Raw genomic sequence first — 288,358 nt, 5'->3', positions numbered from 1 at the left:
AACAGTTGACTGGCTGCAGTGTTCTGAACAGCGATTCACCTATTAAAGGCTGCTGATGAACCGCTGTACAGGATCACTCATGGCACCTACAGAAAAAATAATCAGTCCTTTCTCGTTTCCAGTAATTATCCCTCTGTCTATGATTATGAATCGACGATAGAAAGCGTCTACAGGTCGGCTTAAACAATTTGGCTAGAAGAATTCTGATACTCTAGCGGAATCATAATACATCCAAACTAAGGGTCGATAACATACAGAAGGTAAGCACCGCGTGACTCAATTGCAACTATATACTTAAAATTACACCTGGTACTTTAATAAATTGACCGTGGCACCTGAATATGCGCCCAGAAAGCAAATAGTAAATATCCCTCATATGATCTTTCTTTCTTTCTTTCTTTCTTTCTTTCTTTCTTTCTTTCTTTCTTTCTTTCTTTCTTTCTTTCTTTCTTTCTAGAATTGCCCATTTAAAGCTAAAGTCAGTTGACGGTGCTATTTTCAATCCACCGATAAGGTACGAGGCGCGTCCCACACTACATACGATTGTGATCGGTGCGCTCCAAAATCCCGCAAAAGGGCTGTCCAAAAGAAGGCGTGCCTAACTATTGAGTTAAATACATTTACATACAGAGGCCTTTCTGTCTTCTTCATAAAACTCAATAAGCATTGTGCACTCGATATTACAACTTTGAACATGGTTTGCGTTCAAACTATATATTTAAAGTACCTTTTAACTATGTACAGCCGCGGCCACGTCTGTCTAGAGCGCTCGAGCAGCCGGTTTTTGCTCTGCGGGGCGACACTTAGAGGCAGTTTCGGGCTCTGACGTGGTGTGTCAGGAGCATGCGCGGCCTAGTAGTAAGCCTAGTAGTAGTTTTCTACTGAGCGCTTTGAGCATTGCTAAAATGCATTAAGTGGCGTGTATGTGTAACCGCAGAGCGTTGGGAAAGCGCCAGCTGGGACACGGTGGTAGTTCAGGCAGGCGGCCGTGTTATTTCGGGGGCTAGTGTACAATTTTCTTCGTATTGTAACCTAAAATACCACACCCAACTCCGCTTTCCTTGAATTTCGCGTGGAAGCATTTTTTAATATAGCAAGTGCCGTTAGCATTTGCGCTGGGCTAAGTGCGCGAAAAAGTCACAACAGCCAAAGCAACAACGCGCAGATGCCATGCGAAGCAAGAAAATTCCTTAATGCGAAGCAATGGTGTGAACGGTACACATTATGGGGCGCATTGTGAACAAGATGCGTACCTCAATTTTTATTCGAGCTCACTGTGACATCGCCACACTAAAAAGTTTCCACGAGCGGTCGGTAATCTCGGAGACCACCTGAGAGGGGAAGGGGCACTGCTCTTTTTCCCGAGAAATAGATAAATTAGTCAGCCTATATTTAGGCCTTTCATCCAAAAGTAATGAACTTTTGCCTGAAACCTATAAGGGGACAAAGTGCAGCGTCGTAGGAACAAGAGGAAAGCTTATGAAAGAGGGAGCGAAAGGGTAACGTCCTCCTCTAATGCAGGAGATTCTGTGTTCGATATGAACTGAGTACATAAACACCAACTGAGTTTTCAAATAGGGAGAGATGTACCCAGACCTTGTTATCGGTAGTGTGGGTATTCATCTCGAGAAGCTGGCCTTCTCTCTCAACTATATTGTAACATTTTTTTTTTCGTTCCTTTCCCCTCCGCGGCGCTGCGACGTTTCTCACATACGTTGCTGAAATGAGCATCTTTTCTATCATCGTCCTGTGGTATTTTCTATCCCCAAACCACTATCATCCAGTAGGAATCATGAGGCCAGTGCCTCGTGGTCTATGTGCAATTATTAGATGCGAGTCTTATGGCGGAGTTCAATTCGGTGGTTGTGGTGATGGTGTGGGTTGTGGTGATGGTGTCCACCCTTACTGCGCATGTGCGAACCCTCTCCACACACCTCCTGTCCACACAGCTCCTCTCAAATCCCCTTGTACCCTCTCTCCCTCTCCACTCACAATCCCCTATACCCTCTCCCCTTCCCGCTCTCCATTGCCACTCCACCTCAAAACTCCCTCTCCTATCCCACTCTCCATCCACTCCCCCTCTCGTGTGCCTCATTCTCTCCTGCGACGAGTAGGCAGCAGCGATGCCTCCGCCGTCCTGACGTGGCACGAGCGGCTGATGGCCGCCTCTGCTTCTGTGACTCTAGACGCGGGGCGCTCGTGCTCTCCTTCCCTCGCTGAAGAATTTCACGACGACACCAATGGCATGGACTGCAGAGAGGCAGACGCACATGACCTTGCGACTTTGCGGGTGTCGAATACCTCGGACGCCGGCAGTTCCACGCAGCGGGAGCTGCATGGTGACTCGAAGACAGTGCTGATTGTAGGCCAGAGGAAGGCGCAGGGTCGAGAACGCAAAAAAATTACGCCAACTCCCGCTCAACCGAGCCATTTTATTTATTACGCCATTGTTATTATTAGGCGCAAATGGTTTCAAGTCTGCTTCACCGCACTCACTGGTCAGCCTGGTATTGCACGATCTCCGGGATCGGCCCAGTCAGCTTTCTTTCCGGGTATAGGTGGGGCCGCACTACCGGTGCGGTACCTCGCCCCCTGCCGCTCGCAGTATGCGGGGTCTAGGGCATGCCAGCATTTCCTGGCTGAGAAATAGTTAACTAATGGTGAATGACGTATGAATGAAAGTGAGGTATTTGTATAAAGTATATGCTTAGTAATTACCAGGGATCTTTAAGGGCCGAAGGTGAATCAAATATGATTTAGGTTCATTAAAATGGATCAAATGAGAACTGCCGTGAACTGAATGTGAACCGCATGTGATTTTATGGCAAGTAAAGGTCCCTAAATTGTGGATTAACAGCGAAGCAGTTTTCCAGTGAGCTAGAGTGAAATAAAGTTCACACAACCTCAATTAAGAATGACTCAAATGTGACAGCATAGGTGAAATACGGACGCCTTACAGGCGCGTGATGGGTAATGAGCGCATAAGCTTTCACCTATGCGCTCATTACTCATTGCCCATAGCATATGCAAGTGACTGTATGAGTTTTCGCCTACGCGCTCACTATGCGCTCATAAAGCGGCCACTTCGCCAGAATTATTCCTTTCACAAAGTGGTGAAGTACGAACTACGCTTCCGTAAGGCAACACGCACACTTGCGAACCTGCAAACGTTGTTGATGCTGTGGCTCATAACCATAAATAATAATGCTTGTGCGCTTTGCTATTCGTGGGCCTTTAAACCACCCAGGCATTGCGCCACTTGCATGTTTTGACACCTGGTGCGATTCCTAGGTTCCGCCCCGCAGTATTTACATGCGTTAAGAGACTGCATGCTCGCACCGCATCATAATCGTACAGGTGTTTTTTCCGAAATAGCTTCAAGCACTGGCGTAGCTCTGTGGTAGAACAAGTGCTTGTCACTCCGAAGTCCTGGGTTTGTTTCTGATTGGAACGGGATGTTATTGTTATTTTTTTACTTGCATATGTGTCCAATCTTTACCTCGCGCAGAATGCCGAGTTTCGCTCACAAGGAATGACGCCGGAGCTTTTACGATATGAGCTCTTTACCGATATCGCGTTTTATAGGGCCGATACACCTCATGAATATCTCATGCTTCGAAGTACTAGATGTAGAAGATAAGCAGGATAAACCACTTGAAATAACAGGAACTAAGGGCGCCCAACTTTCGCATCATAACTTTTCCAGGACAATGCCATTTTTACCTTGGAAAGTGCAATACTGCTCTCCAAAAAAAAACACATCTTTCTTTTGTTTGCATTCTGCGGGAGGTTATTCTCACTTGCGAAGAGATGTGAGAGATAAAAGAAAAGACAGGGAGGTTAACCAGAAGAATTCTCCGGTTTGCTACCCTGCACGTGGGAAGGAGAAAGGGGTGTAAAAAAATAAAAAAAGGAAGAAGAAGAGATGAGACGACAGCGCGCGACAAAATATAACAACAACAACATAAAAACAAAGTCATGACCGTATTCCATGTATATGTCTTAAGAAATATGTGATATAATTATTTATGACGCATTTTTTGTTCAGACACCTGCAACAAACACCAAGCTGAGTCCAGTGAAACCTAAACGTCAGGAATGAAGTGATTATAAGATAACCTATGCGCATAAACATACTAAATGTTCTGGAGAGTTAACATTTGTCATTATGTAAGTGTGATGCACAGGCCTTAAAATCGCCCCATACAAGGACGTTATATTGTTTAGAGAAAACACAAAAACAATTGAGCTCTTTAAAAACTCACACCAGCTTCCGCTAAAGGGGACCATGAGGCGATGTGAAGCCGCGTTTCGGCATGTCGAAGTGGAAAGGGAAAGAGGAGAGGGGGAGTGGAGATGGAAAATCGAGAGGGAATGGGAGATGGAAAATGAAGAGGGGGAGTGGAGAGGGGGGTTTGGAGAGAAAAAGTGGAGAGAAGGAAATGAGAAAGAGAAGCGGGGAGGGGAAGTGGAGAATGGAAAGGGGAGAGGAGGTGTGGGGAGAGGGTTCGCGCATACGCAGTAGGGTGGTCACGCCGCACACCACCACCACCGGATTGATATCCGCCAGAAGATGCTTCACATCTAATGGGTAAAACTACGGAACTGTACTTTTGGTGTAGTCAGATATGGAAGTGCTCAGTTTCATTCAGTAAGCAATGGAGATTTCAAAGTTTTTTTTAATGCGAAGCATTTCTTAGCGAACCTCAGGCACTTTGGCGGTTTCTCTCTACGTATCTATCTATCTATCTATCTATCTATCTATCTATCTATCTAGCCGCCTACGTCTGGGCGCTCTCCTGGTCGTCTCCATAACTTGTAATATACCAAAATTGGCTTAGCAGGGGATCAGTGTATGACGAACACGATTCACTGGCCATGACATGAATAACGCAAAATACCTGTCGCGTACGTCATGAAACCCTTTCTCTCAGTGACGTGTGGCACATACCCGTAAACCAGAGCTAATGTTATGCGGGTATGTGCTACAGGTGATACCTAGTCTCAACCAACACAGTAACCGCGAACACACACATTGACACGCAAGGAAAGTGATAATAATAATAATTGTTGGGGTTTTACGTCCGAAAACCACGATATGGGTATGAGAGACGCCGTAGCGAATGGCTCCGGAAATTTGGACCATTGGGTATTCTTTAACGTGTACCGAGATCGCACAGAGAACGGGCAACTAGCATTTTGCCTCTATCCAAATGCGACCGCAGCGGCCGGGATTGAACCCGCGACTTTGGGGTCAGCAGCCGGGCACCTTAACCACTACACCACCTCGGAGAACGCAAGAAAAGTGAGGAAACTGAAGACAAAACACCTCTAGAATATGCTCAAGTACCATCCACTCGTCCACATTGGAAGCGAGAAGGGAAGGAAGGAACAGGAGAGAAAGGAAAGGCAAGGATGTTAACCAGTCTACAAGGACCGGTTACGCTCTTTGACCTTGGCGGCTGCGGCCCGCTAGCTCGCGACGCATGCGCGCGCGAAAAAAAGCAGTCACAGTCTCACCGCAAGGACGAATCAATGAATGCGATAGCAACAAATTGTAGTGTTACACGAAATGAGGCTGGCAACTAACTGGTTTGTATCCGATCTCGCGTAACTACAAAACCCTGGTGTAAGAGAGTACGGCCGCTCCAAGGAGCGATACTCTCCGCATAGTCATTTCGCACTGAGAGCGCAACACCTAGAAGGGTATACCAGCCGCCCGCTGTGATGCCTTTCGAGATAGCGCGCGCGCCAGCGATAGCGACTGCGCCCTTAGATTCAAAGTTCAAAGTGACTGCCCCCCCCCCCCCCCCGCGCCCCGCACCTCGTGTCTTTTCGTGTTCGGTAAAGACGCGTATCGGCGTTTCCTCTCTGCTTTGACGGCAGGTCTCCCGAGCGGTGTTATGTAACTGCATGCACCCTTCCGAGCGACGGAAACGGGCCGGCTCGTTTGATCTCTGCATCGGCCGCGTTCATCGCCCTCGCCCGCGCGCTTTTACACGCGGTAGAACATACAATGCGCGGGGGATCTTATCAATTTGCACTTCATACCGGAAGGAGATCACGGCGACGGCGACGGCAAAAAGCCGTCGAGACAGTCCATATAGTTGCTATCGCAATAAAAAATGCAAAAAAAATAATACACATAATCTTCCCCTACTGGCAAACACGGCGAGATGAGAAAGCATCGCGGGGGGTGCACATCTAGTTTCCGTTTGTCTTATGTGATTTATGAGACGGTGGCTGTCGAGGCGTTTGAATTACCGCTTGCCGAAGCTGACATTAGCGTCCGGCTTCCCGAGCCTTCCTCTGCTTCGCGGCGGTGGCGCTGCCGCTGCAACCAACGCGGACGTTGAAGTTGTTCGTTGCGTATCGCACACCATTGCACAGAGGGAGAATGATGGAACCACAGCCAACGCGCGCTTTCGCAGCCTCGCAGCTTCGACATTCGCTTGCCGGCGTTGCCGCTTACGTTCAGCTTCGCAAGCGTCCCTAGCGCCGTTGCGAAGGAGAGTGCAACGCTTGCCGTCGTTGCTGTTTACTTTCAGCTTCGCGAGCGTCCATAGCGCCGTTGCGAAGGCGAGCGCGCGCGCGACGAATTTTATACGGGCGCACAGCTGTAGCGGAGAGAGAGAAACGGGAGAGGAGAAACGACCATCTTCTCTACGCCACCGCCTCGCACATCTTCGCGCTCACGCGAGGAGAAGGGGAGAGTTGGCGCATGCGCAGTATGGGTGCGGACGCAGCAGAACGGACACTGCCCCAAGCATAATATGCTTTCCCATCTAAAAAAAGAAGGAAACGCGTGAAGAGAGTCGTAGAAGTTCCGAATTGCAAGCGGAGGCTGCCAGCGGCATGCATGGTCAGCGTGATGCCGAACTGAAGCCGTCGTGCAATTCGGCATATCGTACGTTGGCCTTCGGAACGTCACTGGTCAACTGCCCTGCTGTGTCATCCATGTGTGCGCGTTTCAGCACTAGAACTTGTTAGGGTTATGTGTGCACTAAAACTATCAGCACTAGAACTTCTCAGGGTTATGTGAGCATAATGTTAGCTGTTAGGAGATGTGCCAGTTGTGTAAGGCTACTTTAATTCCATTAATATAAATCAGTCGCATCTGTTAAACCACTTTGATAAATAATGTTGTTTCTTCCATGTCGTTATTTTATTGTTTTAGATTGTGCTGCTACAGTAATCTGACTGTTGACACAATTTCTACAAGGTAAAAGTATTGTGTTCTGTCCAGGTCTTCTTTCCTTTTTTTCATTACCATTTTCTACCCGAACGGTGGTACACAGGACAACAGAATACTTCTGGTGGTGTATCGCATTTCTTTATCTCTGTGGATTTTGCCCTATGTACACTAAGTGAAAAGCTTACAAGGTAATACTTGGCAGCATCTCAATTTTGTATTTTTTTTCTGTTTTGTCAAAAGGTCTGCAATGAGGATAGTCAAGTGTGAGTGTTTGCTAAGGCATGCATTTTTATGGACACAAAAAGCTTAATGGTTTTTTTATGCCATTTTAAGTGATACACATCGGGCAAAGCAGCAAGAGTTTAGCAGAGTGTGACGTTGGGCGAGTTGGTGCATAGCTGAATAAAATATTTGTGGCGCAACTGAGTAAACGGAGGTGGCGCTGCGATCGTCAGAGGGAGCGGACGCACATCACGTCGGCTCCGTCTTTCTCGCATGTTTTCGCGGCGAAAATCACCAAGCACCATCGAAAGTTCCACATCAGCAGAACGAGCTCATCACCAGGAACCAGTGGACACGAAGCTCCAGGTGGGTATTTCGATTTTCACGAAGATACGGCCGTTTCTCTGCCCCAGAACGCGTTGCGGGAAGCCCGGCCCAACACCCGTCGTCGCGCCGCCAGCGTTCCCTCTGACGCTACGTCGGCAGCCGAGCCTCGAACCAGGAAAACCGCGACGCACCTTTTTTGCGACCTCGCGGCCGCGGCTGGCGTTCCGTAGAGGCAGATTCCTCAACGATTGTCGATCATTCTCTCAATAATGGAAGTCACCGTAGAGGGACATAGCATCACACAGGAAGAAATGGATAACAGCAAGGGATGGACAGTGGTCAGGAACAGAAGATCAAGCCGGCGGGACTCGCAACATCACGGTAACAACCTGTCGCCGACGCGGCCCGTCGAGCGCAACGGTACACCCAGGAAAGGAAGACTAGAGCAAATATGCAAGGCGAGTAGGATGTCACATTTGCCAAGAGGGGATTACAAGATTGTAATCAAACCAACTGGAGGAATCAAAATATCTGAGCACGGTGTAGTTAACCTGACAGCGGCAGTGCAAGATGCGGCGGGCATCGCTCTAGAGGAAAGGGAGGAGGATATCATCTGCCCCAACAACTATCAAAATATCGTGATCACCAGTACACCGGATCAGGAGCATGCCAACAAGTATCAGGCAATAGCACGTATCAAAGTTCAAGACAAGTTTTACGAGACAAATGCTTATGAGACGACGCCGGACATGACGGCCAAAGGAGTCATCAGAGGAATCCCACTCGAAGAGGGTCCCAAAGACGTCACAGCAGCGGTTGCTACTACCAAAAACCCAACGGCGATAGCTGCGAATAGACTCAGTAATACTACCACAGTGATTGTGCTGTTTGAAGGACACAAAGTGCCCACGTTTCTCCGATACAGGGCAGCGCTGCTCCGCTGCTCCCTGTACCGGAAACAAGTGGACTTCTGTCGCCAATGCAACAGACTGGGATACCGGGGAGACGTGTGTCCCAACCCTGACAAGCTTTGTGCCGGTTGTGGAACACCAAATCCAGAAGAAGGTCATCGGTGCGAACCAAAATACCAGCTATGCGGTGCGGACCATTCCACCGCAGACAAGACATGCAAAGCCAAATTCAAGAAACCCTTCATTGTTAAGCAGAGACAATGGCAAAGGCTGCAAAAGGAACGACAACAAGAATATGAAGATTCTATCTCAAGAGAAGACAAGGTCGAGTCTCGCGGAAAGTCTGGCCTCCCAAACGCAAAGGAACGACCCTCGAGATCAAGAACAAGGTCAAGCACGAGATCGAGATCTCCATCGACCCGTCGATCCTCATCCCATTCTGGCTCCAGGAAACCGGGGACACGACCCAAATCCCGATCCACGTCCAGGTCTACAACCAAGCCACCCACTTCAACAGAACCGAAACCCACTTCAGCAGACCCGATATTTAAGGTGAGCTGGGCAGACGTGGTCGAGGGCGCGCCCCGGGGTCTGGAGGGGACACTGTCATTGCCAACGAGATAAGGGAACTAAAACACGAGAACGCGCAGTTGAGGATTATACTAGCACGCATGAGCGATGAAATCAAAATTCTCAAGGAGGAAAAACGCCTAGTCAGTCAGGTAACCCCAGCTCCACATGCGAGCACGAAAGAGCCAACAACTGAAATCTGGAACAACAACATGAACGAAGGGGATGATCCCCCTCCGCTCAAACGCAAGGCCCAAGCCAGAAATGTTAAACAAGGTAACGTGACGGTAGATAAAGCGTTAGCCGATATACAAAAGAGCCTTATGGAGATACAAAAATCAAATGAAAAAAGGGACGACATGATGAACCAAATGGCTAAGGCGATAACAACTATTATAAATAGATTAGACGTCTTAGAAGCAAAGCAGTTACCCGGCAGTGAACTCTCCTCTGGTGCAGGAGAAGCACCACAATCTATGCCAAATTCTCAGCCACAGAATTATATAAGGTCAGCTTCTCTCCAACCTCCTGCTTCCAGGCCATGGTCACACCCGCAGTGACGCGGGCTAAGAAAGCGTTCAGAATGTGGCAATGGAACTGTAGAAGTTACGAAAACAAAAAGTCAGTTTTGCAGCAGTATTTAAAAGACAAAGATAAACCGGACGTCATAATTTTGCAGGAAACACAAGGTGTCGCAAATTTAGCAGGATACAGATCTTTTGGCTATGCCGAAGGGGAGACTAGGACATTAACCACGCTGGTAAAAAGAAGCATATATTAACATATATGCTTCTTCAGCAATATTAACAGGATACATGAACGAGTGCTGGATAAAAGGAAAGGTACCAGCCCAGTGGAAGAAAGCGACGATAACGCTCATTCGAAAGCCTGGTAAGAAGCTTGAGATCGACAACCTCCGACCGATCTCCCTAACATCCTGCGTCGGAAAATTACTCGAACATGTCATTTTACACAGAGTAGACAACTTCTTAGAGGACAATAACATATACCCAGATACGATGATAGGATTTCGCAAAAACCTTTCGACACAAGATGCGATGCTTCAACTTAAGCATTGGTAATCGATTATAAAACGCGCTCTACAAGGCGATCTTGGGCCTTGATCTTAAAAAGGCTTTTGATAATGCCAGCCATGCAGCCATATTGGAAAACATCGAACGAATAGGACTAGGGCAGCGGACATATAACTACATCAAAAGCTTCCTATCAAACAGGAAGGCAGTCATCTCCGTCGGAGGCCTGAAGTCGCCCGAGATCGACATCGGCGGTGCCGGCACGCCGCAAGGCTCTGTCCTATCCCCGATGCTGTTCAATCTCATCTTGATAGGGCTGCCGGAGAAACTGAATAAAATTGGATCCCTTCACCACTCAATCTACGCGGACGATATCACTACCTGGGTCTGCGAAGATATCACTATCTGGGTCTCAATAGAACAAAGACTCCAGACAGCAGTAGACATAGTAGAGGAACACCTCATAGGAACAGGTCTCCCATGCTCTGCAGAAAAATCCGAGCTTCTCTTATACCGCCCCACCCTTAGGGGCAGGCCTCCCAACGGATATGACAGAAGTGAGGCTTATGAGGGAATTGAGGTACACACCAGGGACGGCCGAAGTATCCCCATAGTCAACCAGCTCAAGGTACTGGGCCTAGTAATCGAGAACAAAGGTACGAACGGGGAAACCATAACGAAATTAGACACGAAGGTAATAAACACCATGAGATTAATGAAACGCATTACTAAGAAGCACCAGGGTATGAAGGAAGAAAACATCATACGGCTGATACAATCATTCGTAATCAGTCAGATCACATACATAGCAGCCTTCCATAATTGATTTGCAGCTGAAAAGACCAAAATTAATAACCTGATAAAGAAGGTGTACAAAGTAGCACTAGGGATTCCCATCAGTATGAGCACGGATCTCTTTCTAAAGTTAAAACTCCACAACACACTGGAGAGACTCATAGAAACACAACAAATATCTCAGGCACAACAAATATCTCAACAAATGAATTACCACAGTCAATACGGAGAAAGAGGACAATCACGAAAGAAATTCGTGAGAAACTGCTAGTACCGAATATACCCAAGAACATGCATCCAGGTTACAACAAGGGTAGACGCACAAGTAGAGCAGAGAAAATGATCCAAAGCTATAGGTCAGACGACAGAGCCGCCTTCGTTACGCGGCTGAATACCCAAACAGAAATAGCTACGTGGCACTAGTCATAGATCATAACCAAAAGCTTCTTACCAGCGTGTCAGTTAATACCAAATTTTCCGAGACAGCAGAGGAAGTAGCCATTGCACCAGCATTGGTCTCCACGAATGCTCAATACGTCATCAGCGATTCACAGGAGGCCATTCGAAATTATGCTAAGGGCAGGATCTCCCCTGAGGCGTGGCACATCATCAGTGTTAACGAAGCCATATTCTCCAACGCAGAGAAGAACGACAGGCAACTGCTCTGGTTTCCAGTGCATACAACTCCAGACATTCCCGCAATCAACCCCAACGAGGTAGCACACTGCGAAGCTCGAGGTCTTACTCGCCGAGCTGAGCAAGGAGTGACTTCTATCGGTCAGGGGAACGTGGAGGAGGAGATGTGGAGTGAAAAAGATCGTTTAACAACAATTAGCGATATAACCGAATTCTATCAAATGCGGAGGCGAATTTTACCACCGCCTCACAGTAAACTCAACAGAGCTGAGTCCGTTGCTTGGAGGCGATTATAGACAGAAACCTATTCGAATCCCGTGCAATTAAAGACTTTTTACCCTGAGATATACACGAGCGACACATGCAAGCTACGCAAGTCGGCTAGAGCCACCCTACAACACATGTTGTGGGAATGTCCAAAATATCAAGATCGCATGGCAGTCTCCCCGGAGGATCTACGGGCGCGGTGGTCGACCGCGCTGCTCAGTTCAGAACTGACGGAACAACTTTGGGCCGTCCAGCGAGCCGTGGAGGCAGCGCGGGAGCAACAGCTCCAAGCGACCATCTAGGCGGCTCCAGGCCCGGGCCTTCCGTTCGCCGGATCTTAAATAAAGTTATTTCACTCACTCAACTGAGTAAACCAAGGAAAAAAGGAAGACAGGATAGGGCGCCAGACTTTGCAACTAGTTCATTTTCCTGACATTACTCAAAGATAAATATATATGTGTGCTTCCAGATAGGCGCACAAAGAGGAGGTGCAGCACAACCGAATATCACATACAACAAAGAAAAAACATGGTTGATCCCTCCGTCATAGGAATGGGAATAACACGAAAGTAAAATGTGCCCTTACAGAATTACCTGAATGTTTACTGTACATTGATATAAGAGGGTTTGCAGAATGTATATTGATGTCTGGCAGCTATAGCACCGTTTAACGTGGGTGTGCCCACTTCGATGGTTGGTGGTACATCTCCATCCCGACGACTAACGTCCCTGCTAAATGATTAAACAAACCCTTGTGGTAGCTGTAGTAGTTAACAGTCAAAGCGTAATCAGAGAACCAGGTGTGATAGCCAGAAGAGCGTCGCATATTGGACGCATAACTTGATCGCCATCCCGCGGCACGTTAAAATGCGATTGAACACAATAGCCGGACTAGAGGGAAACTCAAAGGGCGCCCCCCCCCCCCCGGTAGCCCGGCCGCGATTTTTCAAGGGGCGAGCGCGTGAGCGGGGAACGCGTTGTCACAGCCAGGTGAGACAGGCGCGCGTCGCAGAGTTATGAGCGAGCCTGACGCTTTTACGACGCTCGGCTAAGGTCGCCACCTCGCGGTGTGTTAAGGCATTGACAAAATTGAACTTCTATTGAAAACGCGCCGAATGGGAGGGACGTGTAGCGCGTTTGTAAAGCCTCTAGAGTCTGTGACCGTGGCGCAGTGGATAGCGTGCTCGGCATCTGTCGTTGCGGATCGAGCGGTCGTGGGTTTGATGCCCGTTGACGGAACATTTTTTCTTTGCCATCTGATCCTGTACATTTTTTTACGTCATTTCCATGACGGAAATACGTCACTGAAGTCTTGGTGGACCCCAGCATAAAACGCTTTCGTGTTAAAAAAACGCACTCAGAAAAAAGCTATCGCACAGCTTTATCTCAAACTAGGCATTTGTTCTTGTACAAAGTAATCGACAGGACACTGACGCATTCATTCCCCTTCCTCTGTACGTAATATGCCTCAAGTACTTCACGTGCTAACGTTTCCCTCCTTCGTCCTATCACAAGAGTTTCTCCGAACAGTGATGCGCAGCCTCACGAAGCACAATGGAACGACAGGTGTGAACCCACACCATCCCTAATTGATAATATATGCTTCATAACGCGGTCATTAACACAGCGGCTTGTTAGACCTATGTACGACTTGCCACTGCTCAACGGGATTTCATAAATAACGCCCACCATGCAGCGTAGTACCGGCCGGGCATGCTTTTTTTCTCATGAAAGCCAGGCACTTGCTAGAAAGCTCTACTCGCATCTTTGTCCCAAAGTTTTTAGACACCGCTTGTGAAGATGTAAAGATGTTTTATCAGTTCTTATACAGCATGATAAAGGCTTGACATTTACGAATGAGCTACCTCGATACAATCAATCGCAGTTTTTAGACATTAACCTGTCATTAAACGCTGCACATTCGTGTTGGATGTACAGCCCTCGTGCATGTAAAGACCTCCTGCTTTACGAATCTGCACACTCGAAAACCGTGAAAAGAGCCATTGCGACAATGTGTCTCCGGTCTGCGTTGTTGAAGTCGTGCGAGCACACCATGGACGACAGTATTCAGGTGCAGATTTCAAGGCTGGTTGCAGCTGGTTGCCCTTCAGCGGTCTTAACCAGTGTGTCCAAATCTCTGCTCCGGAAGCTTAAATAATGCAGCAGGAAGCCCGAGGCTGTGAAGGAAAAGAAACCACTGGTTCTGCCTTACATGCCCAAGATTGCCCACAATTTGAAAAACGTTGCAAACAGGCTTGACGTTACAGGGGTCTTCTCGGCACCCAACAACCTCTCGAAGCTTTGTGCCCGCATTTCTTCACAAAAAGCCAAGCTTTCATGCGAAAAGAAGCACACCCGGCCACTTCTGCGTTGCATGGTGGGGGCGTTGTTTATGAAATGCCATTGAGCTGTGGCAAGACGTACATAGCCCAAACACGCCGCTGTGTTAATTACCGCCTTAGGGACCATATATTTTCGATTATTACTGGTGTGGGTTCACACCTGCCTTTCCATTGTGCTTCGTGCGGCTGCGCACCACTGTTCGGAGAAACTCGTGCGATAGGACGAAGCAGGCAAACGTTAGCACGTGAAGTACTTGAAGCATATCACATACAGAGGAAGGGGTGTTGAATCCACCGCGGGAAAATGTTGGCGGGAAACGCCAGGCCGTGCACAAGACGCGCGAAGAAGCGGGCGTAAGGCGGGGCTGCTCGTGAGCACGCAATAGAAGGAAGAAGTGTTCAACCAGGGCAACACGGGTGTCGGCCTTTTCTCTGTCGCTACATTATTGGTGCCGAAACCCGGGAGAAGGCCGACATCCTCCGCACAGATGCCGTACCGAGGATGAACAAGTTACGCAGAGATCGAGGCGTCCTTCGCGGTGCCACTATCCGACTCCTGTCCGAGGCCAGCGAGATCCTCCTGCAAGGCACAGTACCGTCTTCCGCCGACTTGCAGGAACTTATCGACGAGCTTCGCGACAAGGACTCCGCTCTCGCTGAACTGGACAAAGAGATCGCCTACGCCCTTGACGGTGAGGAGTTTGACGAGGAAATTAAGGGCGCCATTGAGTACCACGAGAAGATCGTGAAAGCCGTCAGCAGGCTTCGGTCCGCGCTGAACGCGCGTGCATCGGTTGGTCCTACCGTCATCGAAGCCAACCAGCCGAGGCATGCGGATACAATTGAGGGATCCAGCAACTCCACGGAAGTTACCCACTCGAACACCATCGGCCAAGGCCTCGCCTGGAACAGTAGGCCACGAGCACCGGGCTTCCGAGTCGCCTTGCAGAACCTTCAAGTACCCGTTTTCAGCGGCGAGAGCAGTGAGTGGTCGGGGTTCCGGGAGCACTACGAGGCGACCATTAACACTCACCCCGATCTCACCGGTATCGAGAAGTTCGAGTACTTGAAGACTTACTTGGCCGACACTGCGAAGCGAGCCATCGAAGGGATACAGCTGAATGAAGCCAACAATAATGTCACCGTCAAGGTGCTCATCGAACGATATGGCCGAAAAAAACTCCTTATCGAGGACCACACAGACAGCTTGCTTGCCACTGAATCGGTCCAGTCACCGTCACAAGTATCTAAGCTGCGCAACCTCTACGAGAAAACACAGTTCAGGAATGACTGTTTGGACAGCTTTTACACGCCGTCTGCAGAGTACGCGGTTGTTTCGCATCGACTGCCGATGCGCTCATTGCCAGCGGACCAGGCAATCTTGTACCGTAAGCGCACGAACACCGACACAGACGTCGCAGACTCTGCGGGGCAATCAAACGAAGAGCAAGTAAAGGCTATCCTAAGGTTCATTAAAGTGGAAAGTCAACGGCAGAGACAAATGTCAGCTGAGGAAACTACTTCAGGGAAAGCGTCAGCAAACCGCAAGGCAACGGACACCTCAACATCGCCTCATCTACCGTCCACCATAACAGTGACAGTGCAGTCATCATCGCCAGGAGCTACTTCAAGGCCTAGACAGACCGTATGTCCTCTCTGCGGCATGCCAGTAGACGTGAAGCGTGACTGCCTAGCCACAACATCAGAGGAGGAAAAGCGCAGACGGCAATTGAGGCAGGTCATCTACTGGGACGAGCCTCTTCCACCCGACGTCGAGGACTTGCGGAAGTGGGCATCAGAACTTCGTGTTCTTGCTGACCATCGCTTTTCACGTTACCCCTCATTGACATCTGCAGACCATAGAGGCGTGACAGTACATGACCGCTCTCTAACGCAACTCTGCGAGGACACCAAGGATGCACGGGCGCGGACACCCTGGTACCTCCTAACCGGCAAGCACTTCTTGCGGCTACCAGCGAGAACTACCGGTTATTTGCATAGTTCCACCGCTCATGACCTGCGAAGGCTTGTGAAATGTGACCACGAGCTTCAGCAACGGTTGTGGAAAAGCCGGAAGAAAGAATATTTCCTTCGCCTGCGCTCCGCTCATCAGTGTCGTCCATCTTTGTTCCGACTGCACGTTGGCGACGTTGATTCTCCAGAATGAGAGTGTGCCAGTACTGCAGTAAATGTCACTAGAATGCTCAAGGCGTATCCAGGCAAGGACGGCATAGCGAGATACTTCAAGCTCGCCTACCCAAACGACCATCAAGTCTGGCGCACGGCTCAGCGGCTTTACCTACTGGATGCAAACGACCACAGCGCGGCCCCGGGAGGATGTTGAATCTACCGCGGGAAAACGTTGGGGGGAAACGCCATGCCGTGCACAAGACGCGCGAAGAAGCGGGCGTAAGGCGGGGCTGCTCGTGAGCACGCAATAGAAGGAAGAAGTGTTCAACCAGGGCAACACGGGTGTCGGCCTCTTCTCTGTCGCGAGAATCAATGCGTCCGTGTCCCGTCAATCACTTTGTACAAGAAGATGCCTATTTTTAGATAGCGCTGTGCGATAGCTTCTTTCTGTGTGCTATTTTTTTCGTTTCTGCTACGTGATAGTCGCTTGCGCTGCGCCTCTTTGTGCTCATATCTGGAAGCATATATATTTGGGCGATATGAGGAAAATAAACTAGTTGAAAGTCTGGCCCCCTATCCTGTCTTCTTTTTTTCCTTGGTTGTCTCAGTTGCGCCAGAAACATTTTATTCAGCAAGAGTTTCTCGCCCTCCTGTTTGTGTACGAGGCAGTATATTGTGGGAACACTCCGGTGTGCGTCAATGTACATTACGTCGAACCTCTCCTACACGCTGCAGCATTTGGGCAAACACTGGGATTGATACAGAGTGCTACGCACAATGCGATGGGCAACCTTTCTGGTATCGTGTGCATTTGAAAATTTCACATTCTTTAAAAAGATGCTGAGTAGAGCCGGCGTCATTCACCAGCAAGGTCGACAATTGGCTAGTTGGTAAGCTTTCATTATGGTTAAAGCAGCGCAAAAAATACAGACGAGGAAGGATACACAACGAGCGCTTAAGTCCAAACTTAAGTCCTAACATGGACATTTAGGTGAGTTCTTGTGTATTCGTAGTTAACGAGATTGCGGAAAAAACCACAACACAGCGAAATGAAGAGGACAGGACGATGCGTTGCAAGCAATTGAAATTTCAACACCACAGAAAGATATAAACACACGGCGCGAAAAAAAAAACAACATTATGGAATCATGCACCGCAGAAAAAGCATGAACATGACTAGAAAAGCCAAACACGTGTTAAAGTTCAGTCGCCAGTAGTGCGTCGTCCTGTCGCCTTCGGTTTCGCGTGTAGTGGTCTCATTTTTCGTGCTTTCTTTAACAATGAACTAAAGTCCTGACTGCTTTAGAGCCTCTGTACGTGTGTGGTCGATTTTACATGTGTGAAGACAAATTTCCTTATGTAGGACTAATACATTCGAAAGAAACCGAAGGCAAATGTGAAACATTTCGCAAAAGGTGAAGGAAGCTTCGCTGCAGGTAAGTCAGATCTGTGCATCAATTACGAAATAAGCATTAGCTTGGAACAGACCGGCTTCAAAACTATCGGTAACTAGTATTCATGTTCCACTCAGCCTGTTCACTAGGATAAAATATGAGATAAATTGGATGCTTGGGCTAAATGGTATGAAAAATCTAAATAGAAAAATTGGGGGACGCTTAAGCTTCGCCTTTAAGAGTTGAACGCGATAGCGATCACCTGCCCCTAGTGCGCACTTCGCACACTACGAGTGTTTAACATAATGCGCGCACTAAGGTGTGTGCCTTATGTAACGGGTAGCATGCTTTTAACCAGGAGCAAATATGCGCGAGAAACTTTTTCGAAGTTGCGATGCACCCACTACGTGGTCTTGAGGGAATACGCCCAGTAATGTGTGTGCCTTTTGTAATGGGTGGTTGTCTTTAAACCACCAAGTCGTTATGATATGGACATAGTGTGACACCCGATGGCAATGTACGCTTGTACCACGCAATATTACTGCGACATGACATCTCGTACTGTGACACCTTTATACAGGACGCGTATTTTTGGGAAGTATGAACGTTACTTTCAGTGCAGCTCCTAGCAGGTTACACTTGTTGATTGCTTGCCAGACTTAGTTGTTTCATCAAACTTCTCCGAACGCCCGTGTTTGTGGGGATTCATGCAGGAAGTTTACCTCGCAGTTCGGTTCCTTAAAGATCGCTTTTCTATGGAATACCTGTACACAGTCTCGCGCAAGGTACTATATAAGGATTTACTAACTATGCTCTTCCCGCCTCCGTTGTACCGTTCATTGTACTCCGATCTTTCAGGCCACGATGTGTTGAAACGTGTGCGCAAAATGTATATTCCTCCTAATTCAAAAACATTTTTCTATAAACTCCACTCTGAAACACTTCCGGTAAGCACATGGTTGAAAAGAAAAGGTATTTTTGTCTCTTCTGTTAACTGCCGTCTATGTGATGTGCCGGAAACAATAGAACATTGCTTTATTAGCTGCAAAGACGCTATTCTGTTCTGGGATGTCCTTCAGAGAGCACTGAAGAAACGTTTTGTCGTCAATTCTCACACCATACGTTATCTTATACCAACTTCGCTTGATGAAGTGCCATATGATATGTTTTTCCTCATGGGTATGCATAGCTTATGGAAGACACGTATGCAGGACCGTAACGCAGAACCCACCATTTCTTCAAGCATACACTTCATTCGCATGACTATTCAGCTAAAGGACATTTATGATGACCTGGACTTTAGACCGGACTGGTACCCCCTCTTGGTGAGGTGCTCGGCCTCACCACCTTTCTAGTATAACACGATGTGAAGAACTCTCACCGTTCTACTGCACGTTGTGTTAGCCATCGAGTGTGCACTTAGTAACGCTTGAGCGCATATTGTCGCTATGTGATTGTACCTTTGCTTGCTTTATTTGTGCTATTATTGTGCACTGTAATACTAAGTGATAAATACCATGGAAAAAAAAAACAGAGGCGTGGCTGTGTGGTAGAACACCTGCTTGCCACGCAGACGGCCTGGGTTTGATTCTTACTCGGACCCAACATTTTTATTATTTATTTTATTTGCAGCTTTTTCGATTTTTTGGTCACGGACAATATGATGCTTTTTCGCTCACAACCAACGGCGCCGACGCCGACGGCGGAATTTCTGCTATACGAGCTCTTTAACGCTATCGCGTTAAAATTGGGGGACGCTTAAGCTTCGCCTTTAAGAGTTGAACGCGATAGCGATAACCTGCCCCTAGTGCGCACTTGGAACACTACGAGTGTTTAACAGAATGCGCGCACTGAGGTGTGTGCCTTATGTAATGGGTAGCAAGCTTTAAACCAGAAACTTTTTCGAAGATGCGATGCACCCACTACGTGGCCTTAAGGGAATACGCGCAGTAATGTTTGTGCCTTTTGTAATGGGTGGCTGTCTTTAAACCACCAAGTCATTAGGAAATTGACGTGGTGTGACGCCCGATGGCAATGTACGCTTGTACCACGCAATATTACTGCGATATTACAACTCGTACTGTGACACCTGTATACAGGACGCGTATTTTTGGGAAGCATGAAATTTAGTTTCAGTGCAACTCCAAGCAGAGGCGTGGCTGCGTGGTAAAACACCTGCTTGCCACGCGGACGGCCTGGGTTCGATGTCACTCGGACCCAACATTTTTATTCTTTATTTTATTTGCAGCTTTTTCGATTTTTCGGTCACGGACAAGATGGTGATTTTTCGCTCACAACCAACGGTGCCGACGCCGACGGCGGAATTTCTGCGATACGAGCTCTTTAACGCTGTCGCGTTAAAACAACGCAAAAGACAGAGGATCAGCAGAAGGGCACCATGCAACAGCTCTCACAAACAGGTTTATTTGCCACAACCGCACAATACATACCAGTGAAGTATATAACAGAAAGAAAACGCCAGGCCTGCGCTGAAACCGCAGCACAGTTACAGCGAAAGCTGGAAGAGCGGCGTTTATGGAGCCCGTTAAGCTCTCTTGGGGCTACAATACAAGCACACTAGAAAGGTACCCACTACGCCGTAAATCAAAATTTTTGTGAAGTTGGGAAGCACCTACTAAGCCATTATTCGTCATTCTGCGGAAAACCGAGGCACCAGCTACACATCTGTAAGGCATTATGTGTACTTTATTGACGCGACGACTGATTACGATGAATTATGGCTCAGCCCTTTGTAATAGGTTGCAATCTTTAAACGGCCCACCAGCTATATACTTTGCATTGGGTGACGCCCGGTCGCTATTTTTTTTCCTTTCTCCCGTCATGCTGTATAACATGCGTTGACGTGGGAGAGAGACGGGGGGGGGGGGGGGCGAAGAACTTTACTGAGACCCCGAGGAAATGAATCATGCGCTTATGGGCTCCCTTGACATCCAATACAAATGCACTTGCGAGGAACCCACTACTCTATAAATCATTGCAATTTTACTGAGACCCCGAGGAAGTGGATCATGCGCTTATGGGCTTCTTCGGCAACCAATACAAGTGCACTTGCGAGGAACCTACTACGCTATAAATCATTGTAATTTTTGAGAAGTAGGGCAGCAGGGACTGTGCCATATTGCCTAATTCTACGGAGAGCGTTGGTACCTGCCAAACCCATGTAAGGCATTATGCGCACTTTGTTGATACTGTGCCTGATGACGATGAAGAATTATGGCAGAGCCCTCTGTAATAGGTTGCAAGCATTCAACAACCTACTCGATGCGCAATTCGCATTGTGTGACGCCTTGGTACAGAATTCGCGTTGTGCGACGCTTGGTGCTTATTTTACTCTTCTACCACGCTATATTGCATATGCTAAGGAGGTTCCTTCCCGACATGAAGCCTGTATAGGACCTTTTACAGCGAAAGCTGTTATGAGATCATTTCACCGGCCGTTTTTGGCGACGTAGTTGTCCTTCCCGACATGAAGCCTGTATAGCACCTTTTTACAAAGCAGTTTCAAGCACCGGCATGGCTCGGAGGTTGAATGCTGGGCTCCCACGCAGAGGGCCCAGGTTCGAACCTCGTTCCATCCTGGCATTTTTTTCTTATTTCGTTTTTTTTCCTATTTCGAGCGATACTGGTTACGGACACCGGCGGCGGCGGCAGCGGCGGCGGCGGCGGCGGCGGACAACTACGGCGCCAAAAACGGCCGGTGAAATGATCTCATAACAGCTTTCGCTGTAAAACAATGACAAAAGGCATGTGGCATCATCATGACTGCGCGCGATGTAGTTAAGCACTCGTGCGAACCTGCTGAAGAAAGAGAATGTAGCACAAAAAAAATGCCAGGCCTCCGCTGAAACCGCAGCACAGTCACAGCGAAAGCTTGAAGAGCGGCGTTTCTATAGCCCGTTAAGCTCTCTTTGGGCTACAATACAAGTACACTAGAAATGTACCCACTACGCCATAAATCACAATTTTTGTGAAGTTAGGAAGCACCTACTAAGCCATTATTCGTCATTCTGCGGAGAAGCGAGGCACCAACTACACGTCTGTAAGGCATTATGTGCACTTTGTTGACGCGACGACTGATGACGATGAAGAATTATGGCTCAGCACTTTGTAATGGGTTGGAATCTTTAAACGGCCCACCAATTATGTTTTTTGCATTGGGTGACGCCCGATCGCTATACCCCTCTCCCGTCATGCTGTATAACATAAGTTGACGTGGGAGAGAGACGGGGGGGGCCAAAGAACTTTACTGAGAGCCCGAGGAAATGGATCATGCGCTTATGGGCTTCCTTGGCAACCAATACAAGTGCACTTGCGAGGAACCCACTACGCTATAAATCATTGTAATTTTACTGAGACCCCGAGGAAGTGGATCGTGCGCTTATGGGCTTCCTTCGCAACCAATTCAAGTGCACTTGCGAGAAACCCACTACGCTATAAATCATTGTAGTTTTTGAGACGTAGGGCAGCAGGCACTGTGCCATTTTTCGTCATTCTACGGAGAGCGTTGGTACCTGCTAAACCCATGTGAGGCATTTTGCGCACTTTGTTGATGCTGTGCCTGATGACGATGAAGACCTATGGCGGAGCCCTTTGTAATGGGTTGGAAGCATTCAACAACCTACTCGTTGCGCAATTCGCATTCTGTGACGCCTGGTTACAGAATTCGCGTTGTGCGACGCTTGGTGCTTATTTTACTCTTCTACCACGCTATATTGCATAAGCTAATGTGGTTCCTTCCCGACATGAAGCCTGTATAGCACCTTCTTGCAAAGCAGTTTCAAGCACCGGCATGGCTCAGAGGTTGAATGCTGGGCTCCCACGCAGAGGGCCCAGGTTCGAACCTCGTTCCATCCTGGCATTTTTTTCTTATTTCGTTTTTTTTCTTATTTCGAGCGATACTGGTTACGGAACCGGCGGCGGCGGCAGCGGCGGCGGCGGACAAATACGGCGCCAAAAACGGCCGGTGAAATGATCTCATAACAGCTTTCGCTGTAAAACGCTTACGCCTGTACTCCTATGGCTCAACACGCTCGTTCCCCGAACGAATGCGCCAACGAACATTGGTTCCACATTGTTTCGATAAGAGCAACGTCTCTGCTGTAACGTTAGTGTAGGCGTTACGTCAGACATGAAGCAACCATTTAGACGCATTGTTGTCAACGTGCTAGGTAAGCATACAATATGCGCACAACTTCTGAAATTACAGATACACTTAATAAGACTTCACTGAAAGTGGGGCATGTGGAGCGCATCGCTGAGTGCTTCGCACGAAATTGATTCCCACAATGCTTGGCTTGGGATCTTGCGTGGGTGCGTGTAATAAATGTGATCCACAATCCGTGAAGCACATTTAAACAGGAAACAAATAAAAGTTTCTTAAGTTATCACGCCATAATAAGTTCGGCATTTCATGCACGTTTACTTGAGCTCCCCAATATGCACCATATATGCGACTTCTTCAACTTGTATAAACGTACGACTTCGAATCAATCATTCCATGTTCAACGACACCAATGTCTTCCAACGCATATAATACTGGATGTTGCGCGGCGCATTTTTTACCATTACGGAGTTGAAACAACGTGCATAAAGCCAGAATGTTTCCAGCTAAAATAGCATTTTAATGGAGAATAAAGCGCAAACAACGCAATTGCGGGACTCTGCGCTTCGCATGCAGCTTTTAGAGTTTCATAGACAATAGCGTATAGACCTTTTCAACGAAGGCTCGCAGTGTGTCGCCATATTCCCCTCTGGGATGTGGTAAATATGCGTGACCCTAAAAATGCACCGCCGAGTCAGTGACGTCAACGTGCGTCAGCCTTTGTACGGCCGTGCCAGAAAGGAGGTCCTCGCTCTCCGTGAAAAAGGTCTATAGCTGAGTTGAGAAAATCACCCTTATCTTGACAATTAGATAATAAAAAGCGAACTCTGTACCACACATAGTACTTTTGTTTACACGAAAATACCAGTCTAATTATTCATGCTGAACATAGCGGACGTCGCAATTTATTTTAGAAGGCGAGATGAATCGCACGGTGAATACTGTGACGTTCCTCAAGCATAGAGAAACATCTGTAGCGACAAGTACGTAAAAACAGGAAGCAGTCAAATAACAGTAATGGCTTCAAGAATAAAAGGACCTAAGAAAAGGAAGTGGTACTTAATCCGTAAAGTGTAAATTAGCGAACTAAGTCTGGAATGCTGCCTTTGCTCTACGAAATAGCGGCGAAGAAATTGTAAGTGCCCATCAGACATTCTCAAGTTGATCTCACCCGCTAGAGCGAATGCAATTTAAATTAAAACAGGACATCAGAGGTTTCGTACGTCTAGAAAAGTTTTGTTTGCCCATTTAAATTGTCTCTGTTGTATTCGCTTCTTGTACATGCTCATATATACAGGCTGTTGACGTAACAAGAACGAATGAAAAACAGGGTGTGTTTCAGACAATACAGATTTTTTTTATAAACCTGCCATGAGAGTCAGGCCCCTGTCGCCTTCTCAAACGAAATCATCGCCGAGGCGGAGAAGCTGTGCCCAACCTAAAGTTACATTCAAATGAGTAATAAACGATAACTCGTTAATTAAATTTGAATTAAAAACTTTAGAGACGTTGTTTATATAGAAGAGTTGTGAGGCGTGGCACTTTATGGCATGCCCGTTCTTTAAAAAATCTCGAAAGGCGCATGTAACTTGAGGTAATAACCACCGAGAATGAAGACCCTGGTTTAGGCGAAACCGAAACAAATGGCAACAGGAGCGCAAGTAATCTGTCAGCGCGGTTACGTCAGACCGGAAGCTCAAGTGAGAATTTTTTTTAAAAAGGACGCGTCGAGACTGTCCCTATAATTGCTATGGCAATAACACGTGGTTAACCGCGATTGAACGAAAGGAACGACATACCTTTGCCATCATGGGGCGCTCGCTAGAATATTATTTTGCTGTAGACGGCCGCGTCTTAGCCTCAGTAGTCGATCCATGGCAAGGGCCTAGCTGAGTCCTACAGTTTGCACGTTCAGTGCCGGCCATGGCCAGCAGCGTCTGGGCCGCACCCAGCCCCCAGCCGCACCGAGGGCATGCACAACGATCCACACGCTCAGCCACATCTCCCTGCTTGCTCGCATAATTTTCTATTACGCCTAGCTATTTAAATATTTCAGATCGATTGAGTAATTTTTAATATTAGCATTAGGGTCAAGTTCGTTTTGTTCCTGTTGTACAATGTGTTCCAAAGTGAATTATTCAGTTTTTCTGGCAACGTAAACGATATGTGGAGATTTTTTTCCGACGTTTAAAGAATGCCCGTGTAATATGAAATAGACTACGTGACTGCGCTTACGCGCTGCAGTATTGCAGCGCTAGCAACAGTGTTAGACAGCCAGGTTTAGCATAGCAAGACTATCTATAACATAACATAACATAACATAACATAGCATAGCATAGCATAGCATAGCATAGCATAGCATAGCATAGTTTCGTGACATGCGCGCAGACCGTGCTGAAATGAGCGGCGATGACACTAGGCAGAGGCATCTCGGCGCGGCATTTTTCACGGCGGCACCCGGCAACGAAGAGCCGTCGTCCCTGACGAGCGACAGGTCGAGAGTCCGCGCATGACAGTAAAACAAAAACAAGAGAAGCAAGAGAGATACTATTGTCGCGTTCTGCGTGTTGCTGAGGAAAGAGAACGTACCCAATTTCTCGTGCTTGCGATGATTGAATGCGCCAATCCTACGAATAAAGCGAGACTATTTGTTCTCCATGCCGACTTGAATAGAATCCGGTCTGTAGAATGATAGCTTTTCTTTGGCCATATGAATGCTGAGGAAGATGAACATGCTGAGAAAAAGGGGGAGCTGGCAAACCATAAAAATGTGATCTGTGGATATTCTAGCTCAGCCTGGCGGAGTTTCCGTTTTGCCGATATATTGCATACTAGAGACACCACAGTGTGACATGAAAAGGACCTCGCTACAGTCATAGTTGAGAGAATCTCTGATTTTGAAGGTGGAACTCGAAAATATTGCCCCGGAATTTGCAGTTGTGAACATGTGTCTGCGCACCTTGCAACGCTGTTTACCACATGCATGGCATGTCCAGTGTGTGGTACCAGTGTCTGTAGTTCGGTTTGACGAGGGTGTACCTCATATTTTTCCTCGACATTAAAAAACTGGCGGTGGATAAGCACGTGTGCGGTGGACAAATGTCTACTTTGTTGGATGATATGAATTATTTGAAAAAAAAATGTTAACGTAAGGTAGCACTGGTGAGTAGGTCCGAGCAAGATTTGTTTGATATTTACCAGAACGTGAGCTTCAGCCAGCCAAAAAGTCGTTCCATTCTAGCGTTCTAGCTGTCCGTTTAGCATCCAGCACAATGGTTGCCAGACATTCTTTTCGCAATAACACTTCCTTGATCTTTGCGCTACGGCTGTCACAGTCATCGAGATCGGAGCAAAGACGACAATATATGTATATAAATCTGAGACTCTGGAATGCTCGTCTTGCAGTATCGGGGATGAGTATTGTTCAAGAGTTATTGTTGGCGAGTGGTAGGCTCTGTATAAAGCGTTGTGTAGAGTGAAACACATTAAATTTGCACTGTGACATCCAGTAAATTTATACTTGATTTGCCTGATGAACATGACGAACTAAAATCTGCCACAAATTTTATTACACTTGCTTCGCCATGCCACGAGATAGAAAAAAAAGACAAAAATCGCGCAATTATTAGGGGGCATAAGGACCTCACTCCAAAAGAAAAACGTTTACAAAGAATAGAAAAGAAGCAGTGCAGCTTGCACAAGGTCATCGCAAGGCTAGATCACAGCAGAGCGGGTGGGCACCTAGCTGATACTTCGGTAAGAAATGCGAAGCATTTCTTACTGAACTTCTGCGGCTTTAAGCGTATCTATCTATCTATATATCTATTAGTTGTGAAGCATCTTATAGCGGAGTTCAATCCGGTGGTGGTGTGCGGCGTGACCACCCTTACTCCGCATGCGCGAACCCTCTTCACTTCCCCTCTCCCCTCCCGATTCCCCATCCCCTTTCCTCTCTCCCCTCCCCCTCTCCGCTTCCCCTTCACCACTCCACCTCTGAAACGCGGGCTCTACATGCCGAAACACTGCTTCGCATCGCCTCATGGTCCCCTTTAGCGGGAGATGGTGTGATTTCTATCTATCTATCTATCTATCTATCTATCTATCTATCTATCTATCTATCTATCTATCTATCTATCTATCTATCTATCTATCTATCTATCTATCTATCTATGTAGCCGCCTACGACACTGTGCTCTCCTGGCCGTTTCGTTAACGGTATGTATACGAAAATTGGTGTGGCATAACAGGGCTGTATGACGAACACAAATGACAGGTCACTACATGAAAATCATGATATGCATGTCATGAGTGGCATGATATACATGCCACGGTGTTGGTGATCTTGCGGCCGTTTCGTTAACATGATATATGCCAAAATTTGTATGACGTGACAACAATGCATGACAAACATAAGTGATTGGTCCTATCGTGCAAATCATGGTACACATGTCACGTACAGCGGGATTTACAAGACATGGTGTCGGCGTGATAGCGGCCGTTTATTAGATGGATATATGCCAAAAGTGATACAGCGAGACATTTCTGTCTGGCGAACATAAGTGACAGGAGGTAACATGAAAATCATGAATATATATATATATATCATTTACTTCATGTAATCCATGCCCCGCTCATAGTGCGCTTGCGGCTGTTTCGCAATCTTCACATGTACCAAATTTGGTATTCCATACCATGACTGTTTGAAGAACATAAATGACAGGTAGTAACATGAAAACCATATTATTCATGTCATGCACAGCATGATTTACAAGCCATGCTCATGGTCCACTCATAGCCGCTTCCCTAGCTTGATCTACACCAAAATTGGCATTGCGTGACGTGCCTGTACGATGAACATATATGTCAGGTGGTAACAAGACAATCATGACATGAATGTCACGTACGGCATGACTTACGTGTTATCCTGATGGTGCGCTCGCGGCTGTTTAGCTGGCTTGACATACATCGAATTGGTATTGCATGAGGTGTCTGTACGACGAACATAAATGACAGGTGGTAACATGCAAATCATGATATGATGTCATGTAGAGCTTGATTTACGTGCCACGCTCATGGTGCGCTTACGGCTGTTTCGCTGGCTTGATATACACCAAAATTAGTATTGCGTGACGTGACTGTACTACGAACATAAGTGACAAGTGCTAATATGCAACTCATGACGTGATGTAGGGCATGATTTACATGCCATGCTCATAATGCGCTTGCGGCCGTTTCGCTGGCTTGATATGCAGCAAAGTTGGTTTTGCATGATGTGTCTTTACGACGAACATAAATGACAGGTGGCTAACATTCAAATCACATCATGTCATGTAGGGCATGATTTACATGCAACGTTCATGGTGTGCTTGCGGCCGTTTCGCTGGCTTGATATGCATCAAAACTGTTATTGCATGACGTGACCGCACGACGAATATAAATGACAAGTGGTAACACGACAATCATGACATGAATGTCGGGTAGTGCATGATTTACATGTTACGCTCATGGTACGCTAGCGGCCGGTTTGCTGGCTTGGTACACCCCTAGGTTGTTAATTCGTGATGTGGCTGTATCACGAACATAAATTGCAGGTAGTAACATGAAAATCATGATATGCATGTCATGTAGGCCGTGATTTACATGCCATGCTCACGTTGTGCTTGCGGCCGTTTCATTGGCTTGATATACAGCAAAATTGGTATAGTGTGAGGGCTGTGCGACGAACATACGTGACAGGTGGTAACATCACAATCATGACATGCATGTCGTGTAAGGCACGATATACATGCCACGCTCATATACCAGATTGTACACGCATGCATGTATGCCAACCTCGCGATATATAGCGAACTAGATGACACAACGTGAATGACTTCATTAGTCTCAATGACAAAGAAGACGATGTCTGGAGTTTTTTGCTGGCTGCTTCCCATTGCATCGAATCCCCCATTGCGGGGGATCTGCCAAATTTTTCTTCCTGTCTCTCTCTATTTCTTTCTCTTTTGCACTCTTCGCATCTTTCTTTCTCTCCCCTTTCTTTCGCCAACTCTATTTCTCTCTTCCTCTATCTTTCTATATCCTTCTCTTGCTCTCTATTTGTTTCTCTTTCTCTTTGATTTCCTCTTTCTTTCGTTCTTTATCTTTCTGTCTTCCTCATTTTTCTTGCTATTTCCCCGTTATCTTCCTTTCTATCCTGTGCATTACTCTCTCCCATCCCCCTTTTACTCCTCCTCACCCGCACTTCTGTCCTCCTCACTCTTCATTCTCTTTGCCACCCTTTTGCGCACTATACAAGGCACCACTACGCTATACTCTGATAGCGTGCCTGGATAGACGAGTGGTTACGACCCTTGCCTTCAGATCTTATGTACGCGGATTCGAATCTCACCGCGCCAAGAAATTTGTTCTGCATGAGTTTCTTTCTTTCTCTTTCTTTCTATATCTTCATTTCTATCCTTCTCTCTTTCTTCTTCTGTCGCTGTACTCGTTCTCTCACCCATCAGATTTATTCAACCCTACACCGTACAAATCGGCGCACCTGCTCCGGGTCCGAAGAAGACGATGAAGAGATCGGGTACCGGTTCATGATAATTTTTTATCTACGACGCACGGCAAACCTCGGCTATAACAGCTCTCCTGTAAAATGAAGCTTTTAAACTCTCACTAAACAACACTAACCTAAAAACGCCATGGTTGCGATACGCGCAGCGCAGCCACAGGGAAAGCTGGAAGAGCGGCTTTTCTAAAGGCCGTTGTGAACTTCCTTGGTGTAACTTCTACAACTGCCCTAGCAAGGTACCCAATTCGTCATTATTCATCGTAATTTTTGTGAGGTAGGGAAGCACCCATTATGCAATTATTCCTCATCCTGCGGAGAAGCAAGGTACCCGTTAAACATATGTAAGACATTACGTGGACTTTGTTGATGCTGTGGCTGATGACGATGAAGAATTATGGCTGACCCCTTTGTGATTGCTTGGAAGATTTCAACGACCCAGTCGTTGTTCAATTTGACGCACTCGTTGTGAAATGTCGGACCTTCTGTACAGAACCCGTAAATCTATTTGGTTTTAAATGCATATTGATCCAGAGCATTTTTCTAGCAATGTTTAACAACGGAGGCCTTTTCTTGACCAAGAGGTAAGGCGAGAATTGAAGCTGCCTAGAATGTCTAAGTCTAGGTCGCCTAATGAAAAAAGGCATAAGCTTTTAGAGATGTTATAAAAATGCACGTGAGCTGCAGCTTTAAGCCAACATCAGTTCGCAAGAGTTCGGATATGCATTCTTTTGCATATTTAGGTGCGCTCTCGTGCTACGTATTTAAAGTGTCATTAGACACAATAGCTTAGTACGCATGAAAAGTGATGGTTTTACGTAGCACAGCGGTATCTGTTCACATTTGGGTAACCTTTTAGACAAGAAATGTAGACCTTACTCGCATAGTTTTAGGACTTCATATTTCTAAAACAGCTGAAACGCCTAACATGAAAACATACAAGGGTGATGAAACGTGCTGATATACTACTTCAACAGTTCAATGAAATGTCACAACATTTGAAGAGCATAGTTTGGTATTGCTATATTACCGACCTCGAAGCTCTTTATAATATGATCTTGCTGTATATAAAAAAGTATCCAACATTTGGACACTGACACTTTTCTGCATTAGCTTACTAAATATCGTGGCGGACATCTGCCGTATGGCCAGCAATACGCTCGTTTAATTCGGATCAAAGAGCACTGACGCTGATGTGTTGAACAGTGATATTTAGTGAGTAATAACATTTGTGCTTTATATAACAAGCCTAAAAATGCCTTCACTAAACTTCGATGTAAGTGATATGCGGCATTCACAAAAAAAAACATATTCAAAAGCCTTCGATCACAATAATGGCCCCACGTGGCACCTGCATATGTCGCTCAAAAAATTTATAGAGAAGTTTTAAGGATTTATACAAATGCTACAAAGCGCTGGGGCGAGAATAGATATTGCGTCACTTCAAATCTAGCATTGATCTATTCAACGCACCTTGTTAAAATTTTTGAAAGTTCCTGAATAATATTGCTAAGCAGAATATATATACCGGTATTCTCTTTCCGGCCTCGTGGGCGAGGCATGATAGAGAATGCTCGTGTGTTTGGGTGCTCTGCTAGACAGTAGGCACAAGATAAAAAGCGACAATGCCCAGAACTCTAGCTAGAAGACCATGATATAGACAGTGACAAAAAGGTCTATATTCATCGAACTTCCGTGCGTGTCGAAAACATATGTATGGACCAAATCTGCACAATGCCTTTCCCTCTGAACTGTTGCATTGTTCGAAAGGGAGAAAACCTCTGCCTGGTTGTGCGCTATAGCCAACTGACCTCTGACGCGATCCATAGGAAGCAACTCATTGGCGTTGGCGTTAGGGGGATATTTCAACACGAAAGTGTTTTACGCTGGGCTCCACCAAGATATTAGTGATGTATTTACGTCACGGAAATGACGTCAAAAAAATATACACGATCATATGGCAAAGAAAATTGTTCCGTCAATGGGGCCTCGAACCCACGACCGCTCGGTCCGCAACAACAGATGCCGGGCGCGCTATCCACTGCGCCATGGTCACAGACTCTAAAGGCTTTACAAACGCGCCTTTTATATCTACCACTCTCCCGGTCGGCGGCCTGGCGTTGCCCTCTTGAAGCGGCGAAGTAAAGGAATTCATCATTACTGTGGCCTCCACGATTAGTACCTGCAACGCGTTACACGTTCGTCCCATTCGGCACGTTTTCAACAGAAATGCAATTTTGTCAATGCGTTAACACACCGCGAGGTTACGACCCAAGCGTCGTAAGCGTCGTAAAAGCGTCGGCCTCGCTCTTAGCATCACGCTAATCAAACCAAAAAGAGCTCTGCGACGCGCGCCTGCCTCACCTGGCTGTAACACCTCGTTTCCCGCATACGCGCTCGCCCCGAGAAAAATTGCGGACAGGATACCGAGGTGGCACGACGCGCTTTGCGTTTTCCTCTAGTGCGGCCGTGGTGTTCAATCACATTTTAACATGCCGCAGGATGGCGACCAAGTTCTGTGTCTAATATGCGACGCTTTTCTGGCTATCACACCTGGTTCTCTGATTACGCTTTCACCGTTCATTACTACAACTACCACAGGGGTTTGTTTATTCATTTAACATGGGCCTTATGTTAGTCGTCGGGATAGAGATGTACCACCAATCATCAAATTGGGTGGATCCCCGTTAAACGGTGCTATAGCTGCCAGACATCAATATACATTGTGCAAACTCTTATATCAATGTGCAGTAAACATTCAGTTACTTCTGTAAGGGCACGTTTTACTTTCGTGTTATTCCGATTCCTATGACGGAGGGATCAACCGTGCTGTTTATACATTGGGGCTACTTCGTAGTTCTAGGAACATCTGAACAGAATAGCGTCAGCGCAGACCCCCGCGGGGCTTCTTGCTGCGACATGACCTGTTGCGAGGCTACTGCAGCGAGAACGTCATGCTAAACACTATGACTTGGAGCGGCATAGCAAGAGCGGATCTTCTACGGCACTGTGTGGCCATTCTAGGAGGTTGTTTGCCAGTAGATACCTTGGCAATGGTGCTTCATGGAAATATAGTTGTCACTATGAGCCGATGAACAATATGAACCCCTCAATTTACGCGACACGACGGCAGTGCCATGGCCGTTCATAAGTAGTTGTGGCATGTCTTTAGCAATGACGCATTCGTTGATGAAAGTCAGGGCATGCTGAGTGAAAAAGTTTGTGATGGCGCTAACTTCAGTCCAATTACAATACACTTGAGGACAGCAATGAGAAACTATTTCTCACTATACGTGTGTTGGAGGAACGTGTCCGAGTGATTCAGCTCCGTGACTTTGAGATTATCGACTGACCGATCGAAAAGCATTGAGCGTTGAAAATTCAAGGAGCCCAGGTTATGCGAATGAGCCCGCGGTGAAACAGCTAAGCCGTGTTGTAAGACATCATGTATTCTAACCGAGCAATGCGTCGCCAAACAGCCCGCCCACACTGGTAGATACTGACAAATGAAAAAAGCCGGAGCACTAATGTCGGCACTGCTGCACCATGATGCTATAAGTGTTGCAGAAAGTGTGCTTTACCGAAGACCTATGTTATAAAATAAAAACAATAATTGTTGGGTTTAACGTCCGAAAACAGCGATATGATTATGAGAGACGCCGTAGTGGGAGGCTCCGGAAATTTCTACCACCTGGGCTTCATTAACGTGCACTTAAATCTAAGCAGACGGGCGTCAAGCATTTTCGCCTCCATCGGAAATGTGGCCGCCGCGCCCGCAATGCGATCCCGCGACCTGCGAGTCAGCAGTCGAGCACCTTAACCCTTAGACCACCGTGATGGGTGGTCTGCATCGGTGTCGCATCTTGGTCGCACTTCTGAATCTGGGGAGCCACCATATTGGCCCTATAGAAGCACACACACTAGGCGTGTCGACAGCAGCACCTACAATGTGCGATGGCTGGGCAGTTGGCGTACCACAATAGGGCAAGCGTAGAAATCACTGAGGTGAGACATTCATAAAGTATCGATTCACATAGCGAAAAATCGCCATTTTGAACCCACATATTCGTTTGCGCGTGCTTAACGCAAATACACATAAAAATTATGTATTAAGGGCAAGTGCGTATCCAAATAATGAAAAGAGCCCTACTATGCAATCGCAAGTACCCCCTCACGCTGCTACCACTTATACCCTGCACCTCTCTGTGTTACTCTCTTCGTTTACAATTGAAGTGAAATTGACATAATTCCACTTATTTAGGGCACCTTAGCAGACCACTGATTAACATTAGTAGTTCCGATGCTCGTTGACACTTCTAACAATTAAGTCCAAGATGCTGGCTCCAGTGTACCAAAACTACGCCGTTGGGTACGAATTTTTCATAGTACCCTTATGTCGATGTTCATGCTTGTACTGCTTGCAAACGTAAATTTCTTAGGAGCGAAGCACCTTAGGGTCTCGGCGTGTTGGCGAGCATCGTGCATCGTCTTCTGCTGTCGAGGCGTGCATCGTGGTATCCTTCATTTGCTTGAGCACAAAAGAGGCCGCCACCGCGCCACCGGTCGCCGTGTGGCGAGTAGACCTCTGCACCGGTCCCAGATCACCTCCGGCGGCTGCGCGAACGGTTCGGGGTTCATCAGATCAGGGAGTGCGGAGGGGGGTGTAGAGTTGAGAGTTCGTGCGGAGAGAAATTGTCCCTCAAATTTCGAAAAAGGTCTGTTTCAACGAAAAAGCGAAGGTGTGAACGGGTAGCAGTATGTAATATGGTATACGAATTATGGTTACGAATTCACGCACTCACACGCCCAGGCATCAACCACGTACAGCGCTCAATTAAGTTTTGGAAATGATCTACCAACTAGCCCAACAACAAGTTCCTTTAGAACATACGATGCGCTGGGCGATGTTAGCGATTTAGACTTTATACGGAACATGACGGCGACTCTGAAAACCTCTGCAGACTGTTGATATCATTCCCACTGCAACAAAAATATTAAAGGGCGCTTAACAATCGCCTTCAAGAGTTGAACGCGATAGCGATAACCTGCCCTTAATTCGTACTTCGACCGCTTAGTGCATACTTCTTATTGTATGTTGTTACACGAGGAGTTCACATTGTGGATAACTGCACTGTAATTGACCAAGTACAAAGTGGTCGCATAGCCGCAGCACGGCGAGCTTTGGTGTCGGCCTTCTCTGCCTCTGTCTTGCGTGGCCGTCCTCGTTGTCGTGCGCCACTTGACACTGATACCCCACCAAAACTCGATGACGACTGAGAGCCGCAGGAGCAGCGTCGGCTGATCGAGCGGGCACGTTGAGTGGCGCGAGCCAATGGGGCCCCGAACTAAGGGCTCCACCCAACGAGGATAATCCTTGAGGCCTTCACAAATAAAAGTTTTCTCTCTCTCTCTAGATGACGAAGAAAACACCGTTAGTGGGGTTGGCGCTTGTAGACGACACAGAATATATCACAGTCGTGTCAAGAGCATGCATCACTAGCGTGCCCGTTGGCGTGAGAGAACGTCTGTGCGCGTGACTTTTAAAGACGATAGTCTTTCTTGGGGAACTTAAACGCAGAAATTTTGGTCTGTCTTTCTGTTTGTCGGCACGTCCCTCGATTCAGCCACTCGGCCAAAGTTGAACCACTTGCACAAGGCCAGCCATCGTGAACGGCTCACTAGGTTCATACTTGTGTACATGGTTGATCAAAAAGCAAACATTACGCATATCTGAGGCGCAACATCACTAGGTAAGTATTAGGTGGTGTGCACCTTTAATAGAAAATACATAGATACGTAATTTTAGAGACCCTAGTTTCTTAAGCTGCGCTGAAAATGCGACTGCGCCGAAACTTGGCTTCCTCCGTGCCCTCTGCGCGAGCTCATTGTTGTGTTTCGGTTTCAGTTCAGTATTGCACTGTACGAGTGCCATGGGGCGCCGCTCTGGCATTCCTGCTTAACCCAGGCAACGTGAATATAAAAGAGTGTGTGGAGAGTACTCGTTGAGTGCGGACGTTTCGTCTGCTTCGGCGCTTCGCGCCAAACCGCGTGTTCGGGCTGGCTGGCGTCCCCGCCGGTCGCGTTGGTCACCGCCGGTCCTCGCCTGCTGCTGCGCCGGGACTACCAGCACGCAACACAGCACTCATGTTTCCCGACGTATTGCCAGATGGCGTCCATATCTCACACAGCGCCTCTTCTATCGTCTTAAGACGATATTTGCAGCGAAGCACGCAGATACGCGGCCAATTTTTTTTTTCGAAGTATCATTGCACCCACTACGTGTGTCTAACAGAATGTGCGCATTAAGGTGTGCTGTTATATAATGAATAGCATGCTTTAATTCAAGAGCAATTTCGCGAGAGAAAATTTACAGCGAAAGCTGGTATGAGATCAGCCGCCACTGCCGCCGCCGCCGGTGTCCGTAGCCACTATCGCTCGAAATAAGAAAGAAAATATTCCAGGATGGAACGAGGTTCGAACCTGGGCCCTCTGCGTGGGAGCCCAGTGTTCTACCTAGGAGCCATACCGGTGCTTGAAACTGCGTTACAAAAAGACCGTATGCAGGCTTCATGTCACGAAGGAACCACATTAACACATGTAATGTAGTGTGGTAGAAGAGTAAAATAACAACCAAGCGTCACACAACGCAAATTTTCTAACCAGGCGTCACACAATGCGAATTGCGCAATGAGTTGGTTGTTGAACGCTTCCAACTTATTACAAAGGGCTCTCCCATAATTCTTCATTGTCATCATCCGTAGCATCAACAAAGTGCACAGATTGCCTTAAAGGGGTCATGAAGCACCACTTGGGCTTGTTGAAAAAACACATCCTGTGGAAAGCTGACACGGCTATGAACTGCCAATTATTACAGTCGTGCGCGCCGCGTAAAGGCCACAAGCGGAGCACGAAGTTGCCGTTTCCCCAGGCACCCTCTTTTCAAACAGAGGCCGGTTCTCACTCTCGTCGGTGGGCGGGGCGTCTGCACGTTGACGTCGCGAATCTGCCAGTTTACGTCGCAAGAGACATAGCATGCTTATTGGCCGATAGCCGACGTAAATCGAGAGTGGCGTTCGGATCAGATGCGCTTCTTGCCACTAGGTGCCGCCACTTGCCGGCGCCGCACTTCTCAGTACATGGTAGCCGCACTCCCGCACGCGAATCACAGAGGGAGAGCGATCAAGTTTCATGACGCGCGCTGACGTAACATCTTTCCCGCCTGGCAGCCCTCGCTATGTAGCTTCCAGTGCGCTCGTCGGCACGAGAAAAGAGAGAAAGTGCTGAGAGCGTGCGGCAAACCCCCGTAACTCCGCTCATTCTTGACGGATTCGAGAAATTTTTGCGGCAATCGATTCGGGAGGCAGTAAGCTCCGATACTGAGGTCATTAGATCATTACTTGGAAAAGTGGCTCATGACCCCTTTAAAGGTATTTAGCGGGTACCACGATTCTCTGCAGAATGACGTAAACTGAAATAGTGGCTGCTTCCCTACTTCAAAAAATTGATAATTTATAGCCTAGTGGGTTCCTCGCAAGTGCACTTCTATAGATTGCCAAGGAAGCCCATGAGGCTCCCATGATGCATTTCCTTAGGGTCTCAGTAAAGTTCTTTCCCTGTCTCTCTCTCTCTCTCTCACGTTGACCTATGTTATATAGCGTGGTGGGAGAGTAAAATAACGACCGGACGTCACACGATGTGAATTGTGGGTCGTCGTGGGTAATGTCGTGATGGGTGCTTCCCAACTTCACAAAAATTATGATTTGCGGCGTAGTGGGTACGTTGCTAGTTTACTTGTATTAGTAGCCACAGAAGAGTTTATAACGGGCTCTAGAAATGCCGCTCTTCTAGCTTTCGCTGTGACTGTGCTGCGCTTTCCGCGCAGGCCTGGCGTTTTTTCGAAGCCGGGATGCACCCATTACGTGGTCTTAAGAGAATACGCGCCGTAATGTGTGCGTCTTTTGTAATGGGTGGCTGGCTTAAACCACCAAGTCATTAAGATATTCACATGGTGTGACGCCCGATGGCAATGTAAGCTTGCACCACGTAATTTTACTGCGATATTACCTCTCGCACTGTGACACCTGCATACAGCACGCGTACCTTTGTAAAGCTTGAAAGCTGCTTTCTGTGCACTTCCAAGCAGAGACGTAGCTGTATGGTAGAACACCTGCTTGCCACGCAGACTACATGAGTTCGATTCTATCTCGGACTCAGCATTCTAAATGCGAAGCATTTCTTAGCGAACTTCTGCGACTTTGAGCGTATCTATCTATCTATCTGGCTATGTATCTATCTAGCCGCCTACGACGTTGAGCTCTCCTGGCCGTTTCGTTAATGGGATGTTTACGAAAATTGGTATGATATAACATGACCTTATTACGAACATATGACAGGTCATAGCAGGGAAATTGTAATATGCATGTCATGAAAAGCATGATTCACATGCCACGGTCTAGCGACTCTTGCGGCCGTTTCGTTAATTTGATATATATCAAAATTCGTAAGGCGTGACAACAGTGTATGACGAATACAACTGACAGGTCCTAATGTGCAAATCATTAAAAGTATGTCATGTACAGCATGATTTACATTACATGATCTCGGGGTGCTCGTGACCGTTTAAATGAATGGACACCTACGAAAAGTGGTATGATGAGACATTTCTGTATGTGATAAGTGATACATTGTAACATGAAAAAAAATCATGACATGCAAGTCATGTACGTCATGATTTACACGCCATGCTCATGGTAGCCTGGCGGTAATTTCGCTCGATTGATATGCACCAAAATTGGTATATTGCGCGACGAGACTGTATGATGAACCTAAATCAGAGGTGGTAACGTGAAAATTACGGCATGCAAGCCATGTACGACATGATTTACATGCCACGCTCGTGCTGCCCTCGTGGCCATTTCGCTTGCTTGATATGCACCAAAGTTGCTAATGCGTGACGAGATTGTATGATGAACGTAAATCAGAGGTGGTAACGTGAAAACCATGACATGCAAGTCATGTACGACATGATTTACATGCCACGCTCATGGTGCCCTCGCGGTCATTTCGCTTGCTTGATACACACAAAAATTGGTATTGTGCGACGAGATTGCATGATGAACGTAAATCTGAAATGATAACCTGAAAATCATGACATGCAAGTCATGTGCGAGATGATTTACATGCCACGCTCATGGTGCCCTAACGGTGATTTCGCTCGCTTGATTTACGCCGAAATTGGTATTGCGTCATGAGACTGTATAATGAACGTTAATCATAGGTGGTAACGTGACCATCGTGACATGCAAGTCATGTACGACATGATTTACATGCTGCGCTCATTGTACGAACGCTGCCGTTTCGCTCGTGTGATATGCATCAATATTGGTATTGCGCGACGCGACTGCATGATGAACGTATATGAGAGGTGAAAACTTGAAAATCATGACATGCAAGTCATGTACGACATGATTTACATGCTACGCTCATGGTGCCGTCGCGGCCATTTCACTCGCTTGATAGACACCAAAATTGCTTTTGCACGACGAGACTGTATGATGAACGTAAATCAGATGTGGTAATGTGAAAATCGTGAAATGCAGGTCATGTACGACATGACTTACATGCCACGCTCATGGTGCCCTCGGGGGCCATATCATTCGCTTGATATACACCAAATTGGTATGGCGCGACGGGACTGTATGGCCAACATAAATTACGGGTGGTGACATGAATATCATGACATACGGGCCATGTGCGACATGATTTACATGACACTGTCATAGTGTGCTTCTGGCCGTTTTGTTAACTGGATTTATGCCAAAACTGGTATGGTATGACACTAAAGCGTCATGAAGATAAATGACATTTATGCATCGCATATTCCAGAATATACGTTTCATTAGCATCGCATATACCGGATTGTATATGCATGCATGCTTGTTAAACATGCGATATATAGTTAACTAGATGCCATGGTATGAATGCCTTCACTTGTCTCAAAGACAAACAAGGCGACGTAGCAGCTCTACGCCGGCTGCTTCGCATTATATCGATTCCCACAGTGCGTGGGATCTGCCGCATTTTTAATATTTATGTTATTTGCAGCGTTCTTGATTTATCGGTCACGGACAAGGTGATGACTTTTCGCTCACAACCAATGACGCCGACACCAGAAGTTCTAGGAAATGAGCTCTTTAACGCTATCGCGGTAAAACATAGACAAACCGTGGATGCGAACTCGCCTTTTTTTCTGGACAGCTGCATTGTCTCCGCTCTAAAGAGTTAGCCCGCTGGATGAATCAAATAACCCGGCGCCTTTTCTATTGGCTTCGCTATCGCCTTTACTATTCTTCTTACAGGCGATATCTCTTCGCCACTTCTTTCTTCATAAAGCACGCGTACACTGACAGCACTAAGCGTTGAGCATATCAGGATTTCGCTCTTGTCTGCTACTCCGTCTTATCTCGGTTTGCGCAGTCGGAAACACACAAAATGGAGCAAAATCAGTTGATCGCGCATGATGTTCATGCAAAAGAAGGAGAAACGGGTGGGCGACTGCATGGCAAAGCAGAGTGGAAGACAATTAATAGGTGATATTTCTCGTATATGGACCAATCGAGAGTACGTACCCCATTGATGCCACGTGAATCACCGTTCTGGCATCACTGAGCGCAGCAAAAAGAGGATAAATGCCGTGAGAGAATAGCGCGTGAGTTTATTACCAGCGCAGTTATTCTAGCTCGGCGTAAAGTGTGTGACCGTGCCCGAAAACTATCATAATCATGGACAGGTATGTGCCAGTCCCATTGCGACATGGATGGATGGATGCGAAACTTTATTGTAAGTCCTGAGGTGCACGACTCAACGCGCAGCGGGCCGCTCCCACGTTGAAACATTGCGACATGGCCTGTATTTACCCTGATGGGTGGGAGAATGAGTACAGACAGTGAGAGGGAGGGAGAGCAAGAAAGAAAGAAACAGAAACAAACAGATAGATGGAAAGAAAGATATGAAGAAATAGCCCGGATTCGAACCCGCTTACCCTCGATCCGAAAACGAGCGTCCTACCACTCGACTATTCAGGCTGCTCAGGCACGCTAGCAGAGCATAGCAAAGCCTCTATGGTATAGTGTAGCAAAGTGTTGGGAAATTGATGTGAGCATGAGGAGGATAGGTGTGATAGCAGGGTGGAGGGAAGGGAGGATGTGAGATAGAGTAGAGCGTACGGAGAGCGAACGGCGCGCGTTAACTATACGGAAACGCTCTTTCTGCGATGAACGCTGAACTACCAGCGCACCAGGAACAAGAACGCGTCTTCGGCCACGAGAGACAAAGCCGGCGCAGGCAGCGTGTGCTAGCGAGTTTCTTGAGTGAAAAAACCGACTTTTATTCATTATCGTGCCCATAACAACCTCGATGACACCCTCAGCTGTTCTACTAAGGTTTCACAGTTCTACGGGCATTTATACTTCTCTTAGACTAACTCTGTATGTCAAAGTTTGGATGACAAAATGATGACACCTTTTTAATGATTTTTTTAACGTTTGCTTTTGTGTAGCACTGGCAGAATTACCATGAAAGGAAAAGCTTGTGTCATTCAGCTCCTGTGGATGGTGAGTAAAATCGTCCCAAGACTTGTAACTATTATCGTCGGAGGTGTGAGACTTTACGCTATAAAAATTATTAGCTTCGCTCCAGCTTTCTTTTTTCTGCCAAAAAACGTAAGCCATGTTTTGTCTCTGTGCTGCTTGGAATGGGAAACCTCATGAGTGAACTTTCATATTGGAGCATATTAGCTACTAGTACCAACTTGCGAAACTTGACAATTTAGAAGAATTATTTCAAGTCTGATTACCCTTTCCCTTTATTCGCTTATGCAATCGAGTAAATAAAACATGTTTTTTTTAATAGTACAAAAAGCAATGTCTGAGAGGGGACCATACAAGTGTTTATAGTATACTAAATATTTTGTACTGACCCCTTTGAATTAAAGAAGCCAGTTATTTCTTGCGAAACGTTTTAAAGGACTTTTGAAAAGCACGCATGAATGTGTATGGCCGGCATAGTGTGGCATACTCTGCTGGTGAAAAAAAATGTGTCATATTGTTATATTAAGTTCATGAACACAACTTATCTTTTCCTAGGCTTTTTTAACGAATCCTAAACAAGGTAAGTTCTCTTTCCCGTCTTCAGATCACTAGTTCAGTTTTTTAGTTTACAAGAGGTAGTGCTTATGAGACTAGTCGTTCTAATATTTTTATACTCACTGAGAAAGAACAAGTTGCCGCCGTTTTCACGAATAATCCAGTTCGCCGTTTAATGTGATCTCAGTTCTCGACTAATAATTTAGGCTATTCTCATAAGGTCATGTTTTCCTCAATTATCGCCACGCACGCTTTGTTCTGCACTTTAATGTGATCGGGTTTCACCCACAGAAGCAGCTACCATCGCTGGACGCAGGCCGCACCACAATGTTCATGGAACTTCTCGAATGTTTTAGGCTCTTCTGTTAAGGTTGCGCCTTCGACACGAGCAGTTGAGAACTTTCTAGAGCTAACGCGACCCCCAGAGACAACGATGAAATTTTTTGATCGTTCATGTATAAAAGACGACGCGTTCCGCCGATGATCACATTGCCGACGAGCGACGTCCGTGTTCACCGTTGTCATGGCACAGTAATGTCACTTGTAGTCTGAGTCTCACTTATCCTGGGCACAAGTTCGCCACATAAAAAAGTTTCATCTTTACCGGCTTGAGTTTGGCGCCCATCGGCTTCACACAGACGTGACAATTTAAGCGTACATATGTCTTTAAAAAATAGGTCGTCAATAATACATAATTTCTGTAAACCTGACTGGATCGTGGTGGGGGGGGGGGGTTGCCGGCTTTCTGAACACGCATGCAGACTCATTAAAATGACTCTGAGAGCTCTTCCTGCAAAAAATCTCGAATTGAAATAAGTATTTAAATGGGTATATCTTTTTACTACAATAATATGAACTAGGGAATCATGAGCCATTGGCCCAGGGGGTGATGAGGTACCAATTTATGCTATGAAAGTTATCTTTTAAATGTCCGGCAGCATGCCTCGCAAACAGTGAACAAATGCTGACGAATTATGGATACTGCTCGGAGTAAAAATGGCAAGCCGATGAGATTGACACGGTGGCGGGCGCTACCTTTACACGCAGAGGTGCACGACTTATCCGTATTAGGAACCGCTTCAGCGGAGCTGTTACCCGAGTCGCCAGGATACATTCACTTGCTTCCCAAACAATAAAATGTCACTGATTTAAAGGAGTTGCGCTAAACTAAGCCCATTAAGATGGCTTGTAGTTCTCCTAATTGAAAAGGTGGGAGTTTTAATGGGCCCGCCGAAGCACACATTGGGATGTGTTTTCAGAAAAAAAAACTGAACAAGCGGTATTGCCCATCAAATGCTCGCGGTAAGAATCAAGGAAGAAAGCTTTGGTTCTCCGTGTTGCGGTGAATTTGCAGAATCTCAAGAAGACCATTGGTGTTGCAAAAAAGGACCTCATAGATATGTTTTTATCAGTTAAAACGCACAAATAAGGAATACCATTTAGGGTGATTGTAACCGAAAAATATTCATGGCAGGGTGCCTTATCGAAACTTCTGCAAAAACATGTAAATTTGCTTGAATTAAATGACCCTAGCCGTGTAGCCAACTCCGAGACTGTGCTGCAGTTTCTTGCTAAGCATACGTATTCTCCGAAGCCGCTATGTACCTTCATTTTTGATGTTGTAGCTCTTTTTTACTGTATTCCCCAAGGGCAACTTTTTGCGCTGTACGTGAGTGTAATGGTGACTTAGATTCAAGATTCTACTAGTATAAGCACTGGTCATTTCATGGGATTATTACGATTTTACTTGTCCTGTACAACTGTTTCTTTTAGTTATACTCTTTCCTTGAAAGGGAAGGCATTTGTATTGGATCATGTATGGCTCCAGTTTTAAGTGATCTATTTTGATCATGTTTTGACAACCGTAGTTTTACATGCATTGACGAATATTGTGCTCCAAAAGTTTTAAATATTTTTGGATATGTGGATGATTACTTAGTAATCCTAAAGGAAGTGAAGCTGAGGGGGGGGGGAGGGTAGGAGGAGAATGTTCAATAACTGCTTAGCGTTTTTGAGTCATGTGGCAAATGGCTTAGATTCACGTTTGAGCTGCTTGAATCAGGATGTGATCAGTTTCTCGATATCCGCTTAAGTGTGCACGAAGATCACGTATGCTGGCTACCATCCATGATCTAAAGAAAGCACTCCTTAGCTATGATTTGACCCATTCTAAGATTGTGGAAAGGGGTATTTGCAAATACTGCATGCGTGCTACAAAGTCCTGCGTTCATCAACTCACGTGCAGTATTCAGCTCTAGGTTCTAGGCATACGCAGGGCTGGCTTCTATGTCTTATTATTGACTGCAGGAAGCTTGACCAGTTAACTGAATACTGGGAACCACACTGGCCTCAATGAACCAGACACCAAAAATTCGGCAGATCCCACGTACCGTGGGAGTCATTGTTACGCGAAGCATGTGGCGGGAAGGCGACTTTGGCGTAATTTTTTTTTACTGAGCGGAACGTTACAAAGTGACGCTAAAGATGCGTATAAATTTTATACGCACGGATATATGTTGAAGAGCAGCATATGTGTTATATAACCAGTTGTTTACAGTTAGGTGACGCTGCCAACGGCAACCTGGGTATTACCAACACCAGAAGCGGAAAGCTGATATGCAGTGCTTATACTTGCCCTTATGATGGAGAACGCACGCAAGTTTCAAGCACCCGTGTGCAGGTGTGGAAGAGTTTTGTGACAGTTCTTGAACAAGGTCATCATCAGTGAGCACCAGCAGCTGGTCATGACTTGTTATTGGATGCGGTCGTGATCGCGGTGACGAGGGGTCCGTGTATAGTGAAGTGTGAGGTATAGTACAGCTGTTGGAAATCCTGGATGCCTCGGTCATTTCGTCGAGAAATTGTCTGTCGATAGAGCCGGCGACATGTCGGAGCCTGCAGTCACCCTTCGCGTTGATGAGGTGTAGGCAGTCGAGGCTGCTGTTACGTAGACCAACATCAGGGGATGGCGCTTGTCGTAGTCGTAGACTACGTGGGCGTATGTGGCCTACATAGCCTAGTCTACAAAGCGACTGTCAGTCAATTTGGCATCATCCTCGGTCAGCATGAGCCCATCGCCCAGCCGCGTAAGAAATGAAGAGGACACTACGTCGTTCTGGCGGACGAAGTGCATTTTATGGTGCGACGATGTGTATAGCATACTTAACTTTCGTTAATGTTTTCTTCCGGGGCCGAGCAATGCTTCAATATGGCTTGCTGGATTATAGGAATACAGATGTAATGTTTATTAGACTGCTATAAAAGCGGAGACAACACTCGAACCACAGACGTTAATCTGATATGACGCCTGTATCGTAGGAGTAAACATCGTAGGAGCATCATGTAGTGTGTATTGCTTTCTTGCTAAATTAGCGAGCACCATAACCACAATTGACGTTGCACCGTCATTACGCCTGCATAGGCTCTTTTTACAAACGAGTTTATAGGCCTGGCGTGGTTCTGTGGTAGAACACCTGATTGCCACGCGGAATGCTTGGGTTCGATTCCTGCTGGGATCCTAATTTTCATTCTTTCCATTCAACGGGTCAACGCTGCCGATGTCGGGTTCTCTTAATACTCTTGCTTTTAGGTTACCAATGTCTGTTCTCGCCGTTCGTGGGTAATATAAACTGTGAATCACCTGTGGCGCATACCAGTACACCGGGGCCCGTGGTAAACGGGTATGTGCCACGCGTGTCTGGAGGGAAGGGTTTGACGACGTGCGCGACATGATTTTCGCGTTATTCATGTCATGACCCGACAGTCGTATTCGTCAAATCCTTTTACCCTCCCATCCCAATTTTGGTACACACCAAGTTAAGGAGGCCATCATGAAAGCACCCAGACGTAGGCGGCTAGATAGATAGATAGATAAATAGATAGATAGATAGAAACGCTAGAAACGCTCAAAAATTTGCCTAATATCCTAAATTTGCCTAATTTGCCTAAATTTGTCATAAAGGTTGCCTAATAATTGCTTCGCATTTAAAAAAAAACGCCAGGCCTACGCTGGAACCGCAGCACAGTCGCAGCGAAAGCTGGAAGAGCGGCGTTTCTAGAGCCCGTTGTAAGCACTCTTCGGGCTACAATACAAGTACACTAGAAAGGTGTCCACTACGCCATAAATCACAATTTTTGTGAAGTTGGGAAGCGCCTTCTAAGCTATTATTTGTCATTCTGCGGAGAAGCGAGGCACCAGCTACACGTCTGTAAGGCATTAAGTGAACTTTGTTGACGCGACGACTAATGACGATGAAGAATTATGGCTCAGCTCTTTGTAATTGGTTGGAAGCTTTAAACGGCCCACCAGTTATGTAATTTGCATTGGGTGAGGCCCAGTCGTTATTTCCCTCTCCCGTCATGCTGTATACCATACGTTGACGTGGGAGAGAGAAGGGGGGGGGGCTGAAGAACTTTACTGAGACCCTGAGGAAATGGATCATGCGCTTATGGGCTTCCTTGACAACCAATACAAGTGCACTTGCGAGGAACCCACTACGCTATAAATCATTGTAATTTGACTGAGACCCCAAGGAAATGAATCATGCGCTTATGGGCTTCCTTGGCAACCATTACAAGTGCACTTGCGAGGAACCCACTACGCTATAAATCATTGTAATTTTTGAGAAGTAGGGCAGCAGGCACTGGGCCATTTTTCATCATTCTAGGGAAAGCATTGGTACCTGCTAAACGCATGTAAGGCATTATGTGCACTTTATTGATGCTGTGCCTGATGACGATGACGAATTATGACAGAGCCCTTTGTAATGGGTTGGAAGCATTCAACAACCTACTCGTTGCGCAATTCGCATTGTGTGACGCCGGGTTACAGAATTCGCGTTGTGCAACGCTTGGTGCCTATTTTACTCTTCTACCACGCTATATTGCATTTGCTAATGTGGTTCCTTTCCGGCATGAACCATGTGTAGGACCTTTTTGTAAAGTAGTTTCAAGCGCCGGCATGGCTCAGAGGTTGAATACTGGGCTCTCACGCAGAGGGCCCAGGTTCGAACCTGGTTCCATCCTGGAATTTTTTTCTTGTTTCGTTTTTTTCTTATTTCCAGTGGTACTGGTTACGGACACCGGCGGCGGCGGCGGCGGACAACTACGGCGCCAAAAACAGTCGGTGAAATGATCTCATAACAGCTTTCGCTTGTAAAAGGTCTGGCCTGTGGTTGTGCTAGTGATGCAGAACAATGGATAGTACCGATACTATCGATAGCTGTGTCACTATCGAACTATCGATGGTAAAAATGACTATCGAAAGCGTACCGATAGTAAGTACTATCGATAGTATAAATACCACAGCGCGAACTCATTGCAGCACAAACATGGTTCTGCGCGCGCGTGGTACATAGTGGAGCAGGCTGAAGGGCAAGAAAGCTGACATGCTTGTGTTCTTCACTAGAGTGGTTCGCTGACGCATGATCATTAACTCAAACTGTTCAGGTTTAGCGGAAAGGAAACCGTTACATGCAGTGGAACTGCGCGGCTTCAAAATTATGTTGGATTTTATCATTACAAGATAAAAAATGTTATCAAGAACTAAGTTTGTTAATTGTAAGGTGTAACTGACTGATTTTGAATATGAATTTATTGATGAACGTATCCCGCCATTTTCACTGCGGAAATTATTTATTTCTCTCGCCAAAAATTGCTCATAAATAAGCGAAGCTGATAGTATAGGCAATCGCAAATATTTTGGCAATATGGCCAACCAGCAACAGCATCGTTATTCGCACCACTTTGGATAGATTGTCACGTGGTTGTGAGGGTGAAGGATGCTGCAGAATAACTGGGAAATACAAAGCTCGCCATTTGGGCGACCTTGTGTCCAAAAAATCAAAACTCAAAATACATGCGATACACGCTGCCCACTGGCAGCGGCGAAAACAGTCGCCGGCTGTCGAGTAATCTGATAACCGGTGGAACGCTTCGTCTTTTATACATCAGTCTTCGAACATTCGAGCGTTAACGCTGGTGCTCGCGTAAGTTTTTGAATAAACTTGACTGTTCGCGTCGGGCGCGTAATGTAAAAAAAGTGATCTCAAACCATCGCGAAGATTCTGAAACATTGCGGCGCGGTCTGCGTCAAACGCTGCGAAAAGTCTTTGTGGGTGAAACCCGAACACATCAACACAAAGCAATAAACACGCGTGGCAGTAATATCAACGATGGTACCACCGATAGGACTATCGATAGTTTGACGATAATAGTACTAGTGATAGTTTGTTTAGACTATCGATAGTTTCAAACAAACTATCGCTGCTATCGATAGGCAATTTACCGATAGTTCTGCCTCACTAGGTTGTGCCTCACGTGCATGACCTGTTCCACCGCCTCAAGAAGCTGGCCGGGAAGTGCGGCAATTCGTTTTTTTTTCGGCACCCGGCAAACTTGCACGTATGTGCAGTCTTGTGAATGGGGCTGCCAAGGCCCGCAGCACAATAAAGCACGTCACACATTTGAATGCGTTGAATGCAAAGCTGATGCGCTGTACAGGCTCCCGCTTACTGTAGAATGTTCGACATTGGTCAAACTGGCCACTGCAATTATGAAAGGCTGAGAGCGCATCGCTCAGCTAGAGTGTACTAGAACAGGGGGTGCTCTGAACGGCCGCAGCACCAATGTACAGAAAGTGAAGCGACCAAACAGGGTCAATACACCTATAGCGCTGCGATCGGTAGTCTGGAATGTGTCGTCATTTAAGAGTTCTCCGCGGCTCCGCCAAAATGGTGTAGGTTTAGAATGCCCGCTTTCCACTCGAAAGGCCCGGGTTCGAATCGCAGATGTAGATGGTGGGTTTTACAGCGAAAGCTGTTTTGAGATCCTTTCAGCGGCTGTTTTTGGCGCCGTAGTTGTCCGCCGCCGCTGCCACCGCCGTCGCCGCCGGTGGCAAAAAGGTCCTATACAGGCTTCAAGTCGGGAAGGAAGCCCGTTAGCATGTGCAATATAGCGTGGAGGAAGAGTAAAATAAGTACCAAGCGTCGCACAACGCGAATTCTGTAACCAGGCGTCACACAATGCGAAATGCGCAACGAGAAGGTTGTTGAATACTTCCAACCCATTACAAAGGGATCCGACATAATTCTTCATCGTCATGAGCCACAGCATCAACAAAGTGCGCAGCCTTACGTGCATTTAGCAGGCACCACGGCTCTCCGTAGAATGACGAAAAATGGCATAATACCTGCCTTCATACTTGCCAAAACTTACAATGATTTGTAGCGTAGTGGGTTCCTCGCAACTGCACTTGTATTGGTTGCCAAGGAAGCCCATAAGCGCATGATACATTTCCTTGGGGTCTCAGTAAAGTTCTTCGCCCCTCCCCCTCTCTGTCCCACGTCAACGCATGTTATACAGCATGACGGGAGAGGGAAATAGTGACCGGGCGTCACCCAATGCAAATTACATAACTGGTAGGCTGTTTAAAGCTTCCAACCCATTACAAAAGGATGAGCCATAATTCTTCACCGTCATCAGTCGTCGCGTCAACAAAGTGCACTTAATGCCTTACAGACGTGCAGCTGGCACCTCGCTTTTCTGCAGAATGGCGAATAATGGCTTAGTAGGTGCTTCCCAGCTTCACAAAATTGTGATTATGGCGTAGTGGGCACCTTACTTGTGTTCCTGTATTAGTAGTCCCAATAGAGCTTACAGCGGGCTCTAGAAACGCCGCTCTTCCAGCTTTCGCTGTGACTGTTTCAGCGCAGGCCTGGCTCATTTTTTTATTCTTAGTGTCACCTTTTATAGCTCTATTGGTGTTCCTTTGTTTCGTATAACTAGCTTATGTTGCTATGTTTTGCAACAAAATGTAACGTAAAGTGTGAAGTCTCACTTCGAGTCACGTATTCGCGAAAACTCGGAGGTCATACTTTACGTTTTTGTTCAATTCCGGGTGGTGGCGCTGCATATACCTGCGCTCACTGTCAAATTTCTTATATTTTACTTCACATTTTGTGTTACTTTTTGAAGCGACACGTCGCAGTGAAGCTAGTCTAAGACTCAAAGGAAAACTAATACAGTTATAAAGGTGACACTAAGAATAAAAACCGACCATGTACAACTGAGATTCGATCCCGGGCCTTTTGAGTGGGAAGCGGGCATTCTAACCCTGCACCACTTCGGCGGAGCCGCGCGCAACTCTTAAACGACGACACATTGCCGACTACCGATCGCCGCGCCGCAATCTCATTGACCCCGTGTGGGCTTCACTCTTCGAAGCTCGTTCCGAGCACTCCCCTGTTCTAGTACACTCTAGCGCAGCTGTCATGTCATTGGCGGGGGTTGGCCATTTCGCATATCACTGCCACAGGTATTCTTGCACGCCTGAACTTAAGGGACACCCATATCTTGCGCAGCTTCGCTGCACAGCACGCTCGCGAAATCTATGGGGCATAGTGCGTCAGTTAGAAGCTGATAAATATGTGAGTACACCGTCAGTGGCCTTGCACGCTAAAGAAAAAGCTTATCTGAAGCGGCATTGCCGGTATCTGCTTTAGTAGCGCCGTCTGCACCTATATGTGGGTTCTGCGCATATTTGTACATTTCCGTCGTCAGTAAACTTTCAGTTGATATCTAGCGCCCGTCCTGTTTACGTGTCTCATTTCTCCGAGTTTGTTCAGTTGCGCTTGCTGAGATGCACATGTTCAACACCCACTAACTAGCACAAGTTTCTACGTTGAATATTCTGATGTGCCTACTATGCGAATGTAAAGGCGCACTGTAACGTGAATCTGGGTCATGCATTAGTGAACTATCGCTGACGTTAATTGACTATGAGTATGAATTTTTAAACCAGTACATGTGGCTTTAATGTACAATGTTGTGTATGCTCATTAGGTTTTTTTTTTCTTGATACGATGTCATTTATGCGCTCCTTCCCTTTGCGCATGAGGGAAGCTTACGGTGGTTGTTCTTTTAAGTGTCGTTTCTGAAATAAAAAATTCAATTGTGAATCAGTGCCGTGCTTAGTGCGCCTTCTTTCTTCTGTCCGTGTGTGGTTGGGCTGCCGTTCCATTATGCACTTGGTTACGTGCCCATGCCTGATCTTTCGATTATTAATAATTAAGGAGCGAGCTTTGTTAATATGATTCTGTAAGCATGAAATACAGATACAGAAGCGCAATTATCTGCTTTAGGTGTCCTTTCATTATCAGCTAAAAACTATTAGCGTTATCCATAAAGGTACAAGACGCGCACTCATGTATCGGAACCTTCTGGAATGTTGTCACCAATTCTGTATCGAACTAATCTTGTTCATCAGATCGCAGGTGCGACACAAGTAGAGAGAACATACACAAGACCGAGAGATTACATCTTGACGTCTGAAGTAGCGCACGGAGACGAGACAGAAATGGAAGAAGCACGTCTCCGTACGCTCGTTCACACGCTAACATTAAATGTCAGCAACTCACCTAACTTTCAGCTTTACCGACCGATTATGCTCCAAAGAACTATGGATCATGATCCTGCATGAAAATATGAGGCATTGCAACAAATATCAGATTTTGACGACTGTGCTCACCGCTTGTAATACGCGTGTCTGGGGCAAGTTTGCCCAGAAGAGTTTAGCTCTTTAAAGAGGACTTCCTGAGCTCTATCCATGCCATTTGAACAATTTTCCAACATGTTCTAGAGGTTCACGTTTTTTTTTTTTTGACGCGCTGAACTGAATTCGCCGCATGAATTAAGTGTTTATGGGGCAGGCGGAACAGGCCTCTGTTCGTAAAATATTTTCAAGGTAAACGCATAAAATCAATTTGCACCCTGTTTTACATCATGCACAAAATACTGTAGTGTTGCTGATAACAACATGCTTCTACACGCGATTTCCCATTCGACGGGCACTTTTCTAAAGCAGTGGGTTGGTGAGACGCCACTTGCGGAATTTAGGTATACTTTCTTTGCAAATTAACTTTCGGTGGTTGTTTAAACGGGTGCCTGAATATCGATGCTTCTTTTTCACCTGCTGCAAGACGAACTCTGCAACATCGCGTAGTTTCTAAGCTGTTTCATGCACTACAGCCTGCCTAACCTCGACTGTTGAATAGAACAGGCACCACCATATCTCCTTGCGTATGCTGCAAATACGGTGTTCGACGTCAGGGATCGACCGTCACGGCCTCACGGACATTTCCCACTGAAGGCTATTGACATGGATCCGTTATTTCCCACTGAAGGCATATTGGCTAAGGATCCGTTATTTTTTCAGTCTATGAACAAGTGGCTAGTTTCCTCAAGAACTAGCCACTAGACGCTGGACACACTCTGCCAGAAAACAACACGCGCCTCGGCGCAACAGCAAAACGATAAAAATATCCTGGGGTCTTTTTTTATATTTATATACGATTGTTAAATTTCCTCTGGGAAAATACTTTCTCACCAATGCAGTTGTGTTTAGAAGTGAAACACACTTTATTGTTATAACGGGTTCTGCAAAAAAGGATTGTTCTAGTCGAACGTGGAAATGTAATATAAATAAAATTGCAGAAAAATGGCTATATATTGTTATGTGCCGCTTACCTAGAGGACGAAGAAGAGTAGGACGGGGTTCGTTGCTGTTCCGCCATCTTGGTTGTTACCCCTATCACTGCGGTTGTGTGAATATAGTAAATAAAGCCTTCTTCTGTCGTCTCCCCGTAATATCTTTGGTGGAGGTGCTGGGTAAATCCGAAGCTCACCACGGAACTTCGCTGCGGGCGTCTCCTAGAGCAATCCATCATGGTACAGGCAGGCCCGCTGATCCAGCCTCGTTACGGCAACTGAAGGCATCCACATTGTTGTGACCCATCTTCGAGACCCTGGTACATTCTGCGGAACTGACAACGTGCACGTCGAAAAGTGGCTGGCTGACTGCGAGCGCGCCAGCAAGACCAACCGGTCGGATCCCACTTTGATGCTCGCCAACGTCAGTTACTGCCTCCGGGGAACAGCCAGTGTATGCTTCGACACGCACCAGGAGGAGCTGACCAGTTGGGATGTATGCAAACAAAAAATGAAAAACCTTTTCGGAAGGCCTATTGCACGCCAACGAGCCGCCCAGAAAGAACTTTCGTGCCGTGCACAAACCTCGACCAAGCCGTACATGGTGTACATCCAGGATGTCTTAGCATTGTGCCGGCAAGTTGACGACCAAATGCCCGAAACTGACAAAGTCAGCCACTTTTTTAAAGGCATCGCCAATGACGCATTTCACTTAGTAGTCTACAAGGACTGCTCCACAATCGACGACATCATCAGGGAGTGCCGACGCTCTGAAGAAGTTAAGAGTCGTCGAGTCACGCAGCAATGTGTTCGGCTCCCTAACACCGCCGCCACGTCGTCGTGCGAAGACGTCCACCTCCAGCTGCGGCGCGAGATCGAGGCAGCATCCCCATCCGCACCCCAGGCCCGTTCTTACGAGGAGACCCGCCCGACAGTATCCTTAATCCAGGCTGTCGTGCGCGAAGAACTAGCGAACGCAGGTATCCAGCCCATATGTGCCCTAAGTCGTCCCGCGGTCAGCACCGCTCCCTCCTACCGCCCACAACCGATCCATTCCAGGTACCGTGATCCGAACCAGTGGCGCACACGAGATGACAGGCCGATATGCTTGAACTGCAACAGGGTCGGCCACATTTCTCGCTATTGTCGTTATCGTCGGCCATCGTCTCCTCATGCAACATACCGTGCAGAGGACACTCGATCCTCACCTTTCTACGCCCGCGAAGGCCCTACGAACACTCACGCCCAAAACTCGACCCCCCGTTACGACCGCTCGTGGTCCCCGCAGAACCAGCGACGTTCTCGGTCACCTTTGCCCCGTCGCTCACCTTCGCCGTACCCTCGACGTCCCTCCTCAGAAAACTGACCAGTGCAGCTCCCGGAGGTGACGCTGCATTGGCCTACCGACCCGGAAATCCTCTGTTGACTCTGGCTACGCAACAAAACCTTTTGGACGTAGAAGTAGATGGCGTGCCTCTTTCGGCGCTCATCGGTACTGGCGCCCAATTATCAGTAATGAGCGCTCACCTTTCCCGCCGTCTTCGCAAGGCCCTGATGCCCGCTTCATCACCTGTTGTTCGTATAGCCGATGGCGGTACACCTCGCGTTCTTGGAAGGTGTACTGCGCGTGTGAGCTTCGACGACCACAAGACCTCAGTTCTCTTTGGTGTGCTGGACGAGTGCCCCCATGACCTCATTCTCGTCCACGACTTTCTGAGCACGCATTCTGCCCTGATTGACTGTTCTTCTGGCCTTTTACAGTTCGAGCTTCTTGCTATGCCTGACCTCACCATCGCGTCGCCACCACGTTTATGCGCTGTCCAGTTGGTTCGCTTGCGCCCAGGTGCAGCTACTTACGTCTCATTCACCCCGGACCCTCCTGGCCGTGATGGCGACTACCTGATTACCCTTTCCTTGGACGTTCTTCTGATGCGACGTGTAGCTCTGCTTCACTCCCTTGTGACTGTTTCTGCGAATCGAGCATGTATACCTGTGCTCAACTTTGGACGTTGCGCACAGTTGCTTCCCGAAGGTATAACGCTGGCCACTATATCACATTTAGACAGACACGACGCTGCGGCCCTAGCCATTGATACTCCACCACCGGCTTCAGGAAGCCCTGCTGCTAGCGCAACACTCGATGACCCGCTCGACGACATGATTGCCCCGGACCTTTCCCCTTCCCAAAGCAAGGAACTACGCCGTCATACCGCGACGTTTTCGATTTCGCTTCGCCGCAGCTTGGCCAAACATCTCTGGTCACCCACTGTATTGATACCGGGGACGCAAGACGCATTCATCGACGTCCTTACCGTGTCTCTGCTACCGAACGCGGCGTCATTCAAACGGAAGTCGACAAGATGCTCGCTAAGGACATCATCGAACCATCTTCGAGTCCTTGGGCGTCCCCTGTGGTTCTTCTAAAGAAAAAGGACAACACCTGGCGGCTGCGTCGACTATCGGTACCTTAACAAGATCACAAAGATCGTTCGACTGTTCTGGTCCATCTTTATGATGTGCCGACAGCGGGGCACCTCGGATTCCCCCGCACCTACGATCGTGCACGCCGTCGTTTCTACTGGCCAGGAATGTATAGGTCGGTACTCTGTTACGTAACCTCGTGCGACCTTTGTCAACGCCGGAAGAAGTCTAAACTCCCATCTGCTGGCCGTCTTCAATCACTCCGCATCCGATATGAGCCGTTTCATCGTGTCGGCCTCGACTTGCTTGGTCCATTTTCTACGTCTGTCTCGGGACATCGATCGATCGCCGTTGCCACGGACTATGCTACACGGTTTGCAATTACTCGCGCACTTCCAACCAGCTGCGCGACCGACGTAGCAGACTTCTTGCTCCATAACATCATCTTTCAACACGGGGCACCGCGCCAGCTCTTGACCGACCGTGGCAGATAGTTTCTTTCCAGGGTCATCAATGACATCCTGGCGTCTTGCTCGACGAAACACAAGCTAACCACGGCCTGCCATCCACAGACGAATGACTTGACGGAGCGGATGAATCGGACCATTACCGACATGCTAGCAATGTACGTGTCGGCCGACCACCAATATTGGGATAGAACATTGCCTTTTGTCACGTTTGCGTATAACAGGTCCCGGCACGAGACGGCTGGTTATTCACCTTTCTTTCTCTTATTCGGCCGAAATCCAGCGTTGCTTATGGACACGATGATGCCTCCTTCCATGTACTTACCTACTGAGTACGCTCAAGAAGCCATTGCCCGCGACGACCATGCACGTCAAGTTGCGCGCGTTTGGTTAACCGAATCGCAAGCGGGCCAACAATCTCGCTACGATCGCCGTCACAGAAACGCCCACTTTCTTCCTGGATCCCTTGCCCTCCTCTGGTCTCCAGCACACCGTGTTGGGCTTTCTGAAAAGCTACTCTTCCCGTACACCGGACCATACCGTGTATGCCGCCAAGTGACTGACGTGACGTATGAAATCGAGCCATTGTCTTCGTCCTCGTCGACTCAGCCCCGCACCGACATTGTTCACGTTGTCCGTCTGAAGCCCTATCACATACCGGAACCCACCGACGACCCTGTATAGTGACCACTCCGCGACCGTGTTTGCCAGGGTGTACCGAATCGGTGGTTTCACCACCGGAGGGTAATGTTACGTGCCGCTTACCTAGAGGAGGAAGAAGAGGAGGACGGGGTTCGTTGCTGTTCCGCCATTTTCGTTGTTACCCCGATCACTGCGGTTGTGTAAATGTTGTAAATACAGCCTTCTTCTATCGTCTCCCCGTAACAATATTACTAAACCTCTCTTGCTCTTTCTCGTCTTTGGCTATATTTGGGCTGCAATTTTTCTCGCTTTTGGCCACACCACCTAGTCCGACCTGGCAGCACTGGCTGGTGGGCGGAGGAGACTGATTTCACGGGCAAGCGGGAGTGGAGATCACTGATGTCGGTTACTGTATTGTTGGGTATGAGGCTCAAACGCGTGGGTTCCGCAAGCTCCAGGATGATATCGGATGTTCTCAATGTAACCAGTTTCACAAAGAGCGACCGGAGGTCCTACTCCTGGGTCGCTCCATGGAGGATGGAGTTCGCCATCAAGGCTGCAAGGGGAGCTCCCGTTGTCCTTGCTCGAAATTTGGGAGCAGAACAGGTGCTGACCGGGGGCAACCACGGTACGTCTAGCAATGAGAAGGGTTCAGCAAACGCACTGCAGATACATATAAGATAGCTAAATATGCGACGCGTGTGTCCTCCCTTCACGCTTGCGTTAGATGATAACACTTACATGAGCTTTTTAGATCTTTGATATGTGACTTGCTGAGTAACAAGTTAGATGATCGACGGGAAGCTCTATGCATACTGGTAGTCCACTGCACTTTAAGTCTCTGAGGGTGCGCGTGTCAGGACGTGACGTTGTTTACATCCTTGTATATAAGAAAGTTCTATTTCCTGTCAGCACTGGTGTCTTCTTTATTAGTGCGTGTGTTGATTTGGTGGTCTATTTGATGGTAACATTAATATTGATTTTAGACAACAAAGTTTATAGTTGTGGCACAAAGTAGAGAGGCATTTCTTATGGATCCGCGCAGTTAGTTCTTATTTCATTTACTTTGAAGAGCTGCTTAATTTTAATTACCTCAGCAGTCCGATTAATATGTGTGCGTTTTCGTACTGATAATTTTCGGCGAATTATTTCTTTGTATCTACGTGCGTTGTAAAAACTTCCGGTCCTTATATGCGCATCTATTTTCGCATACATTCGCATGACCTACAAGCGACCAGAAAAAACCAAATTGTGTATGTGAGACTACGTAGCCATAATTTTGACATAATTTTCTAGGAACACCTCAACGCTGATATCGAGCATACCAAAATAATGTTTGTGGTTCTTTTAGTGTCTGCTACAAGGCTGAATCTGGAAGAAGAGGCTGAGTTGTACATTAATAAACTTAATGAAAGTGAACATGGAGGAATTCTGAGTTGGAGTCTTACACCTAACGTCACCATCTGGATCAACGGAACAAAAAAGTACGGGACGTAACACACGGTAATCGTACATTACGTCACCGAGTGTACCTTCAGGTGCACATTTGATATGCCGAAATAGTGTTAATGCCCTGGTGCTACGCGAATGCATGTATTTGTGTCAGCAATGCGTAATGTTATACAAACGGCCTCCATTGCGCTCTACCCGTGCCGTGGCAGCACTCAAAACTCTTTTCATGTAATATATCATAATATTGCCGCAAGAAGCAACGAAACACAACTCGCATACAAATTTTTGTCAATTTTCTTAAAGTGAATGAGCGTTTCTGCTCATAGCTAGAGGGTATAGTTCCCGAAAAGATATCGATTCTTGGATATCGATTCACGTGTTGACCTCATTTTGTTTGCGGTTGTTGCAGTTCTTTCACGTGTGTTATATCGTTGTTAGGCACATCACTCTCATGAGATCTTATCAGCTTTTAGCATTTCTCACCACCTATATCTATTTAATTAATCGTGTCTTCTCTGTGTGCATCCACGTGACTCTATTGATGATGATGGTAATGGCCATGATGATGGTTATCGCGTGTTTAATTGTGATGCCTCAGATATGTTTTTGACATTGACGGACGGTCATATTCCACGCCTTACGTGCCACTTAAAGGTACACTAAACGGAAACATGCACTCAATTTAGCCAGATAAATTATTACTTCGCCACTCTATTGTCACGAATTTCGCAATCATAGGATAATTATTAGACGAAAGGAAGGTCAAAGCTTCATTTTCAAATTTCGCACCGAAACTTCAGCACATGATCATCAGTTTGACGACACGAATTTCAAAGTTGACTTGAGTATTTTCGCAACATTGGTTCAATGAAATTGTCTGCAACTTGCTATGTCAAGACCCCAGCAGACATTGCATTTTTTATGATGTCACCGCGAGCTGGTGCGGGAACTTCAAGGTGGCCTCACCACCTAAATTACCTCTTTGCACTTTTGCTCGCGTACAAAGCGTCTTCTCGCGGTAAGAGTGGTGGTTTCGATGTTAAGTAAATATAGTTTACTAATGCAATAAAAATTGTTTTTCTCATTAGTGGTCCTTCAACGCAGGGGCCTTCAAATCACCTCAGCGAGCCGGCCGCAGTGGTGAGATTTATCAGCCCACAAGGGCCAGGACAGTAAGGAAGCTTGGAAGGGGGGCCGAATTGGGGGGGGGGGGGGGATGTGGGAGTTTCAGCAAAATGCCAGCTAACGCTGCCATTAGAACGAAGGCATTTCGGATATCTCATATAGGGATGATTTATAATGGAGATTGGAAGTCAGGGTTTAAGAACCGTATCGATATTGGTCTGCGGAATGACTGAAGTTTGGACGCTGATTCTGAAATATAAACCTTGTTTTACGGCCACGTTTAAGCACGTGGTGACCGCAGGGCTACCTCTCGAGAAAAAAATGCTTGAGACCAGTCACGTCTGCGTAGCTAATAAACGTACTTATTATGAAAAGAAATATGTGACAAAAGCAGTCATGTGCGTATCATGTGTTGTGACCCCTGTGGTAGATCGTGAGTAAATATTTTTATTAGAATTCTTTAACATAATCACGGCATTTAAACAAGCACAAATAATTTATTAATGCACATTGGAGTAAAGCTATTAACGGTAGGTTGGTCGCATTCATCTTGAACTACGCGTACCCTACTTCAGGCGACTGAAACAGGTGGCTCGCGCGCCGCATGCTACCCGACCCGCACGTGCGGTCTCCGCCCCATATTTTTTTATTTCCTTAATAAATATGTTCACGAGGAGAATATACATGACAGTTGTCGAGTATTAATTTGTTGGTGCACTCCATGTGGTCACGATCTATTCAAAAACTCCATACAAGAACTCTATATTCTACGATCGGCGTGGATACTTCAGTCATCCTGGAGATCAGTATCGATGTCTTTCTCAAAACCTGACTTCCGCTTCATAATCCCCTTCATAATTGACCCATTTACGAGGTATTGGAAAAGCCACCTTTTAACTGGCAACATTATCCGACATTTAGTTTAAGCTCCCCCTCACCCCATAGAACGTTCTTCACAGTTCTTGCCTTTGCGGGAGAGCAAATTTCTTGACTTTGGCCCGCTAGATGAGGTGAGTTTGAGACCCTCTGATCTACTAGGTGTAAACATGTTCGGAATCCGAGCATTTCCTGTGTTATTATGCAAGCGTCAATACGCGAGGAGTCAAATAATACCTATATATACCTGTATGATGCCGAAACATTAGGTGGTGGGAATGGCATTTGTTTATTGGTTCGTTTATAATTACACATGGACTCATAGAGCAGAAATTTTTGGTTATCAGGAATTTTCTGTTTAGTTGACATTGTCAAAAAGTATCATTTTCTGGTATTTTTTCGTCATTTTGCATATATCGCTGTTCACAGACCTTTGTTATTACTAATTGTTTGGCATTACTAGCTATTTATGACCTTCCAGTAAAGAGAACTGCTTTGTTTATATTTTCCATTTCTATACATTTTTACCTGTCTACAATACAATCATGGCATGTGGTGTAGACTCTCAAGCCAGATGTATGGCCTTTTGTCGGTACGGATTGATTTATTTATTGATAATGGCAGGGCTGGACAGCAGGCCCGTAGCCAGGAATCTGTTTCGGAGGGGGGGGGGGGCACTTGCTGGAGGCCTTAACTATTTGAGAAAAACGCCTATCGATAAAACATCATGTGTCATCAAAATTTCGGGGTGGGGCCCGGGCCCCCTTCCCTCCCCCCCTCTTGGGTACGGGCCTGCTGGGCAGTATCGCGATAGAAGAGCATCGTGTTGGTTTCTGAGAGATACTATTGAGTATGTGTATTTCTCTATCAAGATACATCTAAAAAATGTAGTTGTATCTCAGTAGTAAAATACTTTTACGATGCATCGATTACATCGCGATACTGGGTTGCACGCGCCCATCTCGTTACTTTTTTTGTCGGAAATGATCACACGTTTTCGCAAAAGGGACAGGGTCACTTTATTGTGCTAAGCAAGGGAAATGCCCGCCAACGGTCGGCGAAACAGAGAGAGTGGCGAAGGGTACCCCCACAAGCACAGATTGATCCATGTGGTAAAGCGGCCGTCGCCACTTAATACATAAACGTGGAGGCAGTATCGTCAGCCTTGCCGACAAAGTCGCTATCTCTCAAGGCTGGTGTAGCACCCGTAATATTTTTCGGCGGCCTGCCATTTCGCGAGTTCGCGAATCTTGTGCTGAAGTGGAACCGACGCTGTCTAGCTGACAGAATGACACGCTGCTGTTGCCTGACTGCAGTTAAAGGAACAACCTTCGCACCAAAGCAGATCTTCGGCGTTAAATAAACGATATACTTTCTCTCAATACACTGGTGTTTGTTAGTAGTTCGGGCGATATGGTTTACTTCCGAGTATCAATAAGTTGCAACATTATTCACAATATGATGCTGCGCCTATTAGATTTCTTTCCTGAGTATCAACGTCCCCGAAATAAAATGCATTCTAGTAAGTGTATCTGTATTCGATAAACTGTATTCAGGAATACGTTTTTCAACTTTAAGAAAATGTATCTCGGAAATATCCCGTTACGTGAAAGAGAAATACGCTTCAGTATCTGTATTTTAGACTTCCAGAGCATAAATTCTGATATCTGTATTCCTGAATTTTTTTCTGAGTATATCTGCCCAGCCCTAGATAAGAGACATCACAAACATAAAATTGCGCTGATATAATTTTTGAAACCACAATGAGTGTGTTTAGGTCAGAATATCTTTTACCATAAAAATGTTAGTACGAAGTGCAATAATTTCTATGCACTGCTGTTTAGCTAGTCACCGCATTCCTCTTTCACTGCAGGTCTCCAATCAACGCATCTGTCACACACATCGACTGTCCACGTCCGTTCGAGTACTTGAGTATCGCATTGACAGCTTGCACGGGATCTTTCGTCTGGTCTGTTCTAAATGGCATACTGAGTCCATTTACAATCGAAGCTCGCGTTGTCGTTCCTGTATTTGTGACGGGGAAGTTAAAGCCAAGAAATATAACGTTTCACCTGAACAATTCGATAACTACCGTGCAGAAAATAGAAAAGTGGAAACATACAAAATCGAAATTGGGGCGCCTAAGCCTATACAGGGTAGGTATCTGACTACTTTGCTGTTAGTATGAGTTATCTTAAGCGTAGGTAACTGATTATATGTGCCATTACAGCTTCGCTGCAAATCATATATGCAAACATTTCAAATCAAAATGGCAGTGTTCCGTCGGAAATTTTCACTTATGACTGAGTCACGCCTTTGCAAATCTAATTTTTATTATCAGCCCAGCTACCAGGCCAGTTTAAAATTGTAGGCGTTTCTCACGGTGTGAAATTTCCTATAGTTCAACTCCGCAGAATAATGTCAATAGTATAGTAAAACAGGTTTATATACCTACATAATGCTGCAATATTGTCAGTTTTCAGGTAACCAATCTACTACTTAGTACAGCTTCAATTTTTATTTATTCTTATTTTGCAAGACACTACATACTTTGCTGAGTTGGTTTACTGCTCCTTTGCTGTATCTACCACGTGTGAAAGTAGGTGTCTCAATTGCAGTGTACGAGAGTGGATTATAGTAACAATATTGTAACGCGACAGCGTAAAAGAGCTCGTTTCGCAGAAATTTGGTGTCGGCGTCGGTGTGGCGTCGCTGGATGTGAGCGCAAAATTATCATCTTGTCCGTGACCAAAAAATTGAGAAAGATACAAATAAAATAAATAATAAACATTTTTGGTTCGAGTGAGAATCAAACCTAGGCCCTCTGCGTGGCAAACAGATGTTCTATCAAAGAGCTACGCTATCGCTTGAAAATGGTACGAAAAAAAACAACAACAGTATATGAAAGTCATGTAGTGGAAGGAGTCTCCCTGACGCATGTAATATTGCGTGGCAGAAGCGTAGAATCGCGCCAGGCGTCAAAACATGTGAATTGCGCAACGAGTAAGGCCCACCTATTACAAATCGCTCAGACATATTTAATCATCATCAGCTGCAAAAACCTCAACAAAGGGACAAGCTGCGTATATATAGATTCACGTTTTGCCTTACGGACGCGTAGTGGGCCCTTCGCTGATTCACAAAAGGAAGAATTGTGGCGTAGTGGGCACTTAACTGTACTTGCATAGGCATTCTATGATAGCTTGAAACAGCCAATGTTAGAATAACAGGAAGCTGAGCTAGTAGGTAAGTATTCATTCTAAAAAGAGAGGGCGTGCAAACACGGATACAAGAAAGAAGTCCGGACACCACAAACGCCGACTAACAACTGAATATATGCATAACGGCGAAAAACAAGGCAGAAAAACTTATCTGTGCATGCCTATGCAATAGGCGAACCTATGAATCCGGCACTCGTGAGGGCCCACACGAAAGATAACTGTTAAGACATTGGATTTCATCTTTATGGAAGGTAATCGACGGTTGGCTCATGCATGCGCTACCACTATTCTCAATATGCCATGCCTCAATCATCATACGTGTTTCTTCATTCCTATGTCGGTACAAAAATGCGCAATCATTGAATTTGGCGTGCACTTGCAATCTCGACAATGTAACGATAGATTAGAAGGTGAGCCTCCGGTTAGTGATCTTTTATGTTCTAATAGTCTCTGGTTAATGTGTTCGTGTTTGCACGCCCTGTCTTTTTAGAAGCCAATGTGACACGCACAGTCGTTCGTTTCCATACGGCACGGTTGAGGCATGCACCGAGAACCGAAGCTAGGCTAGCAATTGAGAAGGCGATGCGCACGGGCCCCGATTACGCTATCGCGTTCTACTCTTGCAGAGAAAGTTCAAGCGTCCTCTTAGTTTTTATAATGCGCCTAACGCTCCGGTTAAATGTTTTATTTATGTGCAATCAAAGCCAGGCTCACTAAAACATAAACTCGGATTTTAGTTCGATGCATACCCGTTCAGGTAATTTCGAGGTAGCGGCTCCACACTGATGAGATGTAGCTGGCCGGGGTAACCCGCGCCCCTATGCATTGAATACTGCATACCGCATCTAGTCGTGTATAAGCCCCCCCCCCCCCCCCCTTCTATAGCCTACCCCCCCCCCCTTTCGGACGCAAGAATATAAAAAAACTTGAACGTACCTAAACCATGGCCTTCGAGGTTAAGCGCAGCGGCAGGCTTGCCGCTGCGCCTCAATCTAGGAGGCCATGCAAAAACGCGCCGAGTCTGACAAGTGCTACAAGATGGCGCCAGTTAGCTTTTTGAATGCAATTATCATGATCGTTGGGCGACACGAAGTTTCCGCTGCTTTTTCAGTTTTTGCGGTAACCGTGTTGCCAAGCGCCATTTTATCTTTGTTATCCGGTGCGTTGTTGGGAAGTGTGTGGACCAGTGATGCCAACCCTTGGGATTTATCCCTAGATGTAGGGGCTTTCTACCTCTTTCAGATATTTGGTGTCTGTTTATTGAATCTAGGGATTTTGCAAAGGCTCGAGAAATGTTGCATTACGCAGCCTAATGAGAGACTTTTCTGAGTAATACAGCCATTTCAAGTAGAAATGCAATAAAATCGATTATTTTGGTTATTTGCTGTTTTTAATTTAGGCGAGCGTTGGAGCGCTGCTCAGCCGACTGACGGGGAAATTATTTTACATGGATACTGCAGGGAAACGAAACTTGTCAACGTGGCTTTATCGGCTAGTTGGTGAAATGTGCACTGTAGTTAAATGTGCCAAAAAGTGTCATTACGCTAGTAGACATGGAGGAGGAAGACACAAGCGCTCGTCTCGTTGTGTATTCCTCGTCCGTGTCGGCTAGCGCTATCACCTCTTTTGAAACTTAGTCGTCGTATGTTTTTAGCATGCACGCACGCGTCATCATGAACGCCCTGAGTGATTGCTGCTCTATGAAACAAATAAAAATGTCTTCTAATTAAGACCAAAACGTGCCACGTTCACTCTCGCCACGTGACTTTACCGTGCAATGTGTTCATATCTAATAACTTCTGGAGCAGCAGGCTTTTAGAAAAAGATAGCGAAAGTAGGACTGACAGTGCGGCGAGTTGGTACGCCTTCATTATGAAAACGGTGTGACAAAAATAGACGAAAAGACTGTTCGTGAGTTTACAGTCTCTCTGTCGTGGCGTTTTCATAGCAGCTAGAATAGTGACAAAGATATTTGGCCATATGGGAAGGCGATCAAAAGTACACAGGGTGGCTATTAGCTAGTAAAAAAAGGCCCCTGTACATGAACTACCAGTCTTGCAACGCTGATTGCAAACGTGGAAAATTAGAAAGTGACCGCCACCTCGCAAGCTACAAGCACAAGAAAGGCGCTACAGGCGTGCAATTGACCCGGTCAATCACATATATATGCCTTCAATGAGTGGGAAAGTTCTCTGTAGCAAATGACGCCATCTGCAAGTGCTTTATGTGCAACTACTCCACAGAAAACGTTGAGAAAAGACCTTGAGTGGCTGTCAGTATGTTGGCGTTTATTTGCAATAAAATGCAGAAGAATTTGGCCAGAAAGCGAACTACCTTTATACTTCGTTAAGTGTGAGACAACTTGACTAACGGCATTAAAAATCAATCTAGAGATTTTTCTTGCAATTTAGGGTATTTTAGTGCGTCAATCTATGGATAAAACGTTCACTTTGGTTGGCATCACTGGTGTGGACTACTTGCGGACTGCTTGTGGACTGTTTTTGGCGAGCGCCGCATCACTCTAGCGTCGTGTGGCAGGCTGCGTGCTTTTGAACCTCAACAAGCGGAAGCAATGCGGAAGCACAGATGGTCCTACGCAGCAGGCTTCAAGCTTCAAGTGGTAAAATAAACTGAGGAATACGGCAAGCGGGACGCCGGGCGCAAGTTCGACGTCGACGAAAAGTGTGTCCGCTGCTGGTGTGTGCAAAGGAAATACCTCGCCGAGACCACCCGAACCTGGACAACTTTCAGTGGGAAACAATGCAACTGCACAAAACTTTAAGACCTCGTCACGTACGTTCGCACTGCAAGGAGCAATGGTTGCGCGCTGCCTACAGAAATGATCCGCATAAAACGAATCGGTTTCGCTTGGCACATGAACATTCCACATCCGGACTTCAAAGAAAGCCGAGGATGGGTTCATCGGTTCATGAGGCGACACTGACTACCTATCCACCGTCGACCAACATTGTGCCAGAAGCTACCAACCGAATACGATGACCAAATAATGACATTTTAACGCTTTGTCAACGCCCTTCGGAGAGACTATGAGTACGGTCTTTCACAGATAGGCAACGCTGAACAGACCCTTGTCTGGTTGATGCCGCTGAGAATTTCCGATGTCTCTGAAAGTGCCGATAAGCTGAGCTCGTGCGAAGGCGATCCGATATTGAATACTGAAAGACTCACAAGGTCTTTTATGCACACACCTAACACGACTGGAAGTAAAAAGCCACCTTTTTTTTCTTTTAACTCGATGTATTTTTCCTGCGACGCCGCCCTCTCAAAGTTTCTACATGTTATGTGGGTTTGCATTGCCTCCAGGATGAGAGGCACCTCATTTGGTTTTGCACTGCCTCCGTGATGGGCCCACCGCCGACCAAGCTAAGATGCATGTGAAGACGTCATGCATGTGAAGATGTAACGTCACGCGACGTCACTGTGACGTCACAAATTTTGGGGATCTGTGAAGTCATGATGGCGTCATATGGTGACGTCATCACGTGATGATGACTTTTTGCATCACTCGTGTGAACGCCGACGCGGGACGCCGCTCAATTTTCACGTTTGTTGGGGCATCTAAGGCTTCTGCCTTTATAGGACGTTCATATTTGTCGCCAGTTTTTGAAATATCCAGCACTGTAGTCGCAGTGGCGCTAGACTGTGTGAATGAGTAGCTATGAGCCTGATTCGTGTATAACCCGCAACCTAGGAAAATTTGATGAAAAAGTGCTCCTTATACACGAGTATGGACAGTATGAGATACTTCCTTCAAGAGTGCGTCGAATAAATTCAGGTGGTAAAATCTGTTGTCGTGAGTCGTTTATCACAACGTTCCTGATGTCTACATCGTGATATGCACAAATAACGATAGGATTTCTTTATTATATGCGATGAGTCACGTATCAATATTTTGACTTTTTTTTTCAGCAATGTTTGTTTACAGCGCAAGTGGAATTTGAGGGCTATTTGTTCTATTCTGACAAGCTGTCGGGAGAAACTACTGACACACCGCACGCCGTGGGAATAGGAGTACTCAAAAATGAACAGAAAAGACTGGAAAGCCACGAAGAAACAAAACTGACATATGATATTTCAGGACTCTATCAAGAAAGCATATACTGTTTCAAGAATAAGCGGCAATAAAGAGGGATATATAAAACGCAAATTACATTTACTGGAGAGGTGCTCACCGTGGTTGTTCACAGTGAACACCTCCTTACGTTACACAATAATGCAACTAGGAAGTGCGTGCTTTCGAGTGCTACGTACATCGCTGTGTCCACCTCAGCCATCGCGAACCAAACGGAACACCACGAGTCTCCATTGTGAGAGGCGGAACTGACCGCGCAGCACGTGCCAGCCCTACGTGCGGCCAAATTTGGACCGAGGATCCAGCGCAAGAAACACCTTGTCTTTGCACGTTTTGTAGCCAGATTTGCAATTTGGAGCGAAGCATTTTCGTCCCATGGTGGCCGCCGCATCAGCGGCACAGACTGAGCCACCGTGGTTTCAGCCGTGGTTCCAGCTTACAAAGTCAGCGGAAACACCGATGCGGTCGCGCGCGTCTGGTTTGACAGAACGCAACAAACGCGACGCATCAGAGCGGATCTCAAGCCGTGGGATCACCTAATCACGACGCAAGACACAGGTTGCGTCGCATAGGGGCACTCTTGCACTTCGGACGCTTGCACCCACGGACGCCTTCGCATTTATCCATGACCAAGCAGAAAGGAAGAGACGCCGCTGCAACGCTGATTTCGTTGCATGCTTTCATTATTGGCGCGTCCGTTCTAAGCGACGGCAACTCTTCAATGTTGCTCAAGGCCTCTCTGGTGTAATAAATACACAGCGGATCTTTCTCAATAGTTAATGTAAATTGCAGTTTAAATGCTCGCGACGCACGCTGGCCACATGCTTTCCAATGCGCCGGAGCGGAGATATCGGCCCAGATAGGGAGCCTACATGTGCGCTCAGGCACGCCCATGTAGGCTCCCTAGGCCCAGCTAGAGTTACTGTATATGCTACCATTAGGTAGCAGAGTTGCGCATCTGTCTTCCAACGCCACTAGCAACCATGCATAGCGGAGAAGTTGCCGCTTGGGCCATTTTTTTTTTATTTCTCGCCGCTGCTGCTGCAGCGAACTGAATTAACACTAACCATCGACAGCCAATGTTTATCGCCGTTCTTCGACGCGCCAGACAGGTTAATCGGCGTCATGGTAGGCATGTCGCTTGCAAAAATAGAGCGCGACTTTACCGCATGGCTGTGGTTGCTAGCCGGACCTATGCGCAACTCTGCTACCTAAAGGTAGCATATACAGTAACTCTACACCCAGCGTATACCTGCTGCCACCTTGCGGAAAAGCGGCGGCAACTCGCAGCAACTTGAGCACCTCCGTGACACGCGCGGCGCATTGGCGGAGCGGCGCGTCGGGCCACCTGCTATTCTACCACCGTGGCCAAACTACCGATTACGAGGTAGTTCCGGTTAGTTTATTTCCACGCCCACGCTTTTGGCGCGCTTGCTTGGGGGGAGCAAGACGAACTTTTCTTTCGCGTATTTTAAAGCTCATGCTGCCACAACAGCGAAAAAAATTACGCCATCGTCTACAATAATGTTGGTCCTTGTTACCAACAAAGTTTTACCTAATTGTAAAACCACTTCAGCATCCCTTTAAAGGGCCCCTCACCACGTTTGACAATTTTGAGCTAACGAGCGCAATGCATACACAGGGCATTCACGATCACGTCTGCCAAAATTTGCAACGCTACGCGCCGTGGAAATGGGTCAAATTTCAAGGTGAACGCTGCTCGCCCTTTTTCTCGCGGGCGGGCGCTTTAGAGAATGAGGGGATGACGTATATGAGAAAATGGCCCTACGTAGATGGTAGTGCTGTGACGTCGCTCCTCTACGTAGACGACTGTGCTCTGACGTCGCCAACAGTAGCACGTGACACTGCGATAATTATTTGACACGACACGTGTAGTCTGTGTAATTTGTTGCTTGAATAGATTAATAAAGCTTGAGAGAAAGAATGAGACACACAAAGCGAATGTGTGCGTCTTTTTCATTTTTTTTCGTGAATTGCAGCGAGACGCGGGGCTAACGTGCCTCCCTCTCCATGCATTCGTGTAACCGAAGTTAGCGCATCGAGCAGACGCCAGCCCTGTAAACGAAAGTAATCGTCTGGCGCGTTCGAGCACTCATTATGCTCATTCATTCTACCGCGTCCAAGTAAACGTTAATGCGGCACTGGCTCGGGCACCTCATGCGCACGTGACCATGCATGCGCATGACGTGTTCATGCGTATATGTCAAGCGAAGAGGGTAGGGAAGGGATTTGGCTTGTGAAGGCTACACGGGGCGAGTGGCAAGGGTTTGAAACTCGCCTCCTCGCATCATGGTTTCACGCCGCTACAAATTATTGTTTTTCTCAGCTCGTAATAAACCGATTTGAAAAACTGTTGCGGCATACTGCTTTTCTTTCGGCACACAACAACTTCGGCACGCAACAACAATTTGCTATGTGGCCTGGTGAGGGGCCCTTTAATAAAGAGTGTATATCACTAAGCCTTGCCAACGCAAGCCGTTACTAGTCGGTTACAAGTCAAGAGCAGCGCGACTTTTCGCCGTCACAGGACTCCCCTCCAGCCGGTGTCGTCTCCCTGTCATCGTGGTGTCGCGGCCGAGCGCCTTCGCACCGCGCTCACGAGAGGAATTAAAATGCGTGGTCTCCCGACCTTACGGACCTCATCCAAGATGGCCGCCTCAGCAGTTCGCGACAATTCGTCGGCGTCGTCAGTGAGAGCACGCTCTGGCAAGCCGACTTTAGCTCCGTTCATTCGTATACAAACTTGAATTGTACGAAAAGCCTTGTGTGTGTGTTCTGTGCAGTGTTCGGTAACGATGATCGCCGGAGTGTTTCGTCTGCTGCGCAAGTGCTCGTCACGGCTTGGAAATAAAATGTACTGGAAAACTTGTGCCTTTTATGGGCACTTCCTTTCCTTATGTGATCGAGAGCTGTCTTCATCAACCTTTGTCTTGAGAGTGCAGTGTTGCGCTTTCTGCCGTTTTGTCCCTCCCGCGTCTGTGGTGTATGTTGCTTCACATGGGTGTTTTCAAACCAGTAATGACTGCGGGAGCTAGCGATAATTGCTTGCTTATTTCTCATCGATTCCGCCAGCTGGTTGGACAATTGTGCATATCTCACGGCGCTAGCGTGTGGTTGCCGCTCATTTCACCCGCAAGTCTGATGGCTGTCTGGTTTTGAAATCTTTCGAAGGGTGACCGTGCGTTACTTTCTTGTTTATTGCTCCCAGGTGCGCAGTTACGCCTGTTCCCGTGCAGGCGCTGACTTACACAAACGATGCCGCTGTGGTGGCGTTTCCTGTTTTGGGGATCAACAAAAACCACTTCCTTCTTGCTGGCGATAAGACGAAGGATTATTACAGGTTTGTCACTTGTTTGCTTTCCGGAGGCGCGCAAAACCATAGAGTTTTCTTCAGTGCGCTCTATCAAGCAGTTCGCTTGCGCTCTGGAAGTGCACCCCGGTTGTCCTACTGCAGGCAAGGAATAGCCGCTGGACTCACTTCACTGCGAAATCAGCATCTGATCCATTGGGTGTCAGCACACTATTCGAGGAGGTAATTGCGAGTTCAGACTCAGATATTGATGAGCGAGCGACATCTCAAAAGCGTGCGCGGCGAGACGATGCTGACTGGATCAAAGGTGACTTTTCACCCTCCATGTTTCCATATGACAACACTTCCTGCCGTTATTTTTGTACATTTGTGCACTGTGCTTGTTGCTGCGCATCATTTTTAAGTCGTATAACTTTTTTTTAGAATGTAGACTATTGCTCTCGAATAAACCATGCGTATGTAAAAACGCAAACGATTTTGCTGTCACTTAGTGGTCACCCTTTAGAAAGCATGATGCTTTTTTATTGCAATACTAATTATTTGGACACTCTCGGCGGATTTTTGCCGTCGCCGTCACCGTCATGTCCCAGATAGGTAGGTATATGTATGCATATATAAATAAACGCGACAAGTGGAGATCATTTAGAAGAAAGAATTTCCGAAGCGCGTGACCGCGCTTCTGAACCTCCGATCCTTCGCTCAGCAGCGCGCTGCCTTAAACAATTACGTCATCCCTCATTCGTTCACCTGGATACTGAGAGGAGCATAAAAACGAACGCGGCGTCGGGTGAAGCGCACGGGACGCCACATGCGGCGAAATTAAAATTATGCGAAATACGGGCGATGCTTCATCATTGCCCACGCCGAGTTTGTGTCGTATCGCTCGCGACCACGGTGTAACCCACGCTAGTTTTCAATTTTGAGATTGTAGCACCACACCACTCGTGGCCGGTAGGCCAAGGAAACAGAAGAGCGTCCCGTGACTCGTGGTGGCGTGAGCAAGTGGGAACGCTTTGGCTCTTGTACGCTTATACCACAAGATGGAAGAAACGAGACTGCTGAAGCAGAATCACATTATATATGTCACACCATAGAGTTTCCTACAATACTTACTAGAGGGAACTCTGGCGCTAGTGTCTATGGGAGCTGCAACGCAGGGCGCTTCAGCCAGCATGGGAATGATGGGTAGTACACGGATTTGTCTAAACTTCGTATTTTCGGCTCCGTTTGGCTGGGCGTCGCCTGCATCCGCTTTGTCGCAAGATGAAGTTCAGCTAACGTTCAATAGTTCCACTTCACCATTTACCTTTTTAGGCTCACCAATTCAAATCTGGTCACGAAGTTCACAACGATCCATTCTTTTATCTGAAAGAAAACCAAAACACAGCAATAAACAAAGCCACAAGTGCGTTCGAAGCCCACAAGTACAACGACTAGGCAAATCCGTGTACTACCCACCATTCCCATGGTAGCTGAACGATCGCAGCGCCAGAGTTCCCTCTAGTTGTTTTACGAAACTCCATGTGTCACACCGTGACCAGAATCCTGGGGCTAAAATTACAGCGCAGACGCACAACACACCCACGAAGAAAAGAAACGTACAACACAAGCGTTGACTAACAACTCCTTTATTCTTTCGTAAGCCAATGCTTATATAGGCCCAAGGCAAACTTACACTCTAAGCACGGTAACGTTTACTAAAGGTGCACAATTTCACAAATTTGTGTACTTATAAAATAGAAGTTATCTAGTAACCTTTAGTACCCGTTCATAGTATCGAGCATTCTCGCGTAAAAATAGAGGTTACGTTGTACAGTACACGGTATACTGTTTACACAAAACGGCTTGCAGGAGATTTTATACGGCCACACCACGTAAAAATAGAGGTTACGTTGCACAGTACACGCCATTCTGTTTACACAAAACGGCTTGCAGGATATTTTATAAGGCCACATCACGTAAAAATATAGGTTACGTTGTACAGTACACGGTATAGTGTTTACACAAAACGGCTTGCAGGAGATTTTATACGGCCACCGCTCTGCGCCTCTTCTTTCCTTCGCTCTTCTTTCTTCGACGCATTGCAGGAGGTTACGCTCATCACATGCTTGGATCAGCCAGTTGTGCCACAGCAACGGAAGCACAGCCTTCCACTCTTTCGCACTTCGTGCTGCGCATGCCTTGTGTTTTTTCCGCGCTTCCTTGTGCGGTTTTAATACACCGTCCATATACGTGCGCTAAGAAATGCGAACCTTTGCGGAAGGTGTCACATGGAAGGTGCTTCTCTGAACACACGCGATGGCGCATTGTAATCATTCAAGTGCATGACTGCTTATAGAACGTGACAATTGCGGTGACCGAGGCCAAACGCGTCGCCTTCGCTCATTAGAAAGAGGCAGCTAACAAAACATTCGCATATTCGAGGTGACTTGGAGTTAGCATGCACTACAGTAATGATGAACCGCGATTATTATTAAAATGTGGTCGACCCGTCAATATCAGTCAAGACCAGAGATTTTATAACAGTATCATGATATACGTGTCAGGCTATCCTCTCTTGGTCCAACTTCTATGCAGTTTAAGCATAGGTTGGCGTGATTATAACACTTAACTATTTTTCAGCTGCTCGTGCACTTTCATTGACTGTGTTATTCGTGCTTATCAAACTATGTGTTATCCGATAATAAATACCAGCCGTCTATTTGTTACAGGGCTATTTGCGATTTTGTTCACCTTCAAATGTGGGATCAGCACTGGAAACGTGGATACTGACAAATATGAGTTTGACAAAGCAGGGAAGCTGCTGAAGGCCGTAAAGAAGTGCGCGGAGAATTAACACTGCTCCTCACGGCGTAGAGCATATTCAAAATTGATATACAAACCGTTCGCCATACGCCACGTTTAGTCAGTTTTACGTACTTCTCGCAAAACTCAAAGAACTGTCTGAAATCATCGCTTAATAAGTAGCTGGCTGGTATGTGCATATTATATACGAATGCTGAATGATATAAAGACGCAGTAAAAGTAAATGTATGCATACGCAAAAATACAATAATACCAAGAGCGCATACAAAGAGCCGCAACGCGGTTTTCTCGAAAGATAGAAATTGTAATGCTTAAACATCTACTTAAGTGGATCAAGAGAGCATACTTGTCTGATACACATGGCACAACTCATGATTAGAAATATCTGTCAATCACCTGCCCTTCTTAATTATCGTTTTAGTGGCAGACCACATTTGAACAACACGATGCTTGTGGGCGAAGGTGTGACGTTATGATACATGCAAGCTCTAAGCCAACTCCAAAGGAAATTGTTTTGTGCTATCTCTTGCGATGAGGGAAGCGTACATCTCTTGCCACGGACACCGCAACTGTCGTGCTCTAAGCAGACATGTACCAGAATTATTCCAAAGCTCCAGCGTGTGTATTCAGGACAGGGCAGGCCATATGACACCGCCGTGAAAGTTCGCATTACTCTGTGTACATATTTGTACGCTGCATAATAAAGCCGCAGAAAGAAGTACAAAAGATTAGGCGTGCACAGAAAGGAGCCCTAAAGGAAGAGCCACGCTTCTCTTGCTAGACGACACTTGGCTGGGCCGCTCATGTGCGTAGCGAGTGGTCCGAAATGTGTCGCAGAAAGAAGATCGAAAGAAAAAAGAGGCACATACCCTTTGTTAGGCGACACCTGGGTCGGTGGGCCACGGATAGAGCGGTCATACTGAGTGGAGCCCCCTGCAAATAATACGTGATCAGCGTCGTGCTTCTCCTTAGGTACTCTAATGTGTGCGGCATACCATAACTGCTGGTACTTTGCACATAAGCAGGACAGCTGAAACCCAGAGGGCAGCCAAAAAGAGGGTGATTGTCAGTCCTTTACTTTTGTTGCTCGGGTTGTGCGTGCTCCCAAGAAATTTTCTGAAGAAAAAAAAAACATCAACCATTCCAAAAGAATTCATATTTCATTGCTTTATACCTCCAAAGCAGAATGCATCAGTTTATTGATTTATAGCTTCAGGGACTTGTCTAGCTGATAGAAGACCGCAGGTATTCAAAGCGTTTCCCCTTGTTTTCGCCTGTGGTTCGTACAAATTTACAGGAGCAGGTGGTCAGGATCTGCAGTCGAACCCTCTCTTGCTGCACGCACCATCATGTTTCATCAGTCAATATGTCAGCTGCTGATTCCGCAATCTCCTCGCTGGATAGTCCATCCTAAAAGGAGATGACCGTTATTTTACACTATTCCAACGGTTACTGCCACTTTGCACACAACTGCCGATAACATGTAATGTGAGACACATACTCCCCCCCCCCCCCCAAAAAAAAAGGGTGTTACTTGACCACTACATAAGCGTTCCTCAAATCTACTATCCTGTGCAATACGTTTATCGGAAAACAAAAATCTTATTTGAAATCGCACGTTAATACCAAATGCAATTGACATCTGTTTAGCACAAGAGTCAGTAATACAATAATGTAAGTGACAGGGGCCGAATTCACAAAACTCACTTACGAGCAAATTGTCGCGTAAGAGAAATTTTGTCGCGTAAGTCGATTCACGAAGCGAAAAAAACGTCGTAAGAGGCCATCGTTATCACATCGGCCGCTGCGGTAAAGCGCGCTGTGACTGTCCAGGAACATGTCAGCGATGGTGATGCAGTTGCTATATTTGGTGACGTCACTGAAAAAGGCACGTAAGTGGATTCACGAAGCAAAAAATTTGCGCGGAAACAGCGTGGCTACGAGAAAATCCCAAGAGTGGTCTGGACCACTCTTACGAACAATATGGCTGTTTAGAACATGTAACTGCGGCGGGTATCTGGGTGCCGTGGCTAATTTTGAGCTAATTCACGGCCATTTAAGGCTTCTTGATGATTGCTGGTGCGTTTTAATTTATTTGGGCGCTTTGAATTTCGTGTGTTGTTTCGCTTGTACGCTATGGACTGTATTGGCGCTCGTAGTCGTCCAATAAACTGGGAGTCGCAGTAATTAAAGAAGCCCATTGGGTGTCAATGGCGAAATATTATGCATGCAAAGACTTGTGGTTGGATTAAAACCAAAGGTCTACATGAATGGTCGATGAAGTCGAAAGCGGCGCGGTATTTGGTCAACATTTTTTTGTTATGTTGTTGTGTTGCGTCCGACTTCCTCCAATGAGACGTCCAACTTATCATGATGTACGCAGCATTGGTCGAAACCACCACCAAAGAGGTTCAAGGAGCACATCGGCTGCACGCTATTGGAAATAAAATTGAGCGGAGCATTTCAATTAGCCGTTATTAAAGCCTAATATGTGATTCCACAACTTGTCTAGTTGGATAGGCTTTAACTGCCCAATAGGCACGATCGCTGAAACGCAGCTGTCGCTACGCGCTTTGGGTCGATCCAGAGCGGGCTCGTACATTGCAAATCGCAGCATATTTTAGATGTGCGAGATTATGCATGAAATCTCAAATAAATCAAGCTTTTCGATCTTCACTGTTCGGAAACCGAAACGGAACGCGTTTATACGGCGAGCAGTCAGAAGTAAATGGATCCAGTAATTTGAAATGACATCAAAAATATGTGCGAATGCTCACGATTCTCGAGTATAAACAAGCCTTTGCCGGATTCACGTCCCTTTGATTACTAACTGCCATTTAACATGGCGTGAGAATATCAATTGAACGTGGCTTCACCCACTCATAAATGTATTTTGTGCTCAGAAGCGTCAGCTTGACCTAGAAATCATCGCGTAGATAGGCGAAACCCCCGCAGGAGGCTACTATCGTAGCAGACGACAAACGATAGCAGACGACGGCTTGGGCGAGAGGTGCAACTTGTGATTGGTTGGGAAGCAGTACTCTCTACAACAGCCCATCTTATGACGTTGACAAAACACTTCTTTCATCGCGCGCTCCTGTCGTGTTCGTCATATCTTCCCCCTCGCACATAAGAGAACTTTTTTCTTCTCGCGACCAACGCGAAAGAGCTTTTTCTAAGTTGTCTTAGCGCCTACCCCCTGCTGCGCAGTTTGTAAGAACAACATGGCGCCGTAAACTGTAGGTGTCGGCGCCGATTTTCGCAAACGCATGAATTCCTTCAGCGTTCGACTGGATGTGCTGTGAATACCGCTGCTTTTCCGGTGCGCGCAAGCAGTGTGAAGACCGACGGCAGTGTCTCTTGGTGTGCCGTGAAGCGTAGCGAAGCCTGTGCCACGGAGTGTTTATGAAGCGGGGATCGGCGCCTGTGTACCGACGGTAACTGGCACTGGAGGAGCCTGCAATGTGTGTTTGAGTGTCGGTAACAGTTCGTTTGCTTCGCTTTCCTGTGTCTCATAAAGGTGCAGTGCGGCATTTCGAATTGACAGCATTTTGGCACGTTACTTGAGTGATTCCGTGCTTCCGTGATTCCGTACGGTAACGCATGAACTACGCTCTGTATTTGGTTCTTGCTTCGCCAGTGGTTAGCCCGTGCGCTTCTATTTTCTTGTGAGCAGTCCAGGCAAATGCAGTGTTCGGGAGTGAAACGATGTGCGTTGTGAACAGTGGTGCTGTGTTGACATTTCCAAGACTTGTAAAGAGGCTGTGCCCGTGTGACAGAAGATAAAAAGCGTTGATAACCGTGTTTCGTCCTACGAAGTTGTGATGGTGCTTTATGAGGGCTTTAAGGATTTGGCGCTGGGCTTGGCGCTTTCTTTTTTAACTCGTTGCTTCTCCTTTTGTGATAACCGTAATTCGAACGTCATAACGTGTCGAACCGAAGTCGCTCGCCGAGACATTGTGCTGTAAATGTGGCTGCTTTGGCAGTGCGCCTTGACTGTTCTCCGGTGAAAACTTGGACTTGTACCTGGCAGCGAAAGCACGTGGACGTCACGCTTCGCTCCGGACAGAACACAATTCTCACTGGTGCTTTGCCTTGGATGAAGTCGTAGACCAGCACCTGCTAACTACAGGTTTTCGAGCCCATCTGTCGTGTCGTTTTGCACGGCACTGGAGCCTTGACTACAGCGGCCCACGGCGATTTCTCACGCTTCACCAGTGGACGTACACGTCTTGCTGTTGCATTTCTACGTCAACGGCAGCTTCCAGTCCACGGACGTCTTTTGCCTGTGGCTGCAGAGCACATTCCATTCCCGATGACGCTGACGGCTGCTAATATCGTTGTGCCATCGGTGAGTTGAACTTGCGCAACTAATTTCGTTGCTATTCGTGTAGTGCTATAACGTACGTTTGTAAGTTTTTCATCCCAGCCGATGTACTGTCACCCCATGTTAAGTTCCAGTACGAAAAGTACTACTACCGCTTTGTATATACGTATATATGGCCAATATACATATATTGCAATATGAGCAAGTACACCAGCAGTTTTTATGATTTTGCTTAAGCAGGCTTTTATCTGATTATTAGGAGGAGCCTGTGTGTTTACCACGCTTGACAGTTGAGAGAAAAATATTTGATGCGAATTTATCTTCCAGGAGCCATTTAGCACTTTTTCAGGAATTCCCTTTATATTGCAGTATTACTTGCATAGAAGATTACCGCTGTGGCAGCACTATACTTTAGCAGGACATATACATTACAGTATGTAAAGCTTACATGGGGCTTCAGTTTGTTTCAAATTGCATAAAGCAAATTTGATAGCTATGACTAAGTGATAATTTTTGTGTTTCTGCCAAATATGTATTAAGAGCGCTTTCAATGATGGTTTTTTTAATATATCCTTTTTGGCCTCTTCACAGATTGCAGATTTTCGTAAGGTCGTGGGATACATCGATTGCAAGCACTGGCAAATCAAGCCACCTTATGACTTGGAGCACCTGTACAGAAATAGGAAGGACTTGTGCTCCATAAATCTACAAGTCTTTTGCAACGGTGGGGGTGTCATCATCCAGCCGACCTCAAAGGGGCCTGGAAGCACGCATGGCAGCCTCATCTGGATGGACTGTGCTCTGCCTGGGAGCTTCAAGGGTAGAAAACTGCATAATGGCTGGTTGCTAGGTTAGTTTTTTTAGGTGTTTTAGGTGTTTAACCACAGTAAACACCGGTTAATGTACACACCTTCACAACCAAAACATTGTTACTAACAGTGGATGCTTGTATTATTTTCACACAGCGATGCTAATTGAACGCGTAAAGAGAAGCAAATTATCATAGAATTGACAATGTCGAAAGTGTAAAGTCTACAGCTTATGAATTTTACTCCATACATGTGAGACTGGAAAGTTGTGCTTTTGAAATAGCACAAGTACTTTTATTGCTTATTGAGCTCTTGTGCTTGTCACTCACACAGTGTATCAAGTGCTCTGCATGGAAATAGCAAGCGGGAGAAAATCGCTTGGCTGTTCGCAACATGCAGGGAGAAGAACTCTAGTTCAAACCTCAGGCCACACAGGAGCAGTAAATGCGCATTTTACCTGCCGTAGCTTATCTTTTTTCAATGTTGTGGCACGTTGTATTTCCACCGTACATGTTCTCAGCACAATTGCATAGTGGCACGGTTATTTCTACAAATCATATGTGACCTGAGTACTCGCTTGTTGATCTCTGAAGGTGACTCTCGCTATGGCTGAGAGCCATGGCTGCTCACCCTCCTGTCCGTGGCTGGCCCAGCTGAGCAGCAGTGCAGTGCAGCCCCCACCCATGCAAGACAAGTCATACAGTGCACCTTTGGTGTTCTGAGCAGGACACAGCGTATCCGTCCGGCATGGCAGTGACATCAATAATAATGATGGTGAGTGTTTGTAGAAGCCATAAGAGCCCATTAACATGCATTTATGGATTATGAGTGTGTTTGTTGCTCGCAATCATTTCTCCCAATCAAGTGCATTTTTTGCAAAGTGTAATTTTGTTAGGAAAAACCGTTTCGAGCAACAAAAACACACATAATCCAATAATGCTTTGTGTTTTCAAGTCTTCAAAATTGCTCCTTCACACTGTATGATGAGGTGGCTATGTTAGATAACTTTAAAGTGATGAACAATAGCTGTTGTCTTGTAACATAGAAATACATGAGTACACGCTAAGAACAAATCGTGTATTTGGGAGTATTTCTACTACACAGAAATAATCAAAATCTTGCTTGCTCGCATTTCCTTTTTTTCAAAACCCCGCTCTTGCCACTTTTCTATCAAGAATGCTATGTCACTTTGATAACACGCGCGTCATTCGTGACGCGGAAGTCCCGGGACTGTGGTGATAACGCGAGGAAAGTACGTGAGGTGGATGACGTTATAGTTGTGGGGTAGCAACACTCCACAAATACTTGATTTTTTCTTAGAGTATAGCATAGTAAACTCATTTTTGGTCGGCTTCTTGCACCTAGTGTAAAGTCGAAATAGAAGATACTTTATTGGCTGATGTCTCACTATTAGGCAGAAGTTTGTTGCCTTCAAAATGAACATCGTAGGTATACATTTATATCATAAAATAATTTTTCAAGGTCTTCGTTGTTGGTGGCTCTATGTTCAGACCTTTTTTCCTTGTTTTTTATTATATTTCATACTTGTCATTGGATTCTGAAAATACGACAGCTAGACTTTTTCGCACATATCAGCTGTCGATTTTTACACATAGGATGGTTGTAACAATCATCTGTATTTTTCTATGTTCCAGCAGTGCCATGGGATCAGGTGCCCCACTGTCATGTAATATCTCGGACAAAACACACAAGGCCAACAAGTAGAGAGCGACTACCAGTGACTGTGTCCTTCTGTTCAAAGTGCGCGTCAACAGAAAGAATGCATTGTGATAGTTGGAACAGCTTGAATTGTGTGGTGAGAATCTGCACAGCTGCAGTTTAATCGTTGAGCAGTGCATCGTTCAGCAATTCCTTGCACCGGAGGATTCAAAATTAATTAAATTCTGTATTTAATATACCAAACGTTGACGTTATGTAAATCACACTGTAGTGGTAATGTGCAAATTAATTTCGGCTACCTTGAATTTTTAACATGCACGTAACTCAAACTGCATGTGTGCCTCTGCATTTCACTGCCATTAGAAACAGCAGCCATGGTCGGCAACCAAAACCGTGTTTTCATGTTTGGTAGTGCACGAATGAAACCATTGAAGCGCGTAGTTTTGCTTTTGGTCTATATAGGCGTTCAGGATACACGCATTAATATAGCACAAATGATTTTATGTATATATAAGCTCTCGAAAGTCAATTTCCGCGGATTATTTAGATGCAAAAGGAGCGTCACTATTCCTAGTATGTCCAACAGGCTTTAGCACCTGTGTAATATTATAATATCGCATGCTTGTCCTCTTCAACGGTCAACCTTTCTGCATGTACTGTGTAAGTTTTAATTTTTTTTTCATATAGTGTTTGCTGCCATATGCTTCTCCATAATGTACTTGTATACTCTGCAAATAGTTTATCATCTATGCAGCTTTGCTCATATTACTGCTGAAAGTATTTATTGCTTTTTGTATGGTGACTATGCATGCATTTACTTATGCCTTTTGATGCGCCTGTGCAATGGTTTAGCCTGAAGAGGGCTGCTGGTGTGCTCTAAACTTGAAACTGGCGACTTCGAACAAATTTGAAGGCTGATAACTATTACTACTATATTCAGACAAGCTGTGATAGCTCCATGAAAATGTATTTAAGATTCTGTAAACAGTGCCAGGTAAATGTCCATAAATTCCTTTATTGTTGTCCATGTTTCATGCACCTGAAACATAATTACTTTGTCGTGGCACATTATAAAATGTTGTTCTGCCCATTTGTGCTGATCAACATTGCAGCTGAGGCCAGCAGCAAGATATACATGCAAAGTACTGAATCTTTGCATCACATTCCTTGCCCAGCAGTGCACTGAAATTTTTTTCAAGCGAAATGAGAGACTGATATACAGCAGTCTCTCATTTGAAGGAAGTCGGCATATGTGCACATTTTGAAACCTTTTTGAGGAGTGTTTTCAGAAGAAGCAATAGGGTATTTACATGTCAACAACAGCATTATTTGTACCGAGGAGCTTAGTAACAGTGAATTGTTTTATTTATGTATTGTCCAGAGTTTGTCCGAGCTGTGCCAATCTTCCAGCCCACGTCACCTGATATAGCTTGTTATAGTGTTGTCAATATGCCGGACTGTGTAAATAAACTATGTGTCATCTTGCAGACATGTACCAAAATGTGATGCATTGCGTTTTTCCTTGACATCACATTGTCGGGGGCTCTTTTCTTATATATCGTCGTAGGCTGCCGCCCACGAAAATGTATAAAAACTGCTTGTGAGTGGGCAGAAGGAGAAACTATACAATCAAATTGTTCCAAGAGGGTTCGAGAAATGCCGAGTTAGCACATAAGAGTGGTGAGAGATTTCTCTCGTAAGTTACTGCCTTGAAACCTCATGTGCTCAAGACTGCGTGTATGAGCATTGTTGTTTTATAGCAGTTCATCCTATTAACTACTACTCACTGTATGTATGTATGTATGTATGTATGTATGTATGTGTGTATCTTTTAAACAAAAACTTACGTTTTTTTGTTTAGTGTAACTTTCATAAAAATTTTGCTATTTGATTTCTAGTTCTTTTTCTATCTCATTTTCATTTCTCAAATATGTTTTCTACTGCGCAAAAGTTAATGTAACCTTACAAAAAATGTGCGCATTCAAAGAAGATGTTTCACTTAACAAAGTACAGTTCTGAGCAAGAAGTTGAGAACTATGCAACCAACCAGCAAAAATAAGTTTGTAGGACAGCTCCTCTGTGTAACATTGCTTCTGCACGTTGCGTTTGTCGAATATGTACAACAGACTAGTCGACTTCAACCAGCAGAACCAAGCTTTCGCCCGTGGCTGTACATACTTTTACATATGTGCGTGGTATTTCTACGTATTGTCTGACGTGTTGCCAATTACTATTAAGGGCACAAAACTAGTCAAGCTGAATATGCGGATTTTTGTCTGTTCACCTGTCATCTATACTGTAACTGCTGTTGATAAAGAATAAACTCTCGTTTAAAATTTTCATGTGCTTACCAAGGGAAGAGTAGCCCTTTATGACGCAAATGAATTTGTCGTAATGTTTTCCCAGGCGTACTGTTTTGCCCTCTCCTCAGAACTCGATAGCCTGCTGGAGTTCTTTATAACCATTGACAGAGGCATTACACGGAGCTGCGCAACACGACAGAGACCGAGAGAGAAGACACAAACACATCACTGTGTTTGTGTGTTTTCTCTCTGTCCCTGTCGTTTTGCGCAGCTGCTTGTAATGAATCCCACCCAACTAGCACGGAAACGTGTCCCGACAATGGCAGTCATCTTGGCCGCAAGCATTTTGGCCGCCGCGTGTCTCCTGATGTTATTGAAAACACCGCGATGTCTGACCGGCGGTCGAATAGCCAGAGTCGTGAAAAGTAATGCCCAGATATGATAATTGGGTGTCAGGACTGGGCACCCTTGCGATAGTAGTGGTTAGAGCAAAAAAAAGATACTCTTATTTCTATGATCCGTGAGGGAGCACGGCGCAGCGCATTTGGGTATAAAGGGGCGTGAAAGAAGAGAGCGGAAAGGCCACCTTCTCAAGAAAAGAGTGCTCGCAGCACATAACCTCAGGCCGTGCTATCCATTTTTCCATTAAAAAGAATACGCGGGCGCTTGGCGACACTGCGAATCGAACCCAGTACCTCCCGCATTGTAGTCTGACGCTGTAACGACTCGACCACCACTGCAGTGCTTCAGAAGAGAGCTGGCCACTGTAACACTTACTTCATTGTATATATATTATCTTTCCCTCGAAAGACACGTAATTCAAGAAGTCCGGTGAAAGTCGATCAAAAAAAGAAGAGAAAACTCGGGATCCTAATGCATTCGCCTAAGGTGACTCGAAGGTTAAAGCCATCAAATGGGGCTATATTACCGTGCACTTTGTATCGAGTGCGACATCACTAATCAACTATCGCTAATTGACTGTCACTAATGACACTTTCACTAATTGAATATTCAGTGTGTTTCGATTATTGTCGTTTAAATAAACTTTCACCAAACAAATCACTACTCACTTAATTTGCTTCGATTCTCATATATAAGCACAATCACACGTTCGCTCGCTTTTGTATGGCTTTCGCTCCCATAGACGTTAGTAGTAACGCGAACGCCGTCTCTTTTTTTTTTTTTCTTATTATTAATCCTACGAACGCGCAGCACGCGCGCCCTGCGAATCCAGGCGCATGTGTAGTCATGTCACTTCAGGCCGAGACAACACCGCTTCTTTTATGTTTGCTCACGCAAACTCCGCAAGGATGAAGTGACTGCGCCGTGTTTTCTGAAAAGCATTAGCACGTAGAAACCTCCCGACGAATCTTCCTTGTTTTACGCGTGCACATATCTAAGCGTATACGATTGCTCTCTCATTCCAGCCCTGTCAAAATGCTGCGGTGAATCGGACCTGCGGCATTACGCTATGATACCTTTCTTACTGCTGCTTTGTATTTCTGTACAGTTCTCCGTAGGCTCAAAAGCCGTTCCTATGTCTTGTACTGAGATCGTAAGAAATGCAGCATTTTACGTCTAGCTACAAAACACCCTAATGGCAACCACCATACCGTGCTCAAACATGCCTAGTTAGTTTAGTGGCAGCGCAGCTTCATGAAAATGTAACTAAATTGGTTGTGTTAAACAGGGGGAGACGTTTCGGTCGCATCTTCAAAACTTCAATGTTTCAATTTACGCGCGGTTTAAAGATGCAGTGCGTCTGGAGCGTTGTTCGCCTGCACTTGACGGGATAGCGCACGGATTATTAACGCCATCGAGCAACTAGATTTTTGTTAGCTATGGTCATCGATGAAACACGAGCACTGGGCTTCGCGCAAGACCCCAGGACGTCTGCGGCAACGCGGCAATGCGTAAGAGCTGTAGCAGACGCCCGGAACTGGAAGCTGAGATGCAGCGAAAATACATTGGCTATCATCGTATACCCTCGATGCTAGACGCTTCGCGTGCTGCCCCTCTGTCACCTGCGCGCACTTCTTTCCTTCCTTGTCGTTTGATCGGCTTTCGCGTTGCCCCCTTGCCCTCAAAAGTGGCTGGTAAGTTAAATTCGTACCATTGCTATCGTAATCCCTCGAGGTACGAGAATTCTTGGCTAAGAAATTGCGTAGGCAAGAGAAAGCTTTGTGAATTCGGGCCCAGTTTAGTAGCAGAAACAGGACAGCAGGTGATTAGAAACAGTGTGAACTGCTGCAAGCAAACTGTGTATTGGTATGATATTTGAAGTGGTTTCAGTGTGCTATTATTTTTTTTAGGATTGTTCATGTTTAGGTACCGTTCAGTATTACTCTTTTTTTTTTTCGCTGCATAACTTCGTGATATGGAGTAGCCGAGGCAATATGGACCTCAACCTCTCCACAGCTAAACAGTTAAAATAGAACAGAACAGAACAGAGGCATTACAATTTACATTTTTCAGTGACCATACTTGGCATTTCACGTGGAGCTTGAATATGCCCGTTTTCCTCAAGGGGCATATTCCACTTGACAGTTCATAACCTCGGCTGCACCGAACGTAAGGCATATCGGCGTCTGGAAGCTTCCAAGCTGCCTGATAGGAGATCATCCCAGCATGCCTTGGGCGGGATGTATGCTGTAAACAGTTCCAACGCAACACATTTATTATGGCGGGAAAAAATCATTTGTGTTGCCTACGTACCTTTAAACATTCCGGCTTTGACAGTTAAATCACATGTATACTGATTTATTTTTTCTAACCACAATGACACGTTGCTTGCACCCTAGAACAGAACGAGAACACACAAAAAAAAGTTATCTCAGTGCCGGAGAACAAATTTTTATCGCCAAGGAACTAAGGACATCGAAAGGCATACCAACCACACTGACCATGTCTCCCTTTGAACTCCTACGTTGCACGATTGCTGGCATTCGTGCTATCTGAAAATCGTTAAGCCACAGCCTATCGCTTATCGCGTAACATATTCTCAGCTGCCCCGTTTCGATAGCGACGCATTTAGACGTAATCGAGCGACGCAGAGCAAATACTGCCGACAACAATGCGTAAAAGCATGACAACTTATTTTTCTGACTCGACCCAACTCTTACAGCAGCGTAAGCATGAGCATGAATTATCTGAATTTTGAATGCCGTACATTGTGATCTGTATGAGTGCAACTATGGAATGAAGATGACTTCAGCATATATTTGTGGTAAGGTTTCAAGTTAGGTCAACACGCATAAGTTTGAAGTCTGACGGAAGCCCGTCTGGTTAGGTTGATACGTGGTGACGTTGAAAACCCGAGGCACTGAGCCGACTAAAGGAAAAAGCACACACACACATACAACATACACACACGCACACACACACACACACACACACACACACACACACACACACACACACACACAAGCGCACACACACGCACGCGCGAGCGCACACACACACACGCGCGCGCACACACGCGAGCACACACGCACGCGCGAGCACACGCACGCGCGCGCACACACATACACACACGCGCGAGCGCACACACACACGCGCGCGCACACACGCGAGCACACGCGCACGCGCGAGCACACACGCACGCGCGAGCACACACACACACGCGAGCAAACACACGCGCACGAGTACACACACGCGCGCGCGCGCGCGCACACACACACACACACACACACACACACACGAATGCGCGAGCAAACACACACGCGCGCACGAGCACACACGCGCGCATGAGCACACACGCGAGCAAACACACACGCGCACACACACACGCGCGCTCGCGCGAGCACACAAACACGCACGCACGCGCGAGCACATACACACACGCGAGCACACACACACGCGCGCACGAACACACACGCGAGCGAACACACGCGCGCACACGCACACACGCACGCGCGAGCACACACACACACACACGTACGCACGCACCCACACGGAGTGGTCGGTATCAAGAGCGACTCAAGATAAAGACGTCGTGACAGTCATTTTTCTCTAGCGCGAGCACGTGCCTTCCCCCAGTCGATTGCGTGTCCCCTGAGACGTGCTCAGCCAAAGCACTGGATTTAGCAATTTATTTTTTCACGTCATAAACGTCCTTTTGTGTGTGTGTGTGTGTATTAAATGTTTACTTCGGTCGGCGCAGTGCCTCGGGTTCGCTACATTCAGCTACACACGGAAGGATGCTGTGATTTCCTTTAAGGCACTTAAAACTACACTTAAAACGCACTCTTCACGCCATTTCATTGTCTTTCGGGTACTTAAAGCTTTATTCATTTCGGTAGCGCAAAACAATTAAAGACAAGAGAGGACACGTAGACAGGACGGGCGCTAGACATCGACTTTACTGCAAGGAAACACACAAAAACCCGTTGCACAGGCGCGACGCGCTACATCACTCTACGAGGGCTTTTTTTTTCTTTTAATGTGTCTAATTTTCTTTGCGCTACCGAAATGAACACCAGTGATCACAACCAACTAGCCCGGATTACCGCCTTAAACCCTCACTCGTCCACCTAAAACTACTGCAGCAGAGTTTGAAGCATGGCGAAACGAAAAGTTGAATTAGCCGACCCGTTGCGTATAGACGCCACGAAATATCATGTACCGGTGACAAGGACATGACAAACAGCCCAGACTGCCATTGACAGGAGCGAGTTACCGCGCACGCAGAGCTCGTCTGGGCAAAGCTGATCTGGGGCACTTTGTTAATGCCGCCTACAGTATTTCACACCGTGATTGCAGCCTTCATCGAGCGTGTTGAAGGTATCAAGACGGCGACAGCAAGAAGGGTTAAACTTCTGTCCTTCATCACTTCTCACATAAACGTGTATGATAACGAACGATCTTAGTCGGATGTTTGATAATATACGCCCAAACACTCATCTTGTCATGTCAAACGCAGAGCAAATACTGCCAATAACAATGCAATACATAAAAGTATGACACGATTTATTTAAAACATAAAAGTATGACACGACCCATCTCGTACAGTAGCGTAAGCATGAGCATGACATCAGGCAAACACGCGACATAAGTACATATACACAAGCAAATAACGTACTGAAGAGAGAATATTGCTTACCTGCAAATCACATTTACTGCGGTCTTCGGGCAACGTAACAACGGATGCAACCCGCTCGACAATTGCGAGTCTCAGGCAAGCGAAGAATCAGCAATGCAGCTCGTCGCAACGGCCGCGCAGCCCACTGAACGTGCCCGTTGCAATGCATCTTGGCTGATCTGCGGCGGATCGCGCACGTTAATGACTGTCCTTGCGTGCTGTATCACTAGTTACACGCCACTCACGTACACAACACGATTAGACCAGGCACTTGAACAAAGCGCGGAGCGTAAAACCTGATTAAATCGATGAAACGAAGAGCCGCACTACACAAACGCGACTTTAACAACAGCACTATAGTGAACTCTAGTTCACTATAAACCGCACCAACCGCCTCGCATTCGAATACTCTTCCCGGCATACACCTCAAGCTGTGCAAAGCCTAGGAGAGATGACGCCGTCCCTGGTTCGATAAAGTTGAAGCGACGCCTCGAGGACGCCACATTTGTTACTCACCGCGAGCTCATACATCTCTCTACGCGGCCTCTTTACTGGAGCGGCCGTCCCACGCTGTTTTGTGAACTCAGCGGCATCTTTTTCTCCCGTGTTGTCGAATTGATGACGGTTAACCGTGTTTGGTGCTATGTCGTCCCGTGACGTTTGCTGCACTTTACGATCCGTTAATTATAACGCGAAAAAAAAAAAAAAAAAAAACTAGACGACACGACAGCGAAATTCAAATAAATTGTATTGCGAGTCTCGGAAAAATATTTTTCTCGCGCCACCGGATGGTTCTTCGATCGCATCGTCAGTTTAATTTGGTCGGTTGTCGTGTGCTCACAGTACTTTATCTTGTCGCGATATGCGAAGCTTCCCGGAGGCAAATTAATTACTTCTGCGGCTTAAAAGCAAAATAGATATAAGAGCTACTTAATAAGTTGTTTAGCACAAACATTTGACCAACATACGATAGTTTTTCGTTCTTGTGCTTCTGCCGATGTCTGTGCAGATTATGTCACTTCATAAATTACGGGTTTTGGAAGCGGGCTCACCTTATTGAACTCCAGTTTTAGTTCATACCCCACCATCGCTTGCCTCAGTACGCCGCAATGTAAAATCGCTGCTTCTGTGATTTGCTTTTCTGCTGTCAAGACCCGTTCTGTGTGTACATCATCCGCTGTTCAATTGATAAAGCCAGCCTTGAACAAGACAGATCGCGATGTGACACATTGATCGATAAACTTCCACTCCATAGTGTAGGTCCCCTGACGGATGAGTCATTGCGCTTTTATAAGTTACAATCTAAAGGTTACAATGCTCATCGCGGTGCTTTAGCTTTTAACTTGGCACGCTGCTGTCGATGTAACCTTTATGAGAGAGGGAAATGAAGAAAACACAAAGATAAAATTGCTGTAACAGCCACGTAACTTATAAATTATAAGTTACATGTCTTTTTATGCTGTCGTAAACGTTACCGTGATTAGAGTGTACCGCACATGCGCGCACAACAACAGCTCTAAATCAAAACGTCTAACAAGGATGATAGCGTATAGATAAGCGAAGACATGAAATCATGTTCAGATGGGTGCAAGGACAAAAAAGTAAAGAAGTAAGAGAGACCAAGAAGAGCGCTAGCGGGGCTGTAATTTTTGCCTCAGGAATATGTACCAACTAGATCCAAATGATATTTTATCTTAGTGACCACAATCGACGCCCGCAGAAAACGCGAGCTGTGGCTCCACGTGTCACTACCAAGGGCCGTCTTTATTTTGTTATCTTGAGGTCGCGCGCTCTGCGGTTTTGTTTGCCGCCCAAAAGAAGACGCTGTATGGTCTTGGGACAGCGCGAGCGCAGGAGTCTGAGAGTGGATTGCGTTGTGCGCATGCGTCCTGCCTGCTGCCAAATGTGTTGGGTCCCCAATTATAAAACTATCCTGTGTGAAGCCGGAGTGCCGATTCGCGCCTCCGATTGGTGCTATTACATACAGGTCGTGGTCAACCGTGCTCGCGCACTTATCTCTCGAGAAGACTTTTGTACGTCTTGTGCTTTCACCCCAAAACCTGCGTTGAAGCTATAGACCGCACGAATGTCGCTTCGCTGCAGCTGCCGCGTTTGCGAAAGGAGTGAGCTGCTAGCTTAATAGCCAAAGTAGGATGTAGTTGAATGAACAACTTTGACAGTTCGCGCTCATCCTGGGTATACCTCTGCGTTGTTTTCGTGCGTCATATGTGTTTGAGCAGCGCGCTGCACGTGTCGAGCTGCGACAGTTGTTACTTCGCACTCACCTGGTGTTTTCTTTACCTCCGTCCTTTGTGACTAAGGAATGCGCAGCAAGTTCCTAGCTGCTTGCCGTTCTCCCTGTGGCATTCTAAAATCTTGCTATCGCATTCATTGCTTCGCCCTTTAGGCGAAACTGTGACTATTTTCTGAAATAGATTCGTCTGAAGAATTTAAATCAGCAATAAAAAATAGACCCTGGGGAGTCGCATGTGGCGAAAATTTTGATCCTCAAAGTTTAATATGCCACCTCAATATTATGTTTATCAATTGCGCTGAGATTGGACTGTTTAATTCGTTAATTCCATTGCTGTGTTTTCTTGTCGGAGGAGTGTTGTAAGTTGCTGTTTCAGAGAGAAATCGTTTTCAATAAAATGCGAATAGTGGGGCGTTTTATGTTTCCATGAAGTCTATGCTAATAAAAATTGTTCCACATGTTTATTGCTTCTTTAAGTTCAGTTTCATTGTTTCACTTTTGCTTCGTGACTAAGATGTGTTTCGCAGTAGTGACATTTCAGTAGACAGGTTTTACTGGCATTGAGAGCAGCAATGCATACCAAGCAACGAAACACAGCACTGAAATCAAGTAACACAGCTTAAAATTTCTGCTACACGTGAGCATGTACATTATGCACGAAATCAAATTCTCTGCATGACATACGAGCATATGCTATATTGCAGAGATATAGGCCAGGGCTCGCATTGTATTTGTCACTCATTTAAGCAGCTCTTCAAATTAAGAAGCCAACGCTGCAATGGTCATCACTGTGCACAGATTCAATGTGTGTTGTCCTTTTTTGCCGCATTACAGCCACAATCGGGTCATATGTTCAGGAAGAAATTTATTGCCTTGCCAAAGATGCACTGCATGAAATTGATTTCATGTGGGAGGATAGTTTTACAACATTATCGATTTTGGCTTTCCAAAATTTTTGAGATATTGTGTTTATTATCATGGTTCTCTATTTTTACAAGTGGACAAGGTGACAGAAAAAACCTACTTATCCTAATTCCTGTATAAAAATACATATAGCCTGATAGAAACTAAAGAAAAGCAATCAGAAATAAGGAGCTCAATTAACTTTTATTCTCCTCACCATTGCACAAGTCACATTCGGCTGGGACAAATAAATAGATCGTTCGTGTATTACGCAGGCCAAATGAGATCAGGGAATTAGACGTCGAAGTAGATTTTTTGAGTTCTTAAAGTTGTAAAGAAAAAAAATGGCTATGCCAGGTATACGAGAACACAGTGTCCCTTTACATGTTATCAAAAAGGCATTCAATTCGAAACATTTTTTTCTGCATTGCACACCACAGATTGTATTATTTTACGTATATTAGTGCCCAAGCAATGTAACCATAAAAAATAAATTGTGCGCAAATAAACTCAAACAATCGTTTTTTTTTTCCTGTAGGCAAGACTTGCCTTTTTCATCCTTTACACAGTGTTACACAACCAACCTCTGCGTCACACTGCATAACTGTTTCAGCTGAAGTAAGTTCTTTACTCCGGTTGTGCGGACTCCATGCTATGCAAGTGAATAGTCACATTCTCCATGCATTGAAACTTTTCGTCCGGTGCTATCGTGGACTTTATTCAAGTAAATATTTTGGAAAAAAAGGTTGTGTATGCGCCATATGTATGCTTCCCGTCTATGGATACCTCTCCCACGCAGTACTCTGTCGCAACTGCACTTATTCGACTTATTTCGACAGTCGAACTGGATGTGTTGCTTTTTTTAAGGGCGGGCATTAGGTGCGGAAAGTCTCAGAAAATTGAGCACCGCACGCACTGTATTGCTCGGCAGTTAGTTGTGGTAATGCCCAAAGAAACTTTCTTCAAAAATATCGAAAGCTGGGCTAGTTCGTAATTCATACTTCTTCAGATTACTGGGAGCGCGGCAACACACAACAGACGAAGGAAGAACCACAGAACAGGAGCGCTCGTGTTGTGTGGTTCTTCCTTCGTCTTTTGTTTGTTCCCGCGCACTAAGTAAGCTGAAGAATTAAACTGTCTTCATTCACACTAAGGTCCAGCGGCTTTTCCTCGTGAAAATGGCACACACGTTTAGGTGCACAAGCACTATTTAAAAAGGCCACTTTTAATGGCACTTATCGTTCTTATTTAGTAGAAGAAGTGAATAGAAGAAGCGAAGTGCACTCTCCAGAAGTGGGGCTAAATGCTTGTCTTGCACTGACATTTTTCTTAGCAAATCAGTTCAGAAATAAAAAAAAATCTGCAAGGGATATTCGCGGAATTACATACAACGCACACACAGCCATGTTTCGTGCGTACACAACATGTACAACGCTTATCTCGGCAAAGAACACAACAGCTTTTCTTGCCCCCGACGATGTCTGAAGGTAACATAGATGAGGTAGCAAAAAAACCGCAGCACTCAGTTAACTACAACAAATAAGATTAGGAAACAAGCCCGCATCACTCAGTTAACTCCACCAAATAATATCAGAAACTAAACGCAGCAACAGCGTTTTATGGTTCTCGAAACTACATATCAAGCCAATCAACCCTCAGCCAGCACCACACAACACACGACACGGTTCACTACAACAAATTAGATCATATATCGAATAGTCAAATATCATCTGCCACCCTCATTGTTACACTGGAAGATGATGGCCCAGTCTGCTACATGCAACATAGCATCAAGTATTGGCAAATGTGCTCAGAAACCAAACACTGCAAGAAGAGTTTCTGATTCCCATAGCTGCATCCCAAATCAGCAGTATTTGATTTGTCCGGGCTCCTACAATAAATTGCAAAATAGCACCATGAAAAGCTTACCTAGAATACCACAGGTAGAGTGTTTACAAGCGCGATTCAACTTTGAAAAATATATATGATAGCTTTCAACATACAAAAAGAACTTCTTTCCCGCACATCTCAATGTTTATAGTAAAGAGAAATTGATCATTACACGCGGTTTTCGCAGTGTTAAAAATGCTTCCTTGATAGATAAGATTGGGTCAGCAAACCTTCAAACAAACTAAGGTTTTTATTTGTGTTACATGGTGTATATGCAATGGCGAGCGCGCCATTTGTTTTCAGTGTGCAAGCGCGTGCGTGCGTTTTTGGCAGAACGAAATAAATGAAGGCATCTCTTACTTTGCCGCTCGAAGGCCTGATCATGCTGCTGCTTTTTGTGAACGAAGTAAAACTCACATTACGTTATGACGTTTTTCTGAAAACGCTCGCAAGACTGCCAATGGTCCCGCAGTTCATTGACTGCCCATTGAAGATGCTATAGAGAAAATAAAAATTCGGCAGATTCCACGTACCGTGGGAGTCGACGTTATGCGAAGCATGTGGCGGGAAGGTGACTGTGCCGTAATTTTTTTGCTGAGCGACACGTCACAATTGACGCTAAAGATTTGTAGAACTTTGATACGCACACATACATGTTGAACAGCCGCACATGTGTTATATACCCAGTTGTTTACGGTTGGGTTACGCTGCCAACGGCAACGTGGGTATAACCAACACCAGAAGCGGTAAGCTGAAATGTAGTGCTTATACCTGTCCCTTATGATGGAGAACGCACGCACGTTTTACGAACCCGTGTGCATGTGTGGAAGAAGTTGTTGACAGTTCTTGAACAAGGTCATCATCACCGTGATCCGTGAGCACCAGCAGCTGGTCATGACTTGTTATAGGATCCGGTGGCGATCGCGGCGACGAGGGGTCCATTTGTAGTGAAGTATGTAGTATAGTAGAACTGTTGGAATTCCTGGATGCCTCGGTCATTTCGTCGATAAATTGTAAGTCGATAGAGCCGGCGACAGATCGAAACCTGAAGCCACCCTTCGCGTTGGTGAGCTATAGGCCGTCGAGGCTGATAGGCATGGATAGTGCTACGTAGACCAACATCAGTGGGTGGCGCTTGTCATATTCGTAGACTACCTGGCTGTATGTGGCCTACGTTGCCTAGCCTGCAAAGCGGCTGTCAATCAATCTGGCATCATCCTCGGTCAACATGAGGCCATCGCCTAGCCTCGTAAGAAATGAAGAGGACACTGCGTCATTCTGGCGGACAAAGTGCACTTTACGGTTCGGTGATGCGGATATCATATGTAACTTTCGTTAATGTATTCCTCCGGGGTCTAGCAATGCTTCACTGTAGCTTGCTGAATCAAAGAAATACAACTGTAATGTTTATTAGACTGCGTTAAAAGTGGAGCCAACACTGGAACCACAGACGTTAATCTGATATGACGCCTGTATCGTAGGAGTACACATCGTAGGAGTATCATGTAGTGCTCATTGCTTTCTCTGTAAAAATAGATAGCAAGCACCACTTCCACAATTCACGTTGCACCGATATTATGCCTACGTAGGCTGTTTTTCCAAACCAATTTATAGACCTGGCGTGTCTCAGTGGTAGAATACCTGATTGCCACGAAGAAGGCTTGGGTTCGATTCCTGTTTGGATCCTATTTTTCATTCTTTCCATTCATCAAGTCAACGCTTCCGATGTTGGTTTGACCTAACGTTCGCGCATTTAAGCTACCGATGTCTGGTCTCGCCGTTCCTTGGTAGATATGAACTGTCAATCACTTGTGGCGTATACCCGTACACCGCGGCCCGTGGCAAACGGGCATGTGCCGCACGTGCCTAGTGGAAAGGTTTGACGACGTCCGCGACAGGATTTTCACATTATTCATGTCATAAACCGACCATCATATTTGTCAAATCCTCTTACCATCGCACGCAAATTTTGGTCTACAGTAGCTTAAGGAGGCAATCTTGAGAGCACCCAGACGTAGGCGGCTAGATAGATAGATACGTAGATAGAAACTCTCAAAGTGGTAAAGGTTCGCTAAGAAATGCTTCGCATTTAATATGAGGTCATATGAGAGTCAAGCTCACCTTCCTTGAACGATTGAGTGCACATGGCCTATTAGGTTGCTCGTTGGGCCTCTCATATGTTTAGAATAATACCCACCATGGTAGTGTTGTGATTATAGTGTTCGACGTCTTACCTGGAGGTCGTGGGATTGAACCGCGGCCGAATTTTTGATGAAGGCGAAAATGCTTGAGGCCTGTGTACTTTGATTTAGATGCACGTTAAGAACCCTACCCAGGTGGAAAAAATTTTATAGTTTTCATGGTTTTGGGACGTTAAATTCCTTATGGTTCTGGGACATCAAACCCCACCAAGTATATTAGTGTTTCGAATAACAAATACTGCGAAATGACTGGTTCCCTAGACGTGAAAGACAGACGTCCGTTTAATGCCAATACTAAAGACAGCTGCACCACCCACGTGCGCGTGCCCAAGATGCCACCTCGGCGTCCTCCTCTTCTACATAGTGGCAAACGTGAGGTTACTCCGTTCCGCACTATTTTGCAACATCCTCCCAGATGGGTCAAATGAATTACACGCGCCGAGGGTGCATATTGAGCGGTGATAATGTCACCGCAGCAGGAATAAGAAATGTCTTTTCTGTCTAATGCTCTCCCAACTGAGCCGGTAGTAGCGATACGATTTAGGCGGTCCGTCGGCAATCATGATGCTCATCCGGTCCAGATAGTTGTAACTGCGATGGGCTAACGTATGAGAAGTACATGGGCTTCCCAGCCACCATATCCTCATTGTTCTCGTAGACAGTTACAACGTTAGTGTTCATGCGAATCTCGCACTTCATGTTGGGAAGCACTTGCCAGTTCCAAAGATCCGTCACCTTGGGTAAGATTTGGAAGGGGTCATCTCCTGAGCTAAATATTTCTTCCGGCGATTCCAGTTCCTCCAAGGGCTTTCCCTTTCGTAGGTTAACAAATCTTTCCGTTACCTTTGGGAACGACTGTTGCAAATTTTCCACGCACCCCTTTTCCAGTCCGAGTGTGGAGACAAGAAGATTGGAAGTCTAATGTGATTTCTCCAGCGGAACCATGGACGCGTGCTCTGCACTGTTTTCCACACGCTCTAAGTGAGGCATGAAGTCCACATTATTCACCTGCGTCAAGTTGTCTTCCACTTCGTAGACATCGTCATCCAAAGAACTATTACACTTTATGTCTTCCTTCTGTGCCGTGTAATCGGAGCGCGCTCAAACGCGCTTTTGTACCTAGCGGACAGCACGCGAGTTCCGCACCACTCGCTTTGCTTCCGGCAGTGCCCGTGCACTACGCTCGTTGATGCAACTGTCGCACCCCTTCCCGTCTTTGGGACCGACTATTATGGGGCGCAGGGCATTCTGGACGTGCTTGATGGCGATGTACATAGCGCGAAGAATATCGGAGACGCGGTCTCCGTCATGGCGGTCGCACAAAAAGGAGCCGGTCTGGGGCAAGTTGCCAAGGTCAGGGATCACCACCATGCTGCCGCTAATGAGGACGACGCACGCGGCCAAGCAGAGCGTCGACATGTTCGCCTGTTGTCCCACCCTCTTTCAACTTCCTGCCGGGGGCGACGGCTTTGCCAACTTGATGATTCTTGTTTTGCTTGGAAATGCCTTGCTGCGATCCAGATAGCTGGTGGCTGCCCTCCAAGGCTCGTGAATTTGCTCCATCTACGCCGATGGCATCAAGAGACCACATCGAAGGTACATGGAGGTCCGTTCTAGAAGAAATGCTGCTCGAAACGAACAATGCACTTGATGGAGTTTGGATGTCGAACTTAATCGGGTCTTGCACCAGCCATCCAACGGTAGTGTCGATTGCTATTAGCATGTCGTTGATGCGATCGATTTTCCGGTTGTCATTCTCCAATGGGCGCCACATCCTATGAGCGCGGTTATGTCGCATTGTTGCCACATATCCCCTTGACATGCGTCCGCTACATTACATTCTTTTTTGACAAATGTGCCTTATATCTCTCGCACATTCTCTGTCACACGGCGCTCTCCGTTGGCGGGGCGGTGTAGTGCCGCCGTCGGTGAGCGATCAAGTGAACTAATGGGTCATGACACTAAGAAGCGCCCATAAGCAGCGATAGCGTCTTGATGAAAGCGAGGAACGCTGGCCGCGCTAGTGGCGCTAGCATAAAGGAGTCACCCTAGAAGCAGTTACGTCAATCACGTTCTTTACCTTTCGGTTCGTGTTAGCGTAAGACGGCTCGTTGTCGCAGTAGTGCAGCCCCCACATGCACCAAAGGTGTTTCTCCGCCGCCGACTGCTTCGAGTGCGATAGCACCGGCTAATAAAACTGCTGCAATAAGCGCTGCAGAAAGGCCACGATGTCGACGGACGAATGTCGTGCCTTGGTGGAGCGATACAGATGCCAGCGGGATGCGGAACGCCTGCGCGCGTTCGCTGCTCAAGTTGCAAATATCTGCCTCCCGTGTTGCTGAAGCGTGCGGTAGTGTATGCATGAGCACAGGCGTAGGCTACCTAATTAGTCGGGAACGCATACCGCCCTCCTTCTATCTATAAACGGCTACACTTTCAGAAGACCATATCCAGTACCAGTGGTTTTTTGTTTTTGTTAATGTCATCTTTGCGTGGGATTAACGACACGCTATGGCCAGGTATATGTTAACAACTTCGGCTACCACAACGGTTAAGTCATGATCATGGGCGTCAGTCGTCGCCATGAAGATGTGCAACTAGGCGTTAAAGGGGTTATGAATCACTTTTACAAGTAATGATCTAATGATCTCAGTATCGGAGTTTACGGCCTCTCGAATCGACTGCCGCAAAAATTTCTCGAATCCGTCAAGAATGAGCGGAGTTACGGGGTTTGGGCGCACGCTCTCAGCGCTTTCTCTCTTTTCTCGTGCCGACAAGCGCACTGGAAGCTACACGGGGAGGCGTGGCACGGGGGAAAGAAGTTACGTCAGCGCGCGTCATGAAACGCGATCGTTCTCCCGCTGTGATTCGCGTGCGCGAGCGCGGCTACCGTGTATTGAGGAGCGCGGCGCCGGCAAGTGGCGGCACCCCGTGGCAAGAAGCCCATGTGATCCGAAAGCCGCTCTCGATTTACGTCGGCTATCGGCCAATGAGGATGCTATGTCTTGCGACGCGGCGATGCAAATCGCGACGTCAGTCGGCAGACGCCCCGCCCACCGACGAGAGTGAGAACCGGCCTCTGTTTGAAAAGAGGGCGCCTGAGAAAATAGCAACTTCGCGTTCCGCTTGTAGCCATTACGTGGCGCGCACCACTGCAATATTTGGCTGAGCAGTTCATAGCCGTGTCAGCTTTCCGCAGGATGTGTTTTTTCAAGAAGCCCAGGGGTGCTTCATGACCCCTTTAAGGTGGGTGCATCCCCGTCAAACGATGCTATAGCCGCCAAACACCAATAGACGTTGTACAAGTTCTCATATATGATCACCCAATAAGCACTACTACAGTGAAGATACGCTTCACTTTCATGTTATACCGATTCCTATGACAGAGAGATCAGCCACATTCTTTAGATGCGAAGCATCTTATAGCGGAGCTCAAACCGGTGGCGGTGGTGGTGTGCGGCAAGACCACCCTTACTGCACAGGCGCAGACCCTCTCCACATTCCTCCCCTCCACACACTCCTCCCCACTCCCCCTCTCCACACACCTCTCCCGCTTTTCCCCTCTCCACTCCCCCTCTGAAACGTGGGCTCGACATGCCGAAACGCTGCTTCGCATCGCCTCATGGTCCCCTTTTGCGGGAGATGGTGTGCCCCTCTCCTGCGCAACGCCACGATGAGCGCCAGCGCATGCGCTTCCCCTCCTGCTCTTTCTCCTCTCCTACGCTCCCTCCTTACGCGCCTGACAACCGCCTGAGAATTAACGGCAAGGCTAGAGGGAAGACACGACGCGCGTAGCGTTCCTCTTCACGTTCCACGACACGAGGTCGGTAGCATGCCTAACGAACGCCAACGGAACACGATCGTGCAAGTGCTCCGGCTTCGCATCGCCTCATGGTCCCATTTAGCGGGATATGTGTAATATTTCTTTTTCTTTTTCTCCTGTGTTGGCAAACTGTTAAAGGTAAGGTGTGTTTGGTGCTATCTTTTGGCCTCACGTTGGCTGTATTTTACGGCCGCTTAATTTGAGCACTGAAAATAAACTTCGCAAGGCGGCAAGGAAAGTAGGATAACTTGTATTGCGAGTCTTGGAAAATATTTTTATCGCACCATGGAATGATTCTTCGATCACGTCGTTAGTTTCATTTTTTCGGCTGTGGTGTGCACAAAGTGTTACATCGTGTGGCGATTTACTATCTGATGTATCCTCTTCTCCGCTATTTGCTAAGCTTCATTGTGGCAAATCAATTATCCCCGCGGATTAAAAGCAAATTAGATATAAGAGGAACTTAAGATCTTGTTTAGCAAAAATATTTAACGTCCACAAGAAAGTATTTCGTTCTCGCGCTTTTACCCATGTCTGTTTACCCATGAACTGCAGTGTAATTTCATACGTTACCATTCTTGCCCCACTATACCGCAATGTAAAATTGCTGCTTATATGATGTGCTTTTGTGCTGTCAAGGCCCGTTCTGTGTATGCATTTCCGGTGCCAATTGCTAGAGCCAGCCTTGAACAAGGCTTTGTGCAAGCCGATAAGCGTGGCGATTTGGGATTGTTGGTATGGTTGCATGATAATTGATGGTAGCGCAGGCTAAAGACACGGACAAAAGAAACCACATTCGAGACACCACAGCGCTAACCTTCAACAACTGTTATATTACTACCTAATCCCGCTAGTATATGCACTCTCTCAACGTCATACGCCACGTGTGCATAGCTCTGACACCCATAAATTGCAACGTACATGCATACATCACAAATATCACAACACTGTATCAAACGCAATTTTGTTATAGTCCTTATTCACAAAACAGTTTATCACGAATATGTGTAGTCCAGTTCCTTATTTGACAACACCACTGATGCACTGCTCACACAAGCGTCATCTCGCACCTACTCCTACTCATGATGGCCGTTTCTTTAAACCTAGGTCTGCACTTACACGTGCGACAATGCAGGGAAAGGAAACCGTAATAGGCAACGCTACTTACTTCGTTATTATGTTCACGCAATCTATCGTTTATGCATCTACCGGTCTGTCTGATGTAGCACTTTCCACAAGTAAGTGGAATACGGTAGATGACACACGTGCTGCATTCAACAAATTTGTTTCGATGCTTCTTTTCGCGTACCGGTTCTGTTATCTTGTCTGGTCTTGTGTTTCTGCATGGGCTCGTCATTTTATTAGGGGCTGACAAAACTATTTTTGTGTCACATTTTTCCGCAATCTTTATTCTGCGTGAGAACTTATGTATGTACGGAATCACAGCAGAGTTCCTCCTGCTTGTGCTCGCCCTATCCTCCTCCTCGGAACCTTTCTTTAGCGTTTCTCTATGTAAGCCTTCTGCAACCGACACGACGAGGTTCTTAGGATACCCGGCATCGCTTAACCACGAGACCTGCTGTCTGCAGCTATAATGCATTAGACACTGGCATGAATTCTTGGGTGCCTCACTCAAGCACATCTTCGCGATTTCACGCTTGAGAAGTTTTCTTTTCGCGGAATGAAACTCTAGCAACGGCTTATTTGCTCTGGGTTCATAACAGACTGGTGAGCCTATACAGAAACACAAGACCAGACAAGATAACAGAAACGGTATGCGAAAAGACGCATCAAAACAAATTTGTTGAATGCAGCACGTGTGTCGTCTACCGGATTCCACTTACTTGTGAAAAGTCCTACAGCGGACAGACCGGTCGATGCATAAACCATAGATTGCGCGAACATAATAACAAAGCAAGTAGCGTTGCTCCTGATGGTTTCCTTTCCCTGCATTGTCACACATGCAAGTGCAGACCAAGGTTTAAAGAAACGGCCATCATGAGTAGGAGTACATGCGAGATGATAAGATTGATAATGAAGGCCCGCAGGATTTCAGCGTTTGGTGACGCTTGTAAGAGCATTCCGTCAGTTGTGTTGTCAAATAAGGAACCAGATTACATATGTTCGCGATAAACTGTTTTGTGGATAAGCACTATAAGCAAAATGCGTTTGATACAATGTTGTCAGGTTTGTGATGTATGCATGTAGGTTACCATGTATGGGTGTCACAGCACGGCACACATGACGTATGACGGTCAGAGAGTACATATACTAGCGGGATTAGGTTGTAATAAAATAGTTGTTGAAAGTCAGCGCTCCGTGTTTTTAGCCTGCGCTGCCATCAATTATCATATTGTGCAAGCCTTTATCTTCATTATGGCACTTCGCGACACCATTGCGCAACCAGGACCTTACTGTATATCCAATTCCCTTGTTCTATGATCGCACATGTCGAAAAATCTAATTCCAGATCGCGATGTGACACAATGATCAATAAACTTCCAATAGATAGTGTAGGTCTCCTGGTGGATGAATCACTGCGCTTCTATAAGTTACAACCGAAAGGTTACAATGTATGTTGCGGTGCCTTAGCCTTTAAAATGCAATACTGTCCAAGTAAGCTCTATGTGCGAGGGAAATGAAGAAAACACAAAGATCAAATTCTTGGAACAGACAAGTAACTATAAATATTGTTACGGGGAGCTAGTGAAGGAAGACGAAGGGCTGGAGAGCCTGACTGCCGCGCGAGTATGGTGGTCAGCCATCTTGACTCTTTTACCAATTCTTTTTAAGCAAATAAATATTGTATATACTCAAACAACCCAGTATCATATTGGTGGATGTGCTGGGTACTGCAGCAGGCAACGGAGCTCCGCAGCGGACGTCGCAGCGCCCTCCCAACCGTGGCTAACGTTGAGCCTTCGGCATCGACGTCGCCATCTCCATCAACGTCGCCATCACCACCACTTGTTTTCGTACCACCTAAGAATCCCCGTACATGCTGTGGGACCGATCGCGTCGACGTTGAAAACTGGTTGGCTATGTTTGAACGCGTGAGTACCGAACAGATGGGAACCCACATTTCAGCTGGCCAATGTTCTATTTTACATGAGGGGCACACCAAAGGTGTGGTACGAAAACAACGAAGAACGCACTAGCTGCGACCAATGCAAAGGAAAGTTTTGATCACACAGCCGCAGGTTCCCTACGGTGAATATATCCTCTATCCCCTCGTTGACGTTCTTTTTAGCCGGAACGTTGCTGTTCTGCATAAAATCGTGACAGTCACTGACAACCGTACCTCATTACCGCTTCTGTATTTCAGCTTGTGGCCTCAAGTACTTCCCCGTGACATGTTCTTGGTCAACATATGTGATACTGACGAATTAAAATTGCAACTCGCACCACCGAGATGGATTTATTACCGCCTACTGCGACTAACAACTCCTCTTCCTTGCGGGATGATTTCTCGAAGATCATTGCACCCGACCTCAATCCTGCACAGGCCAATGACATCCGTCGCCTTCTCGCGTAGTACAGTGACATTTTCGATTTTCACGACATACCTCTAGGACAAATGTCCGTCGTTCAGCACCGTAACAACACCGGTCGGCGCCCCCATCGTGTCTACCACATTAAGCGCAGAGTAATCTAAACGGAAGTTGGAAAAATGCTCAGCAAAGGTGTCATCGAACCATCAGACAGTCCTTGGGCCTCCCCTGTGGTCCTTGTCAAGAAAGAAGTGGTAGATGACTCTTCTCCGTTGAGTACCGCTACTTAAACAGGATCACACGAAAAGGCGTATACCCGCTACCATGCACTGATGACGCGTTGGACTGTCTGTACGGAGCTACCTACTTCTCGTCTACTGATCTTCGGTCTGGCTACTGGCAACTTTATGTCGATGCAATGGACCGCGAGAAGACAGCCTTCATAACCCTGATTGCTTATACCAGTTCAAGGTCATGTCTTTTGACCTATGCATTGCTCCTGCGACATTTGAACAGATGATGGACTCTCTACTGCGGGGTTACAAGTGGTCTACTTGTCTTTCTTACCTTGACGATGTGATTGTCTTTTTTTCCACCTTCGACAGCCACCTGACCCGTCTCGCTGCAATTCTTGCAGTCTTCAGAACAGCGGGGCTTCAGCTGAATTCTACGATATGCCAGTTTAGCCACCGTCAGATTACCGTGCTGGGTCATCTTGTAAATGCTGACGGCGTCAAACCACATCCTGAAAAGATCCGCGCCGTTCGCAGCTTTCCGGTGCCCCGCTCTACTTCTTACGTGGAGAGCTACATCGGCCTATGCTCTCACGTTCGTTGTGTTGCAAAAAATTCGCCGACGTTGCTAGGCCACTAACAGATCTGCTGTAGAAGGACACCACATTCTCAGGGGCCCTGAGCAGGCTCAAGCGCTCACCGCTCTCAACGGCTTCTTGACTACTCCCCCACTCCCATACTTGCCCGCTTTGATCCATCTGCTCCAACAGAAGTACGCACCGACGCACGCGGGCATGGTATCGGAGCAGTTCTCGCTCAACGGCAGCATGGCCGACAGTGCGTGATAGCTCACGACAGTCGCCTGCTTTCTCCCCCAGGAAGAAATTATTCCACCACAGAAAGCAAGTGCTTGGCTTTAATTTGGCATGTCGCCAAGTTCCGGCCATATCTATTTGGCCGCATGCTCGCCGTCGTTACGGTCCACCACGCTCTCTGCTGGCTCACTTCTCTGAAGGACCCTATCGGACGTCTTGGTTGCTGGGCTTTGCGGCTCAGGAATTTTCGTTTACAGTCGCCTACAAGTCTGGGCGTTTCCACAAGGAGGAAGACTGTCTTTCTCTTCATCCGCTGGATCCTCCTGAGCCCCGCTGCGCATGATCCCGACAGCTGCGTCCGGATCCGGACAGCTGGGCGATATGCGCGCCGAAAAACGTCGGGATGATAATTGCGCACTATCATCGTAGCCGTCCGGTCTAGTACCACCGATGCCACATTCCATATGTTCGTGCTGTATGACGGCATCCTCTACGGCCGCAACGTCAGCCCTGAAGGCGCTGAGCTCCTGCTTGTCGTTCCTCGCCATCAACGGCCCGTCAGACTTGAACAACTTCACTACGAACGAATGGCCGGAAATCTCGGAGTTTCTCGCACATACTGCCGCGTACGATGTCGGTTCTTCTGGCCTGGAATCTACCGCTCCTTACGTCGTTATCTTGCTACATGCGACCTAAGCCAACGCCGGAAAAGGCCTCCTCGGCCGCCTGCTGGATTTCTTCAACCAATTGAAGTTCCATCCGAACCATTCTATCACGTCGACCTTGACCTGCTTGGCCCTTCTCCGACGGCGACTCCGCGAAATAAGTGGATCGCCGTCGCTATAGATTATGCGGCACGTTACACCATCACGAAGCCCACGCCAACTAGTTGCGCCACTGACGTCGCGGATTTTCTTTTTCACAACATCATCCTCCTCCACGCTGTACTTCGACAGCTGCTGACGGACCGCGCGCGCTCTTTCTTGTCGAGAGTTGTCGACGACCTCCTCAATATTGCGCCACAGAGCAGAAGCTGTCTACCGCCTTCCATCGACAAACTGATGGTCTTACTGAACGGCCTAACCGCACACTCACAGAGATGCTTTCGCTGTCCGTCTGTCAAGATTATTGCGACTGGGACGCCACGTTGGCCTATATGACTTTTGCATATGTAGCGGTGTCATCATTATCCCTCACAATCATCGTCATCCTTTTTACCACCTACGCGCCGCGACTCTCGCGCAGCTCATGCTGAGAGCTCGAGGCGGGAGCAGAAAAGAACGAGTTCACATTCCGGGCGGTCAGGCCGCTTGCAACCGCCGTCGCACGGTCGGTCGTCTCTGGAATAGTGCCGAGCTTTCGGCACGGCCACGTCGGCCGCCTTGACGTCTCTCTCTCTCTCTCGCTACAAGTGGTGACCCGGAGAACACGCCCTTCGCCGAGCGGCCCCCTGCCATGCTTCCGCGACTCTGCCCTCCAGTTGCGCCGTTTCACCCGGCCTACCCACGAGCGTGGTTCTGGCAGCTCGACGCCTGCCTCGCGGTGAATGGCGTAATGCACGACATCCTGCTTGACGCCCTCCCGGCTGAGCTGCGTCATCTGTCCACCGCGTCGTCCTCCAGCCCGCAGCCATATGACGACCTCTGCGCTGCGGTGCTGGCCCGCTACGGTGAGACGTACCGCCCGCTACCGAGGAGCCGTGAGTTCCGGGTTCCCCTCCGCCAACTCAAGCGGTACCACCCGGCCCGCAGCCCTCCCATGACCGCGACCTACCTTCCCCGGCCATCTCCCTTTCCACCTCTCGTACGGCCACCAGCGCAGCGGTTCCCGCGCCGGACGACCCGCCCGACGATGTTCAGGATCCCACGCCCGAGGATCCCGCACCCGATGACGTTGCTGCTGCCATCGACCAGTCCGCCACGAGGTGCATTCCTTCTACACCCTCGACCGACGGTCCATCAGGCATGCCCGCCATCCGCCCGTCGTCCCCGTCCTCGCCGGCTCACGACACGTGCCTTACCTCAGCTTCCACGCTGGCTACCTTGCCGCATGACCTGGAAGCTGACACGGACAACCCCTCGCCCGCTGGTCGCCTCTCGCTCGCGGAGGTTTCGCCGTCGACGGTACCCGAGCACGACCTTTCACCGACTTCCAAGCTCTGGGCCTCTTGCCAGCAGCGGCCAGCGTCTCCATCGACGTCTACCGCAGCACAAGTGCGTGCCCCTTACCAACTCCGGCCGCACTTGCAGGACGCTGCTACTTTGACGGAAGCGCCTGAGGACGACATGCCTGCTGGTTAGCCAATGACAGAGCAAGCCCCACATGTGACGCCTGCCCCGTCGGCTGGCATCCAGCATCCAGCATCCTGACCTGCGCAGGAGCCCTCGGGTGCCACCTGCCGAGGGTGCTTCAACGCGCACAGGTGCATCATCCGAGCCCGCAGCGACTACGCTTGCTCGGTGTTACCGCAGATTTGCTCCGGACCCCGTGATACAGAATGCCGCCCACCCGACATGTGGCCACTGTGCAGGCGTGCTGTGCAGACCACCTCCCCACGTCTACAGCCACCGTACCTGCCGGTATTTCGTCTCGCGCCGCAGACAACGTGCGCGGAGTGCGCCCACCAATCACGGGCATTGTTGTTGCCTGTGCAACGCCTCTCCTCATGCCCACCCGACTTTCTGGGATCGGTTCCAAAATGCAGAGAGTCGGGTGCTCTTGCTCCTGCCTACAGCGTCCATTCGTCGCGACCCCCGCCCGCTACGCAACTCCCAGAGCCACCCGCCAGTGAACCACTGGTCTCTGATGGTCATCTCACGTTGACGATCTGGACTGCCCACTGACACTTTGTCTCGCGTCAGGAACCTTCTTGTATATACGACCCCATCGTTTTTCATTTCGGCTTCATTTCTGCGAGGGGGGGGGGGTAATCTGTAGCGGCATCATCATCCCTCAGGATAATCATCGTCCTTTTTACCACTTACGCGCCGCGACTCTCGCGCAGCTCATGCTGAGAGCTCGAGGCGGGAGCAGAAAAGAACGAGTTCACATTCCGGGCGGTCAGGCCGCTTGCAGCCGCCGTCGCAAGGACGGTCGTCTCTGGAATAAAGTGGCGAGCTTTCGGCACGGCCACGCCGGCCGCCTTGACGTCTCTTTCTCTCTCGCTACAATCATATAATTTCTGTCCACATCACACTACAGGATTTTCACCTTTTTTATCTTTTGTATGGTCGCAGCCCCACATTGCTGTTTGACGCCGTCTTGCCTTTCGCAACATGTGCTACCATGTACGCTCACGACACCATTGACCGGGCTCCCATGGCACGTCCAGTCGCCCGATCTCGTCTCGCCACGTCACATGATATGCAAAAAGCCCGCTATGACCACTGGCATCGTAATACGAAGTTTGCCTCTAGGTGACTGGGTGCTCCTTTGATCACCATGTCGCCGTGTAGGGCTCTCTGAGAAACTCCTGTCCCGCTACTCTGAACCCTACCAAGTCTTGTGTCAAGTAAGCGTTGTGAATTACCTTTGCACTTAGATTCGTCAAGTCCGCCACCTGTTGTCATTGTGCATGCTTCGCGGATGAAGCCATACTTCTCTCGCACTTCACCGCCGGACCTGCGCCGAGAAAGCGCTACAACGCCCGGGGGTCTTGTTACGCAAAGGAAGTGAACGAATACGAAGGGATGGAGAGCCTGGCTGGCGCGCGAGTGTGGTGATCAGCCATCTTGACTCTTTTACCAATTCTTCTTTCTAAATACATATTGTATGTACTCGAACAACCGCGTATCAATATTAAGCTACTTGCAGTTTTGTACAGTCGTAAACGTTACCTTGATTAATGTGTGTCTCCGCTTCAAGCGTTTTTCTAATGAGGCTCATATCTGCAATTCGAAACACGGAGTGGCGTTGTTGAAGTAATGTGAGTGCTTATTTTGCTTCAAATGTTGATGACTGTGCGCACGTAATAATTGTTTTTATTTTGTTTAGTTTTTTCCACAAAACGTGTGTAATTCCTCTCGGTGACGCTGCTACTGTAAGAGGCTGGCCTAGTCAAGCTCTGCTGAACTTTTTCTTCTCATTCCCTGTGCTCTGTGAAGTGGTAAATAAAATAATCAAATGAAAATAAATAAAATTATATGAAGAGGTTATGAACATGTCTACCGACCTATGAAAGGTGCTGCAAAAACCTGATGCCCTTAATGGAGAGTAAGAACAAATAGAAATGCCATTTCTTGTCGCTTTCTTCCTCCATTAAGGTCGTGTGGGCGGAAACGTGCGGCAGTGCAGTGAAAACGCAACAAATGTCATGAATCAACATTTAGTCTCTGCTGGAGCATTCAGCACCACTTCTATAGCGCGAAAGAACGCTGCTGTTTAGTCAAAACTGCGGCGCCCCAAAACTTTACATGTATAATCGTCACTAGCAGTAATGGGAGAACAATCTCAGTAAATTGGCCTGGATTACTTTTGCAATAACTATAGATTACACTGCAGACCCTCAATTCAAGCTCATGTGTACAGTGATACTTAAGGTGTTTGTCTACATTGTAGACCTGGATGTAAGAACTGCAGTATTCTGGTAGCACCTTGAAGTTGTATGGGTCGACCTTAATTAGGAAGGTCCCAGCACGAAAAAACCTATAAAGTTTCAGAGCAATATGAGTGTCCATGCCGTTCTGTAACCCTTCTGAAGAGGGTAATGTTAAACCGTTGCTTGAAATTGTCATGTGGTGCACACGTTTACAGGATAACTTTGTTCTTTCTGGAAAAATAGGACTCTACAGGCAGTACCTGTAGCCGAAGATTATAAACGCTAACGCGCAAAACAACACGCCTATCCTTGGCTCATCTTTTTTTTACAAAAACATAATTTGGTTCCGTTTACTAACATATTCTTGCAGCACCCATCAAGGCAGAGTGTTCCATTGCCACCAGCGTACAAAGATAAATGTGCTTTCAACTGCATACAAACGCCGTCGAAAAAATGCAGTTTCTACGTGGCACAATTTTTAATTTGTCGGAAAGAGACCAAGTGGTATATAAGGTTGAATGAAACTTATCCCATTGTGTATTGTTTCGTAGGGGAACAAGGTAAAAGATAACCTAAATATAATATTGAATGTAAGTGCTATAACGCACAACGTAAATGAAATTCTTTGTAATTTAGAAGGCATGTGGTAATATTGAAGTTTTATGGCCTTTCCGACGCGCGGAATCGAACAGGCGACCTCCCGCTTTCCAGCACGCGGCGTTAGACGGTTAGGCCACCAACAGCACCGTCTTTCAGCGTGCTAACGGCGAGCTGTTTATATACACCACTTACATCAGCATGCTTTCTTAGTTACCGCATAGATGGCGCGATGTGCACGCGTGGCGCGCTTTAAATGTCGTCGCCCCGTTCCTGCGAACGCCGTTGCTCTTCGACCTACAGGGCGTGGTCGCATTCGTGCACTTATCTCGAGGAAAGAAGGGGGCGGCTGGCGGGGGGGGGGGGTTGTATGTCTTGTGCTTTCCCCGCGATGTCCGCGCTGAAGTCACAGAGGGTACGAAGGTCTCTTGGCTCGCTGCAGCGGCCGCGTTTGCGAAAGGAGCGCGCTGTTCTGTGTGTACCTGCTGCTTCGTTTCGTGCGTCCTGCTTTATGTCCTGGTATGTTTCGTGCGTCCTGCTTTATGCCCGTGCTGCGTGTGTTCTTTTCGTGCGTCCTTTGAGCTCGAGCGCCGCGCTGGCAATTTTGAGCTGCTTTCCGTTCATCGCGTTATATTCCAATTTATTGCTATCGCATTCATTGCTTCGCCGTTACGGCAAAACTGTGACTTTTTTGAACACGAAATCGAATACAAGTAAAGGGTTATTCGCCTCTGAATACCCAATCAAATATCGGCGTTTTCATCATCATCATCATCCCTCCCATCAGCCTCATGCCTAGTGCATGAGGCTGATGCCTCGTGCCTAGTGCATGACGAAGGCCACTCCCAGTGATTTCCAACAAGTCCAATTGCACGCCAGCTGATTCCAATTTACGAATACCAATATCCTAATTTCGTCTAATTTCGCATCTACATCCAGCCCTATCCTGTCCGCGGCCGCGTGTACACAGTGCAATTGTAGAATGGGAAGTAACTATAGCTTTCATTTCGCTTTTGAAACAACTAATCAGACTGCTTTGAATTAAAATGAAGCACATTGACGATACTTTGGTAATGCACTCATTAGAGATTAGCATGCAGAAGAATGACCTATTTGACATGCTCTGAAGGCGAGCATTCTTTCAGCGTTGTAACAACACGTGCGAAGCTCAAACATTATGAAGATGGCACCTTGATTTTATTGGTGAAAGGGCCAGGCGTCGCTGAAGAGAGCCATGACAGATGATGTGATGTTAACGGCGGCCAACGATTTACGCTGAAGCATTCGACCCCACCCGGCCAGAGGCAGACAGGATCTCTTTAGCTTTCGGACTGGCCTGACTGCTGTCAGAGCTTGCAGAGGCATCCAGTGTGGTCGAGTTGAACGAGGGCAGGTAAGCTTACATACAGTGTTTAAAATTATAATAAAATTAATTTCCTGGACAGAAAAGTCAATTGACAAAGTATATCGCACAGATGTATGACTGACATTTTTTGTATTCTTCCAGCTGCTCGAGTTTTTTGCTTCGTTGGAACAACCAGAAAGTGAAAATTTTAGAGTTTTAGCGAGCGCCAAATATCTCGTGTCGTTCAATTGGTTTTCGAGTATCTCATTTGCATTTTACTTATTATTAGTGAATATTACGCACAGTGGATCTACAGAAGCATTTGTGAGGTGCATAAAACAAACTTTTCTTTTGTATAGTTCATTGCGTATGCGTGCAAAAAGATAACGAAGATATCACTGCCAATAACGGTGCAATAATAATGACTACTGCTATACTTCCACTGCTAATACTACTACTACTACTACCACTACTGCTACTGGTAGTAGTAATAATAATAACACAAAGATATATCCTAATACTGACTGTAAATCTGCGTCATTCATGCCGTTTACTTGATGTACTTTATTGGACACTACACTTCGTCATGTGACAGCTGAAGTTTTGGTTAGAGTTTTCCTGAAAGTTAGATGAATCATCGAGTCAAGGCCCTTGACACTAATTCATAGTTCAAGTAATACCATCGGATTGACATATAAAATACCCATGAAAAACTAAAAGCCAGCATCGTATTGCGCCGCGCTCGTGAAAAGTTCGCATGCCATTTCGACGGAGCGAAGACTTAGCTCTCCTTTAAATGGCAAGCTGTCAGGATAACGCACAATTACTGTCCCGTCTGATGTCCGGTAGCAGCAAGCAGAAGCAACGTACGTTTTCCCTTTTCTGCAAAGCTCGAATCCGGTACGTTCTATTTTGCTGCGTGAAAAAAGAAGTTAAACTCATAGAGCATTTACAGCGCATGCCGTATGCCATTCGCCGCAGTTAGGTATATATAAGTAATCTCGTCTCTCCCTTGTCTGTCGCCTTCTTGAGTCGTTTATTCTTTCAGCGTTATGTACCAAGTGACCCAGACTTCTAGCTTACTAAGTTGTCTTATTACAGTGTTACAGTAGTCTAGAGCAACCTCCTTCGATGATGCGGCTCTGCTCAGTTTTCTGAACAACATTACAGAAGTAAACTTGCGGTTATATATGAGAACGACAACTTAGGAATGAAATATATACGCTTTCACAACTTCATGACGTGATTATGTAGGGCTAAGTGGTGGCTGAGTTGACTGATGGTCAACTATGACGAAAACTAGCGAACTACACATGTGCAAGAAAAGCAAGCTAAATAAACGCAAAAAAGATTATCGATTACCTTTCAAATACGAAGTATTTCTTAGCGAACCAAAGGCACTTTGACCGTTTCTATCTATCTATCTATCTATCTATCTATCTATCTATCTATCTATCTATCTATCTATCTATCTATCTATCTATCTATCTATCTATCTATCTATCTATCTATCTATCTATCTATCTATCTATTAGCCTACTTCTGGGCGCATTTGTGGTCACCTCCTTAACTTTTAAATTGGCATAGGAGGACGTGTGTGTATTAAGAACACGATTCGCAGGCCATAACATTAATAGCGCCGCTTCACTGCCGCGTACGTCATGTAATTCTTTCCGCCAGTCACATGTAACACCTACCCGCATGATTCGCATACTGCAGCTCGTGGATTGCGCGGGTATGCGCCTCGAGTAGTGGTCGTGCTGGTGGTAAAAATGTATTACATAAACGGGTCCTGAGGGACACCCGACTGTTTGTCAAGGTGTAAAGGCCACCTTCCACGTCGGCACGGGCAGCCTTAGGGTCTCCGTCGCTTCTCGGGCCTTCTCGACAGCCCATAGTTGGTCTCGTAGCTCACTGCTCGTTAGAGCGTCGTCCCATTTGTTCTTGTATTCCAGATAGGAGGCCTACGTCACGCATCCCCACGACATGTGCCCCAAATGTGACAGACAGTCTCTTTCAACTCAGACTTTGGAAATCTTAATGCAGCAGAGTGAAGGAGCTCGTCTCTCAAAAAATGCAGTGCCAGCGTTGGACGTGTTGTGGATGGGGGAAATATGCTGATGGAAGCCAATAAATGAAAATCACGGCGCGAGCCGGAATCGAACCTAGGCGTTCTTTATGGCAGCCATGAATTCCACCACCGGTTCACGCAGTGCAATAAACAGCTGCGGAAAAAGGACCTTATGCAAACCTCGTGTTAGGAAAATGCGAACTGTGCTTACAGTATTGGCTTTCCGCGTTTACGTCAATGTAAAAAAAACATTACTTATGCACACCTACATGAATCCGCTAGCTATAATCAAGCGCTGTGTCAATACGCCTACGACAGCTACTTATATGCACATTATCGCGTCGTAGCATGCCCTTCATGGCGATAAAACTGATGTATTTTCTCTAAAGTGAGTGTCGACGTTACGTAAGACCGTGAGCGACGCTATAGACGCAAGTGTATTGGGTGTGCCTAGTAAGCTCATTAAATTCGCACAACTACTCAATTTATACAGATACGTCGACTTATTTCGTAACGCTTGGTTCAAAGAAAATAATCAAGCTTACAGAGCTACTGGCTGACTGCTTCGCACGAAGTTGATCCCTACAATGCGGTGGATCTGCCAATTTTTTGTGTTTTGTATATGCTTTCAGTTCGCTAATTTTCTTCCTAGTTGAAGCATCAGAACCTTTTAGATGTATAGGTTTGATGTATAGGGATTGAGCACCCGTTAAAATGTCGTGGTGATGCCCTACATTCACTCAAGTGCGCATCGCGCAAAGAAAATTGGAAAAATATCTTACGTCAGAGTGCAGTTTTCCGCACCGGAAAAATTGGTGAGCGTGTGTGGGTTGGTTAACCCGGGCGCCAAGCAAAAACGAGGCTGTGAAAAACAATACAACAAAAAAGTTTGTTCACTGTGCTGAAGGAGTGGTTTACTCCCTTGCACTTTCGTGCGGCAGAAAGTATGTAGGACAGACAAGGCTCCTTTGGCCTGTTTAAACAACAGGCCAAAGGAGCATCATTACAAAGTAACGCTAGTAATCGCTGGATATCTGGCATCCATTGTAGAGATTGCGGTTTCCAACTAATCTTCGAAAATTGCTGCATTTTAAGAAAAATATGGCCATAAACTGACGCGTGAGATAATTGAAGCAGCTGAATTTGCGCACGTGGGCGACGCGTGCGTAAGCTTGGCGTCAGTCGACCTAAGTAAAACAGAAATAGATTTCCTTGCGTCACCATTAGAAAAAGTGTGCATCATTCTTCATCCGTTCGCTTCACATCAGTAAAATGATTGTGACTTGGCGGTTTGGCATTGGTAGAAGATCACTTTATGGAATGTTGTTTGTTTTTCTTGCTTATATTCATTCGCTCGCTCTTTCCTCGCTCATGTTTTTTTCTATTTATTCCGCCAGAAAAGAGAATAAACTTCATCGTTCAAAGTTAGCGCTTTCTTGTGTGCACGTCTTTCTTCTGTCCCGTCGATTAGTAGGGCTATACAATGTACAGTGAGGTAAGAAATTATGCATATGGAAGATACCTAACAGCCCCAAGAAGCCCAAGTCAAACGTAATTATGCGCTTAAGTGGTTGTTTGATATCACATTAAAGCTAAAGCTGTACTGTCGATGCAAGTATTGACTTCTGACTGGAAAGAACAAAAGCATGGCTGATCACTCTTTCGTAGGAATCGGTATAACATGAAAGTGAAACGTCTTCACAGGGGTAGTTGAGCGTTTATTGTGCATTGTTGCACGACAAGGGCGAAGGAATGAATGCTATTGCGAAAAGATAGTTGTACCCTCTGTCATAGGAATCGGTATGACACGAAAGTGAAACGCCCTTACAGAAGCAGTTGATTGCTTTAGTGCATTGGTATATCAGAGATTGTACAATGTCTAATGTTGTTTGGCAGATGTAGCACCGCCTGATGTGGACGCACTCACGTTGATGCCTAGTGGCACATCTCCGTACCAACGACTAAAGCCCATGGTCATGATTTAAACCTTGCGGTAGCTGAAGTTCTTAACGTATACGTGGTCACCGCAGATGGTGAATTCCGCGCAAATATGGCATCAACAAGCACATAATAAACACTGATACTCGATATGCACTCCTTGAAAGCGTCGTGAAACGCGAAGAGAAACGCCACGCGCGTTGTGTCTTCCCTCTAGCCTGGCAGTTAATTCTCACAGGGCGAGCGGAGAACGCTGCGCGACAGCCAGGCGAGCGTTGGAGAGCTATTTTTCAATATGGATGAACGCTATGAGCGATGCTTGAGCTGAAGCCACCACCTCGCGGTGTGTTAAACAAAATTACACTTCTATAAGAAACGCGCCGAATGGGATGGTCGCAGCAATGGCGCGTTTTATATGCGAATGCATTTCTTAGTCGGGCTATGTCAGGCGTCTGTCGGTGTCCGCGCGCCTCTCCGCTCTCACTCCCTTTCCCACAGCAACAGCTGCGGGCGGGCGCGCTTATCCTCGCCCCTAGCAACCGGAGCAGGTGGTGCGGACGGAGTAGCGGATAGTGAGTGGAGAGGAGGAGCGCGCTCCGGCGTGTGAGGGCGCTCGCATCGCGGGAGCTCGGTGGAGCTCCCGCGTGTGTGGACAGAGTGTAGGAGAGGATAGGTGCAGTGCTTCGCCGCTCCTTCTCTCGCCGTTCGTTCTCTCTCCTCCCTGCGCCACCGCCTCAATGCAGTGCGTTTGAAACGCGATTGTAGCGTCTGTGCTGCCTTGGAACAGCCCTAAAACAGCGCGTTCTAAACGCGTTTGTGCTGCATTGAAGGCGGTGGCAACATCCCTGAGGTGATTACGAACGCAAGTAGGAAGCGTTCGTTGAAAGAGGCACCCAAAAGGGAGACACTTGAGCGCGTCGATGTGTCCAGCTTTACGCCATTAGAAATTACTACGCCGTGTACTCTCGGCGCAAGAAATGCATTCGCATTTCCTCACGATTCCCTTTGGGGACGTGGGGGCATTTTTTTCTAGCCTGGTGGCACGCATGCACCACCCCGTTAGAAAGGGGAAGCTCATAGCATCCATCCATCCACCCATGCAAGAGCATTGTGAGAGGAAAGTGTGAAAGATATAAGGCGCGTTCATGTAGCCTCCATTATGTGTTTGGGGGTAGCTCAGTGACCTAAACGCCTGCTAGCCATCGTCGCGGACCGAGAGGTCATGGGTTCGGCTCCTGTCGACGGAACTTTTTTTGATAGGTTTTTCTTTATCATTTGATGGCGTTCAATTTGCTGACGTATTTCTGTGACGGAAATACGTCATGAAAATCTTGGTGGACCCCGGCATAAAACACTTTCGTATTAAAAATTGTAATGTGACGCGAAGACGGGCAAGCAGCCTGAAACTTGCAGCGCGCCCTAAAGTAGAAAAGACCTGCGTAATTTGTCCCGTAATCTCCCAGCTAATATCAGACACGAATATGTCATGCGCCAGCCATTGATTTTCAGGTATTCTCCTTTGGCATTACTCCTAACACTGTCAGCTCAAACCTTGAGTACTTCTTATAGGCGTAAAGAGATTAGTACGGAAAAGACCATGTCTGTCCCATGCATGTTCATTTTCTTGATCAGTATTTCTTGCAATTTCCGTCCATAATCGAACTACATTTTGCCAGCATGTTCACGATGGTGATCATATTCAGTTCCTTAACCATTTCACATTGTAGTGCTTCTATTACCGCTATCTCTGCCGTGTGAAATGTGAATCATTGTATGTAAAGGTGACGTATTGTAATAGAGATTCAGTGGATATATTCTTTGGACGATTATTATTCCAGGTGCGGTCTGTTATGCGAATTGCCATCGTGAACAGGTTGTGCGACACAAAATAAACGACCGGCATCCACTCTCTCAGAAAAAAAAATTACTTGTTAGTTTTTTGATGACCCCGGATTTGTCATGTATATATAACTCTCTTTAAAGATACACGTTAAAGGGCCACTAAACCACCAACAGACGCTCGCCTCCTCCTCTCCCTGCCTTTGCTCTGTCGACAACAGCCACCGTGACGACACCTGTACGATTAGGTGACGTCGCGAGCAAGAGACGCTGTCAGTGGGCGAACAAGAGCCTGTTTTCTGCTAGCAGATGCGCGCGCTTTTTGCGTTTCCACCTCGGACGCTGAGGAAGGGCACTCGGAGAGGTGGATAGACGAGCCGACGCTCTAGGTGTTATTGGCCGACGAACGCAGCCTAGCGAAGGAAAGAGCGAAACGAGAAAGCGCGTGCAACTCCGCCAGCGTTCGCTGTAGACTCGTGCACAACTGCAACGCCGCAATTAAATTTCGACCTCTGGATGGTTTAGGGGCTCTTTAAGTCGCTTGTATAGAAACACACCCCCCACGACTCTCTGAAGAAAGTATGGTGATCTGTATTCTTCTGATTTTAGAGTAACATTAAAATCTGGATGCCTTGTATGCTGAAGCCTACAAACATTTATTATAATGTGTGCATTGTATTTGAATTTTATCACGGTTGTCTTGCTTTTTGCAGCTTACATTTACGACAGATATGTCCATGTGAGGGCGCTTTTCATGTGACATAAGTTCATGTGACGCGAGAAAGCTACAATAATTCTGAAAAGAGACAGGGCGTGCAAACATGGACACAAGAAAGAGATCAGGACACCACAAACGCCGACTAACAACTGAAGAGACGCACAACGGCTGAAAAGAAAGAAGGCACGAAAAATTATCTGCGCATGCCCTTGCAACCGGCGAACCTATCAATCCGGCACGCGTGGCGGTCTACGTGGAAGATAACTGTTAAGGCATTTGATTTCATCTTTATGCAAGTTAATCGACGGTTGGCTCACGCATGCGCTACCACTTTTCTCGATATGCCATGCTTCAATCATCAGGCGCGTTTCTTCATTTCTATGCCGGTACAACACTGCGCATTCATCGAATTTTGGCGTGCACTTGCAATCTCTACAATGTAAAGATAGATTAGAAGGTGAGCCTCCTGTTAGCGATCTCTTATGTTCCAACAATCTCTGGTTAATGCATCGGCCCGTCTGTCCTACGTAGAAGCGGCCGCAGCTGAAAGGAATCTTATACACCACACTCGTACGGCAATCAGTGAATTTGTTGGTGTGTTTTACGAAACAATTATCGATGCGCTTCTTGTCTTTTACTCGCTCATTCTTCCTCTGCACAGCGGCACAAATCTTACCTAGCTTATTGGCAGCCGTGAAAACAACATTAACGCCATTATTAACGCCATTATTAACGCAACATTAAAGCGATAGGAAGAAACGTGTCGTAGGTATTCCGTACATTCATTGCATATCTCACAGGCTAAAGAAAGTAGGAAGTAGATACGGCGTCAATGTTGTTTTCACGGCTGCCAATGAGCTAGGTAAGATTTGTGCTGCTGTGCAGAGGAAGAATGAGCGAGTAAACGACAAGAAGCGCACCGATAATTGTTTCGTAAAACACACCAACAAATTCACTGATTGCCGTACGAGTGTGGTGTATAAGGTCCCTTTCAGCTGCGGCCGCTTCTACGTAGGACAGACGGGCCGATGCATTAACCAGAGATTGTTGGAACATAAGAGATCGCTAACAGGAGGCTCACCTTCTAATCTATCTTTACATTGTCGAGATTGTAAGTGCACGCCAAAATTCGATGAATGCGCAGTGCTGTACCGGCATAGAAATGAAGAAACGCGCCTGATGATTGAAGCATGGCATATCGAGAATAGTGGTAGCGCATGCGTGAGCCAACCGTCGATTAACTTGCATAAAGATGAAATCAAATGCCTTAACAGTTATCTTCCAAGTAGACCGCCACGCGTGCCGGATTGATAGGTTCGCCGGTTGCAAGGGCATGCGCAGATAATTTTTCGTGCCTTCTTTCTTTTCAGCCGTTGTGCGTCTCTTCAGTTATTAGTCGGCGTTTGTGGTGTCCTGATCTCTTTCTTGTGTCCGTGTTTGCACGCCCTGTCTCTTTTTAGAATGAATACGTACCAACTAGCTCAGCTCTCTGTTATTCTAATAATTCTGATATTCGAGATAGTATGTCATTTTGAAAGCAGAAAATTATTTTATTTGTACTGGCCGAGTATCTTCCCCATGTGTGTCGTCTGTTCTGATATCATATTTCTTTCGAGCTGTCAGTTAAGAAACCGTATTTGCTACCTTTTTTTTCACCGTGAAGGGTAAACTACGGCGCAGCTACTGCTGCGCTTCTTGCAGACAGCGCGACAAGTGAGAGTGTGGCTAGCGCCTATTTACAATTCGCAACAGAAAACTATGAGTACCGCAGATCACACGCACAGAACAAATAGTCTACTGATGTGTTTCAGAGGGCTTGCCATATTTATTAAAATTTTGCTGTGACGCACCTTCAATGACATTTTGTCACTTCGTCAGACGAAGCACTTTCAGACGTAAGAGCTGTTCGACGTTTGGTCGCGCCCGAAGTCCTCACTTTCAAGAATAAATAAATCCGGGCCTAGATATTCAATTATGAATATATAAAACTACATGCGATCTTCGTATTCCTCAAAAGTTGATATGGAAAAGTTTGATGCTCTACGAGGTTCCGCTATAACCATCTACCCTCAAGTTTATAATAAATGCTGAAGTTACAAGCTTTCATTATTTAGTCTTTTCAAGCTACCTTTATTGATGGTACTGGGGCCTTGATGTAGAGTCTCTGTCAGAAGATGACAGCTGCCTTCCTTTCATATGGTATAAAACGCATATTGCCTCGAAGAAACACCTTCTTATTTGTTTGCAAGGTCCCCAAGGATTGCAGTTAAAGATTAGGACCAAACGTTTTATCTTTAGAAAGCGCAAAGCTCACCTATTTTGATGGTTCTCGTCTTCCATTTCTGAAATTATGAAGATGAAAGTAGTGTTCAAACACATATCGCTTAGCTATTTCAGCAAATCTGTGTCTCAGATGCAACAGCTTCGACAAAAATATTATTCTTTGGTTTCTGTCAGATATCTCTGAAAGTCTTAACCTAATGAAGACGAACCAGAAGTATTGATTTCGTGTAAATAACCATTCACTTTTATTTTGATTGCATTTGGCAGTAAAGGGACATCGCCGAAATGCGTTCGTGGAATGCGTTGGTTGTCCTCACTTTGCAGGTAAAAACATTTTTCCCCATATACTTTAAAGATCACGAACATGAAGAACCAATGTCTCATCAGCCCCCACATATATACACCCTAGAGGGTCTCAACGTTTCTTAGTTTTGTTTAGTTTCTTTGTTTCCTTCGCAACACTCTCAAAGCAAATCATGAGTTGAAACATTAGTTAATGTGCACGGGAAAGTTCTGGACAAGCCTGACGTATAATCCATGAATATTGTGCTGGTACCAATATTCTAAATCTATATGATGCGAAGAAGCTTGCGTTATCTCATTAAACTGTTAATTTTAAAACTGAGGTACTAAAAATATGTTGCTGGTCCTGCTGGTACATACCTAAAGAAGCGAAGAAACCCAGCTTCTTTCCGAATTTCACAATGCTCTAAGCTGCTCTTGAAACGACGATAGGGTAGTCAAAGTCGTAAGGTATGTTGAGGATGTTTTGTTGATCTTCTTCAACCTGACGGATCCTTTGTACCTAGAATCTGTGTGTGGTGATAGTTTTCGCTCATTCAAAGCTTGCAGCACGACTCTCAAGTTTACTCAACAACTCCAGACAATGCAATAAGGTTGTGAGACACAAGACTAACCTTCTATGAAGAGTCACGTGTGCTGGATGTATGCGCCCCGTATCCAGAAAAAAGCTTCTACCATTTGAGTTGTCACACTCTAAAATAGGGAAGCGTGCCATAGCCTCTTAAAAAATTACTTAAAAATTATTGTTAGAGTATAATATGAAAGCGTATCTACGAAAAAAAATATTTATTGAATATTGCATAGAACATTTATACTGTTGTGCTCAGTACAATAAAGAAAAGAAAAACAAAAAAATGATATGAAATACCTAAAATGCTTCTTCAACCGTTTTCTATGTTAGAGGAGAGTTTGAATGACCTAGCTCAAAAAGTGCACGATTTAATTTTTTGTATACCTTGTGAAAGCTAATTGTTACATCAGGTTGCACGTCTATATTTCTTTCCTCTAAAATTTTTCTAGGCAAATTATTGAAAAAATGTAATTAAGAAGATGAATTAATTTATATTGATCCTAGGCATTTAGGCATTTTGGCAAATTATGCCAAAGAGCAACAGCAAAAAAAAGATCTGAAACGGTACGACTGAACACTGCACCAAAATATCCTAACGTAAGGCTTCGTCGCACTCTAATAAATGTTCTAAATTCGTAAGATTCAAAAATGTATTCATACTTTAATATCTGGCATTTAGAGATGGATGGAGCCATGTCTGGAAGCTGTAAGATGTAAAATGTTTTTCTAAGGTCGGTGTGCTACTAGGCAGAACAGACGTTACAAGTTGCGTTTGTCCGGTCGTCAGGTTTCTTGATCTCATAGCATTTTTATTGTTTTTTTGTTCGCTTCGTCAATCGGTTGGACGACAATACCTATATAGAGTTGCAGGAAAATGAAATTCACAATCTGTGCGGCTGTGACTATTTCCCAAGAACCATCATCATCGGCAAAAGACTGCTCCTAGAGGATTTGCAACCACGCATACTCATTTTTGTTAACACAAACACTGTTTATTACTTTTGCTGTGAAAAAGACGCGCAAAACGCCGATTTTCCTTGGGAAACCTATTGCTTCACTGCACAACACTACTCTGAGGACATGGCCGAGTAGCCTTGTTGGGCTGACTATTACTCTCTACTGGCTGAAGATGATGTCACCAAATCTTTACCATATACTGTTGAGACACTACAAATAGACTATATAATAGTGGCAACATCCTCACCACATTTCAGGCGGACTAAAGAATCGATATGCCAGAAAACGTAACGCACTGATCAACACCTGATTACAATCAGGGATCATTGTATGGTTCTTTATCATCCGAGTTACAGTTCTATAATTTAACATCATCCTCAGAGTCACATCCGCTAGAAACAGCAGAAACATTGCTCGCAGACACAACAGAATCGTGCACGAAACTGCGCTACGCTGTGTACTTTACGGCTTCTGTCGTATCTCAAAAACGACTGTCGGTAAAACGTGAAAAAAAAATTGAAGGCTGTGTGTAGGTTTTCGCGCTGGCCATGCCATGATGCTGGCGCCACGAGTGCACGCAGTGGTGAGCGCATGTGAATTTCCTGTAGCAAACGTTTTGTCTGACTGCTTCGTTTACCATAGCACTGTGCCCGCGACAGGCTCTGACAGGCTTTGACAGGTGCGTCGTAGCATTCATGAAAGCAGGGAAAATGTGCCGGGAGTGCGCGAAATTTCCGTCCCATTAAAACTGGCAGAACCCCTTATGACTGACAAAAATTTGGAGGCACAAAGGAACAAGGACAAGAAATGACAGGACTGGTGACAGGACCCCTTATGACTGTCTAAGACGATTCGAATGCGCAAGCCGAGTGTTTCAACAGCGCCGCAGTCGACGCAAGCTGACGAAGGAGCTCCCCGCATCCGCTGTTTTCGTTCCCCCGTCCATGCCGAGCCAGTCCGCTGGGAAAAGAGGAGGGCGCGCTCTCGCCGGGAGAAACCAACCATGGGGAGAAGAGGAGGGGGGCGTCCATCGGCGGCCCGCTCCTCTGGGTGGTCGCGCTGCAATTCTCGCTGAAAATTACATCGCGCGGAATCGACAGGGTTGGCGTATGGTGTCAATGAGGTCGCGGGAATATGCGCCTGTTTAGCCAGATCGTCGGCAGCCTCATTTCCCGCGATGCCAACATCGGAAGGAAGCCACTGGAGTACAACATTACAGCCGTGCTCCTGAACCGACCGCAGGCTGTGCGCATCACGCCGTGAAAGTGGCGGGCCGCGTTCGTCCCTCATGAGCTGTCGCAGAGCTGACCTTGAGCTCACCTTGAGTCACAATAAATCGCAGCGTTCTTGATGGTAAGTGACTAACGAAGGAGGTCAGCAGCCAGCTGCAAGCCGACGAGTTCTGCGGTAGTCGAGGAGGCACAGAAGCCGAGGCGGCACTGCAGGGCTTTGCCGAGCTCAGGGGCAATGCAGGAGGCCGCAGCGGAACGGTCTCTTAGCACAAAGCCATCAGTATAGACGTGTTCTGCCGGCTAGGTCGTCGTACATCCTGGCCGCGGCCTCCCGAGCGATGGCACTGTGTGGTGTGTTGTGCTTTGAACGTATGCCCGGCAGTTCAAAGTAAACACAGAGGAGCGCTCACCGGTGTGGTGGGGGCCAGCGCGCACACGGGGCAGGCTCGTCGACAACAACATCCTTGTGAAGGTCGATGATTCGACCGACTTGAATTCGACCGACTTGAATTCGACCGTGCTGTCGACAGCACAAAGTCGGGCGAGTACAGGACCAGCGCCGGGTGCACGATGTAGGCGCTCCACATGACACAGGGCGCGCAGATCCGCTGTAAGCGACGCAGGCTACGTGCGAGTTTCTGCCAGAGTCTCGGCCACACGAGTATGGCGAGGAATGCCGTGGCACATTCGGATCACTCGCCGATGATCCCGGTCGATCGCACGCCACTGTGGGGCCTGAAGGGTGCAGAGAGGGCGAGCGTAGTGCACAACGGACAGGGCCATTGCTTCGTATATGGTTCACGCGAAGGCGGGCGGGCATCCGTTGCCGCGAGCGAGGAGTCGACGCATACAAGACTCCACGCGGCAAGCGTCCTGCCGAATGCGCCGTACCGCGGGTAACCACCGTAGACGATTGTCAATGGTTAGCCCCAGGTACCGGACATTCTTTTTCCAAGAGATACTCGCACCGTCGAGCTGAAGGCACGGGAAGTGGCGGCGGGCTCCAGCACGAGGGTGATCAACGAGGGCATCGGTTTTCGTCGCCGAAATTGAGAGGCCAATATCACTGATAAAGTTCGCCACGCACTGCAGAGCCATCTGCATCCGCCCGCGGAACTCAGAGCACCTCCAGGTAGGACCGCGAAACGTAGAGGTCAATGTCGCCCGCGTAAATAACAGCGCGCACTGGGAGAATCGCCGTTTCAGGGAGGCACTTCACAAGTGTTGCAAGCACCAAGTTGAAAAGAAACGGGCTGACAACACTGCCCTGCGTCACACCAGTGCGGATGGAACGCGGTGAAATGGTCGCGCCTCCAACGCGCAAGGTCCGGTCTGCAAGGAAGGCCAGAACATAATCGAGAAGCCTGCCTTCGACGCCCATGGAGCGCACTGCACACACGGTGGAAGCGTGGGGCAGCGAGTCGAATGTCGAATGGACATGGAGAAGCAAGAGGATGGCAATCTCCTTGTCGGGAAGAGCCAGCTCAAGTGTGCTGAAAATGACTGCCAGGCAATCGGCTGTCGCACGATGCTGTCGGAAACCGCACTGCTTTGGGGCGAAGACGTTGCGCGCATCCGCAACCCAGTGCAGTCGATGAAGGGTCATTTCCTTCATTGTTTTCCCAGCAACTGAGATGAGAGAAATCGGCCGATACGATTTGATCGTACGGGGCGACTTGCCTCGCTTGAGGACTGAGATGACAGTTGCCGTGCGCCACTGGTCAGGAAGGGATCCAATTGCGAACACCCGGTTATAGTGTTCCAACAGGGTGGGGCGCTTGGAAGCGTCGAGATTACGCAAGAGATCATGGGTTATTCCATCTGGGCCAGGTGCGCTGCGTTGTCTCTTTCTCAGGAGAACGTGCTCGAGCTCGAAGAGAGTGAAATCCTCCTCGCACAGCGAGCGGATGTCTGTCGCGAGATTCGGCTCAGGGGGAGGTAAGCGTGGTGCAGTGTAGCTGGCGGCGCGCACAGCTGCACCAGGGGCAGCGGCCGCAGCAGGCACGGAGGAGGAGGCAATTAGTTCGGCAAGCTCCATTTCCGAAATGCCACGCCCCACAGCGATGGCCAGCACAGGGTAGCGTGGATCCTTGGGGCTAAGCATCGCTCGCTTTATGCACCAGCCGCGGCCACGGCGACGTGGGTCCCTTAGTGACGAGCAGACTCCCGTCCAGCTGCGGTCACGAAGCCGCTCAGCGTGACGTCGGCACGCCGCGTCGAGTCTGTTGTGTAGCGTCCAGGGATTGGTGGCGGTGGAGCGCAGCGCCTGTCCTTGAGGGCGGCGGCGGACTGCACGAAGGTTTAGAAGCTTCACGTCCGGGCAGGGTGTCCCCGCAGGCACGACACATAACATAGCTATATATATAGCAACGGGGCAGGAAAGGGAAGTGAGGATGATGAGGAGTGATGTGAGGCTGAGGAGTATAGAAAGCAGGAACGGAGAGAGTAAAGCATAGCAAAGCCATGTATGGCGTCACGCAGGCAGGACCATTATAGCATAGCAGTGCATAGCAAGGGGCGGGAAATGGAAGTGAGGATGATGACGAGTGATACGAGGGTAAGGCATAAAAAGGAGAAAGAGAGAGAGTAAAGCATAGCATAGCCATGTATAGCAAAGGGGCGGGAAAAGGAAACGAGGGGAAGGAGGAGTGATGTGAGGGTTAAGAGGATAAAAAGCAGGAAGGGAGATGGTAAAGTTTAGCAGTCATTTATGGTGTCACGTAGGGGAAACCATGCATAGCATGGTCATCTATGCCAAGGAGATGGGAGAGAGGAGAGGGTGAAGAGAATGGAAATGAGGAAGCAAGAGAGTAGAACGTAGCGTAGCCATGTCTGGCCTCACGTAGGCAAAACCATCTATAGCAGAGCCGCGCATATTGTCACGTGGTCGTGACGTCGACGAAGACAGCAGTCAGCGTTTGCAGGATAAAACTGTTTATTTGGCCGAACTTGTGGCCGGAAAATGAGAACTCGAACTACAGCAATACACGCTGTACAAAGATAGCGGCGAACAGGGCGTCGTCCGTCGATCAAGTGACAAGCGGTGAAGCGCGTCGGCATTTAAACATGTGCCGTCGAATATTCCAGCGTTATCGCTGGCTGTCCTGCAAATTCTAGAATAAGCTCGAGTGTGCGCGTCTTGCGCGCAATCTTAACAAAACGATCTACAATGATCGCGAAGGTTCTCTAACAATGAGGCGCGGTTCGCGCTGAGCGTTGCCGACAGTCTTTGTGGCCGAAAACCGAATACAGCAAAAGTGATAAAGAAACGCACGTGGCAATGCCCCCCTCTGAAAAAGCATCGTCCCGATGCTTTAAACAGAACAGGCCAATGCATGCAACAATAAATAACAAGAATAAAGCAACAAAGTAATATAAACAATAAGCACAAGAAAGAAAGCACAATAATAAAGCAACATGACAGTCCTCAGATTTGCTAACGTGCGTAATATGGTTTGAGGCGCACGACATGGACGACTTCAGGTCGTGCACGGCGCCGCTGAGAGTTCGTAATGCCGTCAGGGACAACCTCGTAGTCGAGTGCGCCGAGGCGTCGAAGTACCCTGTACGGTCCGAAGTATCGTCGAAGAAGCTTCTGAGTCCCCATCGGCGTATTGGCGTCCATACCCATACACGGTCACCGGGTTGGTATTCCATGTGGCGTCGTCGAAGGTTGTAGCGGCGGCTGTCACTCATCTGCTGGTTCTTGATCCGTAGGCGGGCGAGCTGTCGTGCTTCTTCGGCGCGCTGTAAGTAAGCGGCGGCGTCGAGATTGTCTTCGTCGGTGACATTGGGTAGCATGGCGTCGAGCGTCGTCGCCAGGCTTCTTCCGTAGACCAACTTGTACGGCGTTATCTGCGTCGTTTCTTGGACGGCCGTGTTGTAAGCGAAGGTCACGTACGCAAGGACGGCGTCCCACGTCTTGTGCTCAACGTCGACGTACATGGCCAGCATGTCGGCGATGGTCTTATTTAGACGCTCTGTGAGGCCATTGGTCTGTGGATGGTAGGTGGTGGTGCGGCGGTGGCTCGTCTCGCTGTACTTGAAGATCGCCTGAGTTAGGTCCGCAGTAAAGGCGGTACCTCTGTCTGTTATGAGGACCTCTGGGGCGCCATGATGCAAGACGATGTGCTCCACGAAGAACTTGGCTACCTCGGCGGCACTGCCTTTGGGCAAGGCCTTTGTCTCGGCGTAACGGATGAAGTAGTCAGTTGCTACGACGATCCACTTGTTGCCGGAAGTCGACGTCGGGAACGGCCCCAGTAGCTCCATCCCGATTTGCTGGAACGGCCGGTGAGGTGGTTCGTCCCGCTGGCCTAGTCGGCGGTGCCTTCCGTCGCTGGCAATCTCGGCAAGTCTTAACGTAGTGGGCGACGTCGGCAGGAAGGCGTGGCCAGTAGTATTTTTCCTGTATCCTCGCGAGCGTGCGGGAAAAGCCGAGGTGGCCAGCCGTCGGGTCGTCGTGCAGGGCCTGCAGAACCTCTGGTCGCAGTGCCGAAGGAACAACGATGAGGTAGTCGGCCCGGGCCGGAGAGAAGTTCTTCTTTACGAGGACGTCGTTTTTCAAGAGAAATGACGCCAATCCCCGCCTGAATACTTTTGGAACAACGGCGGTCCTGCCCTTGAGGTATTCCACAAGGCCCCTGAGTTCCGGGTCGGCTTGCTGTCGTTCAGCGAAGTCGTCGGCACTTATGGTTCCCAAGAAGCAGTCACCATCGTGGTCGTCCTGCGGCGGTGCGTCGAGGGGGGCACGAGACAAGCAGTCGGCGTCGGAGTGTTTTCTTCCGGACTTGTAAACGACGGTAATGTCGAATTCTTGAAGTCTTAGGCTCCACCGCGCGAGGCGACCTGAAGGGTCCTTCAAGTTGGCTAGCCAACACAAGGCGTGGTGGTCGCTCACAACTTTGAAGGGTCGGCCGTAGATGTAGGGGCGAAACTTTGATGTAGCCCAGATGATGGCCAGGCACTCCTTTTCTGTTGTGGAATAGTTGATTTCTGCCTTTGATGGCCACCGGCTAGCATAACTGATGACCCTTTCCAATCCGTCGGTCTTCTGCACAAGGACGGCGCCGAGTCCTACGCTGCTTGCGTCGGTGTGGATTTCCGTATCGGCGTACTCGTCGAAATGCGCAAGTATCGGAGGCGTCTGCAGGCGTCGTTTCAATTCTTGAAATGCCTGAACTTGCGACGTTTCCCACCTGAATTCGACGTCGGCCTTCGTGAGTTGCGTCAGTGGTTCGGCGATCCGTGAAAATTCCTTGACGAAACGTCTGTAATAGGCGCACAAGCCGAGAAAACGGCGTACGACCTTCTTATCGGTGGGCTTCGGGAAGTCAGCGATGGCAGCTGTTTTCCGCGGGTCCGGGCGAACACCATCCTTGCTGATCCAAGAACAAGAACATGACCCAAGAACAAGAGCTCCTCGTACGCGAAGCGGCACTTTTCAGGCTTCAAAGTGAGTCCGGAGGTCTTGATTGCTTGAAGTACAGCTTCAAGGCGCCGAAGGCGTTCGTCGAAGTTTGAGGAAAACACAACGACGTCGTCCAAGTACACGAGACATGTCTGCCACTTCAAGCCGGCCAGTACTGTATCCATAACCCGTTGAAAAGTCGCAGGTGCCGAGCAAAGACCAAAAGGCATGACCTTGAACTCAAGCAGGCCGTCTGGCGTTATAAAGGCAGTCTTTTCTCGGTCTCTCTCGTCGACTTCTATTTGCCAGTAACCGGTCTTGAGGTCCATCGACGAAAAGTACTTTGCGTTGTGTAATCGATCCAGGGTGTCGTCTATCCGGGGAAGGGGATACACGTCCTTCTTCGTGACTTTATTCAGGCGACGATATTCGACGCAAAAACGTAGAGTCCCATCCTTCTTCTTCACTAGCACCACGGGGGATGCCCACGGACTCTTCGACGGCTGGATGATGTCGTCGCGTAGCATTTCGTCCACCTGTTTCTTCACGGCCTCCCGTTCCCGTGTCGAAACCCGGTAGGGACTCTGACGGAGTGGTCGAGCATTTTCTTCTGTTATAATGTGGTGCTTAGTAAGGAGCGTTTGTCGGACCCGCGATGACGACGAGAAACAGTCCTTCTTTTTCTGCAGAAGGCATCGAAGCTGTTGCTGTTGGCGAGCGGGAAGACTTGGGTTTACGTCGAAGGGTGGCTCAGGTGTTGGGGTAGTCTGAAAAGGCAAACGCATCGCTGACGGCCTTGATTTCTTCGATGTATGCGATCGTCATGCCCCCGCTCAGGTGTCTGTATTCTTGGCTGATGTTCGTTAGCATCACGCTTCCTTTTCCTTCATGCAACCGAGCAATGCCCCTTGCAACGCAAATGTCGCGGTCTAGTAGCAAACGATGATCGCTCTCGATGACACCTTCGATGTCTTCAGCTTTTTCGGTGCTGACGGGAATTATGATGCTGGAGCGAGGCGGGATGGTAACTTGATCCTCGAGCACGTTCAGGGCATGGTGACATGGATTCGTATCCGGCGGTGTCGTTTTGTCCGACGATAGGGTTATCGACTTGGTTCTTAAGTCAATGACGGCGCCATGATGGTTTAAGAAATCCATGCCAAGTATGACGTCCCTGGAGCAGTGTTGCAAGATTACGAAATTCGCAGGATACGTGCGATTATTGATTGTAATTCTTGCTGTGCAGACCCCAGACGGCGTTATTAGATGGCCTCCAGCGGTACGGATTTCGGGGCCTTCCCAAGCAGTCTTAACTTTCTTCAACTTCGTGGCGAAAGGCCCACTGATGACGCAATAGTCGGCTCCAGTGTCGACGAGAGCGGTGACGTTGTGGCCGTCAATGAGAACGTCGAGGTCGCTAGTTCGTCGTCTTGCGTTGCAATTGGGTCGCGGCGTCGGGTCACGGCTGCGTCGGTTTGTTCCGCTGCTTCGACGTGGCGTCGTCAGTTCTCCCTCAGGCCGTGAAGTTTCGACGTCAGGGCTTCGTTCGTCTTGCGGCGTGCTCTTTAGATTTCGTTGCGGCGTCGTCGTCGGCGGCGGAGGATCTTCGGTAGTTCGTCGTACAGCAACCGCATCTCCATCGGTTGCTGGCCCAAACCGGCCCAAACCGGCCCCGGTTTGGGCCAGTGTACTGCCGGCGGTGCGGAGACATGTAGCGGCCGGGCGACGGCGAGCGGGAAGGTCGTCGTTCTTGCCAGTGTGTTCCGATGAGGTAGTCGTCGATGTCCCGAGGCCGTTCGCCTGGCTGCGGGCGCGGCGCGTTGACGGCGAATCCTCGAAGCCCCATCTGTCGGTACTGGCAGCGGCGGTATGTGTGGCCGGCTTCCCCGCAATGATAGCAGAGCGGTCGGTTGTCAGGGGCACGCCAAACGTCGGTCTTTCGAGGGGCGCATGGTTGTCCTGTCGGCGGGCGGTATGGCGTCGGTGGTGGTGGCGGCGGTGCCTGACGTCGGAACTGCTGCGGCGGCGCGGCGTCTTGACGCGGGCGAGGAGGGGCGGCGTTGCGTCGGGCTGCAACAGCATAGCTCATGGCTTGCGGCTGAGGCAGTGGCGGGTCAAGGTTGCCCAGGGACTGCTGGATTTCTGATCGAACGACATCTGCGATCAAGTCCACTTGAGGCTGCGCCGAAGGTAAGAGCTTGCGAAGCTCCTCCCGCACGATCGCTCTGATCATTTCACGCAGGTCGTCGGAGCCGAGGGCATGAACAGCTGGGCTGTCTTGAATCAATCGGCGATTATATTGGCGGTTACGCATTTCCAGCGTCTTCTCAATCGTGGTTGCCTCTGAGACGAATTCTTGGACCGTCGAGGGTGGGTTCCGTATCAGCCCAGCGAAGAGCTCTTGCCTTACCCCTCGCATGAGGAAGCGGACTTTCTTGTCCTCGGGCATGGGCGTGGCGAAACAGTCGGGTCATTTCCTCTGCGAAGATGGCCACGCTTTCGTTTGGTAGTTGCACCCGTGTCTCCAGCAAGGCTGCGGCCCTTTCTTTTCTGACGACGCTTGCAAACGTCTGCAGGAAAGCGCTCCGAAAGGCGTCCCAAGTTCGAAGAGTGGACTCCCGGTTCTCGAACCAGGTCCTTGCTGCGTCTTCAAAGTAAAAGTAAACGTGCCGCAGCTTGTCCTCGGACTCCCAGTTGTTAAATTTTGAGACCCTTTCGAAAGTCTCGAGCCAGGTGTCCGGGTCTTCGAATGACGACCCGCGGAAGGTTGGCGGCTCCTTGGGCTGCCGGAGTAGGATCGGCGCAGGCTGCACGGGGTCGGTCATCGTCGCTGCGGTGGGTGTTGGGACCTTGGGCTGCCTGGTTTGTTCGGGAAGGAGCCCGTGCTCTGGCTGCAGTCCCTTCTGCCTGCGGCTTGTTCGACGATCCGGGTTTTCTTTGCTGTCGTCCTCCTCGCGGCTTGGGCTTGGGTCAGCGCTTCGCGGGGGCGTCCGGATCATAGAAGAAGCAGCACCTCCACCAGATGTCACGTGGTCGTGACGTCGACGAAGACAGCAGTCAGCGTTTGCAGGATGAAACTGTTTATTTGGCCGAACTTGTGGCCGGAAATGAGAACTCGAACTACAGCAATACACGCTGTACAAAGATAGCGGCGAACAGGGCGTCGTCCGTCGATCAAGTGACAAGCGGTGAAGCGCGTCGGCATTTAAACATGTGCCGTCGAATATTCCAGCGTTATCGCTGGCTGTCCTGCAAATTCTAGAATAAGCTCGAGTGTGCGCGTCTTGCGCGCAATCTTAACAAAACGATCTACAATGATCGCGAAGGTTCTCTAACAATGAGGCGCGGTTCGCGCTGAGCGTTGCCGACAGTCTTTGTGGCCGAAAACCGAATACAGCAAAAGTGATAAAGAAACGCACGTGGCAATATCAAGAGGTCAGGAATGGGTGTGAGGTTGAGGAGCAGAAAAAGGAGAAGGGCAGAGGACAAAGCAGATCATAGCTATATATGGTGTTAGGCAGGCAGAGTCATGTATAAAACAGCCACTTATAGCATACCCATGTATAGCAAGTGGGCGAGGAAGGAAAGTAAGGATGAGGAGGCAGGAAAGGAGGAAGGGAGTGTGCTATTATGACATGCTGTCGCTTGGCGTCAGGCAGGCAAAACCATGTATAACATAGCTTAATATAGAAGAAGGTGGGAGAACGAAGTGAGGGTGAGGAGGAGGGAAATAAAGAAGGGAGAGGGTATATCATAGCAATGCCAGTGAAGGTGCGGTAAAGGGGTGTGAGGGTGAAGAGGAGTGGTGTGAAGGAGAAGAGGAGGGAAAGGAGGGAAGAGGGCGCCATTGCATCATGAATCAAGGATGCCTTTCCCGCTATGGAGGCCTTGCAGGCGTCCGTAGCGGGAAAGCATTCCAGTGTCTACTTCTACTGTGGTATGTCGTCCCAAGCGCAGTTTGAGTCCACATAAGAATGCCTTACCAACGCCACCCCCCCCCCCCCCCGCCAACACACGATCCTTGAGTTCATCGCTGAAGAACATGTGAATCACTGCTCCGCAATTCCCACACCTTTCTCGCTGAGTGCAACTGCAAAAATTTTTATTCGGTACTCCTCAACGTAGTCGCATTTGTCTTACGAATTGTGCTTTTCACTGCGGTGCTAGGATGAGTGCGTGTGTGTGTGTGAGTGCGCCCTCCAAGTACGTATGTTGCGTTGCTTTACGTTTTGTTCCCCTCTCTCCCTTCTCGGCACGCTTGCAGCACAACATGGCGGATGTTACCCTAATCCCCATTCATATTCAGGCAGCTTTCTAATAACTATGCAGCAAAGAAAAAAAAAGCGGCGCGCCATACATCTGTTTCGGGGTGCACGAGGCTCATAATGTTAGTTGGAAAAAAGGCAATGCCTTTCCGTCGCTCCGGCATAAAAAAATTACCATTTTTGGCACAATGCAAGGCACATAAGAGGGGCTTTTTGTAATGATAGCCCAGAAGTAGTGAAAGTGAGCTTTCTGGGGAGCTTCTGAATGTAGGGACATAGGCATCAGGTCATGCGGCTCATGCGCGACACGCGCAATACATTTACAGTCGAACTAAAACTGGTGACAGCGGTGACATCTCTAAATACTATGCACGCTCATAAGGCACGAACTGTTCCACGCGACCAAACACTGCCGGTGTTCAGGGCCATTTGAAAGCTATCTGGAGAAGTGACAGCACAAACGAACGGTCTTCCTTTTTTTAGAGAGAGAGAGAAAGAAAGAATTGGTTCAAAAACCGAAGCACTATTTTTTTTCTCTTTTTTTTCTTGGAGAACGGGAGAAGGGGGGGGGGGGGCGTCACGCTCATTTACAGAATCCTCAAGGAGATTAAGGCAACACCCAAGAAGCTCTTGGGGGTTGCCGCAACACTAAAAAGAAAAAAAAATGCTGCAAGACGGATAGACCGGAGCACAGTTTCCTCCCCTTTTTCAAAACATGACTGAGTGGCGTCGACTGGTGGCTCAAATACAACTACTCGCAAGATGGCGACAAGGAAACCGCCACCTTAAAGCGTCATTGCTATATGCGTATGGGTATAAATAAGCTGATGTACAAATACATAAACAATAAAACCTCAAAATTTATGAGCGCGCAAGTTCTATTCTACTAATTAAGGCCATGAATATTTTGCGGCAAGCTCACTTAACACAATTTTTATAGCCTCCCATAGTCTCTAGGCTAATGCGAACATGTCTGTCCGTCATGTGTTTTTCTGCATTTATACGACACATTAATTTATCAAGCCTCCGCTTAAACAACCCTAAGCCATAAGTTTTATTTTCCCATGAAGTCGTGTGTTCAACGTGGGCAGTTGTACATATTATATGACAAAGCTTTTTACATATCACATATTCCTCTTACGCGTGAGACTGATGTGATTTTGTGGACTTACGAAACGCTTATATTTACAATGTAGGGTAATCCCCGCAATAATTTTTAATTGTATCTCAAGTGCAGAAGGTCCGCGTCGCGAATTTCAACGTAAGAACAGAAATAAAATATTTTTGACTAAATTAGGTAAACCATGGCCACATAATCACTTCGACCACCTATACTGAAAATGTCTACCACTAGTGAAAGATGATCAAAGATGATTTTAAATCCTGTTATGGAGGTTCTATATGATAGAATGCAACATATATATATATATATATATATGTATGTATGTATGTATATCCACAAAACATGTTTGACATTCTGAAATGTTCTGTTCATGTGGCAAAAGCATACTAAAGCCGTTGATGTTATCTACTGAATGAGATTTAAGTTGGATATTATTGTGAGTGTTCGTACGTTTACGTGCTGTGTAAAAGAGCAATGCGTGATTGACAATTTCTGGTGTAATTATAGCTTTGTACTTGACGGAATGATTCCTTATGATATTATTTTCTAGTAGGAAGAAATATTTTTAGTAATTATACAAGGCATCTTGGATGACAGCAAATGATGTGAGCTATCTTATCATTTCAGCTTGTTCAAAGAGAAGGTAAGTCATTTTTTATATGTGCACCTGAAGCCTGGACGTGCCTATGTTGGTGCGAACTTGAAATCAATAAAACCTCTCAAGGGCTATATCACTGACTAGGTTAGAATAAGATAATGAAAGAGCTACACTCTGCTCTTATTAATTGTGCTCAGAGGTAGAAAAATCTTCAGTCACATCTAGCTTGAAGCACTGAACGGAATAGCAAAATCTTTTTTTTTTTGACGAGGTATATATTGCGTGATTATTTGCACAGCGGAATATAAAATGAAGGCTTACTAACCGCGTAAATCTGCATAACTGCGTACAACCAAATTTGAGCATCCGTATCGATTACTCTACAAGCGCACTATACTCTACATAACGTAATATCCCAACAATCACGTCGGGAAAAATCGACCATTCAAAACCTGCGCCTACTTATCAAGTTTTTCGCGTCATTCTGTAGGCAGAAGTGAAATCATAAGGTAAGCGACTTTCTTAAAGAGTAAATTTGTACAGGATCCTGTACAAATTTACTCTTTAAGAAAGTCGGTTACCTCGAGGTTCTGCTTTAAGTGGTATATAAGAATTTGCAATGAAATACCTTTAAAGGAAGAAGCAAGTAAACAGAAAGACGTTGGGTGGACAATGGAAGGTTTGAAGGAGAGCGATTTATAAGAAAAATGAAATTTGCACTGCATCGCAAAGCTAGAGGAACAGCGAAGCAGGTCGATCCGATGGCTGCAAAAAAATACGGTGAAATAGCCAAGTTTGTGCCTAGCAAACCGTAACAGCAGCTAAGTTTAGACCTATTAAAACCTAGCAAAATCTTTTTCTCCTCTTCCTGCCCACATGGGCATAACAACTGGACATGTTTCTCCTCTCCCGCGTCTCTCTTTCAGTCTGTCGGGGAGGAGCCGCCAGCCGGCGTTCGCGCGCGCCTTGAGAAAGCTGTTTTCGTCACGTGACTCCCGCGCCAGCATTGTGGATGTGACTCCCTCGCCGGCAACAGCGTGCTGCTGCTTCTCGAGCGGAAGTGCCGATGGGCGGGACGCCGCCGCGGCATGCTTTCCGCCACTGCGCGCATAGACAGCTGTGGGGGTCGCTATGGCGATGGCTCGGTGGTGACTGCTCCTCGGAGCGGCGGCGGCTTTGTTAGCGGAGGTTACTGCCAGTTTTAGGAGCTTCGCTGGTAAAAAGACAAAAGGTTATGCTTCGAGGAGCACATCCACATAGGTAATCAGGCGTCCATTTGCAAAGCTTCGACGTGGGAAGTCCACCTCATTCTCTGCCGTGAAAACTGAGGAGGCCTTAATGCAAGTTTTTTTCTTCTTTCGTCGTACAGAAGGCTCTACATATTAGCCTAATCCGTTCTTTTTTTATAATTAGGTAGAACGCAGGGGGCAGCATTAGGGCACTCGTACGAATAGCAATTATCAGATCCACAGTCGCTTGTGTTCTGCGGTGATGCTTTCTCATTGTTTCATTTATACACCTCCCAGTTTGACCGTGGCAGTTGTTCTTACACGTAAATGGATTATTTAAAGTAGTTCAGCATGCGAAGCCATGAAACGCGCTGCGTTGGTCTAGGCGCAAGTGGTTTTCATGGGCCTATTTACCGCAGTAGCTTGTCAGGAGTGGATGATCTAGTGCTGTGACATTGCTGCCACCGTGCTTCGAAAAAGATATTTCCCTGCACGTTGCAAGAGATCACGAGGCTAGGTCACAATAAAAGGCCGATCCACAGGCCGCCTTCTCGCCCATCCCCTTCTATTTAAAGAACATTTATCTCGTGAACCTTTCTCTGTGGGCGGCACGTTTTTGAGGCGTTCTGACTAGCAAGCATATCTCTGTACAACCACAATATGCTAAGAGTGCCACGAAAGCAACTAAGGGTGATTTCTTTTTTTACGACTTTTGAGTTCACCAAATATTATCCGCGAATATATGTAACACACTATCTAAAGGTGGGACAAGTGTTGTAGTGATTTTCAGGCCTCACATTCACGCACGAGATGCAAATAAAGGGAGGGTAACATTTGCAATTTCGTTGAATTGTTAATGAACATGGATTGGTGATTGTTATCCCTGTATTTTCTTCGGAATGTTGATAAACATGCAACACAAGCTCGGTGACATTGAATGAGAGCTTGTTGATATGAAAGAAGCAATGCGACAGAACACTGCGATTTTTTATCTGGAACAAAATTGAGGGCCACAAAACGTCAGCTCATGAATGTTGGCTTCTTCTTTGTATATGTGAGCTGAACTATAAAATGAATCATATGTCATGAAAACTATTGCCCACAATGTGTTTGCACTGACGCCGTACTTCTCAAATTTTCTCGAAATTTTATTTTTGAATTAGGTGTATTTACTTTAGTTAACATATATGAAGAAGCAAGCAACTATATTGAAAGCCTGAATAAATCTCAGAAAAACATTGTAGACTGGGGCCTCACTGCGGATTACAGCTTTTGGAGGTTGTACGCTGACCTTGAAGAGTGAGTACTTTTGAATTCTGTTTCTAACTTGCTTATGCATGCTGAAAACTACAAAATAAAGGGAACACGCCTTGTTAACTGAGGAAGTGTTTATTTAGAACTGCAATATGCGCTTAAATTTGAAGTTTTAATAAAGTTTCTCCCCCCCCTCCTGCTCCTCTGCCTTAGCCCCGCCAACCGTACCTTTCGGCGCAAAGCGGCGCAGTTGCGATTCGATTCTGGGACAGCACAGCTGAGTGCTTGGTGTTTCGCGCTCTGTCAAAGCTTTCCCCCTCGTCTCCAGCGTAGCGAACCTTCCACATGCACAGACGGCATTTCTCCAGCGTCTACAGCTCCGAGTGTGATGGGTTCGAAAGAATACTGCTGCTAAGAATACTGCTGGAGAGAAGCAACAGTGTCGATAGGCTAATCTCGCGGGAGAGAGGGCTTTGGCGCAGTGTGAGTCACGCCAGAGTGAAGCGGAACGGCTTTGCGCGTTCACGGCTCAAGTCACGCACTCTGCCATTCGCGTGCCTGAAGCGCTGCGTGGCATTGTATGCATGAGCGGAGGCGTAGGTTACCAAATAGCTGGAGACCGCACAGTTTGCAATTACTCTCCCGAAAGGACACTAAAGGCAAGTTCAGTCGACGGTGATTGCTGAAACAACTTTCCAGAAACCTCGTAGTGCTTGTTTCGTGCCAAGGAAATGGTCATTTTGAAAGAAAATCATGCTTTACTAATCCGCAGAGCGTTAGCGCACTTCAAGTCTCCCCCCTGAAATGGTTTCCTAACGTAACGTTTGCCTTGCAGAACGTTACCGGCCTCTACTTCCCGGCAGCCGACGCTGAGGTTTCTACTCTGAAGGGCACAATACAAGCCTTGTCCAAGTTGCGGTTGACCTTGTAATCCTCTGCACGAAAGTGGAGCGAGCACACGCGAAGATTTCATGGTTCTTTAGCGCACTGTCGCAAAAGCACGACAATGAGCCACTCCAGCGTAGGGTTTATTTCTGGCACTAATTGGAAAGTCATGTCGGTTTCTCTGCTGGTGCTACTGTTGCTAACGCGTCGCACACCGTTCATGCAATGTAACAGGGACGCGGCATTTTGTCGAACTTTCCGCAATAGCGACTTTCACGAGCGTGCAAAGGACACGCATTGGTACGCGATAATGAAAGTACCTCTGAGGCGCGACCGCGCGAGCTGAGAGGAGCCCGGTGCAAACAAAACTTTCAAACCACCCGCAACGTTTTCATGCTAACCAACTTTTTTCCAATAATGAAACAGAAAAACTCAAGCAGCATTATATTACCTCTTGCAATGTACGGAATATTATGTTATTATTATAAGTAATTTGATCACTAGTGATTACTTGTACTTAGGACTCTTCACGTAATCGGACTGATTCCAAAATGACACACTGGTGGCGCATATCATGTCCTACATTTAGGACATAATATTTAGGACTTATTGGATGACAGCGATAGAAAAGAAGCCGGCCCTGAGTAACTACCGAAAGGGAAAAAAACGAAATAAGGAGGGAAAGGTTTTATGTAGGGGTGTGCGAATATCAAATTTTTCGAATACGAATCGAATACGAATACCCACCTTCGAACATCGAATCGAACATCGAATATCAAACGAAAAATGCCTGCACTGTAACAATATTTTATTTAACATGTTGCTATTTGAAAAAAAAACATTAACAGCCTGACTGGCAACAAAACATACACTGATATATCCAGAACACAATGTCCAGGCTAGCACAATGCATATCACAGCGCAAGCAAATATCACGTCACAATTAAAGTAATGACTAGATGTTATCATGAAGAAATATGAGTTGCTCCACATGATCAGGCAGCAGGCGCTCCCTTCGAACAGAGACAACCCCCCTGCCACTGAAAAGGCACGCTCACTTGGAACAGAAGTGGCTGGTATAGGGAGGTACATGGGGCAAAACTCTGCCAGACTGGGGTATCTGAAGGTGCCTACAGTCCGCCACCAGTCACATGGGTCACTGTCTTTCTTTAGAAGTGGTCCCGCATAGTAAACGAGTGGTAGTGCGGCACGTTACGGCCGCATAATATTGAAAATGTACAGTTACATGATAGCCAACAGCGCTGCGCGTCGGAGATGCACCAGCAATAAATCATACGTATTGGGGCGCTCGTCGCAGGCAGATATGGTGCCTCCGTGTACTTACGATGTTTATCGCACTTCTCGGCAACGTTTTAGCTGTGCGAAAGCAGCAGAAATGTGGAAGACGAGTTATTTTGTGCATGATAATCAACTCGCATAATCGAATTTTTCGAATATTCGACGTTATCGAATATTCGAAACTTTTCAAATACACGATTTTCGAATCGAATACGAATATTTAGAATGTAATATTCGACGAATATTCGAAACTTCCGAATATTCGCACACCCCTAGTTTTATGATAATTCAAGGGGAAGCGCTTTACTTTTTGAAGCAAGGTCGGGCTGCCTTAGAACGCGTAGTTATAAAGCGAGATTCAGTAACGAAGAAGAACAGTTTACATTCTGCGGGGGAACTAAGGAAACGATGGAATATGTACTGATTGAATGTGGCAGTATTCACCCAGGTATACGTGTGGGCACGAATCTACATGAAGCCTTGGGTTTCAGGGACAACAATGGAAAGCTGAACACGTCCGCGATAGAAATAAGTAAGAGACGGTTAGAGTATTGGTGGCGAAAAGTAGAGATAAAGAACAAAAATAAATAATGTGGGAAAAAAAGGTCATTCTGCCTTAAGAGGCAGAGAGATGGACCGTGAATTTATATTTTTTTTGGTATAATAGCATAATTTATTCAATGTAGATAAGGTATTAGGCCAACATTAAACAAGAAAGCTTTTTGTTTCTTTTTTTTTCTTCGAGCCTGGTGACAGACATGTCACCGCCCGTTTTAAACGGGACGCTCATAGCATCCATCCATCCACACATTTACCTTAATTTCTGAATTAATAGAGAACTGCTGTTGATATTACGGACGTTTTAGGCGTTCTCAAGCATTCAACTTTCACCATGACACACATTGTTATTCGTATTTATGGACCCTTAAACGACGACGCTTTCCATGACAACACATCGAGTACCGGTGTATATTATGTTCACTTTGATCCCATCTTTTTGCGGGATTCGTGGTATGTTGTGTCCGGGTGTATGTTAACTATTGCAGCTACCACAATTGTTTAATCACGATCTATGACACCAGCCGTAGGGATGGAGATGTGCCCTCAAGCGAAACGCGGTACAGCACATCAAACGGTTACTGCGAAACAGCTAGCAATGTTCGTTGTACAAGATCTCATCAATAAAATTAGAGTAAACAACCAACTACTTCCCTGAAGACACGTATCATTTCTTGATGTACCGATTGCTATGGTGGAGTGGTCAACCATGTTTTTTCTATCGGTACGTCTATTGAATTCGATCCTGCGGATGTATGAGCGAGCGTAAACCTGGCGGCACGTGATGTCTTGAAAGCCGACCGACAGCTGGTCTTGCGACAAGCAAGCGCACTGTCCTTTCTGCCTGCAAAGGGTCTGGGACATACAGCACACATGTTTTATGCTGTCAAGGCGACATGCTTCGCGTGACGGCGTCGCAGGACAGCCAACCGACGGCATTTATTCACCGGCTGTGACTGCTAGAACGCTAGCTTCACGCACTGGAAAACCTGGCGTGTTTGAGCCACACGAACAATTCGAGGAACTTGTAGCGCTGTTCGTAAAAGTAACTTCTTCCGGATTCATTGGACATTGGATTACGTAACTCAGTGAGTTGTCTCCACATTTTCGTAGCGGTGTGCTCCTGATAAGCCACAGCGTGAATACGTGCACTGCCCGGTTCAGATCGGACACACATCGGTTGGCCTTCACATATTCCACGGCGCTTGCGTACGGTGTTTACGGTTAGCGGCGCACGCATACGTGTCCAGCACTATCTGAAGATCCATGTTTAAATGAAGGATGGACGCTCATAGAACCCAACTGTACTGTGCCTTGTCCATGACGCCGTGGGGTTCCCGGAACTGTACCATTGAATTATTGTTGGTCGTTCCTCAGGCCGGGTGCATTGGCTTGGTACTTGTTTCAGAAGCGCCCGATGTGTTTCTTCTGTACGGTGACGGAGAAAGAGCGCCTTCGGTGAACGCATGTCTTCTTCTTTGCTAGCCCAATTCCTGTGGCACATAGTCCTTTTGCATTGGACATGGTAGTGCGGCTTGCCCAATTCTCGTGGCATGTACTCGTTCGCGTGGTTACGCAACCGACGGTGACGGTGACGCCGCTCAATGCAGGGATGGGTGCCTAAGAGTATCATGGCCCCTAGCATAGATTGAACATATCGACCATAAACAAGGCGGAATAATGTGAATCGAGTAGTTCCTTGCGCTGCGGTGTTTTACGTAAACGTGCGGCAGGATTTCGTAGCACGTTTTATGCTGCACATACACGTATATAGAGATCATGTCCGCCAGCGTTTTGTTTAGCCTCTCTGTCAAACCGTTAGTCTGAGAGCGGTATGCAGTGGTCTTCCGGTGGTTCGTGTAACTGAGCTTGAGAATGTCATTCAAGAGCTTTGCCGTCAACGCTGTCCCTCAGTCAGTGATGATAAATGACGGGGTGCCGTGACGAAGCACAACGTGATGCATAAAACTGGGCGACTTTGGATGATGTCCCGTGTGGCAGTGCCTTCGTCTCAGCGTAACGTCAAGTAAGCAGTTGCGATAATGATCCACTTCTTTCCGAAGACAAATGAATGTTCCCAAGTAGGTTCATTCGAACATGATGAAATGGCGCACGCGGTGGGTCGATGGGTTGTCGGAGGTGTGCAGGCTTTAAGGCTGGTGACGTGCGACGCTGACAGTCGCGGTATCTTTTCACGTAGCCCTTGAAGCAAGCAGCCAGGTTAGGCCAGTAATGTAACTGTCGCGACCGATCGACAGTCCTTGAGTAACCCAGATGACCAGATGTCGGCTCCTCGTGGCAAGCTAACATGATGTCACCGCGAAGATCTGCAGGCACGACTAGAAGATGAGATCTGCTGCTGACACCGGTGTTTCTTTCGTATAATATGCCCTCTCATAAGTAAAATGAAGGCAACGTTCACGCAATAGGACGAGGGATTGACGTAGTGCCGCCCACTAAATGATCGATGATGAGCCTCAACACAGCGTCCGTTCGTTGTTTAGCGATCAGGTCCACCCCGCTGAGAGTATCTGGGAAGGCGCTGTTGTCTTCTGCGGCTGCACTTTCAGATTCGAGAGGAGCTCGAGATAGCGTGTCGGCATCTTTATGTTTTCTTACCAACTTGTATACGATAATCACATTGAATTCCTGAAGTCGAAGACTCCATCGTGCTAATCAGCCAGAAGCGTCTAGGAAGTTAGCCAACCAGCATGAAGAGTGATGATCAGTCACAAATTTAAAATTGCGCCCGTAGAGACAAGGCCTAAACTTCGCAATAGTCCATATTACCGCGAGGCACTCCTCCTCTGACGTTGAATGGTTGATCTCGGCACCTGGCAAAGTGCTACACGCGTAAGCGATAACACTTTGTGCCCTATCTTGAGTTTGCGCCAAGATAGCTCCGAGACCGTTGTTGCTGGCGTCAGTGCGTACCTCTGTGTCAGCGTCCTCAGCGTAATAGCCAAATACGGGAGGAGACGGAAATCGACGCTGCAGTTCTGCAAAGGAAATCGTTTGTTCATCGGCCCAGAGAAATGGAGTGTCGTGACTCGTAAGTCTGATTAGTGGCCCCAAAATCTTAGAGAAATATTCGATAAATTGGCGATAATACGCATACACACCCAGAAATCGTCGAACACTTTTCTTGTCCGTCGGGGTCTCGAAAAGTAGCCACCCTAGCAGTCTTCTCGGGATCGGGCCGACCACCAGCAGCGATCACGACGCAGCAAGGAACTTTAGATCTTCGTAGCCGAAATGGCGTTTCTCAGGCTTGAGAGTGAGGTCAGCCGATCGAGTGGCTTCGTGAACACTCAGAAGGCGACGAAGGTGCTCGTCAAACGTTTCCGAAAACACAACGGCGGCATCATCGAGGTAGACAAGGCAACTTTTCCATTTGAGGCCAGCGAGAACGGTATCCATCATTCGCTGGAATGTGGCGGAGCGGAACAGAGGCCGAAAAGGGAGCACTCGAAATTCGTAAAGGCCGTCCGGAGCTACAAAAGCAGGTTTTTCGCGCTCCCGTTCATCGACCTCTGTTTTCCAATAGCCACTTTGCGGGTCGATTGAGGAAAAGTACCTTGCGCGCCTCAGCCTGTCTAAAGAATCGTACACCCTAGGCAACGGGTGAATGTCTTTCTTTGTCTTGTAGTCAGCTTCCTATAATCAACACAAAACCGAAGTGTGCCATCCTTCTTCTTCGCAAGGACGACTGGTGATGACAATGGGTTGCTTGGGAGCTGTATTACGCCGTCTTGAAGCATTTTCTTCACCTGCGTTTGAATCGCACGTCGTTTGGTTGGTGAAACACGGTAAGGCTACTACCGTATAATTTGAGCGTCGTCGTAGGTGATGGTTGGGTGTTTCGTAATTGATGTCTGAAGTAACTTCGACTTAGTGCAAAGCAAGTGTGAAACTCCAGCAACATGTCGCGCAGCCTTTGCTTCTTTTCGCCAGGAATCGTGGGCCTTATGTCGACTCCGCGGAGAGGTGGTTCAGCAGTACTGATCGACTCGGAAGCAATACACTCAGTGACGTCGGCTACTGGGTCGGCGTACGCGATGACAGCACCAGAGAAACGGTGCGGGTGCTCGTAGCTGAAGTATGTGACATGAACCTCGCAGTGGCCATCATGAAGGTCAACCACACTTAGTGCTATGCAGACATTTTGCGAAAGGACTAAGGACGACTGCTTTCTGCAGTCACTTCGCCGTGTACTAATCCAACACACGCCACTTGAATCACGACACTTGCGCGCGGTGGTATCGGGACAGCGTCGTCTAGTACACGCAGACATACTCGATGATGGATTGTGTCGTTCGCTGCTGTGGCACTCTTTGTCGAGAGCATGACGAGGCGTTGCCGAATGTCGATGATAGCACCGTGTTCCCTGAGAAAGTTTATTCCAATTGTGAGGCCTCGAGAACACTGTCGTAGAACGCTCAAGCTGTCAACAAAGGTACAACTGCGAATCCATATTCGTGCCGTGCAATTGCCGAGCGGTCTGACGATGTGCCCGCCAGGAGTAAGAATTGGCGTTCGGTTCCAAGGCATCGTCACTTTCTTCAGAGGGGCGGCCAGTTTTTCACTTATTGTAGAGGAGCCCGCACCCTCATCCACTAAAGCACTGATTGTCCGTCCGTCGAGCAGTGCTGGAATGTAAAAGGAAACCTTTCCGGAATAAGCCGGTGACGTCGTCGTCGGTGGATCGTCGGTTCATGTAAGCGTCGATGGGGGGCCTTGAGCATGTGCAGTTTGGTAGGCCTCAACCCCAAAGGTCACTGTGGTTAGTTTTCCCGGCGTGGGCTGGGTGACTGACCCTGCACCACGCTCGAATAGTACGGCAATTAGGGGAAAACCAACGCGGTGATGGGGAGCGTGGCTGGTGCAGAGATGACGACGATCCGCGCTGCTGGGCAACATAGTCTTCGATTTCAGGGGCGCTGGCCAAGCCTAGGTTGCGGTGAGTTCGCCGGAAATCCCCCTAGGTCAAGCTCCCGGTATATGCACTGTCGGTATACATGCCCAGTTTCGCAACAGTGGAAGTAGAGGGGATGTCGATCTGGTGTACGCCATAGGTCTGATTCCCGCGGGGCCAGTCGACGGTCTTTGCAATACCTGGACTACCTGCAGCATGGCTGGGGCCGCGGTGTGAAGCGCCAATGCAGGTGTTACTGGTTGCCTCAAAGCTTTAGCATACGACACCCAGAGGAAGTCACTCGGTCGTCGAGGTTCTCTCATAAAAGCGATTCTCTTAGGGCATGTTGGACTTCATCTCGGACAACGCTGATAGTGGGCGGTGAGGGTACTGAGAGCTTCTGAAGTTCTGAGCGTATTGCAGAGCGTATGAGTTCTCGGAAGAAATTCCAGTTGCCACCGAAAACTCCGAAGTCATCTGTAGCTGATGCAGCGTTAACGTGTCTTCGTAAGATGAGGCCCGGTGCCGAAGAGTGCGCTCAATGGCCATGGCTTCAGAAAGAAATTCTGACAGAGTCTTGGAAGGACAGCGCACACGCCAACCGAACAGCTGCCCTTTCACCCTGCGCATGAGGTGCCGCACCTTCTGCTCCTACATGCTGGGGTCCGCTTGTCGGAAAAGACGCGTAATGTCCTCGACGTACATTGCAACGCCTTCGTTTGGCATTTGTATGCGCGATTGGAGATCGCGCTCAGCTCACTCCCGATGATCAGGGCCGACATAAGTCTCAAGAAGCCGGTGTTCAAATTGTTGCCATGACGTTAAGATACATGCACGGTTCTCGTACCAAACAGGTGGACGTGCCGCAGCATGTCTGCGTTGTCCCACTTGTGGACGGCGACCAACTCGTAGTGAACGAGCGAATCTTCCACATCCTGATGAGCAGCGCCGTGAATGGAATTTGGTGTTCAAGGATTGAGCAAAGTACAATGAAGCTGCACTTTACCTTCCGTACCGGTTGGGCTGGTGTCGTTAATATCAGTACCAATATATCGCCACAATGCACATTAGAGCATCAAGTCTAAAAATTATTTTTATTTCTGTCGCAGCACCCCAAAATCATCACTGCCAAAATTATTTTCTTTCATTTTAATATTGTCACCCAGTCGTGACGGTGACGAAGTAAGCAGCTGGGGTGTGTAAGATGAAACTCTTTATTTGGCCGGACTTGTGGGCGGGAAAATGAAAATCAAATTAAAGCAATACACATCTTGCACTGAAAGCGGCGATCAGAGCGACGGCCGTCGCTATTCTGATCATCGCTGAGACGCGCAATCTCTTCTTTATCACGCATAGAACTTTGCAGCCTTATCAGTGGTGGTCGTGCAAGCTATGGAATAATGTTGACTATTGTTGCCATGTAAGCAATCTTAACAAAATAATCTACAACAATCTGGAATGTTCCCAGAGATTCTGGCACGGCCATTCAAGGCAGTTGTTACACGTGGCAGTGGTAACATGTGATGCGCTTCCATAAGGTCTCTAGCCACCAAATTCGCACTCTTCTTAAAAATTCGAATAATGATAAGCTTTGGCTCACAGGCACAGAACTTACAGTACATAGGTACTGATGATGCATTATGAAAAACAGGGTGCTCTTGTCCCTGTGCGCGATCACTGACGCATCGACTAGTTCATCCGACATAGAGCATTCTACAAGTGAGCGGACTCTCGGAGACAACGCCTGCTGCGCATGTGACGTACAGCCTTGCATGCTTCTTTGCGCGCGCCGATTTCCGCGGTGGTGCGTAGATACGTGAACAGAACCCAGCCATTTTATGCACCACCGAGAAAACAATGGGTACATTGTACCTTTAGGCCACATTTGGTCAAGTTTTGGGTCACTTTGTGCTCGTAGGAGACATTTCTTTCGAAAGGTCTTCAGGCATTTTGGTTCCACCAACACGCTCAGCAATCTTCTTGCCCTTCAGTTTCTCAAGGACGGTCTCGGACACCGCAGTCAAAATCAAGGAGGGAAATCCAGCAGGCTGCAGGCGCTACATCCGGCCATGAAAGCTTTTCTGGACCAAGTGAATCCGCTAGCCAGAGAATTTACGGAAGCGTATCATATCGACAAGAAAGGAAGTGATGGCGTCAATGGTACGTCTGTGGCGCGGCGCGAAAGAGAAACAAAAATTATTTCCGACGTTCTAATTTGCATTGAGGCGATATATTTATTTATCTGCCACAGATTGAGGTGCTCAGTGACCTGCGTGCCAGAACTGTATTTGGGAGCAGATGCCCCATCTCAGGCTAAATAGCCTTTAGCCTCTACTCCCGATCCTGTAAGAATTCAGGAAAATGAAACGTCAGTTCAATTATTTTTGTGTGCGGTTTGATGGGCAATGCGCAGGGCGGCTGTGCATGGTATATATGTTAGAAAGCTTTTTTCACACTAAATATTGTTGCGAGTTAGCGCTTCTCCTGTATGTGGGTAGCCTTCTATCTCCCGTACCGAAATTCCGCTGTGTAGTTAACCATTGTGCCTGATAGTTTACTGTAGCTAACATGTTGGCATTGAGCAACAAGGCTCCTATCTACCTGTGACGTGTACAAAGGCTGACTTGGGAACATACTGCCAAAATTAAAATGTGAAACGGCATAAGGTAATGAAATCAGATATATTAGACCTTCGCTGTAACATAGAATTTGTTATGAACGAAGGTGCATATCATCTCGGAGGAATGGGGTGAGCCAAAATTAAAACGTGCACAGTAAGACTGAAAGCAAAAAAAAAGACAAATGACATAGCAGTAACGAAGTCTGTGAGAGGCCGTCGAGATCAATCATGTATTTTTCAAAGATCGTATTTTTCATATTTCAATGATCATATTTTCTCCCATGTTTTCAAAATCAATAAGTAGACTTGCTAGCTTTTCCAGGTAGTTGGGTTACGTAATAAGCCAAGCATTTGTTAGCAAATCTATGGCACTTTGAAAGTTACTATCTATGTATCTATCTATCTTTCTATCTATCTATCTATCTAGCAGCCTACGTCTGGGTGCTCTCGTAATCGCCTCTTTAACTTAGTGTAGTCCCAAATTGGTATGGGAGGATAAGAGGATTTGACCAATACAACTGTCCTGGGCATGGCATGAACAACGTGGAAATCCTGTCGAGTACGTTGTCAAACTCTTTCCTATCGACACGTGTGTCACGTACCCGTTTACCACGGGCCGCGGTGCATGCCTATGCGCCACAGGTGATTCACAGTTTATATTTGCCTAGGAACGGCGAGCACAGACACTGCTTAATAAATTGGAGAGCGTTAAGCAAAACCGACATCGGCCGCGTTGACCCGACGAGTAGAAAGGTTAAAAATTACGATCCCAGTAAGAATCGATCCCAAGCATTCTGCGTGGCAGTCAGGTATTCTAACATACAACCGCGCTAGGTCTAGACAGTATTAACGCGATAGCGTTAAAGAGCTCGTATCGCAGAAATTCCGCCGTCGGCGTCGGCACCGTTGGTTGTGAGCGAAAAATCATCATCTTGTCCGTGACCGACAAATCAAAAAAACCTGCAAATAAAATAAATAATAATAATGTTGGGTCGGAGTGAGAATCGAACCCAGGCTGTCTGCGCGGCAAGTAGGTGTTCTACTACACAGCCACGCCTCTGCTTGGAGCTGCACTGAAAGTAACTTTCATGCTTCCCAAAAATTGGCGTCCTGTGTACAAGTGTCACAGTACGAGATGTAATATCGCAGTAATACTGCGTGGTACAAGCGTACATTGCCATCGGGCGTCACACCATGTCAATATGATAACGACTTGGTGGTTTAAAGACAGCCACCCATTATAAAAGGCACACACATTACTGCGCGTATTCCCTTAAGACCACGTAGTGGGTGCATCGCAACTTCGAAAAAGTTTCTCGCGCATAATTGTTCCTGGTTAAAAGCATGCTACCCATTACATAAGGCACACACCTTGGTGCGCGCATTCTGTTAAACACTCGTAGTGTGCGAAGTGCGCACTAGGGGCAGGTGATCGCTATCGCGTTCAACTCTTAAAGGCGAAGCTTAACCGTCCCCCAATATTTTTTTTAGATTTTTCATACCATCTAGGCCAAGCATCCAATTTATCTCATATTTTATCCTAGTGAACAGGCTGAGTGGAACATGAATACTAGTTACCGGTAGTTTTGAAGCCGGTCTGTTCCAAGCTAATGCTTATTTCGCACACACATTAGTGCGCGCATTCTGTTAAACACTCGCAGTGTTCGTCGTATGCTCTAGGGGCAGGATATCGCTATCGCGTTCAACTCTTAAAAGCAAAGCTTAAGCGTCCCCCCATTTTTTGTAAAAAATAACATACGCAGGCATAATGTCGGTGCAACGTCAATTGTGGTTGTAGTGCTGGCTATCTAATTTTATAACAAAGCATTGAACGCTCCACACGTACTCCTATTATACAGGCGTCAGGTCAGTGTAATTTATGTGGTTTCAGTTCTGGCTCCGCTTTTATACCAGTCGAATAAACATTGCATTTGTATTGCTATAATTCACGAAGCTAAATTCAAGCGTCTCTCTACCCCGGATGAATACGCTAACAAAAGCTACGTATGATATTGATATCATCGCACCGTAATGTGCACTTCGTTTCAATAATACAGACTCAAGTGCTGTACTGTGACTGCTGGCGTTGCGTCACACCATAAGTTAACCTATAAACGCCAGTGCTGTCGACGTGCCGGGTAAGAACCACGATGCGCACGCAAATACTACAGGTATAAAAGCACGTCGATCCACCTCGTAACGCTTGGCTCAAAGCGAAAACATGCAGGATAGAGCGGCTCGCTGACTGCTTGGCATGATACCAATTCCCACAAGACGTGGGATGTGCCGAGTTTTTCGCTAATATGGAATATACGCGAAACACATCAATGTTAAAGTATGGGCCCATAGCTTTATGGTGACAGATAATTCCTGTTTAAACAAAGATGCTGCACATCCTTTTTCACGAAACCTGTGTGATAGGCCTGTGAACTTATTTTCTGATTTGTAGGAATCCGATGGTCGGCAGAACATACGATATGAACATGTCATGTTATAAAAACATAACGCAGAAGAAGACAGAGCAAGAACTCGCAAGTCAGTCATGTATAAATATTCTAACTTGGCTGATAACCCGGGGCATACGAAGTCCCTTCGACCTTCTAGCCAACATACATGTCGCTACTCCTCAAACAGATGGCAGTATATGGCAAAGAAATTTTAAATTCGATCTCAATAATGCGACAATAGTGGTGAGAAAAACAAGCCTGTCACCTGGCCATTCAACCTGGAAAGTTAAGTGGGTACGTAACCTACTCTCTGCTACGACTTGTTCATTGCGGTTTACACCAGTTGCCATCAGTTCAACGTTTTCTTTAAAAATACCTGAATTTATTCGACCAACATTGTTTTTGGTGAAAATTTACTTATAGTGCAAGGTAAGCGTCTAGAAGACGTTAACAAGGCTTTCACTAAGAAAATGAAATATTCTTAGTTAATTTAACTTTTCACGCCACAGTACGCCAAATATTTATACTGAAGCCGGACTGTAGATATATATTTGCATGAACGCTACAATCTAAGAAAATAAACAAATAGTATATGTGACTTTTAACTGCGAAGCATTTCTTAGCGAACTTCTGCGACTTTGAGCGTATCTATCTATCTATCTATCTATCTATCTATCTATCTATCTATCTATCTATCTATCTATCTATCTATCTATCTATCTATCTATCTATCTATCTATCTATCTATCTATCTATCTATCTATCTATCTATCTATCTATCTATCTATCTATCTATCTATCTAGCCGCCTACGACTTTGTGTTCTCCTGGCTTTTTCGTTAATCGTATGTATACCAAAATTGGTACGGCATAACATGACCGTATTACAAACATAAATGACAGGTCATAACATGAAAATCATCACACGCATGTTATGAACAGCATGATTTACATTCCACGGCCTTGGGGCTCTTGCGGCCGTTCCGTTAATTTCTTATATACCAAATTAGATATCGCGTGCCGAAAGTTCATGACGAACATAATGACAGGTCCTAACGTGGAAATCATGACACGCATATCATGTGCAGCATGATTTACATGACATGGTCTCGGGCCGCTAGCAGCCGTTAAAATGAATTGGTATATACCAAAACTGGTATGACGAGACATTTCTGTGTGACTAACATAATGACACGTGGTAACATGAAAATCAAGACATGCATGTCATGTACGACATGATTTACATGCCACGTTCATGGTGCACTCGCGGCTGTTTTGCTAGATTGCTATACACCAAAATGTGTATTGCGCGATGTGACTGCATGAAGAACATGAATAGCAGGTGGTAACATGAGAACCATGACATGCATGCCATGTATGTCATGATTTACATGCCACGTTCATGGCGCACTCGCGGCTGTTTCGCTAGATTGCTACACACCAAATTTTGTATTGCGCGATGTGGCTCTATGAAGAACATGAATAACAGGTGGTAGCATGAAAATCATGAAATGCAAGTCATGTACGACATGATTTACATACCACGCTCATGGTGCGCTCGCGGCCGTTTGTCTAGATTTATATATACCAAAATTGGTATTGCGCGATGTGACTTTATGAAGAACATGAATAACAGTTGGCAACATGAAAATCATGACATGCATGTCATGATTTACATACCACGCTCACGGGGCATTCGCGGCCGTTTCGCTAGCTTGATATACACCAAAATTGGTATTGCGCGATGCGTCTGTACGACGAATGTAAATGAGAGGTGGTAACATAAAAATCATGACATGTATGACCTACGTACATGATTTACATACCACGCTCATGGCGCACTCGTGGCCGTTTCGCTAGATTGATATACACCAAAATTGGTATTGCGCGATGTGACTGTGTGAAGAACATGAATAACAGCTGGTAACATGAAAACCATGACATGCATATCATGACTTACATGCCACGCTCATGGGGCACTCGCGGCCATTTCGCTCGTTTGATATACACCAAAGTTGGTATTGCGCGATGTGACTGTATGACGAAGATAAATGATGGGTCCTAACATGCGAATCACGTTATATGCATGTCATGTGCACTATGATTTACATGACACTGTCATGGTGCGCTTCCGGCCGTTTTGCTAACTGAATATATACCAAAGACGTGTATGGCATGACACGAGTGCGTGACGAACTTAAATGACGGGTCATACATTGTATATACCAGAATATACGTTTCATAAGCATGGTATATACCAGATTGTGCATGCATGCGTGCATGACAAACATGCGATATATGGTGAACTAGATGTCATGACATGAATGATTTCATTCGGCTCAGAGAAAAACAAGGAGATGTATGCAGGTCTTTGCTGGCTGCTTCGCATTACATCGATTCCCACAGTGCGTGGAATCTGCCGGATTTTTTTTTTTCGGTTAGTGGTGACTTGTGACGTATACGACTCCCTTTGAACAGGTACGTTAACACTCTTAGTGATAGTGTATACCTTGACTCTCATAGGAAGAGTGAAATTAGTTTAATCCGAAGCATACGAAAATATTACAATCACCGGCAACAGACTCACGTTGTCCGTGTCCGATCCCCTCCAAGCATCACTTCCAACACGGAGCCTCCTCGTACAATATGGCGTGACCGCAATTGAAGACGTCTAAGATGCGTGCGTTTCCTTGAAGATACAACTACAAGACGCGCGACGCACCCCAAGAGGCAGCGATGACTGGGAGAGGAGGCACCGTCTCAGTAATAATGCCCGCTGCCGTCGTGCCGAATGCGAGCCGCGGCGCCACGTTACCACAGCACACAGCGTGTATGAACGGTGCCGAACAACAGTCACGTGATGTATATGACGTATACGGCGGCGTCGTCAACAATGAAACCAATCGAAACACACTGCACGAGAGTCAATAGACCCTTTACATAATTGTAAAGCTAGCTTTCCTGTGGTGCAGTCACAACTAATGGCGGCTAGTCATTTAGTGAAAACAGCATGTTCAAGTGCAGTTTGATTGCGCTGTAATGTGGAAAATGTACTCAGCTCTCTTGCCATACACACGCATAATAGACAAACCGCAGCACGTGCAACTCGTATCTCCTCTCCACTTCAAGGGCGACGGGTTGCCGCCATTAGTTGGACGAACATGCAGCACAGGGAGGTGTACTTGCGGATCATAAGTGGGGTATACTGGCCCTTGCAGAAAAATTAACTCCATTATCTACCTTGAAAAAGGGCTCACATGGTACGCGAAAGGAGTTAGGTAGGGGTGTGCGAATAGCGAAATGTTCATCTCGGATCAAATTCGAATGGAATAGTGCCGAATAGTGGCCAAAATATCGAATGTGGAATCGAATATCGCATATTATATTTACACTAAACGCGTACCGCCTGTTACAGCGAAGCAAAGAAAATAATCAGGGACGCTACGGCGTGCTGACATCTTTATAACGCGCTTGTTTGGAAGGGTTTGTTTGTTTGTTTACAGCTTTTATGGTGCGCGCAAGCTCGTTGATAAAAGAGCCGCCATTCGAGTCAGCAGCGCCACTCCCAATCTCCTAACAGCTAAAAGAAGGGGGTACGGTAGCTAGCCTTCTTTTTGTTTTAGTGGTGACGCAATATGGCTCACCTGACAACGGTAATATTGTGGTTGATTGCCGTGGGTGCTCCGGGCCCAAAACTCTTTGGGCGCACGTTCACAGCAGCGTTTTAACTGCGCGTCGGAACGATGGGAGTTTCTGAACGAGTGGCGCGGTGCGGCAGGCGACTGCACAGCGTCTGTATCAAGATGGCGGAGCGCAGCGTACGTGATTCCGTCCGGCCCTGGAGCCGATGAGCGTAGGGAAAGTGAGATTGCTGCTTCCAGTTCTTGCATTGTAAAAGGACAGATCCTGTTGTCCTACTACAATACCTCCTGGGAGTCGGGAAATGTTCCAGAGAAGTGGAAGTGCCGTCGCATAGTTGCGCTGCTTAAACCGGGGAAGTGCCCTAAGGAACTCTCATCCTACCGGCCGATCGCCTTAGCCAGTTGCGTTGGCAAAGTGATGGAAAGGATGGTCTTGTCGAGGTTAGAGTGGCTCTTAGAGAGCAATAATTGCTTTCCTGAATTCATGAATGGCTTTAGGAGAGGCCGATCAGCCATTGACGGTGTCATCAACTTGGTCTCCGACGTTGAGCAGGAAAGATGTCGACGCAGATTAGTGGCCGCAGTTTTTCTTGATATAAAGGGCGCCTACGACAATGTCTTGCATTATGCCATCCTTGATGCGCTAGAGGATTTAGACATCGGCGGCCGAATGTATGCATGGATCGTGAGTTACCTTAGTGGCCGTACCGTGTATATGTCGACGAACGACGGAGATACCGATCGTTATAATATTATCCGCGGAGTTCCCCAAGGGGGTGTTCTCAGTCCGACCCTCTTCAGGATCACGTCGATTGGACTTGGTGCTGAACTTCCTGACACGGTGAAGGTTAGCACATATGCTGACGACATCTGCATATGGGCGTCTGGAGCTACACGTCCTCAATTGCGTGCCCGACTGCAACGTGCAGTTACCATCACAGCAAGGTACCTACGACGTCAAGGTCTCGCACTCTCAACTGAAAAATGCGCACTGCTAGCATTTACGCGCAAACAAATGACGAGGTACCCAATAATCGTGAATGAGACCGAGATTCCTACGGTAGCACAACACAAATTCCTTGGTGTCATCATCGACCGGAATCTATCGTGGTCTAAACACGTCGCTGCTATGAAGACAAAGCTGAAAAGTTTTGTCCACGTGGTTCGGTTCTTGGCAGGAGCAAGATGGGGTCCGCCGGAGGCTGCTCTCCTACAACTGTACCAATCCTTATTCGTAGGATACTTACGATACAGCATGCCCGTGCTCTCCAACATGAAACCTAGTTGTGTGCGCACGCTAGAAAGCATCCAAGCTCAAGGTTTGCGCACATGCTTGGGCCTGCCACGGTGAACATCAACCAATGGTACTATCGCCGAAGCTCGGGCTTGTCCCATGGATGTATATAAGCTCTGCGAGCCCCTTCGATTCCATCTTCGCTTGCTGACCCGACACAGGCAACATCCCCTATCAGCACTCCCTGTTACCCACCCAGACTGCTGTTATTCTAGAGCTCTATCGCGGCACGAGAACATTATGCCATCAAGATTCTCTCCAACATCTATTCCTGTGACACCTCCGCGGGTTCTGCCTAGACCGCTTGTTAGGCTTCAGATACCTGGGATTACGAAGAAGTCCCTGGTACCATCTATCGGCCTAAAGCAACTTACCCTCCTGCACATTTATACAACGTATGGCGGTGCGGCACACGTATACACTGATGGATCTACCACCTCACGTGCTTCCGCCGCAGCCTTTGTCATTCCGCAAATGACCGTCGCTAGAAGTTTCAAGTTGGATCACAAGACCACTTCGACTGCTGCGGAACTTGTTGCTATTCGGGAAGCAATACGATTCATTTCCGCAGAGCCCGCTCGAAGATGGACGATATTCTGTGATGCCAAATCTGCTCTCCAAACCATCGATTGCATCATGATACAAGGCCCGTATTATACCTTATCGAGAGAAATTGCTGAGCTTCTTGGCAATGCTATGAAAAATGGACATCATGTAGCATTCCAGTGGATACCTGCTCACTGTGGCGTGATGGGGAATGAAAAGGCTGACGCCGAAGCTAAAGCAGCTTTACATAATGCCCCGGAAGTGTGCATTGCGTTTTCGCGAGCAGACACTAACGCCTTACTTCGGCAAGTAATGCGCACCTACACTTCGGAGCACTGGAACAAACCAGAACGCCGGCACAAGCGGCTTCATAAATGGGACCCAGAAATGAAGTTTCGTATGCCTCACAAGCTGAAGCGAAATATGACATGCATCATCCACCGCATTCGTCTTGGTGTGGCATTCACAAGACGCTATGCCCACTTGATCGGCTGCAGTGACACAGGTCCCGATTGTGGTCATTGTCGGATACCAGAGACACTTCAACATATATTTTGCTCCTGTCCAGCGTACGCACGAGAACGACAAAAACTGATCTCATCGATTGGGCAGTATCATAGTAGGCCTTTAACCGATGAGGTTGTGTTAGGTCCTTGGCCTGACGTCAGCAGCACAAGTGTGGTCGTAAAAGCAGTCGTAGCCTTCTTACAAGCCACTGGACTGGATGCACGTCTTTAGATTTGCCCCAGCGTCACGAACTATATTCTCATCTCCCTACCTTACCATCGTCATTCATCACTCTTTCGTTCCCCTGTCCCCCCTCCCCAGTGTAGAGTAGCAGGCCAGAGCAAACTATAGCTCAGGCCGACCTCTCTGCCTTTCTGTAAATAAATTCTCTCTCTCTCTCTCTCTCTCTGCACAGCGTGAACTAATTTTCAAATGGGAGATTTTCACACTTTCATGGGCCAAAATCGTTTTTTATCCTGTAAAAAACATGCACTCGGTTCTGAACCAGGATATTGGTGAACATTTAACGAAAAGCCTACTGTAACGACGTTAGCGTTTCTTTTAGCCACCTCAAGCTGCATCATTGGCGTTCGTCGCATTGTAGATATTCGTGATGGCGAATCACTCGAAACTTCGAATAATATCTATTCCAAAGTCGAATAAAATTATTCGATTAGGAAATATTCGAGTCAAATTCGAAACTCGAATATTCGCACTCCCCTAGTGTTAAGGCGTCGGGACTCTCTTTTAACTCTTTTTTATCTCATAGTGTACGTTACACGGACATTTTTTACCGCCCATAAATGACATTGCAGTGCCCAAATAAAGAGGACTCGTACATTAACATTTTTATTATCGACTTTAGAGCAGAAAATTGCAGGTGTTGCCGGCCGTCTTAACTTACAGACTACGCACTTTTTAGAAATCAGGAAAGTTGAATGTAATTTCAGCTATTGCATCAAATCTTAATGTCGAAAAGCAAACAGACTGCGCCTGGCGCGCAGGCGCGAACGCGGCCATTCTGTCATGCCTGGCCAGAACTTCGCATGACAAGGAAGTGATGAAATTTGAATGAAGGGTCGTTGCAGCTGTATCTTGTCCGTGGAAAGTGGCATCTCACCTTCACCAGCGCGTCGCCCTGCTTCTGCGTGTGCCCTTCGTCGCTTGTCTCATTATTTCCATCTGTGCACAAGGAAACCGTCATATGTACCCTTTATTTTTTGTACGGAATAAATGTCAAGACAGCCGCTGCGGCGTTTCTTCCTGCAGACCGGACATAGCACCGCACGTAGTGCTCAAAGGAAAAGATGTGTACTTGTGTACCTTAGATTAGTTGTCTTTATTCTTTACAATATTCTGCTCCCAGGCGCCATCATCCAAATTTCGTTCAGTGGCGCATTAGTTTTCTATATAAACCTGGCAACATAGTAACTATGCTAACCATGATTGTACTGCGGGATAACGGCCCGCATAACGACAAAATTATGACATCGCTATTGCACCCAAATCATTTATAGCTTTGTGAAACCTAGATTGCAGTCATCATTGTAGAAATTCCTTCACCGTTGGGATGGTGTCAGCGTCGTGATATTGCTCCTACTAAACCTAAGAATTCCAAATTTTTCGTGTATATATAGATTCTTACAGTCCGGTAATAAAATTCGTCATAAATCTTGCGCATGAGAATTAACACTTTCGTGAACATCAGGAATATAGTCGTCGTGAGAGTTTCTAACAGACTGACCGATGATGATTACAACAAGAATTGGTCCCACATGGAACCTGTGATGACTGTACTCACCATACTTGTGTTTCTTGACGCTATATGGACACACTTGCCGATTTATGACGCATTTTTCTCTCGTCTCTCATTTTATTGCGGTCTTTCATCGTATTGCCATGTCGGGAAGCCGCCATCGAGTAATTTTTTTCCAAGTGGTTAGTGAAATAAAAGAGCGCTATTGAATTGGTAGAATGGAGCAGTTTTATTTTAAAAAATGTGCTCTAAAATTTGAGCGAAAAACGTTTTTCGGTGATTTTAGCACGTTTTTCTTGTTTTCTTTCGGTTGCGAAAGAGCTAAGGTCTTTAAAAAATGTCATGCTATACGGAAGAATACTTTGTTTCATTTGCTTAAACTAAAATATTTAAAAAATGAACCATACACAGACAATTAGAGTATCGAAGCTCATTTTATGTTTTTAATTGTGGGCCTTCACTACTCGTTAAAAAAGTGTTGAGAAAAACGCGAATAAATTTATTAATTGTGCAAAGAAAAGAACGTAACCATTTAAAGAAGACGATAATTCTTTCCTATGCATCTCTTCTTCTACAGTTCTGCAATTATACATTTAACGTGGTCTTCACGGGATACTTCGCCTATCGTAGTGAAAATCGCGTTCAAGGAGGATGGTCACGTACTTACGTTTCTGTGGGCGCCGGTGAACTTCAAAACAAAACAAAAGGACTGATCAAAGTGAATGAAAGCACACTAATATATGCTGTGCAAGCGGACTTTATTCACACACTTTGCTGACTCCCGAATAAAATATACAAATACCTAATATGCAGTTATTTTTTAAAACAAACATTGGTCTTCGTTCTTTCAACTGGCTCTGTCATAAATAAGGTCAGCTCGAACGCAAATATTGCACATTCCCTCTTTGCTCCCTGCGATTTCATCATGAGAAAATACCAGAAATAGAGTACTAGGTATCTAATAACAGCAATGTGTAAATGTGAAGCAACTCTTAGCGAACCAAACACACTGTGGCGATATCTATCTATCTATCTATCTATCTATCTATCTATCTATCTATCTATCTATCTATCTATCTATCTATCTATCTATCTATCTATCTATCTATCTATCTATCTATCTATCTATCTATCTATCTATCTATCTATCAGCATATCAGCGATGTCCCGTGCACTTTGTGCGTTGACTGCGGAACTGCGTAGGCCCATCTCGCGATATTCGCAGCGTTGGTATGTTCGACCGACTTCCCCGCGGTGGTCACTGAGCGGGCTGTGTTCTTTCAGAATAGCACGAGGTGTCGGTCTCACTCAGCGCGTAGCGTTTACCTACTTGCGGGCGAGCTGGCGTCTACCTCGGTCAGCAGCCTAGGGCATGGCTACAGGCTGAGGCTGCGTAGGCCCAGGAACCCCAATTGACTGCTGAATATCTTGGAGTACGAAATCCGCATTTGAGTCCACTCCCGGTCGTAGTGAAGATAACAACATGCGCAGCTGCTCCCGCACGATGGCTCTGATGGTATCCCGTAGATCGTTGGTGCCTAGCAAATACGCTTGGGGTTGTACCCAGTGCCAAGCGGCTATAATGCTTCGTCTGCATCTCAATGTATTCTCCATTCAAGTATATTTATTGAGGAAGTCAGTGACTGCCTTCGGCCATTTGCGCGCTAATCCTGCGTAGTGTTCTCGCTTCACTCCATGCATAAGGAAGTGAACTTAACGCGAAAGCATTACGGGGCAAGGTTGAAGAAAACGCGTGTGCGCAGGGCGTCCAAAACGGTGCCCGGAAGGCACTTCTGCTATCGGAACTGACCGATGCCGGTGTGAACAATGCACCTTTGCAACGAGGACGCCTTGAGTGCCGCCATAATCCCCTGTGGTATTTGTAAATATGCGAGCCCTTGAATATGCCTTGCCAAGGCAGTGACGTCTGCATTTGTTCTCATCTCCGACAGTCCAGAAATGACGTACTGCCCGACTTCGATGGCAGCCGCAACTTGCAGCGGCGCAGTCGGGACTCGAACGTAGCGCTTCATTGTCTTTCAGAACAGTTGAATTTCAACTTCTGTGAAGAGAAAGCTCGGCAAGTCTTACAACGAGGAAGTGGGGTTCTTGTTGTATAAAGGACATTGCACTTGCGCTTTGTGATCGTAAGGCCTCGGTGGTAGGCGACATCAATCAGAACGCGCCGGACAGCCCATTTTTCCGCACCACCGTGTCTGCCGAGGTCAATCTCAAATTGAAGACGCCCATTTGATTGGCGGAACATGGAAGAGGCCTTTGCCCTGCAGTGGGCGTAGATAGGCTGATGATGATGATGATGATGATGATGATTTAGGTATTCGCGGCGTCGATAATACGGCATCGACATCGCAGTCACCAGTGTCTTGGTTATGACGAAAGCTGTGACGCATGTCTTTACCTACTACTCGTATCACAAGGCTATGACAGTGCTTATGTATTCGGTAGTAAGTACGCCGCCATCAAAACGACAACAAAATGAGAACACCAAATACTGTCAAAAGACACCACGCACAACACTCTAGAGGTCGTACTACTTACCACTTTGCTTTTCTTTAATTTACCAAAGCATTCAAATAAACACCATTCGGTCTTTTGAACTGCCTCATTCTTTATAACACAGCTCAGCAATTGCATTATGCTGCCCCGATCGCTATCAACTCGTGCCAAAAGAAACACTTTCGTGTTCTCATTTCATCTGAACATGGTGAGGGATTATCTGTAACTATTTTAACACGAAAGTGTTTTATACCGGGGTCAACAGAGACTTCAGTGACATATTTCCGTCACGCAAATGACGTCTAAAAAATTTATACGATCAGCTGGCGAAGAAAAAAACTTCCGTCAACGGGCGTCGAACCCACCACCGCTCGGTCCGCAACAACAGATGCCGGGCACTTTATTCTCTGCGCTACGGTCACGTACTCTAGAGGCTATGCAAACGCGCCTTTAATATCTACCACCCTCCCGGTCGGCGGCGTGGTGTGGCCCTCTGGGAGCGGTGAGGTAAAGTAATTCGTCATTACTGTGGCCTCCGCAATTAACAGCTGCAACGGGTTACACGCCCGTCCAATTCGGCGCGTTTTCAATAGAAGTTCGATTTTGTCAATGCCTTGACACACCGCGAGGTGGCGACCCTAGCCCTAGCGTCGTAAAATCGTCGGCCTCGCTCATAGCATCGCGCTAATCCAAAACAAAAAATTGGCCGCGTATCTGAGTGCTTCGCTGCAAATGTCTAAAGACGATAGAAGAGGCGCTGCGTGAGATATGGACGCCATCTGGCAATACGTCGGGAAACATAAGTGCTGTGGTGCGGGCTGGTAGTCCCGGCGCAGCGGCAGGTGAAGACCGGCGGGGACGCCGGCCAGCCCGCACACGCGGTTTGGCGCGATGCGCCGAAGGAGAATAAACGTCCGCACTCAACGAGTACTCTTCAAAGCTCTCTTACACGTCGCCTGGGTAAAACAGGAATGCCAGAGCGGCGCCCCCTGTCATTCGTAGAATGCAATACTGAACCGAAACCGAAACACAACATGAGCTTGTGCAGAGGGCATGGAGGAAGACAAGTTTCAGCGCAGTCGTATTTTCAGTGCAGCTTAAGAAAAAAGGGTCTTTAAAATTGCGTATCTATGTATTTTCTATTAAAGGAACACACCTCCTAATACTTACCTAATGATGTTGCGCCTCAAATATGCGTAATATTTACTTTTTGATCGACAACGTTCACAAGTAGGAACAGCCGTACCAGTTCAAGATGGGTGGGCGGTAAGCAAGTGGTTCAACTTTGGCCGGGTGGCTGAATCGAGTGACGTGCTGACAAACAGAAAGACAGACAGAAAGACAGACCAAAATTTCTGCGTTCCCCAAGAAAGACTATCGTCTTTAAAATAGCTTTGCGACGCGCGCCTGCCTCACCTGGCTGTAACACCGCGTTCCCCAGTCGCGCGCTTGCCCTGAGAAAATTCGCCGCCGCAGGGCGGCGCGACGCGCTTTGCGTTTCCCTCTAGTTCGGCCCTGCTGTTCAATCACATTTCAACATGCCGCGGGTTGGCAACCAAGTTCTGCGTCCAATATGCGACGCTCTTCTGGCTATCACACCTCGTTCTCTGATTACGCTTTCATCGTTAACTACTACAGCTACCACAAGTTTTTTTTGTAATCACTTAACATCGACATTGGTCATCAGGATGGAGATGTATCACCAATGATCACAGTTAGTGCATCCAGGTTAAACGGTGCTATAGGTGCCGGACATCAATATACCTTGTGCAAACTCTCTTACATCAATGTGCAGTAAACATTCAGTTACTTTTGTAAGGGCACGCTTTCATTCCGTGTTATTCCGATTCCTATGACGGAGGTATTAACCATCTTTTTTGTAATCAATGTCGACCACCATAGATTTATCGATTATGGCGCTCGCAGTCTTTCAAAGGTTCGCAAACAGATAATTAATGCGCCCAATCGAGTTCTCCTCAGTAATGTCAGGGTGGACCTTGCGGAAAATTGGCGTGATCTCTTCCGTGATGACTGCGTATCAGATGACGTGTGTCCAGCAAAGCAGCGGCCCTTTCCTCGCGTACGACAATTTTAGCGTGTCCATGAATGCGCTGAATAAGTGATCCCATGTTTTAAGTGAGTAGTCATGATTCTCGACGCAGGTCATTGCTGTGTCTTCCAAGTTGACATACACATGACGCAACTTGCCGTCAAGACCCAATTGCTGAAGCGGACATTCCGTGTCTTCAAAAGATGATCCCGGCCATTTCGTGGTTCCACGGGCTGCTTCATCACGACGCACACGACACAGTGGCCATCATTGAACCTGTTGTCTTGATCGCCCTGGCCATTGATTTACCGGGCAGGGTACAGTATCATAGGCGTGCGCAGGGTCCTCATAAGGGGGGGGGGGGGCAAAGGTTCATCGCAGCGCCTCCCCACCCTACTAAGTCAATGTATAGGGCAGATTTTGCGCCCACCCCCTTCGCGGGTGCCTAGAAGGGTCAATGTACGGGGCAGATTTTGCGGCCGCCCTCTTAGGTGATTAGGGGGGGGGGGCGGCCGCCCCGCCTGCCCCCCTGTGCGCACGCCTATGATCAGTATCCTAGTGATAGGAATTCCTGCCTACAGCTGCCTCGATGATCCTTATTGGCTTTGGCCTCTTCATCTCAGCTTGCCCTCTTAGAAAAATGGTCGGTATATTCACTAAGTAAATACCATTTATTTGTCAAAAAAGCATTAACCTAACAGTGTGTGAAGGTAGTAAAACTAAGGTTAGTGAAATTCGCTACCTGATTAGTAAGTGAGTAGTACCAACTGGAATGTTTAATCCGTTACTAAATTGTTAGTAACTGCACTAGCAACTTGGTAACAGTGGTGGCTCTAGTGGACTGACCCGCAGATAGCGGGATCGAATTCCGGCCGCGGCGGCTGCATTTTCAATGGAGGCAAAAATGCTTCAGGGCCGTGTACCTAGATTTAGGTGCACGTTAAAGAATACTGTATGATCAAAATTTCCGGAGCCCTCAACTACGGCGTCTCTCACTATCAAATCATGGTATTGGGACGTTAAACTCCAGCACTTAATAGTATATTACTCTAGTGGACTACAATGATCCAACTGGAATTTTTCGCCTATTTCGCTTATATGTGCATTTCCAATGCCATATGATGTTGATGCTATTACAAAAGTGTATATAAGACGACAATAAACTAACGGCATTGCCATCGTATGCTAATTAGGAACGCTAATTATGTCAAACAATTACAATGGTTAGTACACTTCGCGACGACGCACATAAATATATGAACGAACCACACAAGGACACACACACAAACGGGAACGCAGAATATCACGATTTCTACGCACCAGATGTCTGCTCTAACAGCTGCTTGAAGTCTATTTATGCTCCTACTTAGGCACAACACAACGTGTGTCGGTTAGCAGCCATAGATTTCAGAAGAATAATTTATGTTGTCCGCACATTTTATTGTGCCCTTCTGTTTGGATATATGTATACCATGACGTTGCACAAAAAGTTATTCCAGCATAATCACGAAAAGAAAATTTGCGTAAATTTTGCGTGCAACTATCACGATTGCAGCATATTATATTACGGCATCTGCGAAGAATCTGGCAACGTAGGTGACTTAATATTTATATGGTAAATGGTTAAACACACTAAGAAATTCTCCCTAGTTTGTAACGGCAAAAATTGCAACCTTCACTAGCTGCTGGTTAGGAAAAAGATGACGCGACGTTAATAAAATATCGACTGTTGAATACTTGCGGCCACTAACGTTTTACTGGCGTTTTTTTTAAAGCGTGGGCTCCTATCGCGGCTTGAAGAGGACGTCGGAATGTCGGAACGAACGAGAGCCTCTACAGGATGTCACGTGCTTGTGACGGTGAAGGACGCAAATTTTAAGCCGGTAAAGATAAAACCTAATCGATTGAACAAATTGCTGCCCGAAAGAGAAAGACCGTAGTAACAAGTAAGACTCGCAGTGCTTCAATAACGTCTAACATGGACGTTGGTCGTCGATAATCTGATTGTTGGCGGAACGCACCGTCTTTTCACTGCGGCGCTATATAAGGGGCCACCCTGTCGTCCTGTCACGTCTCGCATTGGCGACACAGATTCCACGTTTGATAGCCATATTGCCGAGAAGGCGGCACGTTTGCAATGCCAACATGCACTTGCTCTGAGCGCTACCGTCGCCGAAGGACAAATTCATCTGGCCGTGCCAGATAAGCGACAGCGAAGCGCCAGCGCAGGGAGCTACACGCACCGCTCTCGGAAGAGCAAACAGCACAAAAACCGTAGAAAGGAGCCACAAAACAAAAAATACATTATCGCGAAACAAATCAAATAAACACGAGAAAAGAATAGACAAGAATATAAGATATCACATAATCACACAAAAAGAACAGAAAAGAGCAGACAAGCACAAGAAAAGAACAAAGGGTCATAGAAAAAAACAGAAAAATGCATGGAAAAACACAAGGAAAACACAGGCGAATCAATGATCTGTAGTTGGTAAAGCTTTAGCATGGGCTGGCAATGACTTAGATTTTTATTGTGATAGCTATTATATATCCACACGCAATCATGTATGAGCCATCCGTTGTAGTACGTACAGGCTTAGGAGTGGAGGAAGAGAGAACGTTTTTTTAGCTGGTGTGGTTCTGGGGAAGACGTCAACTCCTGGCTGTCTGTCTTATTTCGCCCGCGACACTGGTGGAGGCGTTGGGTGCACGCACCTTGGCTCTCACTTTTCAGCCGTCACGCCTAGCAACTTGGTGACAGCTACAGCGCCCACAGCAAGAAGCAGCCGCCGCGTGCTAGGACTACCCCCCCCCCCCCGAATTCGGCCCAGGTGAATAGTTGACAAGATGACAAGGTCGACTATAAGCGAGGCGAGTCAAATTAACGACGCCTATTCTTCTCCTCTCCCGCAAGTTTTTCATGCACCGCAGACACCACAATTTTTTCATGGAGACATTTTTGACGATGTTGATGACCGGCTCGACCACTTCGATCGAGTTGCCAGCATCAACAAATGGGATGAAGTTCGCAAGCTGCAGAACGTTTACTTTGCATTGGAAGACTCTGCGAAAACATGGTACGAGAACCACGAGAGTTCCTTTGCGACATGGCACGAGTTTAGCCGACAGCACCGCGACGCGTACCACAACGCCGAAAGAAAGAAGAGAGCGGAAGCCATCACGTCTAGGAACCAGCCACCAAACTACAGAGTTTCGATGTTTGCCAAAGGCATGCTTCGACTCTTCAGGCGCGCAGACACTGCGATGCCCGAAGAAACGAAGGCACGGCATTTGATGCGTGGAATTACAGAACAGCTCTTCGCCGGACTAGTACCCAACCCACCAACGACCAAGGCCAAGTTCATCAGTAAGGCAACCACGATGGAGCGTATTCTCCAGCAGTGGTCGTCACAGTGTCACAGTACGAACGCCACGATATAACGGTCACTGCAATCTCTATCGGGTCTGACAGCGAGAGGCAGGACCTCGCAGACATCATTACAAGTGTCGTGCGGGACGTGCTACGCCAACTCTAAGCAGTGGGACCCCAACCACCCGCGCCTGCACTAGCAGACTTCAGAAACGAATCAGACAGGCGGTCGTCACACTCGCACCACCGAGACCTGAGGTCCCTGTTCTGACTTACGCGGCGGCGCTGCCATCTGCTGGACCACACACTACTGGTCCCACTATGCGGACAATGGATCAGGCTAGTCATCTCTTCCAGGACACATCTTCGACTCCGCCAGCCGTGTCCAGGTTCCCAAGCGCATCCTCATATCTGCCGTCCGGCTCAAGACAGAACGCTACCAAGGCAAGCGAGTGGCGCACGTCGGGTAACCGCCCTCTATGTTACCACTCTGGCGAAGCGGGTCACGTGCGTTGTACTTGTCAGTACCGCCAACTATGTATCCGCTGTTTCCACCCTGATGCTCGGTGCCCCAGTTCAGAAAAGAGCGGGGGCGCTCGCCGTGCAATCGAAGCGTCCCTTACGGACCAGCTAATTCCTCCCCTTATTGAAAGCCACCAATCTCGACCACCGTCGCCTGGCCACTCCACGTCAACTAGCTTGCCCTCGTCGTCTTACGCTCTTTTCAGAAGCCGGTCACCTAGTCCCCACAGGGGAAACTGGCAACCGCGGCTTTTGGGAGTGAATCAGATTCCAAACTAACTGTCAAAGAGCCTCCCTAGACGCAACGACCAGATGATGACCGTTATGATTTTTCGTTATTTCACGAAAGTAATAAGACTGTGCCGACATCACAGTATTCCTTGATAATCATGCTGTCACTGCCCTCGTCAACACCGGCACCGAATATTCAGTTATGAGCGGCGCCCTGGCATCTAAACTGAGGCAAGTTACTACACCATGGCAAGGGCCTCCGTTGCGCAGTGCAGGTGGCCATAATGATGCCGACTGGAATGTGCACAGCACGTATTCGGATACGTGCATCGACATTCACAGTGTCCGTCCTGATATTACGTGTGTGCTCCCGTCCGCTAATGCTTGGACTTCGCGAAAACGGCGCAATCATTGATCTACATGCTTTGCTGGTGTCGTTCGAGGACCCCTTTCATCCTGAAGCTGACAACACCCACTTATCGAAGACAGCCATAAGCGTGTCCGCCGAATCTTTGACTTTACCCCCTCGTAGCAGCCACTTTGTAAGCGTTGAATGTGAGCGGGACGTCCCCGACACTGTTGTCGCGGAGCGAAATTTGTCGCCTTGCATAACAAATCTGCGTTGCCCGAGGTGCTATACAGTCCAGAAAGAGAAAGGCTCGCCTACTAGTCACGAACTTTAGCGAGGAGTATCGTCATCTTGCAAGACGCACAGCGATCGCATACCTTGAAGATATTACCGAAGTCTCGGGTCCCTCAACATCAGCTGCCCTTTCGTCGTGCGACCATTCCACCATGGCATCCGCCAGCACTCTCGACGTAAACCAGCATCTACCTTCAGCGCAACAGGAACGCCTTTTGGATATACTCGACTCATTTCGAGATTGCTTATCTACAGCCTCGAAGGTCAACCAGACGCCGCTTGCCAAACATTGTTTCATCACCTAGCCTACCGAGAGACCCATTCGATAACATGCCTACAGGGTGTCGCAAAAAGATCAAGACGCTATCCGTCAGCCAGTCCAGCAGATGCTCAAGGTCGACGTCATCTAGCTATCGACCAGTCCCTGGACTTCCCCTGTTGCAATAGTAAAGAAGATGTTATCCTGCGCTTTCGCGTCTATTATCGAAAGTTGAACAAGACCACGAAGAAAGACTTTTATCCTTTACCCCGAATAGATGATTCCATGGACCGCATATGGAACGCTCGATACTTTTCTTCCATGGACCTATGCAATGGCTACTGGCCAATCGCAGTTGACGAGCGTGACCGCGAAAAGACCACTTATATTACTCCTGACGGCTTCTACGTGTTCAAAGTCCTTCCTTTCTGCTTATGCGCGGCGCCAGCTACTTTTAGAAGAATGATGGACACGGTTCTTTCTGGGCTGAAATGGCAATCATGTCTTGTCTACCTAGACGACGTGGTGGTCTTCTCGGACACGTTTGGACAGCTCACCCAGCTTCTACAGACAGCTCTTCAGGCAATTCGAACAGCTCGACTTTCTCTCAAACCTGAGAAATGTCATTTTGCTTAAAAGGAACTCAGGTTCGTATTTCCCGTTGCAACGAACAAGCGCGATCTATGCCAATTTCTGAGGCTGTGTGCATACTACAGACGCTTTGTCAAAGGTTGTTCCAAAATCGCTGAACCCCTCAATCAACTTACGAAAGAAGGCGTGCCATTTGTTTAGGGACAGGATCAGCGCCATGCTTTGGATACCCCACGAATCCATCTCCAGGCTCCCCCTCTACTCCGTCACTGTGACGAGAACGCTGCCACAGAGCTGCCACCAACGCCATCAACGTCGGACTTGCAGCTGTATCGGTTCAATGTCAAAATGGCCTAGAGCATGTCATTGCTTATGGAAGTCGAACGTTATCATGGGCAGAGAAAAACTACTGTGCAACAGAAAGAGAATGTTTAGCCGTTGTTTGGGCTATACCGTAGTTTAACGGCCGCCCATTCAGAGTAGTTAGCGACCACTATTCTCTATGCTGGCTCGCCAATCTCAAAGATCCTTCAGGTCGTCTGGCACAGTGGAGCCTTCGGCTGCGAGAATTTCAGGTTACCATCATTCACAAGTCAGAAAGCAAACATACCGACGCTGACTGTCTCTCACGTGCACGAGTGGGAAGAGCCAACGCTGACCTTGATGAGGGCGACACTTTCCTGTGTATCAGCAACCGACTTGGCTTAACAACTGCACGATGACTTAGAGCTAGTCTTCTAACTCCAAGTCATCTTCCTCAAAAATGTAGTCTTCGAAATTTCTCACGCTCGCTAACCTGTAGACTGAGCGCAGGTGCCAGTTCTCGCAACCGAACCCTGATGATGAAAATTCAGTTGCTGCTCGAAGGACGACAAAAAGGCGTCCCTTCATGCTCCTTGCTTCGACGAAATACGTGCGCGACGTTTCCTCTCTGCTTGTTGAGGAGCCATCGATGGCGGGCCTCTCATGCGGCGCGATCTTATCGCATGCACCCTTCGTGCACACCGGAGGCGGCCGGCAAGCCGACAGCAAAAACCCGCCTAAAATGTACAAATTGCCGCGAGCGAAAGAAGACAGGCAGCCAGGAGTTCACGTCTTCCCCAGAACAAGACAATCAACATTGAAGCATGTGACTTACATATAACGTGCATTTATGTTTATTTTTTATACGTGTGTAGCGCTGAGCACTGTGTCAGTTTCATGAGATATTGCGAATACAGGGGGCAGGCGCCTCGTCAGGCTTTTTTGCCTTTCCCCTGTCTCCTAGGCAATCGGTTCTTCCTTTTGTTCAATATATGTTTAGTGTCTGTGTCTGCAATGTGCACTCTATTATGGCAAAAGCACTGTATAGCCTATTGGAATTTATAATGTGCTCTAACCAGAAAGCCCATTGTGCACCCTTCTCGATATGTAGCACTTGTCTTTGCCCTTGTAGCACCTTGTCAAAGCAAGAGAAACAGACGAAAAAAAACAAATTTGTGACCGCTGTATCACAAGATTCCCGATACTTGTGACCGCTGTATCACAAGTATCAAGAGATTCCTGCTTTAAGCACGCCATGCGCTGTTGCATCACATATGCTTCTTGCACTGCTCGCGCTGGCCGCACGGGCGCACCACATCTGCCTTGCCAATTGGGAAGGCGTCGGCAGTCGTTGTTTTAGATGCGAAGTATCTTATGGCGGAGTTCAATCCGGTGGTGGTGGTGGTGGTGTGCGGCGTGACCACCCTTACTGCGCATGCGCATACCCTCTCCACTCACCCTCCTTCCTCCCTCTCTCCACTTCCCCTATCTACTTCCACTCTCACCTTTACCCCTCTCCACGTTACCTCCCCCTTTCTCCCCTTCCACCCTCCCACTCTCAACTTCCTCTCTCCCATTTCCCCTCTCCACATTCCCTCTCCCTTTTCCCCTCTCCACTCTTCCTCTGAAACGCGGGCTAGACATGCCGAAATTCGCTCCTGCGCAACGCCGCGATGAGCACCAGCCACGGTGTAAGAATATACTCAGGTGATGACACTCTTCCCCCAACACATGGGAAACCGCAATCCGCGCGCGTTCAGATAATGTTCGGGTTCTTATCAGATGACTTCCAGAGGGCGCTACGAAAAGCGGGGCAGTCGTCTCCATAGCAACGCGCATGCTGCTGATAACGTGCATTTTTGTGCCATTTTGCTGGATAATGTGCATCCGCCAAGCGGCGTCGAGGGGCGAAATCGAGAGAGCAACAGGAGAGGGAACAGCGAGAGCGGTGGCGATGACGCAGCACAACCGTGATTCGGCTACTCGCGGGCGCTCTCCGCCTCAAGCCATTAGATGGCGCACCGCTCAACGGACCGACGACCGAACATTTTCTGGCCGCTTAGGCGCGCGTAGTGTCAACACCTGAATATTCTTACACCGTGGCATCAGCGCATGCGTGTCCCCTCCCCCTCTCTCTCCTCTCCTACGCTGCCCCCCTCTCGCACGCCTGCCGATTGCGTTCACCGCTCGCCCTGTGAGAATTAACGGCCAGGCTAGAGGGAAGACAAGACGCGCGCAGCGTTCCTCTTCGCGTTCCACGACGCGAGGTCGGTAGCATGCCCAAAGAACGCCAACGGAACGCGATCGTGCAAGTGCTCCGGCTTCGCATCGCCTCATGGTCCGCTTTAGCGGGAAATAGTGTAATTTTTTAACTTTCACCACTGTAGCGAATCTAGGATGTCTTTGTGGACCTCTGCAGAATGACCAAAGCTGTCCAGCTCATCCCTTCACTTCTCTCGTTCCAGAACTTCGTGCCACTCTTCAATGTCATCTATAAAACTCCTCTTTGAGGGCTTCGCCTTGCAGTTTTCAGCAGCGTATGTTTTTTTCCATATTATAATGGCTTATGCCGTCCCAGCAATGTTGTACCAGTAGACGGTGGCCATTGGACTACGCGGTCAGGACTGGCAGGAGGTGGAGGAAGAGTTTTCGATATATTTTCGGGCTTTGTTCGAGTTTGGTAAAAAAGCGCGACTAAGCGTCTCGAAGCGTACTCATTGGATGCATATGGTTCGAGGTAAGGGGACATCACCCGGCACGGAATCTGTCATTGTCCTTTTTTAAGGCAGACATTTCGTCAAACGAATATACTTCACCCCACGCCTTGTTTAACGGACCTATTCGTTTCCTGCACATTCCAACGCTGTTGCGGCAGTATCATGTAGCTCTCGCACAACTCTATATATTGTCGCGACGTCAAGAGAGAGGTCGTAACGCCAAGATCGAGAGAAGAACAGCAGGTCGGACTTTTTAATACCGCGCGCCAGTGAGCTCTTCTTCTTTCTCCTTTCTGGCTCCTGTATAACGCGTATGAGCCTTTGCGCTCTCGTCTTTGTCTTTCTCATAGCACGCACGTGGCATTTGCCTCCCTCCAAAAGAGGCATCGTCCCGATGCGCAGCCTAGGCGCTCTACATAGAAAAGCGCGCACATATAGGAAGAAGAAGTGCGTTCGGGCATACTTTGTGCCTTGGACTGCTCTCAGTTTTTTCTTAATTGTGACAATTCCTGACGCTCACTGATCGTGCGAAACGGAGGACGTCATCCTTCGGGATGGGGGACCATCACCCCAACGATACCGCGGGCCCCAGCCGTCTGCCTACCGATGGACCGAAGATGAGTGACCGTGCCGTCGTATCCGTTCCTTGTGACTCCACCGACAGCTCGTCCGTGGAAGACATGGAGTCGGAAGCTGACTTCGCGACGTTCACCTCCCGCCGGTTGAAGCGAAAGCTTCGAAGGACGTCATCTTCAAGAGACTCGCAACCGGCGCTGGATACCGGCAAGCAGTGTTTTACAATCTCGTATGTGCCTACCTCTACAACAGACAACTTGAACTCGCTTAACAGGCAGTCATTAACTGAATATTTTGAGCGAGTCGCACCTGCGCAAGTGACTGAAATTTGTATAAATGGCAGGAAGAACATATTGTCAGTCGACGTGACAAACAAGACTATTCTCGAGAGGCTCAAGGCCGTCGCACAATTGGGGGCTATCTCAGTGCGCTCGTTCCTCGCTCGCGGAAAAGGAACAACGACTGGTGTCATAAACGACGTGGACAGTGACATCACTGACGCTGACCTCCAGAGACTTGTAACGTCGACCGTGCGAGTCCTGAACATCCGCCGCTTCGGGCAGTCTCGCTGCATCAAGCTAGTGTTTGATTCCGAGACTCTGCCTAGCCACGTCAAGGTTGGATACGTCCGACATCCTGTGCGCCCTTACGTGCCACGGCCTTTGCAGTGTCACAAGTGCTGCAGGCTGGGACACGTCAGCGCAGTCTGCAAAAGTGAGATTACTTGCTAGCGGTGCGGCGGACCTCATAAAGTCGACAACTGCGATGCTGCTGCTCCTTTGAAATGCCCAAACTGCTCTGGTGCACATGAAGCGACCTCGAAGGACTGCCCCAAGATAAAAGAGGAAATGCGCGTACTGCGGAAGATGGTGAGGGACAACTGGACACACAGGGAAGCTGTCTCATCCATCCGCCGTCATAGACGCCGCTCCGCACGCAGGCGCCAACGGAACCACAGTGGCCACCAGCTTGATAAATCAACAACAGTTCAGGCCAAACACATGACTGCGCAGCATAACGCCTCTACTCCCATCTGTAGAGCACCCCGTCCGAGTGACGCACAAAAGGAAGCCGAGCCAGCGAAGCACGCCGATGCTTCAGATGCTGAATGGCCTTCGCTACCGTCTGGAGCAATAGGCAAGACCACATCGTGGGCTGCATCTCCAACGGTGGCTCATAACGATAGGCAATACTTTGAAAAGACTCAGAGCATACTGAAGAACCTGCTGAAGTCCATTCGTGCAATTCTCTGCGAGCTACAGACGCCGGGCGCAAAGGCAGCAGTGCAGATCCTGAACGTGCTGGAACCGCTCCTGGTAGCGCTTCCTTGGAACAATATGGCAAATTCATTCGAAGAGCGCGTTCGAGCATCTGCAATAATGCAGTGGAATGCAAGGGGTTTGCGAAGCCGGTTGTCTGACTTTCGACAACGGATGTTTAAATACCAATTTCCCGTGGTTATTGTATGCGAGCCGAATATGGTGTCGTCTTTTCGGCTTTCCGGATACGTGACACTGTGGTCTCGCGACGACCGAAGTGCGAGTAAAGTGATGATATGTATACGTCGTGACCTAACGTTCGTGAGGCATGACGTGGCCTCCCATGCTTCAAATGAATATATATGCCTCACGGTGAAACACAAACGGCGTTCACTCTCAATAATCGGTGGATATATCCCCCCCAGAAGCCGTGTGGACTGCACTCACCTTTTATCTGTGCTCCAAGCTTGCCCAGGTCCACATGTATTAGTTGGGGATTTCAACGCACACCATCCCATGTGGGGCTTAGCTTCAATGAACACCCGCGGCAGGGACATTGCTGATCTTCTACTAAATCAGGGCCTGCTGTCCATCAACGATGGATCACCAACTTTTCTTCGTGGCGCATCGTACACCAGCTGTCTGGACGTTTGTTTCGTGTCTAGGGCTCTCCTGCCAACCACCTCCTGGTGTGTAGACATGGAAACACACGGAAGTGACCATCTCCCGACATACATTCAACTGAAAGAATTCCGCCGTTCGGCTCCTTTTTCAGTGCGAAGCGTGGAATGGCAAGAATTGCAAACCTCTGTGGACTCCCAGTGTACCAACATCCAATCTCTCTCTGAAATAGAGAGTGTCATCGCATCAGCCCTAAGTGCAAATACGAAGCATGTCAGTGTACCACAACCAAGATCGCAGATTGATGCACAATACGAACACCTTCGTGCAATCCGTCGTCGTGCAGAGAGAAAGTATAGGAGGACGAGATCACCATCAGACTTGTCTGCATCTCGCCGAGCACTACGGCATATATTACGACACTTCGACAAACTCGACAGACAACGGTGGAGGACATTTTGTGGATCTCTGGACCCCAGGAAGCCTCTGTCGCGAATATGGCAAGTTGTTCGGAGTCTTCAGACACCTACACAACAGTTGTCTCCTTTCCGAGCTGTCGCACTAGAGCAAGGCCGGAGTGAAGTAGATGTTGCAGAAGATTATTGTCAATTACTGGTAGGCACTTCCTCCTCACCGGTATCGCTTTCATACTGCGCCTCACCACCATCTTCTGACGGTCGCCTCGACGTACCGTTCACTATGCACGAACTCGACGCTGCGATTGCCGCCTCCCGACGCTCGTCTGCGCCAGGGCCTGACGGGATCACCTATTCGGCTCTCTGTCACCTTGGCCAGGAGGCGCGGAAAGTTCTTTTGTCTTACTACAATTCTACGTGGGACACGGCAACAGTCCCAGACAACTGGAAGTGCAGTCGCATAGTGGCCTTACTGAAACCAGGCAAGTGCTTACACGAACTTTCTTCGTATAGGCCAATTGCCCTAGCCAGTTGTGTCGGCAAAGTAATGGAACGCATGGTGCTGACGAGACTGGAATGGCTATTGGAGAACAATGTCATCTTGCCAGATTTCATGAATGGCTTCCGAAGGGGTCGATCGTCAATAGACGGCGTCGTTGACCTAGTTTCGTCGGTAGAAAAAGAAAAACAACGTCGGAGGTTAGTAGGCGCCATTTTTTTGGATATTAAAGGCGCCTACGATAACGTCCTTCATGAGGCCATTCTTGATGCGCTTGAAGACATCGGCGTAGGAGGCCGCCTTCACGCGTGGATAGTCAGCTATCTTAAGGGACGTACCATTTTCATGTCGACGCCTGATGGTGACACGGGCCGGCACCATGTCAGCCGTGGAGTTCTACAAGGCGCGGTCCTCAGCCCCATGCTTTTCAACATCACCCTCATTGGTCTTGCAGCTGAGCTCCCTAACGTTGTCAAAGTCAGCGCCTACGCTGACGATATATGCATATGGGCATCTGGAGCGACGCGTCCGCAACTGCGAGCAAGACTTCAACACGCCACATCAGTAACGTCAAAGTACTTGCGCCGTCAAGGCCTGCAACTCTCAACAACGAAGTGTGCTGCATTGGTATTTACAAAGAAATCAATGACGCGGTACCCGATCATCGCTGACGGAGCAGTGATTCCTGCTGTCACGCACAACCGATACCTAGGTGTCGTCATTGATCGCAGCCTATCTTGGACGAAGCATGTCACTGCGCTACGAACCAAACTTGTTAGTTTTGTAGACGTTCTTCGAGTTGTAGCAGGACTAAGATGGGGCCCCTCTGAGAAGAGTCTCCTGCAGTTGTACCAGGCATTGTTCGTTGGCTATCTAAGGTACAGTGCACCTGTGCTCTCCAGTATGCGTGCAACATGCATCCGTACTTTGGAGAGCCTTCAAGCGCGAGCGCAGCGAACGTGCCTAGGGCTACCAAGGTGTACAACAACCTCTGGCACCATAGAGGAATCACGTACATGCCCTATAGAGGTTTACTTGTCTTGTGAACCCCTTCGAGTCCACCTTCGACTGCTGACTCGCCACGCAAACCATCCCTTGTCTTCGCTCCAGAGAGATCGACCAGGCTGCACCTACTCACGATGCCTCGATACACACAGGCACGTCATCCCTTCTGACTTTACACCAGTCATCATCCCCACAGTGCCACCATGGACGCTGAACAGGCCACTGGTGTCCCTTCAAATACCCGGGATTACGAAGAAGCGTCGCGTTCCGTGTGCTGCGCTCAAACAACTCACCTTGGCATATTTGACTCAACGTTACGACGACACTCTGCACATATACACCGACGGATCTGTGACTCCGTGCGCTTCGACTGCAGCCTTTGTGATTCCTCATCTGGGTACCTCCCGGAAGTACAAATTAGATCACAGGTCGTCTTCAACAGCTGCAGAACTTGTTGCAATACGGAAAGCTATCCAATTCGTGTGCGGACAATCACCACGTAAATGGACGATACTCTCAGACGCAAAATCCGCATTACAAGCTATTGACTCTTGCTCAAGAAGGGGACAATATTATGCACTTGCTTTAGAAATCATTCACGCATTCGACCTTACGCAGAAGATTGGTCATTCAGTTACACTGCAATGGATTCCTGGACACTGTGGATTGGTAGGCAACGAGCTTGCTGATTCTGAAGCAAGAACCGCTGTCTCTAACGCCCCCACCGACGTGAAACTACCGTACACGCGAGGTGACGTGAACTCTTTATTGAGATTGCTCATGCGAGAGTGCATAACCACTTATTGGTCTCAGCCAGACCATCGATACAGGCGCCTGCGGGAAATAGATCCGGAAATGACTTTTCGCCTCCCGGCTAGAATGAACCGAAGCAACAACAGTTTGCTGCACCGGATTCGTCTGGCAGTTGCATTCACTCGCCGCTATGCACACCTCATCCGCCGTGCGGACAGCCCGAACTGTGAACGATGCCAAGTACATGAAACAACAGCACATATATTTTGTGACTGCCCACTTTACGTGTCACAACGTAATGCACTTGCTTTAACGTTGTCAGGAATCGGTGTGGCAACACTAAGTGAGACGGGTATTTTGTCAGCTATGTGCGACCAGACGAAGTCACCAACTGCTATCAAGGCTGTGATAGATTTTCTTAGGAGCACAGAACTGGACACAAGACTATAGCGAAACAACTACGTCACGTGGTTATTGTATTATAGTATATACGCATATCTCTTTCCTCTCCCCATCATCACCCCTCATCACTCCTTTTTTCCCCTTTCCCTTTTCCCCTGTGCAGAGTAGCAGGCTAGAGCGCACTAGCTCAGGCCGACCTCTCTGCCTTCAAATAAAATCTCTCTCTCTCTCTATACACTGGAACCCAATCAGAGTTAGCTGGACAGGTACGGTTTCATCCGCACGACATGCACGACTTCGGGTGAATGCTTCCGGTGACTGGAACCGCAATCACTGTCGGGAACGACCTCATAGTTGACGTCGTTCAAGCGTCGGATGACTCTGTATGAACCAAAGTATCGTCTCAGCAGTATTTCAGAAAGTCCGCATCGACGTATTGGGATCCAGACCCATACCTTGTCGCCTGGTGTGTAGGTAACGAATCTGTGTCGCAGGTCGTACCGTTTCGCATCTTTATGTTGCTGATGACAAATGCGTATGCGGGCAAGCTGTCTGGCTTCCTCAGCGCGCTGAGTAAATTCTTCGGCGTCGGTATCAATGTCGTTACCCTCGTGCGGCAGCATAGCGTCCAACGTTGTCGTGACATCGCGACCATGGATTAAACTGAACGGTGTCATTCCAGTAGTTTCCTGTCGAACGGTATTATAGGCGAAGGTCACGTAAGGCAAGATTTCGTCCCAGGTTTTATGTTCCGTGTCGATGTACATGGAGAGCATGTCTGCGAGGGTCTTATTAAGGCGCTCCGTTAGTGCGTTTGTCTGGGGATGGTACGCAGTTTTTCTCCGGTGAGCTGTACCACTAAGCCTGAGAACCGACTCCAACAGTTCCGCCGTGAAGGCAGTTCCTCTGTCTGTGATGACCACTGTTGGGGCGCCGTGCCGAAGGACGACGTTTTCGATGAAGAAGTGAGCCGCTTCTGCTGCTGTGCCCCTCTGCATAGCTTTAGTCTCAGCGTAGCGAGAGAGGTAATCAGCGGCGACAATGATACATCGGTTCCCTTCAGTAGAAGTTGGGAATGGGCCCAGGAAATCCATTCCAATTTGGGCGAATGGCCGTGCTGGTACTTCTACAGAATGTAATAGGCCCGCTGGTTTACCGGGGGCCGCTTTGCGTCTGTGGCAGTCAGCACAAGTCTGGACGTGATGTTTTACAGCAGCAGGTAGTTTGGGCCAGTAGTACATTTGTGCAGTCGGGACAACGTTCGGGTGTAGCCTAGGTTACCGGAAGTGACCTCGTCATGGCAGGCCTCTAAAATTTCTTTTCGCAGTGATGAAGGTACGACGAGCAACTATGCGCTGCCGGTTGAAGAAAAGTTCTTCTTGTAGGGAACGTCGTTCCGTAAACAAAAAGACGGCAGTCCCCTGGCAAAAATACGCGGCATGTCATTACGTCGTCCTTCCAAGAAATCGATGAGCGGAAGCAGCTCTAGGTCGCCGCGCTGCTCTTGTGAAATAGTAGCCGTGTTGACGACTCCCAAGAATGCGGCGTCCATGGATTCGTCATCAATAGCGGCAGGCTCGACGGGCGACCGCGAGAGGCAGTCGGCGTCAGTATGCCTCTTTCCGGATTTATAAGTTATGGTCATATCATATTCTTGAAGCCGAAGGCTCCAGCGTGCCAAACGGCCAGATGGGTCTTTGAGGTTAGTGAGCCAGCAGAGCGAATGGTGATCGCTGACGACCTTGAATGAGCGCCCGTACAAATATGGACGAAATTTGATAACTGCCCACACCACAGCGAGACATTCCTTCTCGGTAGTCGAGTAGTTCTCCTCGGTGCGAGAGAGAGCCCTGCTGGCATAGGCTATCACTTTTTCAGTGCCGTCTTGTCACTGTACCAGTACGGCGCCCAGGCCTACATTGCTGGCGTCGGTGTGAAGTGCTGTGGGCGCTTCCTGGTCAAAGTGCGCAAGAACTGGAGGTGTTTGGAGGCGTTGACGTAAGTCGGTAAATGCCATTTGTTCCTTTTCGCCCCAAAGAAAGGAAACATCCTCTCGTGTGAGTCGTGTCAAAGGTGCCGCAATAGACGAAAAGTCCGCGATGAATCGTCGGTAATCGGCACATAGTCCTAAGAAGCGCCTCACTGGTTTTTTGTCGTGTGGTGCAGGAAAGCTTGCAACAGCGTCTATTTTGGCTGGGTCAGGTCGAACACCCTCGTGGCTTACGACGTGACCGAGGAAGGAAAGCTCACTGAAGCCAAAATGACATTTTTCTGGTTTTAACGTCAGGCCAGCCGACCGTATAGCTTGGAGAACTGTTAATAACCGGCTTAGATGTTCTTCAAATGTAGCTGAGAAGACAATAGCGTCGTCTAGATATACCAAGTGTAAAGGTGTTTATTGACGGCGCGATTGACGGCGACGATGCACAGCGATGACAGTCACGACGGAGCGCAACCTCGCAGACTCTCACGAGCACGAGCACGAGGGGCGTGCTCCCCGAGAAGAGGCGAAGAGGGCGACCCACTAGAAGGTGCTCGAGAGGACGGCCCATTACAGTGTTCCAATGCTTCTCTACAATTACCCCGGGTACGAAAAGGGAGTCCTCTTGTGACCTAACAGTTGGTCACTATGAGCGGGTCATGGTAGGGCTTGAGGCGCTCCACGTTGACAATGTCGCGCCCTCGACGGCGCATGTCCGAAGATGGTTCAATGGGTTCAATCAGGTAGTTGACCGGGGATGTGCGTTCGACGACACGGTAGGGGCCTTCGTATTTGGGCTGTAGTTTGGAAGAGGCCAGTTGCAATGGTAGGGACCGAGAGCCATACGAGCGCTCCAGGTAGGAACGTGGGTGCAGAAGTGTTGGTCTCACCGCGCATGCTCTTCTGCCGCTCTTGGTCATGCGTAGTAAAGGTTCTGGCAAGCTCGCGACACTCCTCAGCAAGTCTGGCTGTGGCAGAAATAGGCGCACACTCAGATCGATCCGGCTTGTATGGAAGAATTGTGTCGATGGTGTGCGACGGGTGCCTGCCATACAATAAGAAAAATGGTGAGAAACCAGTGGTGCTTTGAGGTGCGGTATTGTAGGCGTAGGTGACGAAAGGCAGAATGGAATCCCAATTTGTGTGATCGGCGGCGACGTACATCGAGAGCATGTCGCCAAGCGTGCGGTGAAAGCGTTCCGTGAGCCCATTCGTCTGCGGGTGGTAAGCAGTAGTTTTGCGGTGAACAATGTTGCACTCTTTGAGGATGGCTTCGACGACTTCCGACAGGAAGACACGGCCTCGATCGCTCAGCAGCTCCTGGGGTGGACCGTGGCGCAGCATGAACCGGCGGAGCAGGAAGGAGGCTACATCGCGCCCTGTAGTTTCGGCGTATCGCGTAAGGTGGTCTACAGCGACGATAGCCCAGCGGTTACCAGCCGACGTCAGAGGAAGTGGCCCATACTAATCGATGCCAACGCGCCCAAACGGTTGGTCAGGGCAAGGTAGAGGTTGCAGACCCACCGGCGACAGGTGCGTTGAAGTTTTGCGGCGCTGACAATCGATGCAGGAGCGAACGAACTTCTGCACGTAGCTGTACATGCCTCGCCAAAAGTACCGTTGGCGAATGCGGTGGTATGTTTTCGACACACCAGAGTGCGCACACTGCGGATCAGCGTGGAACGATTCCCATATGTCAGAACGCAGACTGCGGGGTATTACTAGTAGCCACTGGCGGCCGCCGGCGTTGTAATTGCGTCGGTGAAGGAGGTTGTCGCGAATGGCGAAATGGTGGGCTTGACGACGCAACGCGCGAGTGGATGGTGTTGCCGATGGATCAGTGAGCAAGTCTATCAGTGAAGCGATCCATTCATCCTTCCGCTGTTCGGTAGCAATAGTGTGAATGTCGACGGAAGAAATGGCATTGTGAGACATTGAGCTGTGGGTATTGTCGTCAGGCAAGGGGGAGCGCGAGAGTGCGTCGGCGTCAGCATCCTGGCGTCCGTTGCGGTACAGCACGCGGATATCGTAGTCCTGCAGGCAAAGTGCCCAGCGGGCGAGGCGGCCTGATGGATCCTTCAATGATGACAACCAGCAGAGTGCATGGTGGTCGGTGATGACATCAAATGGGCGACCATACAAATAAGGCCGGAACTTTGTAAGGGCCCAGATGATCGCCAGACATTCCTTTTCGGTGACGGTGTAATTGGTCTCGGCTTTGGTGAGAGTACGACTTGCATATGCCACGACATATTCAGGGAACCCTGGTTTGCTCTGCGCAAGGACAGCGCCAAGGCCAACACCGCTGGCGTCTGTGTGTACCTCTGTAGGGGCCGTAGGGTCGTAGTGGGGTAGTATGGGAGGCGACGTCAACAAACGACGGAGCTTCGCGAAAGCGTCGTCGCACTCTGACGACCACGAATTGAGGGGCCCGTTACTTCCGAGGAGCTTCGTCAGCGGTGATATGATAGTCGCAAAATTTCGAATGAAGCGCCGAAAGTAGGAACACAGTCCTACGAAACTGCGCAGTTCTTTGACGGACGTAGGTTTGGGGAACTCGGTCACGGCCCGAAGTTTGGCTGGATCAGGGAGAATGCCGTCCATGGACACGACGTAACCGAGTATGGTCAGCTGCCGTGCTGCAAATCGGCACTTTTTTAGATTCAGTTGTAGACCGGCGTCGCTCAAACGCGTAAAATATGCCGCAGGCGTTGAAGATGCGTGGAGAAGTCCGGAGTGAAAACAACGACGTCGTCGAGGTAGCACAAACATGTGTGCCATTTCAGGTTGCGCAGAACGGTATCCATCATGCGCTCAAAAGTCGCGGGCGCATTACACAGCCCAAATGGCATGACGTTGAATTCGTACAAGCCGTCGGGCGTGACAAAGGCGGTCTTCGGTCGAGCGTCATCAGCCATAGGTACTTGCCAGTACCATGAGCGCAAATAGAGAGATGAAAAGAATTCGGCTCCTTGCAGGCTGTCAATCGCGTCGTCTATTCGCGGTAGTGGATACACGTCCTTGCGAGTGATCTTGTTGAGTCGTCGGTAGTCCACACAGAACCGCACGGAACCGTCCTTCTTCGCAACAAGAACGACAGGAGACGCCCAGGGGCTGTTAGAAGGTCGAATAACGTCGCGTCGAAGCATGTCGTCAACTTGCTCGTTGATTACACGGCGTTCTATGGGAGATACGCGATATGGACGTTGCCGCAGTGGCGGCTGGGCGCCAGTGTCGATGCGATGCGTAACGGCGGACGTGCGGCCGAGAGAAGTTTGAGCGACATCGAAAGAAGAGCGGAATTCCTCCAACAGGCCCAGAAGCTGGGAACGCTGGACTGGCGTAAGGTCGTCAGCAATGGAGGAACCAAATACATCAGCGGGTGATGAACCAGACGTCGAAACAGCGCCGAGCGTACTGGAACTGTGGCAATGCATTTCTTCTGGTTCGTCCATGACTTGTGCGTCTTCGAGGGGTTCCAGGCTGCCGAGACATTCCCCTCGCAGCAACATAACACTGTACTGAGATGGGTTGATAACAAAAATTGACGTGCTGCCCTGAGTGACTTGCACGGTCGCGAAAGGCACCAGCAAGCCTTTTCTCGTGGAAACACGGTCAGATTGTGAGAGAAGTGCAACGGTGTCGGAGAGACTGGCGCAGTACACTGACACCGCCGTTGACGAGTTTGCAGGCACCTTGGTGTCGTCTTTGACAAGGACCTTGCGCGCAGCCGACGGACCGTCTCCCGGCGTCAAATCAGCGAATGGTGAGAGCTCTATTTCGGCTGGTGCGCAATGGTGCGGCTGGTGCGTAACTTCGCGGGACAGTCACAGGAATCGCTGGGGGCGGCCTGGCTACAGCTTGCGCGTAGCTTAGTGGCGCAGGCACTGGAGGCGGCTGGTGGTATTCAGGAATGACCACCGCGATTTCTTGCTGAATCGCCCGGCGGAGGGGAGGCAGAAGTGTAGTTTAAGTGTAAACATTTCGACAGAAGTCTGTCTGGCTGAGTAGAAGAATTAAGAAGTTGTAATACCTCCAGCCACAAATTCTTGGAGGAAACCCGACGTTTCGAGACCGGCTTGGTCTCTTCTTCAGGGGTGACTGTGCTGATCAGGGGGGCTTCGTCGCAGCTTGTTTTTGGCTCCGCCTTTCTCTTTCCCTCACATTCCGGAGGCCGTGCACGTAGATCGGAGGCATTGTTCCGAGGGACCGGTTCACATTCGCAGGTGTGTTCTGGATGTGCCACGACTCGAGTAAGAGCCTCCTTCCCAGATTCCTTTCCGTTTCTATGATGGAAGCGCCCTCGAAGTCAATTTTGTGGTCGTGCTTCTCGCAATGCTCTGCAAGGGCACTGCGTTGCATTTCCATCTTTCTGACGTCGTTTTTGTGTTGGCGCATTCTTTCCAGGAAGCACTTACTCTCGCCTATGTAGCTCGCTGGACAGTCAGCACATGACACTTTGTAGACCACGCCCTGGTGTTGCTCCCGGGATGGTCGATCTTTCGGCCGCGGTAGTAAGCGAGCGAGCGTTGAGGCCGGCTTGTGAACCACCGTGACCCCAGCTTTTCCGAGAACCCTGGCGAGCTGTTCGCTAGTTCCCGGAACATACGGGATGACGACTCGTTGGGCTGGTTTCTTCGATACCGTTGTATCCGGTGGGGTGGCCAGCGTGGGAGGAGGGTCGCGTGTGTCGTTCGCAGGTGCGTCTCCGCGGTGGGGAAGCTGATCTCTCGGCATGCGGCGTGCCACACGGCGGATGAAAGCTGTCGTGTATCCGTTCTTTCTTAACTCGGCCACGATCCTCTCTTCTTCTCTCTTTCTCTCTCCTTCTCATGTGCAAATGGCTCTTGCTCGTGAAAAGAGTGCCGACACCACGGAAGCTTTGTGGGCAGTGGGGTGACTCGAGGTGAAATGCAAATACCTGCCGGTGTGCGTTGGTTTTCTGTACACCGAGAAGGTCATGCGTTCGCCTTGTCGTCGTACTAAAACATCAAGGAACGGTAGCGCTCCGTCTTGTTCTCTTTCCACCGTAAACTGGATTGCTTGGTCGACGGAGTTAAGATGTTCGAGGAAGCTGTCTACCGCTGTTCTCTTTATGATGCAGAAGCAGTCGTCCACATACCTCACAAATACTTTCGGCCTTTCAATAAAGGAACGCAGTGCCGCCTCTTCTACGTGCTCCATTGCCAGGTTCGCAGCTGTAACGGAGACGGCTGCTCCCATCGCGGTCCCGTTGGCCTGTCTGTAGAAGTCCCCGTTGACACTAAAGTATGTTCCCTTGAGGCAGTACTCCAGTAGGCGGCACAGCTCATCGGTGCTCAGGCAGGTTGATGAGCTGTGCCGATGAGCTGTGCCGCCTACTGGAGTACTTCCTCAAGGGAACATACTTTAGTGTCAACGGGGACTTCTACAGACAGGCCAACGGGACCGCGATGGGAGCAGCCGTCTCCGTTACAGCTGCGAACCTCGCAATGGAGCACGTAGAAGAGGCGGCACTGCGTTCCTTTATTGAAAGGCCGAAAGTATTTGTGAGGTATGTGGACGACTGCTTCTGCATCATAAAGAGAACAGCGGTAGACAGCTTCCTCGAACATCTTAACTCCGTCGACCAAGCAATCCAGTTTACGGTGGAAAGAGAACAAGACGGAGCGCTACCGTTCCTCGATGTTTTAGTACGACGACAAGGCGAACGCATGACCTTCTCGGTGTACAGAAAACCAATGCACACCGGCAGGTATTTGCATTTCACCTCGAGTCACCCCACTGCCCACAAAGCTTCCGTGGTGTCGGCACTCTTTTCACGAGCAAGAGCCATTTGCACATCAGAAGGAGAGAGAAAGAGAGAAGAAGAGAGGATCGTGGCCGAGTTAAGAAAGAACGGATACACGGCAGCTTTCATCCGCCGTGTGGCACGCCGCATGCCGAGAGATCAGCTTCCCCACCGCGGAGACGCACCTGCGAACGACACACGCGACCCTCCTCCCACGCTGGCCACCCCACCGGATACAACGGTATCGAAGAGACCAGCCCAACGAGTCGTCATCCCGTATGTTCCGGGAACTAGCGAACAGCTCGCCAGGGTTCTCGGAAAAGCTGGGGTCACGGTGGTTCACAAGCCGGCCTCAACGCTCGCTCGCTTACTACCGCGGCCGAAAGATCGACCATCCCGGGAGCAACACCAGGGCGTGGTCTACAAAGTGTCATGTGCTGACTGTCCAGCGAGCTACATAGGCGAGAGTAAGTGCTTCCTGGAAAGAATGCGCCAACACAAAAACGACGTCAGAAAGATGGAAATGCAACGCAGTGCCCTTGCAGAGCATTGCGAGAAGCACGACCACAAAATTGACTTCGAGGGCGCTTCCATCATAGAAACGGAAAGGAATCTGGGAAGGAAGCTCTTACTCGAGTCGTGGCACATCCAGAACACACCTGCGAATGTGAACCGGTCCCTCGGAACAATGCCTCCGATCTACGTGCACGGCCTCCGGAATGTGAGGGAAAGAGAAAGGCGGAGCCAAAAACAAGCTGCGACGAAGCCCCCCTGATCAGCACAGTCACCCCTGAAGAAGAGACCAAGCCGGTCTCGAAACGTCGGGTTTCCTCCAAGAATTTGTGGCTGGAGGTATTTCAACTTCTTAGAAGTGTAGTTGGCGGCTGGTCAACATGCTGCGGTGGAGCGAAAGTCAGTAGAGAGACCTGGCGGGCAATTTCCTCACGCACGAACGACTTGATTTCGGCGAGCAAGGTGGAGTGGTCAGCAATGGCGGACAAGCCCGCGAGATCAGCATCGCGTGATGGCGGTCGACGGGTCATCAAGCGCTGCCGGCGCAGCTCCTCGTAGCTTTGGCACAGCGTAATGACCTCTGCCACTGTGCGAGGGTTTTTGACCAGCAGCATCGTGAAGGCATCATCGTCGATACCCTTCATAATATTCCTGATTCGGTCAGACTCCGACATGCTCGCGTCGGCTTTCTTGAACAGGTCAAGGATGTCTTCAATGTAGCTCGTGAACGACTCACCTGCCTGCTGAGCTCGTTCACGTAAACGCTGTTCGGCTTGGAGCTTCCGAACGGCAGGGCGGCCAAACACGTCGACGATGGCGGTCTTGAAATCGGACCACGTCGGGAAATCGGATGCATGGTTGTTGTACCACATGCCTGCCACACCCGCGAGGTAGAAAACCAAGTTGCTGAGCTTGCCTGCTTCGTCCCATTTATTCGGAACACTCACCCGTTCGTAAATCGCGAGCCAGTCCTCCACGTCGGTGCCATCCGCGCCGGTGAAGATAGGAGGGTCGCGGATGGGAGGGACACCGGGACAAGCGGTCGGGGCAGGAGGCGGCGTTTGCTGAGTGGCGTCTTGCGGCATGGTAGATGGTACGGTACGGGATCGTAGCTCCAGGGCATCGAATGGAGACCGAAGTTGTGGTGACGGTACAGCACTCTCCACCACTTTGTAAAGGTGTTTATTGACGGCGCGATTGACGGCGACGATGCACAGCGACGACAGTCACGACGGAGCGCAACCTCGCAGACTCTCACGAGCACGAGCACGAGGGGCGTGCTCCCCGAGAAAAGGCGAAGAGGGCGACCCACTAGAAGGTGCTCGAGAGGACGGCCCATTACAGTGTTCCAATGCTTCTCTACACAAGCATGTTTGCCATTTCAGGCCTGATAGCACGGTGTCCATCAAACGCTGGAAAGTGGCTGGCGCTGAGCATAACTCGAATGGAAGGACTTTAAATTCATAAAGACCGTCGGGCGTCACGAAGGCAGTTTTCTGACGATCGCGCTCGTCGACCTCTATCTGCCAATAGCCGCTTCGTAGGTCCATTGATGAGAAATAGCGTGCATGCCGCAGTCTATCCAGAGAATCGTCTATGCGTGGCAGCGGGTAGACGTCTTTCTTCGTGACTTGGTTTAACTTGCGGTAATCTATACAGAAGCGCAAGCTGCCGTCTTTCTTTTTAACCAATACCACGGGGGATGCCCAAGGACTTTTTGAAGGCTGTATGACGTCATCCTGGAGCACCTTCTCTACTTGCTTTTGAATCTCCTCGCGTTCTTTAGCACGCACGTGGCAATATGCAACTCTATAGGGCCTCAAACACGCGGCTCGCGGACCTCTCGCTAGCGGCCCTCCGTCCGCACATGACTGTCTTCATCCCATTTTTTTACACCAAAGTGTTTTATGCCGGGGTCCACCAAGACTTCAGTGACGTATTTTCGTCACGGAAATGACGTCGGAAAAATGTACACGATCAGATGGCAAAGAAAGAAAGTTCTGTCAACGGGCATCGAACCTACGACCGCTCGGTCCACAACAACAGATGCCGGGCGCGCTATCCACTGCGCCACGGTCACAGACTCTAGAGGCTTTACAAACGCGTTTTTTATATCTACCACTCTCCCGGTCGGCGGGGTGGTGTTGCTCTCTTGCCGTGGCAAAGTAAAGCAATTGATCATTACTGTGGCCTCCGCGATTACTTCATGTAACGCGTTACACGTTCGTTCCATTCGGCGCGTTTTCAATAGAAGTGCAGTTTTGTCAATTCATTAACACACCGCGAGGTGGCGACCTTAACGCAAGCGTCGTAAAAGCGTCGGCCTCGCTCATAGCATCGCGCTAATCAAACCAAAAATAGCTCTGCGATGCGCGCCTGCCTAACCTGGCTGTAACACCGCGTTCCCTGCCTACGCGCTCGACCCGACAAAACTTGCGGCCGGGCTACCGGGGCGGCACGACGCGCTTTGCGTTTCCCTCTAGTGCGGCCGTGGTGTTCAATCAGATTTTAACATGCGGCAGAATGGCGACCAAGTTCTGTGTCCAATATGCGACGCTCTTCTGGCTATCACAAATCGTTCTCTGATTGCGCTTTCACCGTTAACTACTACAGCCACCACAAGGGTTTGTTTATTCACTGAACATGGATGTTAGTTGTCGGCATGGAGATGTACCACCAAGCATCAAAGTGAATGCATCCACGTTAAGCGGTGTCATAGCTGCCAGACATCAATATACATTGTGCAAGCTCTCTTATATATATTTACAGTAAACATTCAGTTACTTCTATAAGGGCACATTTCACTTTCGTGTTATTCCGATTCCTATGACGGAGGGATCAACCATGTTTTTTTCTTTATAAGTATGTTCTTGAGATACAGAGGCATGACAGATATAATGCATATTTTCCGTGAGGCACCCCCTGCGGTCACCGCGTGCTGATACATAACCATGAAACAAAAGCTATATTTGAAAATCGGCGTCCAGATTTTAGTTATTATGGGTGATACGAAATGACTGGTTCCCCAGACGTGAAAGAGAGACGTTCGTTTAGCGGCAATACTAAAGGCGAACTGCTGCACCGGCCACGTGCACGTGCCCTCGATGCTCCTCGGTTTGCTCTTCTTCGATACAGTCTGGCGCGCTCCAAGTTGCTCCGTTCCACACTATTTTGCAACAATGGGTATCGATATGTTGTTCGATTCCTGCCGCCAAATCGGCTTCAGAAATGATTCCGTATATGAGATATGAGAAAGGTCTCCTTTGAAATAATGGTAGTCTGAAAACCTGTTCCCCCCTCCCACGCTCCTATACATTCGTCATTGCCCTAGCCCTTGCGGGAGTAAATTTTCGTGAATGCGGCCCGTTAGCTGAGGTGAGTGTGAGACCATCGATATGGCGGAACAAGACAAAAGCTCAGACGTTAATAATGTGCGCACACAAAGCAGGCTGTCATGTCCATCTCGCGCCACATGACCACTGGGAGCCCTCACAGAGTCACAGAAAAATAATGTGCCTTTATAGGGATGTATCTCTCAAGACTCTGCCCAGTCCTTTCGTTTTAGAGAGGGGCTCTCACTTTCAACAACGTTTCCTCGCTTTGGAGCTCTGCGATCGCTTTTGCGATGACATGTCATAGGTAAAATTTTATTATATTACATTTATTACTGCAATTGCAGGGTAACATTTGGGATATGAAATAATAACGAAAGCAAATAAAGCACGCAATAGATAGATGTTACATATAAGTTCCTGGTCTACTTACTTTTAGCTCACCCGTTTCAGATAAATAAAGTAGCTCATATTCAAGAAGCATAATAAGTTCAGTACTTATCCCTCATTAAATTTCTCCAATTAGCTTACCCCACATAAAAAGCGTTCTTTTCGAGATAAAATGTGGGATGTATATGTATGCACAGCGTATGCGGAACAAGGCACATTAAAGAGAAAAACGATTTTTCTATTCTCAGTAAATTACATTTTTCCATTCCAAAAGCACCGCGCTCGCCGCGACAAGACTCTTGGTAAGAGAGAAAACTCGCTGGAAAATGTAGGTAACGACGGCAGCTTGAAATTCACGCAGAAAACGCCGTGGCGTCATAGATTCTGACGACATCTATTGGGCGCTATGTGGTTTATAGTGGGTAAAAATGAAGTATATTGACCTCTGAGGGGGTCATGTTTTGAAATACTGTAGTGTTGTTATCATCTTGTCAGAATGAAGCGCGGTTTCGCACTATGGCGTTTCCTACGATCACTTGATAGTTGAGCACAATGGCATCACAGTAAACTGTTAATTGCATTCATCTTGGTAATTAAGGATATAAGCTTATTCTCATTCAGAGCAGACACACAGTAGTTTGTCCAGTAGTGTGCCAAGTAGGTTTTGAACAAAGCATAGCCCTATTCGCCGCGAGATCGGGCTACAGGTGGCAGCACCGTCACCGCGCTAGTGTGGATAAGCGGTTGTCGGCGCGTATACAAACGCACACAACAGCGCTTCCTCGTGAGCGATTTCACCCGATTTCCGGCAAATAAAATGCGTTGACTGCAACTTTCTGGTAACACGTGCGCTCTTCATTCCCGAATTAATGCACGAAGCGCGCGGAACGTTACTATTCCTTTGGAGAGAAGCGCATCCTGCCAACGAACGGGTTGCTCGCCTTCAACAACAGTCGGCGTTGTCGCAATCTATGACGTTTTCTTGTTTTATTTGTACATGTTTAGCTTGTGTTCCACCTACTGCAGTAGCGCGACTGAATTAAATATTTACTTCTTGTTCATCTGGATACCCCCAAACAAAAAGAAAGCCCATGATCCTGCACGATGAGTTCAAATAGCACTTTGTACACTGCGTGCTCAAATATTTAGTTCTCCATGAAACGTAGGACAGTTGATAGGTTTACTGAGGAAAGCTACGCGGCTGACAGCGCTTTAGCGCTACGGAGACGTTTAACGCGCACACGCTCGTTGTTATTCCAGTGAGAGTACGCAAAGGTAACTGTACAGCACGGAACTTTCTTCGATTGATTACTTGCACGACAGGAATGGAACAAAGGCCCGGTTACTTCACGGGAGGAAAGTACGCTTTTTCATGCGAATAATGTCGGATGCCTTCCGTCAACCTATAACAACGCAACACAAAGGTTCAAGATAATGTAAAGAAAAAAAGATGTGGCTTCGCGTGAAATTACTACGACGTAAATGTGAAGTACGCCATTTGGAATAATTTTGACCGTCAGGGCTCTTTAACGCGTACCTTAATCTAAGTACACGGGCGTTTTTATATAAATTTCGCCACAAGTTAAAATTGCGCAAGGCAGCTCAGTTTTGCAATTTCCGTGTCATTCAATTTTCTGTTCTTTTTAGGGGACAATTTAAGTACCGAAATGTCAGACGTGACTTGACAGAAATATTTCTCTGCAGTGGGACCAGGACCTACGCAACTAAAGCTCCTCGCTTAACCTATAAACGACAGACCCGAAGTTATACACCTAACCACAACGCGCAAGTGCATGAGAGCTTTTTTTTTACCACCGAGCCGCTAAAAGCTATATTCACATAAGAATAAGTACTTCCCATCTTTAGGACAACGCCAAGTGCACTTTGCAATGCGCTTGAACCACTGAGCGGCACCTACACTGATATAACTCTCGTGAATGGAGAGTACGACAACCACAGACAGCACTCTAGACAAGTGCACTCACTGATCTTATTACAGTACATATACAGCCGATCAAGACCTAATGATTCTCTGCATCGTGTTAGGCGTATACGTACGTGCGGTTAAAGCTGCACTAATGCAACGGAACAAACCGCATTTTGAGGACCTGCATGACGTACGCGAACATGCAAACACAGCGTGGCTAGCAGACGACGCAAGGAGCAATCCACACTAGGCGCGTTTCAGCCAGAAGCCGCCAAGCGGTGACTCTTTTCGATCTCGCGGCCAATATCAGTTTGTGATCACATCCTTTAACAGCTCATGCTGGGGTATATCAGACTGTGCACACACATTGCTTGAACAAATTTAGCAAGCAAAAGAAAACGGATACATTATTAGGTATCATACATATGCCTTTTCCAGGACCTGGCATCTCATGTTACGTATTGATGGTGCAGGGCAGCCGTTTGAGGAGCAACTGTAATGTTTGTTCATGTACACTCCCTCACTCCCTTCGAGCGCCCAATTTTGTGGGCTGCAGGCCGGCTGCACTACGAAAGCAGTACTGAACTGTACTTGCAAGTTAGGGAACCTGCACAGCGGACCGTACAGCCCGATGCGCCAGTTTAATGACTTCATCGATATCATGAAACAAAACCCAGTGGCTACGCTTTACAAATCATTACTGTGAAAACCTGGTCGACTAATTGAATGTCATTTTCTTCAGTGTGAACAGAGCAATAAAAATAAATGTACAGACTGAGTCCACCAAGAACAAACCACATGCCGGCCTATTCTGTAAAATAAAGTCTTCTACACATTGAGGAAATTACGGTGTCAGCTTACATAATCATTGTGCCCAGGTAACTGTATATGAGCACAAACAAAAGTAAAAATGCATCACTGTTGAAAGCATGCTGTGTGATTCCTCAGTGGCAGCTGCTGTCACTATTACGAACCGCCTGCTACGAAGGGTAGCCAGCTGCTTAGTGCGCTATATCAATGGCAATGCTTCGCGCGCTCATTTGGTGTTATGCTACATGAAAATGATAATAAAAAATGAAGAGGAGGAAAAACACGAGATTAGACGCAATGTCTGTTCATTTGTGTCAACTGAGCTTGTAAACAGAATATTACAATACGACACAATGTAACTCACGAATTTGCGGCTAACATTACTGTACGCAATTATTGAGTACTATACAGTATTAGTGGCACTTTATAGAGTTACGTTTGTTATAATGGTGCGAGCGCCATGTGCAGTGCACATTCAGACAGACACGCAGTGCGGCTGCGTGCCTATATTTCTGGCGACAGAGGTGCTCTGTGCTCATTATGATGAGATAAATAGCGAAATCAGTTGACAACCTTTACATTAGAAAGAAGGGTGAGCAGTGCATTACCTCTCCTTCCATCGCCTTCCATGATAGTGAATAGTGTTTTCTGCAACTTTCAGGATCATAGTTATCTTGTTTATGGCTGTTCAAGTGGATGTGATTGGAACTTATATGCTAGGTGATGATTTTTAAGATTCAAAATGGAACCCTCTGACGCCATGCGTGAAGAGGTCACGTGGGAGACAGGTTGTCAGGTTTTAAAAGCGCTGCCTGTTCTGAAAAAATGGGGGACTCTTAAGCTTCGCCTTTAGGAGTTGAACGCGATAGCGAAATCCGGCCCCTAGTGCGCACTTCAACCACTAAGTGCATACTTACTAATGTGTATTGTTACACACACACGCACACAGACACACATACACGCGGGCGCGCGCCATTGGTACAGGTTTTTGATCTAAAGCAAGAGTCGCATGGCATCGAAGATACGAGCCCCGCGTTTGCCATCTCGGAGGGCATGAAGAGTCTCACAATGCCTCACAGATGGCAGCACATTATCTAGCGTTTGCTGTTTGCTTGCTCAACGCCTCCTGTACAAAGCCGGCGTTGGCTTGATATGTTTTGCGCTAGATGGACGTAGTTGTCCATTTTGAGAGAAGTTTGAAACTTCGTGTGTGTTTTTAGCGGCGATGGCTGCACTATCCCGGCCATTTTCGATGTAGTTTGGTGGCCTCCCAAATGCGCCTACAAGTCGCCGAATGGGCTCGTTTTTGTCGTGACACCTGCCGAAGAAAATGCGTTAAGGAGACTCCTTCCACTACATGGCATTTATGTAGTGTTTTTTTCCGAAGCAGCTGCAAATAACATCGTGGCTTTGTGGTAGGACACCTGCTTGCAACGCGAAGGGCCCGGGTTCGATCTTGAATGGGACCGAAGATTTTTTTTCTTTATTTTATGTGCTTCTTTCTCGATTTTTCGCGCACGGACGATTTTTCGCTCACAACCAACGGTGCCCACACCGACGTCGACGCCGGAATTTCTGCGACACGAGCTCTCTAACGCTACCGCGTTAATAAAATTTCGTTCCGAGTTCACCGCTGTGGTATGTTTTTTAAATGCGAAGCATTTCTTAGTGAACTTCTGCGACTTCGAGCGTATCTATCTATCTATCTATCTATCTATCTATCTATCTATCTATCTATCTATCTATCTATCTATCTATCTATCTATCTATCTATCTATCTATCTATCTATCTATCTATCTATCTATCTATCTATCTATCTATCTATCTATCTATCCGCCTACGACTTTGAGCTCTCCTGGCCGTTTCGTTAATGGGATGTATACCAAAATTGGCATGACACAAAATGACCGTATTGCGAACATAAATGCCAGGTCATAACACGACAATCATGATATGCGTGACATGAACAGCATGATTTACATGCCACGTTCTTGGGGCTCTTGCGGCCGTTACGTTAATTTTATATATATCAAAATTGGTATGGGGTGAGAATAGTATATGATGAACACAAGTGGCAGGTCCTAATGTGCAAATCATGACAAGCACGTCATGTACAGCATGATTTACATTATATGGTCTCGGGGCGCCTGTGGCCGTTTAAATGAATGGATACATACCAAAACTGGTATGATGAGATATTTCTGTATGACGAACATAACTGACACATGGTAACATGAAAATCGTGATATGCAAGTCATGTACGATATGATTTACACGCTACGCTCATGGTGGCCGTTTAAATGAATGGATACATACCAAAACTGGTATATGAGACATTTCTGTATCACGAACATAAGTGACACACGGTAACATGAAAATCATGACATGCAAATCATGCTCGCCATGATTTACATGCCACGCTCACGGTGCCCTCGCGGCCATTTCGCTCGCTTGATATACACCAAAACTGGTATTGCGCGACGAGACTGCGTGATGAACGTAAATCAGAAGTGATAACGTGAAAATCATGACATGCAAGTCATGCACGACATGATTTACATGCCACGCTCCTTGTCCGATTGTTGCCGTTTCGCTAGACTGATATGCATCAAAATTGGTATTGCGCGACGCGACTGTTGATGAACGTAAATGAGAGGTGGAAACTTGAAAATCATGACATGCAAGTCATGTACGAAATAATTTACGTGCTACGCTCATGGTGCCCTCGTGGCCATTTCGCTCGCTTAATATACACCAAAATTGGTGTTGCGCGACGAGACTATGAAGAACGTAAATCAGAAGTGGTAACGTGAAAACCATGACATGCAAGTCATGTACTCCATGATTTACATGCTACGCTCATGCTACGCTCATGGTGCCCTCGCAGCCATTTCGCTCGTTGATATACACCAAAATTGGTGTTGCGCGACGAGACTGTATGATGAACGTAAGTCAGAAGTGATAACGTGAAAATCATGACATGCAAGTTATGTACGACATGGTTTACATGCCACACTCATTGACTGATCATTGCCGTTTCGCTCGCGTGATCTGCATCAAAATTGGTGTTGTGTGACGAGACTGTATGATGAACCTAAATGAGAAGTGATAACGTGAAAATCAACACACGCAAGTCATGTACCCATGATTTATATGCCACGCTCATTGTCCGATCGTTGCCGGCGTTTCGCTTGCGTGATATGCAACAAAATTGGTATTGCGCGGCGCGACTGCATGATGAATGTAAATTAGAGGTGACAACTTGAATATCATGACGGGCAAGTCGTGTCTGACGTAATTTACATGCCACGTTCATGGTGCCCTCGCGGCCATTTCGCTCGCTTAATATACACCAAACTTGGTATTGCGTGACGAGACTGTATGGCGAACATAAAGGAGTGGTGGTAACATTACATGCATGTCATGCATGACATGGATGTAATGTACGACATGATTTACATGACACTGTCATGGTGCGCTTCCGGCCGTTTTGTTAACTGGATATATACCAAAAGTGGTATGGCATGACACTAGTGGGTCATGAACATAAATGACATAAATGACGTGACAAATGCATTGTATATTCCAGAATATACGTTTCATTAGCATAGCATATACCGGATTGTACATGCACGCATGCATGCCAAACATACAAACATGCGATGTGTAGTGAACTAGATGCCATCGCATGACTGACTTCACATGTCTCCAAGACCAACGAGACGATGTAATGCGGAGCAGCTCTCTGCCGGCTGCTCCGCATTACGTCGATTCCCACATTGCGTGGGATCTGCCGTATTTTTGATATTCTTTTGACCATGTCATTTTCGCGCTGTTTTAGAGATGTTCAAGAATAATTAGCAACTATGCCAGTTATGAAGTGTTCGACGTAAAAAGCTTGTCTCCTTTTAAGGGGAAAGCTTGAGATGCCTCAAGAAATCGAAGAGTGACCGCGAGCATAAACTCGATTGACGCATGAAATCATAACGGGATGACGTCCCCGTATGACATCATTATAACATCACATGTCAAAAATTATGACCTCTTGACGTCGTCACGGAACGTGAAGTCACACGTCGACACCATCACATGACAGCATCGCTTGGTCAAAGGTGGGCCCATCCTGGAGGCACAGCAAATGCACGTAAGGTGAAGAAAGCGTTCGGGTTGGGGAGACCAATATACTTGGCTATATACCTTCGAGTCCTATCTTTAAGGAGCCGAGTGTGATTTTTTTTAAACGTTCCTTGACAAGCCCCTCACGGTTTAAGATTGGACGAAGCGTTGGCCACTGAACACGCTGCACCATCTTAACAGTAAGACGGCGAGCACGGAGAAGTAGAGCTGATGCCAGACATGCACAAGTTTGCAAAGCTGTCAAAGAGATCATAAGGGCGCAAGAAATTAGCAATATTTCGCGCTTCGTCGTTTCTATTTCATTTAGCCCTTCCACCGATAGCGCACCGTTGGTTATTCCCCACTTGAAGTTAAATATTCATGCACGCTGCTTGCGCGTCATGTAATTTTATTCCGCACCTGCGCATAGGTTCTTTTTGAAAATACCGTCGAAGCCGCCAAATATTAGACCTACTTTTATTTTAAGCACGTAATTATGTCTTTCGTTTTATTCGCTCTACTGTTATACGGATAAGAAATTACCGGCAGATGTCACTCATTGTCGGAACCGATTTCGTGCGAAGCATTCGTCGAGTAGTGACATACACCAGATTTTTCAAACGAAGTTTGTGTTGACTGATGTTTGAAGTTGGTGATCGCTGTGTTCCGAAAAATTCCTCTGCCCCAACTGCTGGCGCGCACTAAATAAATGAGTAAAAGTAAATAAATTTTCTTTCTGGGGCTAGGGTTTAAAAGCGAGTGCCTCGACCACTAACCAAGCAACGCGCCCATGATTGCCTATTGTGGACTCAACTGAAGCATACAAATGTGTTCTACTCACTGTGCAAAAAACAGGAAGCAGCACACTTGCCATGGACTCTTCATTGAAACATTTTATGTTGGCGGAATAAAAGCGATCTGCTGAACAACGCTCAAGGTTGATATCGGCAATCTCTCATTTCCAGGAAATTCCGAGTGCAAGAAAATAGCAGTTTCTTGTCGTCGTTAGTGTATTGATATGAGCGGTGAACGCGTGCGGCGCACATTTACATTCTACAGGCTGTGCTATGCAGGTATGTGCCACATGTGATTGAGGAAAAGCCACTCCTGAATGATGCGTCAGGCATATCAAGTTATTTATGCCATGTCCTTTTAATTGTGTTCCTCGTATATCTCACTTTACCAATTTTGGTATATACCCAGTTGAGGAGACGACCTCGAGAGCACCAAACGTAGGCCGCTAGATGAATAGATAGGGAAAAAAAGGTCAAAATTTATTTTTTGTTGCCGAAAAAATGCTTCGTATTCAAAGACGGAAACACCAGACACACACGTGCGTAACTAGCCCCCCTCGAGCTCTTTTTGAGGGAATGCTGATACGTTTACATAAACATACGTAATACTAACGCAACTCTAATCGTCATGCCTACTTTAAGAAATACGGCTCAAGCTGCTGTATCCATCTTTGGCGTTGGCTTGCTCAGCCATAAGTAAACTGAGCAACAATGCAATACGCCACAGTAGCGCAGCTGGATAATGTCTTTTTCAACGCACTGGGAATAGATCCCACAGGCGATGCCCACTTTGTGCACCTTTGTGCGAGTTAAAAATGGAGCTGTTTCATCTCAAAGACAGATATTGTTCTATAGCACCTGCACCTCTTTTGCGAGGTGGAAGCGATGAATGCATCTGCAATTTTTTTCACAACATGAAAAAAAAGACAATGTACCCGAATGTTTTCCATATCCTACAACTGGCTTTTCCTACGTGTTTTTCAGAGATGCGCAAACATAGCTTGCAACTGTATCGCCATGCGATGCAAGATATTCGGGCAAGAACTATTTGTGGTACAGATGCAGATACCACCGCAAATATTTTAGCTGATACGATACTTTCCAACTGGATCATAAGTTAGACCCACACATTTGCCACTTTGTTCTTATAGATCTGTATAATGTGCCGCAAACTGCCTATGCACAATCAAGGATTGCTTAAAAACTTCCTGAACGCGAATTACTTTGTTTAATTTGAATGAAATATCTCTTAGTATCTCAAAAGTCCGGTATTGCGCAAAATTCATTAGTTTCATAACAGCTTAACATGACAGCTCCTTATAGACATCGTTCTTTGAGTTTGTGCTTGTCGATTTTGTATTTGGGTGTCGGTGCTTTGCTTGCTGGCCAGCTAGCAGGTTGGCAAATAATTACAATAACTTTGATAAGAAGCCTGTGCACGACGGCGCAAACATAGATGTGGAGTTTTACCTTGTCCGTAAACGTATTACCGTCCTATTTTGCGACTTATCGTGTATACATGAACAAAAGAAGGGGAGTTTTAAAAGCTCGTTTTTCTTTGCTAGACACAACCCTAATGAGAACCAAAAGATAATCAAGCCAAGGAATGTATAAGAGACGTTATCTGTAGCACTTATGATATGAATGCGAAGAAATTAAAGTAGACTGAAATAAATACATAGATGACATAAACCCTAAAACTCCAATGACATTTCATATTCCCCAGCTGGCGTTAAGCCTTCGTTAGAAACACACTCATTAACGTGCAATGGAATAAACAATTGTTCTTCTACGAGAGAACATATTGTCACGCAGCAGTGACGGTAGTTCGGAAGACAGGAGACTGAAAGGCTCGTAAAAGAAAAGAATACGTTTATTAGGCTGACTTACGCCGACTAAAAGAAACTGTACTACATATAACTGTGCTGCGGCGGCAGCAAGCAACGTGCAAAGATATCGTGGACGAACAGGAATGCCCGCTGTAGTCGCCAGTGCTCACTTTTAAGACAGCATAGAACATTGGAGATAAACCTCCCCAAAACAGCCACTACATTCGGCAACTATCGCTAAGTCAATGCGTGGGACGGCGATTATTCCAGATAAAGCGCAGCACGTCTCGTATCACGAACTTAGATGATAAAGGTACGGGCCGGCGGTTATCGGCATGCACGAAGCAAACAGTAAAATGCTTCGCGGCAATATTCAGCCCAGTAACGTCTGAGATGTATTGTATAGTTGCCCAAAGCGTAGCACGGAACTGCCGCTTTTCTCACCACTGCAGCTTATACCTTTCATTACCCTATAGCTCCGATTTTAGAAAGTAGTAAGCAGGATTTTTTACTCTGTATGTCAGGCACGCGCACATTGTCATATATTTGCTCCCAACATCGTCTTGACATAATAATTTACTCAAGCGGAATGTAAATATGTAAACAGCAGTAGAGATGACGCTATCGTTAAAGTTAATGAAGCAGAGAGCTCATTTTGGCAGCACGCTGTGCAAGATATATTGCAGTAAACAGATCGGAAACAATAGAGACCTAGATAATGCATATGATACGATAGAAGGACAGATAAGAAAGTAATTGTGCTAACAATGAAATTATGACTTTAAATGCTGGGGACAAAGATAGCAGGAAGAAAAAGGTACGGCAAGCCCTGATAATATTATCTGGTAGGTAAATGCTCGTGCTACTACATCTAGCACCGGTATTGGTGGTGCTATAGTGGTTAAAACGTACTCGAATATTACTCAATCCAGGAAGCAAGTCAAACGTAAATCCACAAGATATTTCACGTCACTCAAGTGTAAACCAGACGCAAAGTAACCCGATAGTTGCACACTTCAGACTGCGTAACAAAGCACCACGCTAGAAAAACTTCTACAGAATTTCGTTAACAGACGCCGCACTCACTGGAGTACGCGGCACAGAGCGGTGGCTTAGAGTAGTCTTATAGCACTGACACGACTAGAATGAATGCTAAAATCAAGAAATAGAAGGACAGATAAGAAAGTAATTGTGCTAACAATGAAATTATGACTTTAAATGCTGGGGACAAAGATAGCAGGAAGAAAAAGGTACGGCAAGCCCTGATAATATTATCTGGTAGGTAAATGCTCGTGCTACTACATCTAGCACCGGTATTGGTGGTGCTATAGTGGTTAAAACGTACTCGAATATTACTCAATCCAGGAAGCAAGTCAAACGTAAATCCACAAGATATTTCACGTCACTCAAGTGTAAACCAGACGCAAAGTAACCCGATAGTTGCACACTTCAGACTGCGTAACAAAGCACCACGCTAGAAAAACTTCTACAGAATTTCGTTAACAGACGCCGCACTCACTGGAGTACGCGGCACAGAGCGGTGGCTTAGAGTAGTCTTATAGCACTGACACGACTAAAATGAATGCTAAAATCAAGAAAAGTCAATTTTATAGATCTCACGCCTTCTGCGAATCCGTTTTATGCGAAGCAGTCAGCGAGTAATTGTCTGTGCTGCATGTTTTTTGGCTTTGAGCCAAGCGTTACTAGATGGATCACTTTATGGGAGCTTGTACAGCAACCAATTTATGGGAGCTTGTACAGCCTGCATCCGCAAGAGACCCGCGGACACAGGCTGCTGTGGAAATGGCTGGCTAATAACTTCCGGAGAGTTGGCTGGCTGGCTAATAACTTCCGGAGAGCTGCTGCAGACGCCCAGCTAAACCTGTATAATTAGTATCTACGAAAGCAGTACACTCACCGTTACTGGCACTCGTTGTGCGTGTCCGCAGCTCCATGAATATTCAGCCCTCCAGGCGTCACTCCTTGCACGGAGCCGGCGTCAACACCGCAGAAGACGCGCATAAACATGAAACTGATGAAAATTCAAGACGCGCAACCAACGCAACTACGCAACGCATTTCTATAGACGAGGAGACTGAGACGACTGAGAGAGGCGGCAGAAGCGTCGCGCCAACCCGTCGCCGACCCCGTCTCCGTCGGCGAGCAAGGCGCCCCAACGGCGCCAAAGGGCAAGCGCGCGATATGTATGGCGTATACGGTGGCTCTTTGATCACGGACGCCAATTGAAACGCGCTTCAGGAGCGTCCAGTGACTCCTTCCGAAATGCTAACTCTCTTTCTCTGTCTGTACCTTCCAAAAGGGGTCAAAGGGACACCCGAAGAGAGTCACGGTTCCATGACCCTCTTGTGACTCTTTTTTTTTTCTTAGAGTGCAGAGTCTCGAGTCCGTGGATATTGACGAGAACCTGGTCGTACAAGTTGCGTAGGGCTTCCGTGTCATTTAATGAACGAACGGGGGTGAACATCCGTAGTTTCGCAAAATACTCTTGCTCCAGGCGCGTCTTGTCACCAAAGCTCTTCTGTAGCATGCTGATGGCGTCGTTGTAACAACTCTCTGTCGGCTGATGTCCCGCAATTGCTGATGCAGCATCTCCTTTCAGATACGGTCGTAGGTAATGAAACTTCTCTGTTCCAGTGATTCGGACATTACTGTGAACAATATGGTCGAACTTTTCCCAGAATTCTGTCCACTTGCATCGGTCTACAGAGAAAGGAGCTATTGTCAATTTAGGCAATCTGACTCCAGTTTCGTCTAATGGTGCTGCGACTGTTTGGGGGATGGTTCCTTCGGTTAGTGTCGACAACTGTAGCATGCGATCTTTTAGATGCGAAGTATATTATGGCGGAGTTCAATCCGGTGGTGGTGGTGATGGTGTGCGGCGTGACCACCCTTACTGCGCATGCGCATACCCTCTCCACCCCCTCTCCCCTCCCCCTCTACCATCCCCCTCTCCTCTTTACCCCTCTCCACTAACCATCTCCCCACTCTCTCGCCCCTCTCCACTTCCCCTCTCCCCTCCCCCTTTCCACTCTTCCTCTGAAACGCGGGCTAGACATGCCGAAATTCTCTCCTGCACAACGCCGCGCATGCGCGTCCCCTCCCCCTCTCTCTCCTCTCCTACGCTGCCCCCCTCACGCACGCCTGTCGACCGCGTTGCCCCCTCGCCCTGTGAGAATTAACGGCCAAGCTAGAGTTAAGACAAGACGCGCGTAGCGTTCCTCTTCGCGTTCCACGACGCGAGGTCGGTAGCATGCCCAACGAACGCCAACGGAACGCGATCGTGCAAGTGCTCCGGCTTCGCATCGCCTCATGACCCCCTTTAGCGGGAAATGGCGTAACTTTTTTACTTAGAATCTCTGCAAGAGTTCGCGTAGCATTATCTTCACCTCAGTCGGTGATAAGGACCTCTGGGGCGCCATGATGAAGGACGTTTTCGTCAACGAAGAACTTGGATACCTCGGAGGCAGTGCCATTGGGCAGCGCCTTTTTTCGGCATCGCAGGTGATGTAGTAAGTAGCTACGTCGATCCACTTATTTCCAGAAGTCAACGTTAGAAACGGCCCCAGTAGGTTCATCCCGATGTGCTGAAGTGGTAGGCGGGATGTCTGATCGGCTGAAGATTGCCTGCTGGTCTTGTCGGTAGTGTGCTGCGCCGCTGACAGTCTCGGCATGTCCTTACTTAACGAACGACGTCGGTGGCAAGGCGCGGCCAGCGGCCAGTAGTACCTTTCCTGTATTCTTACGAGCGTGCGGCAAAGACCGACGTATAGTCCTGTAGGGGCTGGAGGACTTCTGGTTGTAATGCTGAGGGCACCAAGCGAAGGTAGTTGGCTCGTATTGGCGAGAAGTTCTTCAGGAGCACGCCGTTTCGCAAGACATACCACGCCAGTCCTCCTTTGAACAGCTTCGGAACAAGGTTGGCGCGCCCTCGAGGTATTTCACAAGGCCCCTGAGTTCCGGGTCTGCTCGCTGTTGTCGGCGCTTATGGTTCCCAAGAAGCAGTAAGCAGTAATCATCCTGATCGTCCTGCGGCAGTGGGTGGATAGGGGCATGAGACAGGCAGTCGGCGCCGGAGTTTTTTTCTCCTGGACTTGTAAATTATGGTAATATCGCATTCTTGAAGTCTTAGGCTCCACCGTGCGAGGCGATCTGAATGGTCTTTCAAGTTAGCTAGCCGACACAAGGGGTGGTGTCGGCTAGCACACAACTTCGAAGGGCCTGCAGTAGATGTAGGGGCGAAACTGGGATGTAGCCTAGATGATGGCAAGGCACTCCTTTTCTGTTGTGGGACGCTATCCAAGGCCTCCACCTTGGATAGCGACAGGCTAGCGAAACTGATAACCTTTTCCAGTCCGTCAGCCCTCTGAACAAGGACGGCGCCGAATGCTACGCTGCGTGCGTCGGTGTCAATTTACGTGTCGACGTATTCGTCGAAATGCGCGAGTATCGGAGGCGTCTGCAGACGTCGTTTCAGTTCTTGAAATGCCTCGACTTGCGCCTTCCCCACTTGAATTCCATGTCGGTCTTCGTGAGTTGAGTTAGTGCTCGGCAATCCGTGAAAATTTCTTGACGAAGCTTATGGTATAGGCGCACAAGCCAAAAAATCTGCGTACGGCCTTTCTGTCGGTGGGCGGTGGGAGGGCAGCTATGGCAGCTGTTCTCCTACTCGAAGCGAGACTCTTCTGGCTGCAGGGTGAGTGCGGATTTTTTGATTGCTTGAAGCGCAGCTTCAAGGCGTCGGAGACATTCGTTGAAGTCTGAGGCAAACGCAACGACATTGTCCAAGTGCACGAGGCACCTCTGCCACTTCAAGCCAGCCAGCAATGTATGCATAAGATGTTGGAAAGTCGCAGGCGCCGAGCAAACACCAAAGGGCATGAACGTGAACTCGAACAAGCCATCTGGTGTTGTAAAGGTCGGTCTTTTCACGATATCTCTAGTCGACTTCGATTTGGCAGTAGCCGGTGTTGAGGTCCATCGACGAGAAGTACTTCGCCTTGTGGAGCCGACCTAGGGCGTCGTCTATCCGTGGCAGAGGGTACACGCCCTTGGTCATTTTATTCAGGCGACGATAATCGACGGAGAAACGTAGGGTCCGATCCTTCATCCTCACTAACACTACGGGAGGCGCCCATGGGCTCTTGGACGGCTGGATGATGTCGTCGCGTAGCATTTCCTCGACTTGTTTCTTAAGGACCTCCCGTTCTCGTGTCGAAACACGGTAGGGACTCTGACGGAGTGGTCGAGCGTTTTCTTCAGCTTTGATACGGTGCTTAGAAAGGGGTATTTGTAGGACCCGCGATGACCACGAGGAGGAGAAATAGTGCTTGTATTCCTTCAGCAGGCATTGAAGCTGCTGCCATTGCCGAGTGGGAAAGCTTCGGTTTACGTCGAATAATGGCTTAGGCATCGGGGTCGTTCTTGTAGCTTCGTCAGTACATGAAAAGGCAAGCGCATCCCTGACGGCCAAGATGTCTTCGATGTACGCAGTCGTCGTGCTTCTGCTCAGGTGTCTGTATTCATGGCTGGCTTCCGCAAGCGCTCCGCTTCCTTCTCCTTCATGAAACCTACCAATGCATCTTGCGACGCAAATGTCATGGTCTAGCAACAAACGCTGATCGCTGTCGATGACATCTTCGATGTCTTCAGCCTTTACTGTGCCGACGGCAAGTATGACGCTCAATTTGAGCGGATTGGTCACTTCATCCGCGAGAACGTTCAGGGCACGTTGACATGGGTTCGTATCCGGCGGTGTCGCTTTGCCCGACGATAGAGATATGGACTTGCTTTTTAAGTCGATGACGGCGCTGTGATAGTTTAAGAAGTCCATAAGAAGTCCAACCTAGCTGGATAAGTGCGGTTATTGATGGTGCAACTCTTCTTCATTCATCGTCCATGTAGCACTGTAGCCTGTCAATTACGGCGCATCATAGGTACGAGGTCTTACCAGTTTTTAAGCCAAGAAGGAACACGAAGCAGGTTACCTATGTAATAACTCGAAGCAGTGCTTCAACCAGTATAGGGAAGCCTAAATCAGTATCGTGCGCATGCTCGTGATAAAAACGAACGCTATGCACACGAAGCCTGACTGCATCATACCTTGTCTAATCAGACGCATTCGGAGTGCGCTGCTTGACACTTAGCGCAGCGAAACACCACGCTTGCTCTTCTCAAAAAGCGCAAAGGCATTACTTCTTTATAAAGCAAAAGCCTTAGATGCCTCATCAAACGCGAAAATTGGCCCGCGTCCCGCGTCGGCGTCTCCCATGGGCGGCGTCAGCACGAATGATTCAAACGTCCTCATCACGTGGTGAAGTCTCCATATCACGTCACCATTACGTCACATATCGCCGAAATTTGTGACGCCATTATGACGTAATCACATGACATCGTAGCTTGGTCAAAGGTGGCACGATCACAGAGGCAGTGCAAAACCAAGTGAGGTACCTCCGATCCTGGAGGCAGTGCAAAACCACGTTAGGTGCAGAAAGCTTTCGGAGGCTGGCCGGAAGGATCAGAAGAAAAAGAAGATGGCTTTCGCCTTCCAGTATTCTTAGGTGCGTACGTAAGGAGCCCTGTGCGTTATTTTTAGGGGGTCCGCTCTCTTTGAAACAAGATCGCGAATTTATAGTGCACATTGAAACAGCACGAAATGCAGAAAACCAGAAAAGCAAGGACAGATACAACAACGACGAATAAAAAAAGATTAATCACAACCACGCAATATACACTTGCACAGTCTATAAATAAAACGACGAAGACGCTATAGGCGCCGGCATCTGGCTGTCTTCGTAGTAACGGCTGACGACACTTAGGCTGCATTACCGCCTTTCAGCTTTCTGCTGTCCTGAAACGTCATAGGGGCCCCCTGATGCGATAAATTATGAGGGCTTTAGAAATGGCATGGCTTGGTAGCGTGTGCGTTAGCACTGCTTCTGTCGCTTTCCCGCAGGAGGAGGAGGAATAAACTTTATTATGAACCAGCAATTTAGGTTCGTAGAAAGAATTTTTTTTCTTTTCGCAATGTTCATTGTGCATTGTCATTTCCATTTACAGCGAAGGTCACAGTTGCTAGAATATGGCAAAATTTAGCTAGTTTCGCGCGGTGAAAACTGTCGGAGATCGAAACTGAACGCGCGAGTGTACTTGACTGGTTAGCGAAATGCTGTACTAGTGCTGTAGTGCTGTACTAGTGCTGTAGAGCTGTACTAAATCGGCCGCTATATTTGAAATTTGAAATGCGTGCGCTTACACCTGATTGGCCAAACTAAGATCACGTGACCTATTGGCTTAGGGAATGCTGTTTCAGCGAACGACATTTAAGTGCACGTAAAAAAAAGGAGGTCGAACTATCCAGAGCCCACCACTACAGCATCTCTCATAATGATGTCGAGTTTTTGGGCCGTCGAGCCGCAACAATTAATATTATGCAGCGAACGCCTCAGGTCATATCATTCTTAGCAAGGTCACGTTGTGTTGCAAACCCGCCGCTTGATTTCAAATTCGTGCTCTTACACCTCGTTGGTCGAAGGGAGATCATACAACCTGCTGCAAGAGGCAACGTTGCTGAAACGAATACTTTGAGTTACGTCATCTGTCGCTGTCATAGCCGGATTACGCACCCGTCGCAACACTCGTACGCGCCCAGGTAGGTGCATTGTTTTGTTTTGCTAAAATCAATGTAAGTATCTAATGAAAGTGACAATTGCTTCCCAGTATTTTCTGCAAAGTACCACTAGATTTATTCCTTCACTTTAAATCTGAGGGAATATTTAAAGCAAAATTATTCTCCTTTTCAATTGTGCAACTGTCGTCGGTACAACGCATTCATATGGAAGCCATAGTTCATGTTTTGTAAGCTTTGGTGTATAGCCCAGTGGTTATGGCACTGGCCTTCGGACCGTACCGGCCCGGCCTCAAACCCCACCTCCCCCAAAAAAATTTCTTCGGCTTTATTTATCCTTCATTTACGTGGTTAACGAATGCCAACGCCGCCAATGTCAACACACACACCACCGCAGGGTCGACAAAGACAGCTTCGCTGCAAAGAATGTGTCCGATATGCTGACAGAAACGCACCACACGGGCCTGTCCGCTGTGCGTGATCATGCCACCCGTCCGTCTATGGCGCCAGCGGCGATAGACACGCAAATCCAATTGACGGCACCGAGTACTGACGAAGATCGGCTTTAACTACGCTAACCCAAGCGCATGGCCTGGCTGGATTCTCAGTATCGCGAAGCCGAAAGTTGTGTAGTTTGTTACTACCCAGGTGAACGCTTCCCGAGGGCCTTGGCAATAGTTCAGGTTGCTTGGCATTATATTTTATTGCATTAGCAACTAGGTGGACACTTTCGGCTGGTTTTTGCCGTCGGCTTCAAGTCCCGTAGATGTATGTATATATGCATGAAACCTCAAAGAAAGATATTCACAAAATTATTTCCGACACGCGGATTCAAACGCGCGACCCCTCGCTCAGAAGTGCGCGGGGTTAGACAGCTAAGCCATGAAACGTTTGTCCCTCAACGTACTAAAGGCGAGCTATTTATATACGCCACTTACCGCTGGCGGTACGCAGATCTAGGGGGAATTTTAGCGTGTTCTCTGCTATCCAGCGAGATGGCATGAAGGGCGCGCGCTTTGAAGATCGTCGCTTCGCTCGTTGCTGTGCGCGCCCTCAGCTGTGCTTTGCCCTATAAACGTCATGGTCGCCCGCGAGCGCACGGTTATGTCGTGATGGAGGCGGTTTGTGCATCTTGTGCTTTCACTGGAAAGATTGCATTGAAGTTACAGAGCGCACGAACGTCACTTCGCTCGCTGCAACGGTTGCGGTTGCGAAAGGAGCACGCTGCCCAAATACAAAGATTTAACACCTGGGACACTTAGTTCGCGCTCGTCTTGTGTATACCTGTGGATTCGTTTCGTGCGTTCTTTGTGTTTGAGCAGCGCACTTGAAGTGTCGAGCCGCGTAGTTGTTAGTTCGCACTCGTCCTGTGTGTGTTCTTTCCGTGCGTTTTTCCTGCTTGTGCAGAGAGCTGCAAGTTTCTATCTGCTTGCCGTTCTTCGCGTGACTTTGCAATTTGTTGCTATGGCATTCATTTATTCAGCCTTGCTCCGAAACTGACTTTTTATACCCGTGCGGTATCTGCGATCGTCTGTGGTTCGCCGGACATCTTTCCAGCATCTTCGGCTTGCGTCACCAACTGCACCGTAACTCTGTGGCGCCGACAATCCGGCAGTGGTCATCATCAGGCTATCCTGAGCAAGGGCTCCTCTGCGGGACGTGTCGCGACTCGTTGCTAGAGGGCGTTGTGTGCCGATTCGCCGCCACCAACGGCTACGTGTACACCTCCACAGCGGAACACTTCCCAAAAATAAATTTCGTCGAGGAAAGTCAGGCCACGCATTCAGTTCACGTGCATAAGGCGTTTGTCATGTGTGACATCACTTGATCAGTAGGCAATGACCAGTATGGTACAAGGGGCAGCTGATCATGCTGCTAAAATGACTATGTAAGGAAAGAAAATTTTAAGTATAAAACAAACTGCACAGCTTCGCTGGTCTTCCATCTTCGCATTGTGGAATGGTCCTGGAGGTTTTGCAATGTTTAATGGGTGCACAGGATCTGTTGGTTGTTATATCTTTATTGTTAGATTTTAAAGTTTCTGCTTTGTTTTCTTATAGGCTGCGCACGTACACATTGTGTAGTTTTGTGGAATCAACTTTGTCTCTGTCTTCATTTTATTTGGCCTCTGTCTTTCCCGCTGTTTTATTTTCGTGCATATCGCACCGCCCCCCTCCCCAAGCATCGAATTTAGCGCCAAATCAATCGCCGCATAAGTCGATCCTAGACTCGTTCATTTCAAGATATGACAGCCTTGTGCTATCTTGAAATTTATTGTGCACAATGGCTTTTCATTTGCCTGTTTTAAAAGATGTCTACCGTCGGCTACACCACAAAGGAACACCACCAATTCCAGCCAATATAGACCACCCTTTCTATCATCACTGTTCAGCCCTTTTATTCACAGCAGCAAGGCACGTCGACATGCAACCAATCGACAGGAAAGGGCCAGTCATCTATTCGTGAGCTCGTGGCTGCGTTTTCAGCTGAATCAAAAGGACGTCCTGGGAATACTCTTTCAAAAAGGCATCAATAAGTCATTGGCCACTATCCTCTAACTCGCCCTGATACCAGCATGCCTGCTAAGCCCAATCTTTGTGGAAACCCTTCCTCAACTGTCTGCTATCTAAATCACCATGAGTGGCATACACTGCAGATTTATTCATTATGGCATTATAAACGACTGCTTATTCGTACTGATACATACTAGACGTTCGTACTGAGGCGCTGTACACAACAACCCAGCAACCTGGAATGGCACCCCCACCTTCTGCAGTAGAAAGAAAATTAGCGTTGCACACTTTTAAGTTAGCCTAATGGCTCACTTTCACGTAAATATGTAAAAACTTCTCGTCATAAATATGCTGAAAGCTTATGTTCTTTCTTAAACCAGTACCTGCTTTGTAACCACATGATAGCAACTTAAGCGCAGGAACCAGGGTTATGGTTCTCTGCCAGAGTTATATCAAAGGCGGTATGATGAAGCCAGTAGAACCAGTCAGGTATATCTTGACTTCTTCTGCCGCCTTCGTTATGTGACACTTCAGTATTACCTTAGTGCCCTACTATGAAGTTGAGGCGATGACAATGAAAGAGCAGCGCCTGCGGCGTGATAACAAGAGACGCGCATTATTGGTAGCATTCCCGCGACATGTAACCTATGTAAGTATTGAAGGACGTGCCCTCTATATAAGGGTGGTACCGCAGCATGCCAGAACAAGGTATCGAGAAAAAGAAGCATCACACCGACACGACGACTGCGGCTGCCGGGCGCAATGACGTGGTTACTATGAATTAACAATAACAGTCATGGCGTTGGTTAGACGACAGCGGTGTATTCAAGGTAGCACAAGAAAGAAGGTGGGATGGCATCGTACTACGGTTTTGTTTGCTTTTATAAGACTTCACCCAATTTCTGCGTTTCCAGAAAGCTTATTTGCCATTTCCTGCGTTCATATTCTTCGAGATATCAAATAGTGCGCACCTGTGCTCCGAGTGTATGACTCCTGGTTGTCTCAAATGGTAGGGCGAGCGCCTTGAAATGGAGTTGGTCCTGCGTTCGAACCTAGGACCACAACAAAATTTTTTGGCTACTGGGCAGCTTTTTACATTGCAGCTGTTGTGCTTTTCGTTATGCCTTTACGCATTCCCGTAAACTAGCATAATCATGAATGGTCTTAACCTCTCCAGCGCATGCAACGCAATAACTAGGCTGGCGCGCGCTCTGTTCGTCCTCTTCTTCATCCTCTGCTTCGCTTCCCGAACATGTGCGCCCTGAGCGTGCTCTCCCGCTGCGCCGATTTGTTCGGCGTGGGATGCAATAAATGTGATGGGCGAGCGAACAGGGAAAGAGAAGGAAAGAGTGAAAGAAAGAGTAAGAAAGAAAGCGATACAAAGGGCAAACTTCATGGCGAAAAACGTTCTTGACGAGGCGGGATGCGAACCCGCCTATCCACAACCTTAAGGCCAGCATCGTAGCCACTTGGCTATCTAGGCACGCCAGCAGAGCAACACTCTTTTATATCATAGTATAGGAAGGGGGTGGGAAAGGCAAGGTGTGAATAGAAGTATTGTGAGATCAGGAGGAGGGAAAGGAGAAGATGGATGAAGCATAGCATAGCCATGTAGAGTATAATATAGCAAGGGGTGGGAATGAGATGCGAGGGTGAGGATGATTCAAATGAAGAGGGGAGGGTAAATCATAGTATAGCCGTGTGCAATATAGTAGAGGCGAGGGGGTGGGAAAATCAAGTAAGGGTGAAATGAAGTGATTAGAGGTTGAGGAAAAGAAGGAGGGGAGAGGGTGAAACCTAACATAGCCATGTATAGTACAGCAAGGAGTGGGAAAGGAAAGCGAGGGCGAGCACGATAGAAATGAGCGTGAGGAGGAGGAAACGAAAGAGGGGAAGGCCACCAGCTTTCGTGCTTCCTCAGTCTTCGCATCACTACAGAATAGCTGGCCTAATATTTTTTATATCTTTCATTATTTCTCCCCTTCTTTCCTTTCTTAACTTTATGTCACCCTTTCCCAGTGCAGGGTAGCAAGCCGCATAATTTCCTGCTGATTAGCATCCCTGCCTTTGACTTAAAATTTTTCTCTCCCCCTTTCGGTAAACTTCCCATTCATAACCCTTGCTACTGTTTGCGGAATTCAGTAGAACTTGTTAGTCATATTTACGTAAGCTAAAGAATGGCAGCAGTTATGGATGTACTCATTTTTCCTCCGATGGGCGTTTTAAATCGTGTTTACCACCAGAACAAGGTAGCGGTGTTGCCATCCGTAGGGACTTCACTGATTCATGCTACAAACCATCGGCGGTCGATCATTTTCTTCCTTGCTTTGTATTCATTAGTGGTATGCCACTAACTTAAAAAAAGATTGCAATTAACTACACATTATTTCATCAGTCTCCTTCTTGATTCATCCGTGCCGCTCGGGAAATGTCACATGTAAAGAAAAAAATAAGAAATGAATGTTCTTCTCGCGACTTGTTTTTCGCTTTAATCCAGTTTTTGTGAATAATCGTTCCATTGTTCGGTCATGCCGTATTCCCCTTGAACATATTTAATCCAACCAACCCTTAGTCAGGCATGGTATAGCGACGCAGGAGAATTCATTTACTTCAGAACGTGAAACACACCACTCATTCTACCTTCAGTGGCGCCAGTAAATTCAGCTTGCTGCATTCTGCTTTGATCGTGTACGAGTAGTTAGTGCTGCCGTATTCGTTGTTTCTTTCTAGGAAGCATAAGAAATGAGAGTAGCCGTAGTCGCCCTACTTCTCCTGGTTTTCACACCCATTGCTATAGAGGCGGGCATTGGTCGTGCTATCGGTGAGTACGCCTTGACAAATATGTTTCTTCCTCGTAGCATCATAGCCCATTAGTGTGGTAGTATCATAGCCTGTAGCATATCGTTTTCCTCGGATTTGCATTATGAAATCATTTCAGTAGGCCGCCACCCCCTGTTATACACGGAATTTGAGATGCACAGATGTATTTCCCTGACCGGCCGGGACGAAGCAGCAAATATACAGACGACAATAAACAGCTTAATGGTTAATAAAAATTAAGCGGAATATATTTTGGGACTTTGGTGTTTTGTAAAGACTCTAGGTATGATGACAGTGCTTGCAGCAATCAATCTGATCGTGTGGTAAAGATGATGATAATAATAATAATAATAATAATAATAATAATAATAATAATAATAATAATAATAATAATAATAATAATAATAATAATAATATATTATTGTCTGTATATTATTATCTGTAATATATTAACTGTCTGTATTGTATTGTTTATTTTTATTGTTTTTTTTTTGCGTGCGCCAGCACAAGGACCTTACGGTTGTTCCTGGGCACGTTAAATAAATCATTGATTGATTGAATATTATTATTATTATTATTATTATTATTATTATTATTATTATTATTATTATTATTATTATTATTATTATTGTTTACTAATGTTGTTGTTGTTGTGGCTCCTGCTGCCGCTGCTGTTGCTGTTGTTATTCGTCGATATGTCTACACACCAGTATCAAGTGACACCAGATCAGCCTGTCAACAAAAGGAGCACAGTGTCTTTATTCGGGTGACAATAGAAACTATGGCTAAACTACGTTAAAATAATTAGTTGACACGAACAAAGGAACAAGGTATTCTGTGAACGCAATTTGTAGAAAAGATGTCTTACTCATTATCGAGAGGAAACGTGTGCATTCAACACAGAACAATGTATTTTCTACAATCATCAGCATAAGGAGCTCATGAAAGCGGACAGGTTTTATGTCAAGTGCCTTCACGAATACCCACTCTTTTAAGGCCGACGCTTCTTCGCATCACGGTCGAGTAAAATGATATGTTTCTCCAAGCTTTCATTTTCAGACAGAAACGACAGTAAAAAAAGCAATACTCCTATTAACATTGATTAAATGCAGCTAATGCATAATATATTCAGGAGCTATGACAGCTATTTACAGTGTGTTACAGCGTAGGTTACTCGTGGATAACTATAAACAGCTAAATTAGCTCACTTTCGTCGTGTCGCGTGCAATATGAAACGCTAATTACGCATTATTGATAACAGGTCAAGATCGTCAGGACGCCGTTTGTTCTTAAGCTCACTATAACCTCACTATGACCCATGGAGCTCTTGCAGGGAACGGAAAATAATTGATCAGCCAGTGATACGCCAGAAACAATAACCAAAACGCACTCTTGTGAGAAGTGGCCTTAATGTCGAAATGTATTAATCTATTCGTGCTTCAAAACACGTTTATTTACATGGCAGAGATAATGTAATCAAAATTAAAAGTAACCAGTAATTTGCATTTTGTTGTGCTTTTTATGTGGTGACTCCGTGAGCATCGTTTGCAGCTGGCCCAACAGCTCCAGCGGAGCCTCCAAATTCTCATCTGCTGAGAAAAGTTGCTGTTTCATTGTTTTGAATCGCAAGTACATTTGCTTTGGTTCGGTTTTGCAACACATCGTCATCACTCCGCGCAGACTTCTGCGAGGAGCGATGAAAACTAGGGGCTCTCAGTTCGAGTTAACCGCTGTGGATACTGACGCGTTCGAATTGTCGGGAGTTTTCCCCCATACACAGGGTGGTGCAGGGACGAGGGCGTCTGTTCGGATTACCTGTAGTTCGAATTAGCCGAGTTTGGCATAAGGAGTTTTCACTGTAGTTTGCCTGAGATAGTTGCCTTGCACGATGGAGTTATGAACAGCGTAGTGTAAGATTATTCAATCGCCACCACGTATCGCACGTGTGCAGTAATAGGACATGACATGAGTACAGCGGAATACTTAGAATATTCAGTTTTGTAGTATCCTATATCACGTATACGATGTGTGGCCTTTTAGAAGACATTATCCCAGTCATTTAGTTATTCATGCAACGTTTAGTTACTACATCATCAATTTCAAATTCGGTCGTATGTGTTCATAAGTGTCTGTGAAACTGGAATCTGAATTGTAATTACACATATCGAGCTGTGGTTGTTTTGATGACTAAAATAAACTTAGAGATTGCCTTTCGTTTGAACCTTCGCTTTTTCAAATGTAGAGAATCTCGGTGTTCCTAAGCTCATAAAGCGTAGGAGCTTACTTTAGCTCCTACACTTCGTAAGCTTGAACGTCTCATACCTCTCTGTGTGAGGAAAAACCTGGCGTTCATTTTCGCATGCTTGTCAAGCATCCATGTCCATTCAAGTTCACACCAATTTGACGAAAGGACCTCGATGGCATCACATCTGTATCATGTACTTGCGTCACTTATCTCATAACAAATCGTCGTCATAAACGTTAGGTCATTTCATGCACATTGTGATATAAGTGCAGGTAACGAAACAACCATCATAGCTCCGTCATGGCTCCTTGTCACGCATGTCATGAAGTACGTGATCTGCATGTCGTGTCCGGTCATTTATGTTGGTCATAGAATAATGTCATGTGATGTATGTTTCGATGTATATCAGGTTAAAAGGATGGCCGTGAGAGCTCCTAGACCTTGTCTTGGATATTATAACAAAGGCATTTTGTTATGACCTGGAATTCATGTTCGTAATACACTCATGTCATGTCATGCCAATCTTCTATCAAATTCATAATCCGTGAGCGAAGATTAGATAGATAGATAGATAGATAGATAGATAGATAGATAGATAGATAGATAGATAGATAGATAGATAGATAGATAGATAGATAGATAGATAGATAGATAGATAGATAGATAGATAGATAGATAGATAGATAGATATGGTCAAAGTCCATTTGGTTTGCCAAGAAATGCTTAGCATTTACCAACTACAAGCCTTTGCAAGTCTCTCGAAAATTACCAACATCACTTCATTCATATGAAAGTCGCTTTGGAGGTGCTTGCAGTAGGTGCCGTCCGTTTGATGTGGCGCATTTAAAAGCGCCAACGTTTGCTAGTGATCTTAGGTCACTGCACGGAACCACGTTTTCCCGAAGAATAATTCATCTGTCATTGCAGTTGTCGCCGCTTTGTAGCCGATCCAGAAAGGGGGTGGTAAGGCTGTCGTCATTCCCTTCGTTTATGCTCCTTAACTACATTAAACTGTACTCCTGCGCATGGATAAACAAGCCGATAAGCAAAGCAATTTGGAAACTGACTAAAAGCCTTAAGTTACAGCCGCAGTTTACTCACAATCAACATGCTTTTGTAGAAATACCGACCACAGGGGGAGTTGATGTTCTCTTTAGTAAGCACATTATTCTGGGTCAATTTAAAAATGTAACATTTGTTTCCCGTGTGCTATGGCAACGTTTATTACTCCTGTTGGCTGCATTTAACAAGACTTTGGAGCGGTTGTCGATATTTTCTAGATGCGCTAGTTCATTCACGCTAGTATAAACGGCAGTCAAGCTCGCAAAGGCAAGTTGATATGCAATGTATTAATAAGTTTGGCTGCCATGTTCATCGAAACTGTACAAGACTATACCGTTGCTACACTTTCATTAAAGAATTGCGATTTGTTGTTTGCTCCTTATGGTCTTTAATTATTTCTCCGTCTTGAAATGGTATTGCATATTTTAAAGTTGCTTGTTCTGTACAGAACGTCGAGGTGTGAAAACGAATGCGTGTTATATTAGCCCTTTAGATATGCTCGAATGCATGTTCGCCCCCCCCCAATATTTATAATCAGCCGTCGCGAATTTGCAGACACCACGGCCGTTTTATGAGAGTACTGCTGCGCGTGCGATAACAAAAGTCGATAACCATAAAGAGAAAGCGGTCACTTCTGAAATTTGTTGTGGTAGGCGTACGGTCGAGTAAAGCTGTATTCGTTTCATCGTCACGCTATTGCTCAAGTTCGAAGAACAACTTTTTAATGCGTTTGGTTCTGTTGTGATTGTGGCAGGCTCCAGAACACACTAGAGAACCTTACCAAAATTTCCTGCTCTCGCACGCTTCCAAAAAGAAAGCATGTGAAGCAATGCCAATATGTCATCCCCAAGAAAAATGTCTCCTCGGTTAATTACACTTTAACTCTAACGTAAAGGGTGTAGGTTGCTAGTGCTAACATGGGTAAATTTTCGAAGTGTTTTAGTTGCAGTCTCCGCCCCGAACAGCACTACTCATATGCTTATTCACCTAGATTTTGTAATTATTCAGTTTGGAGCCTCTAATTGCAAATTTCTTGCAAGGGTTATCTTTTACTTTCAAACTTGTTGTTTTCTAATTCTATAAAAGAATAAAGTAGACAAAATACGTTTTGAAATGTGACAGCTTTAAAATGTATTTCGGTCTTGTTCTGCCTCTGAAGACGTGTTTATATTTTTGTGTTCAGTGCCAATGTGCAATTGCTTCATACCAATGTCCGGGACTTGCGATGCCTTGCATATTCAGTGGTGATGTTTCTCAGTGTTGGCGAGAAGCCTTCGGCCGCAAGTGCTTCACTGTGCCAATACTGTGTAATCGTTCTTCTTTATGCAATTTCATTTAGCCAAGATTCTCGCAAAAATACCAAGAGCCCTGAAAGTGGTGACATTATTGAGACCAAGAAAATCGATCGTCCGTGTGCGTAAGTAAATTATTTATGTATATGAAAGAAGCAATGACAACGTGCACCTATATTAGATATGTAGTGACTTTGTTTTGCTGAACTGTCTTCGGAAATTTGAACGTTTACATTAAGCTGCGATGAAGCAGGATTGAACTAAAATAAATAGATACTGTTTATATTAGCGAAACACTGGAAAACAAAGTAGTTAATGCATCGAAGCTTTTATGAAATACACCCAAAATTGGTCCAAGTTACATCGTCTTGAACAAAGCTCGGTCTTCATTGTCATAATGTTTCCAACGACTCACGCATCTGAGGCAAAGTAACTGGAGTCGGCAAATAGCAGAGCTACAATGCAGCATCATCGCAAAATAATATCTAACCTTGAAACTTTGATCTAGTTATTTCCTAATCGGCAGCGTCTCCGTATACCTTAACTCAGCACTATGCGAACATAGTTTTGTAATACCGCATCTCGTTCATAAAGCAGCGATTTACACGCGAGCGGTAGATAAGAAAACGTATCTGCTCATCGGTCCATTGACACGGGAAACGCGTGGTGGTAACTTAACAATAGTGATTCATGACGGGTATTATAACAGTTCGTTAAAAACAAAGAGAAAGTACCTGGTTAAGACGTTATTGCGGTTTAGGTTCATTGCACATTTTGTGATCCACATACCGACGAGAGGGAAAAGAAGAAGCTGTTCGACTTCGAGTCGTCTTAGGTGGATACAGAAGGGACCCTGTGAGTTTTTTATATAGGAATGAGGAATCCTTGGACAGGGGTTGTCGGAGGAGCCAACGTTGCGACAATGGACTTGTGTTCGACAAGGCAGCAACTGCCTTGCTTACTACAGTGTATGCGTACGCCTTGAACCATCTCCCGTAACCATAAAATAGAGGAAGAGAAGAGAGAAGGTTGGAAAAAAAGACAGTTTCGCCGCAAGGGCGAAGCAATGAATGCGATAGCAACAAATTGGAATGTAACACGAAGAACGAGAAAGAGCTGGATACCTGCAGCGCGCCTCTGAAACACAAAGAAGGACACCCGAAAAGAGCGCACAGGCATGCACAGGGCAAGCGTGAACTAAGAACTGTCGCAGTCGTTACCTATTTCTGCTTGAGCAACGCGCTGCATGTGTCGACCATAGAGAGCTTGAGAACTGGGGCCCCAAATAGCTTGTGGACCAAGGATCTTGCCAGCTGCCAAGGCGAATGGGCAGAAACCAAGCCACTCTTGTGGGCTTGCGTTCACGTTGGCCCCAGACTTAAAAATCGAAAACTAGCGTGGGTCCCCAATACGTCTTGGGTCACTGCGAGACTATGCAGACGCCTCGCGGTCCACGACGCTGTATGGCCTGCGTCTCGCAAGATTTCTATATCACCACGAGTGGCGCACCGTGCGTTTGCGCCAACACAGCTTGCATTTGATCTAGTTCTCAAACTCTGCTCATCCTCCGAACGCAAGAGCAGCCACCCAACGCAGCTTGGTGACCCAGTGTCTTGGGTCCCCAATTCCTAAGCTCTTTAATGGAGAATCAGATTCTCTTAGATATTTCTTTTTCTTTTAAACTGCGGCGTGTGGATTGACCCCCTGCGTTTCCTTCCAGACGGGGCGTCTGATGCAAGGCGTGCCTAGAGTTACTGTATATGCTACCTTTAGGTAGCAGAGTTGCGCCTAGGTCCGGCTAGCAACCACAGCTATGCGGTGAAGTCGCACTTCGTTTTTGCAGGAGTCATGCCTACCGTGTCGCCTATTAACATGTCAGGCGTGTCGAAGACCGGCGATAAACATTGGCTGTTGATGACAAGTGTTAAGTCAGTTCGCTGCCGCGGCGGCGTCGAGAAGTACAAAAATTAGCCCGAGCGTCAGCTTCTCCGCAATGCATGGTTGCTAGCGGCGTTTGGAAAACAGATGCGCAACTCTGCTACCTAAAGGTAGCATATACAGTAACTCTAGGCGTGCCTGGTGTGCCCGGTGTTCTTCCTTTTTTTCTTCCACATCACGAGTGGGTACAGAAAAGGCCAACTTTGTCGTGCCCGTCTCAAGGGCAGCTTTCACACTGAAAAACAATTAGGAGCGTTGCGTGCTAGAAAACACGCTGAAGCTCTTCCGAGATTTCCTTAGCGCCAGCGGTAAATGGTGTTTTTAAATAGCTCGCCGTTACTTCGCTGGCGCATGTATGGGGCATGTTTGAGTTGTCTAATGCAGCAGGCTGGAGAGCAAGGAGTCGATTGTTCGAATCCCCGGTCGGGTGCTTCAGAATTTTTTTCTGCTTTATTTTTCTCAGTGCGTTATATATATATATACACAAATATCCGGGGCATGACGGCGACGGCAAAAAGCAGCCGTGAGTGTCCACATAATTGCTATCGCAATCAAATAATTAGGACAGCTTCCGGATTGCCCAGCCGGAAGGAAGTGCGGAACTGGGCCGCCTTCTTTGTTTTCTTAGTTCTCACTTTCTTCCTGTCTCTCTTTTATTATGAAAGTGTTTTACGCTGCGGTAAACCGAGAGTTTAGTGGCGTATTTCCGTCACGTTTATGATGTTCACAAAATGAACGCTAACGAATGAGAAAGAAAAATAAACTACAAGAAAACGTTCCGCCGCCGGGAATCGCACCTACGACCTCTAGCTCCCGGACGATAAGTGCCCGCGCTCTAAGGACTAAGCTACCGCGGAAGATGCGCCACCCTTCACAAACGCGCATTATATATCTCTCACATTCTCTCTCGCACGGTGCCCTATGTTCACGGGGCTAGACAGGGCGGGCGGTGCCGCCGTTTGTGATCCGTGTTTGATCGGAGATTGCGCGCCGGCGCGCAATCTCGGAGGTCATCGTTAGAGCGACTCGATACCAGCGAAGAACACTGGCCGCGCTAGCATCAGGGAGTCGCCCTAGGCGCAGGTACGTTCTTTGCATTTCGCTTCGTGTTGGCGTGTGAAGGCTCGCTCTCGGAGTAGTGCAGCTTCCACACCTAAGATGTTTCTCCGCCGCCAACTGCTTCGAATGCGATAGTACCGACTGATCCGACTACTGCAATAAGCGCTGCAGAAAAGCAACGATGTCGACAGGTGATTGTCGTGCCTCGGTGGAGCGAGACAGAGGCCAGTGGGATGTCGAACACCTGCATGCATTCTCGGCTTAAGATAAGAACATCTGCCTTCGGAGTTACTGAAGCGCAGTGTGGTACTGTATACATTATCACAGGCGTACGTTGCCCTGTTACTCGGGAGCGCACACCGTGCCGTGAAAAGTACATATCAAGTACCAGTGTTTATTATGTACTTGCTGACATCATTGTCGCGCGTGATTCACGATACGCTGTGTCCAGGTATATGTCAACAACTTCAGCTACCACAACTTTTAATTAAGATCATGGGCGTTAGGCCTCGCGATGGAGATGTGCCGCTAGGTGTAAACGTGGGCTCATCCACATCAAACGGTGTTATAGCTCCCAAACACAACTAGACATTGTACAAGCTCTCATATATCACCACACAATTAGCACAAGTTCTATGAAGACACGTTTGCATATAATACTGTCGTACAGTGCACGGCGAATTACAGCCCGTTTTGCCTCGTGTATGGCCGTTAGCCGACTTTTGTTCTGGACACCAGATTTTTATCTACGCCCTCTGTTCCATCTTCGTCCCTTCCAGAAGAGTTCGCTGCTCGCGTCGCCCGCTGCCATGAAATTGCCCGCGCCAACACTCTTACCATTCAGGACAAGAAGAAAGTAGGTTTCGACGCGAAACGTCGAGTTGTTTCGTTCCGCCCTGGCGACGAAGTGCTCCTGTGGACACCTGGACTCTGCGAAAAATTTCTTCATTTCTTCTTCACTTTCGTGTTATGCCCATTCCTATGCTGGAAGGATCACCCATGTTTTTACAGCGAAAGCTGTCATGAGATCACAACAAGGGCCGTCTTTGGCGCCGTAGTTGTCCGCCGCGGCCGCCGCCAGCCGCCGCCCGAGTCCGTAACCACTGTCGTTCCAAATTACAAAAAAAAAACTAAATAAGAAAGAAATCTAAGATAAAACGAGGTTCGAACCTGGGCGCTCTGCGTGGGAGCTCAGTATTCTACCTCAGATCCATGCCAGTGCATGAAACTGCTTTGGAAAGACCCTATACAGGCCTCATGTAAGGAAGGAATGTAGTGTGGAAGAAGAGTAAAATGACAACCAGCCGTCACACAACGCTAATTATGTAACCGAGCATCACACAATGCAAATAGCGCAACGAGTGGGTTGTTGAATGCTTCCAACCCATTATAAAGGACTCTGCCATAGTTCTTCATCGTCATCAGCCACAGCATCAACAAAGTGCACATAATGCCTTACAGGTGTTAAACGGGTACCACGGTTCTCCGCCAAATGAGGAAAAATTGCATAGTGGCTGCTCCCCTAATTCACAAAAATTATGAAGATTTATAGCGTATTGCCTACCTAGCAAGTGCACTTCTATTGGTTGCCATGGAAGCCCATAAGGCTCCCATGATCCATTTCCTGGAGGTCTCAGTAAAGTTAATTCCCTCTCTCTTTAACGTTAACGTACGTTATAAAGCGTGGTGGGAGAGTCAAATAATGACCGCGCTTTACACAATGCGAATTACGTATCTTGTGGGTCGTTTAAAGATTCCAACCTTTTCAAAAGGCTCAGCAATAAATCTTCTACGTCGTCAACCGTTCCGTGAACAAAGTGCACACAATGCCTTGCAGATGGTACCTGGCTTCTCCGCAAAATGACGAATAATGTCGTGTTGGGTGCTCCCCAACTTGGAAAAATTATGATTTGCGGCGTAGTGGGTACCTTGCTAGTGTACTTTTATTAGTAGCCTCAAGAGATTTCATACGGGCTCTAGAAATGCCGCTCTTCCAGCTTTCGCTGTGACTGTACGGCGCTTTCCGCGCAGGCCTGGCGTTTTTCAATGCGAAGCATTTCTTAGCGAACATTTGCCACTTTGAGCGTGTCTGTCTACGTATTTATCTAGCTATTTAGATATCTAGTCGCCTACGTCTGGATGCTCTCATGATCGCCTCACGTTTCCTTAACTTGGTGTAGATCAAAAATTGCATGGGAGGGTAAGAGGATTAGAAGAATACTGCTATCGGGTCAGTGCATGAATAACGTGAAAATCCTGTCGTGTGGCACACACCCGTTTACCACGCGCCGCAGTTTACAGGTATGCGCCAGAGGTGATGGACAATTTTTATCTGCCCAGGAACGGCGACAACAGACATTGGTAATTTAAATGCAAGAAAGTTAAGAAAAACTGACATCGGCAGCGTTGACCCGACGAATGCAAAGAATAAATATCAGGGTCACAACAGGAATCGAACCCAAACATTCTGCTTGGCAATCACGTATTCTACCACAGAGCCACTCCAACTCACGAAACTGCTTTGGAAAAAGGCTCTACGCAGGCGTAATGTTGGTGAAACGTCAATTGCGGTTGCACATCTGGCAATCTAATTTTATAAACATTACATTTGTACTCCTATGATACAGGCGGCATATTAGATTAACATCTGTGGTTTCAGTGTTGGCTCCGCTTTTATAGCAGTTTAATAAAGATGCCATCTGTGTTCCAATGATTCATCAAGCTATGTTCGAGGATTGCTGGACCCCGGAGGAAAACATTAACAAAATTTATTATATATTCACATGCTTGCACCATAAAGTGCCCTTAGTTTCGATAATACTGACGTCTGTATTCTGACGGGAGGGTTAAAATTATGTTGCACCATAAGTAACCCTTTAAACGCCAGTGTTGTCGACGTGCCTGGTAAGCCCACGATGTCCACACAGCTACTACACTTACAAAAGCACGTCGATGCGCCTCGTAACGCTTGACTCAAAGCCATTAATTACAGCATAGAAGTACTCGCTGACTGCTTCGCGGGAAACCGATTCCTACAACGCGTGGGAACAGCCAAAATGTTTTCTCTCTTTGTGCTTTCTATGTGTATTATTGCGATAGCAACTATATGGATACCCTCGGCTGATTCTTGCCGTCGCCGTCGCCTTCACGTCCCGGATATTTATAGGTATGTATATATAAAAAGGCACCAGAGATAAATAAAGCAGAAGAAAAAAATTCCGAAGCACCCGACCGGGGATTCGAATCATCGACCCCTCCCCCCCAAGCCATTTGCATTAGACAACTCAACCATGCCGCATCCGTGCGCCGGCGACACCATTTACCTACACCATTTACCGTTGGTGGTAAGCAAATTACGGATGAACTTGAGCGTGTTTTCTATCACGCAAGGCTGCGAATTTTCTTTGAATGTGAAAACTGCCCTTGAGACGCTCACCAAAAAGTGGTGCTTTTCTGTACCCACTCGTGATGTGGAAGGAAAGAACAAAACAAAGAACACCGGGCACACCTTACGCCAGACGACCCCATGTGACAAGAGACGCAGGGGGTCACTCCACGCGCCGCAGTTTAAAAGAAAAGATAAATATCTGAGAGCGTCTGATTCTCTATTGTGGGCACTTGCACACGTAACGCTCATAATTTTCTTTGAATTTTAAAACTTCCCTTGAGACGCGCACGACAAAGCGGCCCTTTTCTTTACCCACTCGTGGTGTGGAAGCAAAAAACAAAACAAAACCGGGCACACCTTGCATCAGAGGCGCCCGTGTGGCAGGAAACGCAGGGGGTCAAAGCACGCGGCGCAGTTTAAAAGAAAAAGAAACATCGAAAGACATCTGATTCTCCATTGTCGACACTTGCAACACGTTGCTCAAGCACAAAGACGTAACAACTGCGACAGTTGTTGGTTCACGCTTGCCCTGTGCATGCCTGTGCGTTCTTTTCGAACGTCCTTCTTTGTTCTTCTGCGGTGCGCTGCAAGTATCGAGCTGCTTCTCGTTTTCCGTGTGACACTCCAATTTGTTGCTATCGCGTTCATTGCTTCGCCCTTGCAGCGAAACTGTGACTTTTTCCTATATATTTAGTTTTACTTATTTCTCTCTGTCTCTCCCTAGCTATTTCTTGCTCATTCTGTTTTTCTTTGTTTTTCTTCCCTTTCTTTCTCTCTCTCTACTTCTCGCTTGCGTGCTCAACATTATATATATATATATATATATATATATATATATATATATATATATATATATATATATATATATATATATATATATATATATATATTGATTTCTTTCTGTCTCTTTCTTTTCCTTTCTTTCCATCTCTTTGTGGTCCTTTCTGCGCGGGCTCTGGCGGGCTGAGTGGCGGGCCCTTCAGATAGAAAGGGAGAGTGAAATTCCAAATTGAAGGAAGGGGACGAGATATACCGGGAATGTATACGGGTTTGGTTCGCGTGGAGAAGACACGGGAGATGGGGCAACAATGAGCTGAACCTTATATCACCTGATGGTCATGAAAATCGCGTCATTGTATTTGAGCAAAACATAGATCACACGTGAGCGACAACTGAACACAAGAATTACATAGAACGGTTTTTGATGCTTAGGTAACAGATGTCCGGTGATAAGAGATGTCCGCTGTGCACTTTTTGCACTAAAGTTTTAACATTATGGAATACCAACTAGCCCACTCCCACACCTTGATTAGTTAAGAGATTCATGTATTACTGGCTGTCGCTGTGTACGTAATTTTTCGGATAGATTAGCGGCCGCTCTTGGAACTTTTTTACGCATTGGCCGGTGCGCATTCAACTGGGGAATAAGATACGGCAATATGTGTTTTATGCCTCTCGGGCAGCAGAAGTTTCATGGATGTGTCTGTAGACTGAGTTACCCAAAATCGTGACCTCACAATTGAAAATGCTGTGTCTCTGCCTTGGGTAAAATCTTTGCTTTACCCACACGATTCCCGTATAATCTATCACTACTTGGCTGCCCTGTTTCATCGGTGTGTTCTTTCTGATAATGTCAACAATGGAGCACCAAATACCTTGTCAAATACTGCGGCTAAAACCTGATTTTATATACAAGGCGTAATCACTTCCAGTATTCCCTTATTAACACGTTCGAATGCTCCCGCGGTCACAAGTAACGTAGTACATTATCAAAAGATCCGTTCGATTGCCCAATGCATAAAAATATCATGCTCCTCTTCTGCAGTGTTTTGGAATGCCGGCTTGTGTGCGTTATCTATATAATATGATGGATATTTAGGAATGATATGCCAAAACTACCATATGGCTATGATGCACACCTTAGATGGGGGCTCGGGGAATTTACACCATCTGGTGTCCTTTAACGTGAACGCACACCGTACAGTACATGAGCCAGTAGTATTTAGCCTCTAGCGAAATTCCACCACCGCGGCCGGGATGCCATGTTTTTGTTCCCCCGACTGTTCACACATGCAAGCAAAACACAAAGAGCACGAGGAGCAAACCGGAACCGACCGACACCCGTTTTGCAGGTGGCTTCGACCCCCGGCTTGCCAGAAACCTACGCTGTCGCCCTTGGCGCTTCTCTCTATGTTGCCAGCATCACTATTGCCAGGACTATATACTGTTGACAGCGGCGTGCGAACGAACGGTGACAGGTCCACGACGAGGGTGTTCGCGGCGGCGCGGAGGCGGTGGCGATTCCGCCTGGGTGCAACCCAGCGGCGGAACGGCCCTGCGTCGCTCCGGTTTGCTCCTCGCGATAGTTCTTTTCTTCACGCGAGGTAAAGAAACATTGCGCGGCGGTTATCAAACCACGGGACCTGTGGGTTACGGCCCACAGTCGTAACCACTGTACTGCGGCGAAATACACACACACACACGCACACACACACACATATATATATATGACTTCTTTCTCAGGGCCGGGCGATGTTGAAACGGAATAAACGAAGCTGTGTGCGAGGCATCACGAACATTATTTCTTTTTATTTTAAAGGCCAATGCTTGCCATTCGATATGAAATACGACATCGCTCAAATGTCCCCTGCGGCTTCTCACGGCGGCAGGTACGCTTGTGGCCCCATTTTTTTGAGGACTGTGCCGTAAAGATCTCGCTGAATTTTAACGATAACCTGCATTGTGATGACTTTAGGGGCATCGCTCAATTGCGGCTTAATGGCATAGACTTGGAATTCAGGAAACACCACAAGAAAAATTCTAGTGGGGTCAAATAGCACGATCTTGGTGATAAATTCACGTTACCTCTGCGAGAGATAAACATACCTTCAAATCATTCATGCAGAATGCCCATCGTGGTATCTGCTATGGCACATAGCACCGTCCTGCTGGAACCTTAAGTTGTCTACATCAATATCCTTCATTTCGGGCCAAGTGAAATCGGTTATTATTTTTATGTAGCCCTCGCCATTGATGGTGATGTCTTCACCAATGCCGTTTTCAAAAAAGTGCGGACTAATGATGCCGTCGGCCTAAATCAGCCCCAAACAGCAACTTTGCGTGCTGTTGCGACCGGCCGTTGCAGGCAAGGGAAACTCAGAACGAAGATGAAGAGGCTGGAGGAAGAGAAACTTGATAGAGGGTTATTTACATGCGTTAAATTACGAAAATCTCGTGCCGAGTGAGCTCGCGGGGGCTCTTTGTAAAGCCACTTTTTTCGCCAGATTCCTAGAGGGGGTATTGCTCCAAGTTGGGACGGTCCAATCACGTTACACAGAGCACAATGAATGGTGCTGCCCATACCCGCCCAGGTCAACGTACTCGAGGAGGACGTAGCCACCGCAATCTCCCGTTGCGGCATCAAAGGGGTCCTTTCTTGACACTTGAAGGCCGCAAGGTGTTGTGGCACACACGCGGACATCGGGCGCTTCAACAGGTCCGCCGTCCCGAAGTACCTCACCGCTTTTAATTAGCGTGACGTGTCAACATCCGCGCTGATGCCTTTGTCACCTCAAGGATTTTGTCTCCAACCGAAACCATCACGGTCGTCTCGTCGATCGCCTTGGTGTGTCGGAGCGCATGGCGCCTCACACCCTGACACGGGACGGCAATGCACGTGCTTGAACGACTGCAACGCGGCAAGCAGCCTTTTAGCACATTGTTACAAAAGCAGAGAACGACGATACCGCTTCAGCAAAGACGCTCATTGTAACAGTGGATGCATTGTCACCTGGTAAACCTCGCTTGGATTGGTGTCGTCCCATACACAGCAGTTGTGTTTGTTAACAAAGCCATTTATGCAAAAATGCGTCTCGCCGCTATGGTGACATATCGGCCAAATTTGCGGTCCTTTTTCCTAACGCTATGAACCATGGTCAGCTTAGAGACTGCGTTGTCTATGGTTAATAACTTCGAGCTCTTGGGTCAATACAGTTAAATCGTACCCGGGTATACGCCCAATTCACGACGCAAAATTCGCACTGTTCAAATCTCCGAGCGGCAGAGTTGTAGTGCACATATATATATATATATATATAGTGCAAAACTACGTATACATAGTTTTGCAGACGAACTACTGTTTTTGCAAGCGTTGCGGCCTGTGAATTGGCCTCAATGAGAAGTAGGAGCTTCCGCCGCAAGTCAGAAGACAACCAACTGCTTTGTTAAACAAGTAAACAGACAGACGGACATAGAACTTTATTGGGTTCTGAGAAACGCTACTCTTAGAGCAACGCCGCGGGCCGCTCCCACGTGGGGATGGGCTCTCTGCACCGCCGCATTATGGGCTCTCTGTACAGCCCGTAGTTGTGGTAAAAACTTTGAACTCACGCTCGCTCTATGGTGCCCACCAAGCAGCCAAACCAACCGGACTAATCGTCAACGCCACCTGTGCTCTTTGATGCATATCTGTATGCCAACTGGACTCCGCCGAAGAGAGGCCACACTGCTTTATCGCTTGTGGCTAGGGGTGGCATTTGCGAAATCCTATTCCTTTCGAATTGGAATGGCCGACAACGCTCTCTGCGATGCCTGTCGTTGCGAGGAGACGCTACACCACGTCCTGTGCGACTGTCCGGTATATAATGCTCAGAGACAGTCATTGGCGTCCGTTCTAGCGCGCCTTGATAGTAGACCAATGTCTGTTCAAACAATACTTGCATGTTGTCAACAGAAGACATCACAACTGAAGGCGACGAAGGCACTGCTGAGGTTTTTGATAGCGACGAACTTGGCCAAGCGCCTGTGACAGAAATGTCACGTACCACGCAGAAGTGACCAACTACCACGCAAGAGTGACCGACTGTTTCTATGTGTGCTATGCTACCACGCAAGAGTGACCGACTGATTCTATGTGTGCTGTGTCATGTGCTATCTTTCTATCTTTCTCTCTCTCTCTCTTTCCTCTCCATCTTTAAATCTCCCCCACCCTGTCCCCATGTGTAGGGTAGCAAACCGGTTGTCCTATACTGGTTAACCTCCCTGCCTTTCCTTCTCTACTATTTCTTCTCTCTCTCTTCTCTCTGAACTTCGTATGTTCATGTTCTCACATTTCGTCGGAGGGCTAAGTGTACAATTTTTTATAACCTAATCTCTTGAATTTTGATAAGTCATTGATGCCAATCAGTCAGTGATGTTCGACGGCTAGGTGTTTGCCGGATCCGGGAATAATAGAAGAAACAGCGTGTTTCACGCGCAAGTGAAAATAGCCTTATTTGCTGTTTCGACCAAGGGCCCGGCCTTCGGCAGAATTATATATATATATATGTATATATATATATATATATATATATATATATATATATATATATATATATATATATATATATATATATAGTTAAAAAAATCAAGCAGGTAGGAAAAATTGTTCCGTAACGAACTGACGTTTCGGCCGCGGGACCGGCCTTCGTCGGAGTGACGAAGGGCGGTCCCGCGGCCGAAACGACAGTCCTTCACGGAACAATTTTCCTTACGTGCTTGATTTTTTTGAACTTTTATTTCCGGGTCCTTTGTTAGCACTTTATTACGTGCTGATATATATATATATATATATATATATATATATATATATATATATATATATATATATATATATGGGTGTGTGTGTGATTGCTTGTGTGTGTGCGTGTGCAGACAATCTGGTTATATGATTAACTGGGGCGTAATGTTTGCATTTGTATTTTAGTTCTCGGAAGTCGACTGCAGACGTCGACGCTACTTGGCCTGGATGCAATTAACACTGCTTTGGATTTTGGTAAGTGCCATTTTACACCACGGGATTTTGAAAAGGTGACACACCTTCCCTTTCATATAACCAATTGCACGAATTTCAATACAACATACCAAATGTAATAAAATGAGTGCGAATAAAGTAGGGAAATTCGTGAGCACACGAGTGAAGACACTGGGGAGTTTTAGCTTGTAACGTATACTTATTTACGTTACCGTGTTACCGGATACCGGGTGGAATCTGCGCATGCGCGAACGTTTACGGAACGTAAACTACTCGCCGGATAGGCTTTACGTTTACGGCCCTATCTCGCAAATCTACCTCCGTGGCTACTCGCGATATCCGCTTCGCGGAGACTCCAGCCGCCGAGTCAAAATAAGCCGAAGTGCGAGCGCCACTTACGATCACCTTATTTCAGCCGGATTACCGAGGCTAGAGCGACGTAGAATACCGAGTCCGCAAACAAGTGAGGCCTGAAGACGCTGACAGGCTGGATAGGTGGCGCTAGCACAAAATTGTTATTGCAGAAACATGGGACATTCTACTTCCAATGTAAGTACATTGCAGCGGCATTATTACGAATGAGTTGCCTTTTTAATCATTTTTCCCCTCAAGAACACTAAGTGAAAACAAACGTGTCCACGATTGTGGTTGCGAGAAGCGTCACAAGATGTCGACACCATCGCGCGGTAACTTGGTATTGCAGTATTGCTACACCCCTTCGCTTATACCAGGATACTGCACATGCTAAAATCCTCTCTAATGATTTTGCCGCAGCGTAATACAATATTATCTAAATTAAATGTAGTTTAACTGCTGTTATCATCACCATTTAGTGGTTTGGGCAAACGTAAAGGTTTACGTACGTACGTAAAGGTTTACGTTTGGGCAGCTAAAAAATTTTACTAAAACTCGAGTTCCGGTAAAACAATAAACGTAATCTGGTAACGGTAACGTAAAGAAGTATACGTTACAAGCTAAAACTCCCTACTCATGCGTTGACTCGCACATTTTATGAAGGCGATCGGTAAAATTTAAGCAAATATATATTTAGTACCTTTGTGTGGTGCAGCACAAGCTGAATGCTTTTGGCACCACCTGTAAAAGAGTTTCAAAATTCATAATAATATATGGAAATAATGTTACATGGTGGAATATTATCCTCTCACCGAATGTACATTAACCCTTTGAGACGCTTTCTATGCAGTTGTGTACACAACTTGGTTTGGCTAGTTGCGTCTACTAGGAGCTAACAAAGGAGGCAAGATGCCTCCTACTGATGGCTGTGCTACAAGCGGCACTTCGGTGAAGAAAATATGGCGAATGATTTGGGTAATGCGCATGGCTGGCTAATGTAGTTGTACCTCTATGTATCTTACTGCTCTATGTCAACTCACATAGCACGAAGCTCCTCAATTACAACGTAAGCTACTTCTAGTTATTTCAACGTACAGTGCTTAGGAGGATAACAAGCGTTTACATTTTTAGCGTCCTCGATATAACTGCACCTGACGTGGCCTCAGACATGATGATATTACTCATTAGCGTAATTCATAGATATACGTGCTGATAAAAGTTGTGTTCAAACCGACTGTCCCATTATGCTAGTAAACGAAAGTAAGCGAATGTGACGTGCTACGACCGAAGAGACTCACTGGTCAAACGTGGCAGCTGAGCACTCACTCGTTGAAAAGTATGAGGAAATTAAAATTATATGCTAAATGCGCAATACATGTACCACAGTGGAAATTGAATTGCACGTAGGCTTAAAGGATCTCACGACTCAACGTTACATTACCTTGACTGGTGATGGCGAGTAATTTTAAATCACACTCCTGGTGCTGTTTGCGAGCACAGTCACTGCCAGCGTCTTTCAATAGCTATTTTGAAGAATACTTGTAGTGAAGGGTAATCGCCTATAAGCTTTTATTTATTATTTGTACTTTCTTGGTAGACTATAAGAACCGCAAAGATGGAAGTGTGACACACAGTGAGCGAAAACCTTTTCTCAAGCGCGTACCTCCCGTCCAAAACCAGCGTGATCAAAGAACATCGGGACTACCAATATTCTCTGTCTCAACGCTGAAAGCTCTTCATTGTGTAGGCACAACAGTGCGAAAGACGCAGGGCAAATAAAGTGGACAAACAGCATCGCTGACAGAAAACTGAATTTTGTATTAATACATTACGTCGACTGTAGGTATAGACAGAGAACAACGTTACACCTGACCAAAGAAGCATAGGCACACTTCAAAATGACTTCGATTAAATTTCACCGGAAAAAAAGGTACCACTAGCGCAATCATTCACACTGTAGCCTTTCATTTCGTCAGATTTGCTCAGTCATGTATTGAAAAACTCGGACGAGTATATGATATCGAAAGTGCGTTTTGAGCCTTTGTTTCCACTACAGTTGCATTTTAATTCACATGCTATGCTTCATATAGGATGCAGAAGTTCGACCGGCAAATATAATCGCTTGCTTAGTGCTACAAGGCAAATATAAATGTGGGTGCGCCGAGCAGGCTACCATGCAGCTATTAAGCTGCTCAATAGACGAAATTATGTAGTTATGCACATTTCATGTTCATCAGGCGCTTTCCAATCGCTTCTCTCTTTCCCGCTACCCTCACCTTACAGCGGTAATAATAAACAGCAGCGCTTGAACGTCGTGGTAGAACATGTCAATACCTCCAACGCAGCATTTTGAGGTGCGGAGCTTGCGCGAGGGTTCTGCAAAATGTAAGGGCCGTATGGTTCTCAAAAAAGCAATATTCGTTAGTAAAACGTTTCATTGGCTGGTTTAGTTTAGCACAAAACTACTTAACTTTTCTGCATAATCACCGTAAAATTCTAAGCATTTTCGTACTGCTGCACTAGTTTCTTTAGTCCATCTGCAATAGAATTTGCTGCCTCGGATTTTTTTTATGTTTGAATTGGTCGGTAAGCATTTTGAGCGCACACCTTGCACATACTGTGTGATATCTGCGCTTTTCAGTTAAAATCGTGCAAATTGTAGTTCGGCTGACAAGAGGAAATTCATTCGAAAGACGACTGTCAGTCGTCGATCTAATAGCAATTCCCGGCACACTTGTTGAAGAGCTTCATTGGTATGGATTGTGACCCGTCCAATCCTACCTTCGGGGCGCACATTCGTGCGGCCATATGTCAAGTCTCCACACTATTTTATCACCTTTCCTTCACACATCACTTTATATCAATAAACTAGGCACCACACCGCATAAATGTGAGAAGCTAATGATCGTTTTGCAACCAAAAATCGAATTACAGCGCATACTTCACAACAGGCTCGAGCAACGATTTTTGCACACATTGTCGTTTGCACTCCCCGACGAGCAGACGACTACTGAATCAGAACAATAACATCAGTATCTTCGCGAGGAATTCAGATGGCGCTGCAAAAATAATTATTCATTCCGACGTGTAAATGCCTAAATATTAGCAAACGGCCCTTACTTTTCGAATAGCCCTCGTAATAAGGGAATACTAAGGTTCCCAGATAAAACAAGTTCTAGGGAGCTTACGATGTACACTTCACAAGATGTGGCATCCGATGTGAAGCGGTTCCATTGTTTTCGCAAAACAGTATTTCAGATGAACACTCACAACCATTATCTCTGTATTTAGGAACTCGTTTTTGCGAGGGACAAAATGTGAAATAGCATAAAGTGTCCGAGTTTCCAAAGGTAAATAGTGTCACTTGACCAGAATTCACTGTCCGTGAGGGGTTCTTCTGATTGGCAGGTCACTCTGTTTCTGTAAACGCATGTTCTGTATTACTACTGGCTGAAACTTCATTTCCCACACAAACAGATCTGGAGCATGATAATTTTGTTTATACCAGCTCTCATTTTACGTAGCACTGTTGAAGAGCATGAACAGCACACGAAACACTCAGAATAGTGTCGCAAAACAGGTGGGTGTTTTATAGCTGCCCACCCACTACAAAGACATTAGCCATGAGTCATCACCATCAACACGTGTGCAGCTAAGTAGGTGCCTTAGAGTTGCATAGCCTTAGAGTTGCACAATAAAACTCTATGATCCCGTCATATTGTTTCTGTTGTAGACAGAAGCTTTGAACTTGACCAATCGTTACGAATGGTTAGGTAGGATACTGGGCTTCCACGCAGAAGGCCCAGGTTCGAACCTCGTCCCATTAAAAATATCATGACCAGGATTTGGGAGCATGTGCATGTAGCGCCACCTCTCGTCGGTGACAGTGGTCGCCTTATGTAACTGAATGGTAAATAGGCGAAAAAATCATATCTAATTAAAAAGATAGTTATCAAAAACGACTCCCGGTGCTATACAGTAGATACGTATGTAAACATATTGTTAAAATTAGTATTGCACTAAAACCCACATGCCTTCCCAGAGTGCATAATATTTTACAATGGGGCTCCATGTATTTCTATTGGGCGTTGTTCAACTGCCCTGGGAGGCCACACGCTTTGTAGTGCGATACTACAATTTTATCAAAATGTCCCAGTCGGCCTCTGCTGTACAGAACGCGGAGCCGTTTTAAATGCGAAGCATTTCTTAGCGAACGTCTGCGACTTTGAGCGTATCTATCTATCTATCTATCTATCTATCTATCTATCTATCTATCTATCTATCTATCTATCTATCTATCTATCTATCTATCTATCTATCTATCTATCTATCTAGCCGCCTACGACTTTGTTCTCTCCTAGCCGTTTCGTTAATCGGATGTATACCAAAATTAGTGTGTCATAACATGGCCTTATTACGAACAACACTGACAGGTCACATTATAAAAAACATGACACGCATGTCATGAACAGCATGATTTACATTCCACGGCCTTTGGGCTCCCTGGCCGTTCCGTTAATCGTATGTATACCAAAATTGGTTTGTCATAACATGGCCTTACCACAAACATAAATGACAGGTCATATCATGAAAATCATGACACGCATGTCATGAACAGCATGATTTACATTCAACGGCGTTTGGGCTCTTGCGGCCGTTCCGTTAATTTCACATATATCAAAACAAGTACGGCAAGAGTTTATGACGAACATAATGACACGTCCTAACATGCAAATCATGACGCGCATATCATGTGCAGCATGATTTACATGTCATGGTCTTGGGGCGCTCGCGGCCGTTTAAATGAAGGGATACATATGAAAACTGGTATGACGAGACATTTCTGTGTGACGAACATAACTGACACGTGGTAACATGAAAATCATGATATGCAAGTCATGTATGACATGATTTACATGCCACGCTCATGGCGCACTCGCGGCCGTTTCGCTAGACTGATATACACCAAAATTGGTATTGTGCGATGTGACTTTATGAAGAACATGAATAACAGGTGGTAGCACGAAAACCATGACATCCATGACATGTATGTCATGATTTACATGCTACGCTCATGGTGCATTCGCGTCCGTTTCGCTTGCGTGATATACACCAAAATTGGTGTTACGCGACACGACTGTATGACGAACGTAAGTGAGACGTGGTAACATATAAATCATGACATGCAAGTCATGTACGACCTGATTTACATGCCACGCTCATGATGCGCTAGCGGCAGTTTCAGTAGATTGATATACACCAAAATTGTTATTGCGCGATGTGACTGTATGAAGAACATGAATGACAGTTGGTAAGATGAAAACCATGACATGCATGTCATGTATGTCATGATTTAATTGCCACGCTCATGATGCATTCGCGGCCGCTTCGCTAGCTCGATGTACACCAAAATTGCTATTGCGCGAAGCGACTGTACGACGACGGGAAATGAGACGTGGTAACATGAAAATCATGACATGCATGACATGCACAACATGATTTACATGTCATGCTCATGATGCACTCGTGCCGTTTCGCTTGCTTGACACACCAAAATTGGTATTGCGCGACGCGACTGCATGACGAACGTAAATCAGAGGTGGTAACATGGAAATCATGACAAGCAGGTCATGTATGTCATGATTTACATGTAGCGCTCATTGTGCATTCCCGGCAGTTTCGCTAGCTTGGTATACACCAAAATGGGTATTGCGCGACGTCACTGTATGACGAACCCAAATGAAAGGTGGTAACATGAAAACTATGACATGCATGCCATGTATGCCATGACTTACATGCCACGCTCATGGTGCATTCGCGGCCGTTTCGATAGCTTGATATACACCAGAACTGGTATTGCGCGATGTGACTGTATGATGAACATTAGTGACAGGTGGTAACATGAAAAACCAAAATATTCATGTCATGTATGGCATGATTTACATGCTCTACTCATGGTTCACTCGCGGCCATTTTGCTCCTTTCATATACACCAAAATTGGTATTGCGCTATGTGACTGTATGACGAACATAAATGAGAGGTCTTAACATGCGAATCATGTTATGCATGTCATGCACGGTATGATTTACATGCCACTGTCATGGTGTGCTTCCGGCCATTTTGTTAACGTGATATATACCAAAATTGGTATGGCATGACACGAGTGCGTGATGAACATAAACGACAGGTCACGCATTTATATACCAGAATATGCGTTTCATTGGCATGGTGTACACTAGATTGTGCATGCATGCGTGCATGGCAAACATGCGATATATGGTGGACTAGATGCCATGGCATGAATGATTTCATTTGTCTCAAAGACAAACAAGGCGATGTATGTAGCTCTTTGCTGGCTGCTTCGCATTACATCGATTCCCACAGTGCGTGGGATCTGCCGAATTTTTTTTGATAACTACCTTTTTTCAAGATATATGATTTTTTTCCGCCTATTTCCCATTCAGTTATGGCAGGACGCCGTTGCCGCAACGGAGAGATGGCGCACGTAGAGATGTACCCAAATCCTGGGAATTTCATCATCATCAGTATCAGCATCAGCAACTACAGTGGCTCTACTTGAGACATGAGTGCAATAAACAGACACATATTTGCACGTATTAAAAATGCGTAGTTTTGGACCACGTACACGAACCCTGCTAGGTAAGGCTTATGGGTATTGATGCTGGCCCCCGCTCAGAATAGATATACCACAATTCGTTATCATATTGAGCAGTGGCAGCGCCAACAGTGGCGTCCACGTGCTTTCTCCCGAGGAGTCACGTAAGCAGCTTCGTATTTGCAAACGTTGCATGGTTGATGGATAGTTTCGCATAAGATATGACGCCATGTCACTTGTGTAATCAGTGGTTACCCTAAGGCTGCCGTAGCTTGAAGAATGATTCTTCCACTATTAGTCATGATTGTAATCAGAAGTAACGTCAACAAGTGCATTCGCATTTGCGAAGCATAGCTCCGCGTGTCACGCCGCATGAATAGCGCAACAGCTGGACCATTAAGCGACCCAATCTGCACAAAGGGGTGATGCACAAGTCATCTGTAGCGGCCTGGCCATAGCTCCCTCTGTGACCTGGTTAAAGGGGAAGCTTTATTGCGTCGCAACCGTAGCAGGCTACATTGCAGTTGCTGAGCAGCAGGAACGTGTCTATTGCTCTATTTATGACTCTGATAGCCCGGGCACATTCATAGATTCGCAGGCAATGTATAGACTACGATAACACTTGCTTGCCATGATCTGGCCATGTTACGTGGTTTCTGTGCTTATAGCCACGAAAGTGCGCTTACTGTCATCGTAAATAATTATTATTTGCAACGTTTATTTCGGAACACAGTGCACATCCGACAGTATGGCGATAAATATTTATACATTAAAGCACTTCCTTCTATGCTGAGTAGTTGCAGTAAACCTGTTAAAACAGTTTACAACATGCATTTTCAAATCCAGTCCCACGGCTTACACTGCCATTGAGCCACATATTGCGCGGTGGCCTGGTGTCGTTTTCTTAATTTTTTTAATGCACCTTACGAGTACATTCGTGTCGGTCTTTTGTGCTTGCAGTTCCGCCTCCAGGCGGCTTTCAGTCAGGACCCGAGGGATACAGAGGTATGTATACGAATGTCATCCCTTTCACGAATGGCACTCTTTGTGTAGGGAACCTAATCAAACCAAAAAAAAATGAGAAATGGCACCTACACACCGAATATATCCTCATGATAGCCGTCATTTGTCATTAAGGTATGTTATGCATTGTATGACATGCTTCCATCAAAACCCATTTCACTTACTGGGGAGGCATCGACACTATAGATTGTAAAATTATTTTTATGGTGTAATATATTGTGATTGGCATCAAAAGTGCACTCGGAAGCATCGATATGTAATCTGCTCCAAGCAGGCTAGAACGGCTGTACGCCTTGAGCCTAGTTCTCGCAAGCCACGAGTGAAGCCATGACCGACAATCACAAGTAATTTCCACAACAGATCCGAGAATCGTCGATCGTCCAGTGAAATTGATCGATCGGTCAGAGGTCTAAGATCCAGTGTATCTGATTTCCGCCACTGTTCGCCTACACCTATTTTAAATCATTCTCTCAAGTGAACCAAAATGACCATACCGAAGAACATAACTGGGCGACGGGTCTTTCTTCTCATTAAGAAACATCGAATGTAGCAATTTCATTGTTTTTATTCCCCGAAAGCATCCTTATGGCGTCCATCCAGTGTCTCACGACGGAAACCCTCACGACGACTGTAAAGGACAAGCCGCCGTCCCCGTGGTGAAGCCCCCCCGTCGACCTCTTCTTTATTCAAACATAGATTCAAACATAGTGAACAGATCTTAGTGATGACGGCGCCACTCCTCGTCTTCTACGCAATTCGCGACCAAAAGTGATGCCTGATGATGAAACCTAACACAAATGGATTCTATGTAGACAGTGTTTGTTCGTAGGTATTTGTATCCAGTCCAAGTGAATACATGTGGGATCATCCGGGCTTTTTTCCTGCACCTGGTCTCCCAGTGGTGCTTCCGACGCTTGTTCCATAGCCGTGCTTTTGAACGCGTTGCCTTTGGTGAACTTGCGCTCTCGATGAGCGCTTTTCGTTGGCATGAACGTCCACAATGCAGACACTTACACGAGGTTCTGGGGTAGCCATTTCTCGGAAGTTTTCTTGGTTTTCTTTTGTCTTGGCTGCGCCTTGGAAGCATCAGTCTTCATCTGCCTTGGTCTGGATTGTCTCATTCGTGGCTTTGGCACTGTATAGGTATTTTGCATCTTAGCTGATATAAGCTGTCTCATCCGCATTGTCTTCGATCTTGCCGTCTGCAGCTTTCTCGAAGAGCCGAAGCTATACGCAGTACAAGGGGCTTGTTTTTGTGTCCTGATGGTCTTCTTTCTATTTCTTTTCGCTGTATTAGCGCGATATCGTTAAGACCTCGTATCGCGGAAATTCCGCCGTCGGCGTCGGTGCCGGCACCATTGGTTGTGAGCGAAAAATCATCATCTTGTCCATGACCGAAAAATCGAAAAAGCTGCAAATAAAATAAATAATAAAAATGTTCGGCCTGTGCGAGAATCGAATCCAGGCCGTCTGCGTGGCAAGCAGGTGTTCTACCACACAGCCACGCCTCTGCTTGGAGCTGCACTGAAAGTAACTGATGCTTCCCAAAAATACGCGTCCTGTATACAGGTGTCACAGTACGAGATGTAATATGACAGTAAGATTGCGCGGTACAAGTGTACATTGCCATCGGGCGTCACACCACGTCAATATCATAAAGACTTGGTGGTTTAAAGGCAGCCACCCATTACAAAAGGCACACGCATTACTGCGCGCAATCCCTTAAGACCACGTAGTGGGTGCATCGCAGATTCGAAAAAGTTTCTCGCGCATAATTGCACCAGGTTTAATGCATGCTACCCATTACATTACCTTATTGCGCGCATTCTGTTAAACACTCGTAGTGTTGGACGTGCGCACTAGGGGCAGGATATCGCTATCGCGTTCAACTCTTAAAGGCGAAGCTTAAGCGTCCCCCAATTTTAACTGTCCTTGATTTGCTTCCGCTAGGCATTTGTATGCGCGGCGTTGAGGACTTAACACCTTAATCTGTCGTCCTTGGCTCGCATGGATCCTTAACATCTTGTAGGCAACCTTTTGGACTCACCAAGTCTTCCCGCTTTTCTATGATAGGAATCTCTTCCACCACGCACACCTGTGTTGTTGCAGCTGTCTTGTTATTAGCTTCTTCAGTGTTGCACGTTGTCAAGAGTTCTGAAGGCATGCAAGAAGTCTTCAGAAGCTAAGGTTGTCCTTCTGTGTGAATTTCTTTAATGGTCTTTTCTGTAGTAGAAGCGCTCATTTGCGGCGTTTAGTACGTTCAGCTAATGGTTGGCAGGCGGACTTGTCTGACCTCTGCGCGACAAGATTGCTGTTCAGTAAGCATTGGCTAGGTGGTGGTGACGTAGACAGACAGTATTTTGCGCTGTACATCTGCTTTAATTCGGTGCCTTACTGATTCCAAGTGAACCTGCCGAGCTTTTAATGTGTCCGCGATCTTCCATTCTGCTCTGACCTTTGCAAGAATAATCTGACGCACATAAACGTCGGCTTCTTCCATCTGCGCTTCCAAATGATTAATGTCAACTGTCTCTTCGACCTCGTTATCAATTCCTCTGAGAAGCCGATATTGGTCAATGAAAATTCGGTGAATATTATTCAACTTACTTACTGATGGGCGCTCCACGTGCAGAAGACTTTCTATGCTTCCTATGGCTTGCGTGATGGCCTTCCGTACTTGACTCCGCCTTTCGAATAGGGCCTCCATGATCCGGTCCAGTGTCAGATACGTAACGAATTACTGTCCGGCAGCGTTGCGAGGCGAAGTCAGAGTCCGCGTGGCATCCATCACAAATGTTTTGCACGACGAAGATCCGTCAGGTGTCGGGCTTACATTCTTCAAGACCTGGGTCTCGGGGACGGTTAGGCGCCGGACATCAGCTTCACCCAACGGCGGCGTCACGACAGTCCTCCAGGCTATCGATGCACTCGACAAATCGTAAAGGCTGCTCGGTCTCACCTCTTAAGGTCCTTTCTCCCGGATTTCAAGGCACCAAAATGTAAAGAAAAAGAGAACCCGCCGTCCCTATGGTGAAGCCCCCCGTCAACCTCTTCTTTATTCGAACATACTGAACAGATCCTAATGATGATGGCGCCACTCCTCGTCTTCAACACAATTTGAAACAATGACAATCGGTATGTGTGCTTGCTGTCAACAATTGCAAGGTCACTTTTGCACTCGTGGATGTGTGCAGCAGCCCCATGAAGTCGATTCGACGACAAAAGACTGGGGGCTGGGGAATTACTGGCAACTTGAATGCACATTGTACCATTTGGTGACGCTCAAGGGTGAACGCAATGCGCAAACACCCAGCTTCATTCATCTCCAGTGATGGTGTCGTCCTCCTAAACGACCCAAATCCTAACTCTCTGCGGCGCGCTACATACAGCAGCTGCTTTGATTTGTTTTCCGTGTCACGCAACTCCCCACGTGTGTCAAGCGGTTTTCGGACATTCAAACACATGGAAGCGACCATATCCCCATTCACCTGAAGATCAAGGGGTTGTCCAATACGTATTCGTCTAGCGCAACGCCTGTGATAGAATGGCTTAAGTTTAATGATCGTCGTACTAAAATTATGATGCACGCTGTGTTGCAATTGACCAATGCGTAAAATGAAAAAAATAATGCATTCATTACGGAGCGTGAAGACAGCTAGAAGGCTGAGAAATCTTGAGCGCCGCCCAGTCTAACGCGGGGAGAGGTTTTGCTGGTAGAAGCCTTCTTATGCTCTTGGGCTTTCTACTTGAAGTTAATGACATTGGCTCAAGTAGCGCACGAACACCGTGTGTAAGCATTTCATTCGAAGGTGGCATCGACGCTAGATTGTTTCTGAGGCTTCTCTGTGAATGGAGCTATCCCTCACTATTTAAAAACATCAATGTGTTTCTTGAGTTTAAGGCTTTCTTGAGATCCAGCCTAAAGCGATTCTTAATTAAAATGAACACAACAAATTTTACGTATTATTGTTGCACTTCATGCTTTTGAATTATTTTTCCTGTTCTTTTTCTATTGATTTGTTTTTTTGTTCTTGTTTTTTTTCGATTTCGTGTTTCCAATACGCTTTTCTTTCGCGCGCGACTTGCCTGCCCTGTATTCAGTCAATACAATATAGCTAGGAGGTCCCCCTGACAGTGTTTACTTCCCCTATTGCAAAACCCAGCGCCACTGGGTACCAGCGTCCAGTGCCATGCCTGATTATGGGCCCAGCGTCACGCTGGATACTGGGCCGCTGGAGCGGCGTTTTACTGGGAGGCGCTGGGTACTCAAGCGCAAAACGGTTCTACAGCGGTAAAACGGTGGTGCCTACGTTCCCTACATAAATATCTTAGTAAAGAAAGTCATAAACAAAGCATTAGTGCAATAAAAAAAGAAAAAAAACCACTCTACCACGAGGATTCGAACTCGCCACCACTCAATCTCCAAGCGAGCACTCTTCCACTGCGCCACGCTGAAACACGTCAACGTCGTTGTAAAAGGGCTAGTCAACAGAGTAAGACAGCGTTTCGTTTCATATTTCGGTGTGGTGTATTCAAGGAAGACGCGATCTTCCTTTCCAAATCACGCTTGCGTCTTTATTAGACACAAACAAAGGGTGGCCAGCAACGAATGTAATGCCCAAAATGGGAAGAGCGCTAGGTTTGTTAAGAATTTCCGTTTTAACTCCGAAAAATGTCAAATGTATCGAGGAGCAAGGTACAGCTTGACGGCTGTTACTGCCGATTTTTCACAGCCGTTTCTCGCCCTTGCTAATGATGAACACGTACAGAAGCTTTATGATGACTCGTTCGTTAAACACGCGCCTACATGAATTCATAATGAGTAGTTTTTCGCGCGAGCGACGATATTACTGCGGGGCGGGCGTGCCTGTATTCTGACTTGCAGTTCTATTGATACCTACAACTATAAAACCGATCCGCAAAAACAAATACAATTAGTTGAAAAAAGATGCCGGTGTGTTAGTTCACTAACGCGTATCAGTTGACAGGTATGTGTTCTCACGTATGAGTCACGAAAGTGCCGGCGAGTGCGGCCGGCTGCTTTCGGTGAGCCAGCATTTGTTGCTGAAAGCCCATCGCATCGATGGTCATCGCTCCTTGTGCAGACACCGTACACAAGAAAAAATGGTTAATTTAGGTTAACGGATGTCCAGACTATACTTTACAGTAAATCTTAGACGTTGGAATTGCGTATACTTAAACCAAGATGCGCCGGTGGCATGTAAACGGACTCGGCCACTACACTAGGCCTAACACTCGCTGGGAGCCGCACTGGGTAGGACCGACCTCGGCGCAGATGAGTTGCGATGGTGAAGTTTCGGCATTTTAGCCTCGAAACCTTTTTAACTGTTACCTAACGTATACCTGAAGTAAGTGGAAGTGCAAGAATTGCCCGAGATGCGTTTCCGGTGTGGCGATATCGAACGACGGCTGTTTTTTTAGCCTCCGTTGGGAGCAGTCGCGAAGCCACGATTTGCTCTGTATGTTCAGACCAACGCCTCCAGACTTATAAATATTACAATATGAAGGCATTACCGCAACACATCGCGGATGCAAAACTGATATATATATATATATATATATATATATATATATATATATATATATATATATGAGCGGCATGCACAAAATGTGTATTCATATTGCAGCTACGTGCTCCGCAAGAATTAACGGCGTTATTCGCACTGCATGAATAAAAAAAGCGTGGTAGAAAGCAAAATGAACAGTGTTGGCTGCTTTGGGGTATTAACATATTTTTCTCCACATTCGACAGGGAAACATTAAAAGTGACCGTCATTTCGCATATATATCATATAACGTATATCATGAAAATAGTGCGTATCTCCTCGTCTTTTTCTGCCAAGCAAGAATTTGTGACATATGTTTGGGACCCGTTAGGATAGCATCTATCGGTACCATCGAATCAGACATTCGATATTCAACGATACCAAAGCATTCCGACTTACATGATACTGAAAGCAGCGCGCGGCACTGGCAGAAACAGTGCAGGCTCCAGTATGTGCCAGCGTACGGCAGTGCGAAATCCAGCATCTCCAGCGCTTCCCAGTGAGCGCCAGCGTCACAGCGGTAAAGCCAGTGGCTCTACCAGTGCGACCCAGCGCTTTCCCAGTGCTTTCACCGGAGTCCCAGTGAATTCGAGCGTGTACCAGTGTTCCCAGTGCGGTCCAGCGCCAAGACACGTACTGGTATCACGCTGGAGGTACTGGAACGGCGCTGGTTTTTGCAATAGGGTCGGTACCTCCTTCTGTAATGCCTATGAACCGTGCCACTTGTATTTTCATGATGTTTCAATAAACTTCAAACTTCAAATCCGCGCGTGCGAACCTGTCCCTCCTTTGTATAGCTACGTGCGCTATCAGAAGGGTACTCACACTCGCTAGTACAACGCAGCAGTCTAATAAGAGCTATGATCCCACATTCCGTAGTTCACGTAGAGTCGTGACCGCGGCGGGTTTGGTGCCAATGAGAGGAGAGACGAGTCTTTCAACTGGAGGTGTTTATTGACATCTGGTACAAATCTGCCATTTGCAACAAATACAGCAGTACATCTGATTTAGACAAGAATATCTCAGTGGAGGAGCGTTCCACACTACGGAGGGAAAACAACACTTAAAAAAATTGCAAGCACACGTCGAGGGAGTGATAACTGCTCAGTTCACCTCCAGCGGCTTTGGGACTCCGGTCCAGGGCGGTCGTTGACATTCGATGGCCATGGCGCTGCCGGGTTGATGACGGCGGCGAGATGTGGCCAGCGACACCTCCCAAGACGGAAGACCCAGAGGCCCCCTAGAAAGGGACGCACGTTCATGGGTTGAGAGAACGAATCGCCCCACGAAATGGGAATTGGGAATCGGGGCCTATGGGCGGCAGAATCATCGCAGGGCGCGAAAGGCAGCGGGAGTGGAAAAATTCCCCCTTCCAACACAACCCCTCTCGCATCTGCGCACGTAAACGTATCATGAGCAGAGGCGCCCTGTTCAATTCACTGGGTTGCGCATGTAAGCCCACAGGCTTTATGAGTGTCTTGCGAGTTGCCGCACCTAAATGTTGTTGCACGACAGACGTATAGCCTGGGCAACTCAACACACCGGGGGCATACAGTATGCCCGAATTATGTCGCACTTTTAAAGCATGTCCAAAGTTTGAAGCACTTATGGCTCAGAAGTGGCTTTGGGACCAACTGCCGCATGACATGTCGGAAGAGACCAACCTTGAAGTGCATAGGACTGGAATCACCCTCCATGACGGTTTCCGCGCAGCAGCTGTTACCGAGGCGGCATACATGCGTGATGACCACCCCTTCATACACTGGTTTTATCACATTGGGCAGGCCTGAGTTTGAAATCCCGCACTCAGTCTAGTCAATTACATCTCCAGGCCAGGCCCCATTTATTGGAACAACCGATCGTAGTTCGACCTTTCCCAACTCTGCGATCTGTCACAATTTCTTCAGCGTGTCTCAGCGTATTGTGTCGACAGCTAAACATTCTTAGAAGCATCTTTAGGAAATGGCGCCCAAATAAATTAAAGAGCTGAAAGCAACGTTTTATTAAGGCCGTCTGCGGCAGCACGTTCTGCTCTGCCTAAGCTAGCTCCAGTATGCTGTTTCACGTCATGCGACTAAAGAAAAAAATCGCTGACAATTACGGTACTGCCTAATGCGAATTCCGAGCGCAGATGTTTAGGTGCTTTGATTTTGCGATAAGTTGAGACAAACAATTTCAGAGAGACCATGTATGTATGTACAGTTGCATACCAGTGTTTAATCACATTGAGCATCTTCACATCCACATGTGTCAGTGCCTGGGTGTAATCCATGTCGCCCTTCTCGTTGACAATTTTTTGCACCGGCCGGTTCAGATCGGACATACGTCGGTTGGGCTTATTTACCTATCCCTGCTTGTAAGCGGCGCATGTGTGCTTCAAGCACTATCTGAAGATTCATGTTTAAATATAGGATAGAAGCGGCACGTGCGTACGTGTCAAGCACTATTTGAAGATCCATGTTTGAATCTAGGATAGAAGCGGTACATTCGTACGTGTCAAGCACTATCTGAAGATCCATCTTTGAATTTAGGATGGACGCCACCCATGGGTTCAAGTAATTCACCCACCTTTCCTGCACGGTGCGGGGTGGCATGAGGGTGGAAAGAGGAGTACCTGTTCGGAGAACCGAAATGTGCTCCGCATTGTCCACGACGCCGTGATGTTGCCAGAACTGCGCATTGAATCATAGTTGGTGGTTTCCAGGGCCTCGTGCATGGCTTGGTACTTGTTAAGAAGGCTCTGGATGTGATCCTTCTGCGCAGCGATGGCGAAAGAGCGCCTTCTGGCAACGCACGTCTTCTTTCTTGGCCCTTAATTCTTGGCTCCTACCCACAACTTTGCTTGCCCAATTCCTGTGGCTGATACTTCGTTTTCGTTGGATACTGTAGTGGGGCTTGCCCAATTCTTGTGGCACGTACTCGTTCGTGCGGTTACGCCACCAACGGCGATGGTGATGGTGCTCACAACTGGGACGGGCGCCTAAGAGCTGCGCTCTAAAACCATTCGCTAGAATGTATAATGACAGCTTTCGCTCAAGCGTCTCATGATTAGCAATACGAGTGCAGCAATCTTCTGGCATGTATATTAAGTGCAAAGCAGTCTAGGGGGCCGGGCTCTCGTAAGCTTTCGTCGCCTACGACATGCTGTCGTCGAAATTGGCGTAACGCTGGAAAAGCATACCAATCTTAGCGCGCGCTCGCACGAAAGAGGAGCCTTGTTCCTTTTTGTTCTTCGAGCGCCTTGATGACGATATTAACGCAGGCAAAACTACATCCAGCATAGTAACTGCAGCATACTGAGCGCACGCTCGCGCCAGAGAGAACTCTACTGCCACTTTTCAAGCGCAGTCAAAAGTACGTATAAGTAGAGAAAAAAAAAGAGGAAGCAAGCGATAGATAGAAATGGACAGAAACGAATGAGAAAAAATAGGAAAAATAGAAATAAATACTAATAAAGAGGAAAAAAACCACAGAAAAAAAACTGGACATTTTCTATTTGTTTTGTTACGACGAGTATTACACCAAGTATTAAGGATATTTCTAAACACTGAGGACAAGAAAGGAAGACAGGGGGAAAGAAAGAGAAAACCGAAGAGAAACAAAGAAGGCTGCCCAGCTCCGCACATCTTTCAGGCTTGTCGCCTTTCATGCGAAGCTGGCTAATTTTTTCTACTGACCCTCTATTTCTCTTATTTTACCATATATAAACGTGGCGGCTTTCGCAGGTGTAATTAGGTGCGTATTTACTAATAAAGACACATTTTGCCATGGTTAAAAGATGTAGACAATTTCTACGCCAAATTAGGACACTACGGATCCATAGTCATCATGGGGAAATGTTCTGCCCTAATACCACATCGAGGTAATGAAACGCTTGGATAGGTTCGAGCATGCAATACGACTCCGCGCATCGAATCACCCATGAACATGTCACTTTTAATTTCAGAATTTGGTGCCTCATGTTGTTATATAGAAGGCCTCCTCTGGATCGCAGCCTTATAGTATATTTGTTATCTCTGACCGACAATTAACTTTTCAATTGTCTTAGGCCATTGCCAAGACATCTACGCACCTAATCTTCTATTGTTATTTAAGACAGTTCTTACAATTTCTCCGCTGTTAACCAGCCCAGCGATTTTAAAGAGTTAGACGAAGCGGATGTCGTAAATGAATCTAAGAGCATGGTTTGCGACAAAGTACCACGAAAGCGACACCCGTGCTTGGAGTTACCTAATTAAGTATACATTTACCTCTTTACGCACTACGATGTTTGCGCTGATTTGGCGTCTTGTTAGTCAATGATCCTCGATAGTTTGAATGCTTTTGCAATTGTGTACGACGTACGCTCATGAGAAGCAGTTCGATATGTCAAATACGGGTCCATTCGATATCTCCCACACTGTTTTCGAAAATATTTTTGGAAGTTTCTGCGGTACATTTGAGAGCGCTACTTTATTTCTGTTTTGAAAACCTGTCTTTAGGCATAGTACGGCGCAGTGTCACAAATACACAAACACATTTCCTTCATGTATGAAATCTAACAGTTTACGGTCTGTGATCGAGAGGTCAAGGTCGGGTCGGCCAGGCCTGAGGCTTGGGGCACGGAAGTGGCTAGTGCGGTCGATAGTTTGTAATGGAAAGCTGGACCAGCTAGGAGGGTTTAGACATAATATGTTTTAGCATGTTTGCATGCTCTTTGCCGCCCTCCCGCTATAATGCCTGATGGTGTAATGAATAAATCAAATCGGTACCTTGTCCGAGGTATACAAGGAAGAGTAACATCAGTTCACTGTTTACTTCTGCACTGTCAACTTGAATTTTCAAGCACGGAAGCTGGACACCACGAATATATTTTCAAGCGAAGAACACAGAAACAGCATACATCGGTGCGCTGTTTCTTCGTTATCTGTCACTCTTCACATTATTCGTTGTAAAATATGAGCTGTGGTTCGCCTGTTACGCCACATAAACTTAGGTTTGTGGTGCGTAACAAAACTTGTGTTTTAGTGAACCTACAGTTAATCAATATTACGCGCACATGATGCCATTCCTGGAAACGAGACATACTTCTACCATCTTGGTTAGCATTCCCGTGGTGCACGTCGATGGCATGGATGTCGCGCATTTTTTACTGCATATAATACTCGTGCGATATTTTGAGCCACGCTCTGTGCCTATACTCGTAACTATACTCTGGGACAGCTTTCTGTGGCAATGAAGGGAAAGCTACGGGGGCGGAGCGTCTGCACATGTACTGCTACGCGAAGTGGTCCGGTTTGGCGCGCGTCTCGTAACGCGGTGGAAAGTGATGGCTCGCGTTGCATTTCGACGCAAACGCTGCTTGGCATCTAATGGTACATTCGACTGGTCGTTTGAGAGCGCTCTGACTGTGTTTGAAACTGTTGAATTCGACAGCTTTAAACCTTTTCAACGAGAACAAGCAGGTATGCAAGTCATCTTTCTCCTTCCTGATCATGTTTTTACCCGATAATATTAGTAGCAATGGTTAGTTGCTATTCTACACACTTTTTTCAGCGCCTGCGGAGCGCTTGAAAACGACCGGTCGAATGTACCATAAGGTATGGGGAAAAGGCGCGAATTTTTCAAGCACGCAAAACCGCAAAGTGACAGCGTTTAAAGTAAAAGAAATACAAATATCTCGCTTGTGTGCGCTGCGTTCCGTCTCAGAAAGCTACATGTAGAAAATGAAAGAGTATTTTATATATCTCACGGAGAAAATACGGATGCAATTGTGGGACTACATTCAGTAGCGGTAGGACACGTGCATTGTGGCGCTGTAGCTTTCCCTTCATTGCTACAAAAAGTTGTCCCCGAGTATAGTGCGTTGTATAAATGTTTTCTAAACGTTCTGATATGATAGATCATGCAGAACTTATTCAGTTTGTATTACACAGGTACGAAGCTGAAATGAAACGCTTACTAAAACACAACCCAATTTATGATCCAAATTGAGAAACGATATTACATCACGTGTGCAGGCTGATCAATGTAAATCATCAATGTTCCATTCGAATGAAACGCAGTGTGTACTCTAAGGGTTCGTTAAACACATCGATATTTCCTCTGAATGCTTGCGTACTAATTGACTGTAACGATACATCCGGCGGACCGTGGGAAAAGGCTCGATGTTGGCATTGACCTTATATAAGCGATTCATTTGGAATACACGATGATACGCCGGGAGGAAGGTCTCTTGAGGGAAGCTAATTGATCAAAGAGCTCCAGCGCTACTCAGTGGACATCCTGCTCGTTGCTAGACGTAACATTGTGATTTCTTTCACGGACTGTGTTAAATCCATCTGCTTCTGAAATTATCTGCTACGTATGGTATATCGCGAAAAAATCGACGGGGTCAATATAGCTGCCAGCCCTTACAAAAATATATTTAAACAGTCTATAGACAACCTAAATCTATTTTTAGACCGTCTATAGACTGTGTACATACATTTTTGTAAGGGGGGCCACACAGTGCAGCGTGCCTTTTAAATGTGCAAGTAATTTGGCACGTGTCATCACATCATATATGCAGTTAAAGGTAATTTTTATTGCGATATCAGTTACATGGACACTATAGGTGCATTTTAACCCTCGGTAATGACGTCGGCGCACCCTGATGTTCCGTATAATGTCCAAATCTATAACATCGCCCTGGCCGTCGTCTATTCTCTGTGCGAATGAAAACGTGCGAGCGCAGCAAAGGAATGCTCTCCCCGCTCTGTTTTCGACGAAGTGATAGACAGCACGAAGACAACACGGCTTCGCTCGCTGCAGAAGCCGTATTTCTTCATACTGGCATCTTGTTCAGGTACGCCGGGTTGCAGGCTGCAGGAGTTAGCTGCTACCCTTACTTCTTCGCATATTTTAACTGCATTGCTATCGCATGCAGTGCTTCGCCCTTGCGGCGGATCCGTTATTTTGTACCGAAATAATGCATCAGCTTAATTAACCTAATTTATTATTCGATATTCAGCGTTGATTGCGCAGTTGTCAAAACTACAGGCTTAATTATGTATAGGTCCGTTAAATATAAAGGTTTAACAAGATACCAATGTTAAAGCGTCTAAAATGTTCTTTTTCTTATTTTAGGGCCTGGCATCTCAGGCCAAGCAAGAGAGTTGAAGGGCGGCTACATGTGGAGAGAATGCACTTCGTGCAAGTGCATATTCTCGTTCAACGCTTCTTTTTATGGAACAAAGATTGGCTGCACGGCATCGGCGAGACTGAAATGTACGTGCGAACCGAACGCCTGCATAGAAGAAAGAATAGCGGAGTGTGCAAATGAAGTGGCTGCCAAGCCATTACGCTATGTGTAGCGGAAACCTCTTCCTAACAAATATGTCTATAAATATATGGCAAAATGACTGTGGTTTGTGTTTTTCTTCGACTTCAATGGGAATTTTCAGAAATATTTCACGTTCATAGAGTCATTCACAGCATCTAAATATATCCTTCATGTGAACATATATGATGTTCATATGTGTTATTATTACCGCTATGCTATCATCAGCGTTCTTTTTATGACAGTTTTACTTCAAGGGTCCCAAAGACGCAGGCCGCATGCGGCCCGCGCACCTTTCGCTAGCCGCCCTGCCCACACAGGACAATCTTCGTGTCATATTTTTTACTGCGAAGTTGTATAAGGGACTGCCCTGTCGTCCTCTCATGTTTCGCGTTGGGGTCACGCAGGTCTCACGTTTGATACGCATAATCCGAACAGGTGACACGTTTGGAACGCCACTTGGTGCTGTCCCCTGAACGCCAGTGTCGCCGAAGGGCTAATTCCTTTGTCCGAGCGAGAGAAGCGACAGCGAAACCCCAGCGTTGGGAGTTAGACCAGGTGGCGTTGTTAGACACAGATCTGCGGAAGAGAGACGCCGATTCAAAACGCGAGCGCAGGGAGCTAGACGCACCGGGCTTGGAGCAGCAAACAGTAGTAAGGAGATCATAAAACAGAAAATAGATAAAACCACAAAATATATCAGATGATCAGAAGCAAAGAACAGAAAAGGATAGAAAATAACACATATTCACACGAAAAGAAGAGAAAAGCGCCCAAAGGGCAAAGGGCAGATAAATACAAGCAATTAAGGAACACACATGAACTGGAAAGATCCGATAAACACAAGATAAACAGAAGGCAACGGCAGGCAAATCACTGCTCCACAGTTCGAACAGCTTTCGCAGGGCGGAACTGGCTCTCATTTTTTTCTTAACAGGTATATTTATGAGCGACAAAGACATGACTGGCCTCAAGCATTCTAGTTGTCGTGCCCCACATGCGGTTAACAAGTGTTTAAACATATCCGAGGAATAAAAGTGTATTCAGAATTGGTATCCGCAACGTAGCCATTCTGGAGAGCCATTTATATTTCTCTAATCCTCACGATAATTTCTCTTCAGAATTATGAATTATTAACAGCGCAAAACACACGATGGGGCAGAAGAGAGGAAACAGAGCGCTAATTTCTAACTGTACACTTTCTTAAAAAATCTTTACCTTTCAGACAGTAATATTATGTATGGTTGGGTACCCAGATTTGACCGCACGCGAAATCATCGATGCAGAAAAAAGTTCTCATTGGAAGCACGGCTTCCACGGCTTCTGTTGCTCTCATTCTAGTTTTCTTTTTTAGCACGGCTTCTGTTGCTCGTACTCTTAAAGGGACACTAAATGGAAGTAACAATTTATGTCAGAGTGAAAGCTCAATGTATGACAACTTCTAAAACGGCAATATTATCAACAGCAGTACCCTACTTACCGAGAAATTAAGCTAAATATATCACTTGATGAGGGCGACGAGTGGGACATTTTCGATGTGATCCCGATGACGTATAAGAGTCTGCCTACAATAAATCACTAGTAATCAAACTAGCAGCAATAAAAAAGAACCCTCCGTGCATCAAAAGACGCAATAAAATGCCCTTTGTGCGTTTTCGTTTGATTCATGAAAAAAAGAACATCTGTGGCGTTGCCATGGGGAACGGCGCGCGTGATTCAAAGGCTTCGTTGTCGCCGAACTGCGCTTCGCCCGGCGCCCTGCTTCGCTCATCCGGTCGCGTCTCAGTGGTGGTTTCGAGATCGCGTACTGCCGCGTGTGTTTTGCGCAAACGTGAGTGTCGTTCTGACAGGAAGTTCCACAAAATGCCGCATGCATGTGATAATGCCGGATGCCCGAATGGTGCACAACGCCAGTGCTGTAGCAAGGAAACCGATGTGTATTTTCATTGGGTGACGCGGAATGAACCCTTACCCTCGTAGTGGCTTAGTGTCATGCCATTTCGCCAGTGTGCTAAACAGTCAAAAACTATGCGTGTGTGCTCGCTGCACTTTCGTACTGAGGATTACGCGAGCAACCGCAACTTGGTCAAGGCTTTCAATGTGCCCATCCGAGCAAGTCTTTGCCCTAGCGCCGTTCCATTGGTATTTCCCGAGTCCGAGAGTCAGCTCGTTGTCAAGTTCTCCGTCCACATCCATTGCGGCGATTCCGGCAAGCATCGATGGCTTCGATGGCCGTTGTTGCTGCTATGGGTCGGCTACTTTCGCTCTCCAATACTAGGGTCGGCGGCCGCGCAGTAAAGGCGAGCAACGTTGGGCACGGAAGCAGTGACGTATGAAAGTCTGATTTCCGGTGGTTGATTTTAAGTGCGCTAACGAGAGGCGGACCACTAAAACGTAATTTTATTTCAAAATAAGCACTTCCTTGGCATAAAAGTAGCTCTACGAGGTTTCTGTACCGCTATTTCAATAATCACCGTCGACTTAGTATTTGCCTTTAGTGTCCCTTTAGAGCTATTGACATGTTGACAGCGATTGCTTGCGTGTCGTGCATGGCTGTGTTACGAGAGTGCAGATGTATATAAGATGAATCGCTTTAGCAGCACTGAGCACTTTGAAATTAGTGCTCTGTGTCCTCCCTCCTATCCGTTCGTCTCTTTTCACCTGTTTAAATCTGGCAATCATGTTATACCAGACTACCAAACAGCCAAATCATATCATCACCTTCAATATTGATCCATATATGAGATATTGGAAGGGCCTTTCAAATGGCAACGACCCCCCCTCCTCCTCTCACTGCTCATATCTTTACTGCCCCCGCCCTTGCGGTACAACATTTGGTGTCTGTGGCTAACCAGCTGGAGTGATTTTGTGACTCCTGGTTTATTCATTAGGAACCGTCTGCCCTGCAATGTTCTGAGATACCGCACGGCTATTTCTTCAAGCAATAGAAACTCATCGGTCAGTATCCGCACTCAATGAAAAAAACTTCTTATATTGATACACCCCCTTTTCATGCGCAGCAAAAAAGACGGCTTTTGTAGACTTCGGACTTCATATATTAGAGGCGTATTGCAGCGGATTAGCAACTGGACTTTTTCAAAAAGTAACTAAAATTCTCAGACGTCGCTTAATATCCATTTGCCAGTGTGGCTTATTTGCAATACTTTTCATAAAATATGCAGGTTACTATACCTAAGTAAGGATGCCGTGGTGGCGCAGTGGCTACTCTGACCGACGGCAGTTAAGTTTCACAAGTTGAGAATTAGAGGCGTTGGTCGTAGCTTTAATAAACCCCGCGGGGGCAGTGCGTAGAACTCGTTCTCGCATTGTTTGTTTGGTTCCTAGCCGCCTACTTCGCGCCATTTTTGCATAGTCCGTGTGTTTTCGTGCTTTGCGCTAAGGGAGCCATTAACTTGGACGCATGTGCGTTGAGGCGCGAGAAACAGTGGTGATTTATATCATCTAACAGGCGTGTGCAGCAGAACACGCGCGGCCATTTTGCCACGTGTATACATGCCCCTGAGCAAAATAAATCCATCGTGCGGGAAGCGTCATTATCTAGAGAAGGCCCGGGTGCGTACAAACGGCTCTGTCCGGCGGCCAAGGCCGTTTATGACTCCCAAATTGTGAAATTATAAAAAAAAGGTCGCATCGCCACTGCGTGGCGCGAAATTCTAAATTGCTTGTTCAGTTGTACGGGAAAGGGTCACCTTGCTTCTTTATGATCTTTTAATATGTTTTACCCCGGTGTAACGTATCTCATTGTGAGTGAAGCTTTAACCAATATATGGGTTCGCGTCAAGGCAGCCGCACTGCAATGCTCCGAAGTCTTATGCAAGAGGGCCATGTGGAACTGCCGTTACTGTTGAACAGTCTTACACTACAAGTGTGTGACAGAAGGCGGGCCAGGAAAGGTACGGCCGCGGAACAGACTGAAGGTGCTCCGCTTACGTTTTGGATTGTAGTATCTGCCACTCTTATTGGGTGAAATTGAGGGAGGAGAATAAACAGTGGTGCAGTCCAATATCGGGAGTGTAATTAAAGAGCGTTGCGAGCGAGCCGAAAATTGGCCTGTCGCTGGATAATTCTGCATGCTGATCCTGCCTGTACCTTTTAATAAAGCATTGTATTTCGATTGTTGGCCTCGCTGGTTGTAAGGTGTCAGATGGTAAGGCACCACAAGGTTGCAAGGTGTCGCCAGATGGTAAGGAAAAATAACAAGAGGCAACCTGAGGCGATAAAACATAGCCGGACTGGAGCACATTTAAGGTATTGGTCATCAGATCAACATAAAAAATGGGGCTATATAACTTTTAAAAAAGACTTCTGTTTTGAGTAAGCACATTTAAGCACATTATTTAATAAAACTGCTGTTCCACCGTTGATAACGCTAGCAATGACGTTCTATTGCATCGTTCTGCCATTGGTAACCTAATAGAGAAATCGCCAAGCAACATTTTCTCATTTATGTAAATATGAACTCCTCGTTACTTCAATGTACTATTCTTACAATTTGACAACCCAAGAAACATAGAAAAATGTGCAATAGTGGGCGGAACATGGCGCAATCAAGAAGCACACTTGTTTTTCTGCCCTTCTCCATAGCGGACACGCTACGCCATGTCCCTGTTTGAACATGTAAATGAACAGCATATGGAATAAGCAGAATAAAAAAATAGTTCCCGAGAGAACGAAACGCACCATCCTAGGTCTGTTTTCTTTACATATGTACAATTGTGTTCTTCGGATAGAGAATCAGATGACATGAGAAGTGTTTACAATATTTTCGGTATCCTTCCATTATCTGTTTTCATAAGGCGTGCACTGTTACATATGTAAATTGCAACTTCAACAGCTATGTCTGATTTATCGATCCAGCAATACCTGACAATGGGCATTGTTGTACAAAACTGCAATGTTGTTTATAGCGGGACATGCTCATAGTTATCCATTGTTTTCACATACGACTGTTTTTTATCGCAGCTCACAGAGTTGGACGCAAAACGACATCATGAACACTCAACTATATGTGTAAGGGAGCAACATATTGCAAAAGCTGCTCATTTTTACAACTTGGAAAGAACATCTATTAGGCGCCTATGTGTGCTGATATCCAGTTGCGCAGATGCTGATCGGCCAGCTGGTCTTGAGTATTTCCTCAGTCATGATATGCGCTGTATCTGCTAAAAATTTCTGGAAGATTCCTTCTTAGGAGTAAGGTGCTCAAAAAATTGTCTGACGATTGCAATTCCGTTTAATGCGAATTCTGAGTGGAGCTTATTGTTGCGGCATGGATAACTGTGTTTGAAGTTTTCGCTTTCGGCAAATAATTGACTACACCCTAAATTATAATTTGTGAAGTAGCACATCACCCACTACGCCATTATTCATCTTTCGTCGTTCTGCGGATAAGTGAGGTACTCGCTAGACATCTCTAAGCAATAATGAGCAATTTGTTCATGATGCAGGTGGCCCAAGACGATGAAGAATTACGGCTGGGCACTTTGCAGTGGGCGGGAAGTTATAAACTTCACACTTTTGCGCAATTACCATATTGCGATGAGTGGTTGTTGTTTTACTTTTCCTCCCCACTATATTACATGGCTAACGTGTATAGGGACTGTATAGGGTTTTTTTTGCAAATGAGTTTCAAGAACCAGCGTTGCTCTGTGCTCTGTGGGGGAATATTCGACTGCCACGCAGAGGGCCCGGGTTCAACCCATTCAATCCTGGGTATTTTTTCTGACTTTATTTTTTGCATCTTTATCGGTTACTTTTTCATCCGCATCGGTCAGGCACCCAACGGCGACGGTGACGCCGCTCAACGCAAGAACAGGCGCCTAAGAACTGCACTCTAAAAGGACAGGCTTACGCGGAACAGGCAGCACAGTATCAGCGTAAGATGGAGGTGCATCCTTCATAGATCCCGCCATAAGCGCTCTTAGGAGGACAATTGCAAGTGCAGCTGCACAGTGCCCACTATGCCACAATCATCACCATTGTGTGAAGTGATAAATACCCAGTGCGCCATACTTTCCCAATATGATGACTAGCCTGGAACGCACTACGCGTTTTAAGCTGTTCCGCGCACCTACAATAAAGCCGCACACTGTGGATGCTGTGGTTAGTGATGAATAATAATTACTGGGCTCTGTTTAGTGGGTGGAAAACTTTCAACCATCCATTCGCTACGGAACCCGCATTGTGTGACGCCTCGTGTGGTTTTACTCTTCTGCCACGCTATAATACATGTATGCAAGCAAATACGTGGCTCTGTAGCCAGTTTAAAGGTGCTTAAATGGAGCCGGGTTATCCCACAAAGGCATCCATAATGGTGACTAGTCCTGATTTCGATAACCTTCACTACATATACTTATTATTCAGAAGATACTCTCTAGTGGGCAGGCTAACCAAGGATGGTTATCCTTTCTTGACGACATCATGAGTGTATTAGTGTCTTTTTGTATTTACATGTTTGTGTATGTTTGTTACTTGACATTTAAACTAGGAAATAACAGAAAAACTGGTGTCGCTTTGTTGCAGAACACTCGTCTGGTATGCAATGTTCCTGCATTCAATTCCCACTTGAAGCATGTTTTTTTTCTGCTCATGCCAAGCGAAAAATTGTCGAGAGAGGACAGAGGAGGTGGCGGTCGCGGCGGACAACCACGCATCTGCAATCTGGCGTTGCTGTGAGCTCACAGCAGCTGTAAAAGAGATCCTGAACTGGAAGGTGTCAGCATTAAGCTGAATGTTATGGATGCCGCACGAAAATAACAAAGATCAAGGTGCCCATAGTAATAATGACTTATATCTTACATCTTATATCGTATATTTTCGAAGACGTCGTGGCCAACTAACCACTGCACTAACCTTCATGCAGTGCAACAATGTATAAGTGTATGCTAAAGCTGGCAGGTCAGGAGCCATCATTAAGTTGCAAAATATGGTTACGTACTCTGGAGTAGCGTAAGGGGGATTTTTAATGGGTACTGAGACCGCGGAAATGGTAGGAGCTACGTCGTAGTCCTCTTTCTCTACTCGCGCTTCCATTGTTTTTTAACCGACAGTGACACTTCGTCTCATTCCTCCTCTCTCAGACGAAGCCCTCTGGGCGAGTCATTCTTGTGTCCTTTGTGTATACGGCTTCCGGCGGGCAACATGCGTCACTTCCGTCTTGCATGAACGTCGGCCACTAGTAGTCAGACGTGCAATTTCGTAGTTTACCTCACTTAGACGATGGAGGATCACGAACGGACCGCCGCAGTGCGCGAGTAGCTTTTGGCTCAAGCCACGCCTGCGTATTGGGGTCCACACCCACACTAGATTACCGGAAACATAGGTTACATGCCGGTGTTGACTGTCGTAGCGTGTTTTGGAGGAGTCTTGCGCTGCCAATTGCGTAAGCGTGCAAGTCGCCGAGCCTCTTCTGCGTGACACAAACTCTTCGCAATTGAGAAGTCGTCCTGGACGACGAAAGGAAAGATAGTGTCCAGCGTATGTCGAGGTGAGCGAGCGTAGAGCAGGTAGAAAGGGCTGTAACCTGTAGTTTCGTGTTTCGCAGAGTTGAAGGCGTACGTCACGATTGGTAATACTTCATCCCAGTTCTTGTGGTCGGAGCTGACGTACATGGATAAGATGTTGATGAACGTTCGGCTTGTGCGTTCGGTCAGACCGTTAGTTTGCGGGTGATAAGCAGTCGAGTGTCGGAACTTGGAGGCACACAAGCGAAGTAATGATTCTACCACATCGGCTGTAATTTGGCGACCACGGTCACTTATCACCACGCGAGGTGGCCCGTGCCGGAGTATGACTGAATACAACAGGAACTCCGAAGCCTGACCTGCCGTGGCTGAGGGTAAGGCAGCCGTCTTGCAGTACCGCGTCAGGTAGTCAGCGCATACAATTATCCATCGGTTGCCTTTTGAAGAACGTGGGAATGGTCCGATCAGATCAATGCCGACCTTTTCAAAAGGTGAACTGGGGGGCATACGGGTTGCAGATGGCCGACTGGACCTGAGGAGGGCCGCTTGTGGCTCTGACACTGCGTACAACTGGCCACATATTTTTCAATAGTCTTGTGCATTTGAGGCCAATAGAACCGCTCTTTGGTGCGACTAAATGTTCGTGCGGTTCCTAAATGACCAGAGGTGTGGTCGTGATGCGTGAGACGCAGAACAAATGTTTGAAGAGACGCAGGAACGGCCAGCAGAAAGCGGGCGCCCGTCGTTGACAAGCTCCTCTTGTAAAGAAGACCACCTCGGACGCAAAATTGGCATTCGGTTATTGGCTCGTTTGTTGCAGGGAAGAGAGTTTGCAAGCTTGGGTCCTTGCGCTGCTCAGCGGCGAAAGTCACGTCGTCAGGAAAGCCAGGCGATAGCGAAGCGATAAGGTGGTCGAAGTTATCGGCTTCACAATCCGTCGTAGGTAGTGGCGTCCTAGAGAGGCAATCCGCATCAGCATGTCGACGGCCACTCTTGTACGAAATGGTGAAGACATATTCTTGCAAAGGAAGGGCCCATCGTGAGAGGCGACCGGATTGGTGATCTGTGACGGCGGTGAACGGCCGGCCATAGATGTATGAGCGAAACGGCTGTACTGCAAAGACTACCGCTGTCATTCCTGTTCGGTCACTGTGTAGTTGCGTTCAGGCTTGCTTAAAGAACGACTTGCGTACGCCACGACGTGGTCCTTGTTACCAGAGCGCTGAACGAGAACAGCGCCGATACCGATGGCACTTGCGTCCGTGTGTATCTCTTTTGGCGACGAAGGATTCAAGTGCCGAAGTATCGGCTGTGAAGTTAACAAGCACTTTAGCTGGCGAAAAGCGGCATCACACTCGGAGGTCCACTGAAACGGAATGTTCTTCTGGAGAAGTTTCGTCAGAGGATGAGCGACATCTGCAAACCTGGGTATGAACCGTCGGAAATACGAGCAAAGCCTGATGAAGCTGCGAACTTGTTTCACAGATTTGGGCTGCTCGAATGATTCAACGGCCGCTGTCTTCTGTGGGTCAGGCCTAATGCCATCTTTATCGACGAGATGGCCCAGCACCAATGTTTGTCGCTCGCCAAAGTGGCACTTTTTCGGATTCAGTGGAAGGCCAGCCTTTTCAATACAGGTAAGCACAACATCTAGGCGCGTGTTATGCTCCTGAAACGTGCGTCCAAATATTACGACCTCATCAAGGTAACACATACAGATCTGCCATTTCAAACCACGCAGAACAGTCCATGAATCCATCGAACGTCGCAGGCGCATACATAATCCGAATGGCATTACGTTAAATTCGTACAGTCCATCAGCCGTAAGGAATGCCGTCTTTTCCTTGTCAGCTGCGTGCATCGGGATTTGCCAGTAACCTGATCGCAGATCAACAGAAGAAAAGTAGGAAGCGGAATGCAGGCAATCTATGGAGTCATCGATGCGCGGCAGCAGATAGACATCTTCTTGGTAACAGAATTCAGGTGGTGGTAGTCAACGCAGAATCTCCACGTACCATACTTCTTCTTAACTAGAATGACGGTAGCAGCCCAGGGACTCGCCGATTCCTGAATGATTCATTTTTACAGCATCTCTTCGACTTGCTCGTCGATGATTTTGCGCTCTGATGGTGCCACTCGGTAAGGCTTCTGCCGTACGGAATGCGCCGTCTCGGTGTGGATCTGATAGCGTATCCGGGACGCTGGAATTGAGGGCGTTTGGCTATTTTTACAAAAAGCGAACACTTTTGAGTGCTTAGATAGAGCGTCGAGTAGTGTATGACGTTCGCCTGGGCCAATCGACTTGCTGATCATTTGTAGCCATTGGGAGTCCTCTGGACCTCGCGAATCTGGGCGTCCATTCTGGCCTGTGGCATCAACAAGGGCAACCAGCGTCGTAGACGATTCAGGTTTAAATAATGAAAATTTCATGCCGGCTGGCAAAACTGCAGGCTCCATGGAACTGCTCATTGTCCACACACCTGCTCGTCCATCAACGACAGACACCACGCAATGGAGAATTAGAATGTTCCTCTTCCGACAGGCCAAACAAATCGGTTCGAGCGTGGCGTCGAATGTGGCACAGTTGTTACCAGAACAAGTCACGGGAACACGGCAGAGAACGCCGGAAGGACTGTGTCCTCGGAGACGAAAAAGATGCAGTAATCATGATAGGAATTCTCTAAGAGCGCAGCTGGGAAAGTACCATGCAGGGAAAGGTGCGCACTGCTGCAGTCAACAGTTGCCCCACACTCACGCAAAAAGTCGATACTCAAGATAACGTCGTGTGTAGACCGTGGAATAACCGCAAATTCTGTGCAAAATATCTTGCCACACAAGGAGATGTCCACACTACAAAATACCATTGGACACAATGCGTCACCGCTCACACCACGGGATGTCACGCCACGGCTCAAGCAAAACATTACTTTAGGTCCGAGAAGGTTCTTAAAATTTACACTCATCACAGAGATCGTCGCGCCTGTATCTACAAGTGCCATAGTAGGTACTCTATCAACAAGTACGTGAACTCTGTTCTTCAACAGAAACTCTGACTCGGGTAGATCTGTAAATAGCGCCTAGTATCTCGCGGCCTCACCCCCATTGGCCGCGCCCACAAGTTTTCCGGCGGCGGTGACCGCGTGTGTCCCCGTGGCGACGGCTATCGCGGAGCTCGTGGATCTGGTGGCGGCGTCAAGCTTCGATCAGAAGCCGGCGAGGGGTAACGGAATCCGGTTGGTGCGCATGGTAGCCGTAGTGTGTAGAGTGGACGGTCGAAAGGCTGGGAAGGCTGTCGCTGATATGGATGGCGGTGGTTGCAAAAACGTGCAATGTGACCCGGGACGCCACAGTTGTAGCACACCGGATGAAGCCGAGATACAAGAAGATGCTCAGAGTTGTACATGCGAAATGGATGCATGAACCGAGGACAGAATGGCGGAATGCGCAAATGAATTTGCTGCCTGTCACAGATATTCGGACAACAGCTGACCAGAAAGAACAGACGAGGCGAGAGCGTTAGAAACCCCTATTTTAATTGCACACAAAAAGAACACACATTTTTACCCCAAACCACTGCAAACATGAAAAATCACAGCATATCCACGGAGTGAATGATGATGAGTGGGCGAAGCTGCGGAGGTTCATCGGTAAACCGTGAATCTTCCGTGAATTCTGCCCAGTACATCATCACCGACGTGAGAACGGGCGCGTTTATACTAAAGGTTCGATGAGTTATGACGACTTGCAGCGCACTTTAATTTTACATGTACGCTGTGAATTTTCCTTGTTTAGAAAACCATTGCTTAGAAAACATCTGGCGTCTTTCGTTAAGCAGCTGGCGTCTTTTCGTTTTGCTTTAGAAACATCTGGCGTTCTTTCGTTTTGCTTTTACAAAACATCTGGCGTCTTTTGTTGGTTTATTTCATCAATCTACGGCGTTTTGAACAAAATTTTTATTGTTTAATCACGCACAGGAGAAATCTCACCAGGCACTACCTTGGAGGTAAAGAATGGCTGCTAATGGGAATGAGAGACAGAAGAAGTCGGCTTTTAGCTAACGCTGCGAATTTTTTATTGTTCAACAACGCACAGGAAAAATCTCCCACCGGCACCACCTTGCAGGTCAAAACGTAAGACTGGTTACATACTACGCTACGAGGGACGAACGGGTGCCGCTATAAGGAGCTTCGCCCCTAAAAGGAACACACTAAATAAAACTAGCGCTAAACAGAGTTATCAATTAACATAAATAAACAGGTAAAAGTACGAAGCGTTCATCGCTTACACCACAAACGGCGTTCTGTCCCAGAGGCGAGGCGTTGCGGAGGCACAGGCGTTGAAGTCGGCGCCGAGTCGATGCCGCAGACTTTAACGGTAGCAGAATGTGGGCTGGCGTTGTAGATGAGGGTGGGCAGCACAGGGTTTCGTGACCTGGGCGTCGCAAGTCTTTGAGATGGCCAGCGTCTCCCAAGAAGAGAAACTCGCTCGGTCGAAACCCACGGAGCGGTACCGTAGCTCAGTGCGCTCGGACCAACAGTCGATGGCGCCTCCTGGGAATTGTTGGTAGTCCCAGGTCCAGGTCCCTAGACGTGTCCTCGAACAGGCGGTCGCTACGATACGATGCCGTAGCACGAGGAAGAGCCGGAGCGCCTCGAAACACACGCCGGTGACGCTCGTCCCAATTTCACGCGTTGCCGTTCGAACACCCCGGGCCGCCTATGGCCACGTCACCTTCCATCCTCTTCGTTCAACGTCACGCTACGACGAATTCCTGAAATTTCCAAGACGAATTTCCTGAAATTTGCACTATCCCTGACGCAATTCACGCATCGAAAGTACGCGGCAAGTGATCACATATCCAGTTTATATCTTAAAACTGCATATATGATCACATACCGCATATTGCTATACAACGATGACTGTTACCTTGATGATAAATTGTTCATTTATTAGAAATTGTCAACCATTGTATGGTTCCAACTAACGCGTAGCGATTTCTTCTGGTCATGTAAACACTTCTGTTATTATCAACTGCTTGATACAAGAAATACAAAAAATGAATAAAAATAATTATTAAGGCGAAAGCCTTATATGCCTCACAAAACAGGAAATTTTACCGTCGGCGTCCCGCGTCGTGAGGCGGCAACGAGTGGCGAAAAAAACCTTCACCACGTGACGACATCACCATATGACGTCATCATGACGTCGCAGATCGCAAAAAAACTGTGACGTCATCAACGCTGTCAAGTTGTGGCGTGCGTCACGTGAATTGACACATAATGCCGTTGTACCGCTCTCCTTTGGGCGGCGAACAAAACCGGAGAGCGCTCGACCTCGGGAGGAAAATAACACGGCGTTCCGCAGTGGCACGTGAAGCCACAGCTCGCGTTCCCCTCCTGGCGCCTGCTGGAAGTGAGTTCAACAGAGGAAGTCTGCTGAACTCACATTTGCTTTCAACGCGTCCTTCATAACCTCTATGTTTGTGCAGACAAGGTATATCGTCATTTCTTTCCGTTTCTTTTTATTTTTAAACAGCAAGGCTGTTTGGCAAGTTGTTCATTGTGCACCCCGAACCAAAAAACTATCGGCATTATTATTCGTATGCGTCACACTAATTGGGTAAATCCCACTACTAAACCCAAGTGCAATAAATATTAAGAAGAAAACTATCGTCATCAAACATGTGTGTGCCACTGTGCGGCCTTAAGAGAAAACAACCGTCATTATGGAAGAATATCTGCCATAGATATTGGCTAAATCCCACTACACAAATTTCGACTAAAACTAGCAATTCCTCCATGAAGGAATACAACCGATAAGGGAAGCTCCTTAGAAATGGGACGCAAACGACTATGCGCCTGATCTCGCTGCTGGCTTGATGAAGGCTGTAGGTGTGGAGCGGGTCTGTTGCGCTCGGTGGTGGGAACGACTGAGCAAGTGAGTCGTCGGCGCGCGCAGCGCACGGAGAGGGAAACAGGCGGGAGATGGGTGCTCCTGGCGATTTTTGCGCCGGCACCTGGGGGGGGGGGAGCATCTGCTCCTACCTCCGACAAAGCGCCCACAGTGCGCTGGAATGATGATCGTCATTTCACAATTCACGATGAAGCTGGCGAATGTGAAAACTAACATTACAACCAGTTGTGCACAGAGCAGCTTATATCATTGAACCTCAAATTTCAGGTGCGCTGGAACCAAACTGCTCAAGTCCAAACACTTCCTCTTAAATAACCGGCAACTGCAACCCAAAGCGATGCCTAAGAGAAGGGAGCTTTGACGGCGTGGAGGGGTGTGGGCCTAAGGAGCTTCGCTCCTAAAACGGAAGAAGGGAGCAGTTAGCCGAACAAATGGTTGTGAATTAACGGCGGTGAGGCGACAACCCCGAGTAGGTACAATGAGAGGAATCTAGACAACTGATAGGCAACGGCGGCTGTGAGAAGACCCCGAAGCGATTGAAGGCCTACGCCAACGACGACGTGCACGTAGATCTATGAGAGGTGCCAACACTTGGTTTCAGCGCGAGGTTTTTTTTTCTCTGGTGTTTGGACATCCGTGTGGTGTCTGTGACTGTCTGTGGTTTAAGTCAAACCTCTCGGAGAATCAACTTAGAAACAACCTAGCAACTGCTACCTAAAGCCTAGAAGGAACTTAGAAGCTACCAGATTAGGCCTTAGAATGGTCCAGTTTTGCTGTTTCAAGCCTTACGCGGCTTAGTGTAAGCTTCGCGTGATTTTTTGCTTATTTATGTATATATTTATTCATTTGTTTACTCATTACGTGCTTGAATATGGAAAAGCCACTGCAGCACATTTTCGAACACGTGTTGAACACTGTGTCGCTACCTACTTGCATAGAGTGGCTTTGTCATTATGTTTCGCACTAATATGATAAGCACTCGGGGAGTGGGAGCGGTTCGGCCTTTCTGTCACTGAGAATGATTTCAATGTGGTGCAATGAGTAATCTTGAACTATGTCTCTTTTTGTACCTGCAGGTGTCCGACCGCACCTGGCTGCTGTATCGCAAAACCCTGCGGTATGATGCAGCGTCCTTCATTTCCTCGATTTTTGAACAAGGCGTTGTTCGTTTTTATTTTTCCTTTTTATTTTATTCATTGGGTACTTCCATATTGGGAAACCACTTTAGCACGTTTTTAAGCACTTTGTGGCAACACGTGGTCGCTACCTACTTACGTGGAGTGGATTTTCTATTATATTGCCACGTACGTGGCAATGCCCCCCTCTGAAAAAGCATCGTCCCGATGCTTAAAAACAGAACATGAATCCATGCAATACTAAAGAAAACTAAGCAGACAAACATTACAGTCCTCAGGTGCGTTAACGAGCATAGTACGGTTTAAGGCGCACCACATGCACGACCTCGGGTCGAGCTCGGCGCCTCTGAGAGTTCGTGATGCCGACGGGGACAACCTCGTAGTCGAGTGCGCCGAGACGTCGAAGTACCTTGTACGGTCCGAAGTATCGTCGAAGAAGCTTCTCGCTCAGTCCACGTCGTCGTATTGGCGTCCAGACCCAGACACGGTCGCCTGGCTGGTACTCCACGAAGCGTCGTCGAAGATTGTAGCGACGGCTGTCGGTGTGCTGCTGGGTCTTGATGCGCAGGCGGGCGAGCTGTCGAGCTTCTTCGACACGTTGTAAGTAAGCGGCGGCGTCGAGGTTTTGTTCGTCGGTGACGTTCGGTAGCATGGCGTCGAGTGTCGTCGCCGGGCTCCTTCCGTAGACCAACTTGTACGGCGTCATCTGCGTCGTTTCTTGGACGGCCGTGTTGTATGCGAAGCTCACGTACGGAAGGATGGCATCCCACGTCTTGTGCTCGACGTCAACGTACATGGCCAGCATGTCGGCGATGGTCTTATTTAGCCGCTCGGTGAGGCCATTGGTTTGAGGGTGGTAGGCAGTGGTCCGGCGGTGGCTTGTCTGGCTGTACCTCAAGATCGCCTGAGTTAGCTCCGCTGTAAACGCCGTACCTCGGTCGGTGATGAGGACCTCTGGGGCGCCATGACGCAGAACGATGTCTTCAACAAAGAACTTCGCTACCTCGGCAGCACTGCCTCTAGGTAGGGCCCTTGTTTCGGCGTAGCGGGTCAAGTAGTCGGTAGGTACGACGATCCACTTATTACCGCTAGTCGACGTTGGGAACGGCCCCAGGAGGTCCATCCAGATCTGCTGGAACGGTCGCCGAGGTGGCTCGATCGGCTGAAGAAAGCCCGCTGGTCTTGTTGGCGGTGTCTTGCGTCGCTGACAGTCTCGGCATGTCCTTACGTAGCGAGTGACGTCGGCGGCAAGGCGCGGCCAGTAGTAGTTTTCCTGTACTCTTGCCAGCGTTCGGGAAACACCGAGGTGTCCTGCTATCGGGACGTCGTGCAGGGCCTCGAGGACTTCTGGTCGCAATTCTTGAGGCACCACGAGAAGGTACTTGGCTCGGTGTGGCGAGAAGTTTTTCTTTTGGAGAACGCCGTTGCGTACGAAAAACGACGCCAGTGCTCGCTTGAACACTTTCGGAACGACGGCGTTCTTGCCCTCGATGTATTCCATAAGGCCTCTGAGTTCCGGGTCGGATCGCTGTTGTTCAGCGAAGTCGTCGGCACTTATGGTTCACAAGAAGCAATCATCATCCTGGTCGTCTTGCGGCGGCGGGTCCACGGGGGCACGAGACAGGCAGTCGGCGTCAGAGTGTTTTCTTCCGGACTTGTAAACGACGTGAATGTCGAATTCTTGCAGTCGTAGGCTCCACCGTGCGAGGCGACCTGAAGGGTCCTTCAAGTTAGCTAGCCAACACAAGGCGTGGTGTCGTTCACAATTTTGAAGGGCCGGCCGTAGAGGTAGGGGCGAAACTTCGACGTTGCCCAGATGATGGCCAGGCACTCCTTTTCCATTGTGGAATAGTTGATTTCTGCCTTTGATAGCGACCGCCTAGCATAACTGATGACCCTCTCCAGCCCTTCAGTCTTCTGCACGAAGACGGCGCCGAGTCTTAGGCTGCTTGCGTCGGTGTGGATTTCGGTATCGGCGTCTTCGTCGAAATGCGCTAGTATTGGAGGCATCTGAAGGCGTCGTTTAAGTTCTTGAAATGCCTCGATTTGCACCGTTTCCCACTTGAATGGAACGTCGGTCTTCGTCAGGTGCGTTAGTGGCTGGGCTATTCGTGAAAATTCCTTGACGAAGCATCTGTAGGAGGCGCACAAGCCGAGAAAACGGCGTACGGCTTTCTTATCGGTGGGTGGCGGGAAGGAAGCGATTTGAGCTGTTTTCCGCGGGTCCGGGCGAACACCATTCTTGCTGATCACGTGACCCAACAACAAGAGCTCCTCGTACGCGAAGCGGCACTTTTCAGGCTTCAGGGTGAGTCTGAAGGTTTTGATTGCTTGAAGTACAGCTTCAAGACGTCGAAGGTGTTCGTCGAAATTTGAGGAAAACACAACGACGTCGTCCAAGTACGCAAGGCACGTCTGCCACTTCAAGCCGGCCAGTACTGTATCCATAACGCGTTGGAAAGTCGCGGGCGCCGAGCAAAGACCAAAGGGCATGACCTTGAACTCGAACAGGCCGTCTGGTGTTATGAAGGCAGTCTTTTCTCGGTCTCTCTCGTCGACTTCGATTTGCCAGTAGCCGGTCTTGAGGTCCATCGACGAAAAGTACTTGGCGTTATGGAGTCGATCTAGGGCGTCGTCTATTCGTGGGAGACGGTACACGTCCTTCTTCGTGACCTTGTTCAGGCGACGATAGTCGACGCAAAAACGTAGGGTTCCTTCCTTCTTCCTCACTAACACTACCGGTGACGCCCACGGACTCTTGGACGGCTGGATGATGTCGTCGCGTAGCATTTCGTCGACCTGTTTCTGGACGGCCTCGCGTTCTCGCGTCGAAACTCGGTACGGGCTCTGACGGATTGGTCGGGCACTTTCTTCTGTTATGATGCGATGTTTCGCGAGTGGGGTCTGTCGAATTCTTGATGACGACGAGAAGCAGTCCTTGAATTGTAGGAGCAGGGTTTTTATCTGGTCTTGCTCGTGCTTCGGGAGGCTCGGGTTGACGTCGAAATCTGGTTGGTTTCGTCGATTCGTCGAAGCAGGTTCGGTAGCATCGAAGAGGGCGAGAGCATTGCTGGATTCCACAAATTCATGGATGTAGGCGACCGTCGTACCAATGTTGAGGTGCCTATATTCGTGGCTGAAATTTGTCAGCACTACCTTTGCTTTGCCATCACGCAGCTCGGCTATGCCTCTTGCGACGCAAATCTGACGGTTGAGAAGTAGGTGCTGATCGCCCTCGATGACACCTTCAAGGTCTGCGTGTTCTTCGGTGCCGACGGAAATGATGACGCTGGAGAGAGGCGGAATCGTGACGTGCTCTTCTATCACATTCAATAAGGGCTTTCCTGGCGTCGTGTGTGGCGGCAGCGCTTTTTCTGAGGTTAGTGTTATTGACTCAGATCTCAGGTCTATTACGGCACCGTGTTCACTTAGGAAGTCCATCCCAAGTATCACGTCCCTAGAACAGTGCTGCAGGATAAGAAAGCTCGCAGGATAGGTTCGGTCACTGATGCTGACTCTTGCTGTGCAGACTCCAGCAGGCGTTATCAAATGAGCTCCAGCGGTGCGGATTTCAGGACCTTCCCAAGCAGTCCTAACTTTCTTCAACTTCGCGGGGAATGACCCACTGACGACAGAATAGTCGGCCCCACTGTCGACGAGAGCGGTAACGTTGTGTCCGTCGAATAGTACGTCGAGGTCGCTAGTCAGCCGTCTTGCGTTGCGTGTACGTCGCGGCGTCGGGTCACGGCTACGTCGGTTTGCACCGCTGCTTCCGCGTTGCGTCGTCAGGTCTGCTTCCACGGGTCGTAAAGTTTCGTCGTCAGGACGTCGTTCGGCGTGTGGCGGGGGCTCGGAACTTCGTCGCGGCGTCGTCGTCGACGGCGGAGGATCTTCAACGTTTCGTCGTTCAGCAACCCCACCTCCATCGGTTGCTGCCCTTAGTTTTCCGGGTACGGGCTAGGCGATCGACCCCGGTTTGGGCCACTGTACGGCCGCCGGTGCGGTGACATGTAGGGGCCGGGCGACGGCGAGCAGGAAGGTCATCGTTGTTGCCACTGTGTTCCGGTGAAGTAGTCGTCGATGTCGCGAGGCCGTTCGCCTGGCTACGGGCGCGGCGCGTTCACGGCGAATCCGCGTAGCCCCATCTGTCGGTACTGGCAGCGGCGGTACGTGTGGCCGGCCTCCCCGCAGTGGTAGCAGAGCGGGCGGTTGTCAGGGGCGCGCCAAACGTCGGTCTTCCTCGGGGTGTAGTGCTGGCCGCCAGGTGGGCGGTAGGGCGTCGATGATTGCGGCGGTGTCTGGCGACGGAACTGCGTCGATGCGGTGTCTTGACGCGGGCGCGGCGGGGGAGCGTAGCGTCGGGCGGCAGCGGCGTAGCTCAAGGCTTGCGGCTGAGGCTGTGGCGGTTCAAGGGTGCCCAGCGATTGCTGGATTTCTTCTCGAACGACGTCTGCGATGGAGTCCACTTGAGGCTGGGGTGAGGGCAACAGCTTGCGCAGTTCCTCTCGCACGATCGCTCGGATTGTTTCGCGCAGGTCGTCGGAGCCGAGCGCATGAACAGCGGGGCTGTCTTGGATTGATCGGCGATTATATTGGCGGGTGCGCATTTCTAGCGTCTTCTCGATGGTCGTGGCTTCTGAGACGAATTCCTGGAGGGTATTCGGTGGATTCCTCATAAGTCCAGCGAAGAGCTGTTCCTTTACTCCTCGCATGAGGAAACGAACCTTCTCTTCAGGCATATTGGGGTCAGCGTGGCAGAACAGCCGGGTCATTTCTTCCGCGAAGATGGTCACGTTTTCGTTCGGGAGCTGAACCCGTGTCTCCAGCAAGGTTGCGGCCCTTTTCTTTCGAACGACGCTTGCAAACGTCTGCAGGAAAGCGCTTCGAAAGGCGTCCCAAGTTTGAAGAGTGGACTCCCGATTCTCGAACCAGGTCTTTGCTGCATCTTCAAGGTAAAAGTAAACGTGACGCAGCTTGTCCTCGGAGTCCCAGTTGTTGAATGTTGAGACCCTTTCGAAAGTCTCGAGCCAGGTGTCCGGGTCTTCGAATGACGACCCGCGGAAGGTTGGCGGCTCCTTGGGCTGCCGGAGCAGGATCGGCGCAGGCTGCACGGGGTCGGTCATTGGCGCTGCGGTGGGTGTTGTGATCTGGGGCTGCCTGGTTTGTTCGGGAAGGAGCCCGTGCTCTGGCTGCAGTCCCTTCTGCCTGCGGCTTGTTCGACGATCCGGGTTTTCTTTGCTGCCGTCCTCTTCGCGGCTTGGGCTTGGGTCAGCGCTTCGCGGGGGCGTCCGGATCATGGGAGAAGCAGCACCTCCACCAGATGTCACGTGGTCGTGACGTCGACGAAGACAGCAGTCGGCGTTTGCAGGATGAAACTGTTTATTTGGCCGAACTTGTGGCCGGAAAATGAGAACTAGCACTACAGCAATACACGCTGTACAATGATAGCGGCGAACAGGGCGTCGTCCGTCGATCAACTAACAAGCGGTTAAGCGCGTCGGCTTTTATACAGGCGCTATCGAACTTTCCAGCGATATCGCTGGTGGTTGCGCAATCTCTAGAATGAGCTCGAGCGTTCGCGTCTTGCGCGCAATCTTAACAAAATCATCTACAATAATCGTGAAGCTTCTCGAAGAATGAGGCGCGGTTTGCGCTGAGCGTTGCCGACAGCCTTTGTGGGCGAATGCAGCAGAAGTGATCAGAAACGTACGTGGAAATATTTCAAACGAATATGATAATCCCATGGTAAAGGCAGCGGTTCGACCTGTCTGCCACTGAAACGGATTCCTGCTTGGCGCAATCACTGATCGTGACGGATTACTGCTGTGGTGGACCCCGCGTGCATCTTCATTCAGGTCTGTGTATCTGTGTTTGCAAATATTTCTGCGCTTTCAATGAGAATACTTTTCCGTCTACACACACACACACACAAATATATACATATATATATATATATATATATATATATATATATATATATATATATATATATATATATATATATATATATATATAATACACAGGCTGTTCAAAAAATTCACAGTTTCGCCGCAAGGCCGAAGCAATGAATGCGATAGCAAGAAACTAATGCTATATGAAGTGAGGATCGCCAATGGATACTCTCAGTTTGAACAGCGCTCCTGTTGCAAAGGCGGCCGAAGCAGCGAAGGAAACTAGAGTGCTTCAAGTGTCGAGCTGTAACACTTGATAGTTCGCGCTCATCTTCTGTTTGTCCGTTTAGCGGCGTCCGTTGAGCTCGAGTGGCTTTCGTACGCTCCGTAACATGAGCGCGGACATCACGATGAAAGCGTGAAACATCCCTCTTCCCCTCAGCACAAGAAAACCGCGCGAGCAGACAGCGGAAGGGCAAGGTTCTCCCTGCGCAAGTATAAGAAGAAGCGAGCGAGCTCGCCGACGACTTTTAAATGCGCCTGCCGCGCTCCTAACGCCATCTCGCTGGCAATAAAATAAACGCTTATAAGCGCAACCGTCTCTGAGTCCGTCCAGCGGTAAAGGGTGTGTATATAACACTCGCCGTTACCTACGTGGATGATCTGCGTTTCGTGGTTTATGTCTGGAAGCAGGCAATAAAGCAAAAAAAAAAAAAAAAAAGCGTTTCGTGGCGTAGTGGCTAGCGCCACTCGCTGCGGAGGAAGAGGTACCTGGTTCGATTCCGCGCTCCGGAAACATTTTTCTGATTTATTTTTCTTTGGGGCTTCTATATATATATATATATATATATATATATATATATATATATATATATATTGTCGCGACGTCAAGAGAGAGGTCGTAACGCCAAGATCGAGAGAACAGCAGGTCGGTCTTTTTAATACCGCGCGCAAGCGAGTTCCTCTTCTTTCTTCATTCTGGCTCCTGTAAAACGCGTATGAGCCTTTTCGCTGTCGTCTTCGTCTTTCTCATAGCACGCACGTGGCATTTGCCTCCCTCCGAAAGACGCATCGTCCCGATGCGCAGCCCAGGCGCTCTACTTAGAAAAGCGCGCACATATGCACTGAAACCCAACCAGAGTTAACTGGACAGGTACGGTTTCATCCGCACGACATGCACGACTTCGGGTGAATGCTTCCGGCGACTGGAACCGCAATCAATGTCGGGAACGACCTCGTAGTTCACGTCGTTCAAGCGTCGGATGACTCTGTAGGGACCAAAGTATCGTCTCAGCAGTTTTTCAGAAAGTCCGCGTCGACGTATTGGGATCCAGACCCATACCTTGTCGCCGGGTGTGTAAGTAACGAATTTGTGTCGCAGATCGTACCGTTTCGGATCTTTATGTTGCTGATGACAGATGCGTACGCGGGCAAGCTGTCTGGCTTCCTCGGCGCGCTGAGTAAATTCTTCGGCGTCGGTATCAATGTCGTCACCCTCGTGCGGCAGCATAGCGTCCAACGTTGTCGTGACCTGGCGACCATGGATTAAACTGAACGGTGTCATTCCAGTAGTTTCCTGTCGAGCGGTATTATAGGCGAAGGTCACGTAAGGCAAGATTTCGTCCCAGGTTTTATGTTCCGTGTCGATGTACATGGAGAGCATGTCTGCGAGGGTCTTATTAAGGCGCTTCATTAGTCTGTTTGTTTGGGGATGGTACACAGTCGTTCTCCGGTGAGCTGTACCGCTGAGCCTGAGAACCGACTCCAAAAGTTCCGCCGTGAAGGCAGTTCTTCTGTCGGTGATGAGCACTCTCGGGGCGCCGTGCCGAAGGACGACGTTTTCGATGAAGAAGTGAGCCGCTTCTGCTGCTGTGCCCTTCTGCATAGCTTTAGTCTCCGCGTAGCGAGAAAGGTAATCAGTGGCGACAATGATCCATCGGTTCCCTGCAGTAGAAGTTGGGAATGGGCCCAGGAAATCCATTCCAATTTGGGCGAATGGCCGTGCTGGTACTTCTACAGAATGTAATAGGCCCGCTGGCTTACCGGGGGGCGCTTTGGGTCTTTGGCAGTCAGCACAAGTCTGAACGTGATGTTTTACAGCAGCAGGTAGTTTTGGCCAGTAGTACTTTCGTCGCAGTCGGGACAACGTTCGGGTGTAGCCTAGGTGACCGGAAGTGGCCTCGTCATGGCAAGCTTCTAAAATTTCTTTTCGCAGTGATGAAGGCACGACGAGCAAGTACGCGCTGCCGCTTGGAGAAAAGTTCTTCTTGTAGAGAACGTCGTTCCGTAAACAAAAAGATGGCAGTCCTCTGGCAAAAATTCGCGGCACGTCTTTGCGTCGTCCTTCCAAGAAATCGATGAGCGGAAGCAGCTCTGGGTCGCCGCGCTGCTCTTGTGACATAGTGGCCGTGTTGACGACTCCCAAGAATGCGGCGTCCACGGACTCGTCATCAATGGCGGCAGGCTCGACGGGCGACCGCGAGAGGCAGTCGGCTTCAGTATGCCTCTTTCCGGATTTATAAGTTATGCTCATATCAAATTCTTGAAGCCGAAGGCTCCAGCGTGCCAAACGGCCAGATGGGTCTTTCAGGTTAGTGAGCCAGCAGAGCGAATGGTGATCGCTGACGACCTTGAATGAGCGCCCGTACAAATATGGACGAAATTTGATTACTGCCCACACCACAGCGAGACATTCCTTCTCTGTAGTCGAGTAGTTCTCCTCGGTGCGAGAGAGAGCTCGGCTGGCATAGGCTATCACTTTTTCAGTGCCGTCTTGCCACTGTACCAGTACGGCGCCCAGGCCTACATTGCTGGCGTCGGTGTGAAGTGCTGTTGGCGCATCCTGGTCAAAGTGCGCAAGAACTGGACGTGTTTGGAGGCGTTGACGTAAGTCGGTAAATGCCATTTGTTCCTTTTCGCCCCAAAGAAAGGGAACATCCTCTCGTGTGAGTCGGGTCAAAGGTGCCGCAATAGACGAAAAGTCCGCGATGAATCGTCGGTAATAGGCACATAGTCCTAAGAAGCGCCTGACTGCTTTTTTGTTGTGTGGTGCAGGAAAGTTTGCAACAGCGTCTATTTTGGCTGGGTCAGGTCGAACACCCTCGTGACTTACGACGTAGCCGAGGAAGGAAAGCTCACTGAAGCCGAAATGACATTTTTTCTGGTTTTAACGTCAGGCCAGCCGAACGTATAGCTTGGAGAACTGTGAATAACCGGTTTAGATGTTATTCAAATGTAGCTGCGAAGACAATAACGTCGTCTAGATATACGAAGCATGTTTGCCATTTCAGGCCTGATAGCACGGTGTCCATCAAACGCTGAAAAGTGGCTGGCGCTGAACATAACCCGAATGGAAGGACTTTAAATTCATAAAGACCGTCGGGCGTCACGAAAGCAGTTTTCTCACGATCGCGCTCATCGACCTCCATCTGCCAATAGCCGCTTCGTAGGTCCATTGATGAGAAATAGCGTGCATGCCGCAGTCTATCCAGATAATCGTCTATGCGTGGCAGTGGGTAGACGTCTTTCTTCGTGACTTGGTTTAACTTGCGGTAATCTATACAGAAGCGCAAGCTGCCGTCTTTCTTTTTAACCAATACCACGGGAGATGCCCAAGGACTTTTTGAAGTCTGTATGACGTCATCCTGGAGCATCTTCTGCACTTGCTTTTGAATCTCCTCGCGTTCTTTCGGAGCCACACGGTAGGGATTTTGTCGGATCGGTCTCGTGTTATCTTCAACAACGATTCGGTGCTTGGTCAATGGTGTTTGCCTGACCTTTGATGTACACGAAAAACAATCTTCGAACTGGTGTATCAGTTCCAGTAGGCGCTGCCTATCAGAGGGGGACAGAGTAGAACTGACGTCGACAGGCAAAGGAGTCTAGGGAGGCGTGGTCGCGTCATGAGGTTGCAAAGCGAAACAATCCCTCGTTTGGTCGATGTCGTCGTAGTAAGCAATCGCGGTACCCTTCTGGATGTGACGGCGCTCGTTGCTGAAATTGGTGAGGAGTACTTCTGCCTGCCCACCAGCTAGTGCCAGAATGCCTCTCGCGACGGAAACACCTTGCGTAAGCAATAGCGTAGCTATTTGCTCCGCTATCACATCCTTGTGACACGGCCGCTCACATGATACAGACACAAGGCAGCAGGATCTCGGCGGGAGCGTCACATCGTCGGCAACTCGCAAACGCTCGTGTCGGTCGTCAGTGGTGGTCGTGGTGGTGTCGACATACGGATGTGCGGAAAACGTCACCATACGGTCCGGAATGTTGATGACAGCGTCGTACTCTCGCAGAAAATCCATACCCAAAATGAGCTCTTTACAACATTCTGGTAGAAGGACAAAAGTAGCGACGAAGCTGGAATCGCCGATTACAAGCCGAGCGGTGCATTTACCCGTTGGAGTCATTAGCTGACCACCAGCACTTCTTATGTGCGGCCCTGTCCATGGCGTCTTGACCTTCCGAAGGCGGTCGGCGAGCTCTTGTCGCATAATCGAGAAGTCAGCGCCTGTGTCAACCAGTGCTGTCACGTGGCATCCGTCTATGAGAACACTGAGATCGGCCCGTACGACGTCGTCGGCATTAGTATTCGTCGTCGTCGTCATATCGTCTTCTTGCGGCGGTAGGGGGGACTTTTCGGCGTCTCGACGATTGGCAACCTTGCCCCCGGAGGTCGCAGCAGTTAGTTTCCCCGGCGCGGGCTCGGGGAACGGCCTCTGGTAACGTCAGCGTAGCTCTGGCGGTTCGGGGAAGTGTGACGCACAGGTGACGGAGACTGCCAACGACGACTTGGTGAAGGTACGTGGCTGGTCGACAAGCGGTCACCATCGTGGGCGCGACGGTCTTCAAAGCGAAAAGAAGCTGGACGTGAAAAGTTGCCAAACCCAGCATCTCGATGACGGCAGTAGCGGGAAATGTGGCCTGGTTCCCCGCAGTGGAAGCAAAGGGGTCGACGGTCAGCCGTGCGCCACAGGTCGGTTCTGCGAACTGGTGGTCGTCTCGCAGAATCCCGTTGCCACCAAGGCACGAGAGCGGGCGGTGGCTGGAAGGGCGCTGCCTCAGGTGAAGGTGGAGGACGACGGACCACTTCAGCATAGCTGAGCGAACGCTGCTCAGGACATGGCGCGGGCGATGTGAAGGCTTGCCGCAACTCCTGGCGCACGATTTCAGCGACAGACGCAACTGGCGGCTCGGTAGAAGGAACGCCGAGGGCCCGAAGGTCCTCACGCAGTATTTCCCGGATCATTTGTCGAAGGGAACTTTCGCCAACGGCAGCGTTCTGAGCCGCAGCACTTATTGGCGTGTGGTTGGGCAGGCGGTCCAAGTGGCGGCACCGTTGCTGCAGTGCCCGCTCAATAACAGTCGCCTCCTTTATAAATTCGTCGACTGTTGTCGGCGGATTTCGTACGAGGCCCGCGAGCAGCGGTTCCTTGACGCCCCGCATCAGATGACGCACCTTCTTCGACTCGGGCATGTCAGGGTCAGCTCGGCGAAACAGACGAGTCATGTCCTCTGCGAACATGGCAACGGTTTCGTTGGGCTTTTGCACGCGGGCTTCAATCAGTTGCTGTGCGTGATCCCGCCGATCCGAGCTCTGGAATGTTTCGAGGAGCTTGTGGCGAAAATTGGCCCAAGTTTTGAAAGTGGGCTCCCGGTTCTCGTACCATGTGCGAGCGCTATTTTCCATCGCGAAATAGGCACGGCCAAGCTTCTGTTGTTCGTTCCAGCGATTCACCACAGCGACCCGTTCGAACTGTTCGAGCCAGTCCTCGACATCCTCATACGCTTCCCCACGGAAGATTTCAGGCACGTGAGGATGCTCAAGAGTCACCTGGGAAGGAAGGAGATCCGCTGATGTTGCAGGAGCGGCCATGCTGGGAAGAGGAGGAACAGTCGAGAACTCCGGACTTAGGCCTAGGAGACGCCGGCTGAATCGGTGGACTGGAGTCGTGACGAGAGGCTGTGTCTCCGGACTGGGGGTACGTGTCCGAGTAAGGCTTTCCTGCATCAGGTTGCAGGCTCCAGCACCTCCACCAGTGTCGCGACGTCAAGAGAGAGGTCGTAACGCCAAGATCGAGAGAACAGCAGGTCGGTCTTTTTAATACCGCGCGCAAGCGAGTTCCTCTTCCTTCTTCATTCTGGCTCCTGTAAAACGCGTATGAGCCTTCTCGCTGTCGTCTTCGTCTTTCTCATAGCACGCACGTGGCAATATATATATATATATATGCACTTACACATATACGGTGCATGACGGCGGCGACGGCGACGGCAAAATCCAGCAGAGACTGTCCATATAATTGCTATCGCAATACCCCACGCAGTGGGGTTCAACGTTTCAAAACCATGATACGCTTATAAGAGACGCCGTAGGGGAGGGCTCTGGAAATTTAGACCACCTGCGGCCTAAAACATTTTCGCTTCCATCGAAAATGCAGCCGCCGCGGCCGCGATTCCATCGCGCGACCTTCGGGTCAGCAGTCGAGCGCCTAAACCACTAGACCACAGTGGCGGGGCACGCAGCACCATTTAAAGAAATAGGAAAGTCGTCACGCGAAGCCCACATAGTGCATATTGTTGCCAGTATACTATAGTATTCACTACTACTTTTTTTTCGTTCATGAGGACTACTTAATTAGTCCTACTTATGTTTATATCTCGAAAATTCTAACCTAATCATTGAAATGTCAATGAGGCATATGTAGGGATGTTCAAATGACACTTACTGCGCAATTCTCAACAACGTACTAATTGTGTGCTGGCTTTTTTTGGCTTGTGAAGAAAGCCCGTGAAATATGAAAAATTACACGTGACTAGACTTCAGCCACTGGGGATGCAGCGATGGCGTAGTGGTAGAGCATCAGCTTCGCATGCAAGAGGTCCGTGGTTCGAATCCCGGTGCCGGACAATTCCCAACCAGATTAAAAAAAAATCCGCGTGATGATGGAATTGTGTAAAAAGGCCTGGGGTGCAGCCTCACTGGCGACCGCAGCCAGCAATGCACTCCCTCACCAGAGCGGATTGGCCACCCTGGTGTAGTACTTGGCCACCACCTCCCACACGAATACACCAATTAGCCCTCGGCCCTCAGTCCCCAGCGGCTGCGAAGCAACTGACCAAGGCGGCGGTCAGAACTGCGACGCAGCAGAGGGTGCTAAGAATCTCTGGGTACGGACAGGCCGCCATTGGAATCTGAATTTGGCTACGTATAACGCTAGAACTTTATCTAGTGAGGCGAGTCTAGCTGTACTATTCGAGGAATTAGAGGGTGTTAAATGGGATGTAATAGGGCTCAGTGAGGTTAGGAGGCCACAGGAGGCTTATACAGTGCTGAAGAACGGACACGTCCTATACTATCGTGGCTTAGCTGACAGAAGAGAACTAGGAGTGGGGTTCCTTATTCATAAAGATATAGCTGGCAATATAGAGGAATACTATAGCATTAATGAGAGGGTGATATGTATCGTAATTAGGTTTAATAAGAGGTACAAGATGAAGGTGATACAGGCCTACGCGCCTACATCCAGCCATGATGATCAAATGATTGAACGCTTCTACGAAGACGTAGAATCAGCAATGAATAAGGTAAAGACACAGTATACTGTACTGATGGGCGACTTTAATGCAAAGGTAGGCAAGAAGCAGGCTGGAGATCATGCAGTTGGGGAATATGGCATCGGCTCTAGAAACGCCAGAGGGGAGTTACTAGTAGAGTTTGCAGAACGCAATAATTTACGCATCTTGAATACCTTCTACAGAAAACGGGCTACTCGTAAGTGGACGTGGAGGAGTCCTAACGGAGAAACTAAAAATGAAATAGACTTCATAATGTGCGGCCACCCGGGCATTGTACAGGATGTGGAAGTAGTTAACAAGATCCGATGCAGTGACCATAGAATGGTAAGATCTAGAATTCAACTTGACGTGAAGAAGGAACGGAAGAAACTGATACGCAAGAAGCCAATTAATGAACTAGCTCTGAGAGGGAAAGTTCAGGAATTCAGAGTTTCACTTCAGAATAGGTACGCGGCTTTAACCGAGGAAACCGACCTTAGCGTAGACGCAATAAATGATAATCTGACTAGTATCATCAAGGAGTGTGCAGTGGAAGTCGGGGGTACAGTCTTTAGACAGGACGCTGGTAAGCTATCCCAAGAGACGAAAAACCTCATTAAGAAACGTCAATCTATGAAAGCCTCAAATGCAACAGACAAAATAGAGCTGGCGGAGCTTTCGAAGTTAATCAATAGGCGTAAAGTAGCCGACATAAGAAAGTATAATATGGATAGAATTGAGCTTGCTCTAAAGAACGGAAGAAGCCTCAAAGCTATTAAGACAAAACTGTGCATAGGCAAAAATCAGATGTATGCATTAAGGGACAAGGAAGGCAAGGTCACAAACAATATGGATAGAATACTTGAGGTAGCGGAAGAGTTCTACAGAGATCTGTACAGCAGCCGAGGCATTCAGGATGATAACGTAAGAAGGAGTAATAGCGCAGAGGAATCTGACATCCCACCAGTATTGACAGGAGAAGTAAAGAAAGCCCTAAAGGGAATGCAAAGAGGCAAAGCAGCTGGTGAGGATCAGGTAACATCAGACCTGTTGAAAGACGGTGGAGAGATTATGTTAGAGAAACTGGCCACCCTGTATACGAAGTGCCTCTCGACGGGGAGGATACCAGAATCTTGGAAGAATGCCAACATCATCTTGATCCATAAGAAAGGGGACGTCAAGGACCTGAAAAAGTACAGGCCCATAAGCTTACTGTCCGTTGTCTACAAGCTATTTACAAAAGTAAGTGCTAACAGAATTAATACGACATTAGAGTTCAATCAACCAAGGGACCAGGCAGGATTTCGCACAGGATTCTCAACAATAGACCATATTCATACTATCAATCAGGTGATAGAGAAATGCGCGGAATACAACCAACCCCTATACATAGCCTTCATAGATTACGAGAAGGCATTTGATTCGGTGGAGACATCAGCAGTCATGCAAGAACTGCGGAATCAAGGCATCGACGAAGCCTATATAAACATAATGGAAGAAATCTACAGCGGATCCACAGCCACTATAGTCTTCCATAAAGAAAGCGACAGAATCCCAATAAAGAAGGGCGTACGGCAGGGAGACACGATCTCTCCAATGTTATTCACCGCGTGTTTACAGGAGGTTGTCAGGGCCCTAGATTGGGAAGAGTTAGGGATAAGAGTTAATGGAGAGTATCTCAGTAACCTACGATTCGCTGATGACATTGCATTGATGAGTAACGCGGGAGACGAATTGCAGCTCATGATTACTGAACTGGATACGGAAAGTAGAAGAGTAAGTCTGAAAATTAATATGCATAAAACTAAAGTAATGTGGAACATCTTGGCAGAGAACAGCACTTTGCGATAGGTGGCGAGACACTGGAAGTTGTAAAGGAGTACGTCTACTTAGGACAGGTAGTAACCGCGGAGCCGAACCATGAGAGTGAAATAACTAGAAGAATAAGGATGGGTTGGGGCTCATTCGGCAAGCATTATCAAATCATGAATGGTAATCTACCACTATCCCTCAAGAGGAAGGTATATAACATCTGCATCTTACCGGTACTTACCTACGGAGCAGAAACCTGGAGACTTACAAAGAGGGTTCAACTTAAATTGAGGACGACGCAGCGAGTGATGGAAAGGAAAATGATAGGTGTAACCTTAAGAGACAGGAAGAGAGCAGAGTGGGTCAGGGAACAAAAGGGGGTTAAGGACATCATAGTTGAAATCAAGAAGAAGAAATGGATATGGGCCGGACACGTAGCACGTCGGCAGGATAACCGGTGGTCATTAAGGGTAACTGACTGGATTCCAAGAGATGGCAAACGCGTGAGGGGGAGACAGAAAATTAGGTGGGTAGATGAGATTAAGAAGTTTGCAGGTATTACGTGGCAGCAGAAAGCACAGGACCGGGTTGATTGGCGGAACATGGGAGAGGCCTTTGCCCTGCAGTGGGCGTAGACAGGCTGATGATGATGAGACTGCAGCACGTTTCATGAAGCAGCGCTCTGAAACAGGATCACTCTGAGGTAGCAAGTCGAGACTAGGCTCCCACCTTTTGCGGGTGGGAGCGTAGCTACCTGTTATTTTTCATATTTCGCATGCTTCCTTTGTGAGCCGGGAAAAAATGAGCCCGTAATTAGTACGTCGCTGAAAATAACGCAGTTAGATGTCATTTTAGCATGTCCACATAGACCTCACTGACATTTTATTGAATAAGGGAATAATTGTCGAGTTAGAAACATAAGTGGGACATAAGTGGATCATAAGAAACGTTCGTTGGCGTATTCATCCGGGGTCGAGCTATGCTTCATTGCTTCAGCAATTGTAGGCATACACATGTAATGCTTGTTAGACTGCTATGAAAGCGGAGCGAACACTGGAACCGCAGACGTTAACCTGACATGACGTCTGCATCATAGGAATGCGTATTGGCAGGCCCGCTTCTTATTTTATTAAAGACGATGGTCTTTCTTGGGATACTTAAACGGAGAAATTTTGGTCTGTCTTTCGGTTTGCCGGCACGTCACTCGATTCAGCCACCCGGCCAAAGGTGAACCACTTGCTTTTCTCCCACCCAGCTTGAACTGGTACGGCTGTTCATACTTGTGAACGTTGTCGATCAAAAAGTAAATATTACGCATACCTGAAGCGCAACATCACTAGGTAAGTATTAGGTGGTGTGTTCCTTTAATAGAAAATGCATACATACGTAATTCTAAAGGCCCTAGTTTCTTAAGGTGTGCTGAAAATGCGACTGCGCTGAAACTTGCCTTCCTCCGTGCCCTCTGCACGAGCTCATTGTTGTGTTTCGGTTTCGGTTCTGTATTGCACTGTACGAATGCCATGGGGCGCCGCTCTGGCATTCCTGCTTTACCCAGGCGACGTGTACAGAAGAGAGTGTGTGGAGAGTACTCGTTGAGTGCGGACGTTTCTTCTGCTTCAGCGCTTCGCGCCAAACCGCGCGTTCGGGCTGGCTGGCGTCCCCGCCGGTCGCGTTGGTCACCGCCGGTCTTCGCCTGCTGCTGCGCCGGGACTACCAGCCCGCAACACAGCACTCATGTTTCCCGACGTCGTGCCAGATGGCGTCCATATCTCACGCAGCGCCTCTTCTATCGTCTTTAGACGACATTTGCCGCGAAGCACGCAGATACGCGGCCAATTTCTTTTATGTATGTATTCGGCTTTGACCCGCAAGGACGGTTAGCGATGCTCGACGCTGACCGCGCCGCAGTGTTCGGGAAGCTTCGCGATTGTAGTAGATCACTTTGTTAAGATTGCGTGCCGGACGCGAATAGTCTAGATTATTCCAGAGCTTGCGCGACCACCAGTAATAAGACTGTTCGATGCGTGATGTACAAAAGACGCCGCGTCCCAGCCATGAGCAGTTTTATCGACGGCCGACGCTCTGTTCACCGCTATCAGTAAACAGCGTGTAGAGCTGTCGTTCGACTTTCCGTTTCCCGGCAACAAGTTCGGCCAAATAAACAGTTTCATCTCAGGCACGCCGACTGCTTCCATAGTCGACGTCACAACCCCGTGGTAATACGTAGTGCTTATTACGTTCTTATAGAATTATACAGCGAGCACCACAGCCACAATTGACGTTTCACCGACATAGGGTGTTTTTCTAAAGCAGTTTCGAGATCTGGCGTAGCTCTGTGGTAGAATACCTGACTGCCACGCCGAATGGTTGGGTTGGATTTGTTGTAGCGTGACGTTACATATCACTGCGCACCCAGTGCGCACATTCCTGTGCGACCGATCGTCTGGTTCTGCGTCTATCTATGGCGCGCCTTTCATAAACTTATCAGTCGCTTCTGGGTAAGCTGTCTGGTGCTAACGTTATTACACTGGCGCCGATGATGGGATACGCCCCGTTGTACTTGCTCTGTACGAATCAATATTGCGGACGACAGGCGGTCGACAGCCACGGACCAGGAAACAAGAGCAGCCATGGACGGCACGGTTCAACTAGGCGGCACTACCTTCGGCAAGAGGCAGCGCTGTGGTCGCGGAAAGCAACCCGATAATATGCTGCATTTTTACAGAACAATGGCGTCATTAGGCAAGCTATACGAGTTCGACGAGGAGGATTAGAATTTTGAATCCTATCTGGAACATTTTGAGCGCTTCGTCACTGCACATGGCACTAAATAGGAAAAGAAGTTCGCAATATTCTTTAGCACGATAGGACCACGAACGTATGAGGTGCTGAAAAGTTTGGTAGTAGCCGCTGCTCATCGGGACAAGTTCGTTGAAGAGGTCACACTCCTGTTGTAGAAACACTAGAAACAATATACCAAGTGAGCAAAAGAAGAACAGGTAAGCGTCGAGGACTTCACAAAGACCTTAAAGCATTTAGCAAGAAAGTGCGATTTCGGTCAGTTTCTGCAAGACGCGCTGCGAGACAGGATAGTGGTAGGCTTGTGACGCGAGGAAACGGAACTCGCCTTATTTGCTAAGGAAGATTTAAGCTTCCACAAGGCGTACAAGACAGCCCTGGACAGAGCGCAGGCTGCGCGGCAGACAGGGTAACTTCATGCGAAAGGCAAGCAAACGGCTTTGCATGCCATCGCGATAACAGGAAATGGAAGCGAAAAGAAAGAGCAGTTTTGGAAGTTCAAGGAAGCCAATCGAGTCTGCGCATATGGCTAGTGTTTTGCTGGTATAAGGAAGTACAGTGTCACAGCTGTTCGCAAGCCGGCCATCTACAGAAGATGTGTCCAGTAATCGCAGAGAACTCAAGACTGGAAACGTGGTGAACTGCTCCTATAGTGACTCTGAATTAGGTGTTTTTAATGATATCAATACAGTGCGTTCTGTGTATGAAGTTCAAATAAACGTAGAAGGGCACGACCTCTGCATGCATATTTACACGGGAGCAGATGTAACATTAATTCCTTGAGAGTGAGGCTGAACGCATTTCCTCATGTCAAGTGCGAGCCATGTCGAGTAATCCTAAAGACATTCACTGGGGAACCTGTTCCAGTAAAATGACAATGCAAGAATTCCGTTACGATGGGAAAACAGTCTTTGCGACTACCCGATATTATCGTCAAGTATCACGGCAAGCAGGTGCCATTGCTGATGGGGCAAAGTTGGCTTGAAGGGCTCAGGGTTGACGGAAAAAGTGTTTGCTATGAATGTAAGCGACTCTAGCAAGGTAGAGGCAGTGAAAAAAAATGTTCTCAGGGGTGTTTTCTAAGGAACCTGGAAGAATAAAAAATTATCTAGCAAGGACAGTTCTAAGCCGGTATTTCACGCCTGTTTTGGCAAGGCCAGAAACGTCCCATTTGCGCTGCAAAAAAAGTGGAAGGCGATCTAGAAAAGCTAGAGAAAAGCGTTGTTGTATGCCGGTAAATCAGAACGATTGGGCCACGCCACTAGTCGTAATTGAAAAGAAATATGGTTCACGGAGTTTGTGCGGGGACTACAAAGCCACCATTATTCCTGTGTTAAAGTCCGACCAATACCCATTGCCTACACCGGAAGATCTGTACTCTGCAATAGCTGGCGGCAAAGTGTTTTCTGGGTTGGATCTTTCGGCCGCGTATCAGAAGATTCCGCTTACTGCCTGTATGAAACGAGATCGACACGTACAGTGGCCTTGGAAGAACTGATGTTTATTACTTGCGCAGCAGAACTGCTCGAGCGCGCTGCCGGACTGGGTGGCGTACATAGACGGTCTTAGCGGTAACCGATACATCCTATTTTATTTAAAATTACAAGCTGATTACACACTAAGTCCTTCATAAGATGCAAGAGGACACTACTTTAATTCTGGTAGGCCAATCGCTGGGGAGCTCTTCGGATTCGTGACGACCACCGCGGGGATGCATTATAACGGTGTTCTATAGCAGTCTTTGCAGAACCTCTTGCACCCTGCACAGCTGGCTGCTCGCTGGTTTGTTGGCTGGACGACGCTCTAGGCTCATCTACCCCCGACACACCCGCTGGTCATGGAGGTGCGGGAGGAAGGCATTCTGCGGAAGCCATTGCTCCTACTATGGGCGATGATGCTGTAGATGCTTCTAGTTGTCTGGGGGGCATATAGTTCCCTTGCTGCTGCTGCTGTTGATCTTTCGCTCACTAGAGAAGGTCAACACATATGAATGCCCGTTTTGCATCGGTTGCCCCCTGCAGTTCTGAATTTCTCCCGTCGCCCTCATTGCTAAGTTTAGTAGGATGAAGCTGCTGTGGTGCTGAGTTGGTAGAGTATTTTGTTTTCCTTAAGTCTTGGCGGTTCCTTCTGAATTCGCTTCCATTATCTGTTAGCATTCAGTACGATCACGGGGCCACAAGGTCCAGAACCTTAGCTTTCCTGCCCCATTTGTGTCCAGAACAAATACGAAGAAAATCTGCGGGTTGGAGCGACGGGAGCTGCTGTCCTGTGTTCATATTTTGCTTGTGTATTCGAGGGTTTGATAGCTGCCGTGCTGAATCCAAGCAAAGGTATGGGAGTGGTGTTCTGCTCTTGTAACCTGTTAGATACTGGGATGGTGAGACACCGTCTTCGAGTGGAGCTGCACGGTAACTGAGGAGGCCAAGCCAAAACTCTTTCTTTGACCCTGTCTTCTTGGTAGCCTCTTGATGATTGTACCCCCTTTTCCCCGTGTCCATTAAATTTCGGTTAATACGGGCTAGAGATAATCAAAGTCGAACACAACTGTAATTTCTTAAATTCCTTGGCTGTAAACTGGGGACCGCCGCAAGTGCAGAGCTCATGTGGAATGCCATAACGTGCAAATGCCCGCGAGAGTTTATTTATGACTTCACTTGTCGTGGTCCCATGCAACTCGTCAAGCTCCGGATAGCAAGAGTATGCATCGTACACGACTAGGTAATGTTTTTCAGCATATTCGCACAAGTCCGCTCCTACCCTTACCAGGGCTGCTTTGGTGTGTCTCGTAACACCAGTGGCTCAGCGGGTTGTTTGTGTGCATGTATTTGGAAGGTCTCGCACTGTTCAAGGATTTTTCTTCTGTGAGCTGCCATCCTCGCCAGTACAAGTAAGTGCGTGCTCGTGACATGCACTTGGCCATGCCCAGATGCCCCCTGCATCACGGACAGAGCATTTCTTTTCTAAACTTGGAAGAAATTACAGCTTTGGTACCTTTCATCAGCACACCTTCCACCACAGCCAATTCGTTAGTCTGTTTTTTCCACACCGCTTTGATAGGCTCTGTCGCCTGCAGAATTTTCATGACCTGCTGCAGTTCTGTTTCTCTAGCTCTAGAATCTGCTGGCTTGTTCTTCTAAAACACTGGTGGCGTGCATTTCTAAGTCCTTCGAGCAGTTTTCTGACACGCATTTTCCTTGAATCCTCAACAGGGTGTCAGGTACAATCAGTCTCTTTTGAACAAAGTGCAGCCGGTGGTCATGTCTCAGCAGTATCAGGAACAACCTTTCAAGACGGGGCAGTATGTCGCTGAGCCCTTTCTTTGAGATAGATAATATTGAACTGTGAGAAGTCTCTACCATATATCTTCTCCTAGAGCAAACTCATGAAGTTTCTCACAGCCAAACATTATTTCAAGGGCTACCTTTTCAATCGGTGCGTATCGGCACTTGGTTTCGGTCAAAACTCTTGACGCATAGCAGACCGGTCGCCACTCGGTACCATGCTGCTGAAGAAGTGCTGCCCGCAATGCATAGGCGGATGCGTCAGTAGACGAATGAGTAGGCGAGGATGGATCGAAAATTGGAAGCGCTGGAGCTCGCATTAGCATTTTTTAGATGGGTGCAGTCGATGTCGTGCGCTCTTGTCCATTCAATGATAATGCCTTCACGCAAAAGTCCTCGAAGTGATTCTGTCTGGCTTGCTATGTTCGGCAAGTACTTGCTAAAATAGTTGACAGCGCACAGCAACCTTTGGACTTCCTTTTTTGTTGCTGGTCTCTGGCCATGGGCTATGCACTCTACCTGTTCTGGGTTTGGTTTGATGCCCTTCGCACTTATTCTATCATCAAGGAAGTCTATCTGCTTCACTCCGAACTTACATTTTTCCCAATTAAGTGTGAGGCCCGCTTCACTGGCTGTTTTCATGTCATTGTTCAGCATTTCGTGGTGCTCATCCCTTGAGGCACCCCAAAATAAAAATTATCGATGTAGCTGCGTATCCCAAGTAGCAGGTCAACAATTTCGGTCAAGTTCTTTGAATTATCTCTGGAGAAGATGCAATGCCAAAGGGCACCCTTAGGAACCGCTAACGACCAAATGGGCTGCTGAATGTGCAAATGTGCTAGGACCATTCATCAAGAGGTATTTGGTGAAAACCGCTGTTGCCATCAAGCGAGCTGAAATATTTAGCCCCATCAGTTCGATTTTATATCTCTGCTCTGCGTGGAAGTTGAAAGTGTTGTTCGGTCTAAAGATCATCATTCACTTTTCTGGGATCCATGCAGACCCGAAGTTGACCGTTCGTCTTTCCAGCAATAACAAGTGGGCTTACCCAGTCAGAATTCTCACGCACCCTGGCTTTAATCCCTGCTGCCTGCAAGCGATCAAGTTCCTCTTTCGACCGGGGTCGAATTGCGTGAGGTACACGTGGCGCCGACACGACGACTGGGCGGGCGCCATTTTGGAGCGCCATGCTGTATTCTCGCTTTAGTAGTCCCATGAACGTAAACAACTTCGGATACGCTCTACGAATGCATTCAGATAAGTCATCCTTCACGAGACCAAACTGCTCGCAAGCGTGCAATCCTAGGATCCCCTGCCGACCTTTCTTCTCAACAAAGAATCCCACTATCCTGGTGTCTTCTCCAATCTGAACTGGGAGGCATACCTTCCCCATATGCACTTTTTCATCACCACCCAGCTTCGCAGTACTGCTCGGGCCGGCTGCGGCTGGCACTTGGTTTCCAGGCGTCAAACACATCGCGCGGCAGCAGGTTGACCTGTGCGCTGGTGTCGAGTTTCAGCCGCACTTCTCGTACCGAAATATGCGTCGCAACCTCCTAGTCGCGCCGATCGGTCGTGCTAGCTTTTATACATGAGGTAGATGACATTAAAGGCGTCGTTGTCCCGCTCGGCGACGTCGTTCATATGCGTTGCTCTTGCTTTGCAGCAAACTGCGAAATAATTCTGCTTTCCGTATCTAGCACAATATTTCGCATATGATGGACACTCGCGAGGCCTATGTGAGCGGTCGCAGTAGCCGCATTTCTTTCCTTGATATCTCTCTTTGCTGGGCCCTAGCGAGACCTTCCTGTGCTGCTGGTACTCTTTTTTTTCTTGCATCACTGTGTCTAGGCTCTTGGTTTCACTCCACTCTTTAGTTTGTGCGACAGCGATTTGCTCAGCCTTGCCCACTCAACAGCTGTGCTGAGCTTCAAGTCCTTTTTGGCTAGATGCTTTTCTCTCAACGCTTTACTAGATGTACCGTACACTATTTGGTCACGCAGCATCGACTCCCGGAGGTTCTCAAAATTGCAGCTAAACGATTTCAGTTGCAGGTCCCGATAGAACTGCTCGAAAGGCTCACCTTCGGTCTGCGTGCGGTTCCGCAACACGTAGCGCTCGAACGTTTCGTTGCTCTGATGTAAGCAGCATGCCTCGAATGCTTGGACTAACTTGTAGTCCTGCTTTTCTTCACCAGTTTGTCGAAAGTGTTGTACACATCGATTGCCTCTTGGCCCGCCAGGTGAAACAAGATGGCGGCGTTCTGATCGGGGCTGCGTTGCCTTCTAGGTTCCGATGATTCTGTGGCCGTGAAGTACAGCTTGGATCGCTGCTTGAACCGAATACAGTTCTCCGCCACATTATCCCAAAAACGTAACGGATCAGTCATTTCCTAGAGTGGTGATCTGGCCGCTTCTGACGCCATGTATGAAACGAGACTAACACGTACAGTGGCCATGGCAAAACTAATGTTTATTATTCGTCCACCGGAAGTCCTCGAGCGCCTTGCCAGACTGGGTGGCGTACCTAGACGGCCTTAGCGGTAACCAATACACTGTCGAGTACCGACCACTAATAACCATTAATGCGCACAGGGGACTGTTCACGTTCCAGCGCTTACCATTCGGGGTAGTCAGCGCGCTATTTTTCAGCCCTTCATGGGTGAGTTGCTCAAGGGCATACCGCAAGTGCGATGTTACATAAACGGCGTAATTGTGTCGGAAAAAGACGGCGCCGACTATAACAAAAATTTGAAATAGTCCTGCAGTGGCTTATTGACTACAACGTGACACTGAAAGAGGAAAAGTTCCGTTGCTTTCAGAGCATTGTGACTTATCTCGGTCACAGTGACGGCGCTCTAGATGTCTATCCTACAGAAGAAAAGATAAAGGCGACCACAGCAGCGCCAGAGCCCAGTCGCTAAATGCTAATCTAGGCATGTTAACCTTTTACGCAATGTTATGAAGTAGCAATGCCTGCGTGGCAGAACCGTTCTAAAATCTGCTGAGCAAGGGCGAAAAGTGGTAGTGGATAGGAGAATGTAGCGGAGCTTGTGCTTCTACGAATCTGTTACTTATCACGAGTAATGTGCGCACTTTTTACAACGTGGCGAAACGAATTGCTATGTCTTGTGATGCTTCATCGTATGGATTGGGTGCTGTCAATTTTCATGAGATCGCGGACGGACACGAAAGGCCAGTCGCATTTGCATCTATAACACTTACAGCAGCAGAGAAAAACTATGCTTACTGCGTGCCCGAAGCATTAACACTGATTTTTGGGTTAAAAAAGCTCCATCGCTACTTGCATACACGAGAGTTCACTCTTTATACAGATCATCAGCCACTGCTCACAATCTTAGGCCACGACAAGCCTGCGCCTGCGCTTGCTGCAGCTCGAATGCTCGAGTGCTGCAGCTCGAGTGATAATGGATCGCAGTTTATTTCCGAAAAGTTCGCGGTATTCTTGAGTGTAAACAATGTAAAGTAAGTCAAGACGCCACCGTATCACGCGATTCTACTGGAGCCCGGCCGAGCGTTTATTGCTGACGCTGCTAAGGCATGTTTTGCAGGACAAAGCTAGCTACCAGAAACACTCATTTCGGGAATGTTTGGACAGATATTTAATGACGTATAGGAAAACTCCCCACAGTAACACTGACCATTACCCGGCAGAGTTATTCTTGAAAAGACAGCCAGATTTTAAATTATTTTTGCTAAAATCAGATGTCGAGCTAACCTTGCGGTAGCAGCAGCAACGTCACAATGTGCAAAATGACATGTCGCGGGGGTTTCTCGATGTTTTGCTGTGTGGGTGAAAACTGTCCGAGGTGAAACAGTGTCATGGGAAGATGGTGTCGTGACACAGGTTATCAGTGCCGTGCCTTTGCCGGTGAAAGTGTCGCAGGCGCTGCGAGTTACGCATGCGGACAACATCAGAGCCCGCCAAGGAAGCCAGGATTCTTCAAGCTGTCCGCATTCACAACCTGCTCCGACTGCATCCAAAGACAACACTCCTCCGACGGTTCTGTTGGTGTGTGGGCCAGTCGGCGGGTCGCCTCTCGGGATTCCACGTGCGACCACGTCTGCGACGTCTCGCCTTCCGCAACTGCATTGCCCACGGCCGGAACAGCTGCCACCAGCGCGCCGGACCAGCCCGGCGCCGAAGGCGCGCCACCGGCAGCGGAACTTCTAACTTTGCGGCGTAGAGCACATGTGCGACATAGCCTGAACAGATGCCAGTCCAGTGGCTCTCGGAAGTGATCTGAGGGGGAAGGGGTGTTGTAGCGTGACGTCACGTATCACTGCGCACCCTGTGCGCGCATTACTGTGCGACCGATTACGTGGTTCTGCGCCTAGATATGATGCGCCTTCCAATAAACTTATCAGATTCATCTCGGTCAGCTTTCTATTGCTCACGTTATTACAGATTCATGTTGGGATCTTTGAAAGAGGCATTGCCAAGCTGAATGATGGCAAGCGCTGAAGTAATGATGGCAAACTTCGGCCACGAATACGGACACCTCATAACTGGTACGACGGTAGCCTACATCGACGAATCATTGGACGACAGAAATGCTATCACCCTCTTCGATGCTAACATACCTGGTTCGACGGATCGAGGTTTCAACGCCAGATTTCGACGTCAGCCTAGGCATCCCGAAGCACAAGCAATACAAGCTCAAAGCCCTACTCCTGAAATTCAAGGACTGCTTCGCATCGTCGTCAAGATTCAACAGATCCCAGTCGCATAACTTCGTATCATAACAGAAGAAAGCGCCCGACCAATCCGTTCGAGTCCGTATCTAGTTTCGACACGAGAACGCGAAACCGTAGAGAAGCAAGTCGATGAAATGCTAAGCGACGACATGGTTCAGCCATCCAAGAGTCGATGGGGTTCTCCGGTAGTGCAAGTGAAGAAAGATGGTACTCTAGTTTTTGCGTTGATTATTGTCGCCGGAACAAAATCACGAAGAAGGACGTGTATCATCTTCCCAATGTAGACGACGCCCTGGATCGATTACACAACGCGAAGTACTTTTCGATGGACCTTCAGTCCAGCAATTGGCAAATCGAAGCAGACAAGAGAGACCCATAAAACACAGCAAGGATACCGAAGAGCTTTATTCGACGGCGCATGCCTTTATATATGTGTTGCGATGGAGGCAGACGCAAGAAGTCCATAAGTGGTTTTCCATTTCTCAACGCACATGTCGGTGACACAGAGCGCAGGCACGTCGTGGGTAGGCAAAGACGGCGAGCCGTCACTACGTGGTAGGTGTTAGCAATTGTAGTGTGCAAAAATGCGGCCCTCACAGGCGCAAATGCCTCATACGTACTTGTATGTGCCGTTTTTCAATATCTGATGCCCTCTCCATCGCGGGGTTGTCGGCAAAAAGGCGTTTCTGTTATTGCAGCCTGGTATTTTATCGAGGTCACATGCCATTTCACATTGGCACATTTCATTTTTGCCTGGATATGTGGTCTTCCTTGTTGCCTGTAGCAGCTAAGTGCTGCTTGCTAAACACGCGGAAGAAGGTCCCATTACCGGCATTGAGGAATGACAAAAAATTGGGGGACGCTTAAGCTTCGCCTTTAAGAGTTGAACGCGATAGCGATATCCTGCCCCTAGTGCGCACTTCGAACACTACGAGTGTTCAACAGAATGTGCGCAATAAGGTGTGTGCCTTATGTAATTGGTAGCATGCTTTAAACCAGGAGCAATTATGCGCGAGAAACTTTTTCGAAGTTGCGATGCACCCACTACGTGGTCTCAAGGGAATACGCGCAGTAATGTGTGTGCCTTTTGTAATGGAGGGCTGTCTTTCAACCACCAAGTCGTTATGATATTGACGTGGTGTGACGCCCAGTGGCAATGTACGCTTGCACCACGAAATATTACTGCGATATTACATCTCGTCGTGTGACACCTGTATGCAGGACGCGTATTTTTAGGAAGCATGAAAGTTACTTTCAATGCAGCTCCAAGCAGAGGCGTGGCTTTGGGGTAGAACACCTGCTTGCCACGCAGACGGCCTGGGTTCGATTCTCACTCGGACCCAACATTTTTATTGTTTATTTTATTTGCAGCTTTTTCGATTTTTTCGTCACGGACAAGATAATGATTTTTTCGCTCACAACCAACGGTGCCGACGCCGACGGCTGAATTTCTGCGATACGAGCTCTTTAACGCTATCGCGTTAATAGGAGGGCGCATTGCTCTATGATATAGAAATAGAGAAATGAATAAATAAAACAACAAAATAAAGAACATAAGAAAGAATAAATCACATGTATAAGGCCAGGTACGCGCCAGCCGAGCTTCGCATGCCCAGCTTTTTCCGATAGGGAAAGGTCTCGTGCATTTCTTCCTCCTAGTCATCAAAGAGCTTATATTTTTAGCATCGACGCGCCTGAAGTAGAAAATCAGTTTGCCACAAACTTGTGTAGAGTGATGTCTTGTGCTACCGACGATGATGATAATGCAATGCTTGCGGATGATCACGGGTCATTTCTGGGAAGTTTCTTGAAAAGTTTGTTTTTGTTTGCAGTCCGCGCTGTGTGAAGAGA

At 47.4% G+C, this 288,358-nt stretch overlaps 1 protein-coding gene and 1 long non-coding RNA gene across 5 annotated transcripts; both read left to right on the top strand.

The window, feature by feature from the left end:
• Positions 1 to 109,701: 109,701 nt before the first annotated feature.
• Positions 109,702 to 134,588, top strand: LOC119383685 (uncharacterized). Its single transcript, XR_005181707.1, has 3 exons — positions 109,702 to 109,750; positions 132,188 to 132,203; positions 134,551 to 134,588. It is a non-coding gene; the product is annotated as an uncharacterized LOC119383685 (long non-coding RNA).
• Positions 134,589 to 134,594: 6 nt separating this feature from the next.
• LOC119383684 (uncharacterized) lies at positions 134,595 to 246,001 on the top strand. 4 transcript variants are annotated; one of them, XM_037651960.2, is made up of 7 exons: positions 134,597 to 134,686; positions 202,858 to 202,974; positions 208,194 to 208,284; positions 212,930 to 213,007; positions 225,011 to 225,079; positions 232,990 to 233,034; positions 245,727 to 246,001. In XM_037651960.2, the coding sequence occupies exons 3-7, from the start codon at positions 208,206 to 208,208 to the stop codon at positions 245,951 to 245,953; spliced, it is 498 nt and encodes a 165-aa protein (XP_037507888.1). In that variant the 5' UTR covers positions 134,597 to 134,686; positions 202,858 to 202,974; positions 208,194 to 208,205; the 3' UTR covers positions 245,954 to 246,001. The 4 variants fall into 4 exon arrangements, with proteins under 4 accessions (XP_049268576.1, XP_037507888.1, XP_049268577.1 ...); XM_049412619.1 differs by lacking the exon at positions 202,858 to 202,974 and having other exon boundaries at positions 134,595 to 134,686; XM_049412620.1 differs by lacking the exons at positions 134,597 to 134,686; positions 202,858 to 202,974 and adding an exon at positions 138,395 to 138,471.
• The last annotated feature ends 42,357 nt before the right edge of the window (positions 246,002 to 288,358 follow it).

This window comes from Rhipicephalus sanguineus, chromosome 2, assembly GCF_013339695.2.
Source record: "Rhipicephalus sanguineus isolate Rsan-2018 chromosome 2, BIME_Rsan_1.4, whole genome shotgun sequence".
Classification (NCBI taxonomy): domain Eukaryota; kingdom Metazoa; phylum Arthropoda; class Arachnida; order Ixodida; family Ixodidae; genus Rhipicephalus; species Rhipicephalus sanguineus.
The sequence above is the reverse complement of the archived record's forward strand: the minus strand, read 5'-3'. Positions and strand labels throughout refer to the sequence as shown.

What these genes read in the sequence shown, in the direction of transcription:
- LOC119383684 (XM_049412619.1), top strand. Translation starts at nt 208,206, where the DNA reads ATGAGAGTAGCCGTAGTCGCCCTACTTCTCCTGGTTTTCACACCCATT. An exon ending in GGGCATTGGTCGTGCTATCG is followed by an intron (nt 208,285 to 212,929) that starts GTGAGTACGCCT and finishes AATTTCATTTAG; the next exon opens with CCAAGATTCTCGCAAAAATA. An exon ending in AGGACCCGAGGGATACAGAG is followed by an intron (nt 233,035 to 245,726) that starts GTATGTATACGA and finishes TTCTTATTTTAG; the next exon opens with GGCCTGGCATCTCAGGCCAA.